Consider the following 288,358-nt stretch of genomic DNA (forward strand, 5'->3'; position numbering starts at 1 on the left):
AGCACACGGAGCTCATTATAGTCTATAGGGTCCGTGTGCTTTCACTGCACACCGCTTTCCACTGCATTCGGTAGTCTGTTCGGGGGGTCCCCATGCGGACTCCCCGAATGGATTACAGATGCAGATGTGAACCAGGCCTAAGGCGTCAAGAAAACACTGCACTTAACCAAACACCACAATCACTCCAATCAGCTGATCTGTGTGTGTTTCGGACACCAGACCCCCACCCAAACACCAGTGTAAGGTAAGTTCACACGGGTTTTTTGGATCGGATCCTGAAGCAGAGGCCGCCTCAGGTTCCGATCCAAAAACCGGGTAGCCGCGTCTGAAAGCCAGTGCACTGCACCAGCATCCAGCCGCGTACTCTGCTTCGGATTAGGCCCAATGAATGGGCCTAGTCCGGAGGAGGGAGTTTCTTCAGGCTGAATTGTGAGGCGACTCGGCCTGAAGAATGAACATCTCGCTTCTTTTTTCTGCGAGCCGGAAGAAACGGCTACCGGAGAAAAAACCTGAGCGGCTCCCAAACCCGCTGATATGGCCTCAAAACCCTGACCAGAAAATTCCGTGTGAACTTACCCTAACATAATACTGTGCAATAAAACCCGTTGACAGACTCCCTTTACAGCGATTATGGCTTCTCCATCTTACAATGTTTTAATGTAGATTTTCATAGCTACAATACATCACCTAACATTTAATGTATTTTCTTCACACATTGATCTGCCCATTACATTGTTTATCAATGTCCAATAGCGGCCGGCATTATTAATGTTCCCATTTTCTGAACCGTGTGGCCTACAGATTGGCGGCTAAATCCTACCACACAGCTAAACAAATGTTTCCTTTGTACATCTGTCTTCTGTTCCATTGGGTGTCTCGGCTGTAACACGCGTCTCCTCCTGCCGTCTCAGCTCAGGAACAAGGATAATGATTTAGTTGATTTTGCAGAATGTAGGCGGCGTGTACTGCGTGCACTGTGGAAAGGGTTAAGTGAGACTTGAAGAAATGAAATGACATCTTTCAGGATAGAATTGTTCCTTCTATTATAATTATGATAATGATAAGGATGTCTGTGTGTTCAGGAGTCGTGTCTGTGTCATTATACTCTTGGGATCCCAATAACTACATAAGTATGTAGAATCTATAGTCAAGGCTTAGTGTCTTGTGGCTGCCCTTTTCTTGCAGAACTGCACGTCCCAGCTAATCTTTCTTACACTTCTAGGGTACTTGGCATAAGCTATTAAGATTGAAGGTCTTGACGTCCTGAAATAGAAAAAAGGGAATGCACGTGTCCTGGAACACAAGCCTTAAGGTACACCATGTCCAACTCCAAAGACCCCTTTGCTATATAAGAAAATATCGGGGTTTTAAAGGGTCTGTCACCAGGATACTTGGTATCAAACCAGCCACAGTACATGGTAAGGGACATTATGCTGAGCACCATCATATCTTTAGATTGTCCAATAGACACATCCTTGAATGATACATACACCATTTAGACTTAGGGAACCAATCGTGCGGAACATCATCATGATCTGCAGGCGGCATGTTATAGAGCAGTAGTAACCAAGTAGATCTATAGTTGTATATATAGCTTTGTGAAAAAGATTCAGGATTATTGTAAATATTTTTAAATTCCTGTTCTTTTGGGCTCAGGAGTCCAGTGGGCGGTCCTATTAGTGATTGACAGCCTTCCATGTGCAGGTAGAGATAGCAGTCAGAGATAAGAACTGCCTGATGGACTCCTATGCCTAAAATGAGCATGAAATAAAATGATAAAACTATAACATATATATATATATATACAGTCCTATGAAAAAGTTTGGGCACCCCTATTAATCTTAATCATTTTTTGTTCTAAATATTTTGGTGTTTGCAACAGCCATTTCAGTTTGATCTATCTAATAACTGATGGACACAGTAATATTTCAGGATTGAAATGAGGTTTATTGTACTAACAGAAAATGTGCAATATGCATTAAACCAAAATTTGACCGGTGCAAAAGTATGGGCACCCTTATCATTTTATTGATTTGAATTCCCCTAACTACTTTTTACTGACTTACTGAAGCACAAAATTGGTTTTGTAACCTCAGTGAGCTTTGAACTTCATAGCCAGATGTATCCAATCATAAGAAAAGGTATTTAAGGTGGCCAATTGCAAGTTGATCTCCTATTTGAATCTCCTCTGAAGAGTGGCATCATGGGCTACTCAAAACAACTCTCAAATGATCTGAAAACAAAGATTGTTCAACATAGTTGTTCAGGGGAAGGATACAAAAAGTTGTCTCAGAGATTTAACCTGTCAGTTTCCACTGTGAGGAACATAGTAAGGAAATGGAAGACCACAGGGACAGTTCTTGTTAAGCCCAGAAGTGGCAGGCCAAGAAAAATATCAGAAAGGCAGAGCAGAAGAATGGTGAGACCAGTCAAGGACAATCCACAGACCACCTCCAAAGAGCTGCAGCATCATCTTGCTGCAGATGGTGTCACTGTGCATCGGTCAACTATACAGCGCACTTTGCACAAATAGAAGCTGTATGGGAGAGTGATGAGAAAGAAGCCGTTTCTGCACGTACGCCACAAATAGAGTTGCCTGAGGTATGAAAAAGCACATTTGGACAAGGCAGCTTCATTTTGGAAACAAAAATTGAGTTGTTTGGTTATAAAAAAAAGGCGTTATGCATGGCGTCCAAAAAGAAACAGCATTCCAAGAAAAACACATGCTACCCACTGTAAAATTTGGTGGAGGTTCCATCATGCTTTGGGGCTGTGTGGCCAATGCTGGCATCGGGAATCTTGTTAAAGTTGAGAGTCGCATGGATTCCACTCAGTATCAGCAGATTCTTGAGAATAATGTTCAAGAATCAGTGACGAAGTTGAAGTTACGCCGGGGATGGATATTTCAGCAAGACAATGATCCAAAACACCGCTCCAAATCCTCAGGCATTCATGCAGAGGAACAATTACAATGTTCTGGAATGGCCATCCCAGTCCCCAGACCTGAATATCATTGAACATCTGTGGGATGATTTGAAGCGGGCTGTCCATGCTCGACGACCATCTAACTTAACTGAACTTGAATTGTTTGTCCAAAATACCTTTATCCAGGATCCAGGAACTGATTAAAAGCTACAGGAAGCGACTAGAGGCTGTTATCTAAAAGGAGGATCTACTAAATATTAATGTCACTTTTCTGTTGAGGTGCCCATACTTTTGCACCGGTCAAATTTTGGTTTAATGCATATTGCACATTTTCTGTTAGTACAATAAACCTCATTTCAATCCTGAAATATTACTGTGTCCATCAGTTATTAGATATATCAAACTGAAATGGCTGTTATAAACACCAAAATATTTAGAACTAAAAATGATTAAGATTAATTGGGGTGCCCAAACTTTTTCATAGGACTGTATATATACACACACACATCTGCTCAGCTCATCCTGCTCTATAACACACTGTCTGCAGACTCCACTGAATGTTCAATATGACAGACTCCCTTTAAGGCCCATTGCACATGAACGAATTTGCATGGGGGCAAGTTTGCATTGCAGGGCTAAGTTTGCAAGGGCCGAATATGCAATGTAGGGCCAAGTCTGCAATAGAACACCATCAGATGACACTTGGAGTTACATCCTAGTACATTCCGTGATGCATTCATGTCTATGGGACCTTCCGATCCGTTCCGATGACAAGGCGCAGGATAGAGCAGGTATCCTACTGTGTCACTTAAATAGAACAGATCAGAAGCCCCCATATATGTGAATGCATCATAGAGTGACATCCTAGTACATTCCAAGTGTCATCTGACTACATTCCACTGCAAACTTGACCCCACATCAGATGCACACTCGATCGTACATGGGGCCTTAAAGAAGCACTGAGTGTTGCATAAGCTTTTGTTAAAAAATAATATATAGACTCTTGTGTATACTATGCACAACTATTTATACCTTCTGATATAATTCCTATAATGCAACCTACTTTTCCCATGATGCCTCTAGCTTTGCATAAGCAATGGGGCTGGAGTTTTAGTACACTGAACTTGGTCTCCTTTGAATCCTAAAGACAGCATTTAATAGAATTTGTGTCCCCAAACTTACAATACAGAGTCTCAGTTATCCTGTCTGTCTGACTCCCACTTGTGATTGACTAGTTTCTCCTTGTCAGCTCATACAAGCAATGTAAAGCTGCAACTCATTGATTACTGTACACTGAAACTCTGCACACAGCAAATAGTACAGACAGCCAGTGTGAGATGTATAACTGCCGCCAATCATTGTAGGGGCTGACCTATTTCTTTACTGCACTAGTGATGCCTTAGACAAGACAGCAATCTTCAGCAGCACTTGAAGAACATAGAGAACAACATGAAGGCTGATGCTAGGTTGGCAAGGGAGGTGTCTGTGAACTGCCAGGAGAAAACTGATAGGTGGTGATGTAATCCTTTAATTCATAGATCCTACACACAGAGGAGAGTGACCACCTGTCTATACAAGAGAGCATGCATGGGCTGGTCACATGACCCAGCCTCCCATAATGTTAGGGTTCTGAATGTATGGTTGAAACTGATTTGGGCTGACATAAATTCTACAGCTAGAATATTGCAGGTGAGTTAGCATCGTAAGCCAAAAAAATTCTGTAGTGCTCCTTTTAGATGAAATTACCCCTTAGTGATGCCTGCAAAAGATGAAGAGCTGTGACAGGCTCGCATTCATTTTCATGAAAAGAAGAGTGATTGTGTGCAATGAAAGGGAACTGTTAGGGCATATTACACATTCAGGTTTTTTGATGCAGGTTTTGAAGCAGGTGTAGATCATAAAGGGAAATAATGTATCAAGAAAAGATGGCACAAATCCTCAGTTTTCAATGTATTACTGGTTTTGGCTTCAAAAACGACATGTTAAAGCTGAACATAGAAGCGTATCTTTAAGGGGCTGTTCACATGATGGGAAAAATCAACGTCAGATTCCTACATGTGAACACCCCCTTCCACTCTAGATTTCCATTAGATGTAAGGACATCTTAAAGCGATTGGTTAACTGGACAAAACCTTCTCAAAAGCAAGATGCCTTGGTGAGCAGCTGAGATGCGTTAGACTCCGGGCCAGAGTCTCCGCTGCACTTCATATAGTCTGCTGGCCCGTTCTCTTTCCTGTTTCCGGTCCCTGGAGGAGGAGGGCCGGAACCTCCGCAATAATCTGCAGGGGATTCCCGTCTCCTCCTGGGACCGGAACGGTACTTCTGGGAACAAGGGAATTAGCGGCAGGCCGGAGGGTATTTAGGCCTCATCCTGGCTCCGGCAGTTTTCCTCTGGGAATCATCTCACCCTGCATCTCCACTCCTCCTGCCTGCCTTTTCCTTGCCTTCCTGTGTGTGTGACAGTCTCTGGGCGGCCGCGGTTCTGGGTCCCAGAATTTACCAAGTCCAACTCTACCATCAGGAGCTCTGGCAAAGATCTCCGGGCCCTGGTTCCACTCCGGTTTGGAGAGCGTTGGACACTCAGTGCTGTTGTGCGGGGATTCTTGTTGCCCTGGACTAACTGTCCATTATTATTGCACTAGGTTCCTAAGGGCTAGTTCACACGTAAATTACGTGTGGCTTATTTTGGTCCTGAAAAAAAAAACGCTTCCTAATTAGGAAGCGTTTTTTGGACCTTGCTGTGCTTTTTGGAGCGTTTCTTTGTAAAAAACCGCTTTAAAAAAACGCCAGGCAGTTTTCCTCTCCCGTAAAGTAAATGGGCCGCACAAAAACGCGTTGCGAAATCCGCCTCTTTGCCCCCGTGTGAACTAGCCCTTACACTCTGTAATTAAAGTATTTCACATTCATAAGAAAGACTGAAAGAAAGACTGATTCTGGCAATGCAGCCAATACAACGTATGGGAAGGGGTAACTAGTAACTCACTTTTCAACAGATCATCAATAAATGAATAATGCAAGTGAATATAATACATATTTAATATATCTTGTCAATGAAAATAGTCTTTCTCCATTTATCCGGCTCTTTTCCTCCCTTTCTACCATACTGATATTCACTCTGAAATCTCTGCTGAATTAATCTTGATAGAGTAAGGCAGACTGAACTCACAAAGGTATAAAATTACATGGAAGTCTATAGAGGGAAGGGGGTTAGAGTGGGGAGATGCAGGCACAGAAAGAGGCTGTGACAGCTAAATTGGAAGTTTCTATGTCACTTCAGGTAATTTAATCATATCACTGCTGGTCAGTATTCTCTATATTGTCCTGTATGACCCTGCCAATACTTCTGAGAAAGAGTGCAGTGTATGGAAGGAAGACATCATAGCATTTAGCCTCCATTCACCAGCTCAGGAAGAACTGAAAGTAAAGGGGCATGTATAGGGGAAAACTGCTAAAACTGTACAAGCCGTATCATTTAATGGTCAGATATAGTGTTATTCCTCATATATACACACTGTATTACCAATTTATTCACTCATTTCTAAGAGGAATAACGGAGGAACAAGACAGTTGTAAGAACAGATGTTCCAGACGTTTCAGGAGAGGTGACAAATATCTACTCTAACTAATATGTACAACACCATCAAATGAATGGCCCCTGAAGGGTTTAATGGGGAATATAACTGGAATATTGAATACTTGCTGCAACTCCAGACATGTAAGATCTTTGGCTATTGGCCATGGTTAAATGGGACATTGGCAATAGTAACATGTCATTTGGAAATTGCTATTCATACAGATTTGTAAGTGGTTCCAACGGTGCAAATTGAGGAGCAATTATTCTGTTTAGGCCAGGGCTACACTGCAACTCTTTGTAGAGCTACTAAGTGATTTTAACTATTGGCTGTGATGAAATGATATGTATATACACAGGGTTTAGAGTCCTATTTCAACATCTAATCACACAAGGGTACTCCATTTTAGACACAAAAATAATAAAACCTAACTTTTATTGGTTATAGTTAAAAATCTACACCCAGTGATCATTCCAAAATAAATAAAGTGAATAAAGTGACTAAAAACAAATGACTGATACTATTTTATGGTTGGTACAATCACCATGTATTGCTAGGTGGTATCGTCCGTATCTTTCTGTGTCACTCCCTTCCAATATATTGTTTGTTAGGGGAGTTTTAATGAACGGCATAACAACAGATGGTTTCCCAGCAAAACTCTTATCTAGCAACTAAATAATGATTCTTATTGTAAATAGGCAGGTATATATGTATATACAATTGTGTATAGTGAGTAGTGGAGACTAGGGTTAGATAATAAGTCAGGTCACCCTATAGCTAATCTTATGACTCCCCCAAGTAACCACACTATACACTCAGCTGTATAGTAATTTCTATACTCTGGTGCCCTGCCTATTACTGCAGCGATAACTTAACATAATAGTTGACTTCCTCTACGCGTTTCGCCGCTATGGCTCATCAGGAGGATGATTATTGCTAGAGAAACGATGTATTGCGGTGAAAACCGCACTTCCTGGGGCCTCAGTGGTAGACCCCAGTACTTGTGATTGTACCAACCATAAAATAGTATCAGTCATTTGTTTTTAGTCACTTTATTCACTTTATTTATCTTGGAATGATCACTGGGTGTAGATTTTTAACTATAGCCAATAAAAGTTAGATTCTGTGATGAAATGAGTTATATATTATTATGTATGCATTACTACTTATTCATATCTTATCTTATCTTATCCTATCTATCTATCTATCTATCTATCTATCATCTATCTATATCTATCTTATCTTATATATCTGTGTATCTATGTATACAAAAGGTAAATATTCAGTTTTATTGTTGACTGCTTGGTGGGGCAGAGAAAGGAAGGGGGGTGTAGTGACCTTGGCCATTTTTCCAGCTGAATATAGGCCCTGGATTGGGGGGGGGGGGCACCCTGGCAGAGAGGTCTGACTAGACATATGCCTTATAAAACTATGATACCTTACAACTTAAGGTCTTATTCAGTTTTTATCCAATTAGTTTACAGCTGTTTGCGTTTTGTGTAATTTGTTATCTTTTCTTGTATACATAGCACTGGACCCTTTGGGTATTAAATTGTTGAATTTAAGGTTACTTGGTGTTTCTCTATGAACCCATACCTTTTCTGACTGTTGGAAAGACGCCTGTATATGTTAGCGCAGTTACAAGTCAAGTCAAGTCAGTGGTGGTGACAGCGTATAGTTGGGGTGTGTCGTGTGTGCACTATGTTGGGGTACAATTTATGCTCAATTTGCAGTGAACAGTATGGGCAAGATTGAATGAGTGGAGATAGTTGACCCCTAACCCGTGTCAGGTGCTAGGACAGCCCGTGACATTGGCTATAGCTGCAGACAATATGAATGTAATATGGACTGCAGCTGTCACTCAATAGTTAAATCAATCAATAGTGCTATTAAAATTTGCAGTGTAGGCCTGGCCTTAGGTCATGATAAAAAAATCTAAACTAATATAGGGTTCTGTGAATGGAAAAGTAAAAAAATGAGGGTTTTGGAATGCGGGGATTAAAAAAAGAAAAATGGCAGCGCGGGGAAGGGGTTAAACATTTCTGTATACTTGAATTTCTCCTTCTTATTACATGTCCATTGACTGGAGGAACGAAGAGGAAGCCGTATGACACTGGAGATGGACATATTATATTCTGTATATTAGATCATTAATAAGCGCTGTATGTCACCGTGTCATATACCAGATCATCAATAGTCCTTACACATCCGCAGTAAACAAGCTTAGGGGAGCCTGCCAAGGCAACCAGGGAAATCCTGCAGAGACCGCAGCCTAAGAAGCACAACAGACCTGCTTGGAACAGAGCGCTGCTCCTGCTGGATAAATAAGCCTGACAGCCTTGTTTACCATGCTGCCGCCACTGCTGCCGCTGACACAATGCTTCACAGGTGCAGGCCTAAAAATAGCCAAGAGGGGCTGCAAAGTCGAACATGTAGAATGAATGTTTTTGTACATTTATCACCATCCCTGCGTACAGGACACCCTTATCTTCAGATATTATTGACTGCCTACGGTGAGGTCAAACTACCACCCGACACGGGTTATATGGAGACAGTCTAAAAATGCCCAAGGGTTCCATAATACTTAAGCAGAGTGGTTGCGATAAGATTCTCATTTACTCAAAGCGTTCAGTATGTATTGGACGACGTCCGCCATCAATGTTGTGCTGAATGATTACATTTTTATAAAAGGCCACTCCAGATTTGTGACATGAATCATAAGATGCCAGTTTGTCTTGGCACAAGACTGTAGATGAGTGGCGGTCCATGGCAACTGGGGGGCTGGACACATTGGCAAACTGCAGGAGATTTATTAATGGCAGATTTTTAGCATCGCTGTATTAACGATGTCATGCACGCTGCTTATATTATTTGTGAAGGCCTGCTTCATCTGAGTCTATAAAGATGGCATGGCTGCCCATTTACACCAACTGTTATTGACGAGAGGCAGAGAATAATGCCAGGCTAGACCCAACACTGACATGGTGCGTGGTACATCAAAAACACCAGACGTGGCAATAGGTTAACCCAGCATAGAAGCCAAAGCGCAAACTGGATATTTAACATCTAGGTTTTAATACATATATTACTATAAAATAGACCCTTATGTTGAAAAATAATAGCACATACACAGTAAGGCTTACGCTAGGTTCACACTTGCACTCGGGTCCCCGCTTGGAGACCCAAAAAACAGAAACCCAATCTACTTAAAAAGCAGTTACCTGCGAAAACCCAGGGAACGAAAGACTATAATGGAGTCCACTGGGTTTCTTGCAGGGTTTTCCGCCACATGTTTCAAACAGAATCCCTGAATAGTCATCGGGCGCAGATGTGAACCCAGCCTTAGATAACTTAGGAAGGTGGCAATGTTCAAGCCAAAAAGTCACAAAATTGGGAGGAGAGGAGAGATATCAATAACTGAGTGGGAGGGGTGGATGACCCGCCCTATTAGTATACCCTATAGCGGTGGTCCCCAACCTTTTTTGCAACAGGGACCGGCATCAAGCAAGACCATTTTCCATGGCCCGGCAGGGACGGGGCTTTTATCATATGGAGGTGGAGTTATAGGCGGGCTCCACCATATGGATGGGAACGTTCTCTGCTGAGATGACTCTACGTGGCGGGTGGGTGTGACATGAGCATCTGAGTGGACATGGCGAATCGCTAGACACCGAAACTGGATACTTAGTGCTAGGCAACATCACTGTGGTAACGTGAACTATTTAGTAGCGCAGCGTCTTTAGCAGCTATAGGACACTGCACTACCTGATAGTTTACACGTTAACATAGCAATGTGGCCTAGTGCAAAGTAACCAGCTAAGACTGAGGCCATCCCTCTGCCCTGCCTTGTGGACCAGCAAAAAGCCCCCAATGGCCCAGTCCTGATCCACGAACTGGGGGTTGGGGACCCCTTCCCTATAGTACCCAAAATATTAACTCCCATCCTTACAAAGACGGTTCCTGATTCTCATCCTATTAAAGCCTATGCAAGCTCATTCTAGCCGACACGTTTCATACCCTGAGTTATCATGGTACTCCTCAGGGAATTGTTAGGGGGTTTGTAAGCTGGCACAGGGAGCCTGGCATCCTCACAGTCGCAAGGTACATGTGGTCACTCAGATCACTCTTTGGCATCCTCAGGTACAATAGATGAAATATTGAGGCAATAAGGGGGTGCAGAGGGGGCAAAATCCAGCGAGGTTCATAGAAAGATTAAAGATTGATGTGAAAGATGTGTATTTACTGACACATATACAAATGCTATCTCAAATCTAATAACAGCGTGCCAATGGTACTGACCACACCTGATATACTGGATCTAGCCAGCTAATATTATTGGTGAAATATTATTGAATCTGATAGACGATATTCCTAACAATGAAAACACAATTGAATAAAACCCATAGCCAAACCAAGAGTAAAGCCACACGATAACAATAGGATTTAAAGGGGACGTGGAGGTGTCTATATGTCTATACAAATATCAAATATACGGCTGTTCTACAGAATGAAAATATAGAAAAAGTAGTTTGGCTTAAATTTATAAAATTGAACCCAAAATAACAAAATATCTCATGTATATCATACATGTGCAGTAATGCATCTGAAGAATATGCATATAAGTATATCAGGTACACTATAGTTGTGTTGGTCCTGACTACAGCAGGTGCTCAGTCTCTGCGCCTATGATTTGATTGCCAGCTCCTTTGCTTTAACCAGATGTGTCCTGGGATTGCAGGACGGCACATGCGCTGTACCCTCAGTGTGTCTCCACTGACTTCAGTGAAGTACAGGGGTAAAATTCATATGTTGAATTGCCATTATTTTCTAGGTATTTTGCATGATTGGAGGGATTTTCATTTCTAAAATACTTATTCTATAAATTTTAGTGGATCCCTGATGTATGTCTGATTTTAAGGCTAAAGCCCCGCATAGTGAGCCGCAGCCAAAAAGCATTGTGGAAAAGAGTGCGGTGGAAAAGCATAAGGAAACCACGCATTTCCGTAGGTATAATTGACATACTGTGATTTACAAAAATGCAATTTAGTTCTGCTGCAAATTTTTTTTCTATAATGTGTGGATGGGATTAGCCAGATTACCATCTACTTTGTCGGTACTGTAAAACGCAGCGTTTTTTAGTATGGAGTTTCCACCATGGCCAGAACTCTGTGTATTTGCAACGTGGGGCCCCAGTTTAAATGGATATTCTAGTAAATAGAAGTATGGATAGGGTTAACTATATGATCAGAGGAGGAATGGTGAAACTCCTACCATCAGATACTTATCTATCCTATGGATAGGGTATAATCTAACAAGGTGAAGCTCCGCATTGCGAAAAACTGCTCTTTCTGTTGCATATTTTGCTGCGGTTTTTTAAGCCAAAGCCAGGAGTGGATTGAGCTGAAGGTAGAAGTATAAGAACTTCCTATATAGTTCCTATTCCTTCTTTAGCCTAATGCAGCAAAATCTGCAACAACAAAGCAGCATTTCTGCAATGTGGGGCTTCACCCTGAATGCTTGTATGTGTCTATTTCATGTGTTCTTTGTATCCACTACCATCACTATTTGGTAGTTATCACTGAGCATTCCTTGACCTCAAATAATACTTTTCACATTACACTAAACAAATATTTTTTCACCGCAGTTATTTGTCACGGTGCGGCTTACATTGATTTAATGTCAGAGCTGGATTTTGCTCTCATTATAAGGGAGGAGTCCAGGTTAGCAGGCAATGTGGTGGGGTGGCCATAACTTTCAATTTTTGATATGAGGAGGATAATGAAGTTCTTTGTTGACTTGGTGTTATATAGACTGTACATTGTGTCCCAGCGATCTTGTGTGGCTCTTATAGTTTCAATATGCACTATATGTAGAAAAGCGTTGGCCCCCTGAGCTTATTCATTGAATTCTGGCGTCTCATTCAATCCTGTTGCCCCCGGTGTATAACATCCTGGCCGTATAGTCACCTTTACTAACACTTGTGACCGAATGGCTGTTTCTCTGGGGCTTTGAACTCCATCGAGGTTCTGTAATAAGATATGACCACTGCCAACAAGGATGCCAAGTATGGCAAAAAAAAAATAAAAAATGGGCAGATGATAAATAATTCCCAAAAACTGCAGAGTCTTAACTTCCTCTTGCATTAACATCAGCACAATAACTGTACCCTGGCAGGAGCTTCATGGCGTTAATATTCATGGCCAAACAGCTGCATGCAATCCGCACAATGCCAAGCATCAGATGGAGTGGTGTATAGCACAATGCCACTACTAGACTCTGAAGTGATCAATCACACTTCCCTATCTGGCAATCTGATGGATGAGTCAGAGATTGGCAAATGCCAGGAGATCGATACCTGTCTGACTACATTGTGCCAGCTGTAATGTCTGATGGAGGATGGATAGTTCTATGGGGTTGGTCTAGGCCCCTTACTTCCAGTGAAGGGAAATCTTAACAGTTCAGCAAACCAAGACATTTTAGATAATTGTATACTTCCAACTTTATGGGAACAGTTTGAAGAAGGTCCTTTTCAGTTCCAGTATGACTGTATCCCAGGGGTGAACCTAGGGTTTGTGCCGCCTTAGGCGGACGTCAGAAAGCGCCCCCCTCCCCCGGAGGAGGGGGCAGAGCGGAGTGGGCGGGGCAGAGCGGAGGAGGCGGAGCGGAGCGAGTGTCATTAGCAGGCAGAGAGCAGGCAGGGAGAGGACCTGCTCTCTGCTAAGCGTGAGGGGCGGCCGCTGGAGCAGCACTGCGTCCACAGGGCCGCCCCAATCCACCGCTCGCTTCCCGTGCCCAGCTGCCGAGACAGTGACGCTAAGCCAGTCCAGGACAGCTTGTCCTGGACTGGCTTAGGTCAGCAATAATGCCGCCCTCCCCCGGAGCCCCAGCATAGTGCCGCGTGAAGCGGTCACTTCAGGTCGCCTCATGGGAGGTGCGGCGCTGCTGTATCCCAGTGTACAAAGCAAGGTCCATAAAGCCATGGTTGAGTAAATTTGGTGTAGAGGAACTTCACTGTCCCGCACAGACCCCTGACCTCACCCCATCCAACGGTTTTGGGATATTGTGAGCCAAGTCATCTCATCCAACATCAGTGTCTGACCCCACAAATAACTTTCTGGATGAATGAATTTCTACAGACATATTCCAAAATCTTGCAGAAAGCCTTTTTAGATGAGTGAAAAGTGTTTTAGCTGCAAAGGGTGAGCAACTCCATGTTAATATTAGAGATTGGTGAATTGGTTCATAACAAACCGAATTCGACCTGAATATTCCAAATCAAACATGTTGGGATTCATACATTCATACTCTTCGGACCCTAGAGTATAATAGGTGGAGTCCCAGGGGAGGTGTCAAAAATTAAAAAAAAAAACATTTATACCAACCTCGACTTCTCCTAGGGTCCCTGGTGAGGACTGTGATTGGGCATAGGTATGCCAAGTGTCAACAGAACCAAACGCAAGGATGACTTCTTCCAGGCCAAACTTATATTCAGATTGATTGGGGAATGGGGTGTCGTAAAAGCTCAGCTAAGTGTAATGTCTAGGGGTCCACATACTTTTGTCCATGCGTTGTATTAGAAACTTAGGAGTATCATGTGGTGTAGGAATCATTTTACTATTTCTAAGCGAAACCTGACTATTATATCCCTAGAATTACATAAACGTGCTAGGATTTTCGCTAATACACCCTCCATCACACAGTGTACCCATGGAGGCTTCCCCTCTGCTTGTGTTAATGCCTGTGGGTGTGCAGAAGCCAATAATAAGCATCTACCGAAACCCAAAGTTGTTTTGTGGTGAACCATAATCAGCCGTGGTGTGTGCCGGGAGACAGACTGCCACCAGCCTTGTCTATACTCAGCACACTTGGGGTCTAATTCCCTTCTGGGACAAGCAGAATAGTTTTTAGTGGGACTTAACGTAATGCAAGTGAAGGCTCCATAATGGTCAGCAAAAGCTTTGATTCCAACTTCTAAGGCAGTCGTATCAATTATGCATTAGTGTCAGAGACCTGTTATAGTTAACTCTGCTTTTGCCGCACTGCTCTAAACACATTGGGGCACAGCTATTTATTATTTTTGGTCTTTTTCTGTCCTGTGCTTTATTCATGCACCTTTGTTTTATTCCCGGTGTTATGCAGCCCTTGTCACTTTTGCATTTGTGAGGGTGAGGCATAAATGGAGATCCTTTTCTTGTTGTATTTCTGACTGCCACCTTATTAGACTAAGGCGCCCATGTGGCGTCTCTTAGCAAAAAAACACTGTGGGAAAAAACGTGGCGGCAACGCATCGCAGTTCTTTCCGCAGCGCTTTACACAGAGGACTTTCTGCATCAATTATACCTATAGTGAAAGAAAGGCGTTTCTGTAGGTATAATTGATATGCTGCAAATTCCTAAACAGCAACGGATTTGGAACTCGCAGCATGTTCGCTGTGCGGATTTCACTGCAAAGTGGGGATGGGATTTGCTAGAATATGCTCACTATGCTGTGACTGTAAAATGCCTGCGAAAAAAATATGGCCAAAAAAGGGGAAGATGATAAACAACCCCTATTGTTTCCAGAATAATAGGAGTCTGTAACAGGGATATCTAATTACCATGTACTATTGCTATGGGGCAGAAGAGCCTTGGAGCCCTTTAATGCACCAGTATACAGGTGCCATTGCTACCTACCCCCCTGTATGTCCCTGCATAATATATTAGCAAAGAGAGTCCCACATTTTCTAATAGTAAGGCTGGTCTTACACGGCCGTAATGTAAGCCCGCAATTGACCAAAGGACCATTTACGGACACATTATATTCAATGCGGGCTCTTACACCACCGGATATTTTATCCATAGTGTGGCCGGGCCACAACCGTGGTCTGCAATTTATAGGACATCTCCGTAATGGCCATGAATTGCGGCTCCGCACAGACTCGCCCATAGAACTCTATGGGCGAGTGCGTCAGGACACGGACATCTGCGGAGTCTATGTTGCCGATCAGCAACTAGTGTTGCTGTTCAGCAACTTGCGAACCATACATTCAATAATGTCGTGTAAGACCAGCCTTACTCAGTGTAAACTTAGCCTAGACAGTCTGAAAATGTGCTAAATTTATCCCAGTGGTTCATGTTGTCTGATCAATCTGGAGTATCCTCAGACTGGCACCTATTAGTTGGATTACTTTGGGACAGAGTATTACGTCATCATTGGTGCAATTTGGCACATGCACAACTATTTTCTTGCACCTATTTTCTATTATATATGTGGAAATTGCAGCATGTCAATTATACCTACGAAAACGCTGACGGTTTCCCTATAGGCAGTGGTTAAACTGGGTGGTTAAAATGTGTTGGAACTCCGTTCCGGCATGATTAAAAAAACTGTCTGTCAGCATTCCGGTATAAACTAAGAAATTGTCTGACTTGGAATGCAGAACATAAAAAGCAGTGGTATTTACCTCTCTTGGGCTCCGGAAGGCTTGAGGCCTACTTGGTGAAGTCCCAGACATCACATGGGCTGGGGCTTGTGTCCTTATGCGTTGCAACGTAAGGACCTGCTTACGTGACATCCTGTACATCATTGAAGATGCCGACATCTACGAGGAGTGCGCCGGAACCTGGGAGAAGTAAGTATCAGTGTTTTTTGTTTGTATCCTCCACTGGGTCTCCGATTATTATACTCGGGGGTCTGAAAAGAGCCCAGAGTATAATAATTGTTCATGGGTGTCCACTATGGGGCATAATACTGTGTGCAGGGACCACTATGGAGCATAATACTGTGTGCAGGGACCACTATGGGGCATAATACTGTGTGCAGGGACCACTATGGAGCATAATACTGTGTGCAGGGGCCACTATGGAGCATAATACTGTGTGCAGGGACCACTATGGGGCATAATACTGTGTTCAGGGGCCACTATGAGCCATAATACTGTGCACAGGGGCCATTATGGCCCCTACCCCTCTTCTTTTCTAGCCACTCCTGTTTTTTTACTTTAAAAACCGCATCTGAAAACCTGAACATGTAAATGCACCCTTACAGAACGAAGTATAAAGCAAATATAACAAGAAAGGTTATTGTCCTTTTTTCAGTATAGCCTTCATGACAAGGACCACCACCTTAGCAGGCACTACAGGGCTGACATTCACCATTAAAGGCTCCTTGAAACCTACAATCAGAAGACAAGAGAGCAATCAATAGTCAGAGAATGGTAAGGACATACACTTGAGAAGACGCCCAACCGTTTCATCTAGGGAATGCACTGAATACTAAATCCTGAACCTTATTAGGAATATATCCACAATTTTTATATTAGTTTCTCCAAATTTAACATCTTTATTAACTTTTTTGCCAATTTTCTTAACTATCATCTTAAAATTTTGTAAACTATTTTTGAAAATGTAGATGTGTGTAATGGAGATGTCCTCTGTTTGGTGGCGCACTAACTTTTCCAGCGGCCCAGCGCAGCCTCCTGCAAACTTCCTTCTGCCAATCCCTGTCTTACCAATGTATTTTCCAATACCAAGTTATGTATCCCATGCTTTAGGACTGGAGTGGGGTTTATTTCATGAACCTTGTATCCCTTACCCTGAAGTCAGTGTCTTTGTCCTCGGTTCCACCCTTTCCTGCCATAGCCTTGACTCACTAGTTTCTGTTATGTACTTCTGTATATTTTATGTGGCTCTGCTATCTGCCCTTATGTCCTTCCTGAGACTCCTAGGCCCATATGTCTATTATCTGTAGAATCTGGCCTGTTCCTAATTCAGTACCTCTGTTACAAGTCCTGAGCTCCTGTTTGGTTTACCTTGTGCACATATGCTGTCTATTCTGATTTTAGTTTGCCTGATTCTCGGATACACTGCATCACAGTCCTTGACCTGTCATTGCTAAACAAAGGCCTCTTGGAAGGTCGGGCATGAGGCTAAAGGGAGCAGCCATTATTGGGTTATTTCACTGGAATCCTGTCTTAAGACAGGCTTGCACATTCCAGTGAGCGCCCTCTATTGGTTTGCAACACTGAGGCAGCAACTGTCTTCCTAATTACATCATGGAAGGTGGATTTGCATATTCTTCCCATAGTTCCTTGCAAAGTGGAGTGCTAAAGGCTTAACAAGTCTCCACACACCTATATGGTGGTCTCTCCCTAAGGAGTGACGATATCCCCCTAACACTGTCTAAGCCTCTCACCTCTACCAGGTTATAGTCCTCTCTACATCGGGCTGATGAGATCCAACCAGATCAAAACAGCTGTCCTCGATTGAGAGACTATACCTGGTATTAATCCCAGCGTCATTGCTAAACAAAGGCCTCTTGGAAGGTCGGGCATGAGGCTAAAGGGAGCAGCCATTATTGGGTTATTTCACTGGAATCCTGTCTTAAGACAGGCTTGCACATTCCAGTGAGCGCCCTCTATTGGTTTGCAACAATGAGGCAGCAACTGTCTTCCTAATTACATCATGGAAGGTGGATTTGCATATTCTTCCCATAGTTCCTTGCAAAGTGGAGTGCTAAAGGCTTAACAAGTCTCCACACACCTATATGGTGGTCTTTCCCTAAGGAGTGACAATATCCCCCGAGTCCTTGACCTGTCAGCAACACCAATACTTCAAGAGGTAGCGACCTTGCCTCCTATAGCGAAGTCCAGATGGGGTTAAAGGGTGAATGCTAGGGAGTCTGCGAAGACGACGTCCCTAGGAGTGGCCCACTACCAAGCTGGTTTGGTGACATAATGGGCCCACAACCCGTTGCCTGTTACAATGAGTACTTGGGATTTGTAGAATGCACCATTTGCCAACAATGAGCCTCAAGTGTGGGAGTCACTTGTGCAAATGTGAGTCATCAGTTGTCCTTGGGCTGGCACACTACTGGTTAATAAATTATCGTTCTACGTTTTATTACAGACATGGAGAAGATTTTTATATGCAGTTTTATGTAACACAATCTTACACGCTTAGCGGTCACATAAGGTTAGAGACATTTCCAAAGAGCACGGCCAGTTTCACTTTATGGTAATTGGAAATCAATTAGTCTCTGCCAATAGGAAAGCCCCACCGCTCACAGTCTGAGGCTCAATTTCCTCCTCTGTCTGGCTCCAGAGAGCGGAAGATCTGCAGCTTATGGAGCCCCTTAATTGAGCTGGGAAGGGAACACCTGTAGTCCCTAATTACACTTAAAATCCCCACACCCCTGGTAGCATTTATACACCGCTCTTAGTGCTAGTCTTCTTTGTATCCGAGTATGACTTGTCTACCGCTCACTGACAGGTAAAGACTAGGGTGACAAAAGAAACAATAGGACACAAATGACATCCATAAGGGTGGAAGTGACCTGAAAAAAATAAGACAGGGAGAGAGAATGTAAACAAAATTTATGAGAATACAAGAGTGCCCTCTGCTGGTGGCTATTGGGAACTGCACATAGTTTTCCTATAGCTTGTAAGTAGAATTTTATTTTATGGAAGATTTATGTTCCAGGTAACATATGAAAGATATTCATACATAGACTACTACTATTATACCAGTCATTGCTCCATAGCTTGATCCCCAGAGCAGCATTCATAACAAAGCTCAAGCACTGGACTCTTATAGCAAGGAACATTAGGATATATTTATATGTGTTGTATTTACATATTGCAAATCCAACACATATTTATTACAGGATCATGGCATAAATTTGGGGCTAAAATTTGGACTTCTGCTGTGAATGTGTACGTTGATGTCCTGTGGATCAGCAAGATTAGCCCTATGTGGCTAATCTGTTCACTTTTTATTTGGAATCTTCGGGAATAAATAAGATGCAATTTATCCTTGTAGATTTTCTCCACATAACATCTGTAAATGCAATAATTCACTTCTTGTTCTTCTTGGTTTTCATTGTCATTTGCCTATGCCACATTACTTGCTTCTGGTTTTGGTTTATCACCTGACTACAACAGCCAAATCCTGACTATAATATTGTTTGGTTGTTTCACTTGTCACTTCGCCTTTCATTTTCCACATCTATGTCTCCAAACTGCATCATGATCTCTCTTCCTTTTAGGGTAGGTTCATACAATTTTCTACTCCAAAACCATCAGTTGTCATAAGTTGGCATCAGTGTTTACCATCAGTTTTTATTATCACTTTTTACCATAAGAGTGGTTTATGCCTTTCAGCGCCGCACCTCCCATGAGGCGACCGCTTCAGGCGGCGCTATGCCAGGGCCTCAGGGAGGGCGGCATTTCTGCTTACCTAAGCCAGTCTAGGACAAGCTGTCCTGGACTGGCTTAGCATCACCGTCACCGAGCGGTGGATTGGGGAGGCCCTGTGGACGCAGTGCTGCTCCAGCGGCCTCCCCTCACGCTCAGGCAGAGAGCAGGTCCTCTCCCAGCCTGCTAACGCTGCTCCACCACGTCCCCTTCGCTCGGCCCCGCCCCCCTTCGCTCCGCTTTCTGTCGTCCGCCTCGGGCGGCGAAAAAGGTAGGTTCACCCCTGTGCCTTGTACATGGGGTACAAGAGAGGTACATGGGTGTGCAGGCTATGTGTGAGCAAGAGGGTGACGTGGGGGTGCAGGTTGCATGTGAACAAAAGGGTGACTTGGGGGTGCAGGCTGTGTGTGAGTAAGAGGGGGGATGGGAGTGCAGGCTGTGTGTGAGCAAGATAGAAGAATGGGGATGCAGGCTGTGTGCGGGCAAAGGGGGGGTGGGGGGTGCAGGCTGTGTGCGAGCAAGAGAGTGGTATGGGGAAGTAACCCTCATTCCACCACACTCTTGCTTACACACAGCCTACATCCCCCCATTTCACCCTTTTGCTCACACGCAGCCTGCACCCCTATTCCCCATTTCGCTCACACACAGCCTGTACCCCCATTCTCCCCCTTGCTCACACATGTTCTCTTCTCCTTACCTTCCGTTATTCTCTGTTCCCAGCAGCTTCTTCTTTCTGTGTAACCCTAACACTGTCCTGTACAATCCAGAATAGCTCTGCCAACACAAGAGTCTGATCACATGGTCAAGACATCATCAAAGGTCCTTTAGCCCACTAGGATTTAGCATCTAATATTCTAGATACCAGCACAAGGTATCATGGATTGGAGACAGCGGGCAGAAGATAGAAGTTTCTTCTGCCTGCTGCCATCATGCAAGTGCCAAGAGGCAGGCAGCCCCTGCTTAGGTACAGTAGTGAAGCTAGAAATTGCCTGCTTCACTACTATTAAAAGATGGACAGTGGTGGATGAAGTTCGGGCACTCTTCTGCAAAACGCCAGGTGCTACCGCATCCATCTTCAGGCAGCAGCCCCCGGCATCTGGTGTTGCAGGAATTTTAAGGGAGCGGGATGGAAAAACACTACAGGTAGCGTTTTTTTGTCCGGTACAGGGCTGACGCCACATATGGCGCTAGAACTGATGCCTCTTATGCAAGAATTGATCCCATAGAAAACGACGAGATACTGTATATCCTGGCATCAGTTTCGCTTGTATGCACCACGCCAGAGAGAAATTGATAGCAGTGCCGGATATATGTGAACGCAACCTTACACTTATTTTTCTAACAAATTTCTCTGTGATAAGCTGAAAGGACATGTCATTGCCTCATTCTTTACTTCCTAAAAACATTACCTCTGATGTATTCAGTGAGCTGCTGGAAGGACCAGCCTTGTTACCTAGGGGCAAGATAAGCTGTTGTGATGCCCAAGACAGGGAATTCAGAATGCAATGGCATCCCATCCATCGATCCGAAATGCTGGAATGCCTGTATAGGAAATAACGTAGTCGGCTGCACTAATCCATATAGCTTAAAATAAGTATACGGATGTATATAGACCCAAAGACATAGGCTCCAAAAAACACACTCTTTTGGACTCTAGTGGGTATAGGGGTCCTAAGGATACCTTTGGAGTTTTCCCTGGGAGCTTTCACACTGCAAACATAATGTGAACGTAGCTTTATACTGCTTCTTTATACTCGCTGTCTTGACTCAACACAACCAAACTCACCACGCTAAAACTCTAGATTAGTATCCAAGGCAACAAGTGGAGAAAAGGTTGGCGCTCCAGGTACTTCGCCCACACAACAGTCATAATTGGCCCCGTGTTGGGCGTTTTTTTTTTTAATGGCCGTCGCATGGCTGCATTAAAGAGGACCTTTCATCAGATTGGGCACAGGCAGTTCTATATACTGCTGGAAAGCCAACAGTGCGCTGAATTCCCGATCTGTGCCCGGTGTAAAGCGCTATCGGTCTCGGTACCGTAGGGCTTTACAGTCAGAAGGGCGTTTCTGACAGTTAGCCAGGGATGCCCTTCTGCCCAGCAGGGCCTATCGCGCTGTACAGTGTGAGCGGGGAGGAACGCCCCCTCCCTCTGCTCACAGTGCTCGTCCATAGACTAGTATTATCAGGAGGGGAGGGGGCGTTCCTCCCCAGTCTTAGAGCACAGCGCGATAGGCCCTGCTGGGCAGAAGGGCGTCCCTGGCTAAGTGTCAGAAACGCCCTTCTGACTGTAAAGCCCTACGGTACCGGGACCGATAGCGCTTTACACCGGGCACAGATTGGGAAAGCCGATCAGCGCAGTCAGCTTTCCAGCAGTATATAAAACTGCATGTGCCCGATCTGATGAAAGGTCCTCTTTAAATTCAATGCATGTGAATGAGGCTATGTACATGACTGTCTTTTTGATGGTCCGTTTTAATAAATGGGCAAAACAGCAGTGAAAAATTTAAATTTTTTGGCCATTTCATACAACTTTTGTATAAATGCAGGTAAGAAAAAACCTTTCCAAACAATTCCTTAAAGGGGTGGCCCACCCGTTAACATTGATAAAAGAGTCATGACTGTCCTTGACCTTCCATAGCTGCGAAATGCAGACACGTGAATCTGTCGCCCCAGGAGACAGCGACCCTGTGAGCTAATTCCCCTGAAAATGCTATACTAGTTGCCAGAACCCTGAGCTCCAGTATTATTTCCGCCTTAAAAGTGAGAAAACTTCCAGCTAAGACTAAGATGTGGCATCTGCTATGCTAACCACAAGCTCCATGGGGGACTCGGAGACCCAGCTGGTGGAGCTGAATAAGACATGTGTTCAATAGTATAATCTTAATGATTTTTGCACATGACAAATAGTCGACATTCTTGTTTGTCGTAGATTTACAATTGCAAGAAAAAGCAAATGAATCCGTTACAAATACAATCCTGGATTTTTGCATAGATTACTTGTATAATGTGGATATCTAAGTCACAATTATAGATGAAGACCTTGTAACTAAACTAATAAGACACAAGAGGTGAACAGCTCAGGTCTTTTATGGAGAACAAATAGATCGGCTGCACACAAGCTTTTATGATCCCGAAAATACGGTTCATGTATGTTCTGGATTTCCCAGACTGCACTCTGTTCGGAGTCCCAGGTTCACAGCATCGTAGTTAAGTGAGTCACTCACAATAGCCTTGTGGTGAGGCAATGGCTACCATTCTGTGCGTCCAGATGTTCGGACATAGTGCAGTCCAGGAAACACAGCCTTGAGGTGCCTATCCTGAGAACGGATTTGTCAGTAACCAGGCTTTGTGTGCCTTTATATAATGGACACACAATCTTTTTATGGGCTTTTTCACACATTCGTGTTCAATCTGTCAATCGTGATCAATGCGAGATACACATTGAAATCAATGGGTTACAAAGCCTCCCATTGATTTAATAACTCAAATTTTTATTGAAAATTTTTACAATAAGAAAAGAAAAGACAATTACAAGTTACAAGGCGAACACCCGCCCTGCGAACAGAAAAGCACACAGTGCAACACAAGATTCAATCATAGAAGAATAAAAACTCCCATTGATTTAAATGTGTTACGCGGGTAAGCCGGCACACTTTGAAGTCTATGGGATCTGTTTTGAAGCGCCGCGCTCTGACACGTGTATACGTGTGTAAATGAGCGGCGCGTTACTCCGTGAGAATGGAGCCTAAGTTTGCACTAAGGTCTTGTGCACACAAAGTACTTTTGATCCAAAATTGCAGATCAAAGTAGGGACACACGCTTTTCAATGGGCCCATACACACAGCTATAGTTTTTTGTGGTTGTGTCCGGGCCAAATTGAAGAGCCGCAAATTATGGAGAAAATCATATATCTGTTCATAATTGCGGATATTTCAATTCATTTGAATTGCTTGAGTCAGTGAAAACCATGGATGACACAAAGATACCAAACTGTGTGTCAGCCGTGTCGTTTTCACTGTCCTGGCCCTTGAACATGGTTGTGTCCAGGAGGCCTATTAGTAAATCTGTGCTAATATCTATAAAACGCCTTTTACTAGAAATTCAATGTTACTTTCATTTCTACTTTTTCTGCAGATTGTGGAGTTCTGAGGAGCTGAACAACACTTCTTCCAACTACTACAAGTAAGGACAAGTAAGCAGCTCTAGGGGGGTGGCACATGGCAAGACCGAAGCCATGTCATAGAGTATGCATTGGAACTAATCTGCATATTTCATATGGCTGAAATCAGAAATCACAACCCTGATCCTCTGTGGTTTTGCCACACAATAAGCAGCATACTACCTCCAGGAAATATCTATTACATATGACTGCAGTTGAGGAAAAACATTCACATTTATGGCATGTGACTTGTCAGCTTTGGAAGAATCCTCACCAAAATCCATGTCAAATCCGACAGATGTAACGTACAGGGGAGTTTTAGCTATCCTTATGTACCAGAAAACTGTTGTAGAGGGAAGACATTGTGGTGCATAATTGTTGTGGGCCCTTCTTTGTGCTGTTTTCAGTGAGAAAGGGGGGTGTAAGCCAGTGCCAGACACCTCCTGTGACATCACTGTGTGTATTACCTCTGTCCTGTGACATTACTATGTGTATTATCCTGTACTGTGACATCACTATGTGTATTATCCCTGTACTGTGACAACACTATGTGTATTATCCCTGTACTGTGACATCACTGTGTGTATTATCCCTGTACTGTGACATCACTGTGTGTATTATCCCTGTACTGTGACATCACTGTGTGTATTATCCCTGTACTGTGACATCACTGTGTATTATCCCTGTACTGTGACATCACTGTGTGTATTATCCCTGTACTGTGACATCACTGTGTGTATTATCTCTGTCCTGTGACATCACTATGTGTATTATCCCTGTACTGTGACATCACTGTGTGTATTATCCCTGTACTGTGACATCACTGTGTGTATTATCCCTGTACTGTGACATCACTGTGTGTATTATCCCTGTACTGTGACATCACTGTGTGTATTATCCCTGTACTGTGACATCACTGTATGTATTATCCCTGTACTGTGACATCACTGTGTGTATTATCTCTGTACTGTGACATCACTGTGTGTATTATCTCTGTACTGTGACATCACTGTGTGTATTATCTCTGTACTGTGACATCACTGTATGTATTATCCCTGTACTGTGACATCACTGTGTGTATTATCCCTGTACTGTGACATCACTGTGTGTATTATCCCTGTACTGTGACATCACTGTGTGTATTATCCCTGTACTGCGACATCACTGTGTTTATTATCTCTATATTGTGACATAACTGTGTAAATTATCCTTGTATTGTGACATCACTGTGAGCATTATGTGTAGCACTATTTCCCTATAGGTATAAATTGAAACAGAAAGTTTGCAGAGAAAACCTCTGCGAACTTTCTGTCTAAAGCGTTGCGGGAAGAACCGCAATGCGTTGCTTCCGCGGTTGTTCCTGCAGCGCTCCTTTGCTTTGGGACACCACGTGGCACCTTAGCCTTTGACTGACTTTTTCTTGAATGTATGGGAGTCATTACTCCCCTCTTTTTCCTATTGAGAGCACAGGAATACCTGGCCAAGCCTGCATGTGTATTGCTATAGTTGGAAAGGAGTGGCAGTCACGTGACGTCCATGTATCTATGACATATGACTAGACTCGGCCACTGCTTACACTTGTTTGTTGGGTTATTGTGGAATTCTCTCAGGCTTATTACTATTTGAAGTACAATAATAGCTCAGACCGCAGAACTATTTTTTCACGTTGAAACTAGAGAAGCCATGTTGGAGGCCATACCTGGAGTTCATCAGGATCCACCTTAGCTGTGCAACATACAAAAGCCATGACACTAGTGTGAACAGACTCTTACAACTTGACATAAGTGGTCTGTGTCCACCTCAACGGACAGACCCACTCTGTAAGGCAGAGACACCACGCTGCTTTTTTGCTGTTGCAGATTTTGCTGCATTTTTTGAGCCAAAGCCAAGAATGGCTACAAAAGGAATGGGAAATATATAGGAAGTTCTTATACGTCTCCCTTCTGCTCAGTGCCTTTGGCTCAAAAAAACGCAACAAAATCTGCAACAAAAAAAGCTGCATTTCTGCAATGTGGGGACTCAGCCTAAGGGTAGGTTCACATGGAGTTTTTTGCAGGCAGATTTTGACGCGGAATCCGCCTACAAAAATGGCTCCCATTGAAGACAATGGGAGCCGCTTGTTTTTTTTTTCCTACTAGCTTTTAGGGGAAAACAGAAGCCACATGACCTATCTTGCCGTGGCGTCCGCAGCTCGAGACGCGCTCCTGTTCAGGCCCATTCATTGGCATCCCGTTTCAGCTAGCCACACCAAAAAAACAGTGTGAACTAGCCCTAAGGCCCCATGTAGTGTCCTGCAGCAAAGAAACTCTACAGGAAAAAAACGCAACAGTAACACATTGTAATTTTTCCCTCAGGGCTTTATACAGACAGTCTGCAGTTTCCTCCACAGACTTTCTGCTCTATATGAAAACTGTAGGCAAACCGCAGCGTTTACATCACATACGTCCCTGTTCCAATAGTCATCTCCATTCACAAAACTGAAAATCTCAGGAAATCCTTTCATTGCAATACAACAAACCCCCTCCTATCGTATAGGTAGCAGTTCACACTAAGCAGACATCAGCACACTTCTCCACTCTGCAGCTTTTCAGTGACGACCCCCGGCGCTCTACTGCGCATGTACAGTGGACCTTCTTCCGCGCATACTCAGTAGAGACCGGGCGCATGCGCAGTGCTTGCTGGCAGTTTTAAACATCAGGACGTCAGCGAGAGCCGGGGCATCCTGGTTGTGTGTAGGCTATAGTGCACACGGCGCGGTTGTGATAAGAGGTCGGTGCCAGTGAGCGGCTATGTACAGAGGGCTCCTGTGAGTCGCAGACATGGCGTCCCCTGAGGTGGTAGACGATTCGAGCTCTGGAGAGGCCTGTTCTGGGGGATACGGGGAGCTCGGGGACTTCCTCCTGGAGGAGAGGGCTGAGGAGGAGGAGGACGACGAGCTGCGGGGTCACTTCGAGCAGGCGGCACAGCATGCCCAGAAACTGGCCCATGTGGCGACCACACAGCAGCTTCTCTACCTGTATGCCAGGTACAAGCAGGTAATGGAGCTGTCACTGCAGCCCTGTACAATGGGACCCCCCCCCCCCCCATAGCAGTGCTAGATGCCCCCGGGTCAGTGGTGGGTAGTGGTGGCGCCCCCATCAGTATAAGGCAATGGCAGATGTAGTGCTGCGCCCGCTGTATCATTACCTTACATTGCACCTCTGTCATGTATTATTGTACTGTGCATTAGTATATAGCTGAATGAGATGTAAACCCAGTCATGGCCCCCTTGTAGACAGCAGTATGAATGGTCCGTGTTCTGTCCGTGTATTCCCCACATAGCACACTGACCCATTCATTTCTATGTGCCTGTACACATGGCTGTGAATTACGCGGTCCTGTGTGCGGGCCGACAGTCCAGGTTGCAAAATATGGAACAGGTCCTATTTCTGTCCGATTTTGTGGCCCTCCTTCCGCAGCTCCTATTTCATTGAATGAAAGGGGCCCGAAGAAGCAAAGGCAGCGCGCAGATGATATCCGTGTGTCCCACATGTGCTGCCCGTGTCATTCATTCACAGCCTAGGATAAGTTTACATTATTATATTATCCCTGTACTATGGAGTGCGCTCATTGTCTCAGTTCTGTGATGTCACTGCTTGCATTATCCCTGTACTGTGACATCACTGTGTGTATTATCCCTGTACTGTGACGTCACTGTGTGTATTATCCCTGTACTGTGACGTCACTGTGTGTATTATCCCTGTACTGTGACGTCACTGTGTGTATTATCCCTGTACTGTGACGTCACTGTGTGTATTATCCCTGTACTGTGACGTCACTGTGTGTATTATCCCTGTACTGTGACATCACTGTGTGTATTATCCCTGTACTGTGACGTCACTGTGTGTATTATCCCTGTACTGTGACGTCACTGTGTGTATTATCCCTGTACTGTGAGGTCACTGCGTCCATTATCCCTACACTGTGACGTCACTGTGTGTATTATCCCTGTACTGTGACGTCACAGCATTAAATGTCCCAGTATGTAGAGGAGACTGATATAATCGTACACTCTTCTAGTTCTGAACTTGCTGCTTAATTTGCAGCCTCCTTACAGATTTCGCTATGGGGCGCTGACCTTACCTCTGTTACGCTACATTGACATCTGCCCTTCAACTTCTGACTTCATCTGTTGATATTGGGGAGAAAATAACAGATACATTTTAATAAATGGAGTTTGTTAGGATTCGTTGTTATCCATCATTAGACCTCTCCATATTGTGTTCTTGTCCTACAGTGGAGAGGAGGAATGGATTAAATGGCGCAGTATGTCCGACCTCACAATCCTACAGTTCATAGGAGGCTGTGACCCATTTTCTAAAGCTTTCTTATCCAATGTACAGCAGATGAGTGATGTTTAGGCACGTGGGATCAGATATAGGAGTGTAGTAGAGCTTATATGGCTGCCTATGGAGTCCCTATATCCCTCCACTATAGAGCCATAAGCATTCAGTGATCTGCTGTATGGCGCCTCCGAGTGTTCACATATCATGGAAGTATTATCCTCTTCAAGCAATGCAGAATACACCTTTGTCCGTCCATATGTACTTACAGGTCTATGAAGCTGTATTATTGTCTTCTAGACTCCTACCGATGATTATAGGGCAAGTCCTATCCTACATTACATCAAGCTAGGACCCCCTATTGAAGTTAACGGGGGATGGAAGCCACATAAACATGAAATCCGTCCCCCCTCGGGGTGCACACACGGTCATGAGCATGTAGTCCACTAGTGATGTCATATTGCTAGGACATGGTATTACGTTATTTCCATTGGGGGTGGATTCTGCCTATACTGCTTTACATGTCTCTTATTAGATGGAGCTCCTGATCGGACGCAGATGGGAAGGGGTTATGATGAAGCCCCTTACTGCAGAACATTGCGCCACCCACTTATTTGTTTATTTAGCTCCACCATATTCCGCAGCACTTTACAGAGATATTGTCACAGGTATTATAAAACGGATCTCCAAGGTCTCTTAACTAGGACTCTCAGCAGGTTTGTGAGCTCAGAACTGCTGACGGATTCCTTTTAACCCCTTACTATTCAGGGTGCAGCAGTAAGGTCTTAATCCTGTGCCGTACCTATATGGCACGGAGTTGGTGCTATCAGCATTACATGGCAGCTGTAACCTGTAGCTGGTACCCAAGATTAAAGAAATCGTGGCGTTTTACAGTAATTGTGTACTGGATGACATTCTAGCAATCCCATCCCACAATGTGGTAAAATATGTACAGCGGACATTGGTTTTGGAAATCCCAGCGTGGCAATTATTCCTACAGAAATGCTGGTGGTTTCCCTGTACGTGTAATTGAAGCGAAAGTCCGCAGAGAAAACCTGCAAACTATCCTTGAGAAGCGTTGCAGGACGGTACTAGGGGCCTGAAAGGGGTTTTCTTGCCCCCAGCTTCAGTACCCAGTGCTACTGTTATAGAGTAGATGGTAGTACAGCCCTGCACCTATATTTTAGTTTAGTGTGGCCGGCTGAGACATTACTAGAAAATATTATGTGTTTTCATGTCCTGGTTTTGCTCATTGTAAATATACACAGGTATAGCGCTGAGCACTGAAGTGGAATACAGCAACAGGATATGAGTGAGTGCCAAAACCACAGAACAGGAGTCTGCTCATACATCAGACAGGCAAGACACAGGCGGATCACCGGCCGAGGATTAGGGCATGAACAGGAATGCCGAAAACTGACCTCTGATCTCTGCCAGGGGCCGTGTACAGCAGATACCACCACGTGATAGACCCTCTGTCCTTACTTAGGGGTCCGCTATTCTCTCTTATGGTTTTCCAGTGGCTTGACCTCAAGAATTTTTCTGCGTGCAGGGCTGTGAGATATGCCAGGACTGCTGATCACTGTCTGAACACAACCTTACCCCCGTATTTCTTGCTGCATCCAAATACAGATTCCAAAAGAAAAACTATATAAATCTGTCTTGAGGCATAGAGCTTTCTGACTAGGTCTATGGCTGATTTTGCTCAGAACTATGTAGGAGATAACATAACCACAGCCATTACTTAGAAGCAATGCTATAGGTTTCCTCTTAATAATAAAGGATAGAACCTGCTTTAGGATAAATTCACATGCGATGCGGTTTGTTGCAGAAACTTCCACAACTGTCCCATTGAGACTTGCAGAAAACCACGTTCTTATTACAGACACAGCCCCATTCACATGAACAGAACCAATTTTTTATGTGAAGATGTTTCTGCAATAAATCTGCTGTGTGTGAATTCACATGATGACGGCAGAGAGACATAAACCAGTCAGCCATAACCATAAACCTGCTGATGGGAGATCTTAATAACCTTGATCACCTGAGGACAATGGCAAAAGGTCACACGGGGTATTTTGGTCAGGATTTTGTGGCCGTATCCACCTCAAAATCCTGACCAAAAAGATGGCTCCAATTGAAATCATTGGGAGGCGGCCAATTCTTTTTTCCGGGAGCCGTTTATTCCGGCTCCTGGAATAAAGAAGCGACATGTTCATTCTTCAGGCGGATTTACCTCGTGACATCCGCCTGAAGACACTTCGTCCTCCCGACTAGGCCCATTCATTTGGACATAATCTAGAGCGGAGTGCGCGACTAGATGATGGTGCACTGCATCGGCATCCAGTCACAGCTACCCGCATTTTGGACCTCAGGTTCTGGGCCAAAAACCCTGTGTGAACACGGCCTTAGACAACAAGCAACCAGTCAGCTCTTAAAGGGAACCTGTCAGAATGATTAGGGACATGCAGCCACTCCACAGGTCCTTAACCAGGGGTTTATTGTCCCAAATCGTCATGTTGTAAAGCCATATATGCCTGCACTGAAATAAAAAAACATCTTTATACTCTCCCTGATGCTGTATTCCCTTAAGCCAGAGGAGCACATCTTAGCTTCAGTGCGATCTTGGACACATGTGCAGTGTTAACCGTATTGTAGGTCCCTGACTTTACTAAGAAATTGCGCAGGTGCCGGGAACACCAGACAAACTCCAATGAGACTCTTAGGACTAATCTATAGGTAAGTGTAAAGGTTTTTTTTTTTTTTTTTTGAAAATGTAGGCACGGATAGTTTTAAATCTGGTTGATTTGGGACACTAAACCCCACGTCTATAAGGACCAGGGAGTGGGTTAATGTCCCAAATAGACCTGACAGTTTCCCTTGTATTGGAAGCAGGAAATATGGCCAAGCATAAGTATCTGAGTGACTAGAGCCACATTGTGATGGCTAGATTACTTTGTCAGCAGGTCATACTCTTCTTGGATATTGCCCCCTTAAGGGGAATCTATCATTTGCAATAGGCATTTTTAACTAAACATATCTTTGCATAGCCTTTAGAAAGGTCGTTCCAGGGATACCTCTTATTCTATCATCGGAGCCTCCGTTTTTGAAATATCCCGGTTCTAGTGTTATGCAAATTAGCCAGTACGGAGCATCGGAAACCTTCTAACTGTTGCTTGAGCACTGCAGCAGCATCATCATCATCATGATCAGTATTTCCCTTGTTACCGCCTCCTTCTTTACACAGAATCCCTCCTCCTACGGTTCTTCACTGCTTCCAGAGGGCGGTCAGAAGGGGAAGGCTGATGATGATGATGATGGTGCTTCCGGTGCTCTGTGCTGGCCTATTTGCATATCAATAAAACCGGGGTAATACAAAAACAACAGTGTGCATAATAGAATACAATGTATCCCTGGAATAGCCTTTCTAAAGGCTATGCAAAGATATGTTTAGTTAAAAATGGCTATTGCAAATGACAGACTCCCTTTAACCAGTAGCATCGCTTACAACAGAGAACTGCTATGACTTATTTTTTGGAATGTATTAGATGTTTTAGCCCAAGCTGTTCATCCTCTTAGCTGAAGTCTCTGTCATATACTGCTTTAGATCTGACCGTATATTTTATGCTTGACAGGTGAAAGTTGGAAAGTGCACAACGTCAAAACCAGGATTCTTTGATTTTGAAGGAAGGCAAAAATGGTAAGTAGATTACTATAATTTACAGAACTAACTCTGCATTTCTTTCTAATCTGTGCGGGGTCTGGGTGTTGGACACACACAGATCAGATACTGCTGGTTAAGGTCATCAGTGTGCAACTGGGATAAGGGTCTGGCTAACCCCTTGCATCACCCCATATATCACAAAAGTGAGCGGAGTTATGTGGTCAGTGCCTAGATCTTATAGGAACTCATCCGGGACAGAGTTTGCACCTATCTGCAAAGGCAAAGCATTTGGAAATGTGATAAAATAGGATGAAGGCGTGTGTCCTAGCTAGCTCCACATATTAATAATGAATAAACCTAAAGGTATTGGTGATCTAGGCATAGGATGGGTCATCAGCCTCGGATCGGTGAGAGTCTGCTTGAATGTACCCCCACGATCAGCTCCTCACAACAGTCACCAGAACATAGAGAATGGAGCTGGAAGGTTAAGCCAAGTCACTGCAGCTCATCTTAGTTTTAAGTGAACGGCAGTAATCTGACCTGACCAATCCAAAATGGAGTCCTCTTTTTCCAGCTTTGTTCTTTGGATGTTCTGTTGACTCTTGAGAACAGCTAATTGGTGGAGGTGCTAAAACCCTCACCCATCTGATGTTGATGACCTTTCCAAAGGATAGCTTGTCAATATTTTTAGACTTAGGGCTAGTTCGCACGGAGCATGGAATGGCGTATTTTGGTCCTGATTGTGATGCGGTAAGCCGCATCAGAAATGGACCAAAATGTGCCTGTCAAGGCTTCCGACAAATGCGGCTTCCCGCTCTGGACTAGGCTCAAATGAATGGGCCTAGTCCGGAGGGCGCTGTTGCGAGGTGGACGCCGGGGCTGACTCAACCGCAGAATCCACCTGAAGAAAGGGCAGCTCACTTCTTTCTTCTGTGATCCGGCACATACCGCTCACGGGAAAAAGAAAGCTAGTGGTCTACACAGACCTCTATTGTGAGGGGGGGATTCTGAGGTGGATTTGGCATCAGAATCCGCCCCCTCTTGCCCCGTGTGAATGAGCCCTTAAAGAGGATTTTTTCACTTCCTCATAGATGTGCGGTATTATACACCGCTAGAAAGCCGACTGCAATAGCCTTTTCAGGTATGTGCCTCAGCGCTAGACATCTTGGTGCCGTTAGTCTGTCAGAAGGGCAGGCCTTACAGCTCAGCGGCTTCGGCTATGGAAGAGACTTGTCAGGAGGGGGTTTCCTCGCAGCACGGCTATGATGCTAAGCTGTAAGACCAACCCTCCTGATGTTGGAGATATATCGGTGCCGAAATTAATAGCACCAACATCTCCCTCACGGGCACATACTGGGAAAGCCAACAGTGCGCTGAACTAGTGGTATATAATCGGTGTATACAAAGTCCTCTTATCAACACAACCCCTTTAATGTCCTCCTGCATATGATTTTATATACCTCTAGAAAGCCAACAATGCGCTGAATTCGTTATTTTCTGCACCAATCTCTGTCCACCATCAGAAGGGTCTTCCTGACAGTCTATTCATACAGTTTATTCACAAGTCAGACACCCAACAATCAGAACAGGGTACCGTGAGTGGAGCCCCGGTGCACGTGCCTGACCAATGCTCCATTCACTGCTATGGGGCTGCCAGGACTGTAATCTCCGGCTGCTCCCACATCCCTGTAGCAGTAAATGGAGCACTGGGCAGGCAGCGGTGTACTTCAGCTATATTCGGCATTCCCCTTGAAATAAATGTAGCAGTGCCTTTCCACCACTTCTTCTAGAATGGGGGCACTTGTTCTTCTGATCAGTATTACATGTTTGGGCCGCAGTAACCAAGAGCTAAACCAAAACTATACTGCAAAAAGCAGCGAATTTCTGAGGGCTCCAGAATGTTGGAGGAAACTTCTTTAACATCACAGATTTCTCCTACTTGTACTGAGAACTAGTTTTAGTGGTGACATTCCTTCCAGGAACAAGTCACCATTGAAGTGTGAGCAGTGCTTGGAATAGTCTGCTTATTTATCCCGTCAGGTTAATTCATTGTGACAGGGCCATTTGAGAAGAGAATTGCCCATTCACCCTGAATTATAGCTGCCATTTCATTAATTCTCTAAAAGCCAAATGAAGCTCAGGTTGTTACGTCCTCATTCACATGCTCCATTTAATTTGTTTTGTTATTAATATCTTTATTGTTCTCGATATTCCCTGATGCTATTGCGGTAACTTCTATATGGACAGTCTAGATAATGATATTATGGAAGCATTTGCGTTAGAGAGATGCAGGGTTACTGTACAGGCAATAAATAGTATCACAATTGTAGACTTAAAGTGAACCTCTAGCCAAAATGGAAACTTATTTACCTTGCTTACTTATATAGCGCCTTCATATTCTGCAGCACTTTACAGGTATTGTCAAGACCATCCCATATAGGGCTCACGATATACATTCCCTATCAGTACGTCTTTGGAGTGTTGGAGAAAACTGGAATACCTGGAGGAAACCCACATAAACTTGGAGAGAATATGCAAACTCCTTGTCTGAATCGCTGTGTGCAGGCTTAATCCAGGCCTGCACCTCTTCCTAATATAACAATTCTGGAGAATCCTTTCTTAAAACTCTGTCTTGTATCGTCCCTCTGTTACCCCCTCATGGTAATGTGTGACTACATTCATAGCTTGGTGTTGCCAGTCTGGATTGTGTCCGGGGCTGTGTAGTCAGAATAAAGTTACTGACTGATGAATTCTTTTTAATGACACAATGATTGATATTGTATAATTACTTAGATTCTTAGCTTACGTATTTGCTTTCCTAGGATTGTTGGAGTTGGTGCTTTGGCCTATTCTGCCATGTGCTGCTACAGACTCTAATCTGTGCTGATAGGGCCAGACTATTAAAGGGGTTGTCCCATCACAAGGATCCTATCTATACTGCTAGTTTATGTGGATTTAAGACTTTTTCTAAATACATTGCTTTATCAAAACTGGTTTGTTTGGCCGCTATCTTAATTTATTCACTTCATTGTTTACACTGCGTTTCTATGGCCCTTGGGATTATCTGCTCATTTGACAAGTGATGTAGCTGCCTGCTCTCAGGAGAGAGGGAGGGGCTTAGAGCAGCTCTGAGCTGTTTGTGTCTTTTAAGTAGCAGAGCTTCTCAGAGAGCTCCAGGATTGCTGAGCTCTTATCAGTCGGTTTAATTGAATTTGGCTGATAAGGGCTGAGATAGGGAGTCTGTTAGCTCTGTATGTAATGCAAACTGACTCAAATCCAGCTCTGCTACATCAGCTTCACACTGTGGTAATACATTTACAACCAATCCCGTGCAAGTGAAACCCCGCCCATCAATGTGCCGAGAAAAGCAGGAAGTGCATACAGCACAACAGCCTGCAGGTTAGTGAACAAGCGTCATGGGAATACCCCTTTAAGGCCTCATGCACACAATCATAGTTTTAGACATGTCCTATTTTTGTCCACATTTGCGGCACAGACCAGTGCAGGGGATCATACAAGTTCTTTTGTGGATCCATGATTGCAAATGACATATGGACGTGTTTTTTGCGGACAGTAAAAACCAGTACGGTCATGTACATGTAGCCTTAGGGACATAGCAGACTGGCAAGATGGATGGTGACACCTAGATTAGGCAATTTATTCATAAATATTCAGCAAGAATAACACAGCGCAGAGTTATAAGGAAAGATATTCCAAAGTGATTATTTCATTGGTAATATAAGTATTAGTACAGACATGACAGGAGAGCTCCATACGTTTGTGGGCAGGGTGTAGCTGTCCTGTAGTCACTATTTTCAGCCATATTGGCTCCCATGGGGATTCTTCTTTTGTCACCCAGATAGTCAGGATTATTTTTTTTTTCACATTTTTCTTTACTTTAAAATATCCATACATTGGGTTTTGCAGCCCCTAATATATGGTTCATCTTGTGGATAGGTTATCAGTATCTGATCTGTAGGGGTCTGAAACCCATCACCCAGACCCTGCACAGATTAGCTGTTTCGGCCCCACCCAGCTGTACAGGGGAATACAGCAGGCTCCATTGACTTCTATGCAGTTCCTATTACTGGGTGTCATTGTGCTGGGAAAGACTGTAAAGGGGTAAAGCCTTGATTTAGCGCTGCAGCTCCATCATTTTCCGGATCAGAGGGCGCACCAGAGATTTGACTCTGTCTAAAGGGTTAATCCCCTTATGAGATGGTATTAACCCTTTGAATAAATCCTTGTATGGTTGATCAGTAGAGAAGAACGCACGTGCTCCACATGATGTCCTGCCTGTGAAGTCTACTCTCTGAGATACATTCATATGTTATTTTTATATTACTTGAAACGGAAGTGACATTTTTCTTGTTCGGTATTTCCATGTTGGTAAAGTTGTGTTATTTTTGTCTTGAAGGGAGGCGTGGAAATCCTTAGGTGATTACAGCTGCCATCAGGCCATGCGTGACTACATTGAAACTGTGAAAAAGCTCGATCCGGACTGGAAACCAAAGGTGCGGTATGAATGTCATTGCTATCCTCAATAAAGCACATACACAACCTCTGTCCATGAGACTGTGGGCCATGGATGGCTTTCTGCATGGTCTTGGGCAGGAGGGGTAGTCACATATAATTCTGACCCCTATTTCCTTTATGTTGTGCAGGGGGAGCAGTCGCATATAATCTCTGACCCATAGTGCCGTTGTGGCATTGTGTAGTGGTCACAGCATTAGGACGGTAGTCTTTTCTTGCTGATGATACTTCTGCTATCACTGGTGTAGTCTATGAACCTGCTCCTATTATTTGAGGCTGTCCGTTCCAGCCCGCACCGATATTCTGGCATCACATTCGAATCCTAGACTGTGCTCGCTATTTGTCATTGCATCACTTTATAGGATAAACTACATTTAGCACAAGCCGTAAAACAGAACTTCCAGCTTGCCGCGTGCTCCGTGCAGGCAGATTTCAGGCCCTCCTGGTCTTTGGCCTTTTTTTTATCTTCAGGAAAGCCTCGTGCCGTGTAAAGTGGTTTTGAATTCTCCTACTGTATTAACCTTTGGCCATTTTGTAGGAAGCTTTGCCATTAATCCAGCTCTTAGATCATCTGTAATTGTTATTTCTGTGTCTGCAGTACTCCTTCTGTCCACCAGATGGTGCTGTAACACCAGACTAGTTTAGGAGCCTGCCGATCCAGCGATCGTTTATATTTTGTGGTATCTCGCCAATATGTCATTTGTAAAATATGGATCACAGCTTATAACCGTGCTTAATGTATATCTGTGCGGGATGGCTATAGTCACTTGACTAGTCACTGTATTGTACAGATGTCTGCCTAAGTATTATACAAACGTGTTCATAAGACCAGCTGTGGGGGGCGGTAGAACACCTTTTTTTTTTTTTCTTCAACCCCTTTGTACTCAAGTTTTTTTTTTTCATTATCCTGTTACAAGACCCATGACCTGCGACTGAGACCAAGCTTTCTGACACTAGACACCACGTTTCTCTCTAGAATCCCTTGATAGACTTGAGATTTCATTGTACCCTGCACAGATTCAAGACACCCTGTGCCAGATGCAGCAAAGCAGCCCCAGAACATAACAGAGTCTCCTCCATGTTTCACAGTAGGGACAGTGTTTTTTTTCAAGATTTGCTTCATTTTTCCATCTGTGAACACAGAGCTGATGTGTCTTGCCAAAAAGTCCGATTTTTGTCTCTGTCCATAGGACATTCTCCCAAAAGCTTTGTGGCTTGTCAACATGTAGTTTGGCAAATTCCAGTTTGTCCGATTCAAGTTATTTCTATGACCCTTTGGGGTTTTTCTTTCATTAAGCGAGGAGGACCAACAATTTTGTCCATGTGTGTGCATGTCTTAAAGGGGTTTTCAGATGGACCATCGATGTTTGATCTTTTGGGGTCTGATCCCTGCTGATCTGCAGAGCGATTGTACCCCAGCCATTGTCTACATGGGCACAGTGGCTCTGTGTGTGGCTGTGTCTGGTACTGCAGCGCAGACCCTATAAAATGACGGCCCTTTTGTTAGACTGATTCCCCCCCCAATGATCAATATTAATGACCGGCCCTTCTCAGCAGCCAATGGTTGATGCTGTTGCTAATACAATGTGTGTCCCCATGCAGTTTACATTTGTTGGCAGCCCACCCCCTGTATATATAGATATCCTGCTGATATATGATGATTTCATTCCTGTATAAGCCATTCGTGTATGGATTCTTGCACAGGTATTCATTCGTCCCATGTAAAAGAGGCTTAAAGGATAAGAATATTGGTGGTTCCTGTTCTATCTTTTGCGGAAAGCAGTTTCTAACCCACGTACAGTAGTCACAGGAATATAGGATATAGATTTACCATTGAGCTAGCTATAGTATGCCACAGATACTGTGAGGTTTTCATAGTTGTGTTCCTCCAGCTCATTCACACCATGTGTTTTCTTCCCATAGTAGGATAAATTGACGTTGCACTTTTTGTTTCACTTTGTTGTTTTTTTTATTAAAGTTTTGTAACTTATTGTTGTATATTGATGTAAAGATTGGGATCGGCCTATAAAATATCTGACAACCAAGTAGATGGCCAGAGAAAGAGAGTCCTGCACAGAGGACTTTTTTTTTTGTCAGCCATTTTCAGTTTGTAAATGACAGACACCCGGCAGTCCAATTATAGTCAATGGGGTCCGCAGGTCTCTGTGTGTAACCTCTCCAAAGAAAAAGACCTGGTGTGAACAGATCCTTTAGAAAGGTCCCAAGTCCAGTCAGTAGGTGGGACATGGGTCATTATGCCCTCCATCCAGCTTAAGACCCCCTCCCATTAAACCCATGGAACATGAAACTACAATATAACTAACCTATACAGTGACACCTTTGTGAGATGAATATCCAAAATTGCATTAAAGGGATTCTATAATTAAAAATCATATTTTTTCTCGTTGACACGTAGGAATAGCCTTAAGAAAGGTTATTCTTATCCTACCTTTAGATGTCTTCTCTGCGCCGCCGTTCAGTAGAAATTTCGGTTTTGGTCTGTATGCAAATGAGTTCTCTCGCGGCACTGGGGGCGTCCCCAGCACTCAAACAGCACTGGGGGCGTCCCCAATGCTGCGAGAGAACTCTCCAGCGCCGCCTCCATCTTCTTCTGGAACGGCCTCTCCCTGCGTCGTCTTCTTCTGGAGCTGGGTTCACTTCAGACTGCACATTCTCACAGGCCACAAGAAAATGGTTGCTTACACAGTAAGCTGGTGTAAGCGGCCATTTTCTAGTGGCCTGTGGGCATGTGCCGTCGGCTCTGCCCGAGGCCTAGAAGTTTGAAACCAGCTCCGGAAGACGACGCAGGGAGAGTGGTGAGCTTTTCAAAGAGGATGTGTAGTATGGGAGAACTGAATGTCAATCCCAGAAAATGAGGTCTGGGTAAAGGGCTGCTCTTCTCCAAGAGGTTCACCGGACATCATTGGATCTGCAATATGGGATATAATACAGATGTTCAATGCTTTACTTTGCAGACATAGAACGGACAAGGTTGTGATACTAAATCCAGACCAACTAATCTGTATTGTGCGGCCATACTCCTTGCCATATAGCCACCATACGGCCTTACCTCTATAGATTAACATTAGATCACTTACTGCCGCCGATGCAGAGGATTAATCTATGGTGGATTGTAGACCTGATTAAAGAGTCATTACATACAATCACTGATTAACCTTCTATATAGAGGAGAGCACGCTGTGACGTCACCGGCAGTACAACGGGCCGGGAATCAGAGATTTCATTAAGCCCCCGTTTACACTTAGTGCAGGGCTGGAAAAACCCTGGGAGCCAGGCAGCAATGGCGACCAGAAATGTGCAACTGGCACTTACCGCTTTTTCTATTAAGGGTTATCTTATTGTCGGTCACTAGAAAAGTCAGGTTGTTTCTTGGAGCAACGGAACTAATCTCTTAGGGGATTTCAGACAGCAGACACTTGTGTAACACAAATTTGTTCCTTACATCTGAATGGGATTGTAATGGCGGCAAGTACGAGGATTTCTGCAAGATCAGATACATGGAACAGTCAGAGGAACTTCTGCTACTAGTCTGTCACGTGTGAATTGACTCCTAAAGAGGTTTTGCTGGTTTCCAGTACTGGAGAGCTGCTCTTTGGGATGGGTCATTGGTATCGGCTGTGTGGTAGTGGAACATGGCACTTACGGCCTCTACATTACGGACACTGGTCCATACACCACAATGCCGTACACTTGGTAGCTGCGGTTCTAGGTTTTGTAGTCTTGTCCCATTCATCTCCCTTTAAAAAGAGGATCAGCATGGCCTTAAGAGTCAGAACCCCAACCAGTGGTCGGCCATTACTAGTGTCAGCTCAGAATCCAGTGTAAAGGGGAACTCCACCTTTACAAAGCTCTTATTGTGTGTCCACAGCTACTACTGTATCCATGGTAACAGACTACAAACCGTGAGCAGTGTGACCCTCTTCTTACTACTTGCTGACCTACCAGATATATATTAAAGGGATTGTTCAGGATTTCTTTTATTTATGGACTATTCTTAGGATAGTTCATAAATGTCTAATCGGTGGCCCCGCACAGATCAGCTGTTCAGGGGTCTGTCCAGTATCCGTATTATACAAAGTGCAGAGATGGAAGCAGTAGGCAGCGTGCCCTGACTCAGAAGAGAGCTGAGCTGCAGTACTGCTAGCCTGCCACTAGTCAGGGTATGGAGCCAACTTCTTCCATCTCCATGCAGTGTATAGTACTGACACTGGATGATCCCTGCAGAGGACGGCTATCCCAACCCCCAACAATCACATACTTACGGCATAGCCTAAACAAGACAAAAGGATATAAGTAAATAAATACAATTTTTTTTCTATACCATAATTGACCTTATTATGTTGTAGAAGAAGACCCTTTTTTATTTTTTGGATGGGGGATGGGACAAAACATACTTCCTATCCACAGCTGTGTGCGTAGGAAGGAAAGCATGGGGACAGCAGTGACTATCTATCTATCTATCTATCTATCTTTATATATGTGTGTGTATATATATATATATATATATATATATATATATATATATGTATATATATATATATATATATGTAGGGGTCCCAAATGGACATTCCTCCCATAAGAGAGTCCCACTTTCAAAAAGTTTCGGAACCGCTAGTCTACTGCCACAGTTGAGGTCTTCCATGATGAGCCAAACAGATAGAGATAGGGGAACGGTGGTCTACAGAGTCCCTACATGTATTGTCACGGTGTGTGACTTCTGGTGGGAACAAGTATGTCAGACAATGTCAATTTTTCAATTACCGTATTTTTTTTAAAATTTATTTATTTTAACTCCTTCCCCTCTATAAATCTGTGAGGTGATATGAAGAAGTCACATTGCTTGCACGAGCCTTCACAGCCCTGCACACAGCTGATCATGGGGGTCCCAAGTATTTGACTTCCACTGGGGGTGTTTTTTTTTGGTTTTTTATACCTGGCCTTGGGTTTTCTTTACATTGTGCTCCCTTTAACTTCGCTGCCAGTCCCGAGCCCATCGAGGAGGTGACACCGTCTGACATCGCTCTGATCACGCTGCTCTTTAATCTGGAAAATGATCCCGCAAGACACGGAGCCATCTGCTTGTGCTCGGCCCCCTCCTCTCCAGAGTCGGATACTTCACTCTTGGTGCCCAAGGGAGCATTTTGTGAATTAATGTGTTATGGTTGCAGTGGGAGTTAGTTGTCTCTCTGTGTTTTGTTAACTGCCCATCTCAGGTCTGTGCACATCATTTCCCTCCTTCCCTATGGGACAAGTAAAAACCTGAGAGGGTAAGTGGGGGCTGTGTCATTCCAGCAGGCCGGCCCCGTCCCTGCCAGCTTTCTGGGGGTCTGTTTGTTTCTCCCCAGCACACAAACACTCGGCCTCCTGTCATCTGCCAGAGAAATGCAGCGATTTGGGCCAGGAGAATGCTACTCCTGGGGGACCCTCTGCTCTCCAACTAATTGAATTATGGCTTTGGTGTCAGTATGGTAGGAATACAAATCATATCCGAGAGGGAGGGGGAGAGGAGTGACAGAGGAGAGGGGCTCGGGAGCCAATGGAAGCCGATGGCTTTATAGCAGAAAACCTTTACTTACAGTAAGATACGCCTATAGATTGTTACACATTTACTAATCCATATATCTACGCTGTCAATTATTGGACCCTCTCCATATGGGAATCTTATAAAAGGACTGGACACAATTGTCGTTTCATGCTGTTTAAAGGGAAGGCATGGAAACCTAGGAGAAGGATGGACTAATGATATCTGAAATTATTGCTCCATTTTCATGGACCGGTCGGACTGTTATTGGCCTTACACAACATACAGACACAATGTCAATGAATATTTCTTGTAAGGCTGTGATAGGCAACCTTTGACACTCCAGCTGTTGTATCACTACAACTCCCAGCATGCACACTGCTCTGCTGTTCTTGGAACTTCCATGGAAGTGAATGGAGCAGGCTGGGAGTTGTAGTTTTACAGCAGCTGGAGAGTCGAAGGTTGCTGATCCCTGCCCTGTACAATTCTCCAAATCCCCTGCACGGGACACTTGGTTATATATGGCAATGAATGTGCATTAAATGTGTGCAAATTGGTAAATAAATAGGAAAGCTGGACCCCCCACAATAACCAAACTCCACAGCCTTGTTATTGGATGGTGGGTAATGTTTGATGTTCAGAAACTTTGGGGTTCTCCATTTTAGACCGTACCTACGTGTTAGAAGACTCCCTTGACAATAAACAGACTTGGCAGAGATCAGATGTGTAAAGACACCGGGCACAATCTCCCTGCAGTGCCACCACCACAGATATCAAGGATAGCTTTCCTTTTAACCCATTCAAGTCAGTGGTTGGTGGACCTGTCCGTTACTGCATTACACAAAGTGAGGGTCGCTCATTGTGTTTCCTTTTATGATAAGGATCATGAACAGGGGACCTGAGTGCTGTATTGGGTGTGGCGCTGCACACCGACCACCACAACCCTGTAAGCGCTGGTCTGGTGGCAGGGGTGTTGCCGGACTACTGGGCGCTCCTCCCTGTAGGCGCTGTGTCGCGGTTGTGATGGTCGCTGTGCACCAGTGAGTAGGGACTCACTATAAAGAGCTCGCTGTGAAGTGGCTGGTGGGCTTATACACCTTGTTCAATATGTATACTGAGAACCTGATGTTCAGTATTGTAGAATTTGCTGAAACCTCTAGATGAATGTATAAGATTGGGATGTGCGGTCCTTGTCTTTTTGTTTTTTGTTTTATTTTTTAGATATACTAAGATAATACCTTAATAGTCCCACCATGGGTCAATTCAGTGTGTTACAGAAACATAGATAATACAGTAATATATTGCAAGAAAAGAACACATACAAGCTCATAGCAGATAGAAAAGATACTAGGAGTCATAGCAACTAAAAAGAAAAGACTCAGGATCATTTAGTTCTCTGTGCGGAGTGATCATTGCTTAGCCTGATGTAGATTATACTAGATTGTAGATGTAGATTGTACTATTGCAGAGTCATCAGAGTACATTTGCAGGGAACAGCTAGGTGAGTTCCACCCAAAGTCAGCAGTGTACAGTGTGAAGAGAAAAGGGGCAAGAACTGTACCTTGTGGTGCCCCCGTACTACAGATCACAGTGTCGGACACACAGCCCCTGGCTCTCACATACTGAGGGCGGTTAGTCAGGTAGTCTAGTATCCACTGGACAGGTGATGGTCCACTCCAACAAGGTTCAGCTTCTCCCTCAGTAGCCCTGGCTCAATGGTGTTGAACGTACTGGAGAAATCAAAGAACATTAAAAATTAAATTTAAAAATTTTGTTAAAGAGAAATAAACATGTATGGTAGTGACAGTAAGCAAGCCAAATAATAAAGTGCAGGCTAGGATCGTGTCTGCTCTTTTCTGGGTTTCCGTCTCCGAATCCACATACAAAAAAAAAAAAAAAAAAGCATTTTTCGGGTGGAGACCTGAAGATTGGAAACCCAAATGCAGGTGTGAACCTAATGTCATTTGTTGTTCATATTAATAAATTATATAGTCCAAAGTATAGCAAAATGTTTAGCACTGCATATCGTCCTGTGAAAAAAAAAAAAGGGGGTTTTGTTATGTTAAAGTTGTAAAAAAAACAAAAAAAAACAATGCATATTTGATATCATAATTGTACAAACATGAAGAATAAAAGTAAAATGTTAGGGCGGGTTCACACCTGCACTCGGTCTCCACTTTGCAGGGTTCCGTCTTCTGCCTGAGAAACTGGACAGGAGACGGAAACCCGGCAGTCAGAGTCCACCCATGAGCGTCTTCTGGTCTCCAGAAACTGACTGCCAAGTTTCCGTCTCCTGTCCAGTTTCTCCTGCAAAGCGGAGACCGGGCACAAAACTGCAGTATTACAGTTCAGCTCCCATTGACTTCCCATTGGCTGCTGTATTGGTGGTTGCCCACTGTGTAGGAACCAGAGCCAATGGCCGCGTGTTCTGTATAGTACAGGTGTCTGAAGAAACTCTGTACAGCCTGGTGTCCACCGCCCCTGCGATCAGGTGTTTATGGTGGATCCATATAGGATAGATCACAAATGACTGTTTCCTGGACATCCAAGTTAATAAAAGTTCTTCAGTATGTTTTACGCATCCATTTGCAAATGTTACCTGTCTCACAAAAAACAAGCCCTCATAGAAAAAAACAACAAATTGTGAATATTTCAGGGCCGATCGTCCTCTCTAAAGCATGTCATTTACATAGTATTGGTGTATTATAGTATTGGCGACCATTAAGGAACGTCATTCCGTAACAACCAGTGCGGGTACGGAGGTATTTTGTGCCTTAAGCCTCAGGGGTAGCGCCTATATCTGAGTAACGATAGACTGGAGAGAGAATCCTTGCACTGGTATTTCTTATGGCTTTGTCTTCGCTTGTTTTGTCATTGCTAGACTCAATACGTACAAGACATTTGTGACACTAAAGGGTTGATCTAACCTTTCCCCATGCTTTCCATTAACAGATTGCAGCTCTTCTCTTACTGGCAGCCTCCAGCAATTTATAGGAATCGCAACCAAGTGTATAAAAGAGCCTTGGCACGTAAGGAGTTACACAGCCCCCTCCGTATACTCATTGAGCATTGCAACCTGTGGCTATAATTTTGCTTGCTAGTTTACTGCCAAGCTCTTAGCTGCTAGTATTCAGGTATGTAAATGAGCGACCAGAGCAGACGTACATTTGCATAAAATAACAGCGCCATTTAGGAACATCTGTCACCAGGGAAGTCTGTAGAGACAGAAGCGCTTTATTGTTTGTTATCAGGGATGCATCGGACTCTTTAATCCGTGTACCCCCTCCCTCCCTTCGCTCAGCTGGGAAGTATACCAAGTCAGGAGCAAACACATCTCTTCTAGGGACGGAAACCTGCCCGGCGCTGATCAGCATGATGAATGATGGCACAACATGAAGACATGTGCTGGAAGCTGGCGCTGCGCTCACATGTACTGGAACTTTACCTGGTGTAGTAGAGTGACTGCCACCTGCTTACTAAGCGCAGACTACAGGTGGAGGGGGGGGATCGCACCTAGTCCTCTATAGGCCTATTTCAGTATCTATTCACATGCAGTGGCTGAACCATGTAACGACATAACAGACAATAGCGGTACAATAAATGTTTGGGGGTTTTTGCAAGAGGATTTTTGCCATGTTGCAAAAGTCGTGGGCATTTTTTGCAGCGGTGTCACGAGCAGTAACCTGCAGAACCATAACCATAGCTGCACATTGTGACTACACTCCTGAGCCTATACTGGGACTTGTATAACCTTCTGCAGTCCTTGTGCCTGAATCTTACATCTACATAGATAGTGTTGGTGTAGGTTTTGGCTATAATTTAAGCCTCTTTCTGCCAGGAAATATGCTGGGCCATCGGACCCCCTGCCTGGCCCTTGGCTCATCCAATTTTCAGGAATGTGGACCTCAATTTTTAGTGCAAATACAGCCAAAAATGGTTAATGTCAGTAACTGGTGTAAAATGAATGAGATTCCCCAATTCAGTTGTATGCAACGTTTTGGACCACAGCAGCCGCTCCGTTAATATCAGTCACTAGTGATATAATAAGTCTATGTAGCCCTAGGCTAAAGTGCTTGTCCCAGGGGGAACAATCCATCACAATGGGTCCCATTCCCAATAGATTTAGCCATGGCTAGCCACAGCCCTGCTGAAGGATAAGCGTGGTATTATATGGCGGTAGTTTAGACAAATGGCCGTCCATGTACTGCAAGGAAGTTTGCTAGAATAGGAGCAGCTCCAACAGTGACTCCTTGTTTTGGCTCTTGTGGGGGGTCTTGAGCAGCAGACCCCATCTGTAATATCCATAGCCCCTTCTTATCTGACGTTCGTTTTAAGACTATTTCCAGGGAAACTTTGGGATCAGTAATGGTGACCACTCTACCCGTCACCCGGCTTTTCTAAAGATCAAGCTAGAAAAAAATAAAGAAAAGAAAAATACATTTTTTTTTTGCAATTCTGCATTACAACCAATATGGCCACCCTCCCAGCCCCAGCTTTACAGAGGATATGCTCTTTTATGATCTAAATCTGATCCGAGGCGACAGCCTCACCATTGCCTGATATTCCCAGCATGATGTGTGTCAGCTCTGTGTGTATTATATAGAATATATTGAGCCGTGCTCGTGCGCCATGTTAGTCGCAGCTTCATAGAAATTGCCTAGATGATTTTATTAAAATGGTTTGTGATGCCGGGAGGTTAATGTCCCCGGCTCGGAGAATGCTGTATAGCTGAGAAATGGTAAGTGGGCTCCATAATGTATTCTTCCTCCTCTTCCTCCCGTCCTCTGCCGGTTCTCGGTTACCTGACTGCTGCCTTTTAATGTCCTGCTCACTGGGAATTTACAGCTCTGCAGTTTTATTTATGGCTCCGCGTCCGCTGCAGATGGACAGGTGAAATATAGCGTTCCCTGTCACTGGAAATGTGTGTTTTTAGACATAGGACTAGTCACGGTCTCATTCCCGTATTACAGGGAGATGGATGGCATTTAAACATTTTGGGAAATGGGTTTAATTCTGCCTCAGCCTTGTCCCCGGTGCCTGTACTATTGGGGGCCCTATAGCGCTATCCTCCAGAGGTGCAGGGGCTGTAACTAGTTAAAATTTGACCATGATCATGTGTTTTGAGACCAAGATATGAGTTATTGTTGTTTACATGGGTTATGGTCACCTTATAAAGTCCTGCGATCTGTCCTCAAATTATTATTTTTTTTAAATATCTGCGTCGACAGCAATCATAAGGGTTAATAGGACTTCCAAACTGATGACTTCTCCTTAGGATCAATTGAAGATCCCTGGGGATCTGATACCCAGTAGCAGGGAGCATTCATTTGAATGGGACTGAACTGCGGCATGGCTATGTGACCAACGGGCATGATGTCACCGGCCTGAGAAAAGGAGCAAACCCCAGGACCACAAGATCTTCACATCACTCGTAGGCAGTGTCCTGGGGGTCAGAAGTTGCCGATCTAATATTGATGACTTATCTGATAAGTACATCATTAATATCTAGTCCCAAAAAGGCCCCATGGGGTGTTCTGCAGCAAAAAAGCGCTGTGGGAAAAAACGCAGCGGCAACGCATCACGTTTTTTCTCAACTGTTTAGACAGAAAGTTCAAAGAGGTTTTCTCTGTGGACTTTCTGTTTCAATTATACCTATAGGAAAACTGCCAGCATTTCTGTAGGTATAATTGACATGGTGCGATTTCCAAAACTGCTCCAGTTTTGGAAATCGCGGTGTGTCTGCATCACAGTTTTTAATGCAAAGCGGGCATGGGATTCACTAGAATCCCCTCCACTTTGCCTTGACTGTAAAACACCACGATTTTTTTTCCCCACGGCATTTCTGCCACGGACAAATTGTGACGTTTACGTCCTGTGGGGCCCCGGCCTAAAGGGGTTATCTGGGGACTTAAACTTTGTTTTATTTTAATATACCTTATTATTTATCCTGTGGATTTTCACGATCGACCCAGGGAATCCAGTCTAGTTCTGACCCTGGGTCACATGATCGTGACCCCCCTCCCTAACCTAAATCGGTCCTCTTCTGATCCCCCTGGTAATTTACCTTTGCTATGGAGACTGACTGACTATACGTAGGCCAGCCTCCATACTAGCACAGGTAAGGGAGGCGGTAGATCGCCCCAGGGGTCAGGGGCTGATTCCAATAATGTGAAACGGGGGTCGGAACAAGGCCATGGTGAAGAATCTGCTGGATAAATTTAAGTCTGTGGATCAGCTTCAACATCTATTTTTGTGAGAGCAGAATACCGTGGGGGGGGGGGGGGGGGTAGATGCCGCCACCACCTATACTATCCTTATTGTAAAGCGTGGTGGTGGGGCAGGAGCGTGCTATGGGCATATATCGCCACATATCCTCAAAAGGAGAACGTAGACTGAATGCCCAAGGGAAATTCTAAGAGAGAACCTGGTGCAGTCTGAAAATGAATTCTAGCAAGCTCAGGAGTAGCTGGGGTGGTAAATATCCTCCTTGCCTATCCCTGGCGCTCCGTTGCGCAGTCCCTGTTCGCTTTCTCTCCTGTTATGGGAATCACTGGGCCAGAAATGCTCACATGACCGCCGAGACCTGCTCCAAAGCTCATACGTATGTCCCGTACCGCCGCTTACATATAAATTGTCAGCTTATTCTCATCATTCCCCGCTTCTTTCTTACAGGAGTCTGAAGAACCTGTTGAAAAGCACAAGACCATCTTTGGTGGACCCGTGGTCAGCTGCCTGTACAAGGCGCAGGAGACGCTTAGGTAAGTGATGTATTTGTCTTGCGCCTCCTCTTTTTGTTTTTTTCTCGTGTTATTTTTGATTCCTTTTTTCTATACATTGTCTCATCTCTTCCGTCTCCATTTCTATGCTTCATTCTCTCCACATAACAGGTCCCCCACATTCCTCTGTGCCTCTTCTCCTCCCTTCTCTTCCGTCCCATGAGGCTTTGCCGTAATCTATCAGAATTGAATTAATCCTTCTCACTCGGGCAGCCATCTGTCCTCTCCTCTCCGCTCAGGCCCGACTAGTTCCACCAAGGATGATTGATGGGCTCTGCAATTGATTAGTTGCTCTGCCAGATAAATGGACTGTTTTGGCATGAAGTATCACAGGTCAGTCAGTGTGGTCAGGCAGTTAGGCTTTTGCTTTTAGAAAAAGATGTGCACAGACTAGCAGAATTCATGTGGCTTCAGAGCAGACCATACACATGTGCAAGACAATGCAGGGGTTTTGGATTCTCTAAAGCTATATATATATAAATTAATTAATTAGCAAAGACATAATTGTAAAAAATAATCTAAATGTCATATACGCTCCTTGACCATATCACTAACCCACCTGCATACAAATGTCGGATTGCAGCAAAACACAATGTCAATTATTAAAAGTATGGTCTGACTTGATAATGGGTCTTTGCTCAAAAGAGTGTAAAAATGCTTCACTCGCCGCCCTATAAAATTACTCTGAGGCTACTTTTGGGTAGTGTACCTCTTAACCAGAGATCTTGACTGCCCATACATACCTCTGCACTTGAAGACATTTTGCCCAGAGAAGAGAACGCATCACTGGACTGAGATCTGCAGCATAATCTTTTCAATGAATTGCCCAAGATCTAGGCTGTCCTGATCTAGCCTGTTATGAGGCATTGGGAACAGTGGACACGCACACAGTGGACAGGCTCTGGATGGCCCATAGAGAGGATTGCTCGATCCACTGACAACCACAACCAGCTCCTATAGTCTCCTTGCCCATCATCCAGAACTGCCAATGCCTAGACCATTTCCAGGCCATTAGCAGAAGGAAACTTGGTATCACGGCGCCCATTACGTGTCCTGTCAGCTACTGTCACCTTCATTTGCAGTGGTATTGTGAGCGTGAAACCTGGACTGCTACAGACTGCAACTGTGTTGTCTTTAGTGATGAATCCAGGTTTGGCCTGGGATCTGGCAACAGTCAGGATCAAGCATGGAGATCTCGTGGGGATTGTTTTAGTCCTGCCTTTACTGTGGATTGGCACACTGACCCAACAGCTGATATGATAATCTGGGGAACCATGGCATAAGATAGCTGGGTACTGCTAATAATGATACAAGGGACACCTACAGCTGGGCGATGTGTGCAGGACATCCCGTGACCACATTTGTTGCTTATAATGGCAGGGCTTCCAACTGGCATTTTTCAGCAGGATAATGCTCACCCACACACGGCAAGGATTTCCCTTGTGACGATTGCATGGCCTTGCCTGTTCACCAGATTTATGGAGCATACATGGGGCCAGCGGCAGCAACCTATGAGCGTGCAAGATCAACAGGCCCAACTGCTGCATCTGTGGGTAAATTTGTTGCAGGACACCATACAGGACCTCTATACCTCCATGTCCAGCTGTGTTTGATCTTGTATCCCGAGTATAGCTGAATAGGTGACTGGAGCCTCCTTCCAGCTGTACGGTTTTCCCCAATAAACCTCTGATATTGTAATCTCTTACATAAATCCTCATTACCTTCGCAAAGTTTCATTCCCGCCCAACAATGTCTTCTTGGTTCTTAAGTATGTTCTCAGATTTCCCACCCAACATGGACAAAAACCCGTTCCAAGGTTTATACCAGAGTTGGAGGATACAGACACTTGTAACAATTAATGCTATTTGCCCAAGTGAGAGGTTGAGGGTTTGATGTCCTGGCAGATCTCCTGCTACTTAACATACTGGCACACGCCAGGGTAAGTGTGTGCCACTCCGTCCCCCAAGGCCCTGTCTCGCCACCTTGTGCAATGTGTTTAGCCCTGTGTTCATGCAGCCATGGAGCAGCTCAGCTGGTGTGAATAATTGCATGAGTGTAGGGTGTGTGTGCGCCGCACCCTCCGGGGACCGCAGCCCCCATCATCCCACATTCCCCCATTCTTATGAAAATGATCACTCTCGCACCATTGCCTAATCACACTAAGCAATTAAAAGCTCTGTGCGCTACGGAGGGCGGCGGACGCTGCTCCTAATGAGCTTTTGCTTCTCTCGGCCCCTGAGAGGCGCCGAATATCGGCTGATTAAAGTCGGGAAATAATTACAGGTGATGTGACTGCAGGTCCCCGGAGGAAGAGGGGGAAGTTGTTAGCACCTTTACTTTTCCTTCACTCTTCTCTCATTCCTATCGCCATAAAGATCCTCTCTCCCTTTTTTTTCAAGCATGTTTAATATTTTGCATTCACTGTACAATTACGTCTCTAAGATATATATTTAGGGATTCTATCATTAAATCACATTTTTTCTCTTGATCACACGTGGGAATAGCCTTAAGAAAGGCTATTCTTCTCCTACCTGTAGATGTCTTCCCCTGCTGTTTGGTCGAAAACCAGATTTTCTTTGGTATGCAAATGAGTTCTCTCGCAGCACTGGGGGCGTCCCCAGTGCTGCGAGAGAACTCTCCAGCGCCGCCTCCGTCTTCTTCAGGAACGACCTCTCTACGCGTCTTCTTCCGGAGCTGGGTTCAAACTTCTAGGCCTCGGGCAGAGCTGACTGCGCATGTCCACAGGCCACAAGAAAATGGCCCCTTACACAGCTTACTTTATAAGCGGCCATTTTTCTTGTGGCCTGGATCTCAGCCTAGTATGGTAGGGGTATTTAAGCCTGTTTTTACCTCCAGTCTTGTTGTATTTCTGCTGATCTGGAAGGCCAGGCCAGAAAAACATTATCTAAGACAATTCATATAGGAAACCAACTCAAAAATATACAGTTGGACAACCTTATTATTATACTGATGCAGTAGTTGTGACTTCTCACAACTCATCCAGGGGATGGGGGGAAAAAAACCCATACCTGTCCTTGGTCCTCCGGTCTCCTCCCAGCGTGGTCCAGTCCTCCTGCTGGTCTCTCATCTCAAAGTGAAACTTCTCGCCAGCTATGATGTTCCAGATCCCGACCGCTGACTCCAATCAGCAACATCAGGTAGAAACCTCAAGAATTCACAGGTAGTGATGTCTCGTGCCCTTTGCTGAGGCCGCTGAGTGACCTCAGCAGTCACATACGGCGTGGACAATCAACTGGCGTAGTACATTTTTTTAACTTAATATAATAAAGGTTAAGTTTTATCATTTCTTTTTCAAACCATTCAATTCTGTGAAGTTCTTTTGATGGGATGGTTATATTTATTATTATTCAAACAAACATTCTCAAAAAAAGTATGTGCAGCAACCATTGAATAAAATATAACTTTTACTTTATCAAAAAATAAAAAGGAAACATCTTACATGCTCCAAGAACAAGACAGAAAAAAAAATATCTGCTTACGCGTTTCGGGACATGTTGTTGCGTCCCTTAGTCATAGCACACTAAATAAAGTATCTGACTACCCATATATAGTGTGTGTAACCACACCCTAAACAATTAACCCCGTCACTACCTCCAAGAAAAGGAAGCTGATATGTGAAAAACCACTACATGTGAATACAGCCCTAAACATATATACTGCGGTCATAGTTCTCAAATACAAATATATGCACGACCAAATCCTATTAATATTATAAATGTGAACGTTTGTGAGTTTGGATGTTTGTGGGTTTGTGTGTTTGGATGTTTGTTCCTCAATCACGCAAAACCCGCTTGACCGATTTGGCTGAAAGTTTCCACAAACATAGTTAATACACCCGATTGTGCAATAGGCTACTTTTCGTCACAATAGCGCACATACGTTTGTGCCAGGACCCCCACAAAACCCAAACTCACACCACCATCTCTGCAATCTCACACACTTTGGACCATAGCAAGCCCCAAAATTCATATTGCCCTCTACAGCCTCGCCCCTAACCCCACACAATCTCATATACATATACTTTACCACTTTTCCCCTCACCTTACCGAAACTCCAGGAGGCTCTCTTTAACACTCCGGAGCAGCCATGTTTGCCGACCCCCACCGCTCTGACAATCCGCAACACCGCCCACCCATGTCAATACCCCTAGGTGGTCTAATAAATGCAAAAAAAAAAAATTAAGAAAAAAGGAAAAAAAATATAAAAACAAAAAGGATTAAAAATTCTGATCACCCCCCTTTCCCTACAACACATATAAAAGTAGTTAAAAACTGTGAAACACATACATGTTAGGTATCCCCGCGTCCAAAATCGCCCGCTCTACAAAGCTATACAAATATTTTTCCTGTTCGGTAAACGCCGTAGCGGGAAAAATGGTCAAAAGTGCCAAACCGCCATTTTTTCACTGTTTTGATTCTGATAAAAATTTGAATAAAAAGTGATCAAAGCAATAACATTTCCCAAAAATGGTAGAACTACAAAGTACACCCGGTCCCGCAAAAAAAGACGCCCTATACATCCCCGTACACGCACGTATAAAAAAGTTACGGCTGTCGGAATATGGCGACTTTTCAAAAAAAAAAAAAAAATTTAACACAGTTTTGCCTTTTTTTAAGGGGTCAAAATGTAAATAAAACCATATAAATTTGGTATCCCCGGAATCGTAACGAAACACAGAATACAGGGGACATGTCATTTTGGTTGCACAGTGAACGCCGTAAAACCAAAGCCCGTAAAAAAGTCGCAGAACTGCATTTTTTCTGCAAATCCACCCCATTCTGAATTTTTTTCCCTGCTTCCCAGTACATTATATAGAATAATTAATGGTAGCATCATGAAGAAAAACTTGTCCCAAGAAAAATTAAGACCTCATATGACTCTGGGAGCGGAGAAATAAAAAAGTTATGGGGTTTAGAAGGAGGGGAGTCAAAAACGAAAATCAAAAAATGCCATCGGCGGGAAAGGGTTAACTTCAAACACTTCTGTCCCAAAGTCACTATGTAAAGTTTCTCACAACACCGTATATATAGCAGCTCAAATACAAATTAACTTCAACACAAAAGTCTCACGTATTCTCTGAATTACAGCAAACACAAGATACAAACTTACATTTCATATCCCACACCTTATACACACTACGAAAACCTTACCCGCGCCTGTATATACCCACTGCTACAATCACCGCAGACGAAGTCGCGGGTACCAGCTAGTTACATAATACAGGAACACAGATACATATATGGAAAACCTCAAAGCTGTATGTAGTGAAGATATAAATAAAAAAAAAATTAAATATATATATATATAGTGAAGATATAAATAATAATAATAAAAATTTTATATATATATATATATATATATATATATATATATATATACACACAATATGGAAAATGTTGATGAAATAATACCAACAGTTACAATGAACATATGTCGTGTATAAAGTTGCGCTACTACACTCCATTCTTACCTAAAAGATGTAACATTTGGTTTCATGAAAAAGCAGAGGAATATCCATATTAAACCTATGTAGTCACCTGACTTTGAATCATGTGATACTAAGTCACATGAACAAGGTAGCGGTCATGTGATATTCAGATCAACCCGAAAGGAGATCCGGATAAAGACAACAAATACAGAAAATTAAAGTCTGAAAAATAAAAGGAAAGCAAAAAACAACAACTAACAACGGTAAGTTAATAAACTAATGCCAGGTCCTGTTTGACATTTAGACCATTTGGAACTCGTGTGTTTAGTTTCTGACTTGAGGAGTAATTTTCTCCCGTTTCCTCCGCAGACCGGACTTGGAACATGATCTATCACATAAAATAAAAAAGTAGAAGTAATTATGTAATTTGGTCATGCATATATTTGTATTTGAGAACTATGACCGTAGTATATATGTTTAGGGCTGTATTCACATGTAGTGGTTTTTTTTTACATATCAGCTTCCTTTTTTTGGAGGTAGTGATGGGGTTAATTGTTTAGGGTGTGGTTACACACACTATATATGGGTAGTCAGATACTTTATTTAGTGTGCTATGACTAAGGGACGCAACAACATGTTCCGAAAGGCGTAAGCAGATATTTTTTTTTCTGTCTTGTTCTTGGAGCATGTAAGATGTTTCCTTTTTTATTTTTTGATAAAGTAAAAGTTATATTTTATTCAATGGTTGCTGGACATACTTTTTTTTGAGAATGTTTGAACATTGTTGACCCTTTGCAGTCAGGGTTTTGTCCGATTCAACCATATCGGATCTACAATTGAGTCTGATGTAGCATTCATCTTATTATTATTCATACTTGTATAGCGCCACCCTTCCACAGCGCTTTGCAGACATTGACAGTCCAGTTATACCCTCTGTGATAAATTTCCTAGGTTGTTTCTGTTTTGTTTTTTAGGGTTTTTGTTTGTTTCTTTTTTGCAATCTCTAACAATCACTTAAAAAATTTGCGCTGGGTTATCAGAAAATTCTCTTTTAAGGGTGAGGCAACAGGCCCATAAACGGATTTATGTAGGATAAAAAGCAAAATACAGTGTCTTTATTGAATTCCCTTTTAATGCTCCATTTGAAGGTTAAGTTACAGGAAAACCGAGACAGTCACTTCTGCCTTTCCAGCACAGAACACTCTACTAATCACAGCAAAAATGGCTACTGGGCAACTTTGGTTGCACAACAGTGTAGATGCGTGTCTTTGACTCTTCCATTTTGACTCTACCTTGAAAAATTTTGGGGGAAATGAATCAAAACGGCCGTTTCGAATAGCACGCACCCATAGGAATGAATGGAAGCGGCCGGACGCTTAACCCCCTGCGTGCTGTCCGTTTCCGTTCATTCCTATGGGTGCGTGCTATTAGAAACGGGAGTCTCCAATAGTACTCGCTCATCTCTAATATAAACCAATTGTACCAAAGTCGCATATACAGTTTTCACCTGATGCTCAGGAAAGAAAAATGGAGGCTACAACCAAAAAAACAAACCACCATATGGAACAAAAGAGAAAAATCCCTGCAATCAAAAAATTGGTTGTCTGTGTTAACAAATCTGCAACGTACAGCCCAACAGATGAAATTACATGGACTTATCTTTTTCCTTCTGGTGCATTTTTTAGGATACGCCAAGTCCATGTATTTTGTCTTAGAATACTCCTTTGCCTCTGTAGTTTTCTCTTCTTTGTGACACACAATTTAGAATTCACAATTTAGAATACATTTTTTGCAAATTAGCTCTTTACGTTATTTTTTGTTTGTTTTTTTATATTCGTGTTTTTACTAAAAATTGTAAAAATTTCTTTTTTGCAGAGAAGAAGATAAAGATATATTCGATTATTGTCGGGAAAATGACATTACACGGATATCCCATGGTTTGGCTACAGGCGTCATTGATGTGAACGTAGCGGACGATGAGGTGGGTAGTTGGTATAGCTTTGTGTATGTGTGCGGTATATACTTTGTTTTTTGTGTCATTTTATTTGCGTCTTGTGCATGGATTGGTATTACAGTGTTGCTTCTTTTCTTTTCTATGTTATATATTATCAGTATATTGCAATCTGTAGATGACAGAATAGGCCTTCACACATCCATCTGTAAGAGCCAGCCATGTCCCACATGTTGTCAGATTTTTGGCCGACCTGTTTTCTTGTCATCAGTGACTCCTAAATATGTTCCCTTAGAATATTGGATGTAATTATCAATTCATAGCCTGAGACACGGGGAATTAATGGGCATAAGGAGGGGCTTCATTGCTCTAACTATCTTATATAGCGGTCCCTGAAGTCTGTGCGATATGATCTAGACTTGGATATTAAGCACCCTCTAGCTGCATATCTTATTGGAAATACATTTGTGCTATGTAGTAATTTTACAGGAACACTTTTGGCGCGTTCAGGCGTGGGATATGATCTGGCTGTTAATCTAGTTACTGGAAGTTCCAGTGGACTGTTTTTATCAATGTTGCCTTTTAATTACTTGGTAGAATCCCCATGTCACCCGCATGTGATATAGACTATATTGTAACTGGTGGCAATCGCTCGGATGGAAACAGAGTGGATGTGGCCATGGAAGACTCATCATTGTCGGGAATAATACAGGAGCAGGATGGCCAAAAATGACAGCAATATATTATGGGGAGAAGGCGCGTACCTATTATAATAGACGTATTAGGAGAGCCCGCAGGTCCCGAATTTTGCATGAAAAGTTGCTGGACAATCTGTTGTATGAGTGTATATGCCTTTATACATGGAGTCTTATCAGTTTTTCTGCTGCTAATAATCACAGTTTACATTTGTGTCTCACATGGGGACAGACACCCAGTGCAAATATGAATGTAGACTCTAAAAAACAGTCCCGGACAGATTCTTGTTGGGTCGGCCAAGTGTGCACGTCTACATCTGTACAGCTCTGTGAGTACAACAGGATTTAGCAGGTCACATTCCAGCCTGTCTGGTCCCTGTTTCTATTCATGGCAGGTGTCGTGGAAAATCTGCCGGTCAATATAGGCTTGAGATTATCAGCTTATACCACAGACTGAGCTCTGATGTCTGCGCCAATAATATTTGATATTCCTATTAATTATAATTGAAGGTTTAACATTGATGTGTTGGTAAGATTCATCTTCTTTTGTTTGCAGGGTCGTAGCCTCCTGCACTGGGCTTGTGACAGAGGGCGCACCGAGCTCGTGTCCCTGCTCCTGTTCCATAACGCTCATATAAATATGCAGGTAAGGACGTTATCAAAATCCTAAAGCAACCGGAAAACAAACTGCACTATTATCATACTTACACCTTATTTCACCTTATGTATACACATACATATCTCTTATCCTAACACTTTACAGTCATTTTGACTAAAGAATAGGATTATCCCCTGTCACAAGAGTAGGGAACCTTCAGCACTCCAGCTGCTGGGGAACTACAACTCCCAGCATGCTCCATTCACTTCCATGGGAGTTCCAAGAACAGCAGAGCAAGTATGCATGCTGGGAGTTGTAGTTTTGCAACAGCTGGAGAGTTGAAGGTTCCCTACCCTCGCCTGTCAGCATAGTGATAGGTAGTGGTAGTCATCTGTACTGATTGTAATCAAAATCAATCCCAGCAATCTGCATGGACTGCTAAGGCAAGATTCACACACAGCAGATACTCTGTGCAGTTTATTCTGCAGTATTATGGATGGAAAACGCACAATTTGTTCCAATACCAAAAGTTATCCATATGCTGCAGAAGAAATCTTTAGTGGAGTCCACACCTAAAATCTGCACCTCTCCTCCTTAAGGAGTTGTGCAGCCCCAACGAATTTTCATACTGTAGATCTATCCACAGGCTAGGTTATCTGTATATGGTCTTTTGGGTCTGACATCTGAACCCTGCACAGATCATCTGTTGTATAAGTGATAGAAGCAGCACAATAGCCCCATCCCCTGTATAGTGGTGCTTCTGATGAACTGCAGCACCACTCCTATTACTTATATAGGAATGGTCCTGCACGCGACACCCAGAATCTGCTAGAACAGAGAATCTGTGCAGGGTCCAGGGGTCTGACCCCTACTGATCACATACTGAGGCCCTATACTGTGTATAGAATGATCACTATGAAAATTCAGTCGGACACAACCCCTTTAAGCTGATGAAAGGTGCAGATTTCATGTGTAGATTCCACTAAGGATTTCTTCCGCAGCCTATGGATGACTTTTGTTAAAATCCTAATCCATTTACCATATATACTCGAGTATATACGGTACTTCAATTTGGGTCTTGACTATCCCTTTATGGCTGCAGCACATACATTTATGTTGCAGGTTTTCACTGTGGATTTTACTCATTGCACATCCACAACAATTACGGTATTCAGAGCTGGCCGGCCACCGTGACTATTAGGCTACAGAAATTGTCCAGTGTATCAGTCTCATGTGAACATAATCTTAAACTTGCAGAATTATTTCCGAAAGCCTGTGAGCACTGAGGAAGCCTTTGTGGTGATACGTCACGGTCTCTTGATACCTGGATCAATGTGAATATTAGTTGTCTATTGTTATGTAAGATCTTGTACATGTGTTTGTTATGTTGTAGGACCTTACCTGTAGCTGACTATTATTGTAATGAGGGGGCACTGGAGGGTTGTTCTGTATTATGGGCGTGATGCCCAAAAAGCAAAAATTTTCTAGTTGCTAAGCACCAAAGAAGTACAGTACTGCTACAGTATGTGACCGAGTGTGCAGGTGAAGCTCTTCTGATTTTATGTTACGATATTTTATAGGACCTGCTCTATAAATATCCAAATTTACTGGAACATTGGTCGTGTGCATGAGGCCCTAAAGTACTTCTCGTTCCTCCATTTAAAAAAAAAAAAAAATTTATATAGAAGCTTTTTCTGTGTTTTTTTTCTGTGTTTATTAGAAGCTGCATTATCTTTTGTTTTAATTTTCATTGTTTCATGCCTAGAGTTCGTACAAGTAAATTCACTTAGGCTATTGATTGCCCCATGGGCCGGTGGGTTACAGGTACCAGGTACAAAGGATCTGATTAGTAAAGCCTCTGTGCTGGCTAAGGGATTTTTTTTATCATTTTTAGTCCAAGTCCTAAGTGCTTTGTTATGTTACATTGCGGCTCTTTGCTGGACCTCTTTTTTTTTTCTTTTTTTTTTTTCTATTGTAACTTATAAAAACATTTTTGGGGAGGATGGGAAATAACCAGTAGCCCAATATCAGAGGTCACCCCTATTGTAAGCAGCCTGCAGGGAACCCCTCATTTGAGACATGGTTGGTAAAATTGGTTATAAATAGATTGCCTGGAGGGGGAGGGATGAAATAAGCAGCAGGGTGGGGGTCTTTTTGAAGCTTTCAGAGGAAGACAATCCAGAGATAATAAATAGCAGAGTGAGCGTCTCCACGGGGAGAGATTCTCACAAACAACATTATTATTGAGCGCTCAATCCATTGCCAAATCCATCTCATTACTGACAACAACCTGCAGTCGAGACATTCTTAAGTCTAAGATTTTCCTGCTCCAAGACCTTACTACGGAGCCCTAGCGTATGTTATTGTGTTTAGCTCAACGTTTACAGCATTTGCTTGTAATAAGATTAAAAAAATATATATTTTATGGTGATGTAAGGCTTGTACATGTGGAGAGAAGGAATCCATCCATAGAGACGTGTCCGCTTCGGTGGAGTCGGTCAACTGGCACCTAGATCGATGTCCAACACTATGGAGAACCCAGACACCCAAACTACTCCATTACTTCAGGGCACCAGCACAGTGCTCTCAGCAGAAAGCCATTCAGGTCAATGGGGCGAGACTTCAAATGTGACGCTGGAGATTTCCATCCTTTTCTTTTTGGAAATTGATGGTGGTTCAAGCTTATGGACTTGGTATGCGTGTTGGCTTCTGTCGTGTATTTATGACATATGAGAAGATCAATTATGGCTGTTTATCATCTTAATATTTTCCTCTAAAAGTAGAGCCACAAAGAAATACAAGGCTGAAAAGGTCTGGCCAGGTTTAGGGGTTTTTTTTGTTTTTTTTTAAATTAGGCAACAGTAAAATTTGGGTAAAATTGCCAAAAATAGACCGAAAATGCTGTAGTGGTCCTTTCCAGTCTCCATCCACTTCCTGCAACAATATGACCACTCCAGCCAATCACTAGCCACAGTGGTCACATGTCCTACATGTCGCATGTGTGCTGAGGCCAATCGCTGGCCTCAGCAGTCACATTTCCATGCATGGTCCATGGAACATATACTGATGCGTTTGGAATCATGAACCCCAATGGGGACAGGGACTAATGTGAGTGATGATGGTTTCTGGCATTATATATTATAAGACTAAGGGCTAGTTCACACGGGGCCAAAGGGGTGGATTTTGACAGTGGAATCCACGTCATAATCCACCCCTTTACAATGGTGGTCTATGGAGACCACTAGCATTCTTTTTTCGACAACTTTTTTCGGCAACTGCCGATAGCAGAAACAAAGAAGCGAGCTGCCCTTTCTTCAGGTGGATTCAACGGCTATCTGAGCCACGACTTCCGCCTGGCAGCCGCAACCTTCGACGTCGGCCCATTCATTTGAGCCGACTCCGTGGTGGGGGAAACCGCGAAATCGTGGCAGGCGGGTTTTGACCATATTTTGACTTGGCTCCCTGAGTCAAAATATGGTTAAAATCTGTCCCACCGCCCCGAGCCCTAAGGCCCTCCATAGTGAAATGCTGCAGAGAAAATTCAATTTACACCACGGGGCTTCAGCCAAAAAAAAAAATAATATATATATATTCTATTCTATTGAAATATGTATACATTTGTATTATATTATATATTCTATTGAAATATGTGTGTATATATATATATATATATATATATATATATATATATATATATATAATATATACACATACACCTAAATTCTCATTCATTGAGGTCTGTAGCATTAATATCAGTGTCCCAGTGAATGCATGAAATCTCAGTTTTAAGGCATTTTGCATTTTTGGTATTTTCATGTTTCTATAAATGTCTTTGTGTAGACATACACTTTATTTGATATATTTTTTTGCTGTGCAGTAATACATTTGGTCGATTGTTTATTTCCTCTTCAATCCCAGGAAGTTGCCATCTGACTTTATAAAAGTGATGTCATGGCGGTTTGGTCAATTGTTATTGGCAGTGAGTGAGTGATGCCAGCGAGCCGCTATCAGTCTGCTGCACAGATTATGTCCGGGAGGGGGGTAAAGAGGTCTTGGTAACAGTAATGAGCACAGGCAGAGTGAGGCACGAGGTCAGAGCTCCGGCTGTATTGGATTCAGATTCATAAGTTAATTGAGGGCAGAGTCCCCCTCCTAACTGCTCTCACCGCAGATCAATAACCATAAATATCTCTCTGTAAGGCTCCTGCTCCCCCGCCCCTCTGCACCTTCCTAACACACTCCAGCCTGCCCTACAGGTGTAAGTCTAGTCACCCCAGTGTTTCCCCCAGTACAATTGTGCAGGTGTTACAGGTGTCCGTACATGGCGGATTGTGTCAGAGCAGGGTAACCTTTATGAAAGCAGGGGAAAAATCTAGATAACACATGTTAATCCAAGTGACATTTGCTTGGTTGCAGCAGAACTTATGCGTCCTTTTTATTATTATGTTCCGTTTTTACACAAAATGTTTTTTTTTTTACATTATGAAAATCACAGCAAAATGGCAAAAACGAAGTGTAAAGACACTCCAAAAATGTATTCACGTGGCTCAATATTTGCCTTAGTTTTCCAAAATTCACAACATGACCCATGTAGTTTATGAACAAACAAAGGATTTTTGGGCACATTCTCTATTGCGTCTTTTGTTTTTTTTTTTTTTAAGCAATGGTTTGGTTATTTTATATTACATTTATAATGGGCTGGGCTTGTCAGTTTGTTTGTTTTTAAGCATGGGTGGGCCTTATTTTTTTTTTTAATCTAATTTAGAGGGGATGCAGTTAAGCTCAACATGTCTCATATTGACATTTTTGGAAAATTACTTATTTGTCCGAAATGTACTTCATTCCCAATGTGATGAATACAGTCAGAGGTAAGATCGCACTGATGTGTTGCAGACACTCTACGTTTTTGGACACCATTTTTTGTAATCGTACTAGATGCGCCTTGTCTGTGATGAAGTGGCCTAACACAGTACAAGAAGTGCTTTGCATTTCTATATTTTTATATATCCTCCCCTATTTATTTTTTTTAACCATAGAAGCTCTTTTAACAATGCTCTTGGGCCCCATAGTGGTTGCTATGCCTGCTGCCCTAAAGCTGTGGCAGGGTCTTTGAAGAGGTTTCACAGGCAAAAGTAGCAACGTTTTAGGCTCCGTTCCCACGGAGTAACGGGCCGCGCATTCAGACACGTATACACGTGTCAGAGTGTGAGCGCTCGAAACAGATCCGATTCACTTCAATGGGTGCCGGCTTACAGGCGCTACACATTGAAATCAATGGGAGGCTTTTTAACCCATTGATTTCAATGTGTAGCACGCGTGAGCCAGCACACATTGAAGTGAATGGGATCTGTTTTGAACGCTCACACTCTGATACGTGTCTGACTGCGCGGCCCGTTACTCTGTGGGAACGGAACCTTAAAGTGTATTAGGTGGCATTCACACGGAGTAATGCAGCCCTGATTCTGGCACGATAACTCGTGTAAGAATCAGTGCTGTGAAACAGAATCCCATTCAGTTCAATAGGTTCCGTTTAACACGTGTAGCACATTGAAATCAATGGGAGGCCTTCTAACCATTGATTTCAATGTGTTCCGCGCATTAAACAGAACCCATTGAACTGAATGGGATTCTGTTTTGCAGCGCTGATTCTTACATGAGTTATCGTGCCAGAATCAGCGCCACGTTACTCCTTGTGAATGCCCCCTTATATTTTGGTCCAGAATCACACGCTCTATTAAATGAGACTAAGTTGTCTGAAAGTTATTGACTATTTTTAAAAAAATATATAAAATTTAGAATTCAAAAAGCTAATCGTTAAAATCTCCCCTCTTTTCTTATATTTCAAATAAACAAACAAATTTATACTTCCCCAGGTCCAAAAATGGCTTAGCTACAAACGTATAAAAACATTTTTCAATATGGCGGAGTAGGGGAAAAAAAATTAAATGAGCCGACTGTTTTTTTTTTTTCGGCATTTCACCTCCCTTTAAAAAGTGATCAAAACATCAGACATGGTATAAATGAAAGCTACACCTAGCCCTGGCTATAAAAACAAAATGCCTTGTTCAGTCCCGTGTACAGAAACTTACAAAAGTTCTAGGTGTGGAAGAATTATTGGAGTTGCCAATAACATAAGTCGCACAAACACAATTTTCTGTAATTCCACCAGGTTCTGAATTTTGTTCCAGCTTGCCAGTACATGGTGCAGAATATTAGATGATACCATTACCAGTAGAATTTGTCCCCCAAAACTTAGACCCTCGTATGGCCCTGCCATAAAAAAGTTTAGTGTTTTGGAAGGAGAAGAGTAAAAAATGAAATAGTTGGGAAGGAGATACAATTGTATTATCAATCATTTTTATATGAAGCCAGAGTTGGTAACTTTTTTCCCAAACCTGTCCCAACTCCGCAGCCCAGGTATAGAGAGCCATGTGCGGTCATAATACAAGGTGTGAACAAGGCTTTGGATACAACTACTGCCTGTCATGCCCCATATTGATGAATATCCCTCGGACATCACTCAATGTGAGCACCAGAACTTCCTCCATGAAGCTGAGTGGTAGCGCTGCCCCGGCGGTCCTTTCCTGGAAGGTTGTGGATGTGATGATGTATAGCCGTGCTTTGGGGGTTGCCTTGTGACTAGGATGGGGTGAAGGACACCCTGGGATTAGTGTGCACAGGCATGTTTGCGTCCCTCTGTGATTGGCAAGGTTACTGCTGAGAGACTGCAGCTTTCCCAGTTGATTTGATTAGACCTCCAGCTTTATCCGTTCCCCACCCCCCTCCACCCAGCACCTCCTGATCCTTTTAGCACAGACCCTCACTCCAATAACCATTGCAGCATCTTGTGCTCCCTTTTCAAGCTCAATTCTGACATCTCACAAGGCAGATTAGGAAACTCTCAGAGAGGATTAGCAGGCGATAGCAAAACATGCACCGTGACACTCCCTCTGAGCCTCTTAAAACGTCTTGCCATTGCTTTTTATATTCCCAAATCCCAGCGGAGGCCGATACTGTTATTACTTGTAGTACACAAAAAGCTTTACAATTATTCTTCCGTCCTGTATTAGAAGTGATGGGTAAATAGACGCTCGCTAAACAGAGCTTATGGGCCTTCTTCCTTCAAGAAAACTCAAGACATCTTACAGCTCGGCGTCTGAAGTGGGATGACAGCTGATTGCTTTTAGCTGAACTTTCAATTCTGGGGTGTAAAATTTTTCTGCTGCGGTAATGTGAATTTTTTTTCCAGTTGCCCATGACTTTCTGATAAGTCTGATCTGGTCTGCAGAGGCCTAAACACATCTTGGGCTTTATTCACATCACTATTTTTTTTTTTTTTTTTAACATCCTTGCATAAAATGAACACAATGTATGGCCATCAGTTTACACAGGGCGAACACAAAATGACGGTATACTACGTTTTTGTGTCCTTCACATTGATTTCTACGTATACAGAGGGCCATCTGTTTGTCCGATTTTTGCGTCAATTTTTCCATTAGTTAAATGGATCAGCTAAATGGACATAAAACTCTTGATCTGAATAGAGCCTTACCTATTTGTATTCACCAATGGAATATTCATCTGACAAAACCCATGCAAAGATGACTTTGCTCTAATTGGTACTTGGAAAATTGTCACCGACACAGTACCAACTTTTACTCCGATCATCATGGGAAAACCTAGCTGTAATGGCCAGAATGAATAATGTTCATTGGTGAAAGTGAGGTGGATCCTCTAACCCAGGGATAGGGAACCTTCGGCTCTCCAGCTGCTGTGAAACTACAATTCCCAGCATGCTCTATTCACTTCCATGGGAGTTCCAAGAACAGCAGAGCAAGTATGCATGCTGGGAGTTGTAGTTTTGCAACAGCTGGAGAGCCGTACGTTCCCTACCCCTGCTCTAACCCACTATCCAATATTGCTGGAGGACTGGGGTATATGCCAGTAGGTGGCAGTAAGCACAGCAGTTGAGATCTATATAACAGGTGTCAAGCTGCCCTGATCTGACAATGGTGTAGCAGATTGGAAGTGACCATAGGAGGCACGGTTGGTGTTATTGAGCTGCAGCCAATTTCCGATGTAGCAGGGCTGAAGGCAGCCGGATTAGCAGAGCTGAAGCCAAGTGCATATCCATCAGAGTTGGAAAGTCAGGGCCGGTGCCTGTATATTCAGGTGGTCTCTTACCACCAGAGCTGGGGTCCATCATTCTCCATCATTGCCTCCATGCTAGACTTTTTCCTCTGCCAGTTTTCAGGCGGACACGGCGACAAAGTCTCAAATAGAGACTCTGGTGCAGATGTGAACGTAGCCTTAGGGTGGCATAAAAATCATGCAACACAACGCCATGTGCTGGACATGCCCTGACAGGAGACTATGGGTTGGGAGAAATGAATGACTGTATGTAAGATTGGCGGTCCTCTGCCAAAAGACCCTCACCATGCCTCATTCTATAAGCAAGTATTGTATTTAAAGTAAAACCTCTCTTGGAGAAGATCACCCTTCGTCCACACCAGATTATATATTACGTATAGTGGCCATCACCCATCACACAACTTTCCCATACTGAACACAAGTAGGGTCTTAGTTTTGCTCTTAATGGTAATACCCACCACCACCGTGAGATCCGTAGGCTCTCCCATACATAGACCATAACTCTGCTGTGTTACTTAGTGGCTGTGACAGGTTTGCTGGGGGCCCAGCACTCAGCCGCTATGGTTGGGGAGGGGGTAATGGAACTGCTCTTGCAATGTCCCTGGTAATAGGATAAATACACTGCTTTACTCCAGCATGGTAAATGGGTGCAATCCAATTTCCATGATTCCATCAGCACAGGCTGAGCACTCTCAGCGGCCACAGGATGAAAGTTATTCTGCGCTGACCCCTCAACCCGTCCCTGAGCTGAACAAGGAGGAGGTGGGACGGTGTCGGCCCTGATGCACAGCTTGCTATTTCACTAGCTTTCCCACTTTGCTTTTCATGGCGTTGCTCTGTTCTGCCCCTTTCGTGTAGATTGCCACACAATCTCATCCCTAATATATGGCTCTAATAGGCCTCCCTGCCTTTCTCCAGGCTTTGTTAATCCACCCCCTTATCCAGCCCTCCCTCCCCATTGCACTCCCGCCTCTGATATGGCACAGCCGGTCCTGAGCTGCGATTGTGCTGGCTTTATGCTTCAGATTATACAAAGCAGATTAACCCTTCTAAACCCCTTAGATTTTAATTATTTCTGTATGTATTTATAAAAGCTGCAGTCTGCTCTCGGCAGGTCCCACCTGTCCCCTCCTTCCATCTTCTCGGTGTCCCCATTCTGTGTCCTGGATTCAGAGATGAGGAGTAGGACAGATTAGTTGGGGGGAGACCAACAGACTCTCCATTTCACTCCTTCAAGGCCAAGACGTGTGCCTACTAACACTTATCTCGTATTCATGATGGTCACACCAGTATTTTATATGGGGTTTGGGCTACTATGAGATATGTACATTGTGCTGTCATACATATATGATACATCATATGTGTACACACTTTGCAGCACGCATTTGGTGCATACGTTGTGCAAGCTATGGGCATGCTATAGGTTTAACTTGATTACGTGTATGTGATAACTTGCTGCAGTGTCTTATCACAGAAAGCAACCTAAGTCATTAAAAAGTGATAATGTTGCTAATACATTAACTGTCAAGTTAAACTTTACTTCAAGCCTATCCATAGACCCCATTCCTCTGATAGATGCCAAAAGTGGGTCCCTGTTGGCCCAATATGTCAGTATACCATTTACATTGTTGTATAGAATAGTGTAGTTGACTTATATTCATACAGCAATAATGAAAACTATATTGTACCATATAACTCAAAGTGCTAATATGGTTTCATGGCCTGTCCCTGGCTGGCCACATTATAAAGCTAGGCCACGTGTAATGGGTTTGCTGTGCGATGATGGTTCCTGCCAACAGCAAAAAACCCATACAGGTAGAACTGCCATCTGGGTGACATATGAAGGTGAGAATCTCCTCTTTCACATGTCACCAGTCACTGTTCTATGTGATTGGGCAGCATGGTGGCTCAGTGGTTGGCACTTTTGCCTTTCAACGCTGGGGTCCTGAGTTCAAAGCCAACCAAGTGCGACATCTGCATGGAGTTTGTATGTTCTGGGTACTCGGGATTCCTCCCACAAATATACAGATGGGTAAATCGGCTCTCCATACAACTGACTGTGGGTGTTGGAGATGACGCCTGTATGGCAGCCACTAACTCCCCTACTCCACAATGCTCCCTGTACTTTGTCGTAATTTTTATTTTTTTGCATTTTCCTTATGCACACCAGACAGAGGTCACTTTATAGCAGTTGTAATCCTTTTAGAATATGCGTGGGGAGTGTTACTGGCATATGAGCTAAATATACTACACAAATGTGATGTGATGTTACTATTTGATAAGTAAGGCCTAGTTCACACGGGGACGGAATAGCATATTTTGGTCCTGATTTTGACGCGGGAAGCCACGTCAAAATTGGAACCCAAAATACGCTTTCTGCGACTGTTAGTCGTGGCTTCCCGCTCCGGACTAGGCCCAAAATGAATGGGCCTAGTCCAAAGGGTGCTGCTGCGAGGCGGATGCCGCGGCTCAATGAAGAAGATGCTTGTGACGTCCTTTCGGGTCTATAATCTCTGTGACCATGGCTTCATTGTGTTTCCATACACGTATAATATGTCTATGGAGTCTTAGCACATAATTATCCGCGTACCAACCGCGTAATGCTGTATACCATACCGTATACTATAGATTGTCATGTAACAGCTGAGTGTAATGCAGTCTGTCTGTTCGGTATAAAACCCCATGAGTTCCTCTTACTTGGATCCGGATATAGTTAGTTCATCGTGTCCTCGTCTTTCAGTCTCCATATTACTAATACTTTGGGATAAATCATGTTACAGTCTTACGTGCCGGTCTCTATTACAATCGCCGCTTCTTGTACGGGATCTGAAGAGTCTTGCTCGTATTTTTCTCCTGCCGCCATGTGGTTTCTGAAATACGTCCTAATAACATTACAGCTCTAGGATAAAAGTTCTTTTGCCTTTACGTTCAGCCTTCTGACATTGTCTACTACAGAAATGTACGGAATCTATTTTTCTTGGACGGGATTTGTCTACTTAGAGTTTATTCTTATTATTGTGATCTAGTTGTGGCCGAGATATGAAGGCAAATGGCCGGAGCTCATCCTTGTAGATATAAGACCTCATAAATCTTACTTCAGCCCACCTTACTATTGTGGTAGACCTCACAGCGCCAAGGAAAAGCGGACAAATCCTGTAGTCTGACTATATCTTCCATAATGGACACTTTCTTCTGTTCTGTTTGTTCACCTTTGTAACAGAAGAAAATTCCTGCATGCGGGACGTTTTGTCGTAAAAATAAATTAAATAAATAAAATTATTATTTTAAACTCTAGTTTGAGGCGTAAAAACTTTTTATATAAATGAAGAGCACGGGAGAAATAAGAAAGTTTGATTAAAGAAACTGTTTCCTTCTCCACTTATTAGGGGCTGTTCACATGTAAGGATTAAAATCCGTTTTTTCTTCTTGACCAAAACAGACCCCGATTTTGATGCTGAATTTGGAGAAGAGTGCCTCTGTATTTTGCCTTAATTGGGGAGGGACAAATTCCCCGAGCGAATTTTGACAAATTTTGCGCCAACAGAAACGGTATATTTTCCATCTCCCATTAATTTCAATGGGAATTCTCAGTAGGAATTCACCTGAAAAACGATCAGGATATATTTTTTCTGCTGAAAACTTAGATTTCAGGGGGATTTTGAGGCCACCTCAAATCCAGTGTCAAATTCCTATGTGTGAACACCCCCTTAAGCTGCTCCTCCTTCTCATCACTACAGTTTTTTGTTTTTCTTATCATTATAGCATTGTATCTGTCTAAGCCTCACACATAGAAGTCTATGAAGAGGAGAAGGAAGCTGTGAATTGGTTTATTGTCTCATTTTGTGCAGTGATAGAACTTTTCTGGCTCTGCTGTATCTTCAAGATAAGAGTCTATCACTTAGGGGGTGTTCACACTAGCATCGGTGTCTGATGCTAATGTCTGCGCAAAATCTTGCTCGGACATTAGCATCGAACACTAGCTGTGTCCGTTACATTTTGCTTTGATTTAATGGGACATCATGTGCGTTCTTTTACAGTCCGTGTCTGTCCTTAAGTGTCTGTTCACAAAGATGTCCGATTTTTCAAGCGTACAGCAAAAACCTACATGCGCGGACATTAGCATCGGACACTAGCTGTCGTACACTGACGCTAGTGTGAACACCCCCTTACTGTGTAGCATAGTATTGTTTTGTTTTCCAGCAGCCCCCTCTTTTCCACTATTCTCTCTATTCTCCATAGACTTCTATGTAAACAGGTAACTCAACTTGATAAATGGCGAGAGATACGGATTTACTTTGTAAGATATATTACAAACTTTCTTATATTCACCTATCCTATACAATTATGAACATTGGAGATTCAGACAGTGCAATTGTTATAAGGAGAAGCCAAGGATCTGTTAGGGCTAGTTCACACAGGGGGCGGTGGGCCGGGTTTCGACACCGAGAGTGACACGGCAGCCGCGTCACTCTCAGGTCAAAACCCGACTGTCGCGACTCCCGACAGTTGTGGCTTCCTCCCCCGGAGTCTGCTCAAATGAATAGGCCGGAGGTTGCTGCCACCTGGAGAAAGGGCAGCCCACTTCTTTTTTCCACTAGTGGCAAAAAGCCGCTAGTGGAAAATCGAAGCTAGCGTTTCACATAGGGCTCCATTCTATGGAGGCGGATTTTGAGGCGAAATCCGCTGTCAAAATCCGCTCCATTGGGCCCCATGTGAACTAGCCCTTAGAGTTCGGAGATTTTGGATTCATTCTGCACTATTTGTGCTGGGCCCAGAGGCTGTGCATGCTAGTGTGATGGCAGAGGCAGCGACGTCCTACAGTAATAATAATACATTTTATTTATATATTATGGAGCGGTTAGTATAAAGCTTATATATCTTACACTTTGGTCATGTATATGACATGTCTGGCCTCTTGTACTTGTGATAAACAATCACTTGACCTCTGTCAGATTTTACTTTGTCCATACAGATGACAATGGCTTCATTTCCAATCTGTTATTTCACTGGTTACCAGTAATGGATGTGAACGGATTGTCTGCAGAGTGCTGGGTAGACATATTTGGTGGTATGTGTTAGGTTTGGCGAGTTTTTTTCTTGAACCTTTTTTTTTTTTATTTTCCCCAAGCCATATAGACAAGTAAATGCCAGGAGAAGACCTTTGTTACCTCTCGTGATCCCATCAGACAAACTCCTCATCTGCTGGGAGCTAAGATGTTAATCCAATCAGGGGCGCGTGGCAGGCCTCAGATGCTTGGTTGTTTAAGGGCTGGCACGAGTCTCCCGTCCCATCCTCCCACCCACATCATCTGTCCCCTATTCTCAGGGCCTCTCGGCCTGGGTCAGGTGGAGCGCTGAGACTCTTTGGCAGCTTTGTGTTGCTTTGTATTCATTAACCTCTGCATTCATCCTCCGGGGACGCCCTATTAAGGGCACTGTCAGTTTAATTTAACCACTGCACTACTGGGTGGTCTGCAGGACCTCAGCATTGTCACTTGTCGCATCCCTATTAGCGTACATCACCTACTGGATTGTTAGCAGGACCCGGCAGATTGTTTGATTCAGAATTTTGCGTAAGCGCAATAAACAGTAATAGAGAATAGAAATTACCGCACAGTAACCAAATGCTGATGATTGATAACTGCATATCGATCATCACTTATGCGATCATGTGATGTGACATAAAGCTGTCAGTCTAGTACAGTAGTGACAGGGCCATTCACCATTATGCACACGGCTGTGGTCAGTCCGGGGAATATGACCCGTTTGCGGGACTGAATACGGTCATGTGCGAAGGGCCTAATATTCTGGCACGTCTGCGTTCAACCTTGACTAAAGAGAATGGCGCGCGTCCTCTATAAATGCCGCTAGTAGAGATATAGGGAACACGTCCTGGCCCCTGGTAAAGAGTTACTATGTCTGGGGACGTTCACATGGGGTTTTTTTGCAAGCAGATTTTGACGTGGAATCCGCCTCAAACTGCACTTAAAAATATGCCCCCCATTCATTTCAATGGGAGTCGGTAGCAGGTTTTTTTTTCCTCTAGTGGATTTTTTTCAGCTAGCGGGACAAAAAAAAAGCGACACGACCTATCTTCAGGCGGATTCCGCCTTGAAAAACCAATTGGAGGCGGAAAAAAATGTGACGCAGTTTTTGCAAAAAATGCTAGGTCCGTACTTTTTTGTTGTTTTTTTTTTGCCTTTTTCAATTTTTCTGCTTGCTGTTGTTGTACAACATCCTGCAGATAAAACTCTGGCCTGGTCATGTGATGGACATATATGTATCCCGTGTGTCCATCAGGTGAAGGACAAACATTACTCCGCAGCAGGTAAAGGTTCCTATACTGACAGCAAGCAGAGATTCTATTGTATTATGCAGTGGATTAACTCTTCATTATACGGAGATGTCCTAAATCCAGAACGCCCTTTCTAGATGAAGTGTAGTATATTTCTGACGTAGTTTTGCTTGTCTGCTATACGTCCTGTCTCTATAGGGGCTACTCGAGGATTGTGTACTGTTCTGTGCCATGACTTTGGTCTTCCTATACATCAGAATGAGGCCATAGAATACATTAATGCTTCCCCGGCCTACGCTGTGACGGTTTATCAATACCCGCTGGAGCTAGGGGACACTTATAGGGATCTTTAGGAGACCTGCCAATCCATTTACACAACTATATGTAGGTTTCTAGAAACAATTGATCCATTTTTATTTCCTCTTTCAGGACCATGAAGGGCAGACACCGCTGCATTATGGTAAGTGGGATTTTCTTTTCTTTACCTGATATTTTTCTCAGCATTTCATTGTATGTTTGTGTTACTGGGATCATTGGAGAGACATTAAAGGGATTGTCCATGACAGAAGCAAATCAGAGAGGAGGCCGGAGAAGGTGTAACATAAAAAGAAAATTCATACCTGTCCCTTGTGCCCTGGCGCCTGTTGTCGCTCTCTGTTCTGGTCCGCGCCATGCCTTTGTGCCACACAGGACCGATTAGTGGCCTCAGCGGTGGCTGGAATGGACCCGGGGGCATATGTGACCCTTTCTGCCACCAATGAGTCAGTGGCCACTTGTGCCAGAGGACTTTTGCCCGCAAAGAAACAGCCCACACCCCAAAGGGGGAGGAACGGAGCACAGGGAGAGGCGAGTATGAAGTTTCTTTTAATGTAGCACCTTCTCTGACTTCACTAGTTTATGGACAACCCCTTTAAGGTTGTAGTCACTTGGTTGTGCTCAGGCTTACCTTTTGTAAGGAAGTTTCAGACTGGGTTTACACGGGGTGTTTTTGCTGAAGAACTGCAAGCATTTTATTTGCAGTAACTCAGTAGCCTATAATACTATGAATGTCACCGGTACGCTAGGCCTCAGCCGAGATCTGTATGTATATTTTGGGTTATGCAGTTTTAAGGCATGGGCTTGGGGTGTGTTGACACATTTTGCAAATCCACAGCGGTTTTTGCTTTGACAGCTACATAGTTAGTCTTAGGACTGGATTATTGTTTGCCATGTTCTATCTATGGGGTTATTGGGATGTTTCTGCATTTGTTATTTTTTCAGTACCGGTGTCGTTTTTAGTTGCACCTTTATCATAAAAATTTTCACCGCTCCTAACCAGATCCGATAATATAAAGTAGTTCACTAACTCTCCCACTTATCACATGGAGAGATCCGGCTCTCGCTGACTGGTTGTAGGGGACTGCAGTGGACATTCACAGTAACATCTGTCCGTCCCTAAACTCTTTATGTGCGGGGCAGATCCTTTTACATGAGTTATCTGCAACCTGACAGCCAGAGGTAATAACAAAGGTCAGGCACCCCATAAAACGCTTGTAAATCCATCTTTCTCGCTTGTGCCTGTCCAAGGTCAGCATGCAGCGGTCCCTCCCTCTTGGTTGCTGCCTCCATTCTGAAGATGCCCCGAAATAGGGGTATAAAATACTATTTGCAGCATCTCCCAGTGGAAATCAGTCTTCTTCGGGCGGTGGGAGAGGTTGGGATCAGACCAGTCCCCATCTGGTGCTGGGGGAGGAGGTAATATACATCTCTCCTGTCATCACTATGAAAAGAATTGCGATCAGGATGGTAAAGTGGTCGCATCACTTAGTGGAATCGCAATTACTTCCCCAAAAATATCTGCACTATTTCAGATGCCTTTTCAATATAGCATGTAGGGTATATTATGTTATATGGCTATATGTAGGTCTAAAGATGAAGGATCAACCCCTCCAAATATCATAGAGACCGTCCGCGTTGTGTCCCCGCTCGGTCATTATATTGCTCGCACTGGCGGTAACCCCTTGTATTATATGCTAATAAGGCCTTATTCACACAGGGAAGATGGTACAAAGTGTGCAACGGCATTATTGTTCTACCAATAAAATGCAACAAATGAATTCCTGTAAAATCCAGATCGAAAGCCGTATCTAAAATGACAATCCGGCCAGGGCCACAACCATGCAACCAAAGACCGCCATGTCGCCCTGCACCTCTTTCACTATTATGGAGTCGCCTTGCGACCTAGGGGACAGCGACTCAATTTTTTGCCACAAGAGTTTAGTTGCAACATTCCCAAGTCACAATGTTACTTGCATTAACAACGCGCCAACCTTCAGTTGAGCCAGGTGAATACAGGATCTCCAATACTACTGATAAGTGGGACCGCCGGTCATTGAAGAGCTGAAATTATTCAGTATGTCATAGTTCATAGGTAGCTCTAGACCAGCGGGCAACAGAACGCGAGTAGAGATTACGGTATTACCCCAATACATCCTAATAAACCGCAGTAGTCAGAGGACCGGCCACAAAGAAAGATCGAGGGAACTGTCCAAGTATTGGATGTTGTCTGTGACTTTACATTGGATTCTTATCTTTTATAGTTAAAAGGATTTAGGATTTTATCCCTAGGATAGGCTATAAATATAAGATTGGTGGGGTCCTACAGCCAACCCCTACACTGATCAGCTGTACGGGGCCGCTGCCGACACTCATACTATACACAACATAGAGCCAGAACCAGTTGGCGCCATGCCCAGTATAGTGACCGGACATTGGTACTGCAGCTAAGATCTCATTAAATTTAATAGGAGCATTGCCCGGTCACCATACAGAGATCAGAGCTAGGTTTCTGGCCCCAGGTTGTGTACAGTATGGATGTCGGAAGAGGCCGCGTACAGTGACTGGTGTGGGGACGGGCTGTCAGCTCTCCAGCGATAATATATATGATCTAGCTTAAGGATGGGACAAGGATTCCTAAATCCTAGACAACCCCTTTAATTTGGGAGCTCTGCCCTACTATTATCAATAGTGCAGCTGCAGAATCCCCAGAAAAGCTGGGTTTTCATACGTCCAGCAATTTGGTACAGAGATGCCATTTCTGAATCCATTGTGTTTTATAATATCTTGTCCGATATCGTGTGCATCGGGGGTGGTGCTGTATGTCTCCCCACAGCGGACAGAAAACCACGGAGTGCTATGGTATAGAGGCCGCAACATGGAGTCAGCTGTGTCCAGCTCAAGCACAAGACCACTGGCCAGCCACAAGTGACATGTGTGAGATAGTGGTGGGGGAAGAACATGGATTTTACTATGAGTATCTTATTCCGAAATTTTCCTGATCCTTTACACGGTACTTTACTTTGTATATGGCTACTATACACTATATGATTTTTTTTCTTTCCTCTTAACCCTTTCATATGTTTTGTTCCTTTGTAGCTTCTGCTTGTGAGTTTCTGGACATAGTGGACATGCTCTTGGACCACGGTGCTGACCCCTCTGTCGTGGACCACGATGGTTTCAAGCCACATGAAGCCACAGATAACAAAGAAATTTCAGAAATGTTAAAGCAACACGCCACATTCGGGGAACATGTCAAATCTCCAAGCCTATTACAGACCACAGAATAAAAGCTCAATGCAAGTTTTTCCCTTTCTGGCCTTCACATGTGTTTTTCTGACTTAAACTGTTGTTTAACACCCCCCTCCCCAAATCTATGATGCATGCCCACACCAATAAACTTTGTAAAATATCTTCTTTTGGATGACTATTTCTCCACGTTGTCTTCTAATTCTGTTCTGGTTGTGGTCAGGTGACAACTGCAGCCTAATTTTATATAGAGTTGGACAACCCTATTAGGCTAAGGCTCCACGTTACGGAAATGCAGCTTTTTTTGTTGCAGAATTTTTTGCGGTTTTTTGAGTCAAAACCAAGAATGGCTACAATAGGAATGGGAATTATATAGGAAGTTCTGATACTTCTCCCTTCTGCTCAATCAACTTCTGGCTTTGGCTTGAAAAACCAGAACAAAATCTGCAACAAAAAAGCTGCATTTCCGCAACATGGGGCCTTAGCCTTAAAGGGATTATCTGGAACTATGATATTGATTGCTTGTTGTCTCTTAGGGTGCATTCACACTGAGTAAACGCTAGCTTATTTTGTAGAGTAAAATTACACTTGTAAATTTTGCTATCCCATTGACTTCAATGATATTTTTTACAAGTGTAAAAATACGCCTGTAAAAAATATGCCTGTAAAAAATACGCCTGTAAAATGTCGTTGAAGTCAATGGGATAGCAAAATTTACAAGTGTAATTTTACTCTACAAAATAAGCTAGCGTTTACTCAGTGTGAATGCACCCTTATTGTGGTTCCCTTTTGCTAAAGCCCCACGTTGCGTAACACAGCTTTTCTTCTTGCAGATTTTGTTGCATTACTTTGAGCCAAGGCCAGGAATGGATTGAGTAGACATATAAGAACTTCCTATATATTTCCCATTCCTTTTGTAGCCATTCTTGGCTTTGGCTCAAAAAAAAAAACGCAACAAAAAAGCTGTGTTTCCACAATGAGGAGCCTCAGTCTCAAAGTATCTCCATCATGAGACAAAGCTGCTTTAGACTTTCTGTTGTCTCAGATACTATGATAAGTGAATACGAGCGCTCTGCACAAAAACCAAAGATAGAGGGTCTGCATATTAGGACTAACATCCAGCTGGAAGCCTTGCACATAGGGGCAGAGAATTACCCCGGGATCCATGTCTGTTAGCTTCTCTTAGCCTATCCCAATTGCTGTGAACAGTCCTAGTGATGCTGAGGACAATGGATTCGCATCCGGCTGAAGAAGACCTTTGCACAGATTGTAGTGTGCAGCCTTATTGAACTGGTTCTGGAAGCTTCTTACTGGCGGCCCTCGGTGCTCCTTAATTTAAGGGTGCTTTTCCTTAACAAAAACTTGTCTGATAGGTGCCTGAACATTGGCGGTCTGATCTTGAGAACAGGGTCTTGTGTTTACCCCCCACCCCATTTGAAAGGTGCACCTAGTATGAGCACTGCTGTTCAATTATAAGGCTATGGGACTTCTGAAGCTCACGTACAGTACTTGGCCATCTCCACCAGTCCCATAGAGCTTGAGTGACATTGCACTTGTACGACTGATGGTCCCTTCAGGTAGGAGGACACAAGCCCCCTGATTGGTGAGGATCCCTAAGTTCAGACCAAAAACTGAGAACCTATCCATTGGACAAGTAAAACATTTTTATAATGGGATATATCCTTTAACCTTCTATCTATATCCTATATATCAGAGGCCGTTTCAGTAAAATTAGGGAAAAAAATGGATGTATGTTTATTTTTGAAAATGTTTGCTAAAGTGAAGATGGATTAAAGGGGTTGGATGTGGAAAAAAAAAAAGTCCGATCAAACTTTAGGTCTCAGAGATATGAAGTCCCTAAATTGTGTCTATAATGAAGCATTAACCTGTTTGGTGAAATTGCTTGGGCTGCAGGTTCCCTGCCAAGAAATCTTAGCACCAGTGTCCTTCACCTTGGTGTTGTGCTCCAAAGTGACATTAGGCTGGTCCATCCTATCTGTATCCTAATCCTGTTCTCATAGAAGGTTTGTATTGTACGTGTGAGCGGACCGTGCGTTACTGTATCCTTCCAGGAATGGGTTAATTCCTCTCTCGAGCCATATGCATGCGGGTTGTGAGCTGCCCTAACCATTCCAAATGCCGCAGCATAATCTGCTTTACAGCAGAGCGCTCTGCACATATATATACTCTGACACGCACACATGCTCAACTCTAATCCCTCTCCTTGCCCTTAACTACCGTTAACCAAAGTGCTTAATGCACAATTTAAGCTGGATCCACTCTAAAAACACTTTAATTGAGGAGCATTAAATGTTAAAATGATTAAAAAAAGATGATATAAATAAAACCCAAAGAGAGGCTGAGACCGGCATCTGCAGTGACGGGGACGGGAGGGGGAGCCCAGATCTGTCTTGTGGCGTACAAAGTTCCAAACATTAAATCGAGACCCTCTCGCTGGTCTTCATGTGGCCGAGTCATGTTCTTCAAGGGGGGTTCTGGCCGGTGATGGGTTTTATCAAATGGTTCCATAATGGTTAAAAACATAAAACTAATACTCCGAGTCCCTGACGCTCCTGTGCTAATACTGCCTGGGCCGCCGATGGGCCAATGGCCTTGTTGTTATACTGACGTAAACCGTGCGGATACACTGAACACAAGGGGAAAACACAGGTTAGGGTCACCTGAACCATACTATCTATCTACTGGATTTGATATGCTGGGTTCTGGTGACGGACTCCATTTAACCCCTTGCTGACATCCACCTTAGGGTGGATTCACACCAACGCCCGGTCTCCGCTTTGCAGGTTTCCGTCTTCTGCCCGAGAAACTGGACATGAGACAGAAACCTGGCAGTCAGTTTTCAAGCCCATTCACTTGAAATGGGTTTGCAAAGTGTCTGCCTGTGAGCGTCTTGTGTCTCTCCATGGCAAAACCGTTTTTTTTTTAACCGGACAAGCGGAGACCAGGCGCTGGTGTGAACCCTCCCTTAATAGTACAGCAGATGTCGGCACTGTAAATGTGGCACCTGCTCAGAAACATAGGGAACGCCGTCACCAATGGGCCTCTGTCGTTTTATACGAGGGAGCCCTGACGATAAGGCCCGTGATCAGAGTCCACAGGCATTACCCCTTTCAAAACACTCCAATTTTTGGGCGAAAAACCCCCCATCTGAGCTCCCTGGTGAGCCAGCACACGGACCCCATTATAGTCTATCGGGTCTGTGTGCTTTCACTGCACACCACTTGCCAGTGCGTTTGGTATTCAGTTCAAGGGGGTTCCCATGCGGACTCCCCCGAACAGAATACAAACGCAGATTTGAACGAGGCATTAGGCCTGGTTCACATCTGCGTTTACGGATTCCGTTCGAGGAAATGCAAGCAGCACTTTTCTCTCTGCGTTTTTCGTGCAGAAACCACACGGATCCCATTATAGTCTATGGGGTCCACAGGTTTCCTTAGGTAACTGCTTTTTTATGCAAACAGGTTTCTGTTTGGGAGGTCCCCAACTGGATTCCCCAAACGGAAACCCAAACGCAAATGTGAACCGGGCCTTAGACACCATTATCAATACTGATCATGGCATTCATGGCATCTAGTAAGTGGATAGAGAAGGGAGACAGACTCCTCATGTCCACCATTGTCTTCAGCTACTTGATTGTGGGAGTCTACAAGTTCTCATGGCAGACTCAGGCTTCGACAACATCCTCCAGGTCGCCATCTAAGGATGACTATGAGGGTAAGTTCACACAGAGTTATATGGTCAGGATTTTGAGGCCATATTTGCCTCAAAATCCTGACCAAAAAGACAGCTCCCATTGAAATCAATGGGAGCCGCTCAGGAGCTTTTTCCAGGCACAAGCCGGCTCCCGAAAAAAGAAGCGAGATGCTCATTCTTCAGTTCGATTCTGCTGTTCGGTAGAAATCCCAGTAAGTAAGCGGCCATTTTCTTGTGGCCTGTGAGCATGCGCAGTTGGCTCTACCCGAGGCCTAGAAGTTTGAACCCAGCTCTGGAAGAAGACGCACAGAGAGGCCATTTATGAAGAAGATGGAGGCGGCGCTGGAGAGTTCTCTCACAGCATTGAGGACGTCCCCAGTGCTGTTTGAGCCCTGGGGACCGCCCCCAGTGCTGCAAGAGAACTAATTTGCATACAGATGAAAACCGGGATTTCTACTGAATGGCGACACAGAGTAGACATCTAAAGGTAGGAGAAGAATAGCCTTTCTTAAGGCTATTCCTACGTGTGATCGACAAAAAAAATGTGATTTTAATGATAGAATCCCTTTAAGTAAAAATGTTGTAAACGGGAAAAACAGTAGAAATTCACAATTTTAAGCACAAATGTGCAATTCCCAAAAATTGTGATTTTTATTAATGCCAGAAAATGTATCCAAAGTGCCTCCTAAACCAGTAATTGCGCCATATAGTAACCTTTCATAGGAGCAGAATTATACATTTTATATACTGATGCAGTGCAGAGACAGTCATCTTTTTATGGCTATGCAAATCAGTCAGCGAGTGCACTGGGGGCGGGGACTGATTTGCCTACAAACAGTTGGTGCACTCGAGTCTGACTTTATATCAATAGAAAGATGGATTATCTCTGCTTTGCTTCATTGGTAGAGACCACAGGGCACTATCTCTGAATATTATGACGTTGGCACAGTGATGGAGACCTGTGGTGAACATAAGGACTGACCCAGGGCTTCTATTAAACTATTGCAATGTAGTCATACTCATACAAGTGATCTATAGAAGAAAGTTACATTCCCTACAGAAGATTACCTTCCATGTTGGCCTGTTGCCATCTTCAGACCAATGGACAGTTACTTTCTACCTCTGTGTACGAGCTGGTCCTGTATACCCTGGGGCATGAACATCAGACGTAAGGAGTCTTACACAAATCAATGTTGTTAACATAGCAATACACAGAGTATATAAATCACATCTTAAAGGGAGTCCATCCCCCCCCCCCCCCCCAAGTATATTCACCTGCCACCAGCATATTTCAGGGCACAATACCTCTGCTATGTATGTCACTTCTGTAGATTTCTGTAGTCTTATGCGCAGGAGGCAGTTGGTGCACTGGAGGTGGGCCTTCAGCCCTGTGGGCGGGCCTTCAGTCCTGGGGGCACTGCTCTTGTCATTTAGACCTCTACCATCTCCCACTGCCATGACGTCATCCATCCTACTTGAGCAGCCAGAGCTCCCAGGACTGAAGGCTCTACCAAAGTGAGAAAGCCCCAAATGGCCCACCCCTCCTCCATATGACATCTACATGGACAAAAGATCAACTTCAGAAATCCCCTTTAAGGATCTGATATACGGTAACCCATATTGCTACAGATCAAAACATTATTTTGTGCTCAGCAGTTTTTCTGCATGACCTTGTAACTTAATCCATAAGTAAAACGTCTCTTTCCTTAGGACTTCATGCACACAGTATTCCCTTAGGCTTTATGATGCAAGGCAGCCTCCATGTACAGTTGCATAGGCTTTGCCAGGTGTTGCATGTATGGCGGTATCCTAAGCAATACGTCTTGGAGAGGATACCTGCAGACATACATATTACAGCAGAGTATAACAAGATGGCAGATTCATACAGAATATAAAAAAAATCAGTAGCCATGCGCTGATATGGGAAATCTGCTCATTGTCTCTGCGTCCCACTGCTGCCATTTTCTTTCTGGGCCCATTTGCCTTACATTGCTCTCTCGTGACATTTGTACTTAGTAGTAATTATCTTGTATTGATTCGGACACTATGTGGCAGAATGTTACTATACCGCCCTGGAGCGCTCGCCACAAGGAGCACTTACCATATTTAATTAGTGTAAAACAAGCTCTATATTGGGACTCAGACGAAAAAGTTCACATTAGGGATGTCCTGAAGAGCCAATGTGAGGGTAACGTCAGGGATGATCAAACCACGGGCATAACTTTAGAGGGTGCAGTCGCATCGGGGCCCAGGAGCCTTAGAGGGTCCATAAGCACTGGCATCAGTAGTGAGATTGCAGATTCCATCTGGCCCATAAGCCAAGGAGACTCAGAGATTACCCCTAACCACACTAAGGGGGATTACACTCCTTAGTACCAGTAACCATCACCATCAAGAATTCACTGTAGAGATGAGGTAGGGGGCCCCGGACAAAAGATTGCACCGGGGCCCACAAGGCTATAGTTACGCCACTGGGTAGAACATATGCAAACCATGGCGCCATTTTCATAGCAATATAGGCGGCAAAACAATATAACATAAGGAACCATCAAAAAATATTTTTTCAGGATGCTTTTACTTAAGACTTTAATTAGCTAGCCAGAGTGGCCACAAACACCTCTCCAGGGATCCCAGCGTGTACACACATTACATGGACAGCAGATAGAAGTCTTCATTTCCACAGTGGACCTGAAGACTTTCTGCGAGGCATCCTTCCAGATTACAGACGATTTTGGGGCTCCCAATCACTTGTTCTCTGCATAGTCTACAATGCTGGAAGCAGAAGGCTCCATACACTGTGTAGTGGCTCGGTTGCATTACTGCAGCTCATCTCCCAGGAGCTTCCTGTAATAGTGCGGCCCGGCCACTACACGGGGTGCAGAGATGTCTGCTCCGTACACTGTGGGGAGATCTGACTGGTGCACAGTATAAAGTGTTAGACTCCCAACAATTGAAAATGAATAAACTACTCGGGCAGGTAATTAGATTTTTAGCTCTGGACAATCTCTTTAAGGCTAGCATGGGCCCAGGGATGTGAAGCCCCCTACCAATATAAAAATTTAAACTGGTCTAACATTGTGAGAAGAACCAAGCTTACAACAGAGATACAACACCAGAATCAAGTCCACTACATAGATTCCTTACCAGAACTAAGCTTGCTACACAGAGAGGTGAACTTCTAAAAGACAGGAAGATTGAGTCCAGCCTTACTATACTGCAAACTTCCTCCTAAGGCCCAGTTCACATCAGTGTTTGGGTTTCTGTTCAGGGAGAAACCCCCCCAAAGGAAAACCTATACACAGTAAAAAAGCAAATACCTAAGAAACCACATAGACCCCATAGTCTGTAATGAGGTCCACATTGTTTCTGCTCGGTTTCAGCACTTTTCTCTCTGCATGTTTCATGCAGGAACCAAATGGAAACCACACGGACCCCATTATAGTCTATGGGCTTTGTGTGTTTTCCCAGGTAACCACTTTTCTATGCATATAGGTTTTCCTTTGGAGGGTTCCATATAGGAAACCCGAACGCTGATGTGAGCCTAAGAGGGCCAGGCACCTGCTGAAAGGGGTTATAGAGGTCAAACTCTAATATACAGTTTTAGGAAGGGCAGGTATTACTTCTAGATCGGAAAAGCCACCTGTTGCCTACTAGCCATACAACTGAGTGAATCTTGACTCCTACTATTATTCCGCATTAGCTGTATGACGGATGGCGCCACCACACTGCGGACCACTTCAGTGTCATTTGGGCTTTCTAGATGGTGAAGGTTTGAGCAACCACAAGCCTTGGCCCCAAACCACCCATAGTATAATCCACCATTGCGGACACATCCCTTTAACACCAAATGGCCACCACTTTATACCATACATGACGTACTATAGCCTTAGTAAGTACCCCGATTGCCCTTCCAGTTACCACCTACTATAGGCATTATTCATGACATCCAGGACTCAATGTAGATTCCCTTGGTAGAGAATGAGATAATAAACTCAAATACGTTCATCTCACTATTTCATTTATTCAGAAACATATGATTCTGTCCCACAACAAATGCTGCATTATAATGGGTATAGATTGTCGGTTGCATGTCATACTGATGGTCTGTGCCTTATACAAAGGCTGGTGGTTCTGTTGGTCGGATCCATCTGATGTTGTCAAGTGGCAAGATGACACAAATACTCATGAGCATGAACTCTTGAGGATTGAGAAACGTGGGAAGACATGTCTCTTTATCACCCAGGATTAGTAGGGAGATTCAGGACCCACAAAAGTGCAAACATTCCTTTTTTATATCAATACATTGTTTTACCGAGCATTGTCTATGGGAGCTCCTCCACCCTACGTCACCATCTCCAATTTGTCTGGGTATGGGCGTCAGTTGTCAGTTTCACAGGACTGTCCAGAATGGAGGAGCATGTTATTTAATTAGAGATTTCCAAAGGCTGAGTGTGGTATCTGCAGAGTTTGGCAAACTCGATGATCCTCTAGAAGGTTTGATCTCAATCCCTTATCTTTAAAATGGAGGATGGTCCATCTCATCCAACCAGGAACCTGGACTGGTTGGGAAGTCTGGATAGCCCATACTGCTTTCTGTAGAGATGTCAGAGGTTGGAGCAGCTGGTAGTGCTCGTAAAGGAGGATGGTTGAGAAGACCTCCTGTATTGTCCATGTTGTATGGTAACCCATGAGATGGAAGGGATGAAATAGAAGAGGGGGATTGTGGTATATCGTAGGGGCTACCATCATGAAGTTCCTGGTAGGACTGTCCTGTGGCATCTATTGTAAAGCCTCCATTGACTAGAGGCACACTGACAAGGTCCCCTCCTGTACTGTAAATACCAGTCGTGGATCCCAGCTCTGACAAAATCTGTTCATCTGTGGGTAGGAAAGGAAAAACCAAAATGTAAAGATCCGCAATACTAAAAAATCAAAAGCAGCATGTGAACACTGGACCTAAAAACAGCGAACAAGAATTATCTCATGGTCCCAGATCCAGAACGCAAAACATTTTTTCGATGGAGATTTTTTGCACCTACGTGACTCCGTATAGATCTGTAACGTAATAATAAAATTCAGACATGACTGGTATAGGGTACAGTATGACTATAAAATGGCTTCTGTGAGTTCTGAGCTTGCATATGCTATACAAAGAATGGAGTTGTGTTTCTAGGTAGTTGAATGTTGGCCAGGGGCTAGCTTCCAGGACAGTCTTAGTATGTCATTAAACATGACAAGTCACAGTATAAAGCTCTTCTTTATAGTATACTAAAGCATAGATATAATGAAGAAATTAGTCCGATATAAAATAATAGGCGGCGGGGTTGAATTATAAGCTGTTTAATATTCCGCACGCACAAAAATCATCATAAACCAGCTGATGGCTGAACTAGAGCGATGATGGATCGTCCTTCTGCGTCCTTATTTATTTGATCAATTGCCTGGTTCACGGCCGTGTTTGACAAATGGACTGCAGGGAATACTACTCAGGTATTTACTGGAGATGGAGAGGGGTTTGTAACTAGCGATTGCTGTCAGCTCCGCCGTGGCTACAACTTTCCTGCAGCTCTGGAAAGTGGCCGACAAATACAAAGTTCATTACAATGCGCCATATTTCATAACAACACAGCACGGGCTCCCATAATTCACTGCAACTTTAAGGCTTTCGTGAATCGCTTTGCACTTTTTAAAAATGCTCCGTCTTCAGCATTCCAGATGTTACTTGATTCGGAGCCAGCTAGCCGACTCATGAAGGTAATGGAGCACAAGCAGAAGTTTTTATAGCTATTGAGCTATATAGGGTTCTATGGGCGCTGTCGTTTGACATTGAAACTGGACATGAATATGTTAAACTGCACTTTTAAAGGGGTCGTACGGAGACAAATATGACTACTTCCTTCCAGAAACAGCGCCACATCTGTCCATGGGTTGAATAAGGGTGAGCTGCAATACCACACGCAACCTGTAGACTGGTGTGGCACTGTTCTAAAAGGAACCTGCCATGTTAATAGTGTACAACTTCTTTAATGCAATCCAAATAATGCTTTGCATTTCTCCGACAACAATAGGGGACGGCATTAACAAAGATGGTATATTATATTTTAATGTATATATATACGGTAATGCAATGTGATAAAGAACCTTTGAGATTTTAATTCACCTCCTTTGCCCTGCAGGCACCATCTTTGTGCTTATAGGGTACCATGTATACTATTAAAAACGTTTCAGGGAATTAAGTATTGATGACGCATCCTCAGGATTTACCGTAGTGGTATGGTCCAGAGGTTACAATGGAGTTCTTCAGGACCTGCAGTAGGTTCTCATGCACCCTTGGTAATACATGCAAGGAGTATGATCACAGTCTTTGGGATCTTGGATATCATTTCAGTGGGGGATACTTGGTATGATGAGAGATCTTGCTCTAGTAACCTGCAATGACTTGCACCTTACCTCTGTAGCTTAATTCACTGTCGCTGACTCCACAGTCCTCCGTAGAGCTCTCCTTCCCTGGCTTCCCTACCCGCGATTTCCTCACACTTTTGTAGAACTGACCCCATCGCTGCCGACCAGCGTCCTTTTTCAGCCTTTTCTCTTTTGCTCTTCTGTTCTGGAACCAAACCTGATGAGAAGGTCACGACACACAACACATAAGAAACTGAAGGTGATGATCCAACCTTCTATAACATCAGATTAACCCTGTCCCGTACTGATACAGATCAATAAAGCAGTCTCATTGGTTGCCTTGACCTAATCTTCATTAGGGATGTTGCCAATATGAGGTACTTAAAGTGAATCAATGATCAGACTCTGTACTTTGAGATCTTTTTAAGATTTTTTAGGTAGATCAGTGGGAGAGACCATCTTCTTCGCAAGTCCAAAGTATGGTTGACTACACCATGTGAAACCTATTTGACTAAAAATTTTTGATACTTTGTGATGTCTATCTCCATCTTCTCAGAGATCTAATAATGAACGGGTCAATAACCAGTTGGATCAATTTCTGACTTCTATTCATTTACTGATACTCATGAGACCAAGTCATTGTCTACCAGTCTTCATAGCTTGGTGCTCATGTCACTACATGGGGACACATTATGGTTGCTGGTAAAGTCCATCCTAGGAAAGATTAAGTGTGTGTAGAGATGGGACAAGTTCTGTTGGTGGTCATGGGGGTATTTCAAGGCCTGAGGGGTTTCACCCCTCAGGCCATGAAATTCAGCATGGTCACGATCATATGGACTAACATTCATTTACAGATGGTCCTGTTTTGGCGTTAGTGATCTACGGGAAGAAGTGGACTTGGTGTCAGGTCTAGCAATGCTGAAGAACTCAGTTGAGTTCATCATCTCCAGATGCAGCACCAAGTCCATCTTTTCCAGTGGGTCACGTATTCCTGGTTCTTCTGGTAGGTGGACCATCTTAGGATACTGGACAAGCTTACAGCCTGGAGTCTAACTTTCAAGTACTGTACATCATAGTGTTGGGCCTATTCAACCAGAGGGTCGACCAGAATTTGTATAGTTGCTCTTCTACTCTTTGAGACCGTTTGTCTCTCTATTAATGTTAAGACAAAGATGGGTACAAAATACATGGGCAGAAAATCAATTGAACCTAATACTCTTGGTTGCGTTTTACGCAGAAGTCAACATTGCCTATTCCTCATCTCACTCATTATTTTTCAGGCTGAGGGTATCTGACACATCACCGTTTTATGGTGGAAAGTCTGCACCAGTCTAGCCAATTCTCTGTACCCAGAGATGTAATTTGAGGGGGTGCAGAGGGTACAATGACGCCCGGGGTTGCATAAAGAATCTCTTTTCAATATAAGGAGATCAGCACTTTAAACAATATACATTATAGTCAGATTTTTCATAGAGACCCAGGAGCTTCATGCTATTCCCCTGTCCGTACTCCTTGACTTGGGCTTATTAGCATGTGTTTTGGTACCACCATTTTGGAATGTACAGTTGATATTACATGTAGTTGTTATAGCAGTAATAATATATTATTATATATGTATATGATGTACCTGCACAACACGCATGTCCAGCCCAGTCTCAGAGGACAGCTGCTCCCTGACATGTCGGGCTGGTTTCGGCGAGTTCTTGTAAGCATTCTTTAAGGTCTCCAGTTGTTTTGCCGTTATCGTAGTACGAGGCCTTTTCGCTCCACCTTCTGAATCATCTGGATAGTTCAGAGAAATAGATCATTATTTCATTACATTACAATACAGCATGGAATGTTATACATATTATAGAAATTGTATGTAGAGCCACTACCTAATAGAATTACAGCAATAGTAATGTAATGTAGGACTGCAGAGGATTTCAGATTTACCACGGTTACTCAGTTACCCTGTCAGCAGACTATAATCTGCCAGGGATGGGAGCAAGAAGCCTATATCTGCTGTAGGGTATTCTAGGCACTTACAGGGGCACTCTCTATCCTGTATAATATTATATTAGTCAAGTCATATTCCTGCAATAATCTCATTTATTTTATTTAGGGAATGCGGTAAAATAACAACAACAAAAAAAATCATAAAAAATTCCAGTGCTGGTCGCTCCAAGCTGGGACTACCCTTTTCAGATTTACTGTTGACTAGGGGTGTAGCTATAGGAGGTGCAGAGAGAGCACCCGCTACTGCACCCCGGAGCCTCAGGGGCCCACAGGCCTCTACAATATAACAAGTCATCAGGACTATACATAGCACCTGGTAAGTGGGGGGGCCATTACATACTTTGTATTAGGTCCCAGGAGCTTTAGGTTACACCTCCGCTGTTGATCATTAAGATGTCATGTTTATGGCACGGAGAGACAGTTATATTAAAATAGGGAACCCCTTACCAACAGGGTCAATGCATTACAAAAGCTACACATTTGGTATATACACTGCTGTGAACCATTATGCAGCAATGCATCTACCAATCTCTGAAAGTCGGGGTTCGGGGTTCTATTACTATGAAACCTGCCCAAGCTGGAAATGCTGTTACTATATTCTGATATAATGAGCAGAGGCCCCGGGGAAGTGCCGACAAAATAATGAAAAGCTGATACTCCGTGTCCTTATCTGTCCTGGGCACCCAGTCTTCACCCATGGGCTCTAGCGGCCTCTTTTGTCATGCTCCAGTGACACCTCTAAGGCGTGATTGGGCTTCAGTGATCATGTGGGGTATGCCAGCGTCATGACACTTTACTGTAATGTCATTAAGTCAGCGCGCCCCACGCATATACTGTTGCCCAAGCACAGACGTTACAGGTTCATGGTAGAGAAGACTCCAGAAGAGGCCTCAAGAGCCGAACATAAATTTTGAATAAATTCATCCCGAATCTGGTTTGTTACAAACTGGTTTGCTCATCTCTACTGTTCACAAATATTACCAAGTACCTCTACCCTTATAATATATTACGGCCTAACATTTTAAGGTGTCAATTTTGCTAAACCAAGTGCATCGGGGCAGTTACAGAGCGCTTAGGGCCCCTGTGCAAGAATGATTGTGGAACCCTTGTGTTCCAAAATCTTACATATCACTAACAATCCACCAGTAGTCATTAGACAAGACTCCATTAGCTTAAGCATTTACCCATAAGTTACTGTTAAGGTTATAGGGCCCCTGAGCAGGTGCACAACTTGTACCATTGGTGTGTCCGCCCCAAAGTGCATTGGTGTGTCCGCCCCAGTTGCATATGCTAAAAATGTGTCTTTCATACGTTACACTTTAATGTGTTCCCCTTTAAAAAGACTTCTGATATATTTACGACCAACTTCTTTTTTTTCTAATTCAGCGATTGAATGTATCATAATTCAATAACTCCCATCATCATTCACCACAATCCATGACAAATAGCAGATCTGGGAAGAAGCTTCATCTATTACCAGAAAGTGCTAGTTCTCTGCTCTGATGCTGTCACTGATGATGTCATGAAACCAATTACTACATTTTATTTCAATCAAACACTTCACTACGAAAAGTAGGAGAAAAATTTACACTCTGTTGAATGGCCCAGAGAAGTCCGGGCTTCGTGGTGAATTAGAATATACAATGATACATCGGTACATACTCAGCTTGAAGTGCGGTATTGGATAACTTGTCTGTCACATACTCAGAATGACTCTATGCAAACAATTATCAAAACCAGGAAACATCAACAGAAGGCATACAATGGAATAGATGGTAACATTCACATTAAATTTTTATACGTATTAATGTATTTGTCTAATCCCTCAAGGAACACCTACCTTATGTAGAAGCCTTTAGATCAGGGGTAGGGAACGTACGGCTCTCCAGTTGTTGCAAAACTACAACTCCCAGCATGCATACTCGCTCTGCTGTTCTTGGAACTCCCATGGAAGTGAATGGAGCATGCTGGGAGTTGTAGTTTCACAGCAGCTGGCGAGCCGAAGGTTCCCTACCCCTGCATTAGATAATCCTATTTAGCCAAGAAGAGGTGGAGAAATGGCCATAACCTCCATAAGTCTCCTCGGAGCCAGACAAATACTCAGCCCCTTCCCCTGCTCTATGTAGTCAGGTAAGATCTGGCTCCTAAAGACGTGATGGAGGCTTCAATTAACCCCAATGGACATAACATGCAACAATTCCCACCGAACTATCCATGAAGGTCCGAATTCAGACTCAACAAGACAAAATCAACCTATGTGTATTGGCGGTACATCATAAATGACATCTTAGAAGCTAAGCGACCATGTGTAGCTGTCTGGTTACCCTCTTGGTTTGGCCTACCGTTCACTAGGTCTCCAGCCAAACTACCAAAGAGGGTCAGTATATTTCTATGACGTCTACCAACTGTGACTTCAGATATCAGAGAATGGAATGATATGGCTTCATATACCAATAAGAGATTGAAGGATTCCTCACCATTCTGCTTTGCGGTCTCGTAGTCCTCTTTACAGACTAACCGACCGTCCTCCATGAGGTAAAACTCATCTCCAGTTGCCAGCTGTCGACTACAGATGATACAGGAGAAGCAGTGTAGATGGTATACAAAGTCTTGGGCTTTCCGTACCACTTGGGTTGGAGGGATTCCCTGTTGGCAGGCTGTACACTTGGTGCCAAATCGTCTGGTAAAGAAAAACATAGATGTTAGAGACAACTAGAAAGAAGAGTCAAATTATCAGAGGAAATTCATTACACTACGGCCTCAGCCTACTGCGGGGTAGTGATGCCTCAGACATGACCTGCCACCAGACTGGGCCGCCATATGTATATATTGTAATACTTCATAGCGGCATCAGACTGGGCCACCATATGTATATATTATACTACTCCATAGCGGTATGAGACTGGGCCACCATATGTATATATTGTACTTCTTCATAGCGGCATCAGACACGGCCGCCATATGTATATATTGTACTACTTCATAGTGGCATCAGACTGGGCCGCCATATGTATATATTGTACTACTTCATAGTGGCATCAGACTGGGCCGCCATATGTACTGTATATATTGTAATACTTCATAGTGGGCAGCACGGTGGCTCAGTGGTTAGCACTGCAGCCTTGCAGCGCTGGAGTTCTAGGTTCAAATCCTGCCAAGGGCAACATCTGCAAGGAGTTTGTATGTTCTCCCCGTGTTTGCATGGGTTTCCTCCGGGTACTCCGGTTTCCTCCCACACACAAAGACATACTGATAGGGAATGTAGATTGTGAGCCCTGTATGGGACAGTGACTGACAATATTTGTAATGCGCTGCAGAATATGATGGCGCTATATAAGTATAATAAATAATAATAGCGACATCAGACTGGGCCGCCATATGTACTGTATATATTGTAATACTTCATAGCGGCATCAGACTGGGCCGCTATATGTATATATTGTACTACTTCATAGTGGTATCACACTGGACTACCATAATAATGAAGACTCATCTGGTTGGCCAAGATTCTGACATAATACTGGACTTCTAATATGACAGGGCCCAAAGCTTCAGAAGAAGATGTGTGAGGTTGACTGTGGAATTATTTTTCACTTGGACTTTTATGAGCAAATACACAAATAACCTGAGACCAAATTCAAGATATGAGCTGAGTGTGCAAATACAGAAGACGTGATAGTTGCCATTGTACTATATATTTCCCATTCCTTTTGTAGCCATTTTTGGCTTTGGCTCAAAAAAGCGCAACAAAAAAAGCTGCATTTCCGCAACGTGGGGCCTCAGCCTTACCAAGTATTTTGTTCAATCATTAAAGTGGTTGTGAAATGTGAAAACATTAAAAAAAAAAATACAAAAAAATAAAATAAAGTGAACCCCCACTCATCAATACCTCGCCCCATCACAGGTTCTAGCCCCTCCCCAGCAACACAAATGTCTCCAAAGTAAAAATGACCATAATAGAGAGTGAAAACTATTTAAAAAAATAAAATAAAATAAATTTCGTGCTATTTAAAAAAAAAAAAAAAAAAAAAAAAAAGGAAAGCAAGTGAAAAAACCCCAAAAACATTTCCCTTAGTTTTTTTGTTTACATTTTCTTGGGTATTAAAATAAAGAAAAAAATATGGAAAAATAAAAGCAAGATAAAAATAAAGGCCGATTTATTACCAAAAAAAGACGCTAAATGTATTTGAATAACCCAAAGGGAAAAAAATGTTATAGCCCTCAAAACTGCATGTACAGAAAAAAAAAAAAAATGTGTGCGGTCCCAAACCATGGAAAATAGGCACTGAAGTGGTTAAACGAATGCCAATGGGATTAGCCGGCTACTCAATGTGTATGGGGTAGCCCCAACTTTCTTCTGAATTCAGATGTTCTGGAAAAGGATTGGACTGCTGGATTTTGGCATGGACAGTCCTTTCGTTCCCAGGGTAGATAAGTTGCTGTCAGAGTTTCCTGAGTATTGTATTATATAACATGAAATGCATAATAATAGAGGACTGTAAGGGTAAATGCAGATAGGATGGATTTACTAAGAAAAAGTGATCAATGAACCTGCAGCCTCTCAATTAATGCTGCGGGCTGAAAGCAGGAGCCCCGGACGCATTTTGGACAGTGACACCATGATGGAAATTTCGCCGCACGTCCACCCCATGTGACTCCAGTTCTAGATCCTACACTGAGTGACATCATCATATGACAGCACGTGATGTCACTGGAGGCTAAGGACTGGGTCCAGATATTGTACTGGGAACCAAAGCAGAAAACATAAGTTTTTACTCCAAACTATTCGATAATTTCCTTGGTTCTAAACAGAAGAGAGATGAGAAGAAATAATAGCAAACAGCCTTAAAATGGAGATTTCTGGAGTTAATGGCTGGTATAATATAAAAGTATCTCTTGACTATTGATTCGGAAAATGCTAATTCCCGGTGACGGGGCCGCTTTAAATGTAATTAAGCCTCACCCCGGAATAAATGTTCCTGACTGTTAAACTTGGCTACTGTCTCCGAATCCTTCCAAGCTTCTTGACATTCTAAGCATCAAGACGGTGACGGCTTCCAGCTATCTCACTACTTCCAAGGATAAAGCCTGCATTGCTGGGATTACATTATCAAGGCTGAGGAGAATCTGTTCGGTAACACAGGCCATCTGAGTATCAGTATTAGACTATAACACACCGCCTATAAATACTAGACCGCTATCTACCGCTCTCCTGCAATGATTACAGAGGTTAGGGTGACCATCAGCGAGGGAGGGGCGTCAACTTGAGAAGATTGCATTAAATATTCTGTGTCATAGGGCACAGCTGGGTTTAGACTGATTGTGAATGCCGGAGACCATGTACTGAGCCACACCATGCTTGGTCTTTGTATATAGGTGAAAGGCTAAAACACCCCTCGCAATATCACGTCTGGTGTCTCTGGTTGCTTTGCAAGGATTCATTACTTGCTATAAGGTATGCTGGTAAGATAAAATAAAAGCTAAAAAAGTCTCATCTACGGTCATGAGAAAAATGGAGTACACCCCTCCAGGGTTATACGTATCAGGATGTAATAAAAATCTAACTTAAAATATGGTAAATGCAGATTTACAGATTCCGCTGATTTGTTATTTAACAAAAACTTGGCCAAATGTCGACGTCCCGACAAGTTCACTCCAAGTTCATGGCAGAACAATTACAAAAAGCCTGGTATGGCTCATGGCTGATGTCATTTACTCTACTTACTCCCATTGGATAAAAATAAGTCCATGGTCATGTGATTTACAGTCCGTGGTCATGTGCTGGACACAGGTGCGCAGCTCGTTATAGTCACAACTCTGCCTGGTAATGAGCTGTGCACTTGTATATCACATGATCATGGACTGTATACCACAAGACCATGGACTGTATATCACATGACCATGGACTGTACATCACATGACCATAGACTGTACATCACATGATCATGGACTGTACTTCACAAGACCATGGACTGTACATCACAAGACCATGGACTGTACATCACATGACTATGGACTGTATATCACAAGACCATGGACTGTACATCACAAGACCATGGACTGTACATCACAAGACCATGGACTGTACATCACATGACCATGGACTGTATACCACAAGACCATGGACTGTATATCACATGACCATGGACTGTACATCACATGACCATAGACTGTACATCACATGATCATGGACTGTACTTCACAAGACCATGGACTGTACATCACAAGACCATGGACTGTACATCACAAGACCATGGACTGTACATCACAAGACCATGGACTGTACATCACATGACCATGGACTGTACATCACAAGACCATGGACTGTACATCACATGACCATGGACTGTATACCACAAGACCATGGACTGTATATCACATGACCATGGACTGTACATCACATGACCATAGACTGTACATCACATGATCATGGACTGTACATCACAAGACCATGGACTGTACATCACAAGACCATGGACTGTACATCACAAGACCATGGACTGTACATCACAGGACCATGGACTGTATCTCACAAGACCATGGACTGTACATCACAAGACCATGGACTGTACATCACAAGACCATGGACTGTACATCACATGACCATGGACTGTACATCACATGATCATGGACTGTACATCACATGATCATGGACTGTACATCACAAGACCATGGACTGTACATCACATGATTATGGACTGTATATCACAAGACCATGGACTGTACATCACAAGACAATGGACTGTACATCACATGATCATGGACTGTACATCACATGATCATGGACTGTACATCACATGACCATGGACTGTATATCACAAGACCATGGACTGTACATCACAAGACAATGGACTGTACATCACATGATCATGGACTGTACATCACATGATCATGGACTGTACATCACAAGACCATGGACTGTACATCACATGATTATGGACTGTACATCACAAGACCATGGACTGTACATCACAAGACCATGGACTGTACATCACATGATTATGGACTGTATAGCACATGAGCATGGACTGACTTTTATCCACTGTAAGTAAGCAGAATGAATGACAGCAAGCAGAGATCTGGAAAACCACAAGGAAATTATACAGAAAGTATTTGAAAATTGTAGAACTTTTTATTACACAAACAATAACCTTTGTCTCTTGATATTGATCTGAAACTGGACAACCCCTTTAAGTTTGCAAAGCTGCATCTGCACCAACTACAAGACTTCTGGAACAACGTCCTTTGGACTTACAACACCATAGTATGTTTGGCCATGATGCACACTACCATATTTGTCAAAAACCAAACCCAGCCTATAAGTACAAACACCTCATTCCAACTGTCCAGAAGGGAGATGGAGGAATGAACATGAACGGTTCTGTATACCAAAGTATTCTAGAGTCAAATGTGAGGCCATCTATCTAGACCGAAGCTGGGTCATGCAGCAGGACAATGAATCCCAGCACACCAGAAAATTTACAATGGAATGATATGAATGTAGGTGATGCAGTCACCCAGTCACAGTCCAGACCTCAACCCAATTGAAAGCGGTGATAGGACCTTAAGAGAGCTGAGCAGAAACCAATGTCAATAAACCTCAATGAAATGAAGCAATCTCCTCCAGAACACTATGTGAGAGATAAAGTCATATAGAAAACATTTACTTCAAGTTATTGCTGCTAAACGGCAGAATTTTAAGACCTTTTAAGAACCAGACATTATTTTTATTATGTCCTGATACATAAAATGATAGAATTTAAAGAGGACGAGTTTTGTTTTTCTCATAACTGCATAGAATGAAATAGACCTTCTTAGTGGAAACGAGGAACTTGCTCTAACACCACTTTCTGGAAGGAAGCTCCCTATCCATCAATGCCTAGTTTTCATGAAAACCTAATAGCATAATCATGGAATATGGCCAAGCCATAATAACTCCTCCAAAAGGGAGAAGGACCCATCTAATAAGTCCCTGTACACCTCATGGTGGTGTTGCCTTCATGAGACATAGCTCCTTTAGGGCATAATGAAAAGTTACGCAATTGTCTAATATTCTGGGGGTTTTTATCAACGCCTTGTGGATCTTCATCTGATCATGAAGATGTTGTGCTCTGTGTACAACACCACTATCACTCCAAATAATACTTGTATAAACTTCTTCTCTTTTTATTTCTGAGTAGTAACTTTTAGAGATGAGCGAACACTAAAATGTTCGAGGTTCGAAATTCGATTCGAACAGCCGCTCACTGTTCGAGTGTTCGAACGGGTTTCGAACCCCATTATAGTCTATGGGGAACATATATTCGTTAAGGGGGAAACCCAAATCCGTGTCTGGAGGGTCACCATGTCCACTATGACACCCCAGGAAATGATGCCAACACCCTGGAATGACACTCGGACAGCAGGGGAAGCATGTCTGGGGGCATAAAAGTCACTTTATTTCATGGAAATCCCTGTCAGCTTGCGATTTTCGCAAGCTAAATTTTTCCCATAGGAATGCATTGGACAGCGCTGATTGGCCAGAGTACGGAATTCGACCAATCAGCGCTGGCTCTGCTGGAGGAGGCGGAGTCTAAGATCACTCCACACCAGTCTCCATTCAGGTCCGACCTTAGACTCCGCCTCCTCCGGCAGAGCCAGCGCTGATTGGCCGAAGGCTGGCCAATGCATTCCTATGGGAATGCAGAGACTTAGCAGTGCTGAGCCAGTTCTGCTCAACTACACCGTGTGCCGAGTGTGCACACTCGGCTCTGCTTATCTGCTCAAAAGTCAAGTGATGTATCTGCTGCTCTCAGGGGGAGGGAGGAGGGGCTAAGTGCACGGGAGCAAGCCTGTGTTTCTAGCTATTCCTGTGTCTGCACCACATGACCTTCCTGCTCTCAGATAGGGGAGGGGAGCTGCTTTCATTTCTGAACTCGTCTTCTGTTCTCCTAGTTATCAGGCTAGCTAATTCAATTGTGTTCTTTATGGCAGAGACAGGCAGTCTCTGTATGTAACACAGAATGGAGTTGCTCCTGCCTGTACTTCATAGTCCAATATTGTGCATATAGTGTTGTTTGAGGACCTTTGATGACATCACAGGCCCTTCAGCCGCCCCATAGGATCCCGCTATGCGGTGGGCGGAGCTACTCAATAATTTTTTTGGGGGGAGCTAAACGGCAGGTTGCATATGAAACCCCACCCACCAAATGATGCAAGACACCAGGAAGAAATAAGATTTTACAGCAGTGAAGACTGGTGAGTATGCGACGTGGGAATACCCCTTTAAGACCACCTGCTCTGCTCTTTACACAACCGCTTCCAAGACTTCTCATGTGTATCCCTTATACTTTGGAACTCACTATCACGACACATAAGACTGTCCTCCACAATCACAACCTTCAAGAGGACCCCAAAGACTCAGCTTTTTAGGAAAGGCTACAACCTTCAATAACCCTGATACCTCCACACCACCAACAGTTTCTACTCTCATCTACTATCTCTATCCCCCTTCCCCCATGGATTGTAAGCTGCTCTAGGCAGGGCCCTCTATCCCGCTGTTGGTCGCTGTTAGTATTGTACTTGTTTTGTATTTTGTATTTAAATTCTCAACTGTAAAACACCATTAATATAATCATGTCCAGCAACATGGAATTAATATAATCATGTCCAGCACCATGGAATTAATATAAAAATGTCCAGCACTAGACAATTAATATAATCAGGTCCAGAACCATGGAATTAATATAATAATGTCCAGCACCAGAGAATTAATATAATCATGTCCAACACTATGGAATTAATAAAATAATGTCCAGCACCAGAGAATTAATATAATCATGTCCAGAACCATGGAATTATTATAATAATGTTCAGCAACATGGAATTAATATAATAATGTCTAGCACCAGAGAATTAATGTAATCATGTCCAGGACCATGGAATTAATATGATCATGTCCAAGACCATGGAATTAATATAATAATGTAGAACACCATATAATTAATATAATAATGTAGAACACTATGGAATTAATATAATAATGTAGAACACCATATAATTAATATAATAATGTCCAGCACAATAGAATTAATATAATAATGTCCAGCACCATGAAATTAAATAATAATACCATGGAGTTAATATAATAATATAGAACACCATGGAATTAATATAATAATGTAGAACACCATAGAATTACTATAATAATATCCAGCACAATAGAATTAATATAATAATGTCCAGCACCATGGAATTAATATAATAATGTACAACACCATGGGGTTAACATAATAATGTCCAGCACCGTGGACTTAACATAATAACGTACAACACCGTGGAATTAGTATAACAATGTGCAACACCATGGAATTAACATAATCACATACAACACCATAGATCTACTATAATAATGCCCAGCACTCGTAACATAATAATGTACAACACCATGGAATTAATATAACAATGTCCAACACCATGGATTTAATGGTTCTCTAAAAATAAATAATAATAGTACAGAATACAAATTAACATTTCTGTTTTGAAGATGCTTGTCAGGCTGTCCATGATGCCAGAACCAGCAGAAGATAGATAGTATTGAGACATAAGACAGTTACATACATACAAACATAGATATGTAGATAGATAGATAGATAGATAGATAGATAGATAGATAGATAGATAGATAGATAGATAGATAATAGTAATAAGATAGATATGAGATACATAGATAGGAAGATAAATAGATAGATATTAAATAGGTGTAACAAGTAAAAGAAGTAAAATAGGAATAAGAGAGAGACATGATAGATAGATAGATAGATAGATAGATAGATAGATAGATAGATAGATAGATAGATATTAAACATAACATAAATATTGATAGATTTGAAATACATTGATATGTAATTAAAAAATTAGATAATATGTATAGGTAATGAGAGAGTAATGATAGTGCTAGTGATGAGATAGTTATGACACAAACAGATAGTAATGCGATAGATAGATAGATAGATAGATAGATAGATAAGTAGCTAATAATAGAAAAAAAAAAAAGAAATATTCCAGAGCAGCACTAGTGACTATAAATCCATTGGTGTGAGCCCAAAAATACTTTTATAATTAGACCTAAAAAATGGGCAGCACTCCACTTTTTCCAGATGCGAAAGGTAAATCTTTAATCCGTAGGCAACATTTTGCTTCTATTAAGAACTTTTCCCTTTTTGGCTTGGAGTGCTGCCCATTCTTAGGTCTAGATAGATAACTAGGTACAATATATATAATGAGATACATAGATAGAAACTGATATAGATTCATGTATTGAAATAGATAGAAATTAGATACATACATGGATAAATACTAATAAGATAGCAAAATTATAATAAAATACATATATAGATATGAAATAGATAATATATACATAGATAGGAAGATAAATTTAAGAGACATAAAGAGCTAGATAGTAAAAAGGTATAAAGATAGACGGATGGATAGATACATAGACAGTAATGACATTAATAGATAGGTAGATAGGGTATAGATAAATAGATAGATGATAGATAGATAGATAGATAGATAGATAGATAGATAGATAGATAGATAGATAGATAGGAGATAGATAGATAGATAGAGATAGATAGAAGAAGATGATAGATAGATGATAGATAGATAGATAGATAGATAGATAGATAGATAGATAGATAGAAGATGATAGATAGATGATAGATAGATAGATAGATAGATAGATAGATAGATAGAAGATGATAGATAGATAGATAGATAGATAGATAGATAGATAGATAGATAGATAGATAGATAGATAGATAGAAGATGATAGATAGATGATAGATAGATGATAGATAGATAGATAGATAGATAGATAGATAGATAGATAGATGATGATGATGATGATAGATAGATAGATAGATAGATAGATAGATGATGATAGATAGATGATAGATAGATAGATAGATAGATAGATAGATAGATAGATAGATAGATAGATAGTAATGAGATAGATGATAGATAGATAGATAGATAGATAGATGATCATAGATAGATAGATGATAGATAGATAGATAGATAGATAGTAATGAGATAGATAAATAGATAGATGATAGATAGATAGATAGATAGATAGATAGATAGATAGATAGATAGATAGGAGATAGATAATAATGAGATAGATAGATGATAGATAGAAATAATATATAATAGATATAATATAGATAAATAGATAGATATATATAATATAGATAAGATAGATAATAGATAGATAGATAATAAATAGGCTAGATAGAAAGAATACATAATACAGATAGATAGATAGATAGATAGATAGATAGATAGATAGATAGATAGATAGAAGATTATAGATAGATAGATAGTAATGAGATAGATAAATAGATAGATGATAGATAGATAGATAGATAGATTAGAGATGAGCGAATAGTGTTCTATCGAACACATGTTCGATCGGATATCAGGGTGTTCGCCATGTTCGAATCGAATCGAACACCGCGTGGTAAAGTGCGCCAAAATTCGATTCCCCTCCCACCTTCCCTGGCGCCTTTTTTGCACCAATAACAGCGCAGGGGAGGTGGGACAGGAACTACGACACCGGGGGCATTGAAAAAAATTGGAAAAAGTCATTGGCTGCCGAAATCAGGTGACCTCCATTTTAGACGAATAGTGGATTTCAAATCCGGGTCATATGAGAATGTGAACTTTGTGACTATGAGACAGGGATAGCTGTACAGGCAGGGATAGCTAGGGATAACCTTTATTTAGGGGGGAATGTTATTAAAAATAACTTTTTGGGGCTCTATCGGGTGTGTAATTGTGATTTTTGTGAGATAAACTTTTTCCCATAGGGATGCATTGGCCAGCGCTGATTGGCCAGAGTACGGAACTCGACCAATCAGCGCTGGCTCTGCTGGAGGAGGCGGAGTCTAAGATCGCTCCACACCAGTCTCCATTCAGGTCCGACCTTAGACTCCGCCTCCTCCAGCAGAGCCAGCACTGATTGGCCGAATTCCGTACTCTGGCCAATCAGCACTGGCTAATGCATTATATTGGCGTGATGAAGTAGAGCTGAATGTGTGTGCTTAGCACACACATTCAGCTCTACTTCATCGGGCTAATAGAATGCATTGGCCAATCAGCGCTGGCCAATGCATTCTATTAGCTTGATGAAGCAGAGTGTGCACAAGGGTTCAAGCGCACCCTCGGCTCTGATGTAGCAGAGCCGAGGCTGCACAAGGGTTCAAGCGCACCCTCGGCTCTGATGTAGCAGAGCCGAGGGTGCACTTGAACCCTTGTGCAGCCTCGGCTCTGCTACATCAGAGCCGAGGGTGCGCTTGAACCCTTGTGCACCCTCGGCTCTGCTACATCAGAGCCGAGGGTGCGCTTGAACCCTTGTGCACACTCTGCTTCATCAAGCTAATAGAATGCATTGGCCAGCGCTGATTGGCCAATGCATTCTATTAGCCCGATGAAGTAGAGCTGAATGTGTGTGCTAAGCACACACATTCAGCACTGCTTCATCACGCCAATACAATGCATTGGCCAGTGCTGATTGGCCAGAGTACGGAATTCGGCCAATCAGCGCTGGCTCTGCTGGAGGAGGCGGAGTCTAATGTCGGACCTGAATGAAGACTGGTGTGGAGCGATCTTAGACTCCGCCTCCTCCAGCAGAGCCAGCGCTGATTGGTCGAGTTCCGTACTCTGGCCAATCAGCGCTGGCCAATGCATTCTATTAGCCCGATGAAGTAGAGCTGAATGTGTGTGCTTAGCACACACATTCAGCTCTACTTCATCGGGCTAATAGAATGCATTGGCCAATCAGCGCTGGCCAATGCATTCTATTAGCGTGAACTGAGTTTGCACAGGGGTTCTAGTGCACCCTCGGCTCTGCTACATCAGATTGCTACATCTGATGTAGCAGTGCCGAGTGTGCATCAGATGTGTAGTTGAGCAAAACTGACTCAGCACTGCTAAGTCTCTGCATTCGCATAGGAATGCATTGGCCAGCCTTCAGCCAATCAGCGCTGGCTCTGCCGGAGGAGGCGGAGTCTAAGGTCGGACCTGAATGGAGACTGGTGTGGAGCGATCTTAGACTCCGCCTCCTCCAGCAGAGCCAGCGCTGATTGGTCGAGTTCCGTACTCTGGCCAATCAGCACTGGCCAATGCATTTCTATGGGGAAAAGTTAGCTTGCGAAAATCGCAAACTGACAGGGATTTCCATGAAATAAAGTGACTTTTATGCCCCCAGACATGCTTCCCCTGCTGTCCCAGTGTCATTCCAGGGTGTTGGTATCATTTCCTGGGGTGTCATAGTGGACTTGGTGACCCTCCAGACACGAATTTGGGTTTCCCCCTTAACGAGTTTATGTTCCCCATAGACTATAATGGGGTTCGAAACCCATTCGAACACTCGAACAGTGAGCGGCTGTTCGAATCGAATTTCGAACCTCGAACATTTTAGTGTTCGCTCATCTCTAAGATAGATAGATAGATAGATAGATAGATAGATAGATAGATAGATAGATAGATAGATAGATAGATAGGAGATAGATAGATAATAATGAGATAGATAGATGATAGATAGATAGATAGATAGATAGATAGATAGATAGATAGATAGATAGATAGATAGATAGATAGAAGATGATGATAGATAGATAGATGATTGATAGATAGATAGATAGATAGATAGATAGATGATAGATAGATAGATAGATAGATAGATAGATAGATAGATAGATAATGATAGATAGATGATAGATAGATAGATAGATAGATAGATAGATAGATAGATAGATAGATAGATAGATAGTAATGAGATAGATAAATAGATAGATGATAGATAGATAGATAGATAGATAGGAGATAGATAATAATGAGATAGATAGATGATAGATAGATAGATAGATAGATAGATAGATAGATAGATAGATAGATAGATAGATAGATAGAAATAATATATAATAGATATAATATAGATAGATAAATAGATAGATATATAGAAATAATATATAATATAGATATGATAGATAATAGATAGATAGATAGATAGATAGATAGATAGATAGATAGATAGATAATAAATAGGATAGATAGAAAGAATACATAATACAGATAGATAGATAGATAGATAGATAGATAGATAGATAGAAGAAGATGATAGATAGATAGATAGATAGATAGATAGATAGATAGATAGATAGATAGATAGATGATTATAGTTAGATAATAGATAGATAATTAGATAGATAGATAGATAGATAAATTGATAGATAAATTGATAGATAGATAATAATGAGATAGATAGATGATAGATAGATAGATAGATAGATAGATAGATAGATAGATAGAGTCATTTTGTTTTATTTCCCATCTATTGTGACATTGGGAAGGATAATCTTTTCAGGCCATTAGTTGCCGCCTGTCCTAAGCTCTTATTTACATGTAAATACCATCAGTATTATGAGCGATGATCTTGGGATTTATTCTCATATCAGGACACATCCATGGTGCCGGACACATATACTGTTCCATGTATCACATTCCCTGAGGTTTTTCTTGCCGTTTAGTAGACAGCGCTGCCTCCAGACTTGAGGTCACTTCTTCCTACTACAATATTGGACTTGGCACTTGACTGCTCAAAGTCAGCATTACAGAGCTTACATAATATGGAGCCGCCAAATGTAAAGTAATGAAGGACGAGTGATAAGAAACCTCCAGCCAGGGGGAGATGTGCGCATTAGATGTCGGCCTTCCTACATGCATAACATTTCAGAGGACATTGCACTTCCCTCCTTATGGCTAAGGCCCCACATAGTGGGCTACAGCGAAAAACTGCCCGAGCTTCAATTCTGTTCTAACAGCATTTAGTAACATGCTTTACAGCACAGTCATGTTATAGACAGCAACAGACCTCAATAAATTGGCTCCAGACTATGGGAGTTTTCTAGACAAACTCGAGGAGAGGGGAAGTAGATAAGATGTGACATTATCTATTGCCAGTAGTGGATGCGATGATGAGTCAGCAGTGTTATCTATAGTGGTATTATCTTCTTGTGTAACCCTGTCTGTCCTGGATGTTATGTAAATGAGGTGACTGCTGCAAAGAAAACTCCTACAAAATTGGCAAATGTTAGGCCCCTTGCAGACGACCATGGGTGAGATCCATGTACTATCCTTGCACACTGACCCATTCATTTCTATGGGTACATGGGACCATGTTTTTCACTGATCAGTGATCGAGCCGTGATTCCGCACCACATCACATAGAACAGGCTCTATTCTGTTCATTTTTTGTGGAACAGACTCACCCACAGAAGCCTAACCATTTTCTCTCTACATGACTCGTGCAGACACCGCGGACCCCATTATAGTCTATAGGGTCCATGTGGTTTCTCTGCTAACTGCTTTGTAATGTGTTCGGTATTCTATTCAGGGTTCCCCATGCAGACTCCCCAAATGGAATACTGGACACAAATGTGAACCAGCCCTTAGTCCATAATTAGGCTAAATTGCTGAAATGAAGATTACAGGATTTAGTTTTTGTTTTGTTTTTTAAAGAGGACCTTTCATTACTTGGGACACACTCGGTTTTATATACTGCTAGAAAGCCTTTCACGATCTGTGCCCTGGGTGAAGAGCTATTGGTCCTAGTACCGTAGCTCTTCACCGTCAGAAGGGCGTTCCTGACAGTCAGTCAGAAACGTCCTTCCTCACAGTAGCGCCTATAGCCATCTATCAAAGTTAACAAAACCACTCTTACCCGTCACATGAGCCCTATGCCTTGGGATAACCCTGGACTCTGATCTATCCTTCAAATCGCATGTTCAAACCCTCAACACTTCCTGCCGCCTCTAACTCAAAAACATCCACCGAATCCGCTCCTTCCTCACCCCTGAAACTACTAAGATGCTAGTCCATGCCCTCATACCCTCCCGCTTAGACTACTGCAACACCCTTCTCCATGGACTCCCAGCAAACACCCTCGCCCCCCTCCAGTCCACTTTAAACTGCGCTGCTCGCTTAATCCACCTCACCCCCCGATCTTCATCGGCTGCTCCCCTCTGCCAGTCCCTCCACTGGCTACCTATAGCCCAGCTAATTGAATTCAAGCTACTAATGTCAACATGCAAGGTCACCCACAATCTGACCTCTCCATATATCTTCAACCTAATCTCCTGCTACCTGCCCACACGTAACCTCAGATCCTCCAACGACCTCCTACTCCGCTCTGCCCTCATCCGCTCCTCACACAACCGTCTCCAAGATTTCTCCTGTGCATCTCCCATACTCTGGAACTCCTTACCACGACACATAAGACTGACCCCCACAATCACAGGCTTCAAGAAGGCCCTGAAGACTCACCTATTCAGGAAGGCCTACAACCTCCAATAACACTAGCACCACATCACCATCTGTACAGTCTCCCCCTCTCCTTCTGTCTCTTCCCCCTTCCCTCATAGACTGTAAGCCCTCGCGGGCAGGGCCCTCTACCCCACTGTGCCAGTCAGTTATTGTTAGTATCATATCTGTTTAGTATATTCTGTGTACTGTATGTAACCCCCAAATGTAAAGCACCATGGATTTAATATAATAATGTACAGAGCCATGGAATTAATGGTGCTATATAAATAAACTATAATAATAATAATAATAACAATAATAATAATAATAATAATAATCATATACGATTATATAACCCCCATATACGACTATATAATACCATATACGACTATATAACCACCATATACGACTATATAATACCATATGCGACTATATAACCACCGTATACAACTATATAACAACCATATACGATTATATAACCACCATATATGACTATATAACAACCATATATGACTATATAACCACCATATACGATTATATAACCACCGTATACAACTATATAACAACCATATACGACTATATAACAACCATATACGATTATATAACCACCATATATGATTATATAACCACCATATACGACTATATAACCACCATATACGATTATATAATAACCATATACGACTATATAATAACCATATACGACTATATAATAACCATATACGATTATATAACCACCATATACAATTATATAACCACCATATACGACTATATAACCACCATATACGATTATATAATAACCAATAATAACGTGGCCGTATAAAACACATGATGGAAATTTACCTTTATGAATTATTTTGCATAATAAAATGTTAAGAATCCAAAATATTCACTTAAATTTTTTTTAATATAATTTCAGGGATCATTTTATTTTCTGTAGCCCAATCCTATAAATGTCTCTACCTTCAATTTAAATGCAAAGGAAAAGCAAAAGTAAGTGCCCCCCTCCCCATATTCTGTGACCTTATATAACTCTATTATGGTCACTCTATACTAACACAGTTTGATTTCTAATGAGATTAAAACCACATCTCTGAATCTATAGAGGACGAGAATACCCAGCAGAATAGCCAGGCCTGCACGTATAGGGACACACAGGGCTTCTCCGGATTGTCTGGAATATACCGTTGTGGTTTATATTAAGTAGCGTCCATATAGATTCTGGTACAAACACCATGGTTACACTGGAGCACAACACTGCCTATCTTAAAGGGGACCTCTGACATATGCAGGTGACTCAATACCTAGATGTAATAGTCTCTGAATTTCAGAATTAGAAGATAATAGATAATTTTATAAAATAATGCAAATAAAAAATCCAAATCTCATCAATATTATTGTGAGTTTTTGCAGGAACTCGTCAGGGAGGTTGTTCCCGCCATCTTGGAGAACTAAGCCCAGATCTTCTGTGGATGTAGGCTTACTCCAATCCTTCTGTCTCTTCATGTCATCCCAGACAGACTGGATGATGTTGAGGTTTGTCGGGGCCTTATCATCACTTCCAGGACTCCTCCTCCAAAGGGCAAAGGTCACAACAAATATTGATGAAATCATTCATACCTTGGAGTATTGTTTTCACACCTGCCTAAATCTTTTGTACAGTACTGTATGCCCAGTGATATGGCGTATTTTCCACCCAATGTAGATGCACTAGATAAAACAATCTAGACTGTATGATTTTGGCTAGTTGACAGGTCCAGCTCTGTGCCCCATTTGAGCCCATGAAGACTGTAGGGGCCAGCTGAAGCCATACATCCAGTCTCGTCCACCTTTCTGCAATGCTTGTACACTACCAGACATGGGTGACCATGGCCATAGTGAGCTTATTGCCCAATGGCTATAGTACAAAGCATTAGGTATCATATTAGCCAAGAAAAAAGTTAATTGAGGGTTTAAGTTAGGTTTCTGTTTGCTTTGTGGGGAGCCTTCTGTTAGTGCCCCCCATATGGTGCACTATTATATTATATCCAAACAACTATATCATTTGCTTCTATTTGATCAGTAAGATGCCTAAATAACAGTGCCATATCTTCTCCACTTAATTTAATAAGATAGTACATAGTGTCTAAGTAACAATGCCTTATAATACTAACAAATACCACCATACTGTGCTCAAATAATACCAACATACAGTGCTCAAATACCACCATACCATGCTTAAATTAATCCAACATACAGTGCTCAAATACCACCATACTATACTCAAATAATACCAATATACAGTGCTCAAATACCACCATACTATACTCAAATAATACCAATATACAGTGCTCAAATACTACCATACTATACTCAAATAATATCAATATACAGTGCTGCTCAAATACCACCATACTATACTCAAATAATACCAATATACAGTGCTCAAATACCACCATACTATACTCAAATAATACCAATATACAGTGCTCAAATACCACCATACTATTCTCAAGTAATACCAACATACAGTGCTCAAATACCACCATACCATGCTTAAATTAATCCAACATACAGTGCTCAAATACCACCATACTATACTCAAATAATACCAATATACAGTGCTCAAATACCACCATACTATACTCAAATAATACCAACATACAGTGCTCAAATACCAACATACTATACTCAAATAATACCAACATACAGTGCTCAAATACCACCATACTATACTCAAATAATACCAACATACAGTGCTCAAATACCACATGCTATACTCAAATAATACCAATATACAGTGCTCAAATACCACCATACTATACTCAAATAATACCAATATACAGTGCTCAAATACCACCATACTATACTCAAATAATACCAACATACAGTGCTCAAATACCACCATACTATACTCAAATAATACCAATATACAGTGCTCAAATACCACCATACTATACTCAAATAATACCAATATACAGTGCTCAAATACCACCATACTATTCTCAAGTAATACCAACATACAGTGCTCAAATACCACCATACCATGCTTAAATTAATCCAACATACAGTGCTCAAATACCACCATACTATACTCAATTAATACCAACATACAGTGCTCAAATACCACCATACTATACTCAAATAATACCAATATACAGTGCTCAAATACCACCATACTATTCTCAAGTAATACCAACATACAGTGCTCAAATACCACCATACCATGCTTAAATTAATCCAACATACAGTGCTCAAATACCACCATACTATACTCAATTAATACCAACATACAGTGCTCAAATACCACCATACTATACTCAAATAATACCAACATACAAGGCTCAAATACCACCATACTATACTCAAATAATTCCAATATACAGTGCTCAAATACCACCATACTATACACAAATAATACCAATATACAGTGCTCAAATATCACCATACTATACACAAATAATACCAATATACAGTGCTCAAATACCACCATACTATACTCAAATAATACCAACATACATTGCTCAAATACCACCATACTATACTCAAATAATTCCAATATACAGTACTCAAATACCACCATACTATACTCAAATAATACCAACATACAGTGCTCAATTACCACAATACTATACTCAAATAATACCAATATAAAGTGCTGCTCAAATACCACCATACTATACTCAAATAATTCCAATATACTGTGCTCAAATACCACCATACTATACTCAAATAATACCAACATACAGTGCTCAAATACCACCATACCATGCTTAAATTAATCCAACATACAGTGCTCAAATACCACCATACTATACTCAAATAATACCAATATACAGTGCTCAAATACCACTACACCATGCTTAAATTATACCAAAATACAGTATCAGTGGCGCCCCCATCAATGGGAACCTATAATTGTAATCATGGTTAACACATCCGCCATATATAATGCAGGGGACACAAATATCAGCAGAATATTTTTCAGTTTTTTGGGAATTGATTTGGAAAAATAGTGCGATTCTGTACAAAGCGAAGGTGCTCAGATGATAATGGAGTCTGACTTTTCCGTCTACTCCTCCTATAAATATTCAGAGACGCTGAAATGTGATTAAAGGTTTGGAACTCACTTGAAGAAGTCGTCTTTACAGTAAACATTTCCAGCCCGCGAGAAGCAGCGTTCAGCCAGGGGTACCTGGCACTCGCAGCACTTAAGGCAAGCACTGTGCCAGTGTCGATCTAGAACCTTCAGGATGAATTTATCTAATATGTGCTCATTACATCCCGAGCAGCGAGGAATCTCTGCGGAAAGAAAGAGCAAAGAAAAGGAGCCGTAAATGAATGGCGAATTCCAACATCACTAGCGTTACTGTAATATTTCTCTGCCCTGAGTTACCAATACTGCTGCACAATGGTGCCCAAGACACAATGGCTGCTAAGTGAGCGACCAGGCCTTGTTTCAAACATGCTCATCTATGGACGTAGGATAAGTAGACGGATCCCTATTGGATAAGAGCATGTACCCCCTGTGGCCACTGGTCATCAGACCGCAGATGGTGGATGGATCTCTGTGGAGCTACATAATGAAATCAAATTTATGGCAACTTGTACAACATTGCAAATATTGTGTTGCCAGTCGCTTCAATTGAATTGGTTGCAGGGTTATTATTAGGCGTTATGTAGTCGTGAAATATTATGATACAACTAGAAGTCGCCGTGCAACCATATCCTAAACATGGCCAGGATAAGACAAGCAGTTTATGCATTTGCATTGCCCCCCATATATTTTTCAGTACAGTAATAAGCTACACACCGGTACCATAGACATATTAATAACTATTACGCCCGTGCCCACCTCTATATTGTGCTTGGTACTCAATACTAATACCTTGTATTCAGCCCCCAAACCAAGACCTCCTATATCAGCCCTATAAGGGTAGAATGTAATAGTATATAGGACTCCTCTATTGATATAGGCCTTTTGCCTGTATAGTGTATAGTGTACAACCTGCCAGATTTGTGCATGTAACACTATACAAGGCTACATGACCGTGTGCACGTACAGATCTGTGAAAAATGGAAAGGACGGCACATGAGAGTAACATGAAGCTTCCAGGCCCCGATGTAGAATCTGTATCAGGCCCAAACTATAATGTATCCTTTATAGTATTGGTCCTCTCATATTGGGAAGGGATAGCTAATGGGCCCGCAAGGTGACGGGGTCAGGATTCAACTGCACCCTCTTAGGTTATACCTCTGCTTTCCAAGGACCAGGCTCAAGTCACATCCCCTAACTAGACCATTGAATATCACAGTCATGTGCACAGGGCTGTAGAGATGAATGCATGGTGTGTTATCCATGAAGATGACGGCACACGGCTGATAATACAATGGTCATGTAACATGTCCTGTAATACTTAGTGTGCACTAGGTAGTCTAAACACAGGCCAAGTCATCCCAGTTTCCTACACAGGCTGATATATACATTCTAGTGAATCCCATCCGCACATTGTAGAAAAATACCCGCAGCTGAAATGCTGCAGTTTCCAAAATTGTCGAGTTTTTGGAAATTGCAGCATGTCACTTATTACTACGAAAAAGTATGAAAAACCACTATGGGTTTGCCAAGGAGTTTTTTGGCTGTGGCTCGCTATGTGGGGCCTAAAACATATAAAAAAATATACTGCACCGTGTGTACACCAGTTTTTAATTCAAGTTAAGCCAAAATTCTGGCAAAATGAGGCAGGTTTATAAAATAACCCAGGAGCCGATGGAGGTTGTGCCTCATGTATGAGGAGGTGACGCCTCTGTACGTTGTAGGGGATATGTATACCAGCTTGTAGTCTGTGCACATTTCCACCATCACTTCCACTTATATGAAGATAAATCTGGTGGGGCCATCGTCAGCCCTCCATTGTGGGGAAATGGAGATGGCACAGAAGTAAAAAAAAATGACCTTTTTATTTTGCACAAACTTCCAATTTGCACAAAAAATGCAACATTTTATGCCCTGTACCCCAAAAATCAAGGCATACGGAATAAGCCCCATTGTGGTTAGTAAATCTGTCCCAACATGTACTCACTGCCAGCCCCCATGTGTGCCACAAGCTAGCAGATATCTAAGAGAAATTTATAGAAATGGTCAACCTGAGTACTGTATATACTCGAGTATAAGCCGAATTTTTCAGCCCAGTTTTTGTGCTGAAAAAGCCCCCCTCGGCTTATACTCGAGTCAGCAATGCCAAGTGGGGGAGGGAAAAACCCCAGTCCTCAAGCTCAGGGAAGGGGCAGACAGACAACCAAAACACCCCCTCCCCTTCCCCAGCACCCAGCCTCTACTGCACCCAAAAACTCTAACCATTTTAATTTTTGAAATTTTCCAGCAGCTGCTGCATTTTCCCCCCTCGGCTTATACTCGAGTCAATAAGTTTTCCTAGTTTTTTTGTGGTAAAATTAGGGGCCTCAGCTTATATTCGGGTCGGCTTATACTCGAGTATATACGGTATATAGAAATTGGAGGTGGGCAGGTTATGCTGTATACTGTATTACTATAGTTAGGGTATTTTCATATGTTTCTCCACTTGGATGTTGCAGGGCAATAGGGGAACCACTGAGCATGCGAGATATCATACGTAGGCCTAACACTAGCGTCACACCTAGAGGGGATCTGCTTAAAAAAGCAGTTACCCTCGGAAAGCCACAGAACCTGTGGACTATAATGGGGTCCTGCTGGTTTCTGTGCCAAAGGTGCAGAAAAATGCGTCGAGAATGGGGAATGGAATCCCCAGGCAGAGACCAGGTGCAGGTGTGAACTCAGCCTATACACCATCACCTGCAATAGTCATATACATGTACAAAAATTATATATACACCCCAACAATCCAGGACCAGCCCATTAAATGTCCCGACAGGGATATATCGCTCATAATGCTACACAATACATGATAACAATGAATAAAAATCTTAATTCTGGCGTCAACTTCAGGTCGCAGCCTGTGCTCTCAATATTTGAAGTTGACCCAGAAAGGCCTTAATGCAAAAAAACCCAAAAACATGAAGTTTCATTAACCACATCAAGACTGGACCAATTTCCCTAGTTCAGGAATGGCCACATTTTCAGATTTTTCTGTACATACGGGAATCTGATAGATAGATGTATTACAAAAATTCATTCATATCTCTGATTAAGAGTCCAGTGGGCGGTCCTACTCAGTGATTGACAGCTATTTATGTACACAATGTCCGACAAGGCTGTCAATCACTGATGATTAGGACCGCCCACTGGACTCCTGATCCCAAAATGAGCAGAGATATAAAGGAATACCTATTTTCTAACAATTCTATATATCAATCTGCTCTATAACAGATTGTAATGCATTTCCAATGTGACAGGTTCCCTTTAAGTCGTGACGGCATCTTTCCAGCATCAGTCCATCTATCTTTAAAGGATTCTGCAGTAAACTAGTAAACTGCTTACCGCACAACCGTCCTGTTTACCGTCATTGGCTACAGTGTAAATCATCTAAGAGCGGTGCATAAAGCGACACTACCGTACACCGTACAGTAATTACATCAATGGCCACCTTAACTGGCTGAACCCTAAATAGCGGTGAAATTCTGTAACTGTATTGCAGGAGATAAATCTTCGGAGATGACACATCGCCTATGAGTTCCTTATAGGTCCCCAGGGCAATGAGGGATTAGGATTAAGGTCAAATCATAATCTCAAACCCCCAAGATCTGCTACAGAAGAATTAGAGTAAAATCTTGCAGACACTGAAAGATGCAGAACAGAAATACATCTTAAGAAAATGCTGCTGTTTATCTGTAAATAGGATTTGGCCTAGTATTAAGTACTGTGCAGTAAGTGTATACTTTCTATGAAAGGCTGCAATATGCTAATGGATTGGCAGATTGGTGTACATCTGTGTGTCTGTACTGTATATAGAGGAAGCCAGGACACGGGGGTGCAAATGCTTTTGCAAAAAATCCCCCAAAAAGCATAGACTCTTTTATACTAGAACAGAACATACCGCCACCTGGTCACACAGCATTATGTTCCCTTCCCTCCTCCATTAAATTGAGTCCCTACAGACAATGAATATCACATCTCCCGACCTTCATTAAAGTTTTGCCAATTACTTAAGTCATTATTTCATTGCCAAAAATTGGGTATATACACATGGCCTACGCCCCATACTGTAGGATAGATGTCCCATTATTTTGTCATTGTGCAGGTACAAATTATTCTTTAGCTCTTATCTGTCCAATGCTAGAAATTAAGGGAAAATATGGCCGTATAAAAAGTACATCATGGCCAAAATGAGCTCAAATACTTGGGACCAACTGGACTTTGTCCTATAGGAAGTATGGGCCAATATGATGTCAACTTTATTCTCAAATATCACAGTAGTATGAAAGCAAAGAGTTATCCATGATGGCTATACTGGATGGATCTACTGATGGATTATCCATGATGGCTATACTGGATGGATCTACTGATGGATTATCCATCATGGCTATACTGGATGGATCTACTGATGGAATATCCATGATGGCTATACTGGATGGATCTATTAATGGATTATCCATGATGGCTATACTGGATGGATCTATTAATGGATTATCCATGATGGCAATACTGGATGGATCTACTGATGGATTATCCATGACGGCAATACTGGATGGATCTACTGATGCATTATCCATGATGGCTATACTGGATGGATCTACTGATGGATTATCCATGATGGCAATACTGGATGGATCTATTAATGGATTATCCATGATGATTATTACTTATGAAAAGATATGTACATACAAGATATGGGGTCGCATGGAAAACGAATAACGGTGCCCTATACATTACCATACAGTGCCGAAATAATACATTAATCTAGTGCACAAATAACATCACCCAATAAATAAACTTGGAAATGAAACTGCAATCTATGTCATTGTATTTCCAAAGGTTCAATTCACAGATCACAAGGTCCATTAGAAATGACCTTGCACAAGGGGTCCCCTAGTGACCCACACGAATGGAGCAGTGGTGCACATATATAGCAAAGTTCACAATATTCTCAAATTTCTGATTTTTCAGTAACAATCAGACAAATTCAGCTTGTCCTGGTCTGAAAAGGGGCTCTCCTGGTAGTTATGGGAGGGGAGCAGGAGTTACATTTATAAGTCCTGATTTTAACCCACCAGAGTTCACAATCTCTTCACAACAAAAATAGCTTTTATAGTTGCAGAAATCTCCCCACATTAACTATTGTTTCAGACGATTTCTTAAAGGGGATGTCTGACTGGGCTGAAAATAGTTAAAAAAAAAAGAAGTCACCAAGGATTGGTAAAACTATTTCCAGACTCTTAGGAATATCAAAGGAGTCGGGCATTCCCTTTAAGGCTAAGGCCCCACGTAGTTAGCTGCAGCAAAGAAACGCTGCCGAAAACACTTCAATGGTAACGCATTGCATTTTTTTCAGCAGAATTTTCCTCTGTGGAGTTTCTGCCCCTATTATCCCTATAAGGTATAATTAATATGCTGCGATTTATAAAAACGTGATTTTGGAAACCCAGCTTGTAACCAGCTGATTTTTTTCAATGTGTGAATGTGGTTAGCCAGAATCCCATCCACTTCGCAGTACTATAAAACACTGCATTTTCGCAACGTGGGCTTCACCCTGGAGGTATTTAGCGCTTGTTGGTGCTTCTAGGAGATACTTATGGGCATTTACATGGTTGAAACAGCCCTTGGCACAGCGCCGGGTACTGAGAACCTGAGCCATAGATTCCAGGCTAAATTATGGCAGGAACTCTGATATTAAGCTAACTCAGTAGATGGTGATAGACTCCGATTTGTTAAAGGACACAACTGGTTTTGGCTCATACAGGTTTATGTTTGTGTAATGACAGTCACCTCTATTACAAAATTGTCTGACCTCTGTATAAGCAATGCCGGCCCTGCTACCTCTTGTGTCACCCCCTCTACCTCATAGATTGTAAGCTCTTGTGACGAGGGCCCTCAGTCCCATTATGTGAAGTGACTATTTCTTTGTAATGTATCTTTCTGTCTGTATCTGAACCCTACAAATTGTACAGCGCTGCGGAATACATTGGCGCTATGTAAATAAAATTATTATTATTATTTGCTCTAAGGACCTATAGACTTGGCAGCGATATGGGTATGGTCCATGTACTGTGGCACACAGAGTCACTATGGTTCTGTATTGTGGAGCTATAGGCACTTGCTATGCCAGTATGGGCTGCCTTGGTGATACAAATTCACTGGCGGGTAATTTACTCAATTATTAACTTTGTCACAGAAAGAGTAAATTTAAAACATAACTTTTAATTTTTAAGATAAAAAAAAAAAAAAAAAAAAAAGCCCCAATGTGCGCTAAAAATTGAGAAATGATACACACTATACGGAATGATGGTGTCCGTGTGCGGAAAGGATAGTGACCCAATTAGGAGAATGTAGATAGGAGAGCCATAGACAACTGCCCCTCAGTCATCCATATATATATATAGTACCCTAACCTGTACTGGTTATAACAGTCACTCTAAACCCCTGTGATTAATTAATCACCTGGGGAAGGAAAGGGTATATGGATTTGGCATAAAATAGATATTACTGCTCTCCTATTCTGACCTAATGTGGGCTATGTACTCCTCATAGCTCCTCTACGCGTTTCGCCAATGCATATCACATGGCTCCTCAGGAGGACGATATTAAATATATACAGCCGCTATTGTTTGCAGTTAAAACTGCAGTTCCTGCATCCTTGATGGTAGGAAGCAGTAATGTGCTATGCCTAGGAGTAAATAGGGCTCCTTACCATACAATACAACTATGTCAAAAACCTATTCAGATCTATGAAAGCAAAACATCACAAAAACTCAACCTATGTAGAACATAATATGGATTGTAAAATAACTTAAAGCTGCAAAGCTTTGGGCAAAGACCATGTAAAGCTGTGTGTAGCAGCCTCATGTAGACTAGCAGGTTATTATATGGCCTTCTTGGGTAGCTGCCTGGCCCCTTAGCTCCTGGGGAGGGGGCATGGACAGTCAAATCTCCCACCATCACCTATGTATGACACTCATAAGTGGTCCATGGGGACAAATGAATTTTTACATGTACCTGTAAACGCACATATGGCTGCATATAGTCTTCCCATAAGCAAGGGGGCAGCATCACCATTGTAAGGATCAGGCATGTCTACTCTAGTCATTACAAGGGGGCTGCTGCTCTTTCACAGTGTTGCCCCCTCCTGAACCCCTCGGATGTTAAAAATAAAGTTGCCGGGGGCAACACAGTGGCTCAGTGATTAGTACTGCAGCCTTGCAAGCGCTGGAGTCCTGGGTTCGAATCCCACCAGGAACAACATCTGCAAGAAGTTTGTATGTTCTCCCCGTGTTTGTGTGGATTTCCTCCCATTCTACAAAGACATACTGATAGGAAAAAATGTACATTGTAATACCTATATGCGGCTCACAATCTACATTTAAAACAAAAAAATAAAATAAAGTGGTCTTCGGCCTCACTCATCGGACCCTTGGGTTTGGCGTCCCTGGTCCTGTCATACACTAGGAATGGAGTAGGAATGGGCATTGCTATATATGATAATTTGGATAATAATCTGCCTCTTTAAAAGGCCCTGAAAACCTCCGCCTCATACACCCCGGGGCCCCTGCACATAGCCTATGATGTATTAGGCCAAGTTGATTTCTTACAGATCCTAAAGCTGCTATGTATTAGGAAGGATTTACTAATGTGGTTACCCCTCAATCCGGGCATCAAATGGGCCAAAATATGATGTTTGTAGTCACATCTGATTTGACATAATTTTTTTACAAGGGAGTGGCTAAATACAAAGGAGTGTGGCTTCATAGGAAGGAGATGTGGCTTAAATGTGCCAAAATTCACCAAATGAAGGCAAAATTTAGGGGAAAAAATTCGGACCCAAGGTAATAGAGACCTGGAAACAAGCAGACTTATGGCTTATGGGTGCAGGGAGATGGTAACTATATTGCAGAACTATCATTATAGTTTTGGGCTCATAGAAACTTTACCTATTTTTACCATCCTCTTCGCTCGAGATATCCCTATTTTTGTGTTACTGTGTATGGCGTTGTAACCCAAATGGGCCTGATTTCATGCTGGTCATCCTGTGATATCATGAGCGATGGGTAAGGATAGACTGCACTGGTAATAAGTACAGCCTTTACAGTCCAGTTATTATGTTAATAATAAGCTACAGAAAAGTCTGCGATACTAGATATACTACACCCCTTATATATACTCTATTATATACCTCCTAAGCTAATAGAAAGCCTATGTGACCCCCACATAACATGGAGAACATCAGGACTGGGCCCCATTACTAGACCATGACAATTACATCTATACTATTAGGGGGGAGAAGGTGCTGGAGCTGAATTGTGTAGAATTATTACTAAATTATCTCCATATTAACTTGTAAGGTGCAAAATATCTATCTATCTATCTATCTATCTATCTATCTATCATATATCTATTTATATATCTACCTATCTACATATCTATTATCGTTCATCTATCTATCTATCTATCTATCTATCTAATCTATCTATCTATCTATTTATCTATGTACATATTTATCTTCATATCTATCTCATATCATTGTTTGTCTATCATAATATTTATCTCTTACTTCGATATTTTTTCAATCTCTCTCATAGATATTCATATCAAATTTATTTCTATATGATTAGAATTATGTATGAAAAATGTATCTGTCTATAGAAAATTATATCCTTCTATGTACAAAAAAAAAGGAATAGCGCAACACTGGAGCCAAAAAAACATGAGAACATGCAACTCCCACAGGATATTTATCATTCTATGTTATATATCTATCTCGCTATTATCTTTATCTATGATATTATATACAGTCCTATGAAAAAGTTTGGGCACCCCTATTAATCTTAATCATTTTTTGTTCTAAATATTTTGGTGTTTGCAACAGCCATTTCAGTTTGATATATCTAATAACTGATGGACACAGTAATATTTCAGGATTGAAATGAGGTTTATTGTACTAACAGAAAATGTGCAATATGCATTAAACCAAAATTTGACCGGTGCAAAAGTATGGGCACCCTTATCATTTTATTGATTTGAATTCCCCTAACTACTTTTTACTGACTTACTGAAGCACAAAATTGGTTTTGTAACCTCAGTGAGCTTTGAACTTCATAGCCAGATGTATCCAATCATAAGAAAAGGTATTTAAGGTGGCCAATTGCAAGTTGATCTCCTATTTGAATCTCCTCTGAAGAGTGGCATCATGGGCTACTCAAAACAACTCTCAAATGATCTGAAAACAAAGATTGTTCAACATAGTTGTTCAGGGGAAGGATACAAAAAGCTGTCTCAGAGATTTAACCTGTCAGTTTCCACTGTGAGGAACATAGTAAGGAAATGGAAGACCACAGGGACAGTTCTTGTTAAGCCCAGAAGTGGCAGGCCAAGAAAAATATCAGAAAGGCAGAGAAGAAGAATGGTGAGAACAGTCAAGGACAATCCACAGACCACCTCCAAAGAGCTGCAGCATCATCTTGCTGCAGATGGTGTCACTGTGCATCGGTCAACTATACAGCGCACTTTGCACAAATAGAAGCTGTATGGGAGAGTGATGAGAAAGAAGCCATTTCTGCACGTACGCCACAAATAGAGTTGCCTGAGGTATGAAAAAGCACATTTGGATAAGGCAGCTTCATTTTGGAAACAAAAATTGAGTTGTTTGGTTATAAAAAAAGGCGTTATGCATGGCGTCCAAAAAGAAACAGCATTCCAAGAAAAACACATGCTACCCACTGTAAAATTTGGTGGAGGTTCCATCATGCTTTGGGGCTGTGTGGCCAATGCCGGCACCGGGAATCTTGTTAAAGTTGAGAGTCGCATGGATTCCACTCAGTATCAGCAGATTCTTGAGAATAATGTTCAAGAATCAGTGACGAAGTTGAAGTTACGCCGGGGATGGATATTTCAGCAAGACAATGATCCAAAACACTGCTCCAAATCCTCAGGCATTCATGCAGAAGAACAATTACAATGTTCTGGAATGGCCATCCCAGTCCCCAGACCTGAATATCATTGAACATCTGTGGGATGATTTGAAGCGGGCTGTCCATGCTCGGCGACCATCTAACTTAACTGAACTTGAATTGTTTGTCCAAAATACCTTTATCCAGGATCCAGGAACTGATTAAAAGCTACAGGAAGCGACTAGAGGCTGTTATCTTTGCAAAAGGAGGATCTACTAAATATTAATGTCACTTTTCTGTTGAGGTGCCCATACTTTTGCACCGGTCAAATTTTGGTTTAATGCATATTGCACATTTTCTGTTAGTACAATAAACCTCATTTCAATCCTGAAATATTACTGTGTCCATCAGTTATTAGATATATCAAACTGAAATGGCTGTTATAAACACCAAAATATTTAGAACTAAAAATGATTAAGATTAATAGGGGTGCCCAAACTTTTTCATAGGACTATATATATATATATATATATATATATATATATATATATATATATATATATATATATGAATGATACAGTGCTCTATCCTATCACATATTCAAAATGTATATGAAAATAATATAGAATGTATTTTATATGTATCCAGTCTGTAACAGAAAGTGATCTAAAAATAATGCAACAAAACAAAAACAAAGATAATTCTATGACCCCCCCCCCCCCCATATGAAGTTCTGTGAATGTAAGATTTTGTATGATTTTTGTCGTTTTCATACAATTTTTTCCAACCATAACTAAGCTAGAGACAAGCTGCAGAATGTTATTTATAAGTGTTGTGCCCTGTTAGGAGCAGCAGGAAAATCAATATGAGGGCACTGACATAGTCACCAAGGTTTACATGTGCAAATCTAGACTAGAATTCCTCATATCATCCATTAAAGCAAATTTATTTTATCTCCATTCATAATGAGTATATAGCATATACAATATAGATAAAGAAATATGTATATGGAGAGGTAATAATGCAATGCTTGCCACTATAGATCTGTATTACACTCTTCCTATTGTTCAAGGGACCCCCAAATTAGGACTAAAACCTTACCATGAATTTATTGGAACCTCTAGCCTGCCTATTGATAATATAATAGAAAATATCATTTTGTATGTTTTGTATATTTATTATCATCATATAATATAGAATAATGGGGTAAAACTATACTGCAAGGACTATGAAGTTTTATTAGACTCTTATAAGATGAGAGAATAAATGATACATTAGACCCATAAAATCTCCTGTATCTGTAGAGAGACTTTACTGACATTGATTTCTGTGATACATCTGTGACAGGAGGGAAGGTCTGTGTGCAGGCTGTGCTGTGTACAATAGAGGCTGTAGTATATATATATATATGTGTGTGTGTGTGTGTGTGTGTGTGTGTGTGTGTGTGTGTGTGTCTAGTGTTAGTATACTATAAAGCTGTATATCACTATTATAAAGCATCTAGACAGTCCATAGCCAGGACGTCCCTGTATGTCTACAGTAAGGAATACCTGAAACAATCAGCTAATGAAGCAGAAGATTTATAGACAGCCATCAATCTATGTCTGTATGGAAAGAACTGGATCAACAACATCTATCAATCTACTGCTAGCAATATCATCTGTCTATCTATCTATTTACTTCTATCAATATTATCTATCTACCTACTTCTAACTATATTTATCTATCTAATATTTGTCAATCTACTTCTAGCAATATCATCTATCTATATCTATCGACCTATCTATCTAATATCTATCAATATACTTCCAGCAATATTATCTATCCAACCTACTTCTAACTTTATTTATCTATCTAATATCTATCCATCTACTTCTATCCATATTATCTATCTATCTATCTATCTATCTATCTATCTATCTATCATATATGTAGCAATCTACTACTACCGACATCTATCTATATGAAATCTTATGATATATCTAATATGTACTTCATTCTATCTATGTATCTATTTCATATCAAAGATCTGATCATCTATCTAACATCTTCATCCTATCTATCTATCTATCTATCTATCTATCTATCTATCTATCTATCTATCTATCTATCTATCTACTTAACATCTTCTACCTACATTAACCATTTATCTATTTAATATTTTCAGTATTTGTTTGTAATATATTTTACTATATTTCATATCTCGCTATCTATTGATCTATGTGTATAAGTGTATATACAGTGCACATACATTATACATATAATATATAAAACTGTACATCTTTATGTATGTGAGCACATAGCACATGCTGACATGTGTATACATACAGGTAGTTACATTGTATCTGTGTCCAGTATACAGTATATTCAGATGTGTATACAGTATATAGGTGTCTATGTATGTAAAAGATATATGTGTATACACACAGGTTGTGCCCCTGCTCGGTATGCAGATGTGAATACCTTGTGTAATAATAGAGATAATACTCTGTGTGTATGGTGCAGCCCCTGGTGTGGTGAAGTCTCATAATATATCCATGAATTGTACGGAGGAGGATTTATGTGGCTGCCCAGTGCCCGCCTGCCAGGGAGTGATGGATGGCCAGGGGTCCAGGGGGCACTGGCCATGTGTAATATCCAGAAACATCATCTATGCACATGCAGGCAAAGCTGGGAACAAAGATCCTTCTAGTCATCACAGGATGAACTGCTGATACTGACTATAGATACTGAAAGACAGCCATATAACAGGACAGATCGGCTGGGAGGATGGTGGATAGATAGATAGATAGATAGATAGATAGATAGATAGATAGATAGATAGATAGATAGATAGATAGATAGATCCAATTCTACAACAGCCAGAGCAGTAGCAAAGATCCCCTCTATACAGTATAGATAGATAATTAAGATGGTAGATAGATAAATAGATAGATAGATAGATAGATAGATAGATAGATAGATAGATAGATAGATAGATAGATCCAATTCTACAACAGCCAGAGCAGTAGCAAAGATCCCCTCTATACAGTATAGATAGATAATTAAGATGGTAGATAGATAAATAGATAGATAGATAGATAGATAGATAGATAGATAGATAGATAGATATTTTGCACCTTACAAGTTAATATGGAGATAATTTAGTAATAATTCTACACAATTCAGCTCCAGCATCTTCTCCCCCCCCCCCCCTAATAGTATACTGTAGATGTAATTTCCAGGTTTAGTAATGGGGCACAGTCCTGATGTTCTACATTAGATTATAGTAACCTTATGTGGGGTCACATACACACTTGATGGATACATGATAGAAATATGATTTCATGTAGATACATTAATAGACAAACAGAGAAATAGAACCATAAACAAATAAATACGAATCAATATGAAATAGATGTGAATTACAGGATAGATAGATAGATAGATAGATAGATAGATAGATAGATAGATAGATAGATAGGCAGATAGGTAGACAGATAGATAGATGATTGATAGATAGATAGATATTGTAACGTAAATAATATTCCAACTTAGAAATTAAATACAGTTTAATAGCATTCTACACGATCTTCCACTATCTTTCTATAATATATATAAATGGAGGAAGATATTTAGATACCAGCTAGACAAATGAATAGATAGATAGATAGATAGATAGATAGATAGATAGATAGATAGATAGATAGATAGATAGATAGATAGGATAAATGAGATATTCTCCATGTAAATAAGTAAACCATTAGTAGTGAGATGACATAAGATATTAATCAGTGGCTTGTAATTTCGGTATAAGACTGATAGATAGTACTATGTAATCGCACAATGTGTACAGGACACACAGATTGATTAAGGCTTTGGATACACAAGAAAATGAACATTTCCATGACTGACATTTGTTCCTAAAATGAGATTGTTTGATCTTCTGTAGCTTCTTTAATAATATAAGAAAACAAACCATTAGATAAATAGAGGCATTTACAGAAGAGAGAACAACAGAAATATTAATGAATAGAGAAGGTAATGGCTGCGTTATTGATCACATCTAAGGAGGGATCGATTAATGGGCTAACTAACTATTCCACATATCAAGAGATAATAATTAGGTAAATTACTAAATGACACATCCTGAGGAGGAGCAGCAGTCAGTCATATACAATATTACATAGATATAGAATTACATATATGTGTGTGTGTATTGTGTGCTGTCCTGTAGAGGTTCTCTCTAGCTATCACATGAGTACATTAAATATACAATGTGAATATATTACCCCTGGATGTAATGTCTATTCATCATACATCCTCAGCAGCTGAGTGTCTGGAGGAGACCTGAACATCACAATATTAATGTGCTGATATTACAGTCCTCTGAATACATTACTCATAAATTTATACAATTCATATCTATCTACTCTATCTATCTATCTATCTATATCTATCTATCACAACTATCTTTTATCTCTAATAAAGGGAGGCAAATGAGTGAAAATAAGTAAAAAAAACGAAATTAAAAGCACAGCAATACAAACATGCCAATAGATAGATAGATAGATAGATAGATAATAGATAGATAGATGATAGATAGATAAATAGATAGATAGATAGATAGATAGATAGATAGATAGATAGATAGGAGATAGATAGATAGATAGATTCACATTGCTATTTTAATGTAAAGAATTATATAAGGCATGTCTACTTAATAGGTGAGAGAACAGAAAACAAGAAAGTCTTTTACCAGGATTTAGTATCAGTAGTGATGGAATAACCAAATATATTTATCTAGCATCTAATAAACACACTACTTGTCAGTATATACTATCTGAGTGCGTTTGTCTCTATGGCTGTGTTCACAAGTGTGTACTGTGATGTGTACAAAGTGTATTTTGTACTTGACTGTAGATCGGATGACCGCTTGTGTGTGTATGTGTGTGTTTGGATAGATAGATAGATAGATAGATAGATAGATAGATAGATAGATAGATAGATAGATAATGTAGATATATAGATATGCACAGTATGTTTTTATTTACACACACACATTATATATATATATGTGTGTATAGGGTGCAATAGTAGAATGTGCAGAGAGCAGAGTAAGGCTCAGGCTATGTGCTATATATGATATATGTGATATATGGGGACAGCTCCCTGCACTTCACCTCCGGGTTAATATCCACGGAAATAGCAGAGAATATGATGTCAGGACTCCAGAAACTCATTTCCACTTTCCAGACAGAAAAGAATCCGCATCTGTCACTTGGAGAAGAGAGAAAAACCCAACTCCTCCATATAACTAATCTTCCCAATATCACTGGTACAGGGGGGGCACTGGCTAATGAGGGGTTAATACAGCATGAGACACATACATCACAGTATACAACCCAGATGTATACTCAAAGTCAACAGTAAATGAAGTAATCGGAAAATCACTTATTTTCCAGTTTCTTAATTTCTTTGCGTTATTATAATTATTACTCACTGATTTATTTACTCGTATTATTCTTCTATACTGATAAATGAAAGGAATAAATAATCTACATTTATTATTATTGTTATTATTTCCTAACTTTCACGCTTAATTATATAATATGATATTTATGTTTTTTTTTATTATTTACTATTTGTTATTTTCTATCTATCTACCTATCTTCACATGGGTTTATTTAACACAACTACTTTCACTTTAATTTTTATGTATTGTTTGTTTCTACTACTCCCTAATATTTGACACTTCCATCATTCTATTGTTTTAAATTATTTTCTAAATTTTACTTTATTATATTGACCGTACAGAAAGATTGGGTGCAAAATATTCTAAATACTAATCTCACCAATTTGCAAACATAGAAATATTGTGTCTACTTATAACCAGTGAAGTCTCCTCATCTCATCACAATAAATAATAGTAATACAAAATAAATAATAAATAATAATAATAATAATCATAATCATAATATTGTTCTGTTAACTATTTTAAACATCAATCGTTTACCTACATTTTTAATCCAGAAGATTAAACAAACATAGATCAGATATTATATTTTGCTTCTGTCACTATGTGAAAGTCACGATATTAGACACCAGAGCACAGAGAGACCAAGTCATCCGAGGCTTAAAAAGTTCTATAGATAAAGTACTGAGGTGTCACCTCTTATACTGATCTATCGATGTTTAATTAATATGTGTCTAATTATCTATCAATCATATATGTCTATCTGATCCATTTCTTATCTATCTTTTATATATATTTATCGTCTATATATATGATAAGCATATATTTATCTATCAAACATATATATATATATATATATTTTTTTTTATATATATATATATATATATATATATATATATATATAGTCACCTACTTAGATATTTTATCCATCAAATACATATCTATCTATCTATCTATCTAATCGATTATCTATTCTATTCTAATATCTATCCTATCTATCTATCTATCTATCTATCTATCTATCTATCTATCTGTATTATGTATTCTTTCTATCTATCCTATTTATTATCTATTCTATCTATCTATCTATCTATCTATCTAATCTATTATATATCATATATATCTATATTATATCTATCTATCTATATTATATCTATCTATCTATCTATCTATCGATCTGATTTGAATAATAATACATACACTTGCTGACTGTGATTGTAGTGGATGATGGGAGTTATAATTCAGCAGATATCCATGATGATAACTTCCTTCCCTGACTCCTCCAGGTAGTGCCTACACATGACTAGACACCATATCCCTCCAGCCTGATGTGTACAGTAATTCTCTAGATTTATTATTATTATCTCTTATTTCTACACGAGGCTTCTATTACTCCAGTTACTGTGAGGAAACAAACACACAATTCAATTACAGCAGCGAGTTCTGCTCTGAAGGACAATGGACATTATTGTCAACACCTCCACTTAACCCTCCTCAGAAGACCCTGTGGAGACCATTCAATCCCTGACCTCACTCAATAAATCCGGAGCCCACTGTCACAAGTATACAAGTGTCTCATATATACTGTGGATATACATAGATATAGTATAATGGAAGCTTCCATACCAATAACTCCATGGAATACTCTATGTCTTATGTATACATTTCAGTTCCATCCATATTACTCTGTAGGCTATGGTAATATATGAATTACTTTATTCCATCAGGACTTTGTAGGATATATAGAATTTCCATGATACATGGCCTATAAAGAAACGTCATTTCCATCAGTAATATCCTATAGTCGATTGCATCATAATATCCTATATGATATGTTATATAGAAACGTCTATTTCTATAGAATTATGCAATATTCTGCGGGTTACATAGAAAATGTAATATCATCAGTAATATACAATATTCTATGGGTTATATAGAAACTTCCATCCATTCTGTGGGTTGTAGAGAGGTCCATGTAATTTTGCAATATTCAGTTTTTTTTATGGGTTATATAGAAAGTTCTATCCCGTCAGTATTGTGTAATATTCTATGGATCAGAAAGAAAAGTCCTTTCATCGATAATAGCCTGTATTCTATAGGAAATATTATATATCCTATTATCTATAGGGTATATAGCAAGTTTAATGCCCTCAGTAATATCTGGTGTTCTATGGACTGCATAGAAACTTCCATTCCATCCTTAATCTCTCATAGTAATGGGTCATATAGAAAATTCCACTCCATCAGCATCGTGTTGAATTACATGGGATTATATAGAAACTTCTAATCCATCAGTAACATCCTATAACATATGAGTTATAGAAAAAATTAAATTCCATCAGAAATATCGTATATTCTATGTTTTCTATAGAAACTTCCATGCCATTAGTATTATATCATCTATGTGGGTTATCAATAAGTGTCACCAGTATTACACTGTATTACATGGGTGATATACAAAGATCTATGTTATTAGCCGTATCCTACACTGCGATGTTACTACAGAAACTTCTATCCAGTCAGTCTTATTCTCTATTACATGGCTTATATAGAAAGTTCAATTCCATAAGCAATAATGGGTCACATAGAAGTTTCATCCCAACAGCAACATCCAATATTCTATAGGTTATATTATCTCCCATTCCCTTAGAAATATCCTTTATTTTATGGGTGATATAGAAAGAACAATTCCATACATAAAAAATATCCTATATTCTAGGAGTCACATAGAAACTTCATCCCAACAGCAACATCCAATATCCTATAGGTTATATTAAATCTCCCATTCTCTTAGAAATATCCTTTATTCTATGGGTGATATAGAAATAATTCCATACATAAACAATATCCTATATTCTATGAGTCACATAGAAACTTCATCCCAACAGCAACATCCAATATTTTGTAGATTATATTCAAACTTCCATTCCCTTAGAAATATCCTTTATTCTATGAGTGATATAGAAAGTTCCATAGTATTGACAGTATCTAATATTTTGTAGATTGTTTTAAATCTTGCATTCTCTTAGAAATATCCTTTATTCTTTGGGTGATATAGAAAGTTCCATATTACTAACAGTATCCAATATTGCAATGTTGATATAGAAACTTCCATCTCACCATTGTAAAACTTCCATTCCCTCAGAAATATCCTTTATTCTATGGCTTGTATAGAAACTTCCATGCACCATTAATCTCTAATCCTTCATGGTATTGGTTGTTATAGTTACTATCCATCCTATATTTTATCCCTGTTTTGCAGGGATCATAGTGGGATGCAGCAGGTGAGGGGGGATCCTAAAGAAAGTTTGCAATAAACTTTTTTGGGGGGTGGTAGAACATGGGGATGGGAAGGAAGCCCTCTAGCATGATGTAATATGTGCCTGACCCCAACAACCCCCTGACCCCTGCCCCATATACCCTGCATCCATCCCTCCTATGTGTATGGGGTAGGGGGGGTATCTGCAGGCTGCATGCCCTGGTGTCCCCAGCATGCTGTACATCCCACTCCCTGCAGCATCCCAGCCCTCCATCCTGCCACAATTCTTTATTATTAAATCAATGGATGAGGAATAAAATGCCTTACGTTGCATTGGCAGCCCAAGAATTTCTGGAAGCCCCTTGACAGATGCCTCTGTGGCCAGCGCTGCTGAGCTTTGCATCATTTTATGGAGACGTCGCCGGAGAAATCTCAGATGAAACGAAATAAAAGGTGACAATATAACGGGACGTGGAGGAGGCAGTCAGCAGGCAGGGCAGGGGGTCAGCAGGGCTGGGGAGGCAGGCATGGGTGCTGCTGCTGACAGGTGGTCGGGGGCGCTGTGGGCCTGGCTCTCCTCCTGTCCCGGGGTAGTCACTGGGCTCCAGGCTCAGGGATGCTGCAGCACTTCCAGCCTGAGTGCCGCTTACACCCCAGCCAGTTTGATTCATTCACACTGCAGGAGCTACCGTGACGTCACTGCCCACCGGCTCGCCACGCCCTTCAGCCAATCAGAGTTTAAAGGGCGTGTCCGGACGGTCCCTGAGCGGCTACCGAGAAGAGGCGTGGTGTACATTTAAACAGGTGTGTCCTTTTTATAACCACGCCCCCAGGGGCTACAAGTGCAGCAGCAGCAGGTGCCGGGGGGAGGAAAGAGTTACTGCCGCTGTGCTGGAGGAATGGCTCTGTTCACACTACAGTGTCCACAAACAGGACGATTTTTCACATGATATGATTGATAGAAAGTGTAGTTGATTATAGTTTAGTCTATGATGCTCTACAGAGGAAACTTAAAGGGGTTGTCCAGTATCATTAAATATATAGGCTATTATTTTTATAATGAAAAGTTCTACAATTTCCCAATATGTCTTCTGTAATAAATCCCTCACAGTTTTCTAGATCTCTGCTTGCCGCCATTCATTCTGCTTACTGACAGTGAATAAAAAACAGTCCATGGTCATGTGATCTACAGTCCATGGTCATGTGATCTACAGTCCATGGTCATGTGATGTACACAGGTGCACGGCTCGTTATAGTCACAGCACAGTAATCAGACATGTGCCTGGTAACGAGCTGTACACCTGTGTGCCCATCACATGACCACGGACTGTACATCACATGAGCATGTACTGTACGTCACATGACCACAGACTTTATGTCACATGACCATGGACTGTACGTCACATGACCACGGACTGTATATCACATGACCACAGACTTTATGTCACATGACCACGGAATGCACGTCACATGACCACAGACTGTATGTCACATGACCATGGACTGTACGTCACATGACCACGGACTGTACGTCACATGACCATGGACTGTATGTCACATGACCACGGACTGATTTTTATCCACTGTAAGTAAGCAGAATGAATGACAGCAAGCAGAGATCTAGAAAAGCATAAGAAATTAATACAAATTGTACAACTTTTTATTGTAAAAACAATAACATTTATTCAGAAGAATCCCTTTAATTTTTTTTTTAACCATTTCATGGCTGTCTATTTTTCCTGGTTCAGGACTAAGCACATTTTTATGAGGAGTATGACATTGTTTTTCTTTGGGTTATTCAAATAATTTAGCATCTTTTTTTTCAGTGATAAATAGAACTTTATTTTTTTGTTGTTTTATCTTTCATTTTAATATCCAAAGAAACGAAAACAAAAAAGGCAAGGAAATATCTGTCTGATTTCACATTTTTTTTTACTTTTAAATCACAAAGTACTACTACTAAAAAAATAAATAAATAAATAAATGTTTCCCATCTCCGTTGCAGTAATATTTTTTTGTAGGTAACAATTATTATTTTGTTGCTGGGGACGAGTTTAGATGTGTGACCTAGGTGTGGTAATGATGTGGGGGTTTTTTCACATGTTGTGCCCACTTTCCTTTTTTTCCTGATGATTTTCCCTGTAAAGATGCATTCACAATGGAGACTCGGTCATAATGTCCACCGAAAATCACTGCAGGACTTTTTCCTCCGCTGGTGTTAGTTTACAAAACGACAGACACCTGACAGACCCATTATAGTCAATGGGATCCTACGGGCTCCATCTATGCCCACTGTTTCAGCAGTTCACCTCATGTAACGGGGGCTGATATATTAGGAATGCAGCCTCCTATCACTTAGACTCAGTTCACACTGGGTTTTTTTGCACTGGATTTTGACATGGAATCCGCCTCCCATTGAAGTCAATGGGTTCCTTTTTCTGTGAGTGGTTTGTTCCTATTCGTGGAAAAAAGCAGCGACATACCCTTTCTTGACGTGGATGCCGCAGCTGAATCAGCCGCAGACGTCCACGGTGCGACACTCCCCCCGACTACGCCCATTCATTTGGGCCTAATCCAGAGTGGGATGCCGCTGCACTGCAAGTACTGCACCGACATCTAGTCACGGCTAGCCATTTTTGGACCGGATTGTGAGGCGTCCAAAAACCCCGTGTGAACTCCGCCTAAGTGCAGAACTTTACTAAACGGAAATCTATGAATCCACCCACATGACTATTGTTTTGATGGTCTGTTTTAAAGGATCTTCCAAAAAATAGCCAAAATCAGTAAAGGGTACGGAGAGCCTTGATACAAATGCAATCACAGGCACCTGAGCAAGGGAAGTGTCAGCTTAAAATCAGCTGCAGAATACACACCAAGAAAGAGCAAGGACGCTTATGTCTTCAGTAAACGTATAATATTATTTAATGGCAGAATTTGGTGCTTATTTTGAAGTGGGATCTGCCTCAATATCAGTTCCAAATTCTGCCATGTGAACAGGCCTCAAGGGTAAAGGTGAGAACAGGAGCAATGGAAGGACGACACAGATGACCTACCTTTTATTGCACATGGCACATCTAATGCATAAATTATCGCAGGATGATAACTTTGGCATATCTTTAGACTGTCTAGCATGGATTTGTGCCACCTTTTAGTTGGCTTACTTTGTTCCAGAATTTTCAACCCTTTTTTTTGGAGCATTTTTGGCGCCTCGTGGCACATTTAATCCACTTCCCCTTTTTATGACATTCCACCCATATGTTGAGTGAAAAAATCTAGCCCAACCCAGTTACCCCAAGTTGCACCACATTGCACGTAACCATAAGAGTAAATTTTTTTTCTACATTGTAAATTGATATTGAAGCCATAGAACTATAAAGGAACACATATGGAACTAAGCAGTAAACCAAAAAGCATTTAACAAAGCAGAATTTGCATCCATTAGAGCTCCCGTCTTGGCTATTTATGGCATATCCACATCTCAGTGTTAGTATTCTGTGCAAAATCTCTTATGGTTAGAGAGATCATGTAAGGTTTAGCTCTTAAAGGGGAATTTCAAAATTTGACTACCTTACAACTTATTTGGGTTGCCACAAGTTGGATCCCAACCAATCTTAAAGTGGAGGCATATCCTAGCAATGCGTGCATTTACTTCTGACCACCTACATTCCTGTCAGTTAGGATCAATGCCCTTAGTGCGGAGGATTTACTTTAATATTTTTGGCTACTTTCTATCTTTACCTTGAAACAAGAATGTTATAGATAATTGTGAGCTTCCTTCCAAAGTAATGTCATGGTTCCTTATTGATCAGAAGATTTCTTTTACCCATTTCATTCTTGATCCTCAATCACAAGAAGATCTTTTGATGCACATTATTGATCTCTAGAGGAGACATGGCCTTGCCAATGAGCAGATGGATCGCCTCCTAGATTGAAGAAAGGCATACACTTTACAACTAGAATGACGTGAAAGAATTCTATAAGGGTAGAGTTTTTATATCCTGAAGTCCTGGCCATTTTGATGTGATATGTATGTTCTGTAAGACATGGTGCCAGATATGTCAGATATGTAAATAATTACAAAGGTGGTTTGATCAGACACTAGATTTTGCCACTGCCCTAAAAAAAGGCTCTCAGAGGCTACTTTTGGGCAGTATACCTCTTGGTGAGAGATTGTTGATTTCTAGACATGTCTATGTGAAGCACTCAAAGACTTTTTGCCCAGTTGACAGATTTTGAGAGGTGGACTGAGAAAAGCAGGATTATCATTTTAAACAATTGCCCCTCTGGCCTAGCTGTTAGGAGATCCTGGGATCAGTAGTTAGATGAGCGCACTCACAGATGAACAGATGGATAGCTCAGACAGACCTCCAACAAGCATGAGCAGCTCCCATAGATTCCTTGTCTACCATCGAAACACCAGTGGAACCTCCATTACACCCACTGTGTCTGCCTGGACCATTTCCGATCACTTGAAAATTTGGTGTCCCATCACCCACTATGTGTCCTGTCATTGACAGCCAGCCACTGCCTCCTTTGTTTGCAGTGGTATCATGGATAAAAATTAGGGTTGAGCCGATTTTGAAATTTCAGGATGGTTTTTAAAATCCGATTTCCCATCATTTTCCATTCGAACCCGATCCCAATTCCGATCCTAATGCAACTCGATGGGAGGCAGGGGCATGCAGGGCGCTCTGAAGGCATGTCAATGAGAGAGAAGAGGAGCGAGAAGAATGGGGAGGGGCAGTGGCAGCGGATCTGTGCAAGTAAGTTGAGCGAAGTTCGCGAGTAGATAGATACTATCTACTCTTCTGTTTCCTCCCTGCCATATACTGGACTCTGCTACATCTCCATAACTGTATATTGACTTGTCTATATACTCTTCTGCTTCGTCCCTGTTTTACCGTATACTCAGCTCTGCTACATCTGAGATGTAGCAGAGCCGAGTATACGGCACAGCAGAGAGGAAACAGAAGAGTAGTACGCTCCCATAGGAATGAATGGACGCATCCAGTCTGCGTGCCGGCCACTTCCATTCATTCCTAGGGGTGTGTGCTATTCGAAATGGGAGTTTTGAATAGTACTCACTCATCTGATACTACAGCTTTTCCCACAATGATTGGCCAGTAGCCAAGCATTGTGGGAAATAACCTCTGACCTCGATCCCGCCAGAAAAGATCGGGATCGGAATTTCGATCGCGATCGTGAAATTTACTTGATCGCTGATCGGAATCCAAACATTTCCGATCCCAATCTCTCAACCCTAATAAGAATCCTGGACTGCTACAGACTGTGACCATATTGTCTTCAGTGATGAATCCAAAGTTCTGTTTTGGATCCAACAATGTTCAAATTCGAGCACTTCAATCCTGCGTTTGCTGAGGAGTGACACACTTCCCCAACCGCTGGTGTGATGATCTGAGGAGCCATCACATTTGACAATCGGTCAACCCTAGTAGTGATATGAGGGTGTAACAGCTCAGAGATATGTGCAGGACAACGTGCTGCCTCTCACGGACGGGATTTTTTGTCATATACATAGCGTTAGCATATACTGTATTGTATATAGTCTACTTTGCCACATTATTTTACGTTCAGTTATGATTTAGTGTCGGTTTAGATACTGGCAATTTCATGGTTAATGCTCTCTCAAGGTCAAACAAAGTCATCCGTGAACTATGGTAATTTGGGCTATGTGAGATGTACAGCCTTGGGAAATGTATAACCTCAGCTCCCTCCCATAACACTATTATATAGGTGGTGTAAAGGAGGGAGCAACATGAAAGAAAAATATGGAAGGAAAGTAAAAGATATAAAAATATATAAAATGATATCAAATAGAGAAGTAATGGTAAAGGATAAAGGAGGAGGATTGCGTTGCGCTAGGTTCACACTATGGGAGTTTTCGGGTTGGTGTTAGTAGTTTATTGGGTTTTTGTATGTAGGGAGGTGAAGGCTAATCTCTTGAGTTATCAAACTTAGGTGATGTTTATATACTGGTTGTCCCATCCCTTGTTTGGCTGTCCATCTTTGGTATTATGCCAGTGTTACTCACAATGTATGACCCTTGGAGTGACGTTCTGACACACTCTAGTAGCACTTTGTATGGCAGTGTGTTGGTGCTGTCCTTTTCTGGCACAAATACACCACACCATCAGTCCGCAGCACTGAGATGTATATAACAAGGATATATGCCTTATACCACCTTCTGTGTGCAAATTAGCTCTCCTCCAGAAGGAAGAATCAGCCAACCCAAAGACACTGACCAAATAGAAGAGACACCTGTCACTAGATACTGCAGTGTTACATCTTCTGATGTCTCTTCCCTTTGGTTTTGGTTTGGCTGATATGAGATACAGTATGTTGCTACGTTTTGGAGGAGAGCTAACTTGCATATTTCTTTCCCGTGGAGCATTGTCTGTTTTAGCTTCTGTGAATACAAACGATTGTGAAGATTGAGTAATGACTGGACATAGTGAACATGAAGCAGAAATATGTCTGCAATATATATATGACATCTCAGCAGTGTCAGACTGGGGTGTTTAGGGCCCACCAGTGGAATTGTTTCTAGGGGCCCACCATCAGCATCTCTGCAGACCAGTGATACCAAGTCGGGAGCCATACGCCATACGATGTGCAACAACGCACTACCTAAACCTACTGCTACACACTGTATGGAAAGTGAACAGTGCGGCTCCTAGAAATGTTACCATTACCTATAGCTGTGATGTCCTGGATCAGCTGATCTGCAGAGGTCCTGGCTGTTGTTTCATCACAGATGTAATATTGATGGCCTATCCTAAGGACAGACCATCAATATTAAAAAAGATGGATAAACCCTTTAAAGATTTGTCCAGGAATTGGAGCGACCCATGTGCTGGGTGAGAGCTGTAAAATAAAAAAATGTGAGGGGCAGCACAGGTCCTGCTACATGACGGCAGTGTACAGCGCAGGGAGCAGAAGACCCTGTGCCTGCTAATGGTCTCACACACTCCCAGTGATTGGTACACGGGCCCATTTTGGGACAGTCAGGAGCCCGATCAGGCCCCTGAAGATCCCAATTGAGTCCCTGACAAGTGCCTGGATGGGTTAAATGAAAACTAATAGTCAGGCTCGGGGCCCACCGGGGGATTCACCATTTCCCCACTGGGCCAGTCCAATCCTGCATCTCAGAGCCAATGTACTTGTGGGCCATCAAACCCCCATGTAGCAAAGGAGAATCGTAGCTATCACTGCACCTAAATCCCATCAATATTTGTGTAACCTTTGCTCTTTGGAGGAGGAGTCCTGGAATGATGATACAGCCCTCACAGATATAACCCTGATCTCCTCATCATCAAGTCTGTCTGGGCTGACATGAAGAGACAGAAGGATTGGAACAAGTCTATATCCACAAAAGATCTGTGCTTAGTTCTCCAAGATGGCGGGAATAACCTCCCTGCCGAGCTCCTTTAAAAATTTTATGCAATTGCCCCCTTTAAAAATTCATGATGTTTTGAAGAAAGCCGGTGGTCACTTGAGATGGGTGAACCTGTTTTGTGATTTTTATTCGCCAATTTAGTTTCACACCAAACTTATATACTGAATGTTATTATTATACTCTGGGGTCTCTTCAGACTCCAGGGTAGAATTAGCAGAAGCCCAGGAGAGGTGCGGTATATAAAAACACTGACACTCACCTTACCGCACCTCTCCTGGATCCCTCCCCAGTTGTAATGGAATAGCTTAAGGAGCAATTCCCCAGTAGCTGCTGGTGAACCCTGGGGGGAGGGCAAAATAGACAGTGAGTCATAAGCTGAATTCCCCCCACTTTCCCCTCCTGCTTATCGGTCCTATCCTAAGCAATAGGCGACAACTGTTCGACGAGCCCTTCCTATATATGTGACAACACAGAACGCAGACAAGACAAACAACAACAAAGGAAGATCAGCAAGCCAAGGGTCCAGTAACAGTCAAGCTACAGTACAGAATCAAAATCCAAGACAATAGTCAAAGGGTAAGCCAGAGATCAGAGGTAAGCAATACAATAGTAGCAGAAGAGGAGCTGAGCAGGGACAAAGTCACAATAGTCAGCAAGTCTATGAGGACTGATCTCCAGTATATAGGAAGCCCAAGACCTGCCCCAGGCTTGAGTGGAAGTCAGGCTGTCAATCACACAGGGAAGGCTAGAATTAACTATTTGATGGACATAGGGAACAAGGTGCAGGAGATGGGTGTGGTGGAAATTCAATTACAGAGATCGATAGAGCGGTGTTCACACAGTGCAACGAAAAACACTAAGCAAGGGATCAAACTGAACTCGCCTCCTGCGCCTCAGCGTGCGAGCGTAGGGTGGCGCAGAGACCCGAACAGGCAGAGACGTTACATCAGTGTCTTCAGTCCCCTTCCGGCCTCTTCCATGATGTGATGGGTCCCGGAATCACGACATCGGCACCACTCACATGACTGCTGAAGACCAATCACAGGCCTCAACAATCCAATGGGGCCTGAAACATCATAGAAGAATCTGGAAGAGGGCTGAAGACGTCAGGGAACTTGCAGTAGACGCCACGAAGGAGCCTAGGAAAATAGAATAGGCGAGAGAAGGTGAGTATGAAGGTTTTTAGTTCCTCTCCTGGACCTCCGTTATTACACCCTGGAGCATGAAGAGTCCCCCGGAGTATAAAAGGTGTTAGTGGGTGGTGAACCCAAAATTTTTGGAAAATTCTGGATAATTCTAAACCGGTTCATTCATCTCTAGTGGTCACAAGTTGATTTTGATTTCTCTTCTTTCTTCATTTACTTAATTTATTTGATAAAAATAATCTATTATCACTTCTATTGGTGAACTTGCTTTGCAGTATTTCTCCCACTCCTGTCTAAAACCTTTGCACAGTACTGTGTGTTTTCTAAGAAAGCTGGGTAAAAGCATTACGGCCCCCATAGTTCTCATTCAGCTTTCCCATACCCCTGAATGGTAGTTCTTCCATGTGTTATAGTTAATTCTCCCATAGCACAGAAGAAGGGCTTGCATCCTCTAGTATAAGGCTGTACGGCGACACTGTAGTCAGGACTATGTAGCTGCTGTTCTCCTGTGCCCTGAATCTGTATACCGCAGATGACATGGCATTGCCCCCGCCAGCTCTTAATAGAGTTGATTAGCAGCCGCTGGGTTATCCCTATGTATCCACAGCAGGGCAGGAGCCGGATTACCCAGGATAACTTGTTCCATAATACCATCCAATTGGTTACATGAGGATTTAACAGATGGGCTCCTCTGTGAGTGCAAACATTGGATCCCCCAGTCCCCAGATTATCATGGGCCAGAGATATGACTAGTATAGACAGCTGGCACCGTGACATAAGGGGCTTCACACAAGCAGGACAGATTGTGGCAGCAATAAAGACGGACTCCCACCTTAGCTAGAGGAGCACGTGTGTCACACATTGTCATGGGGACGCTTATATAAATTCGATTTGGGTTATACGCACTTTAGGAGAAAGCGTTTTGGCCTCTTGGAGAAGTCGGTAGGGAAAATTCTATAGAAAATGTGTTGAGGATAATGTCACGGGAACATTTCATGCTTCTTCTAACCATGGATTAAGGTCTCGGCTCTATAACAAGTGGAGATAAACAGGGAATTGCTGTGTCCGCCACTCCAGAGCAGACAGCCATCGGCGCTCACTTATGTTACTGGATGGAAAGGCCTTAATATGTACAAGGGGATCTTCTGAGATGTTTCTGGTGCAGTAATGGAAGGAATGGGAAGGGATGTGCTCAGCGCTCAGAAGGATCTATATGGAGAATATTCTATCCAGCACATGGAGGCTTCTGGTGTGACAACTCAGGCTACTGGCCACAACACTATTCCTATAGGAGACTATGTGACTAGAGATGAGCGAACACTGTTCGGATCAGCCGATCCGAACAGCACGCTCCCATAGAAATGAATGGAAGCACCTGTGACGCTGACTTTGCTGGCGTCTGGCCGGCGTCACAGGTGCTTCCATTCATTTCTATGGGAGCGTGCTGTTCGGATCGGCTGATCCGAACAGTGTTCGCTCATCTCTATATGTGACCACTTTCTGATGGGTGTAAATCCAGGCTCTATGCACACGTCCACACAATTGTCTTCAGTATATCGCTGCAATTACGGAATAATATACAGACCTGTTCATTTCTATGGCTCCATATACATATCTGTAGAAAGCATCTCCAAAATAAGGAGCAGGTCCTTTTCCTTTTCACTCATACAAGTGTATGGGATCATACAAGGCCTTTTGCAGATCCGTAATTTTGCATGTTTTTTTGACAGAATACGGATCCATTTTTGCAGACAGCAAAAAACACTATATTTGTGCGCGTGTAGCCTTATAGACAGATACGCGTACATTTTCACAGGGAATATACAAAAAGAGAAAAACATGGCCCGCACATCCCAATCTTATACATTGATCTAGTAGTGCTTCTCAGCAAATTCTACAATACTGAACATGAGGTTCTTAGTATACATATTGATCAAGGTGTATAAGCCCACTAGCCACTTCACGGCGACCTCTTTATAGTGGGTCCCTACTCTACTGGGTGTGGTGCCGCACAGCGACCGCCACAACCGCAACACGGCGCCCACAGGGCGAGTGACCCAGCGGTCCGGCAACACCCCTGCCACCAGACCAAGCCCCCAGGGCTCCGGGCCGCGCCGCCTCATGGGCACCGCACCACAGAAGCAGCAGACACCACACCATGTGAACAGATCTCAAAAATTCACCTTAGGGTGAATTCACACTGAGTAAACGCTAGCTTATTCTGAACGTAAAACACGTTCAGAATAAGTGGCGTCTAAAGCAGCTCCATTCATTTCTATGGGAGCGGGGATACGAGCGCTCCCCATAGAAATGAATGGGCTGCTTCTTTCACTCCGTGCAGTCCCATTGAAGTGAATGGGGAGTGCCGGCGTGTACGGCTCAGCATGAGCAGAGCTTGCCGTATACGCCGGCACTCCCCATTCACTTCAATGGGACTGCACGGAGTGAAAGAAGCAGCCCATTCATTTCTATGGGGAGCGCTCGTATCCCCGCTCCCATAGAAATGAATGGAGCTGCTTTAGACGCCACTTATTCTGAACGTGTTTTACGTTCAGAATAAGCTAGCGTTTACTCAGTGTGAATGCACCCTTACCATGTTGCCCCAGTCAGAGGACTGAGAGCTAGTAGGTGGGTCCCTTTTTGCAGTCTCCTGCTAATTAAAAACACATGGGCAAAATGGGGGGGGAGTGCTGGTACCAAGGCAAAACAAAAAAAAATGGTGAAGGAAGAAACTTACCGGAAATATACAAAAAGAGAAAAACATGGCCCGCACATCCCAATCTTATACATTGATCTAGTAGTGCTTCTCAGCAAATTCTACAATACTGAACATGAGGTTCTTAGTATACATATTGATCAAGGTGTATAAGCCCACTAGCCACTTCACGGCGACCTCTTTATAGTGGGTCCCTACTCTACTGGGTGTGGTGCCGCACAGCGACCGCCACAACCGCAACACGGCGCTCACAGGGCGAGCGACCCAGCGGTCCGGCAACACCCCTGCCACCAGACCAAGCCCCCAGGGCTCCGGGCCGCGCCGCCTCATGGGCACCGCACCACAGAAGCAGCAGACACCACGCAACACCACACCATGTGAACAGATCTCAAAAATTCACCTTACCATGTTGCCCCAGTCAGAGGACTGAGTGGCTAGTGGGCTTATACACCTTGATCAATATGTATACTAAGAACCTCATGTTCAGTATTGTAGAATTTGCTGAGAAGCACTACTAGATCAATGTATAAGATTGGGATGTGCGGGCCATGTTTTTCTCTTTTTGTATATTTCCGGTAAGTTTCTTCTTTCACCATTTTTTTTTGTTTTGCCTTGGTACCAGCACTCCCCCCATTTTGCCCAGGGTCGCTCGCCCTGTGGGCGCCGTGTTACGGTTGTGGCGGTCGCTGTGCGGCACCACACCCAGTAGAGTAGGGACCCACTATAAAGAGGTCGCCGTGAAGTGGCTAGTGGGCTTATACACCTTGATCAATATGTATACTAAGAACCTCATGTTCAGTATTGTAGAATTTGCTGAGAAGCACTACTAGATCAATGTATAAGATTGGGATGTGCGGGCCATGTTTTTCTCTTTTTGTATATTTTCACAGGGAAGCAAAGAGACAATATATAAGGAATGAGACTTAGGCCCGGTTCACATCTGTGTTTGGGTTTCCATTCGGGGAGTCTGCTTGGAGACCTCCTGAATGGAAACCTATACGCATTAAAAAGCGTTACCTTTAGACTATAATGGGGTCCGTGTGGTTTCCTCACAAAACATGCAGAGAGAAAAACGCTGCTTGTAGGACTTTTTTCTCTGCATGTTTTGTGCGGAAACCACACGGGCCCCATTATAGTCCATGGGGTCCACGGGTTTCCCAGGTGAACGCTTTTTATCGCAAATAGGTTTCTGTTCTGGAGGTCCCAAAGCAGACACCCTGAACGTAAATGCGAATGCTGATGTGAAGAGTGCCTTAGCTGGGAATCCAAAAAGTTCCAGTCAGTACATAAAGGAAAGAAGAAAGTAAATGTTCATCTTACACTTCCAATACCAAAAATCCATTTTTTTGGTATGTCTCCATTCACGGCTTCATAAAGGAAGAAGAAGAAAGTAGAACTTCTGAGTCTAAGCGGAGAGTAACTATGGGAAGAATATGCAAATCCGCCTTCCATGATGTAATTAGGAAGACAGTTGCTGCCTCATTGTTGCAAACCAATAGAGGGCGCTCACTGGAATGTGCAAGCGTCATTGCTAAACAAAGGCCTCTTGGAAGGTCGGGCATGAGGCTAAAGGGAGCAGCCATTATTGGGTTATTTCACTGGAATCCTGTCTTAAGACAGGCTTGCACATTCCAGTGAGCGCCCTCTATTGGTTTGCAACAATGAGGCAGCAACTGTCTTCCTAATTACATCATGGAAGGCGGATTTGCATATTCTTCCCATAGTTCCTTGCAAAGTGGAGTGCTAAAGGCTTAACAAGTCTCCACACACCTATATGGTGGTCTCTCCCTAAGGAGTGACAATATCCCCCTAAGCGGAGAGTAAGACAAGTGGAAGGCGAGAGCGTGTAACCCAAACCGAATTCAATTATGGTTAAACAGAACTAATGTGTAGTGTCTTGTTCAGACTGGTCTTTTTCATGCTCCGTGAATTCTCTGTCCTTTGCCTGATTCTATTTGGCTACTTATTGAATTTACTGTATATAAATCCAGGCAATATGTTTAAGTATGTATTGTCCTTAAAATCTGGTCAGACACACAAGGACTTGGATATCTTTCAAGACGTGGACAAAAATGACAAGGAATTCTAAGGACACAAGTCAGCAGCTTGTCCACCTATGTATAGTTATTGGTCATGTGCATGGTGAAATATTGTATATAAGGGCTACGATCTTGGGCATCTGCTTTACCCTTATGGGAACTGTTGTGCAAAGTTTTTGTGATCCTCAAATTATATTTAATGCTGTAGTTTCTATAGTTTCCTGCATTCAGTTAAATGGGTCTTCTTAGAATTTTATATTGATGACAGGTTTTCAGGATAGGCTACTGTGCAGGGTGCAGAAACAGAAGGTGGGACCAGGCCCTTGACCCCAAAGGGGCCCCGTTGTAACAATATATAGCAATATTGCAAACGGCACAAGTTAGGTGGGGCCCCATTACAATCTGATAGGTATTAGAAAACCCCGTCAACTTTCACAAGCTTCCAGGCCTGGATTCACGTTGAGTTTATGTAGTCCACCCGGTAGGAACACAGGAATTCAGGTTTTCTCACCAATGATATTTACCCCCTATACACTGCTAGAACCCTCACTGGCCTGAAAAATGGGGTCTCTGTAGAACCTCACATGCCCCCTTGTGAATGGAACAGTGATGCAGATGTGTGGCCACCACTCCATACACTTTCTATAGGACTTTCAGCACAGCAACCTCCATTCAGAAGTGAAAGAAGCAATGGCCACACACACATGCACAAGTATCTCTATTTACATGTGGGCACTTGGCGTCAGCTTTTGTAATGTCATTTGGTTTCAGTGGTCAAACCCCCAGCAATAACACATCCCAAATAGGCTCCATACATGTGGTCCTTCCTTGTGCATTAAGTCTTAAAGAAGTTGGTCCAAGTTTTAATATTATCCCCTATGTACAAAATAGAGGACAATATGCCAATTGTTGGGGAGTACCCGTTGGAACCCCTCCAATCATGTGAATGGGTGACGCTATGGAGTGTCAGGCCATACATGTGCAATATGAGACTGCTGGAGATAGTTGAATGCTGTATATGGCAAACTCCAGCAGTTGGCGGTAGGATTGCTTGACCCGCACCTCCATTTAGAATACTACGGTATTCAAAATATTCATACTCGATTGAATACTACTAGCTATTCGCAGTAAATATTCGATTCAGAACCAGTGTTGATTGGCCGAATTCTATACAGTGTATAGCATTCGGCAAATCAACGCTGGTTCTGCAGTAGGCTTGTCCTTGCTAGTCGGGCGAGCTGGCAGCTTGCTGTTACGAGGGAGCTGACTTTTTCTCATAGGAATGAATTGACCAGTGTACAGCATTCGGCCAATCAATGCTGGTTCTGCCAGAGGCTCGTCTGTGAGGAGGCGGAGTCTAAGATCGGACTATAGCAGTCTCCATTGTGGTCCTATTTTAGACTCCGCCTCTTCACAGACGAGCCTCTGGCAGAACCATCGTTAATTGGCCGAATGCTGTACACTGGTCAATTCATTCTTATGAACAGCAAGCTGCCAGCTCTCTTCCAACTAGCAAGGACGAGCCTGCTGCAGAACCAGTGTTGATTTGCCGCAGGCTCGTCTTTGTTAGTCGGGAAAACTGACAGCTTGCTGTTACAAGGGAGCTGATATTTCTCATAAGAATGAATTGACCAATGCTGATTGGCCAGTGTACAGCATTCGGCCAATCAATGCTGGTTGAATAGTGGTTTCCCCTGAAACGAGCATTGTTTCCCATAGACTATAATGGGATTCGATATTCGATCGAGTAGTCAAATATTGAGGCTCTACTCGAAATGAATATCGAATCTCGAATATTTCACTATTCGCTCATCTCTACTCCATAACTTGAATAAATCAACACTTTTCCTTAAAATAGTCTTATTTTATTTTTTACAACATCAGCTGATCTGACATCTACCGCGAGTTTAGCTTTGGTCTTGAGGGGTTGGCACACATTGAAAAGGCACATTGTTCTCTTGTAAAACACAGTTCCATAAAACTTCAGGTCTGTAGTGCTGTAAAACCGCACAACAATAATTGTGTCACGGCTGCAGAAACAAACACCGCTGTCTGAGCCGGGATCGGAAACTTAGATACAGGTACATGCCCAGTAAGCACATGCTGGTGAGGAAATATAGTATGACACAGATGCTGATGTCCAGACGAGAGAAACCAACCTCCAGCATCTTCACCCATCGCCCTTTCCAGTTCACTTCTCCATTTTCTACCACCACGCCAAGGAAAGCGTTTGCATCAACCCCTCTTTTAAGCAAGCGCACACGTACTGCTTCTTGGTCAAAGTCGTAATCGGGAAGATCCATCATTCTCTCTGGTTGGATGGCGAATCTATTCTTTTTGGAGTTGGAGTCCTGTAATGTTCGTTGTTGAAAATGATGAGCAGACTTATCTAGATCCACAATTTCCTCTTCCATCTCTCTTCCAGCCTGGTAAGCGGTTTTCATTTTTATTATGGTGGGCTTGCGGTGGGGATTTGGCTTTTCTTTAGAAACGATAGGTTTATCTTCAGGTTCTTCTGCCTTGACTGGTGGGATTACTGAAGGACTTACGGTCTGTTTTTCAAGATCTTTTTCTTCTTCTTCTTCTTCTTCTTCTTCAACCTCCCTCTTGGACCTGACTCTATCTGTACGTTTTTTCTGATTTTGTAACAGGACGTCTTCACTTACCACGTAGTCGTGTGACAAATTTTCCACAACAAAGCGTTTCTTCATAAAGCGTATTACAGCAGCCTCATCCCAGGTCACATTATTACCATCCTTTATCTGGCAGTCTGGACAAACGTCCACAGGAGGCCACTGAACCTTCGGAAAGTCTGGATCTTCGGTCTCATCGCCTAGTAGAAAGTGATATGGTGAGTGGTCATATATTTACTCAAAACCAGCAGAAAACCAATGGACAATAAAATGGGTCAATATTAGAAGCAATATAAGGCATTCTGAAGAAGGAGGAGGAGAGCAGTGTTGGAGACTATGAAAGCAAAACCTTGCTCCACTTCTTGCAATCCGTATCAGCGCCTCTACTTATAGAGATGGATTGTATATTATAGTTATTATACTATTCCTTCTTCCTCATCTACAACTCACCTGCCAGTCTCTTATTGACAGTGTTATGTTTGGACCACAACCATTTGATAGCATCATCCGGACTACGGACACTGTTCATGGACTCTTTAGCCATTTCCTCAAAGTGTTCAGCGCAGTCTCTGCAGCCAAAGAAGTAGTAGATATAGCCACGCATGGTCTTCAAAACCTCTTGTGGATCTTAAGACAGGGAAAGGAAAATTTTAGACATAAGACATAGTCTGTAGGAAAAGAAATGGTTAAAAATCTTATTTTCATCATGTGAAGATTAGTATCAGTAACACGCGGTGGGGAGGATATCAACATGTAAGTGGGCGGAGGGAATGATTATAGTGATCATGTCGTATGTTCACGTGTTGAGTATGGAAGGGTCTACAATCAAAATTTAAGGGCCTTTAATAGATAGAAAATGATATAAGATACGAAAATTTGCAGTCTAGCTATATATTGGAGATGCCCCTATAATAGAAAACTGGAGGTCCCTCTATAAGAGCAGTGTGGAGGTTCCCCTACAATAGCAGTCTGGAGGTTCCCCTATAATAGCAGTCTGGAGGTTCCCCTACAATAGCAGTCTGGAGGTTCTCCTATAATAGCAGTCTGGAGGTTCCCCTATAGTAGCAGTCTGGAGGTTCCCCTATAATAGCAGTCTGGAGGATCCCCTACAATAGCAGTCTGGAGGATCCCCTATAATAGCAGTCTGGAGGATCCCCTACAATAGCAGTCTGGAGGATCCCCTATAATAGCAGTCTGGAGGTTCCCCTATAATAGCAGTCTGGAGGTTCCCCTATAATAGCAGTCTGGAGGTTCCCCTATAATAGCAGTCTGGAGGTTCCCCTATAATAGCAGTCTGGAGGATCCCCTATAATAGCAGTCTAGAGGTTCCCCCATAATAGCAGTCTGGAGGTTCCCCTATAGTAGCAGTCTGGAGGTTCCCCTATAATAGCAGTCTGGAGGTTCCCCTATAATAGCAGTCTAGAGGTTCCCCTATAATAACAGTCTGGAGGATCCCCTATAATAGCAGTCTGGAGGTTCCCCTATAATAGCAGTCTAGAGGTTCCCCTATAATAGCAGTCTGGAGGTTCCCCTATAATAGCAGTCTAGAGGTTCCCCTATAATAGCAGTCTGGAGGTTCCCCTACAATAGCAGTCTAGAGGTTCCCCTATAATAGCAGTCTGGAGGTTCCCCTATAATAGCAGTCTAGAGGTTCCTCTATAATAGCAATCTAGAGGTTCCTCTATAATAGCAGTCTGGAGGTTCCCTATAATAGCAGTCTGGAGGTTCCCCTATAATAGCAGTCTGGAGGTTCCCCTATAATAGCAGTCTGGAGGTTCTCTATAATAGCAGTCTGGAGGTTCCCCTACAATAGCAGTCTGGAGGTTCCCTATAATAGCAGTCTAGAGGTTCCCCTATAATAGCAGTCTGGAGGTTCCCCTATAATAGCAGTCTGGAGGTTCCCCTATAATAGCAGTCTGGAGGTTCCCCTATATTAGCAGTCTGGAGGTTCCCTATAATAGCAGTCTGGAGGTTCCCCTATAATAGCAGTCTAGAGGTTCCCCTATAATAACAGTCTGGAGGATCCCCTATAATAGCAGTCTGGAGGTTCCCCTATAATAGCAGTCTGGAGGTTCCCCTATAGTAGCAGTCTGGAGGTTCCCCTATAATAGCAGTCTGGAGGTTCCCCTATAATAGCAGTCTAGAGGTTCCCTATAATAGCAGTCTAGAGGTTCCCCTATAATAGCAGTCTAGAGGTTCCCCTATAATAACAGTCTGGAGGATCCCCTATAATAGCAGTCTGGAGGTTCCCCTATGATAGCAGTCTAGAGGTTCCCCTATAATAACAGTCTGGAGGATCCCCTATAATAGCAGTCTGGAGGTTCCCCTATAATAGCAGTCTGGAGGTTCCCCTATAATAGCAGTCTAGAGGTTCCCCTACAATAGCAGTCTGGAGGTTCCCCTACAATAGCAGTCTAGAGGTTCCCCTATAATAGCAGTCTGGAGGATCCTCTATAATAGCAGTCTGGAGGTTCCCCTACAATAGCAGTTTAGAGGTTCCCCTATAATAACAGTCTGGAGGATCCTCTATAATAGCAGTCTGGAGGTTCCCCTATAATAACAGTCTGGAGGTTCCCCTATAATAGCAGTCTGGAGGATCCCCTATAATAGCAGTCTGGAGGTTCCCCTATAATAACAGTCTAGAGGTTCCCCTATAATAGCAGTCTGGAGGTTCCTCTATAATAGCAGTCTGGAGGTTCCTCTATAATAGCAGTCTGGAGGTTCCCCTACAATAGCAGTCTGGAGGTTCCCTATAATAGCAGTCTAGAGGTTCCCCTATAATAGCAGTCTGGAGGTTCCTCTATAATAACAGTCTGGAGGATCCCCTGTAATAGCAGTCTGGAGGTTCCCCTATAATAGCAGTCTAGAGGTTCCTCTATAATAGCAGTCTGGAGGTTCCCCTATAATAGCAGTCTGGAGGTTCCCCTATAATAGCAGTCTGGAGATTCCTCTATAATAGCAGTCTGGAGGTTCCTCTATAATAGCAGTCTGGAGGTTCCTCTATAATAGCAGTCTGGAGGTTCCTCTATAAGAGCAGTCTGGAGGATCCCCTATAATAGCAGTCTGGAGGTTCCCCTATAATAGCAGTCTGGAGGTTCCCTATAATAGCAGTCTAGAGGTTCCCCTATAATAGCAGTCTGGAGGTTCCTCTATAATAACAGTCTGGAGGATCCCCTATAATAGCAGTCTGGAGGTTCCCCTATAATAGCAGTCTAGAGGTTCCTCTATAATAGCAGTCTGGAGGTTCCCCTATAATAGCAGTCTGGAGGTTCCCCTATAATAGCAGTCTAGAGGTTCCCCTATAATAGCAGTCTGGAGGTTCCTCTATAATAACAGTCTGGAGGATCCCCTATAATAGCAGTCTGGAGGTTCCCCTATAATAGCAGTCTGGAGATTCCTCTATAATAGCAGTCTGGAGGTTCCCCTATAATAGCAGTCTGGAGGTTCCCCTATAATAGCAGTCTGGAGGTTCCCCTATAATAGCAGTCTGGAGGTTCCCCTATAGTAGCAGTCTGGAGGTTCCCCTATAATAGCAGTCTGGAGATTCCTCTATAATAGCAGTCTGGAGGTTCCTCTACAATAACAGTCTGGAGATTCCTCTATAATAGCAGTCTGGAGGTTCCCCTATAATAGCAGTCTGGAGGTTCCCCTATAATAGCAGTCTAGAGGTTCCCCTATAATAGCAGTCTGGAGGTTCCCTATAACAGCAGTCTGGAGGTTCCCCTATAATAGCAGTCTGGAGGTTCCCCTATAATAGCAGTCTGGAGGTTCTCTATAATAGCAGTCTGGAGGTTTCCCTATAATAGCAGTCTGGAGGTTCCTCTATAAGAGCAGTCTGGAGGATCCCCTATAATAGCAGTCTGGAGGTTCCCCTACAATAGCAGTCTGGAGGTTCCCTATAACAGCAGTCTGGAGGTTCCCCTATAATAGCAGTCTAGAGGTTCCCCTATAATAGCAGTCTGGAGGTTCCTCTATAATAGCAGTCTGGAGGTTCCCCTATAATAGCAGTCTGGAGGTTCCCCTATAATAGCAGTCTAGAGGTTCCCCTATAATAGCAGTCTGGAGGTTCCCCTATAATAGCAGTCTGGAGGTTCCCCTATCACAGGGGTCCTCAAACTTTTTAAACGGTGGGCCAGTTCACTGTCCTCGGACCATTGGAGGGTCGAAATATAGTTTAAAGGGATTCTACCATTAAAATCACATTTTTTCTCGATAACACATAGGAATAGCCTTAAGAAAGGCTATTCTTCTCCCACCTCTGAGCGAGGCCCGAGGCCTACAAGTTTCACCGCCTGCGCTGGAAGAAGACACATGAAGATGACGTTCCAGAAGAAGATAGAGGCGGCACTGGAGAGTTCTCTCGCAGCATTGGGGACGCCCTCAGTGCTGCGAGAGAACCCATATGCATACCGACAGAAAACGGAATTGTAACTGAACGGCGGCGTGGAGAAGACATCTAAAGGTAGGAGAAGAATAGCCTTTCTTAAGGCTATTCCGACGTGTCAACGACAAAAAAAAGTTTTTAATGGTAGAATCCCTTTAAAGCTGACCGCCCGACGGAATGCACACACCAAACACAAGTGTGAATGCCCCCTGAGGTGTTATTTATCCTACAGTAAGATATTATAGTGCTTACTTCAGGGGGCACAGATAGGGTCTGGGGTCCAGGAAGTCAGCAGGCACTAAACCAAACCAGTGAGGTGGCTTTGCCCACTGTAATTTGGGCTGCTTCGGGTCAGGTCACATTGCTATGGTGACCTGACTGACAAAGTGACACAGAGATGTGGCGATGTGACAGGAGGACACAGGCGGACACCGGAGGAAGAGCAGATCGCGCAGACATCAGGAGCGGTGCCCTCCAATAGGTAAAGTGAAGCGCGCTACATGGCCTGGCCCGAGCTCCCCAGGAGCTTCATTACAAATGCACGCCTGCCAGCAGGCCAGACAGGTATGCTCGGCTAGCCGCATGTGACCTGCGAGCCGTAGTTTGAGGACCCCTGCCCTATAATAACACTGAAATCTCAACAACCCCCTATAACTGCTGATTTAATAGACAGAAATATAAAAAATTTCTGCAAAGTTCATTCTATACCTGAATAGGATTGCTTTAGCCGCCTGTGCTTGGATTTCTGTAAGTCCCGTTTAGCTGTACGTGGCAGAAATGCAGAAAATGTTTCCTGAACCAATTTTATTTTTCTATATATTTCATAGGGGAAGTAAAAATACAGAAAAAAAAATTGTTGCAAGAAGCTATTGCGTCCCCCCAAGTGCCATTCTTAAAACAGTTTTTTTTTTTTTAAATAGTTGAAATGTTACTTAAATTAGGATTGTTTTATAATCATTTTCTGCTGACACGTTCTCTTTAGGTCATCGCACTCACTAGTCTGTCGGGATCCAAGTTCTGCAGCTCTGACGGTCAGTAAGTGATACAAGGTCCAGACAGAACATGGGTAACCCCGAAACTCCTGCTTGGAGCCCTGACACCAGACGAAGTTGGCATGTGGAGTCAGTACAGCATTCTGTGTCTAAAGTGGAGAAAAGAGCATTATGATACTGAACATTAAGTATTACAATGACTGTTAAAGGGGTTTTCTGGACCCAAATAGATTTTATATACTGGTGACCTCTCCACAGGTTACGTGCAGCAAAGCAGTCCTGTCCATCTTGGGGAAGTGCAGCTTTGTTCTATTACTTGTATTGGAGTAGACGGCACGTGCGCCCCATCCACTGCTATAGCTTCCGGCAACCAGACGCTGCAGGAAAGCAGATCTGCGTGGGGTCCAGGTGTCAGACCCCCACAGATAACATACTGATGAGTATATATATTATACTGTGGATAGGAATACCTCCCAACTGTCCCGAATTCCACGGGACATTCACGGATTCGATGTCCTATCCTGCGGTCCCGATCGGCGGGAGGTATGTCCCGGTTTCAACTCATCAGCATCCTCCGTTGAATAAATAGGCGATTAAAGCAGAAGCTGTCACAGCTCAGCTCCTGCTTAAACGCTGCGCTTCGGCATGTGTAGGCGCGATGTGATGACGTCACATCGCGCCTACAACTATGTGAGTGAGTGAGACTGCGAAAGAGCGGCGGGGGAGCGTTGGAAGGGGAGTAGAAGTGGTTTTTTGTGTTACACATTCAGGGGAACATAGTATAGGGGGCCCATGAAACTGGAGGCATATGAAGGGGAGGGGGAACGGCAGGACACTGGGGCAGATGAAGGGGGGAGAGAACGGCATGAAACTGGGGGCAGAGATGGGGGACATGAAACTTGGGGCAGATGGAAGGGTGACATGAAACTGGGGACAGATATGGAGGGGGGACATGAAACTGGGGACGGAGATGGGGGGACATGAAACTGGGTGCAGAGTTGGGGGGGACATGAAACTGGAGACAGATATAGAGGAGGGACATGAAACTGGGAACGGAGATGGGGGGACATGAAAATAGGGTCAGATGGAAGGGTGACACGAAACTGGGGGCAGATGAAGGGGTTATATTAAACTGGGGGAGAGATGGAGGGTGGCATATAATTTATGGGTGACTGTAGGAGGATTATACTGTGTGTGGGCACATGAAAAATGAATGAGAATGGGCGGAGTCAACATAAAAGTGGGTGGAGCTAAATTTGCAGTGGCAGATGAGCGCGCTGCTCATTTTGTCCCTCTTTCTGTTCTTCAATAGTTGGTAGGTATGTGGATAGGTCATCAGTATTTGGGGTATTTTAACATATTACTTAGGCCATGTTTGCCACTGTGCAGACCCTAAAGGGTGGACAAGGTCTCAATCCAACTTACATGATTTTTGACGTTATTTAGAACATCTTCAATGTCCTTATATAGCACCATCTTTGTTCTTTGTTTGTACAGCCATGGGTGCAGGAAATCCAGCAGATTTTTCAAGTAGGGCCGAGCAGGAAAGTACTGCAATAGAAACAGAATATGAAGACACGATGGTGCTATTGGACTGCAGCAACATATTCATTTATCCATTCATAAGTCAGGTGAAAAAAATAAAGAAATGCAAAATATACCAAATGAAATACAAACGTCAAGAACGCAATACCAAAAATAAAAACATTTACTGGGTGTTGAACTAATCCATGACTATGGGGTTACGGTTTATGATAAAATACATTCAGTTGGCTCCCTCTAGTGGTTACTTTATATAAAGACACTGAATTAGTCACTTGTCCGCTTAAAAAAAGCGACTCCTTAGAAGTTTTTCATTGATGAGACCCCTTACCGATCACTAAAACAAAAGGGCAAACTTAATGCTGTGCCTGCTCTCGAAGAACCCGTCTACAGTATATAGAAGCAGACTGATAAATCTCTATATCCCATAGATTCCTGGGCCCCATATACAGTAGTGAGATATCAGGACTGTTTGCAGTAATTTTTGCTTATTGAGTTTCGCTCTTACAAGCCTGGTAAGTAGAGGCTGTTTTCTTACCGGGCCAGTATAGCCTCAGTATATGACCCAGGGGAAAGCTTATGACTTATGGACCAGTCTACAGAAATCTCCATAGCCCATAGATATCACAGACATGTCCGCTCACCTTATATACTATATAACATCCATCATTACCTTTTTCAGTACGGAGACATAGTTAATCAGCGCTCGGAGGCGATCCCCATTGAATGAGGTGTATCGGGCCACCTCAACCCGTAGGGAGTAAGAGATAGAGGATTCCAGATCCACCATGTAGATAGCAGACCTACAAGGAGAGAATAAGGAGAGGAGAGTCTAACCCATACGAAGACATAACACAGTCATGGCCATTGGTAGAACAGCTTTCTTCAGGATCTGCCATCTAATGTGTATAAGGGGCATCTGGACATCCTTAAAGGGACTCTACCACCACCAAAATGACTTCTAAACTTCTTATATGCTATTGAAGGTGCGGTTAGTGTCTTGGTACAATCTGAGGAATTCCACTTACATGTCGTATCCAAATGAGCTGTTTGGTGTACTGGGGGCAGAACTGCACCTGCTACAGCACCCATTTACTTTTGTGGTTGTTACCCAGTACCTCCCCCAGAGAGAAAGACAACCATGGACAGGGAATTGCAGTGTCCACAAAATCTCCTTTATGTATAGCAGCGAGAGGTTATAAGAACTAGCGAGACTTTCCATGGTTCAGTCTGCGCCGCCAGGATTTATTGGGAATTACTAAGGGAACGTATGAGGAGTCTGAGGACACGCGTGTGCCCACTCCAGAGGCAACTTGCTATTTTGCCTAATATGTCTCTTAAGTAAAAAGATGTTTTGTTTTTTGTTTTTTTTTTTTGCATTTTTTTAAAAAATTACTGTCACTTGTAGGATTATTTGCTTTGGCGGTGATAAATCGTCTATAAACAGTTATAAATGTTGTGCAAGTTCTTAATATACTCATGACTAAAACCTTGTGTGGACGCAATACAGATCGTCTTATAGCTGAGAGTTTGTTACAATTGTATCCAATCTAGATAAACGTCTAAGAACCAAATACATCAGTAGTAGAAGTCTATTGCAGTATTGGTGTTGATAAAATGTCATGAACCCTCCTAAGTACTGCTAAGGCACCGCCATGTTGGATGCCACCTTGGTAGATTTAACTTTAAAGTCTTGTGTAAATGAGGCGGTTGGTGCACTGGGGGCGGAGCTTCAGCTTTATTGGTACCTGTTCACAGGCTTCCGGATCACTGTGTCATCTACAGGGTTTGCAGACCACTCAATGAGATTGACAGTAAGTTTCCTCACCCCAGGAAGTGAGCGCAGGAACTTTGTATATTCGGCACGAGACTCTTCCTTCCTGTAAGAAACAAGTAAGTTGACAACCGACAAACCAAACTGGCAGACGTCCATGGCCAGACTGATGGATACTCACAGGTTAATTTTACTAATCGATCCGTTCCTACAGAGAATGAAACCAGATGGGAATGACGACACCTTGTAGTGCTCTACAAGTTCAGATTGTTCCGACAGTACCCTTCGTACTGAGACCCCATGATATTGTACCATGTCCAGAGCAACCTGAAAGAGAGTCAAAATTCAAGGAATATTTATTAGTCTGACAGTTGTATTCAATAGAGTAGTATCGTCTCATCAATCCAAGGAAGAACAGGCCAGAACTCTAATATCCAGCACAGACGCTACTATGCAGAACACAGCCATGTCATGCTCACCCAAGCGCTACGGTTCCTTCTACCAGTTTATTGGTGAAATCTATAAATCCATACTGGTCGTCTATTTTAAAGTGATCCCAGAAAATGCCTTTAATTTGAGAAAAATAAATCTTGATATGACGCTGTCTGGTAGAGGGAAAACACTTGCAGGAAAATACGACAGTATTCTGCCATAGTATACTCGCTGTGTCATATTACACCATAGAAATGCGCCATCTTGTGGACTACAAAACATACTACAGCACTCAGTTATTATGACAATAATATATCCTAGGGCAGTGATGGCGAACCTATGGCACGCGTGCCAGAGAGGGCACGCAGAGCCCCCTCTGCTGGCACGCGTGCTGTCGCCCTGATCGCTCACTAACGGCGAATCCGATGCAGGATTCCCCGTTAGTGAGCGATCGCTGCCTTCAGCTGGTTGTGCAAATGCGCATCCAGCTGAAAGCTGTCAGTGTAGCTCAGTGTAGGCCACGCGTACTACGCGGCCTACACTGACTACAGAGTGTGACCTCTGAACAAGCGCGGGCGTGATGACGTAAGTCATCAGCGCGCGCAGTGAACAGAAGAGAGAACACCCGGCAGCTCTTCAGGTAACTATATTGTGTTTGTTTGCACTGTCAGGGGAGGGGGGCAACGGTAGACATTTCATGTTGTGTAGGAGGGGGCTACTGTAGACTTTCATGCTGTGTGGGTAGGGGGCTACTGTGGACCATTTTATGCTGTATGGGAGGGGGCTACTGTGGACCTTTCATGTTGTGTGGGAGGGGGCTACTGTAGACTTTCATGCTGTGCGGGTAGGGGGCTACTGTGGACCATTTTATGCTGCTACTGTGGATCTTTCATGCTCTGTGGGAGGGGGCTACTGTGGACCATTTCATGTTGTGTGGGAGGGGGCTATTGTGGACCATTTCATGTTGTGTGGGAGGGGGCTACTGTGGACCAGTTCATGTTGTGTGGGAGGGGGCTACTGTGGACCAGTTCATGCTGTGTGGGAGGGGGCTACTGTGGACCAGTTCATGCTGTGTGGGAGGGGGCTACTGTGGACCAGTTCATGCTGTGTGGGAGGGGGCTACTGTGGACCAGTTCATGCTGTGTGGGAGGGGGCTACTGTGGAGTATACAGGTATAATCCTGTGTGGGGGGCCACTGAGGGGCAGATTGTACTGTGTGTGGGGGCCACTGAGGGGCAGATTGTACTGTGTGGGGTCCCCTCACTATGTATATCACACAGTATTTGTTTTATAGCAGACGTGAAATTAGTACAGGATGTAATAACATTGCACGGTAACTATAAAACAGATCCTGTGCGATGTAAATAGTGAAAATTAATTGTTTAAAAGTACAGAATGCAGAGACCTTTACCTTTCAGTACAAGATCTGTAAAGCCCCAGTCACATGACTGTAATTTGTGGGTCCGCAATTGTGGACCCACAGAGTTTTAAGGTTAAATTGCCGTGTTGGCACTCCGTGATAATTTATTTGGTTTTGGGTTGCAGTTTAGGCACTCGGTCTCAAAAAGGTTCGCCATCACTGTCCTAGGGAATAGGTTTATATACCTTTCCAACCGCATATAGAGAGGGGACAGAGGGCAACGCAGAAACACTTAAAGGGTTATTTCATCAGCAATAACACCGTTTAAGTTGTGTCCACCATTGGGAACATCGGATTACCCTAGGTCCTGCTCCTGGTATTCCAGGCAAGACCAGCTGTTTGAAGTCAGGCCCCACCGCTGCTGCAGAAGGAATGTAATAAAGGCCAAGACCCAACATTGTGGAAACACAGCTTTTTTTTTGTTGTTGCAGGTTTAGTTGCAATTTTTTGAGCCAAAGCCAAGAATGACTACAAAAGGAGTGGGAAATATATAGGAAGCTCTTATACTTCCTCCTTCTGTTCACTCCATTCCTGGCTTTGGTTTACAAAACCGCAGTAAACTCTGCAACAAAAAAGCTGCGTTTCTGCAACGTGGGGCCTCAGCCTTAAATGGTAACCACTGACATGAAGGACAATTTATAAACGGCTAGTCAGTAGATATAGAGCGGACTGTCTATATGGGGTATGTACAGTAGATAGTGGCTGTCTTCATGAGATACCTAATGTATCACAGTATTACAGAAGCCTATATAGAGTTCTCTATGGATGTAAGACTATTAGTAGACCATTTAGCAGTTTGGCGCACACTTCTTACCTCTCTTGCTGTGTAAGATTCGACATTTTCGAAAATCACAGCTAGGTACGATTCATCATCATTATTCTCAAAAAAATGGTCAATCTCAGGGGCGCTGCAAGAGAAGTTCAGAGTGTTCAGTGAACAATACAGCACAAGACTTAAAATATTATATGGTACGGTCCAGGGTGAACTATGTCTACTTTAGGCCCCACCTTAGGGTATTGTCACATTGGGAGAATTTCTTGGGTTTCTATGCAATATGCGAACACATCCTGAAGTCTCATCCGTAGGAGCTCTGAATGACGGCAGTGCTAGTGACCCAGGCATGACATGGTACCCCCTAATATCACAGTGATGATAGGTGACCCCATTGCGCCGCTATATTCCTACCTTATAGGTCCCAGGGGAGGACACGCAGGCGGTGGAGAGTCGATTTGTGCTTCTAGTCTATCAATAATGAATTCTCTAATCTGTTTTGGGTCACGATCTGCAGAAATAAGGAGGAGGATAAGAGGCAAGATGAGGTATTTAAGAAGTATTCTGCTCACTTACAAGGGGTTAACCTTTTGTGAACAGTATACCCTTTGTTGTGAGCAGAGCTGAGCTGTACATGTGCTATCTCCAACAGTTCCCACTAAAATGAGTGGGGAAGCAATGCTATGACTAAGGGGTTGTTCGCCTTGAAACGCGTAAGCTATAAAACTCCCCACCAGCCTTTCGCTTTATAAGAAGTTACATTTTATTTATGTAACAAGGTGCTGCATTGCACACAATGAATCTTTGGTTTGGACATCAGGTAGCCACAAGGATGAGCTGTAACCTTTCTTTTTTCGGTTTATATAGGGTGCAAAATACCCCAGTTCCTGTGATCACTGGGGAACCCATCAGCGAGTTACCCCATATCCTGTGGACTGAGGTACCCCTTTAAAGGCTATGGACACCTTTACAACTTTTATTTTTACTGTGCCTCATACAAGAGGCCAAAATACTGAAAAATTATTGAGGTATAAACTTAAAAATACAAAAAAAATAAGCAAGAGTTCAGAGGAAAGGACCACTGAGTTTTAATAGGACCCGAGGAGGGGCAATTTCTTGGTACAAGTATATAAATATACCCTCAGATGTAACGCAACTCGAATTCATGGCACACTAAAGTGACTCCAATCACTAACATCAGGGTGACGTGGTGATCTTTGGTCATGTGATGGGAATCACAGCCATAATCGGCATGTATCCTAGCCTTGGTTTTAGAAGGTACAGGCTATGTTTTGTTGCACCCAAGTCTCTTCCCTCCCACCATAAATGAACAACAGAAAAAAAACATACGATAAAATCTGATGCCATCCGACGGGTGCTGTGAGTAGGTATTGAAGAACTGGAGCAAAAAAACAAAAACAAACAAACACACAGGTCAAGCGGGCTTTATAAAGATACAGTCCTATGAAAAAAGTTTGGGCACCCCTATTAATCTTAATCATTTTTAGTTCTAAATATTTTGGTGTTTGCAGCAGCCATTTCAGTTTGATATATCTAATAACTGATGGACACAGTAATATTTCAGGATTGAAATGAGGTTTATTGTACTAACAGAAAATGTGCAATATGCATTAAACCAAAATTTGACCGGTGCAAAAGTATGGGCACCTCAACAGAAAAGTGACATTAATATTTAGTAGATCTTCCTTTTGCAAAGATAACAGCCTCTAGTCGCTTCCTGTAGCTTTTAATCAGTTCCTGGATCCTGGATGAAGGTATTTTGGACCATTCCTCTTTACAAAACAATTCAAGTTCAGTTAAGTTTGATGGTGGCCGAGCATGGACAGCCCGCTTCAAATCATCCCACAGATGTTCAATGATATTCAGGTCTGGGGAATGGGATGGCCATTCCAGAACATTGTAATTGTTCCTCTGCATGAATGCCTGAGTCGATTTAGAGCGTTGTTTTGGATTATTGTCTTGCAGACATATCCATCTCCGGCGTAACTTCAACTTCGTCACTGATTCTTGAACATTATTCTCAAGAATCTGCTGATACTGAGTGGAATCCATGTGACCCTCAACTTTAACAAGATTCCCGGTGCCGGCATTGGCCACACAGCCCCAAAGCATGATGGAACCTCCACCAAATTTTACAGTGGGTAGCAAGTGTTTTTCTTGGAATGCTGGTTTTTTTGGACTCCATGCATAACGCCTTTTTGTATGACCAAACAACTCAATCTTTCATCAGTCCACAGGACCTTCTTCCAAAATGAAGCTGGCTTATCCAAATGTGCTTTTGCATACCTCAGGTGACTCTGTTTGTGGCATGCTTGCAGAAACGGCTTCTTTCTCATCACTCAACCATACAGCTTCTCCTTGTGCAAAGTGCGCTGTATTGCTGACTGATGCACAGTGACACCATCTGCAGCAAGATGATGCTGCAGCTCTTTGGAGGTGGTCTGTGGATTGTCCTTGACTGTTCTCACCATTCTTCTTCTCTGCCTTTCTGATATTTTTCTTGGCCTGCCACTTCTGGGCTTAACAAGAACTGTCCCTGTGGTCTTCCATTTCCTTACTATGTTCCTCACAGTGGAAACTGACAGGTTAAATCTCTGAGACAACTTTTTGTATCCTTCCCCTGAACAACTATGTTGAACAATCTTTGTTTTCAGATCATTTGAGAGTTGTTTTAAGTAGCCCATGATGCCACTCTTCAGAGGAGATTCAAATAGGAGAACAACTTGCAATTGGCCACCTTAAATACCTTTTCTCATGATTGGATACACCTGGCTATGAAGTTCAAAGCTCAGTGAGGTTAAAAAAACAATTTTGTGCTTCAGTAAGTCAGTAAATGTAGTTAGGAGTATTCAAATCAATAAAATGATAAGGGTGCCCATACTTTTGCACCTGTCAAATTTTGGTTTAATGCATGTTGCACATTTTCTGTTAGTACAATAAACCTCATTTCACTCCTGAAATATTACTGTGTCCATCAGTTATTAGATATATCAAACTGAAATGGCTGCTGCAAACACCAAAATATTTAGAACTAAAAATGATTAAGATTAATAGGGGTGCCCAAACTTTTTCATAGGACTGTATGTGATGTGTAATACATACATGAGATCTTAGGAGAAAAAACTAAACAAGACGCTTACCTTCATAGTGGGGAATCCTGACACTCCAAAATCGGTACAGGTCTTACTATTGGACTCTAGGCCACAGTCTAACACCGCAAGGTACACCACAGGCCTCCAATCTGTAAAGAATCAGCAGAGCATTAGCTGTAGGTCTGAGCCTACACAACGGGTTTACTTGCCATTATAATAAGTCTTACTGAAGGAGTTAATACAAATCTATATCTTCATTGACATTGTATACTGTGATGGAGTTAAAGGATCCAAGCGTTGTCTCAGAGTTAAACAAAGTCATGTAGCCGTTGTAAGCCGATGGCCGGCCAGGTAATGGAGGGGGTATACATCTCACCCAGACTACTAATGTGAGTGAGATGAGAAAACTCCAGAAAGAATGTTTCTCAGCAGATAATTCTGTCTGCTGAGTGTTATTTCAAAGTTCCGGTTACTGGGCTGGATTTTTAGGAATGGCAGGTAGGTTGGTAGTGGGACCTGTCATTCCACCCCCCTACAGCCCACACTTTGGGGATGTTCCGGCAGCGACTCAGCTGTTGAGAGTCTCCTCGTCAAGGAGGCTTAAGAAGCCAGCTCCAGCAGCAGACTGGGGACAGAGCTGGGCTGCAGGGCCAGCTGGAAGGTCACACTGTGGGAGCTGTGTCTTGTGCCATTCAATTTTGCTGTTAAATCTGCTATTCTAGGTGAGGTAACCTATTTATGTGTGTAGTTAGAGCCTAGCCGGGCAGGTATTTATTTTTGTATTGTTTCCTTTGTTGCTGCACTACCTTTTTGAATGAAAATAAACTCTACCTTTGTTTTGGACTAAAGAAACTGGACTTGTGTGTCTATGCCACCCCACCTAGCAACCCCAGATCCTGACACCGTGTACGGTTTAGTTGTCCGCCTTTCTGCCACCAATGCTCGGATGGTCCCTGCCAAACTGTTTGTTATCTTAGGCTAAGGAGGTTTTTCACAGAATGCCGTTCTCCTTCCACTATACCTATTGGGAAACCATCAGGGTATCTGTAGAAATAATTGACATGCTGTGATTTCCAAAACCTCAACCGCATCTCCACTGCACGTATTTTTCCACAATGTGTGGATGGGCTTTGCTGTAAAACAGTACGGTTTTTGCCACATGGGGCTCTGGCCTTACAGTGACCACATGGCATCCATCAATGTGACCGCTACAATCAGTCACTGGCCTCAGTGGTCTTGTGCTGTACGCCGCTAAGAGAAAGTGATAGTTTACGTTATCGCGATAAACAAGTAAGCAAAGCCCGTGAGGGACCCCATAATGGCAGGGGACTGAATAGGTAACTATTAGAGATGAGCGAACAGTGTTCTATCGAACACATGTTCGATCGGATATCAGGGTGTTCGCCATGTTCGAATCGAACACCGCGTGGTAAAGTGCGCCAAAATTCGATTCCCCTCCCACCTTCCCTGGCGCCTTTTTTGCACCAATAACAACGCAGGGGAGGTGGGACAGGAACTACGACACCGGGGGCATTGAAAAAAATTGGAAAAAGTCATTGGCTGCCGAAATCAGGTGACCTCCATTTTAGACGAATAGTGGATTTCAAATCCGGGTCATATGAGAATGTGAACTTTGTGACTATGAGACAGGGATAGCTGTACAGGCAGGGATAGCTAGGGATAACCTTTATTTAGGGGGGAATGTTATTAAAAATAACTTTTTGGGGCTCTATCGTGTGTGTAATTGTGATTTTTGTGAGATAAACTTTTTCCCATAGGGATGCATTGGCCAGCGCTGATTGGCCAGAGTACGGAACTCGACCAATCAGCGCTGGCTCTGCTGGAGGAGGCGGAGTCTAAGAGCGCTCCACACCAGTCTCCATTCAGGTCCGACCTTAGACTCCGCCTCCTCCATCAGAGCCAGCGCTGATTGGCCGAATTCCGTACTCTGGCCAATCAGCACTGGCTAATGCATTGTATTGGCGTGATGAAGCAGTGCTGAATGTGTGTGCTTAGCACACACATTCAGCTCTACTTCATCGGGCTAATAGAATGCATTGGCCAATCAGCGCTGGCCAATGCATTCTATTAGCTTGATGAAGCAGAGTGTGCACAAGGGTTCAAGCGCACCCTCGGCTCTGATGTAGCAGAGCCGAGGGTGCGCTTGAACCCTTGTGCAGCCTCGGCTCTGCTACATCAGAGCCGAGGGTGCGCTTGAACCCTTGTGCACACTCTGCTTCATCAAGCTAATAGAATGCATTGGCCAGCGCTGATTGGCCAATGCATTCTATTAGCCCGATGAAGTAGAGCTGAATGTGTGTGCTAAGCACACACATTCAGCTCTACTTCATCGGGCTAATAGAATGCATTGGCCAGCGCTGATTGGCCAGAGTACGGAACTCGACCAATCAGCGCTGGCTCTGCTGGAGGAGGCGGAGTCTAAGATCGCTCCACACCAGTCTCCATTCAGGTCCGACCTTAGACTCCGCCTCCTCCAGCAGAGCCAGCGCTGATTGGCCGAAGGCTGGCCAATGCATTCCTATACGAATGCAGAGACTTAGCAGTGCTGAGTCAGTTTTGCTCAACTACACATCTGATGCACACTCGGCACTGCTACATCAGATGTAGCAATCTGATGTAGCAGAGCCGAGGGTGCACTAGAACCCCTGTGCAAACTCAGTTCACGCTAATAGAATGCATTGGCCAGCGCTGATTGGCCAATGCATTCTATTAGCCCGATGAAGTAGAGCTGAATGTGTGTGCTAAGCACACACATTCAGCACTGCTTCATCACGACAATACAATGCATTAGCCAGTGCTGATTGGCCAGAGTACGGAATTCGGCCAATCAGCGCTGGCTCTGCTGGAGGAGGCGGAGTCTAAGGTCGGACCTGAATGGAGACTGGTGTGGAGCGATCTTAGACTCCGCCTCCTCCAGCAGAGCCAGCGCTGATTGGCCGAATTCCGTACTCTGGCCAATCAGCACTGGCTAATGCATTGTATTGTCGTGATGAAGCAGTGCTGAATGTGTGTGCTTAGCACACACATTCAGCTCTACTTCATCGGGCTAATAGAATGCATTGGCCAATCAGCGCTGGCCAATGCATTCTATTAGCTTGATGAAGCAGAGTGTGCACAAGGGTTCAAGCGCACCCTCGGCTCTGATGTAGCAGAGCCGAGGGTGCGCTTGAACCCTTGTGCAGCCTCGGCTCTGCTACATCAGAGCCGAGGGTGCGCTTGAACCCTTGTGCACACTCTGCTTCATCAAGCTAATAGAATGCATTGGCCAGCGCTGATTGGCCAATGCATTCTATTAGCCCAATGAAGTAGAGCTGAATGTGTGTGCTAAGCACACACATTCAGCTCTACTTCATCGGGCTAATAGAATGCATTAGCCAGCGCTGATTGGCCAGAGTACGGAACTCGACCAATCAGCGCTGGCTCTGCTGGAGGAGGCGGAGTCTAAGATCGCTCCACACCAGTCTCCATTCAGGTCCGACCTTAGACTCCGCCTCCTCCAGCAGAGCCAGCGCTGATTGGCCGAATTCCGTACTCTGGCCAATCAGCACTGGCTAATGCATTGTATTGGCTTGATGAAGCAGTGCTGAATGTGTGTGCTTAGCACACACATTCAGCTCTACTTCATCGGGCTAATAGAATGCATTGGCCAATCAGCGCTGGCCAATGCATTCTATTAGCGTGAACTGAGTTTGCACAGGGGTTCTAGTGCACCCTCGGCTCTGCTACATCAGATTGCTACATCTGATGTAGCAGTGCCGAGTGTGCATCAGATGTGTAGTTGAGCAAAACTGACTCAGCACTGCTAAGTCTCTGCATTCGTATAGGAATGCATTGGCCAGCCTTCGGCCAATCAGCGCTGGCTCTGCCGGAGGAGGCGGAGTCTAAGGTCGGACCTGAATGGAGACTGGTGTGGAGCGATCTTAGACTCCGCCTCCTCCAGCAGAGCCAGCGCTGATTGGTCGAGTTCCGTACTCTGGCCAATCAGCGCTGGCCAATGCATTTCTATGGGGAAAAGTTAGCTTGCGAAAATCGCAAACTGACAGGGATTTCCATGAAATAAAGTGACTTTTATGCCCCCAGACATGCTTCCCCTGCTGTCCCAGTGTCATTCCAGGGTGTTGGTATCATTTCCTGGGGTGTCATAGTGGACTTGGTGACCCTCCAGACACGAATTTGGGTTTCCCCCTTAACGAGTTTATGTTCCCCATAGACTATAATGGGGTTCGAAACCCATTCGAACACTCGAACAGTGAGCGGCTGTTCGAATCGAATTTCGAACCTCGAACATTTTAGTGTTCGCTCATCTCTAGTAACTATTGCCCATTTCATTCCATTTCCTATCTCCGGCCAATTTTTTTTATCTCAGAAATCCCACTAACTTTACGTTCACTCCTGCATTCAGGTTTACGTTGTTTGGGTTCATTTGGAGACCCAAAAAACGGGAATCCAATCCGAAAAAGCGGTTACTCGCGGATCCCATAGACAATAACGGGGTCCATTTGGTTTCTGCCCAAAAAATGCACAGAGAAAAGTCCTGCTTCTCTTAGCATTTTTCAAGCAGAATGGGGAACAGAATCTCCAAATGGCAATCAAATGCAGATGAGGCCCCACATTGCAGAAAAGCAGCTATTTTTGTTGCAGATTTAGCCGCATTTTTTTTTTTTTTTTTGAGCCAAAGCTGTGAGTAGATGGAGCAGAAGGGAGACGTAGAAGTACTTTGGCTCAAAAAAACACAGCAAAATCTGCAACAAAAAAAAGTTGTGTCCCGGGGCCACACGGTGGCTCAGTGGTTAGCACTGCAGCCTTGCAGCGCTGGAGTCCTGGTGTTCAAATCCCGCCAAGGGCATAAAACCATCTGCAAGGAGTTTGTATGTTCTCCCTGTGTTTGCATGGATTTCCATCCCATATTCCAAAGACATACTGATAGGGAAAAATGTACATTGTGAGCTCTATGTGGGGCTCACAATCTACATAAAAAAAAAAAAACGGGACTGGGTTGATATGCAGGATTCTGTAGGGTTGGGTTGATATGTTGATTCTGGTGACCCTATCCTATCTAACTGTAGGGTCAAGTTGATATGCTGAGTTCTGGTGATCCTACCCTATCTATCTGTAGGGTCGAGTTGATATTCTGGGTTCTGCTTACTGACTACCTTTGAGCAGAAAGTGAACTATTAGACACAGATTCAGTATAGGCTGAATGCCATCCATGCAATTATTTCAACTCCTTCAGGTTGCATTGGTAAACCACTGAAAGACATGTAAAGGTTCTCAAAGATAGTTGCATTAGGACTGGAGGTAACCATGTGCTCCACCTTGTCACAATCATAGGCTGTGATTGCATGCACACCCACAGGCCAATTTATTAGGAGCACCACCCCAGGAATGGATTGCCTGTTCAGGCGGATAAATGGAAGAACTGGTTTATGCGATTGATAATTGATAAGTGAACACATGGTTGAAGGATATTACGGTTTGTACTGTCGTGAAATGGAGGTTGGATCATGGAAGAGATGGCAAATACCAGGCTGGAAGACTGGAAACAACTGCATGGTCAGATAAAACTTGTCAACTGCTTTGCCATGTTGGTCCATGGACCATGACTGGACATCAACCTATGGATCCATCTACTCTGTTACATAGTTTCAATGGTCCACACATTCTTCAGGTCCATAGAAATAATAACGTTGTCAAATTGACACTTTACCACATACACAGAGCCACTGAGGCTATTAGCTTATCGCTCTTGAGCCCCTGGCAAGCAGATGATCTTTAAGTTGTGGTCACCTGATCATTTCACCAGGGGAAATATAATATTACATGGAGGTCATTCCGATGAATGAGCTGGTTGTCCCATACTGGACAAGTGTCACAAGGGTGATGGAGCGTGTCATATCCCGCTCCATGAAAACTGACTGGAACTGAACCCCCCCCCCCCCCCATTACACCAATGTACCATGGGAGGTGCCTGCAAGCCATATGGGTGCCTTCCATTAAAAATTCGAACCCCCTCAGCCTACACACTTGGTCATGTGCATGAGCCTAAGACTTGATATAGGCCAGGCCTTTTTCTGGTAAGACAACCCCTTTACTTAACAATTCAGACTTGCAGTATTGCACTAACTAGAATATCCGACTGTTCATGTTGGATCTATAGTTATGTCACATCTTGTTTTAGTTATTATATTTCTGACTGGCTTGACAAGGGCAACAAGGGGGACAGCTTGTGAGACATAAGATGTGGTTTGAATGGGCCGTTTTGTTGTAAAATTTTGACATGGATCACTGGGATAAATTATTGTCAGGCTGTCTATTAGTACATGTGGGCCAATGAGCTGCATTCAACTGCGTGGGCTGTCACTTAATAGTAAAATTTTGGAAAATGTTGATACAAAAAGCCTTGTGTCCTAGGCCTGCTATACACAAGATAAAGGTCAGTGGAAATCGCTAGTTTTGGCCACTGCATCCAACAACCAAAGCCTTACTTATGTCTGTCAAAAAGCTGATCTGTGGCGTAGGACATTTTTTTGGTGGTGGTTTGGCCAAAAATATAAATATATGGCATGATAGGCTGATCATTTGCAGAACCAAAGTATTTGCTTTGTAGACTGCTCCCCCTCCCCAGCCAGGTGGTTTAGTTGGTTATGTTTATTATGGAATCATTTAGGCGAACAATCCCACCATCATGGGCAGCTTCACAAAAATATTCAAGGCTATAATGACATATAATTTCCCCACAACATCCCTACCGATCCATCCTACAGGACAGAAGGGAAGCCATGGAGAGGGGAGTGGGGATGAGTGAGCAGGAAGTACAGGAGGGAAAAGAAGAAAAAAAAAAAAAAAAGACAGGCTTAGGATACATGCACATGACTTATCTGGCATGGATTACATCCATGTGAGCAACAATAGGACCTGTCCTGAGTTTTGCCCCATACACAAGGCTGTGGAAATATACTGTTGTGTGTATGGGGCAACAGAAATGGATAGGTCAAAGTGCTAGCTGTGAGAAACATGGCTAGCACACTGACAATGCACATGGTTGTGTCCAAAAGGCCTTAGTTTGATGCTGCAGATAACAAAGTACTTTCTATCACAATCAAAGTACTTTACTCACATTGGTACTGGTCAGTGCTCCCTTATACATGTCCTGCATAGTCCTAGGACTGTTTCTGAATCACAGACAGTTACAGAGCGGATTCTCCTGTACTTACTGTGTGCAGTGTATGGGATCTAGTTTGCACCCACCAGATCAGGGAGAACTACATACTCTAGATATAGCATGCAGTCGGGAAAGCTGCAAAGGACTACAGAATATAAGCCATGTAATGTCCGGAAATAATATGCACAAATAACAGCTTATGCTATAAAGTCAACTAAAAGGTCAGGTATGATTTAATAAGGAGATGTTGTGACTCACTGTCTGGCTGTGTAAACTAGTTTTAATCTTGAGGTTTCATTATAATGTATGAGATCCTTCATACAGACTGTTATAATTGTGTCTCCACTCAGTGGCGTAACTACCGCTGAGGCAGCGGAGGCGGCTGCCACAGGGCCCGGGCCATTAGGGGGCCCGGTGACAGCCGCTACTGTTGCAGATTTTTTTTATTTTTTTTAATAGGCCGTTACGGTCCCTATTCACTTGCCGATCCTGGCTGGGCCGGGATTGGTAAGTGAACCGCGGGCCCACAAACACTATCATTATACTCGGGGGTCTTTGCAGACCCCCGAGTATAATAATCGGAGGCCCGTGAGAGGTAAGAAACATAAAAAACAGTGTTACTTACCTCTCCACGATCCTGCCAGGCCTCCGTCATTCGTGTCTGACGTCTCTGACGTCACATGACCCAGGCCTGCAGGACAAGAGCAGCGGCCGACAGCCTAGGAGCCGGGGAATAGGTAAGCAACTGTTTCTGATGTTTTTATTCCCCCGGGTCTCCGATTATTATACTCTGGGGTCTTTTCAGACCCCAGAGTATAATAATTGTTTATGGGTGTCCACAGTGGGACATATGGGGACACTATGGGGGATAATACTGTGTGCAGGGGACACTATGGGGGATAATACTGTGTGCAGGAGACACTATGGGGGTTAATACTGTGTGTGCAGGGGCCACTATTGGGGGATAATACTGTGTGTGCATTGGACACTATAGGGATTAATACTGTGTGTGCAGGGGCCACTATTGGGGTTAATACTGTGTGCAGGGGACACTATTGGGGTTAATTCTGTGTGTGCAGGGGACACTATTGGGGATAATACTGTGTGCAGGGGACACTATGGGGGATAATATGTGCAGGGGACACTATTGGGGTTAATTCTGTGTGTGCAGGGGACACTATGGGGGATAATACTGTGTGCAGGGGACACTATTGGGGTTAATACTGTGTGTGCAGGGGACACTATTGGGGATAATACTGTGTGTACAGGGGACACTATTGAGGATAATACTGTGTGTGCAGGGGACACTATTGAGGATAATACTGTGTGTGCAGGGGACACTATTGGGGATAATACTGTGTGCAGGGGACACTAAAGGGACATAATACTGTGTGCAGGGGCCACTAATGGACATAATACTGTGTGCAGGGCTTACTAAGGGACATAATAGAGTGCGGAGGAGGGGGTCGGTCGAGTTCTTCGGCGTCAGTTGTTTTTTTTTTTTTTTTTTTTTGGGGGGGGGCATGTCAAAAGTTCGCCACGGGGCCCCGCCATTCCTAGTTACGCCACTGTCTCCACTATTGCAGACACATAATAAGTATACAATGCAGTATATGGTTTTTGCAGTATAAAAAGTATATGAAAATATATACCACCATGCCGAAACATATCCACTGGGTCCATAGTGGTCAACAGACATGTGTAAGGTGTGGAGCAATTCCCAACACATATCATGTACATACAGTGCAAGTGCAGAGGGAGACTTTCTTCACATGGCCTTAATCCATTGGTCCCCATCAATAATACAGCAGCATTATGGATAGAGGGATTTGTTTTCTAACACTGAACATGTATTTGCCGGGTAGGACTGCATTTCAGAAACATGCTCTGTGTGATTTCCCAGACTCAATGCATCTCAGGTGAGTTGAAGTTAACTTGAAGTTCATTGATCACTGGGATGTAGCGAGTTCTGGCAAGCAGTGGTCAGTGCAGGATATGCAGCCGCCATATGGACTGTATAACTACAACTGGCCGACTCTAGCCTTAGGCTGCAGTACCACCATCGTTGTGTTCAGGGACTCAGTCCTCCATTCCGCTCACAATTTGCGTAGGGAAAAGTCCAGGCGGAAACCCAGTGGACCCCATTATAGTCTATCATCAAATTATCAAATTCACCAAGACCAGCGTAAAACAACAGTCTTGATGTGTTTTACAAACTGCTGTGTGACGCACAAAATCTACCGTCACATGGTCACTTTTCGTGTTTATGTGTACTTTCCCAGAACAACCAGCACCTCTCCAGCTGCAACTATTACCCTTGGCCTGAGAATAGACATCAGCTTGTGACTGGCCGTACTACAGTGTATTGTACTTGCAGATTTAGGTTTATTATTTTCTCCGTAGGATATCAATAATCACAGTGAACATTTTTAAGCTGAAACTGCGTATGTTCTTGTGCCAGGAAGTTTTATAGGGGGAAAATCTGTGTACTCAGCAATGCCTATTAACTCCCCGATACGCCATACACACTATAATGCTTATAATAAATCTTCGCCTTTTATTTGTCATGTCTTTTTTGGGGTCTTAAATGAACTGTGCGTCTGTTCACACAACGGAAAGTGAACAGGAATTTGAGGCAGCCTTCGGAAATAAAGAAGGATCTGCCACTGACTTCCATTGAAACATCTGACTAGAATTTGGAGCAGATTTCGAGGAGGGATCTGAAACAGGGCCTACGGCCTCATGCACAGGACCGAGTGTGCAGGCCAAGGCTCCTCCGATTGGGTCGTCCGATGCTCTGTTCCGTTCCGATGATTATAGAGCAGATCCTATCCTGATCCTTAAATAGACTCCGGCCCACCGCTACGCCGAAACTGGAAGTCCTCCGTACGGCTCAGGAGGAGATCAGCAACTCCCGCACAACACTGCAGAGGTTTCGGCCTGCCTCCCGAGACCTGGAAGTGGGGACTCAGGAGCGCAGCCAGGAGATGGCCGGCAGCCTCCAAATAGTGCTGCAGAGGTTCCGGTCCTCCTCATAACTGCAAGCTCCCAAAACCAGAAAAGCTTCAGAATGAGCCGCATAGATGACATGCAACAGCGACCCATGTAAGTTTCTGGTTTTTATATGGTATAATTATCTAAAGTACTCAGGATCTATTAATACAAGAGGCGGAAACCACCCTGTACACTTCATTCCCAGCAAGTGGGTCCACCCACTGTAAACAAGCCGGGATCACGTACATACATGTGCAAACATTTGCTTTGCCACAAGAAGTTCTCTGACCCTGCTCCTCTTGCAACACAGGTCTGGGATCAGCGGGGTTTAGTAACAAGTTCCTGCCAGTAGAGAGATGGCAGGTGAAAGTGCAAGTGACCGATTTCATACATTAGCCTTGTTTTTTGCAAATAACATTTTCTTCATCATAAATTTAGGAATGACATTACGCTTATTTAGCTACATATATGAACGAGGTCACGGCTTTCATGTGTCATATTAAAATATGACATCTTTCCACAATAGAAATCAGAGGCCGTGACCCTGGATTACTGCGATATATGTGCTGTGGGGCCACAATAAATTTACATCAGGATTACCCCTATCGTCTCCAATGAGACCAGTCCTGTAGAATATAAGAGTATACCTGCTGACATTTGCTCAGGAGGTTCCAGTGTACATCAAGTAGGAATTGGCGAAGATTTCCATTTTAAGGCTGCCGACCCATGTGGCGTAGACATCCCGACTTGCACCGCAGTGTTTTACATTAACTGCAAAGTGAATGGGATTCTAGCTAATCCCATCCAAACATTGCAGAAAATAATCCGCAGTGGAAACGCTGTGATTGCCCTATAGGTACAATGGAATCAGAGAGTCTGCAGAGGAAAGCTCTGCAGACTTGCTGTGAAAAGCGCTGCGGGAAAAAACGTGATAATTTCCAGTGCGGGAAAAACTTTTTGGCTGTAGGTCGCTTTTTGGGCTTTAGTGTAACTCACACCAGAAAACCAGTTATAAAGGTGCTTTCACACGGAGTAATCGAGTAGTCGAATATTGAGGCTCTACTCGAAACGAATATCGATTCTCGAATATTTCACTGTTCGCTCATCTCTACTCCATAAAGGTCCATTCACACGGAGTAACGTGCCGCGTGACCTGGCACGTATATGGTGTGTGAGATTTTGAGCGCCGTAAAAGCTCCCATTGATTTCAATGGGAGCCTGGATCGTATACGCCGCGTTATTTTGCGGCCGTGATTTTGCGGACAGGGTACCAATATCAGAGTAGTGGGGATAAGACACCTGGCACCCCAAAGACCAGTCTGCAGCATGTAGATGAGCCCTGTAACCTCTTCACTGCTTACCAAGCACTGGGCCATGCCCTACAGTCCTATGAAAAAGTTTGGGCACCCCTATTAATCTTAATCATTTTTAGTTCTAAATATTTTGGTATTTGCAACAGCCATTTCAGTTTGATATATCTAATAACTGATGGACACAGTAATATTTCAGGATTGAAATGAGGTTTATTGTACTAACAGAAAATGCGCAATATGCATTAAACCAAAATTTGACCGGTGCAAAAGTATGGGCACCTCAACAGAAAAGTGACATTAATATTTAGTAGATCCTCCTTTTGCAAAGATAACAGCCTCTAGTCGCTTCCTGTAGCTTTTAATCAGTTCCTGGATCCTGGATAAAGGTATTTTGGACAAACAATTCAAGTTCAGTTAAGTTAGATGGTCGCCGAGCATGGACAGCCCGCTTCAAATCATCCCACAGATGTTCAATGATATTCAGGTCTGGGGACTGGGATGGCCATTCCAGAACATTGTAATTGTTCCTCTGCATGAATGCCTGAGGATTTGGAGCGGTGTTTTGGATCATTGTCTTGCTGAAATATCCATCCCCGGCGTAACTTCAACTTCGTCACTGATTCTTGAACATTATTCTCAAGAATCTGCTGATACTGAGTGGAATCCATGCGACCCTCAACTTTAACAAGATTCCCGATGCCGGCATTGGCCACACAGCCCCAAAGCATGATGGAACTTCCACCAAATTTTACAGTGGGTAGCATGTGTTTTTCTTGGAATGCGGTTTCCTTTTGGATGCCATGCATAACGCCTTTTTTTATAACCAAACAACTCAATTTTTGTTTCCAAAATGAAGCTGCCTTGTCCAAATGTGCTTTTTCATACCTCAGGCAACTCTATTTGTGGCGTACGTGCAGAAACGGCTTCTTTCTCATCACTCTCCCATACAGCTTCTATTTGTGCAAAGTGCGCTGTATAGTTGACCGATGCACAGTGACACCATCTGCAGCAAGATGATGCTGCAGCTCTTTGGAGGTGGTCTGTGGATTGTCCTTGACTGTTCTCACCATTCTTTTTCTCTGCCTTTCTGATATTTTTCTTGGCTTGCCACTTCTGGGCTTAACAAGAACTGTCCCTGTGGTCTTCCATTTCCTTACTATGTTCCTCACAGTGGAAACTGACAGGTTAAATCTCTGAGACAGCTTTTTGTATCCTTCCGCTGAACAACTATGTTGAACAATCTTTGTTTTCAGATCATTTGAGAGTTGTTTTGAGTAGCCCATGATGCCACTCTTCAGAGGAGATTCAAATAGTAGAACAAGTTGCAATTGGCCACCTTAAATACCTTTTCTCATGATTGGATACACCTGGCTATGAAGTTCAAAGCTCACTGAGGTTACAAAACCAATTTTGTGCTTCAGTAAGTCAGTAAAAAGTAGTTAGGAGTATTCAAATCAATAAAATGATAAGGGTGCCCATACTTTTGCACCGGTCAAATTTTGGTTTAATGCATATTGAGCATTTTCTGTTAGTACAATAAACCTCATTTCAATCCTGAAATATTACTGTGTCCATCAGTTATTAGATATATCAAACTGAAATGGCTGTTGCAAATACCAAAATATTTAGAACAAAAAATGATTAAGATTAATAGGGGTGCCCAAACTTTTTCATAGGACTGTATGTAGTGGCTTTGTTTGGCATTGAAGATCAATCCCATTCATTGAATGGGACTGAGCAGTAAAAAGACAATGTGAATGATAAACTTAATACCACATGGCCTGTGATGCAATAAGCAACCACAAGCCTAAGGGTATTTAAACAAAATGCATGTCTCCCAAAACCCCTATTAAATTTACAGTAAAAAATATGCAAATCTATTCTCCGGGATGTAAGTAGGAGAACAGTGCCTCTGTATACTGCCCTCTAGGGGAAGCCCCCTTAACATCATGCATGACACAGTTAATAAGCCTACTGACATGATGCGGGGTTTATTGCCAAACTAGTATTTCTATTCCAAAAGGAACAGATTCCCAGATTTTTTTTTTTGCATATTTTTACCCAGAATCCCTAGCGGAGCAGGAATGACTTAAGTCTCCGTACGCCTATGTAGGCACACATTCTCCCTAATGTGTATGATTATCCCCTATTAAATTTACAGGATTACATTGCACACGGACAGAATAATCCGCAAGAAGAACATTTAGGTTTTGGTTCCACTATCTTGGGGTATAAATTTGGCAGGACTAGCACACATCTGCTTATACTATATGTTATATTCACCAACCTGCTAATTATTGTGTATTTAGGGTTGTGCATGTGTTTCCTACCAAATACCGTCAGACATAAAATACAGTCAGTGAGCGACTTGTTCCATTCCACGTTTGCAGTCTAATCCATCACAGACGACACAGGAAATACTTTTCCTTCTAAGAAAGTCATCTGCCCGCATGTTCTAGACTAGAAGGCATTCCTCATGCTGCAAAAACTAAATACATGTAACCTTCTATAACAAGTCATTTCACTTTGTCTATCCCGGCCATTGAGTCTGCCTAGTAATTTCATGACTTCCGGTAATCTGCCATACTTATAAAGATTAAGTATAGAGTGTTTTCTATGTGACGGCATAATCCGGGGATATTCTGTCACCTGACACATCAGTCTCAGATGTATCACGAAATACAGTATATTAGTCTCATTACGTAGACACACAACACCATGTGCAATAGAAATCTTAATAGTAGAATACTAGTCTATACTTTAGAGTCAGTTTTGCCGGAGTTTGTGCTGCCATAATCTTGCACCAAATTCCCAAAACTCCGGATTTCGTCCGTGAAACTCAGTCCATTTGTGGACCAGATTTACCAGCCTGAACAGTATGTCGGGAGAGGGAGTCCTAGCAGTGTAGTTATGTATGATGTTAGGAGTCCCTGCATCCTAGTGACATACACTAGTGTGCTAATGCGGCCGTGCAATGGTTGTACATCACATGGCTGATATTTACTGTCATGTGAATAGAGGGATAGATGAATAATATATATTGTCAGGGTCTGGGGTTTCTAGGTGGGGTGGCATAGACACACAAGTCCAGTTTTTTTTTAGTCCAAAACAAAGGTAGAGTTTATTTTCACTCAAAAAAGGTAGTGCAGCAACAAAAGGAAACAATACAAAAATAAATACCTGCCCGGCTAGGCTCTAACTAACATAGAATAGGTTACCTCACCTAGAAGAACAGAAATCCAAAAAGTCAGTTGAATCATTCAGCACACAGCTCCAAAAATATGATCTCTGTCAGCTCTCCAGCCAAGCTCTGCTGCTGGAGTTGACTTCTTAAGCCTCCTAAACGAGGAGACTCTCTGCAGCTGAGTCGCTGCCGGAACATCCCCAAAGTGTGGACTGGAGGGGGGTGGAATGACAGGTCCCACTACCAATCCTACCTGTCACTCCTAAAAATCCAGCCCAATACTGAGTGTTTACCAAAATGCTCAGCAGACGAAAGTTGTCTGCTGAGAACAAACATTCCTGGAGTTTTCTCATCTCACCCACCTGAGTAGTCTGCCTTCATTACCTGACCAGCCATCGGCTTACAAAATTATATATATATATATATATATATATATATATATATATATATATATATATAGCATTTTGTATTTTTTATGTAGATTGTGAGCCCCATATAGGGATCACAATGTACATTTTTTCATGTTTCTGTAGAATGGGAGGAAATCCACGCAAACACGGGGAGAATGTACAAACTCCTTGCAGATGTTGTTCCTGGTGGAATTCGAACCCAGGACTCCAGCGCTGCAAAGCTAACCACTGAGCCACCATGTTTCCCCTAGATGAATAATATATTGTGATACTCATCATAGCAAATAGAAAAGCATGTAGAACCCTGTCTAATATAGACCAGAGCCAAAAAATAAGTATAAGCTCTTTTCCCCAAATATGGTAGGGAAACCAAAAAGTACAATACGGCTGAGTTCACACGGTGCAATTTCTGCATGCTTTTCTAATTGCAGTGCTGGGTGATACATTGTGCATTTCAGGTAGCACATTTTTACTATAGGAGTAAACCAGGGCAATGGCCAATGTTCTGGGAATGACTGAAACTAGAAAAGCATGCAGGTACCAAAGCACTGAGTGAATCCAGCTTCAATGTTTTACAAGGGTTCTTCCGTGTATTATCTTACTTTAAGGTAAGTTAAATTTTATAGTAAATCATATTCCTCACTCCTTAAGTAACTATTTACCCACGGCTGGCATTCTGTTCTGTGATTGTACTAAGAATTTACACGCAGAGATTTCTACCTCCACCAAGTTTACAATCTAAATGTTGTATACACAAACGTATCGCTATAATCTATAGCGTTCTGATCAGAGATGTGGCTAGTGTTGCGGCAGGGGGTGGCGGCCCCAAAGTGAGCCCCACAGAGTCAATGGTAACAGGGTCACCACCCCCTGCTCCAACACTAGTAACATCTACCCCACTTCGGGGCCGCCATTAATACATGCTGTACCTTAAGATTAGGTTCACATCTATGTCGGAGTCTCCACCGCAGAATGTGACGAATTATCGGACAGAAGTCCTGCACATAGGAAACCTGTATCCCACTATAGTCTATAGCAGGGGTAGGGAACGTCCGGCTCTCCAGCTGTTGCAAAACTACAATTCCCAGCATGCATATTGGCTCTGCTGTTCTTGGAACTGCCATGGAAGTGAATGGAGCATGTTGTAGTATCACAGCAGCTGGAGAGCCGAAGGTTCCCTATCCCTGGTCTATAGGGTCCACTGGTGTCCTTAACCATTTTTATCAACAATTATCTTCCTAAAGAAATTGAATAAAAACTGATTAAACTGTCAGATACTCCCCCAAAACGGCATCAAGGAAAAATACACCTTATCCCGTATCAAAACCTTACTCACCTCCTGATACAAAAATGTGAAAAAGTTACAGGTGTTAGAATATGATGGAATTATTTGTGTTTTGCAAAGTTTTAGCTTTTTAAAAAGGTATTCAAAAATGAAAAATATTATAGAAATTTGGTATCACCATGATATACTGAAAAAATATACTGCATACCGTAAAAATTAAAAATTGGTGCAAATATGTTTCTTCATTCTGAATTTTTTTGCAGCTTCCCAGTACATTGCACAGACATTGAATGGTGCCATTACTAAGTATAATTTGTCCTACAAAAAATAAGCCATCATGTGACTGTGAACTGAAAAATAAAAATAAATTATGGCTCTTGGAATGTAGGAAGGAAAACATTGACATGAAACAAAATATCAATAATCTTAAAGCACAAAGAGTAAACTAAACAGTAATATGCAATATCCCGTATACAGGAACTTTTTTTTTTTGCTGTGAGGAAATGAGTTTTTAGCCTTGATTAAAAAGTGTCCAAGAATGAGATCCCTGGACCTGGGTATTATAACTCCTTATACCCTACAAGTGATGTATTATAACCTCTTACACACTACGGGTGCTGTATTATAACTCCTTATACCCTACAAGTGATGTATTATAACTGCTTACACCCTACGGGTGCTGTATTATAACTCCTTATACCCTACGGGTGCTGTATTATAACTCCTTACACCCTACGGGTGCTGTATTATAACTCCTTATACCCTACGGGTGCTGTATTATAACTCCTTACACCCTACGGGTGCTGTATTATAACTGCTTACACCCTACGGGTGCTGTATTATAACTCCTTATACCCTACGGGTGCTGTATTATAACTCCTTATACCCTACGGGTGCTGTATTATAACTCCTTACACCCTACGGGTGCTGTATTATAACTTCTTACACACTACGGGTGATGTATTATAACTGCTTACACCTTATGGGTGCTGTATTATAACTGCTTACACACTATAGGTGATGTATTATAACTCCTTATACCCTACGGGTGCTGTATTATTACTCCTTATACCCTCCAGGTGATGTATTATAACTCCTTATACCCTACGGGTGCTGTATTATAACTCCTTATACCCTACGGGTGCTGTATTATAACTCCTTACACCTTATGGGTGATGTATTATAACTCCTTATAGCCTACGGGTGATTTAGTATAACTCCTTATACCCTACGGGTGATGTATTATAACTCCTTACACCCTACGGGTGCTGTATTATAACTCCTTATACCCTACGGGTGCTGTATTATTACTCCTTATACCCTCCAGGTGATGTATTATAACTCCTTATACCCTACAGGTGCTGTATTATAACTCCTTACACCTTATGGGTGATGTATTATAACTCCTTATACCCTACGGGTGCTATATTATAACTCCTTACACCTTATGGGTGATGTATTATAACTCCTTATAGCCTACGGGTGATTTAGTATAACTCCTTATACCCTACGGGTGATGTATTATAACTCCTTACACCCTATGGGTGATGTATTATTACTCCTTATACCCTACGGGTGCTATATTATAACTCCTTACACCCTATGGGTGATGTATTATTACTCCTTATACCCTACGGGTACTGTATTATAACTCCTTAACACTCTAGATGGTGCAGGTCTCATAAATGACCATATGCATGAGGACTTGGTTCTTCTTGATAGTTTCAGATGTTTGGATACAAGAATTTAGAAAACTATCACTGGTCTATTTAGATCCGATTCTGGTGGTAAAATATGAAAGTATTATGTATATTACTATCCTTCTGCCATAAACTTGACTAGCGTAAAAGTGGTCACAAAGTTACTGCCTGTATTAATCTCACACGTCAGGTCCTGTAAAATAAAAGTTTTACTATGTGAACAAGACAAGAGATTTCCTGTGGGTTTATGGGAAGCAGATGTCTCTTCATCGAGACTCGGAGGAGCTGAATGGTCATGTATTACAGAACATAAACCACAGTATATCTCTAAGATGAAGAGCAGCTAACTACTTACTACTGCCTAGGAAACCCATTTGTTGTACACCCAATAGACATATAACATTATAGTCCAGCAAGTAGATCATTGGCTTTAGGCATAAGGGTAACATTTTGTGAATAGAGCCGATGTCTTAGTGCTTAGTGACTATAAGAGATAGCCCGTTGCAGATTATGTTGGTGAAGATGGCTGCTTTCTTCTAGAAACAGTACCCAATACGTGTCCAGCTGTCACCAAATATGAGGAAGATGAGACTCCACGGACTATTATATTTATCCCAATACACCCACCCCACCCCCACCTCCCCATATAGCGGTCACCAACGAAGAGGAAGATGAGACTCCACGGACTGTTATACCCCAAACCAACCGCCCAGCCTCCCCATATAACGGTCATCAACGAAGAGGAAGATGAGACTCCACGGACTGTTATACCCCAAACCACCCACCCCACCCCACCATACCCACCACTCACCCACCCGAGTCCAACTCCCCCCCCCCCACACTTTACTAGCTTTGGCAATGCCAAATATCTATTCGGACGTGCCAATAAAGCTTTTTTGATTTGATTTGTACCACAACTGTTCATGGCCTGAGTCTGGTACCAAAATAAATGAGGCTTTACTACTATAGCAATGGCAACTTGTCACCGGCCATGGCACTGGCTGTTGGAGACTGTTCCAGAAACCATTGAAATACCTGCAAGAACTTCTCTCCACTGCTTTCAGTTTGAAAATGGCGGACACCTGGCAGAGCCCATTATAGTCAAGCTGCAATACATGGCGTGCCCTGACATCTTCATATCGTAACCAGTTATCATACACCTTTTAAACAATTTATGATGGCTCTTCCCAGAGGTATCAATGAGTCAGCACCAGTTTACTGGATGTACTTTCTTGAACCACTAACCACTATATCCCAGGAACAAGCAACAAGACCTGTCATTTTGGAGATGCTTTGAACCAGTTGTCACAATTTTATTCTTTTTCAGTTCACATTTACCTAAATATCTCAGATTTACAAAAAATAAATAAAAATGAGAGTTGGGGGGGCGGGGGTTGTCCATGTGCAGCAGTCAGAATGTGTGAACACTCCCTAAGAGTCAGTCCAGGTTCCAAATCAGTAGGATTTATAAGGGTTATTCAAGTCCAAAAAATTAAGGGCCCATCCTTAGGATAAGTCTTTAATTTGACTTTGGTGCGAGGGTTGAGTGTCAGACGTCAACCCATCATAGTATACAGAGCCAGAGGCAGAAGGCTCCATATACTGTGTAGAGGCTCAGCGGCAGTAGTGCAGCTCAGATGAATCAGAGCTGAAGAGTAAGTTTATTTTAAGCACTGCAAGTATATGAAACCTTCTACTTCCATCTTCATATACTTTGCAGATAATAGTTGATCACTGTACTGTAGGGGTCAGGTGTTGGATGTCCACCAATCTCAAATGAACGGCTTATCCTTAGGACAGATCATAACACTACAGTGTCTGGTACAAGGACATCAGCCATTGTATACTTTTTACTACCCTTTCTTTTATGAGGTCTAGATACAGGATTCTTCTTTGTGTCACGACTAGTATATATCCACAGTGATGGGTTCTGGGGCACCCGCATACAGAAGAACGTGAGAAATAAAGAATATATTCTCTACTCTAGGAGTAAAATATTCATGAAGATGCATCCAACAGCTGCCCAAAAACTTTGCAAAAATTATTTTGCATTCTTCTAATAGACTGCCCCAAGCCTTGAGACAGATCTAGACATGATGTGACTGCAGTGAATACTGAGTAGCTCAAATGTATAAAAAAATGAAAAGTTGAAAAACGTTAAAGGAATTTTCTCAAATGTTTAAACCGACTGACACGTCCGAGGTGTCATAGGGAGCTTGTATAGGTAAACCACTGTTATGACACATATACGTGGACCTTTCCCAGCAATGTACTGTAAAAGTAAATAAGAGCGACAATAATAGAACTTTCTGATGTAAGGACTGACATAGAACTGCCAAACCACACAGAGGTACTATATACAGTATACTGAGCCAGATACACATTGTGCATAACATAGTTCCAGCTGCGGAAAAGTACAGTGCCCTACAAAAACACACATGTACCTCCTCTGCAGTCTATTTGTGTAACAGGAATATACCCGCTGACAGCCACTTAGTATTCTGGATATGCTCAGTGAATCCTGGACACCGGCTTGGCACAAGGATACAACTGGGCCGCCATGTCAGTAAATGGAGCCGTGCATGGTTATACTTGCTTTGTTACTGTAGCTGAAAGAGGAAGTTCCAATAAAGTTGCCTAAAATTGGAAAAACATGTCTTCCAGAACAGCAACACATGTCAATAGTCACGGTCAAAAGTTTTGAGACTGACACTCTTTTTCTTATTCACAAAGTTTGTCGCTTCAGTGTCCGCTGCTATTTCCCGTGGCAGGAATTCTGCTGCAGTTCCCAATGAAATGAATGGCGCAACATCAAGCCTTTCCAACCTGATACTCCATTCTAACTATGGTGCAAAACACTGATCACAGAGGGCCCTGGCGATCAGCAAGTCCCCCCTTTTGTGTAAAGGGTAAATTCTTGTTACCAGAATAACTTTATAGATGTACACTGCAAAATAACAAGTAAAAAAAGAAATACAGAACAATAAACTGTATCCTACAATCCTAAAATGACCTACAAGTCAGTGACACAGCAAACAAAGCTAGTAGAGGAGAAACAACACTGCATGCCGTCCTGCAAAAACAGCGGGAAGAGGGAAAGTTGGAGGACATTGTGTATCACAGCCCGGCAGGGGACCGCCATGTTTATAACAGCTGCTCTCATCACTACTATGGAGATGTACCAATAAATACACGTTCTCTAAGGCTAGGTTCACACCTGGCCTGTTCTACATTTGGGGTTTCCGTCCCTGAATCCACTTAAAAAAATGCAGAAAGAAAAGTCCTGCAAGTGACAACTGGGCGGAAACCTGGCGGATCCCATTATAGCCTATCCACAGGTAAGCGCTTTCTAAGTGGATTAAGTTTCCGCTCCTCGGGTCCCCAGGCAGGTGTGAACCGAGCTTAACATGCGCCCTGTTACATATTGCTGACAGTACATTGAATTCAGTGCATTGTTAGTTTGGCAGGTATGTGCCCTGATGCCAGAGTTATTGCAGGTTAGAGATGCCACGGGTTAGTTTCGGTGCTGATATCATTGCTCTATCAGAAGGACCGGCCTCACAGCTCAGCGCCATTGCAGGGAGAGGAGGAACGCCCCACTTCACAGTATAAGTCTATGGAGAAGTGCCATCGGGGGAGTTCCTTGATAACACTTATAGTTGATCACATTTACCAGATAAATCTGGCGTATCTTTAGACTGGCTCTTACCTACGTTCATGCCTCCTTTTAGTTGTCTTACTCTGAGATGGAATTTTATAACACAATTTTGGCACATTTAAGACACTCCCCTTTTTCTGAGAATCCACACCCACAAGTCTAGTTAGAAAAAATTTCAGCTCAAACTAGATTCATCAATTTGCAACAAGATTATGCCAGATTTACGCCAGAGTTTAGTTGTAATGATAATAGTAATTCTGGGTCACTGTACCCCCAGATAGTCCAGGATTAATATTAGAATAGCGCCACCTGTGGTTTCTATGAATACCCTTTAGTGTATCCACCTAAGGCCCGGTTCACATCTAAATTAGGGTTTCCATTCAGGGAGTCCGCTTGGGAACCTTCAGAACAGAAACCTATATGCATTAATAAGCGGTTACCTAAAGGAAACCCGTGGACCCCATAGACTATAATGGGGTCCGTGTGGTTTCCGCACCAAACATGCGGAGAGAAAAGTGCTGCTTGCAGTACTTTTCTCTCCACGTTTTTAACAGGAACCAAACGGAAATCACATGAACCCCATTATAGTCTAGGGGGTCCACGGGTTTCCCAGATAACCTTTTTTTAATGCGTAAAGGTTTTCATTCAGGGGGTCCCCAAACGGAAACCTGAACGCAGATGTGAACTGGGCCTTGGTCGGAGTACCCTCTGTTCCATACAGTATGCAGAGGGATAACCAAGATCCTGCCTATGTAGCTATAGTGTCTTCTCTGGTTGGTGGCGGAGATGTAAAGCACGTGATATACAGAGTGATACCTGCTCCTATGACAAGAAGAGGCGACTGCAACTTCAGTGGCAGCCGGTTTACCAAACCTGTGCACACTCAATGGAGTGGAGAGAGTGGCAAGACTGAACATGTACGTCCACCTCAGCACACTTACTACGGTGGACACAGTAAAGGTTATTCATAGAAACAACAGGTGGCGCTATTCTAACATTATTCCTGGATTATCTGGAAAGGGGGGATAATTTTTTAAAAGTGTAAATGTTATAATTATAGACTGGACTTCACTATAAACTATATAATTTGTGTGACAATCCCCTTCCGTCCTCTCTCAGCACTGTCCTCACTAAAACCGATAGCTTTACTTTGGTCAAATGCCCACTCCAGGCTATTTACCCAAGTGTCAAATAGAGTTGACTTGGATCTTACGCAAATTCTAGTTTCTCGTCATTTTTGGTGTTTACTTAATTTTAGACTTACTAGAAAAGATAGGAGCGCTAAACGATGTAACAGACCTGGAACACCACCACTGCACCATAACAAAACAGAAGTTTCCAGGACATAGTAAAATCCCAGCGAACATGATGAAAGAACGTCAAACCGGTTCATAGGAAACATTAGGACTACCCCTTTAAGGTCAATACCTTCAGGCCACCTTCACAGTATTTGCAAGCCAAAACAAAGAAAATTAAATAATGGAAGAAGTTGTACGTCTTTGTGCAAGCTCCATTTCTGGCTTTGTCTAATTTAAGCTCAGTTCTCATCTGCGTTCGGGGATTTCATTCCCCTGTCCACATGAAAAATTTGAAGAGAAAAGTCCTGCAAGCAGTGCTTTTCTCTCTGCATTTTTTGCACAGAAACTGAGCGGAAACCACATTGTCCTCATTATAGTCTATGTGGTTCGCGGGTTTCCTAAGGTAACCGCTTTTTTATGCAGATTAAGTTTCCGTTCAGGGGGGTCCCCAAGTGGACCCCCCAAACGGAAACCCATACGCAGATGTGAATCAAGCCTTGCAAATGCAGATAGAAAATACTAAGGCTCCCTGCACATGAATGTGGGCTTTATTAGTGTGCTGGCGTGCTTTTAAAGCATCCGTTTCCATAACTGTGTATTATCACAAGTCCGTGTACGGGGGCCATGAGTCCAGGGCTAAACTCAGCACAGGTCCATCTTTAAGGACAGACACGGACAGCAAAGAACGCACATGATGTCCCATTTAAAATAATGCAAAATGTAATGGACACAACTACTGTCCGATGCTAATGTCTGTGCAAGATTTTGTGCGGACATTAGCATCGGACACCGACGTTAGTGTGAACACCCCTTACAGACCAGGCTCACTGCAGGAAATTATTGGGACTGTGGAGGGCATGAACCACATGCAAATATCATCTTTGTGCCGTTTTTACCCAGGTCCGTAGTTGCATGTGTGGTTCGTGTGCATGTTGCCTTAGCGTGTGAAAATAGCCTCATCCAGAGAAAAAAATATTAGATGCATCAGGACGGAAAAAGGAATATTCCTGGCTAAAAGTATTCAAAAAAAGAGACTGTCCCTGCAGATTAGGGTCAACTGAGACTATAACCTCAATCCTGCTGTGAAGAACGCGAGAGTAGCCTGAAGGTAATCAATGCTATAGGCCAAGCAGGGATACAAAATGGTTTTCATCAGCATCTGACAATCTGATCACAACAATAACACAATAAACAAGACAATACATTGTAACAATGCAATAAAGAAGGACTACAGAAATTCCAGGATCACACAACACATAAGCAGTCACTGTACACTGTAATTTATCTGGCTATAGACATGAAGATTTGGCAATAAGGTAGAACGTGACAGACAGAAGGCTTAAACAAGGTATGTCCTCACAGAACTTCATACAATCTATTGCAGATTTCATATTGTGCATTTGAGATCCACTTGAAGACTGCTTTTTGTTCCCATGCAATGTGTGGTTGAGATTTGTTAAATCCTCTTCTTTCTGCTACTTGTAATACATTGTATAAACTTTCCACAAGAAAATCGTGACACCAAGGTTGCAGTTGTGTACCCTATAGATGGGAACATGGCCTTAACTGAGAATTGATTGTGATTGTGCAGCTATCAGGACACAAAAAAGATTTGTGCGAGGACTTGGTATGGATATCATACAGTAACAAGACGCAGGCAATAGCTGGGCATAGATGGATTATATAACACGCACTACCCAGACTACTACATTATTACTGTATATGCAGTACATACATCACTATATGCATAGATGGCTTATTATATGGCACCCAAGCAAAGATTGATCATATATTATAAAGTACTGATTGCTATTATTATATGCAGTACGTACATCACTATATGCATAGATGGGTTAACCCTTAACCCTTATAATATACAGTGCCTGGGCATAGATGGATTATATAACACGCACTACCCAGACTACTACATTATTACTGTATATGCAGTACATACATCACTATATGCGTAGATGGCTTATCATATTATATGGCACCCGAACAAAGATTGATCATATATTATAAAGTACTCAGATTGCTATTATTATATGCAGTACGTACATCACTATATGCCTAGATGGGTTAAGATTACACATTATACAGTAATAAGATTGCTATTATTTCATGTAGCAAATAGATTACTATATACAAAGCTGGGTAAATTACTATAAAATTATATATATATATATATATATATATATATATATATATATATATATAGTGCCCAGACATTGATTATAAATTATTCAGTATATACATTACTATATACACAGGCAAGTTATTATACTATATGACACCTGGACATAGCTGCATTATATATTATACAGTACTGAGATTGCTATTATTAGATGCATAGCTGGGTAGGGTATTATAATATATATAGAGAGAGTCTTGCAGATCTATAGGTGTCAGTGATCCATCCATGTATGAGTGCTGCACCCCATCTATACTGACCCATCTATACCATCCCTATGCTGGGCACTGCTATACGTGTATCTCACCCTTCACATCCTCCGCTAGGCTCAGCCAATTCGGCTTGAACTTCATGCAGTGCCCGCACCAACTGGCGTAGAACTGGGCGAGCCAGCAGTTGGGGGAGTTCATGAGCAGAGCCCGGGCCCCGGTCTCCAGAGACACCAGCGGGTCATCCTCGCTGTAGAAGTGAGCCTGTCCCGGCCGCAGCACGGCGGACAACAGCAGCAGCACCCCGGGGACACTCAGCACCATGCGCGGCATCCTGACACCTCTGAGCCGAAGTGTGCCGGAGCAACATCCCGGAGGAAGGAGCAGGAGCGGCCCGGAACGCCCACATGGCGCAGGGGGCGGGGTTGTGAGGTTAACCCCGCCCAGCACCGGCAGCAAGTAGAGCGGAGGGGAAAACTGACAGAAAGTAGAGAAGAGAGGAAAACTGTGACAGAAAGTAGAGAAGAGGAAAACTGTGACAGAAAGTAGAGCAGAGGAAAACTGTGACAGAAAGTAGAGAAGAGGAAAACTGTGACAGAAAGTAGAGCAGAGGAAAACTGTGACAGAAAGTAGAGAAGAGGAAAACTGTGACAGAAAGTAGAGAAGAGGAAAACTGTGACAGAAAGTAGAGCAGAGAGGAAACTGTGACAGAAAGAAGAGCGGAGAGGAAAACTGTGACAGAAAGTAGAGAAGAGGAAAACTGTGACAGAAAGTAGAGAAGAGGAAAACTGTGACAGAAAGTAGAGAAGAGGAAAACTGTGACAGAAAGTAGAGAAGAGGAAAACTGTGACAGAAAGTAGAGCGGAGGGGAAAACTGTCAGAAAGTAGAGCGGAGAGGAAACTGTGACAGAAAGTAGAGAAGAGAGGAAACTGACAGAAAGTAGAGAAGAGAGGAAACTGTGACAGAAAGTAGAGCGGAGAGGAAAACTGTGACCAAAACTAGAGAGGAGAGGAAACTGTGACAGAAAGAAGAGCGGAGGGTAAAACTGACAGAAAGTAGAGCGGAGGGGAAAACTGTGACCAAAACTAGAGAGGAGAGGAAACTGTGACAGAAAGAAGAGCGGAGGGTAAAACTGACAGAAAGTAGAGCGGAGGGGAAAACTGTGACCAAAAGTAGAGAGGAGAGGAAACTGTGACAGAAAGTAGAGAAGAGAGGAAACTGTGACAGAAAGTAGAGCGGAGGAGAAAACTGTGACAGAAAGTAGAGAAGAGAGGAAAACTGACAGAAAGTAGAGCGGAGAGGAAAACTGTGACAGAAAGAAGAGCGGAGGGAAAACTGACAGAAAGTAGAGAAGAGAGGAAAACTGTGACAGAAAGTAGAGAAGAGAGGAAAACTGTGACAGAAAGTAGAGAAGAGAGGAAAACTGTGACAGAAAGTAGAGAAGAGAGGAAAACTGTGACAGAAAGAAGAGTGGAGAGGAAACTGTGACAGAAAGTAGAGAGGAGAGGAAACTGTGACAGAAAGTAGAGAAGAGAGGAAACTGTGACAGAAAGTAGAGAAGAGAGGAAACTGTGACAGAAAGTAGAGAAGAGAGGAAACTGTGACAGAAAGAAGAGCGGAGGGAAAACTGACAAAATAGAGCAGAGAGGAAACTGACAGAAAGTAGAGCGGAGGGAAAACTGACAGAAAGTAGAGCGGAGGGGAAAACTGTGATAGAAAGTAGAGGGGAGGGGAAAACTGTGATAGAAAGTAGAGCGGAGAGGAAAACTGACAAAGTAGAGCAGAGAGGAAACTGTGACAGAAAGTAGAGAAGAGAGGAAAACTGACAGAAAGTAGAGCAGAGAGGAAACTGTCAGAAAGTAGAGAAGAGAGGAAAACTGTGACAGAAAGAAGAGAAGAGAGGAAAACTGACAGAAAGTAGAGTGGAGGGAAAACTGACAGAAAGTAGAGCCGAGAGGAAACTGTGACAGAAAGTAGAGCGGAGAGGAAACTGTGACAGAAAGTAGAGCGGAGAGGAAACCTGTGACAGAAAGTAGAGCGGAGAGGAAAACTGTGACAGAAAGTAGAGCGGAGAGGAAAACTGACAGAAAGTAGAGATGAGAGGAAAACTGTGACCGAAAGTAGAGAGGAGAGGAAACTGTGACAGAAAGTAGAGCAGAGAGGAAACTGTGACAGAAAGTAGAGCGGAGGGGAAACTGTGACAGAAAGTAGAGAAGAGAGGAAAACTGAAAGAAAGAAGAGCAGAGAGGAAACTGTCAGAAAGTAGAGAAGAGAGGAAAACTGTGACAGAAAGAAGAGAAGAGAGGAAAACTATGACAGAAAGTAGAGAAGAGAGGAAACTGTGACAGAAAGTAGAGCGGAGGGGAAACTGACAGAAAGTAGAGAAGAGAGGAAAACTGTGACAGAAAGTAGAGAAGAGAGGAAAACTGACAGAAAGTAGAGCAGAGAGGAAAACTGTGACAGAAAGAAGAGAAGAGAGAAAAACTCACAGAAAGTAGTGCGGAGGGGAAACTGTGACAGAAAGTACAGCAGAGAGGAAAACTAACAGAAAGTAGAGCGGAGAGGAAACTGTGACAGAAAGTAGAGTGGAGGGGAAAACTGTGACAGTAAGTAGAGCAGAGAGGAAAACTGACAGAAAGTAGAGCAGAGGGAAAACTGACAGAAAGTAGAGAAGAGGGGAAACTGACAGAAAGTAGAGAAGAGAGGAACACTGTGACAGAAAGTAGAGAAGAGAGAAAACTGACAGAAAGTAGAGATGAGAGGAAAACTGTGACCGAAAGCAGAGAGGAGAGGAAACTGTGACAGAAAGTAGAGCAAAGAGGAAACTGTGACAGAAAGTAGAGCAGAGAGGAAAACTGTGACCAAAAGTAGAGAGGAGAGGAAACTGTGACAGAAAGTAGAGCAGAGAGGAAACTGTGACAGAAAGTAGAGAAGAGAGGAAACTGTGACAAAGTAGAGCGGAGAGGAAACTGTGACAGAAAGTAGAGCGGAGAGAAAAACTGTGACAGAAAGTAGAGCTGAGGGGAAAACTGACAGAAAGTAGAGCAGAGAGGAGAAAACTGTGACCGAAAGTAGAGCGGAGAGGAAACTGTGACAGAAAGTAGAGCGGAGGGGAAAACTGTGACCGAAAGTAGAGAGGAAAGGAAACTGTGACAGAAAGTAGAGCAGAGAGGAAACTGTGACAGAAAGTAGAGCGGAGAGGAAAACTGTGACAGAAAGTAGAGCTGAGGGGAAAACTGACAGAAAGTAGAGCAGAGAGGAGAAAACTGTGACAGAAAGTAGAGCGGAGAGGAAAACTGTGACAGAAAGTAGAGCTGAGGGGAAAACTGACAGAAAGTAGAGCAGAGAGGAGAAAACTGTGACAGAAAGTAGAGCGGAGAGGAAACTGTGACAGAAAGTAGAGAAGAGAGGAAAACTGACAGAAAGTAGAGTGAAGAGGAAAACTCACAGAAAGTAGAGCGGAGAGGAAACTGACAGAAAGTATAGCAGAGGAGAAAACTGACAGAAAGTAGAGTGGAGAGGAAAACTCACAGAAAGTAGAGCGGAGAGGAAAACTGTGACAGAAAGAGCGGAGAGGAAAACTGTCAGAAAGTAGAGCGGAGGGGAAAACTGACAGAAAGTAGAGCGGAGAGGAAAACTGTGACAGAAAGTAGAGCGGAGGGGAAACTGTGACAGAAAGTATAGCGGAGAGGAAAACTGTCAGAAAGTAGAGCGGAGGGGAAAACTGTCAGAAAGTAGAGCGGAGGGGAAAACTGACAGAAAGTAGAGCGGAGAGGAAAACTGTGACGGAAAGTAGAGCGGAGGGGAAAACTGACAGAAAGTAGAGCGGAGAGGAAAACTGTGACAGAAAGTAGAGTGGAGAGGAAAACTGTGACAGAAAGTAGAGCGGAGAGGGAACTGACAGAAAGTAGAGTGGAGAGGAAAACTCACAGAAAGTAAAGCGGAGAGGGAAACTGACAGAAAGTAGAGTGGAGAGGAAAACTCACAGAAAGTAGTGCGGAGGGGAAACTGTGACAGAAAGTAGAGCAGAGAGGAACAGAAAGTAGAGCGGAGAGGAAACTGTGACAGAAAGTAGAGTGGAGGGGAAAACTGTGACAGTGACGCTAGGTTCACACCTGCGTTCTGGTCTCCGTTCTATGGTTTCCGTCTTCTGCATACCAGAAGTCAGAAAGCTCAGACCGGGTCCGGCCGTGCGCGGCGGTGAGCGTTTTCGGCTCTCCGCCGCGAAACCGGATTTTTTTATCCGGACACAGAGTACTGCATGTCCGACTCTGTGTCCGGATTATAAAACCCGGTTTCGCGGTGGAGAGCGCAAAACGCTCACTGCCGCGCACGGCCGGACAGCTTTCTCACCCATTCAAATGAATGGGTGAGAAAGTCTCCTGCAGGTTTCCGTCTCCTGCCTCTGTTTTAGGCAGGAAACGGAAACCTAAAGTATGGAGACCGGGCGCAGATGTGAACGAGCCCTTAGTAGAGCAGAGAGGAAAACTGACAGAAAGTAGAGTGGAGAGGAAAACTCACAGACAGTAGAGCGGAGAGGAAAACTGACAGAAAGTAGTGAGGAGAGGAAAACTGACAGAAAGTAGTGAGGAGAGGAAAACTGACAGAAAGTAGAGCGGAGAGGAAACTGTGACAGAAAATAGAGCGGAGAGGAAACTGACAGAAAGTAGAGCGGAAGGGAAAACATTGCAGTCCATCCCAACCCCGTAAACGTTCCTTCTAGTTGGTCACCAGTGCTAAATGGGATTCCATAGTAGGCCTCAGCTTATCATGGCTCGTGGTGAGATAATATTTAATTTGTCCCAGTACAATAGCAGTGTGGTAGACAAATTGGGAGCGCCCATCTCTCCATGAACCCTATCCTTTGTCACTATGGAAAGAGCAACTTTATGGAAGTCAGTAAAGACATAGCGAGGAATATGGACCACTAGTGTGTATAAGTAATAGCAGAGCTGACTACGCATTCTCGGGCTGCCATTATCTGGTGGTCTGTTACATTGTTGTGTCCGATGCCTGTGAAAGGCAGAAGATACAGAGAGGAGGGGAGTGAACACAGTGAGCTAAGGGGCGGTGGTACGTTATCACGCGGGGGTGCTCTGAGCACCAGGGGAACGCCTCCCCAGTGCTCCGTGATCGTAATTAGTATAACAGAAAAAACTGTTTTTATCTGAAGCGGCGGGGAGAAGAATTAGTTAAAAAGGTGTTTTTCTAATGATAGTTTAGAAGACAATAGCCCTGGGAAATTCACCTTATCCATCGAACTAGGGTTATTTGTAAGTTTAGTGCCTAAATATGGTATGGAGTACGGACGCTATTGATAGGGGGAAGGGTTTTTAATGTCTGCTCCATTAATTTTAACACGACTGCTGGAGATGGCTGAAACGCAGCGCTCCGCTATCTCCACTGGTCCCATCAAAATAAATTTCGGACCCCAATGATCAGCCATTTACCCCCTATCCTCAAGAAAAGAGTTAGTGATTAATTTTCTATAACAGTATATATGCAACAATGTATACTGTATATCTTATTAAATATACCATATAGATAACTGTATAGCGCACGGACACTGGAGACGTAGTGTGAAAAGTATCCAAGGGCAATAAAGAAAATCCTATGCGATTAAGTGAAAATCATATGTAAGCACAGTCATATTTACACTGGTGGCGGAGATTTCTATCACTAAAGTTGATGGATAATCACCATGAATGCTGAGATTATCTGTATGAATCATAAGTGGTTTTGTGGTTTAACTCCTTCCAGGCATCTCTGGATCTGCAAAATTTTATCCTTGACTGTTAAACCTTTTAAATGCCATATTCAATAGAGACCATGGCATACACACGGTGTGATGAGGAGGGCAGTTTCCTTTGTTACCCTATAGGTCACTTGCATATAATTGTGGGATGCCAAGGAGTTGTTATGGCAGCCATGGGCCTATTGTAGTCTACTCTAGAACTCTATTTACACACTGCCAAAGTCACGGTAAGATATGATGATGGCATAGCGTATGCAGACACATACGTTGGTACTGAATTGCCATTTAAGCAATTTCTAAGTGATGGAATTGCTGTTTAATCAATTTCCAAATATGCAGCAAGCATATCAAGCAGCAAGCAGATCAAAGAAAGCAAGCAAGGCAAGCTACTAATATTCCAACAACATTTGCACCCCACATCCAGTGTCATAAAATAGGTGCATTTGTGTATTATGGATTAGACCAGCAAACCTACAGTTGACAGTGTAATGCACAATCTGGGTTTAAACCAGGAGACAACAGGAAAACCTAAAAAAAAAAAACAGCAGAGGACGACCAGAACCCAAAAAGTGGTCAAGTCCAGGAGTTCATAGATAAAGCCAAATCAACAAGATCAAGCCAAAATCAGTAACCAGAAATACAGCAGAAAAGCAGAAGTTCTGAAAATACAGGCAAATTACCAACATAATCATAGGCGGCTAATAAGTCTTTAAATACCCCGCCTCAGCTCAGGACTGGACAATGAGGCAGCACTCTGATTGGCTCTGCAGGCAACGAGGCAGCACTCTGATTGACTCTGTGCTTAAGAGCTCTGACTTGCTGCAGGCCCAGCCACAGTTTGACTGGCAGACATGGCAACCTTAAGGCGATGGCTGTGAGCAGTGCTGCGCTGAAAAGAATGATGGAGAGGTATGAGCACAGATATTGAGATTCCTAACCTAAATATAGTATCTACCAATGTAAGCAGCCACAGAAAAATGGCTGCGGGCATGTGCAGTCGGCTCTGCCCGAGGCCCGAAGTCAAAGCCGATTGCGCATGCGTAGAAGTTTGACCCCCAGCACCGGAAGAAGATGTGCAGAGAGGCCGTTTCCAGACGAAGATGGAGGTGGCGCTGGAGATTTCTCTCGCAGCATTGGGGACGCCCCAGCCCCAGTTCTGCAAGAGAACTCATTTACATACAGAAGAAAACCGGGATTTCTACCGAACGGTGGCCCGGAGAAGACATCTACAGGTAGGAGAAGAATAGCCTTTCTTAAGGCTATTCCTACGTGTTAGGGACAAAAAATGTCATTTTAATGATAGGATCCCTTTAAATGGTAGCTTTAAAAAATACATCTCTTCCCACAAAAAGCAAAGCATATGCCAATGTAAAAAGAGGCAGTGAAGGTTTTTGGAAGGCGAGGATAAAAAATGAAGCTTCACCTGAAGAAAGTGTTGACCTGAGGAGTTAATATGTCATCATTAGTCGTCCGTGCCCAAGTGTTCTACTGTGAATGTAAAATGCAAATGATTCCCGCTAATAAATCTTCAATAATTACAGTCGTCCTGACATATGAATAGAAGTCGCTCTCGCAATGCTAATACAATCACTACCAATGACCCCCCGCAGCAAGAAAACGAGACCAAAGTGGGTGAGAACTTGTCCAACCCTTAAATCTGCAGAAAGGTTTCACCTCTTTGAATTATATGTTGCCCTGTTAAAGGGAATGTTTCACCATGAGAGCACACTGGATCAAGGGTTACCAATTTTACAATAATTCCAAAAAGGGGGCACCCCCACTAAATAGGATAAAACGTAACCTTTATTTATACTGTTTTTTTTAAAGAATTAAAGTACCCCAACACAGTTTTCGGCCCGTATAATTCTTGCAAAGGGCATATGTGTAAGTGTGTCTATCCACTCTACAGATTGAATAAGAGTGAATTAAATTCTTCCCAGACTCACAAATGCTTCACACGTCTCCCTGTGTCTGAGATTACACTTGCTGCACACTATATACTATATACCTCTCATCCAGCAAACCAGAGGACACTGATTACAATGTGTCGTTTGTATTAACCCCACAATACTATTTGAAGCTGTACGCTGGTAAATAGGGATTTGAGTGTGATAGCTGCAGCTTGATATTGAATAAACTAGACTTCCCTATTGTCTGTAGATATTTACAACGTGGAGTAAATCCCATTAACGCACAAACACAGCCCACAATCTAGCAGTTCATTTAAACTGATAGGTAGTCACTAATCCGTGATCCCTAATCTCAGGCTGAAGCTAAAGCTCATTGATAACCCAGAGCCTCAGTGTTTACTGCTGACTATTGTTCCGGATTGAGACAATGTAGATTAGACACACTATAGGTGTGAAAAACTTGAGTTTCAGTAATTTAGTGAGCTCCTTTCAAAGGTTTCCAAAATGGGCCCCCCATAATTTAATGCCCCCCTAAGTGGCCCCCAATTAATGCCGCCTCAGTGACCATAGATATATATTAAATAAAAGATAAAAAAAAAAAGAAACAGTTATAGTCACCTAACCCCGTTCATGAGGTTCTTCATGCAGACTCTGGCTTTAGTGATGCCTGTAGCTCAGCCCTGGTGACGTCTCCCTGCCTCAGCCTGAATGGTAGAGCATAGAGCTGATTGCTGCGTGAGCCATCATTGTATTCAACTTTAGCGCTGAAATCGCTGTCTGTCATCCGGAACAGCAGTACAGCACCTAAAATGCCGGACTGTCCGGGTTGGCAGAGGGGTCCCCCACTACCATAGGTCATAGGGTTAAAGCAGGGCTGTTTACAGGATAGTCCTGGCTCTAGAAAGCAATAGACCGGAGCTGACTCATTGAGGTCTATGGGAGAGTTTCCTGGTATGCTCTGTGCAGGAAGGGGGAGTAGATCAGCTGTGACCATGGTCATCTATTGTCAGTAGCAGATGCAATGATGGGTCAGTGATTTTATCTATAGGGGTGTTATTTTCTATTGTAATTCTGCATTGTCTGTAATGTAATTGAGGTGACTGCTGCAAAGAAAGCCCTACAGAATTGTCCAGTGTCAGTCTATTATTAGTCTTGTGGCCAGAGTGAAAACTGCAGTATTGGATGGTGAAGATTGTAATCTTACACCGACATTGATTTCTAGAATGAATAGGCCACAAGGTGGGTAATAAGCCCAAATATTATTTCAGTAGGTGGGGGAGATAAATGGCCATATGATGCACCTCTGGTCTCCAATACATGTCCAATTCATGTCTTTTGACCTCTTTAGTTTGCTTTGTTTAAAGCCTACAGCGAAAACATATTTTCTTCATAAATGTTCTTGCTTTAGGCCCCATTCCAGGATTTACCATCAATAACTGTATACAACTGCGCTGTGTGAACAAGCAAAGGTATTGTGCCAGCCATGTGAAATATGTGAGTGTAACCTTTCTCCTTGTTTTCCTCCCACACAAATGAAGTCAAATTATTATTTACATGTCTTATTCTACTTTTATTAGTATGTTTACATAGGGATCTTTGACAAGGTTTTTGGCGTATTTTTTCCAACAAAATCCAAATGAAAATACACCTACGCTCAGGTCCCATGGCAGTCAGTGACAGACATGTCCTGTCCTTTCTTACTGCAGTTCAGGTGGGTGGGCATACATTGCAAAGCCCCTCAGTCTGTTGATTTGTGGTAGTTCCAAAATGCAAACACCCACAAGGCTCCCTTGTTACAGCATTGTTTAGAGAAATCATACTTTAGGCCAGGGCCACATGTTGCGTTCCTCTGTGGGGTGTCCATAGTGGGATGTCCCACACCAGACGATTCCAGCTGGATTTTGCTGTGGGTTGTGTGGATTGCAACATTTACATTGCAAAGGATGAAAACCGCTGCAGAATCTACAGAAGTAATGTGTCTTCCACGCGCGTGTAACAGACCACCAAAAAATGGTGGCGGCATGTTTACATATCATGCATTTGAGAATATAACATCACATCTAATAACGGTCATTTGAGTTGCGTTACGATGGCGGCACAATTGTTGCAAAACACCAACACTTGCTAAGTCAACTTTGCAAGCTTTGACAGAAATACAAGTCACAGGCTTCTGATGTTGCTGTACGTTTATAGCTAACTTGCTAATATAAGAAGTCTCATAAGTTGCACATATGTTGTCAGCTCTGTAATGAATTAGCTATTGCATAATATATTCCTTGTCCATCACTCCCACCCAAGTAGGAGAATCCTTCACAACCATCACTCCCTACTATTATGTGAACTGATTTATTGCTCTGTAATGTCTCATTGTGTCTGTACATGAATCTGATGTGTAAAGTGCTGCGGAATATGTCAGTGCTATATGAATGAAAGTATTATTATAACAATGTATGCAAACAATGGCGGTAAGAAGATGATAATGAGTTTTACAGGCTGATACGCATCTTGTGTTGTCAGCGACTTATTAATTAGTGACCTATAAAATTCTAAGTTGACTGATGGAATTGTTATGGAGAGAGAATCGTGCCAATGTGGGAGTGTATTTGGTATTAACCGTTTGGCTGCCCAACATGTAACAGTTATATCATCAAAGAGAGATTGTACAAATTACAAAATTGTAGGGTTTATTGGGAGCAATTGGCTCCGAATCCTGCCATGTGCAAGTAGGATCCCAACACTAGCTACAGGCTCCAAATATATTGTGGGGGGTTCCTGACATGCAGTGGTTGGTGCCTAAATCAAAGAGATCTGAGGAAAGAGCACCCAAGGGTCACTGACAAGAGTAAAGGCTAGAGATGAGCGAGTAGTATTTGATCGAGTAGGTATTTGATCGAATACTACAGTATTCGAAATACTCGTACTCGATTGAATACTAATCGCTATACGAATTGAAAAATTTGATGCAGAACCAGCATTGATTGGTCGAATGCTATACAGTTGGCCAATCAACTGTGGTTCTTCTCCTACCTTTAGAAGTCTTCTCTGTGCAGCTTCCCCGCGGCGTCTTCCGGCTCTGAATGAACTCTGCCTGCATCGGGCCTGGGCAGAGCCGACTGCGCATGCCCGCGCTACAGGAAAATGGCCGCTTTGACTGTAAGCGGCCATTTTCTTGTAGTGCAGACATGTGCAGTCGGCTCTGCCCAGGCCCGATGCCTGGCAGAGAGAATTCAGAGCCGGAAGATGCTACGGGGACGCTGCACGGAGAAGACTTCTCGGAGAATCCAGCCCGACCCTCACTCATGGACTTGGCAAGTTCTATTTGATCGAATGTTGCCTACCCCTGAAACGAGCATTTTTCCCCCGTAGAGTACAGCGGAAGAGATATTGTAGTAGAGATTGCAAAAAAAGAGTTCATTTTGACTACGGATTAAAGGGGTTGTCCAAGGAGTATTTAATCACTTACCTGATCCGGTGAAATGCTTTTCATGGACCAGGGGGCTCCAGGTTAGGGTCACGACCCTCAGGTCATTTGATCAGAGGTGGCATTCAGTTTCCCAGGTCAGTCCTCCTAATTAATTACCTGTGTGATTGGGGAAGGAATGGGGGTCAGAGTGACTCTTGGAGCCGAATGCTGCCACCAATCACATGACACGGGAGTTGTAACGTTGCCGGATCTCCAGGTCCATTGAAAGTATTCAACTGAACCAGGTAAGTAAATAAGTACTCCCCAGACAACCCCTTTAAACAGTCTCAGATCACATAGTGCATTACAACTTGCTGGGTAAGGGGCTGTGTAGTGTTCATGCTGACCCCTGTCCAACACCGAAAACGCCTCCAATGGGAATGTGAGGTTAGAACTAAATCATGGAGCAATGGAAGAAATTAAGTTGTTTGATGTATCACGCTTTCTTTAACATCATGGAGATAACTGGATGCATGTGGGTCACTTACCTGGGGAAGAGATGGCGCCAGGTTGGTTTATATAATTGCCCCAAGTCTGTGCTTGGAAAATATAACATTGTGACTGGTTTATGTAGGCCCATTAGAAATGCATTCACTTCAGTACACTATATTACTTCCATATTGTACCTGCACCATTCATAGACTACTGCTCTTAGTGCTACAGTGTTACACAACACATTCAGCAATGCTCTGAGATACTGTAACTATTACAAGATCTTATCAAAAAGAAAAACAGGCTTCTTAATTCTTAAATAGCTTAATCCTTTTTGTGATTTTTCTCGGAGAGCTGACCCGCCCTATAGTTTGTATTTCTAAAAGGAAATCCCATAATTAATACCGCCAAGAGGAGGAATCCAGTAACACAGGGCAATTGTGTAGGTGATATTGCTCTTATTGCCTGGATTGACTCGGAAGCCTTGTCACCAGGTAGATTTAGCCTTGTTGTAATGTGTCACGTTTCATGCCCTTTTGAATGTTTGCAGGTTGCTCCTTAAGATTTGCGCTATAAGCCATCACTTATTCAGTTTTCAGCGCAACTTTGTTGTTTGCCGGCCCACATATAACTAAATGTATAACGTAGTGATCCGGACTGTGCTGCACTTTGGGTAATCCAATTCTGAATTTTTAATTGATCCTTCACCACAAAAGTAGGCAGCTTGTAATAGAAGCCAATGGATATTTACAATATACTGCAATATATTAGTATCGCAGTATATTGCCTTGCTGGTCCGATCCCCTAAGTCTCCTAGGGATCATAATAAAAAGAAATGTAAACACAATAGGGAATCCAACATCCAAAAATGCCAAGAGGAGGTGTAAAAGATAACAATCAATGATACTGACCTTCCCTCACCTCTTCTGCGCCTCCTCGTGACATCCGTGGCTCTCTCCAGATCCTCCTCCAGGCTTGTGGCGAGTCATGCGCCTGGGGTCACTGCTGAGTCCTGTGACTGGTCCAATGTAACTTTCGGTTCTATCCGATCTTGTTGCCCGTCCTTGGGGTAGATATAGAAAAGGCTGTTGTTAACCAATTAGATACCAGACTATCTCCTGATGACATCTATGACCCTTTTCAGTCAGGCTTCCGGAAATAAAACTTAGCACTGAGTTACGGAGGACTAAATGACCTGCTCATGGCCGGGGACAGAGGCGAAGGCACCGTCCTAATTCTCTTAGACCTCTCAGAAGCTTTGGACACAGTTGACCATGAGAGCCTAATGCATAGACTCAAGGACAGATGATATTCTTCTGTGCAACATTCATTTCTATGGGGGAGCTGTTCTGATCCGATTTTACGGAGCATGATAGTACCTTCTCTATAACTATCGGATTGGAACGGGGCACCAGAGCCCCCCTTGGACAGTGCACCCAGTCGTGTGCATGAGGCTTAATTCTTACCCTACAGATACTTCAAACTTTCCTGATTGAAGCAACTATGGAGAATACACAGAGTGACCTCCCACTATAGAAGTCCCGAAGTCCCACCTGTCACCTAAAGCCAAGAGTCACTCTACAGTCTATTTGCTGATCCCTCTGCTATCATAGCTCAATACCCCCTTATCTCACCTGTGTAATATGGCTGCCAGCAACTTACAGGATCAGAGATAAAGCAGATCCTGTAATTTTTAACCCTCTGATGCTGCAGTCAATCGCAACACGTGAGCAGATAGATTGTGGAGGGCTTCCAGGTCTGTCAGGGTAGTATTCCTATTAAGCCCTGCCTTAGGGACACCGCAGGAGCAATACACTGCAATCCTCACATTATACTAGGAACTCCTCATTTTACACATCTTATTCTGATTGAATTAGCTAAGAGTAGAATATTCTGCAGAGAACAGATTTGGGATATTTGGCAGATTCTGGTTTGTCGCCTCCTTTTTAACATGCAGCAAAAAGAATGAGAAGGATGAACAAGTCCCAAAGAGAGCAGGGTAAAGTTCTCACATCTTCTCGCAGTGTCAACATTAGCTTAACCTGCGGACGTCACACACCGCCCTGTGTCTGGCATCCTGTTGACAAGCTGCTGCTGGTTTTTGCAGAATGATGCTGGAATCAAAGAAGGCTCAACCAAAAACCTTCACTCTTAAATAAGAATTTCCAGAACTTATACTAAAATATCTCAGTAGGACTAAAAACATTTCTAAAAATAAAGTCACTGCCGTTACATATGACGATACGATATAAACTACCATGGCTGAGGATTTGTAGAACTATTTTGGGATTTCTTACCTTAGTAGCTTACAATAAGACTTTTTGTGCACATATTTTGTTAAACTTGTAATTTTAGGAAATCAACAATGAAAAGTTGCGTAAAATCAATGATTGTAAATGACTTGGTTACCGGTTTCCCATCCTGGTGGTGTCTGTCATTAGGAATTTCTTTGGAAAGTATACGGTAGGGACAGACATAAATAACCAAAAAAGGACACGGAACCAACAACCACCATCATGTCCTGAACCTGAACCAAAACAGCCCCCCCAATAAATACAACGAGAAAAGGATTTTACAACATGTACAAAACTCTATTTTGCTCACGTATTTCATTGGTGGACACAGCACTATGGGATGTCCTAAAGCAAAGGGTGCATAGTACAAAGCCATGCCAGCAACCTAGCACAAAGCCACAGTGGAACTTTACAACCCAAGCTGGCAGAGGCCACAGAATAGATCGGGTAAAACTTGATGAAATTGTGGAAAGAGGCCCAGGTGGCAGCCCTGCAGACCCGGGTGGTGGAGGAATGATGCCGTGTAGCCCAGGAGGATTCAACAGCTCTTGTGGAATGAGCAGTCACATGGAGGGGCAGCAGCCTAAACTTAAGCAGATAGGCCTCCCTGATTGCAGACCAAATCCATTGGGAGATGGAGGCCTTGGAAGCAGCCAGGCCCTTGTAAGGGTCCTCAGGGAGAATGAACAAAGCGTTCACAGTTTCAATGTGCTCTTGTACGGCGCTGCGCTGTCAGGGGTATGACTAGTGTAAAATGTAAGACAGAAAGACGGATTCAGGTCCTACCTGCCTTTTATGAACACTAGACTAAAACTGGTAAGCACAGTGACTGGAGAAGGTATAGCCCAGAGGCAGAGCCAACATCTTTTGCTTTTCCTAGTGGCCAGGTGCTGTGTCCCACAATGAAATAAGCGAGAAACAAACGTAACCATTATGTTTCATACTGGAAGTTGTTCACTCCCACAATCGGGGTTCCATAGCAGGAATCTTCCATTGACTTAAGGCTATAGACACCTTTGAATTGATGTTTAAATTATTCATACACCTCCGAAATGCAAAAGGAAGTGACTTTCTAAACTATCTTTGTTAAGATCTTCCGTCCATTTTGCTGTTGTAGAACCTTTGTAACCCCTTCACATAGCTGGTTATCCTGTTGTTTCAAATATAGATGTTACAGCACGCTGCTTCTTATCAGTCAGCTCTCTTTGCTCTCACCATCCCTTCTCTAATTGTAAAAGTGAATATACATGTTTGACTTTAGTTGGCTGAAATGTGCAATTTGGTTGATGCACAGTCAAAGATATGAATTAAGAAATGAGGATTGCAGCTTGAAACAGCCACATTTACATACAATGGCTCAGAATGAATGGAACATTTTCACTTTCTGAAGTGTTTGTTGTCCTTGAAAATGAGCACCTTTCCTTTAACGTAATGGTGTTCTGTGGACACTTGAAGTATACCTTAAAGAGGACTTTCAACACCTCCACCTCTTTTCGTCCTACAGTAGATTCTGCCTCACCGATTCTGAAGCAGTTGGAATTTTTTCTCTAGGTCCCACCATTCCTGAGCAATCGTGGCTATTAGTTTCAGCGCAGTTATACTCGCCGATGTCAGGTGGACAATCCCTGTCTTTCTGCTCCAGCCAAGCACCGCCCACTTGACAGTAAAGAGCATGATTGTGCTAAAACGATCATAAATGATTGCTCAGGAACGTTGGGTGTTAGAGAAATAATTCCAACTGTGCTAGAATCAGTGCCTATTGGTAGAGGTAGTGAAAGGTCGTCTTCAAGGACTACTTTGCACCCACCACCAGCTCTTTGAGGAATACAATACATTCCTTGGACTATATTAATCCAATGTTTCTCCTAGTAATGTAAATTGCGATATTAAGGGCTAGTTCACACAGAGTTCCGCATGAACACATTCCGTTGCGGCTTTCCGCCCTGGAGTAAGCCCAAATGAATAGGCCTAGTCCGGAGGGTGCTGTTGCGAGGCAGACGCCGCGGCTGAATCCGCCTGAAGAAAGGGCAGCTCGCTTCTTAATTCCGCTAGCGGGAACAAACCGCTATTGTGAGGGGGCAGAATCTGCGTCAAAAAATCCACCCCTTCTTGCCCCGTGTGAACTAGCCCTTAGATATTTGCTTTCCCCACACCTAGCTAAGTATCTCCGTGCTGTGCTTAGCAGGATTTTTTGCGCAAAGCCGCTGCCCAAAACTAAACTGAAGCAACTTAATTTCCTTAGTAATTGAGTCTGCAATAATCTGGGTGTAGGCGGGGTGCAGATATGAAGCAAATCCACGTTACTCCAAGTATTATTAGCAATGACTCTTCAAAGAAAAACAGGACCACACCCCGAGTCACAGCCAAAGTCAGATGTATAAATCAATATTTATTTACAGCTTTTCTTTATTACTGTACATTTTCCTGCAGGTTATTCACAAGGCTATACAAAGCAAGGGACTTTACAATGCAGCATTTTGGGTGACAGGTACAAGTGGCCCCTGAGCTGTAACCAGCACTGGAGGATTGGGGAGCTGATGAGAGTGCATGTCACTCCGCCGCTACAAAGAACATGGTAGATTAATAACTCTGCAGCCGCTGTCCATCTCCATGTGCCAGCGTGCCTTCCCAGCATCTGGAGAGTCATAGGATGCCGGCCTCCGACACAGACGTTGTGCACTATGTAGATAACAAGCTTTAAGTATTAAGTTTCCCTATTGGAAAAGCAGGTAATACGCTGTGCTGAATCTGTAAAGGGATTGATTAGAATTCCTTTGCTCAGTGATACTTCTTAATTGCCCAGAAATTGCTACACAAGAGGGCTTAATACTATCAAACAAGTTAGCCAAGTCCTATGGCTGTGATCCAAAGCATAGAGCCACTAATAACCTATTCCCGTCTCCCACGGAGAAGTTCTCCAGAGTTGTTTTCCTTGGCGTTATATCTATAGATCTCTGTGAATCTTCTACGTATCCTGTTATAGCAGCGATAACATGTGCTGGCCATCGTGGCTACTACCAGCATTAGACTGAACCTGCCCTGCAGAGCGGCTTCTACCCACAGGGGAGATTTACTTAAGACAAGCCCTTCATAGAACAGTAGGGTGGAGTAAATGGCGCCAAATAAAAAAGGTGCACGCCTCTTCATATGGCGGATCTTTGGCTGTCCTTTGTTGGAAATGGAAACCTGTGGCTGCCATTTGCACTACCAGTGATAATAGTGACTCTGTCTCTGGGAGGCCCCGCCTCTGCTGCTAGACTCCTCCTGCTTTCCACAAAACTCCACCCACTTAAAGTGAATTTTTTTGCAACTTGTTTATGCCACAAAACTGGCACAAATGGCTTTATAAATTTTCGCCATAGTGTTGGAAATGAGGGGAAGGGTTTCTTTGGAGCAGCATTCAGTGCTGTATGTGAATGGTACGGTATAGGTTACTGGATACACTGTGACGACAGATCAGTACTGCTGCGCACAAAACACTGACATGGCCTGCTCTTATGAAAGTATGGAATTAATGCTGAATATTTCACATTATGCTGATCCTGGATACGCCCTTATCAGGATAATTCACTTACACAATCATCTGTATCTGAAGAAACTTCATTCTTATGCCAAAGGTCGGAACCAGGGAGACTGCCATCACCCATACATTGTATTGTACACCCAACATTTCAAGTATTGCAAGAAGGTAGGTAAGGACACTTGTTGAGGCAGCTTTACACACCCACGTCAGGTTATACTGTTTACCAATATCACACCCTTATGCGATGGCGGAGAACCTTGGACATTTCCACTACCACAAACCTACATCTTGCTCAGCTAGATGCAGCTTGCTGATGGTTTCTACAACCTGCTTGCACTGTAAATGGCCTGAAGACCAAACAGGTAAAGTGTCACAGCAAGAGACTGAGGAAGTCTCTTCTCTATCGGATCCTTGAAAATTCATAAATAATTTAAAATCAAGTCCAAACCAGCAGTAAAAGGTTCTGTCTAACATCAAGTCCAGAACTTTCTAGTTACAGGAGAAGGCCTGGGCGCGCTCCTCCTGGTTATCGCACGTTCTCTGATCAGAGAACAAGGGTTACACGTCTGGGTCTGGCTCATATCAGGAACAGCACAGCCCGGGGTCTCCTTCCACTTATGTAAGGAGAGCTGGTGCATCCATAAGTAGTGCAGCCATCAGGACAGGGCAAGGGTTTGTTCAGACATGGAGGCTTTGGTTCTTCTTATTCTGGATGCCCTGGAGAACCTGTATGGTATCACGGATTAAGGCCTCGAATATTCCATCAGCCAACTGCATTTTTACAAACAGTTCATCCTCATCATAGTTCACCCACTGGGCTTCTTCTTCATGCAGCTCTTGTACCTATAGAAGAAAAAAGTCTCAATATGAAAATGCATAATAGAGGATAGGATAGGTCATTATCACAGATCGGCAGGAGTGCAACATCTGGGACTCCCACAGACCAGCTGTATGAAGTGGCCGAGGCGGCTTCCACTTCATAGGCCACGTGACGTCACATTCATCGATCACCTGTCCTGTTTGCACTTCAATCCTATCCAATGAGCTATAAGATCAAGCACGATTGATTGTTTCATGGTGAAGAGGTAACAGCACTCACCCAAATGCAATGGTCTCTTCAAACAGCTGATCTGTGGGGATTTGGGTGTTGCACCCCTGCTGACTTTCCACTGATAACATATCCAAAGGATAGGTCATTAATCTTATAACCCAAGTGAACCATTTTTACATGATACAAATCAGAATAAGCATGGCACTGTCTTCTAGGATTATGATACTTATGGCCTGTCATCAATATCAAACTGAGAGGGGTCAGACACCCGGCACCCCCACTTATCAGGTGTTTGAAGAGGATATCATACATGATATAGTCTGATGATCCTAACAAAATCTATGACCTATGCCAGGCACAAAACTATTATGTTCATGTAAATACAGAAGTCATATAATGAACTGTTTAGTTTCTTAGCAGCTATAATATAAAATGGCACGACATTTTTTTTCTGCTGTTTGGTCTAATACCTCAAGGGACCAAGATCTGACATAATGTAGTGTAAAGCCGGCAGCCATCATACACATGTACGCTCGAATTGGCCAAACATTGCATATATAGTGAAGTGGTAGGGACCCTCATCTATCACAAGGCCAAAAGAAAAAACAAAATGAAAGGTCAGCTGAAACACAACCGTCTGATCTGGCTTTCCCCCACAAGAGCCAGGAGGACCCCACAACCTATATGAATGGTCAGTCGGTCTTCTGTATATAGGCTGCTGTACACACTCGTGATACTGGATCTCCTTTTATATCATGTCATTTACAGGTGGTTACATAAAGCAAGTATCAGAGGCCAATAATGGAAGGTGGGGAGGTGAGATCTCTGCCTATAGCTTAATCCTCACTAATGCTAATGCAATTCCTCTACAACGCCATACATGTTTTAAGACAGCAATTACTAGTGTGACTATAGCGTATATCAGATGGCAGCTGTAAGGGCCTCCGAACCACCTACATCTGCGAAGGATAAAGGAGTCGTGCTGGTAACAATGAGAGAACATGTGGCTACTGGACAGTATGGAGTAATCCAACTTTTATACCATTTGTGCTGTAAGAGAAATGATCTGTGTGGGAGTGAATATAAGGAAAAAGGGAAGTGTGTCAGGAGTCCAGCCCTGCTGATCTGTTTAAAGAGAACCTTTCACCACCTCCACCATATCCAGTTCTTAGCATAGCTGCTGCTCCACTGATACTGGCACAGTTGGAATTTTTTCTCTAGCCCCCGCCATACCTGAGCAATCAATACTGTTAGTTTTGATCCCATCCCTGATACTATTTAGTCTCTGTACTGTCAGGAGGGCGGAGTCAGGCAGGAGCAGACAAGGGGGTGTGACTCTGAGCTCTGACACTGGTTGCCTCTGATTGGAGATCTGAATCATACACCCCTGCCTGACACCGTCCATCTGACATTACACAGCTTACATAGAATATCAAACATTAAAACTATCTGTGCTTGTTGCTCGGGAGCGGCGGGGACTAGAGACAAAATTCCAACTGTGCTGAAATCTATGGAGTGATGCCTGATAACAGATGCTAAGAACGCGAATTAGAAGAGGTGTTGAAAGGTCCTCTTTAAAAATACCTTCATGTATGTTCTCAGTACCGGCATAAGCAAAAAGTTATTACCCGCCATGTGCCTTGTGGGCCTTCAGACCCGACAATCCCTTTAAATCGATGTTCCCACTTCAACATCTCCATCAAAATTAAAAAAGCGCAAAGACCTTTCCGATTTTTACGAGATACAAGGCTATGAAGAGATATTACTAAAGGGAGAGTTGAGGGGAGGATTTGCAGCAAAACAATGTGTATGTAGCATCGTAATACTTAGTATTTTACCAATATATGATCCACTCTGTCTCGCTTTTTTCTTCCAAACTTCATCATCCTCTGCCAATCTGTTTTATGATTATGTTCTTTCCTTAGGCTCAGGAGATTGAGAACCTCACTGGTTAGAAAAGCCTAAAATGGAAAAAAAAATAATTGTTTGTACCACAGACAAGAAGAATAGTATAAAATGTAATTACAACACATTAAAGGGGTTATCCACTTTCTAAAAGGGATGGCCTATCATAAGAGACATGCGAGTGTCCGACACTCAGATCAGGACTGAGCAGGATCAGGACTGTGCGGCTTCTATTCATTTTTACATGGTGGGAGCGATGTTGCTCACTGACTGTATCATGTGTAGTGGTGGCTTTAGGTACTGCAGCTGTACGCCACTGAAGTCTATGGGACAGAACTGTGCTGTCCTGGAGTACCTGATCTGCGAGGATCATGGGTGTCAGACCCCCAATTAATCCCTTTAACTTCCAAATGCAGACCATTACCTTCACTTCCTCCATGTTACTGTGATCTCTTACTCGGCGGGAATAAGATGGAGCCACCCTTAGTGGTTTCTTCCAGACGGGCTGAGATGCTCGAGGGTCTGGAGAACAAATCTCTTCAAATATGTATAAAGTCAAGTCAAACAACATCTGCAGAGAGAAGAAGAGGAGCAAAAATACAAGTAAGAAAAATGACAAACATATGTGGATATGAGGTGAGATAGACTGTGACGCCATACCTCTCTATAGGCGCCGTACGCTGGGCTCTGATTCTCCTCGCTACATGTGAACGACTTTCGGATCTCGTGTACGTCTCCACTCAGCTGCTTCCATTCCCACAACTTATCTACTGCCACCTCCACCAGCTGCTCCACCTCAGGCACAGTGTGAGGCACAGCGAAGATGAGCTCTGGTGGGGACACGGGGTGAACAGACTTTGGTAATGGTTCAGGGCAAGGGGCTAAGGTTTTTGGCTCCGTCACAATCCCAGAGGAGCGAGCCCGTTCCAGTTCAAGCTGTTGATTTTTTCGGCTGCTCAATCCAAAATCTTCATCAAACCAATCTTGTTCATCCCCGAGGATGGAGAGGATGTTACGACTTGGCTCAAACTCGGTCCCATTCTTTTCACCAAATGCCTCATGTAAAGAATCCTAATTAAAAAAAATTGAGAAATGTTTAGTTAGCAGCCATGTTACCCACTATAAATGTGCAACGCGGGTTACAGCTCCTGCACTTCAGGTCAGATTATAGCGGCACAGGTCTCCTCTTCTGCAGCTTATATTGTGCCAGTGAATGGTATATAGTGGACAGAGATGGTAGTAATGTCACTGCCTCTATTGCACATTGTGATCATGTGACTGCAGGGTCATGCCAATGAATAACGCCATGACAGGGGGAGGGTTTCCCTTGTAACAGCTGCAGCATTCAAGAATGCCCCAAATAGTGGAAAAGTGCAAAAATAAAAATAAAAAAATAAAGAAAAAATATTAAAAAAAAACCCACTAGAAATGAAAAAACTTGCAGGTATCCATTAAACACAGAAAAAAATATATAAAAAAAAGTATTAAAGGAGTTTTCCAGGCAAATGATATTAATATCCAGGCAAATGATATTAATCCTCAGGAGAGCTCATCCTTATCAGAATGGCAGAGGTCCAACATCCGGGGTGGCCACCAATGAACAGTCTCACTATCCACTTTACGGAGAACAGGGCTGGAAGCAGATAGTTCTGTACACTGTATAGTGAGTTACTGCAGCTCAGCTCCCGTGCACTTGTACAGTAGCTGAGCTGCACTGACTTATGTGCAACTACTACAATGACAATAAAGCTACCTGCATCCAGCTCTGTTCTCTATGACGTGGCTAGTGAGACCATGAGAACTGCTCCTGCACAGAAACTTCATGAGTTCCCCAGTCTCTAAATGCTGCTCCTTCCTGACATGCAGAGAATGACTGCTTAGTGAACCCCTAGTCTCAGCAGTGACCCCGCTTCAGCCAGAGATTAGCTAAGTGACGTTTCCAGTTGCCCGAGGGGGAGCAAGAAGCAGAGACTGGCCTGATAACTGAGTGTGCAGCGGGGGACCCAATGACGTATCACTATTTTATACAATTCTCAGCGGTTCTTCAGACCTTTCAATCATCTGGAGACCCCCTTAAACCACCACAAGAGCAAAATAACTAAAGTGTCTGGCTGCGCAGGTTATTAAGGGGTAAAGAGCTCGGAAAATCTAAAAGCAGCACTGTCAATGGTTGCCAGATTGTGTCAATTTCTATATGATTCTGCCCATTACACAGAATCTTAAACTGTTGAGTGATAATAGAGAGCATAACTGTACTGAAACTAACAGAAATGGTTGTTCGGAGTAGTGAGGGCTGGAGATAAAAACCCAACTGCACCAGAATCAGTGGAGCAGCATTTATTGAAGGACACAAAAAGTTGGAGTTGTTGGAAAGTTCTCTTTAAAAGATTATATTTTTTTTTATATTCTTTGGTAATTTTACAGTCTCGACCTATGTGTGGCCAGCTGCATTATTCACTTCTCAGACCAATGTAAAATTTGACTCCCACAAACCCCTTCCCCACGACTCACCAGCTTTTTGTATTCCCCCTCCTTTGGGGTCTCCTCTCCCTCTACGTGCCGCTCGCTGGTGATATCGGCGCTGTGTAGCTCCTGATTGCTTTGTAGAATTTTTTGTGCCCTTTGCTTGCGTATACTTTGGAGGTAAGAAACTGTATCCTTCAGATAGACTTGTAGCAGACTATCTGTCAGTGTGCTTACTTCTGGTGCCGGCTTATCTAGTCTGGCCTCACTATGCTTTTCGGTCAGCTCTAGAAGAGGTGTCTCTGACCTCTGGGGCTCCTCACCGGGAATGGGGGTGTCCGTGGTTAGGCCAACCTGCAGCTCTTGTTCTATCAATGTCCTGTGCGACTCGGACACACTAGACTCGGTGCTTTCCACAGGGGTCTTAGCTGGGACTTTAGAGTCAACGTCATCAACTAAGGAAATTCCATCATCAAATTGTTCCTTGGGTTCCAGGGAGGTTTCCAAGACATTTTCGACTTCTTGTGCAGGCATGTGTTCCTCCAATGAGAGCAATGCAATCTTCTGAGGCGGTGCAAATATTCCATGTAGTGGTGAACAAACAAAGTAGCGTGTACCTCCAAGAGAACCATCATTGTTACCTTCTGCCTTGTCCAGCTCCACCCCAGCCCACACACCATCAGCAAACAATGTCTCCCCTTTAAAACGAAGTGTGCCGGGCTGCACCCCACTGACCAGGACTCTATCTCCTAGCTTAAATTCTGAAAGTGGCTCAATTTCACTGGGGGGCTGAACTTCCTGCGAGGGAGGCTTCAATTCTGAGGTCACTTGAAAGGTAGGACTTAATGACTTAAACTCACTGCGTTCCTCGCCTTGCTCCTCGCCGGGCATTTCCCTCCCTGGTGTAGTAGAGAAGGAAACATCTAACTCTTCTCGAGGTGTTTCAGAGACTGAATGCTTAAAGGCCGTAGAGGTCTCAAAATCTTCAGAGTAGGAGTGATCCCTGTGGTGGGAAACATCTTCTTCTGGGGTTTCACCCCCTAGTTTAAGATCCAGGGCTGGAAGTGGTGAGACGGACCTATTGCTCTGTGTATCCAGCATGTCTTCAGGGATCTCGGATTGGATACTTGAGACGGGGCTGTCATGTGCAGATGATAGAGGTTCCCTGACTGTGGGAGAAGGAGGCCCGGCACTGGGGGTATCTTCCTTGGTTGAGAAAGGGACGGGTGTATGTGCAGATTTATCATGGCCACTCTCAGTCACAGCCTCCTTGCCACTGGCCAGTGATCTCTCAGGACTTGTGCTTTCTACTGAATAAGAGAGAAAATCATAATACACAAGAAGAGAGTACACGTGTATGTACGTCATGCATAGAGAACGTCTTACCATTGGACCTGGAGCTGACCTCCGTTACATGTTCACTCTCAACCTTATAGGATGTTGTGCTGTCAGTCCTAAAGAAGATTAGCAAGTTGGATCAATACATCAGGGTACAATGCGCATAAACAGACATCTAATATAAGAAAAATGACATTAATAATGGTGTACCTCTGCAAAGGATCAGCTCGTACGGGGACTGTCTCTCTGGATGACTTATGAACACTCTTAACGCCGGGTGCTGTGCCTTGTTCACCGCTCAGTTCAGCTTGTGTTTTTTGGATATATTCATCATAGGACTGCAAATGGTGGCAAAAAATACGAGGGAGTTAAAACAACAAAAACATACATGTATAGGATTGGAGGTAAGGGTCTGACTATTGGGATCCCCACTGATTACGAGACCAGGGGTCCTATGGCCTCTTTTTTAAATAGAGCGAAGTCTGCTAATATGCATGATAATGGGACTACTAAAGCCAAGTACAGTTATCCAGCACTCCATAGAGTTTCGATGGAGTGTCACTGCACAGATTCAATGCTGCCTATTTAAACAGGGAAAGGAGACCTTACTCCTAGCAGTTGGTAGAAATCCAAGCAGTCAGATCAACACTTACCACTGATCCTGTGGAAAGGGCATATTTTTGGTTAAAGTGCTGCGAGAAAACTCTGCAGCGATGGCCTTCTTCTTCCTCTGGAACGCCCTCTCCGCGACGTGTTCTTTGGATGGCATCTTCTGGCTTTAAATGGGATGCCTGCGCAGTCAGCTATGCCATCAGGCAGAACCGACTGCGCATGCCTGCGGCCATTTTCTTGTGGCCGCTTACACGAGCGTACAAGCGGCCACTAGAAAATGGCCGCAGGCATGGCAGAGCCAACTGCGCATGTGTCTCATTTAAAGCCAGAAGAAGCCATCTGAACAACACGTCGCGGAGAGGGTGTTCTAGAAGAAGAAGAGGCCATCGCTGGAGAGTTTTCTCGCAGCAATGGAGATGCCCCCAATGCTGTTTGAGTGCTGGGGCCTGTCCTCAGTGCTGCGAGAACACTCATTTGCATACCGAAAACAGGGATATCTACAGAACGGCAGCGCATAGAAGGTAGGAGAAGAATAGCCTTTCTTAAGGCTATTCCTACGTGTTAGCGAGAAAAAAATGCAGTTTTAATGATTGAATCCCTTTAAGATGGGTTATCAGTTTTAGATCAGCAAGGGTCTTATTATCAGGATCCCCACAGACCAGATGTTATGACATGATTGCAGTTCCCAGCAGTATTAGATTCTCGGGAGCAGTACTCACTTGCCATTTCTTTCATAGCAGAAGTTATGAGTTAAAGGGGTTTTCAAGCATCAAATTGAGTTTTCATACTGTTGATATGTCACCAGGGCATAGTGGTGGGTCCGGTGAACTGCGGTGCCACTCATATTACTTAAATAGGAGCCCAGCTACACTCGCTGCCCTTCTGTGCACTCAGAGGGAGAGAGCAGAGACTGTGTGGGGTCCGGATGTCAGACACTGACAGATCACATATTGGTGACCTGTGGATAGGTCATCAGTATGAAAATTTGATTTGGGGCTTGAAAACCCCGTTGGTGCAGCGGAACTTTGAAGATATGTGAGAATTATTAAAGAGGCAAATCTTGCACAGCAGCGGACATGATTAAGACTAGTGACGGAAACGTCAGTCTTAATAAATCCCCCCCCCCCACTATGTACTACAGGCCTTACATTTTTTCAATTGACATGACATAATGAATATTCCCTACTAGACAGAGCTTGACGTTATTACCTGAAGCTGCTGAAGTAATATGGCTTCCTGTGCTCGCAATCTCTCCTTTTGTCTTCTCCTTTGCTCTCTTTTTAAGTTCTCCACCACAGACTTGCGTTTTTTAAGCTCTTCCTTTAGCGCACGGATGCGGCCTTCAATATCACTTTGATCAGACGTAGCCTCTGAGAAATATGAATGTGAAGTGTAACTACTATGAATAATACTTACATATACAGTATATATACATATTTTTCCACAGAAGGATGTCATCTAGTTTTTTGTTTTTTTTAACTGATGAAGTGATTTATATATTCTGTGTTAATATGGGGAATGGTCCTCTATTCAGGCTCCAGAAATAAAAAGTGGCTACAAAGTGTCCCACACTCTGGAGGACAAGCCCCAACCTTCATTTTACAGATAGCTTACTGACTTAAATGAGAACTGTGTAATGCATAATTTCCCCCCAGGGTGGCGCTGCAGAGAAACTGAACACTTGTTGTCAGGTTTGCTCACAGATTATGTCTGATTGTTGGGGGTCGCCCGTAGAGAAAGACTTTATGATCATTTCCCCTTCTAGCAAGTAGCAGACTTTATTCTCCTCTACTGTCTACGCTGCTACAAAATATAAAACTGTCCATGTGTTATAGATATGACGGATTTTGGTCATTACAATTGCTCAAAACATCAAGTGATGGATGAAGCGTCCTGGCAATGTTCGTTCAAGGAAAGAATATTTGGAGATGAAAGATCTTTTATTAGACTATGTGGATAACTTATTTCCCCATGATATGTTGGTGCACCAGCAGTCTGTCTAAAGCGATCATTGATCATTTTCAGCCACAAATGAACACTCGGTTAATCAATTTTAGCCGCTTTCTGTGTTCATGGATGTGAAGCAAAGACTAATGAATAAGTTTTGTGCACAGACCCCGGTCATTGCTTCTTTGCCATTTACCTGAATGTGTCATGGACAGCGATTCTTCAGACCAGGTATGAGACAGTTGGTGAGGTCTAAGGGTGATGTGAACTTTCTGACGCCCGCTCTTTAGGCTTTCTTTGCTGGATTCCAATTCTGCTGCGGATCTGCTGCTTCTTGGAGGAGACTGTAAAATACATACAGATTATCCTTTATAAATGATTTCATATGTGCACAGGGAATTCTGTTCTCCCCCAAAAGGAGGTCCCAGTGCGTCATGTACATGGGTATAACAGATCTCCCCGCTATATATAATATACTAGTTAAGTTGCTTTTCAGATCACTCGATTATTATACGTCGCACGGTTTCCTTCCTTAATATAACTCATGCAAAACCATAATAAAGACTAAAGTTATTAAACAAAAAAAAAAAAGTTTGGAGACAACAAACAATAATCCGAACACTATGTCATAGACTAAACAGCAAGGATATGGAAAAGCCCCCCGGACTAGTACAATGAGAAGGATATAGTCCAGAGTGCTGTATAATCCAGGCTGCTAAGCAAGAGTCTCAATCACACTGGGATTATAGGTCGATAATGGGATCACTTACAGGACATGCTAATGGGAAACACATACTAAAATAAAGTGACCTGTCCTGTTACCAGTGTCACTAGGATTTAGGTGTTAAGAGACTGGTCAGCAAAGTTACTACTTTATAGGATAAGATCCATCAAGGCTTTAGGCTAGTGCTATGTACAGACAGGTATCCTGCAACTTCAAGTCGCATATAAGTTGCAGCCTGGCTTGAGTGTGACAATAAAGTTGCAAAAAATCTGTTGTATTTTGATAGAAGCTTGCATGCAACTTTTTTTTGTTTTACCATAGACTTCAATGGCAGTCACATGTTTTTTTTTCACAGCTTATTCTCAGATCTATAAAAGTTGGACAACAGTAAGTTGCAAACAAGTCCCATGCGTTTTGGCTGCTATGTAATGCTAGCCTCATTCTGTATTTGAGACACTGTTAGAATATGTATACGGCTTATATAAACTGACCAGGTACGCAATACACGCATAAAGTATTTACCACTTTGCTGGTTCCAGATACAGCCAGCTCTTCAGAGATGCTAGCATGGTCCCCGCTCTGCTCATGGATTTGCTCAGCAATGGTTGATGGCTCAATGCTCTCGGAGGATAAATATTCTGGGGGAGGACTCAGAGAGGTTCTGGTCTGTATAGTTGGACTTGGAGGGGCTGAGGAACCTTCCCTGGTTCTCTTGTCTGAAGAATAAAGAAAATGACTGATGAAAGGTTAAGTTATGGTGAAAGTAATATTTGGAATGAAAACAGCCAACACATGCTTAAAGGGTTGGACATAAATACGTGACCAGTTAGGGACTGAAAGGTGGCGCGTGTGTGAGTCAGTTGTATGGGGCGCCACTTCTGACACCCATACTATCCACAATACGGGCCAGAAGCAGTTGGCTCCAGTCCGTGGGTAGTGACAGGGTGGCAGTAATTCTAGCTCCCACTCAACTCAAGTACCGGCGTAGGGTCACTATACAAGACTAACCGCTGCTAACCCCATGCTGTGTATCGTATGGGCATTGAAAGCGGCCCTATACAGCTGATCGACTTCCACCAGTCATATATTGAGGGCAAAGCCTAAGAAACAGCCATAAAAAGGAAATTCCTGGACACTGTCTTCAAAGATCAAACTTTCCCTGACATATTAATTTCCACTACTGCTAGCTGTGCACATATGTTGCTTGTCTTTTATTGCTAAAGGGGTCTCCCAAGGTCATAATTCTTAGCCTAGGCCAAAAATATCAAACCGGTGTGCATCTGAATCTTGAAAGTCCTCATGACCAGGCGTTTGAATGGACTGCACCACTCATGGTTCAAGATGAAATAGGACACACAGTCCCTACTAAGCGGTCAGCAAGCAGATGTATAGAGGAATGTAAACAATGAAGAGCCCGGAGCCAAAGCAATGCAGTCTGTTCAAACAGCTGATCAGTGGAATTGCTGCGAGGCAGATCTTGGGTGATTTCATATATATTTTTCTTATTGTGAGCCCCCATGTAGGGCTCACAATGTACATTTTTTTTCCTATCAGTATGTCTTTGTAGTATGCGAGGAAATCCACGCAAACATGGGGAGAACATACAAACTCCTTGCAGATGTTCCTGGCAGGATTCAAACCCAGGACTCCAGTGCTGCAAGGCTGCAGTGCTAACCACTGAGCCACCGTGTGGCCCCTGGGTGATATCATATTGATGGCCATAAGAATTATTGCAAGAATGCCCAATACTGTCAACCCAAAATACTCTATAAAAGAGGCAAAAAACTTGAACATGATCGCCCCAACATACCTAGATTTTTTAGGAGACATGGCATCACCTTCTAGACACTAATGTAATAAGGGATGGTGGCAAAGATTTTATTTTAATGTGGCGACAAACCTTCCACAGTCCTCACCTTCTACCACAGTTTGTGGCTCCTCAGTACTCTGGCTCTTGGTTTTCACCCTTTGGTTATCCCATGCGGCCAGGGCTTGCTTTTCAATCTGCCTAATTTCCAACTCTTCAGCATCCAGTCTCCTTTTCCACTCCAGAAGCTCCTGCGCGTGTAACCTTCTCTGCACCAGCTGCTGTTCCCGCTTTGTCAAGAATCTGGGGATACATTTGTATTAGGCCATGACCTCATGACGGGACATCACCCAGGAAAGGGAAGGATGAGGGGACAGCAAGCAGAGGAGGGAGAAGGAAAGAGACACAACACGACATGCGCGGATTTCACTAGCCCAAACCCAACAGCACACTGTCATGCCCCCAGGATTCATCTTCATGATAGCACTTCCCTCCCCCTCACACGGTGCAGAGAGCAGAGGGAGTGGTGCCGTTACCTGAGCAGATGGCGGCAGATATAGAGCTGGAATTTGGGGTGAAGTTTGGGAAAGCACACACTGAGAGAGGCCCAGTGCTGGGGCGTAAAGACAGAGAAGAAGCAGTGAACAGGGCAGATGTCTCTACAAGAAAAGGAGCGAGAGTTTACCAAGGAGACGAAAGAGTGAGACAGAGTCAAAGAGTGGAACAGCCAAAAAGCCGCAGGAGGACCACAGTAGGGATCCTGGAGGATGTCAAGCAGAGTGCAATTGAGAGAGCCAAGGAAGTTGCAAAAATTATAACTTAATGGGGATGGAAACTACTACTTTACTATTGATAGGGAAATGTGGCAACAACATCAAGAACACATTCATAATGGAAAGGGACTCATAGAAAGGTCCAAAAGACCAGAAACATGAACAGGAAGACAATACAAGGCACTGGAGACACATCGCAGAACAAGGAGTGCATCCAAGAGAGAGATGAAGATTGATGGATACAACATGGAGCTGTAAACTACAATCAAGAAAACAAATGCATAGGAAGGTAATAAAAAAAATAACAGCTGCCTAGCAAAGCACATACAGGGGATGGATCCTCCTCCTTATCTGGACACATGACCAATGACAAAAATGTTTATATAATGCAATTTCACAAAGTAGGCAAACTAGTAAATATAGTTACTTGGCGTCCATGTGGCTGTGCATTTTGCGTAGTTTCTGCATGATGCTGCTGGTCTCGCTACCGGAGACTGACACCGGGGATGGGCTGCGGCTCTCAGCATCAGAGGGATCATGGCTGGATGGAGGACTAGGCTGAATGTTTGCCTCGCTGGGTTGCTCCTGTGTACCGTTAACATGCAAAATGTCACCATCATTTGTTTCAATAAATTTTTTAACTATATGATTTATCTATAGAGATCGGAAAACAAATAAATGATAAAAAATGGGCCCGATAATGGTTCACACTGTACCCAGGAACAGCACAAATGTACTGCCAGATAACTCACCAGCTGCCCGCTCTCCGCTGACTTGAGTTTCTCCTGGAGCCTCAGGGTGCTGTTCTGGATGCGTTGAATCTCCTCCTGCTGTTTCAGGATAAGCTGCCTCTCTCTCCGCGCAGCCTTGTTTGCTTCTTGAAGACGTTTGATTTCCGCCTAAAGATTACAATATTAAATCACACAGACTGAACAATAACTAAATCAGCACCTACAGCCATCTACTACTGAACGCCCGCCATACCTGTTCCTGCTGCAGTCGGAGCAGAAGACCACGCTGGCGCTTTCTCAATGGAGGCATTTTATCATCCTCCCCTTTATCTCGGAGACGTCTGCAGAATACAGAAAAGGTTACTTTCAAGAAACAGGTAAGAAATGTCTCTACCTATTGTTTACCAAGCACATTTTGAGGTGGCTGTGCCTGGTACTCGAATGATTGATGCAGAAATACCTGGAGTATCGGACACGGCCATTACAAATGTACTGCACTGTGCCTGGTAATAAAGAGGCAACAAGGCTTGCCTGAACGTCACGGCGCTTTGCAACGCTGAGCGTGGGGGTGTTGAAAGCATGACCCCCACCAATCTTATATGGATTGCCTATCCTAAGCTAAGACCATTACTATCAACGTCCTAAAAAACTCCTTCAATTCAATTTAAAAGCTACGCCCCTATCCATAAAAACACTACATGTTATACAAGATGAATGCACACCTCTTTTGATGTTCCAGCCATGCAAGTTCAGCTTTTGTCTTGTCTTTAAGAGCTTTCTGACGGAGACGGAGAAGAGCAGCCTGGTGCGCTGAACGCATCTCTCCTTCCTGCATGTACTGCCGCACCATCTCCATAGTGAATTTCCAAAAACTGTCCTGTCCACTGGAAAAAGGGCCGCTAATCTCCTGTGTAAGGGACACTTCGGGGTTAAAGAAAGGAAGAAAAAAAAAAAGTACAAAATGTTCAAGAATGATATTTTGTAGTAGTCACTCCGCGTTACCTTTTCAGGAGTGCTTTCTTCATCAGATTCATGCCGACGACTCCGCTGTCTCTCCAAACTACCTCGTCGGTGGGACTCGGAGGGCAGTAGGGAACGGAATGATAATTCCTCGATGCCCTCTTCATTCTTAGATTCTGCAAAGCTTGCACCTTAGAGAGCAAAAAAAAAGTGATAATGGTCACAATCCAGATTATCAAGGTGGTTGATCAATATCTTTTTAACCCCTTAAAGGGATTCTACCACTAAATCGTTTTTTTTTTGTGCGTTAGATGTTGGAATAGCCTTAAAAAAGGCTATTCATCTCCTGTCTCTTACCTTTAGACGTGGTCTCCACGGCGCCGTTTCTTAGAAATACCGGTTTTTACCGGTATGCAAATGAGTTCTCTCACAGCAATGGGGGCGGGCCCCAGCACTCAAATAGCGTCACGCTCCGCTCAGTATGCTCCTATAGTTCTTCGGAGAACTACAGGAGCGTACTGCGCATGCGCGCAAGAGCGGAGTGTGACCCCAGCTGGAAAAAGACACGGTTGCTGTTGAAGATGGAGGTGTCGCTGGAGAGAGGTCTCAGGCAGTAGTGGGGACGGCCCCATCGCCGTTTGAGCGCTGGGGCCTGCCCCCATTGCTGCGAGAGAACTCATTTGCATATCGGTTAAAACCGGTATTTCTAAGGAACGGCGCCGCGGAGACCACGTCTAAAGGTAAGAGACGAATAGCCTTTCTTAAGGCTATTCCGATGTGGCAATTAGAAAAAATATTGGTTCAGTGGTAGAATCCCTTTAAGGATGTAGCCAGTTTTGGCCTTCAGGACACATTGATTATTTTGCTTTTTCATTGTCCCATTCTGATATTTTTTACCTTTCTGTCATGGTAGCTGCTCGAGAACTTGTTTGTATGTTGTTGCCCTTCTCAATAACTTCATTTGGGGTGATACATTTTGGAACACATCTATTAAAGGGGCTATTTCTTCTACATCTTCCTGCAGTTCCCAAGAATGAAGATTGTTCAGAGGCCTGGGATTTAACTCCTTAGATGCTGAAGTCAATTGCTCTTACAGAGGTGAGTCATAAAGATTGGCAACCACATCCTAAGGGATGGAAACAGCCCCTGTATAACACCACAGAAAGGGGTCGGTCATCCTTTTGATAACCAATCTTCATGAAAAACTCCTCAGATATTGGGTAGGCTACTGTCTAAAGAGCATCTACAGAGTTAAATGCCCAGGCTATGAGTTCCCTTCATCCACTGCGGCAGGCTGTATGTTCTAGCTGACACCAGTTGCTAATGGTACGGCTTAGCCCCTGTTAAGATGCTTGCTGTCCTATACATATATATATGTATGTATATATGTATGTATATAAAAAAAATACTATCTATATATATATAATTTTTTTTTCTTATGTAGGTTGTGAGCCCCATATAGGGATCACAATGTACATTTTTTTTTTCCTATCAGCATGTCTTTGTAGAATGGGAGGAAATCCACGCAAACAGGAGGAGAACATACAAACTCCTTGCAGATGTTGTTCCTGATGGGATTCGAACCCAGGGCTCCAGCGCTGCAAGGGGCACCCACTGAACCACTGTGTTGCCCCTCCCTATACATATATGGTGCTGGTTGTAAATGAACCACTAACAGCAGAAAGGAGTGGATTCCCAAGACTTATTCAATGATACAAACCTTTCTCATCAATGGACAAGCTTGTGTCTCCCTTTGTGGCACTCCGTTCTGACGTTGGCAGCTCCTCAGAGATACTCTCCTCCATTGTCCTGTGACTAGCTGTTTCTTCTTTGATGGATGACGCCAGCTGACTGTCCTGATCACTACTGCTGCTGCAAAGCATCAAACAAAGGCAAGAACTTAATATCAGTGAAGAAAGCCTGATTTTCCCATCACCCCATATTCAATACACCATACCTGTGTGATCGCTCTTTAAAGCTGGACACACTGCTGGGCGGTAGGGAGGATGGAGAGGCAGAACGGGACCCTTTTTTCCTGTAAAAGAAAAAAAAGCTTGTGTGACAAAAAAAATCTCTTCAATGCTGTCAGATACGTTATCTGTAAGATTGCAAGAAAAAAAAACAAAACACCCCAAACAAGCATGAAATACCTAGTTCCATGAGAGCGCTGACGCTTTTGATTGTCTGAAAGAGGTGAAACCGCATGATCTGAGCTGGCTGGAGATAAGTATCCACGGTCTGGCTCCTAATAAGAGAAAAAATTTAAATCAGAGATATTTTCAAATTAACATAGAATATATCATTAGTCTTGTAAGGATCTTAATAGTGTCCATAGGAGTTTGTCAGCAACAACAGCATCATTCTTGCTACCAGAAAGACTGGAAGAAAATTGGGTCTATAGGGTTCTGCAAGTAGCTGAATGTCTGCTTTGCCTAATTGTTTTGGTTATAAGGGTCATTTAAAGGGAATGTCCAGTGAGTTTTCTTTTACTTCTATCCTTTGGGGTATTTTGATTGCTGGACCTTGGTGTTTTGGGCTGGTTGTGACCCCAGGTCATATGATTGGAACCCACACCTGGACCACAGGTTTCTCCACCACCTCCTCTCTCTCGTCTTCTGTTTTCTCAGGTAGTTACCAATGCTATGGGAGTTGGCACATTAAAGCCAGTCCCCACAATATAGGTATCTACCTGTGAAAATGGGATAGGAGGAAGGAGATGAAGCAACTTTAGGACCTGCTGTTGATTCCCATCAGAGATGGGGTCGGTACCAGAATGAAAAAAAATGGAGGCACTATGAGGCACATGGAGTTACTAAGCTGTAATGCACATGACTAGACTTTTTATCTGCAATGGAGGATTTCTCCCCCCCTCCCCCAGGCTTATACTCGAGTCAATAAGTTTTCCCAGTTTTTTGTGGTAAAATTAGGGGCCTCGGCTTATACTTGAGTATATACGGTAAGTAAAATAAAACTCACTAGGCAAACCCTTCAATGATAACTATATAAGATAATCTCTCAATGCTGGAGCCCCCTGAAACTAATGGGGGGACCTGACCTGAAGTGTTTAATTTCCCAGTAGAACCACCAAAGGAAAAATGAAGCATTACACAATTACCATGGAAATCAATGGGCTTTCTGTATATAAAAGGATATGCAGGCTCCTCCAGAGAAAGAGACTCTTTGGAGCCATTTTCCATTGTGGCTAATGAATAAGGATCCTGAATAGGAACTTCACTATGTTATAATAAGTAAGTAAGAGGGGGGAGGGGGGTCCTATAACAATGTAGAGAAGTAATGTGAAGCAGATGAAACACTAAGTGTCTTGGCTACAGTACAAACTAGACTAAAATCTTCCTGATGCTACTCACGTCATGTATTCTGCTCACGTTCTGGGTGGTCTTCTGGAAGCGTTGAAGTATTTCCGCCTGTGTCTGGAAAAAGGAAAAAACCACAGAATCGGTTAAGAATTGCCAACATTGCACTAGTGATATTGCTGCAATGTGATCAAGTCTCAACCAAAAAGGTGGCGGTTTCCAAGCAGTCAGCCATGGCTCTACTTTACCTTTGCAGCTATCTGTCGCGCCTCCTCCAGCTGCCTCATACTTGCTTGTGCTTCCTGCTCAGCCTGCTGCCTCAATGCCGCCATATTCTGTTCATGACGTTGTTGTTGAGCCTATAAATACAATGCAGAAAATTCCTTAAAGAACTAGATCAGAACATGTAAAATAATGCCTTACAAAGTTTTATGAAGGACTTATGTTAAGGGAGGAAAATCCAATTTTGCCAGACTATGGCTGAAATCACACACAGCATATTTTGCACTCCAACCTGACGTGACTACAACTGCTACAGCGTGCTGCGGGTTGTAGGTTGCAGGAGCTGGACAGCCGCAGTTTGGAGACCATTATGCTATAATAAAACATGCCCATGCAAGAAAGATCTGACACCTTCTGGAAGGTAAGCGCCATATTTTAATAGTATTTTCAGAAGAGAACATTATTATACCTTCAGGATCTGGGCAAGTGAAACAGTTTCCTGTTGCGCCAAGGAAATCCCACGCACACGCTCAACTTCACATAACTGCCGGACAGATTCTTCCATGGCACCAAGGTAGTTCAGTTCAGCAGACAGCCGCTGGTGTAAACCAGCAGGGGAAAATCGCATAGCGCCTACAATACCAACAAAAGCACGGGTGTAAAAGAGGACCTACGTCATATAAATTTTAGCAACAGAAGATCAACTTGTACAAAAATAATCTGCTACCTTGCCCTATCTCTGCTGATGTCACTGCTGCTTGAGTCCCCACTTGGTGTCCAGATGGTATCGGTGCTTGTCCCCCTACATCCTTAAAGAGGGGCTGAGGCTGCTGAGTCCTTAAATCTTTTCCAGTTTCAGACATGAGGCTAAAACAAATAAGTGTGGGAAGGAAGGAGGGGATAAATGTTACATAAATGTAATATGCAGCATAACAGTAAGATGACACTTCCATCAAACTATCCAAGTGTTTACCTTGTGGTAGAACGAGAAGAAATATCCCCCATTGTGCTGTCTGAGTCTGAGCCTGCTGATCGATCTCTACTGGAGACTGGAGACGTCTGTTTGCTCCCTTGGCTTTTGTTTTCAGAGCCTGATGAGTTTTGCTCCACTTTCACAGAGATTGGAGAGCTGCTATTCAGCCAAACTTTTCCTACATCACAAAAAGGAAAAAAAAAAAAAAAAAAAAAGATAAATACTTTACATAAGAAGCTGTACTGTCATAGGTCTGCGTCTTCAGTTGCGAAGAACAGAAGCGGTCACATCTTACGCTTTGTGCTGCCTCTCTGAGATGAAGCAGATGAAGGTGATGAAGCAGCAGAAGGAACTTGTGAAGACTGTGGTGAAGTGTCACTTCTGAATTTGACAAGAGGTAGTTCTTCCTTGGCGCTGGAGGCACTGGTATCTTCACTGGAAAAAAAAATAAATAAATAAAAAAATATATATACACTAAGTAATTTGGAATCCCTGAGCAGCCAGGCAACAAAATATATACCAGCTATAGTTCACGTTAAGCTATTAGGCTATGTTCACATCTGCTTTAGAGGTTACTTAAAGGGGTTATCCCATTTCACAAGGATCCTATCTATACTGCTAGTATATGTGCATTTAAGACTTTTCCTAAATGCATTGCTTTATCAAAACTGCTTTGTTTGGCTGCTATCTTAATTTATTCACTTCATTGTTTACATTCAGTTTCTATGGCACTTGGGTTTATCTGCTCATTTCCCAAGTGATGTAGCTGCCTGCTCTCAGGGAGGGGGAGGGAGGGGCTGGGAGCAGCTCTGAGCTGTTTGAGAAGCTCCGCTACTTAAATGACACAGATAGGGGAGGTGAGAGCTCCGGGATTTCTGAGCTCTTATCAGTCGGTTTAATTGAATTTGGCTGATAACTAACGGCTGTGGTAATTTATTTACAACCAATCCCGTGCAAGTGAAACCTCGCCCACCTATGTGCCGAGAAAAGCAGGAACTGAAGAGAGCACAACAGCTTGCAGGTTAGTGAACAAGTGTCATGGGAATACCCCTTTAAAGAGGACCTTTCATGTCCTTGGGAACATGCGGTATTACATACCGCCAGAAAGCAGACATTGTGCTGAATTCAGCGCACTATCGTCTTTTCCCGTTATGTGTCCCTGGTGAAGAGCTGTCGGTACCGTTAACATAGCTCTTCGGTGTCAGAAGGACGTACCTGACAGTCTGTGAGAAAAGCCCGTCCTGACAGTAGAGTCCATAACGCTATACTGTCAGAGGGTGTGTTCCTTACTGCCTAGCCATAATGCTGAAATGTGAGGAACCCCCCCCCCCCAGTACTAGTCTATGGACGGGTACTTTCAGGTGGACAGTATGGTCGGTTTCATTAAATATCTATGGGACTGATGGAAGCAGCCAAGCCTGGCTATCTGTATCAATCTCATTGAGCTGAATGTAATAGCAGTGCTGATAATGCTCTACCATGCCTCCATTGAAACTCCCCCTCACTGTATTTGTGCAGTGGGAAGGCAGGGGTGGCTCAAAAACACTGTTCTAGCAATTGGTGGAGATCCCAGTGATCAGACATTTGTCAGATGTCCTATCAATAGGTGATAAATATCAAATCCAAATCTATTGCTGGAGACCAGTTAACCAAGAATTGCTTTACAATATCAAAGCTCTGCCCATTTATGTAATAAGGACTCATCCACATGACTGAGCGTGCATACTGAGGCTCTTTTGACGCTCCCTGATATTGGAACAGAAAAGAAAGGAATCCCCCATTAAACTCAATGGGGAATGGAAGACACTTGTATGTTATGCTAAAAAATCTGAAGTAACTCAGCAGCAACAAATAAATAGGCTTAAAAAGAAATAAGAATAACCTCAGCTGGGCCTCTTTCCGAGAATCCGTTGCTGTCTCACTAAGATGGGATGAAACAAAGTCATCGGCATAGGAGAGACTGTTCTGAGGACTGCTGGCTGATAACACAGGCTGCGAATCGGGCTCATCTTCTTCATAACCATTAAGATCTAGAAGAGACAAATATTTCAATATTTCCTGTGTACGACAATTGATGAGGTTCTCACAAACCGTGCGCTACCATCCTCACCTCGCCCGTGCTGCTGGAACGTCCTGGTGAAGATGTTGATAACACTGTGAGGACTCCCCTTACTCAGCTCTTCCCAGGGGCTTTGGAAATCGGGTCTGACATTGGTAGCCAGCGGTGGATATTTACTGGCTTCTTTCTGAAACTCCGCAAGTGGAGCAAAAGCCCTGTAATCCTTGACACAATACTCCTTATTTTTAAGAGTTTCTGCAGGGTTAAGACGTGCTGCATGTCTAGGTTGGCCTTCTCCTTCTGAGACGCTGTCTTCACTCAATAAGGATCCTTCACTGATGGAGCTAGTACTGGAGTTCGGAGTAGGACTCGCTTTCTTCTGAGATCCTGAGACCATCATACTTGGTTCAAGCACTTGTGCCAATGTTTTTTTGCTTTCCTTGTCATCGTATCTCTCCAGGAAAGCAGATGTATGAACAGATAACTCCTCAGGAAGCCTCTTATATAGATGATTAACCCCAGGGAGGTCATCTTGAGTGAAATGACTAGAACATGTGCTGAGCATTTTCTGGATCCTATCTGAGAACGCGTCCACCACTCTGCTTTCTCTTTCTGGAGGACTGTCTGGTTTTCGCCATGCTGTTTTTACTATCGGTTTCGGATCTGGTTCAGAGGACCAAGCTATTGGCAAGGTCAGTGAACCACCTGCCAACTTCTTAGCTTCATTTTCAATTCTAGAAGACAGAGACATTGCTGTCGCCTTTAAAGACTCGATACGATCCAAATTGCTTTTAAAATCAGTGGACGTCTTAAACTGCACACTCGTCTTCTGAGTCATTGGAAGCATGTTAACTGTGTTTTTTCGTGGGTTGAGCAAAGATTCCAAGTCTTTAGAAAGAGCAAGAAACTGAGATTGAGGTAAGTGGCCCTTTGAGGTCACTTTATCTGGCTGAGAACAGTAGGTCTCCATAAGGTCACTCCTGGGAAGATATAAGCAATGCTATAAGGTATAACCAGATAAGTGCTAATATATATATATTATTTATATATATTTTCCTTTTTTTTTTTTAAAGCTATAAAAGGAACATAAGTATACACTAAGAGAGAATTACCTAACAATGGGATTCCCTAAACCACTCTCAAACTATTCTCCTGACTATATATTAAAGTTATTTATGAGGCAAATACTGCCAGAAAATCAATAGTTGTCGAACGTTTAGTTACGCTTTAATAACTTGGCAAAACACTAAGAATTTCTATTTTTCTCACCTGAGAAGAGGCTGCAGGGGCTCGGAGAGAGAGAGGTCACTGCTGGAGGAGGCACTAGGGGGTCTCTCCTGGCCCTTGTTCTCTTTATCAGATTCACCAGACGGTTGGTACAAAGGCTTAGACTGGAAGAGGAAACGTAAGAAGTTACAGGATATAAGGTCTGCAAGAATAAACCTGGCTGAACAAAAGAGAAAGGATGGATCAACCAGCTAGTAGGTATAGAACTAGAAGACAACTTGATGTGTGTAGGACCTGCAGACGATCTTCAACAACACATGTTAGGGGAAAGGAGGATCCATTATTATCTGATCCCTCCGGTGGAAAGGTCACTGCGGGGCTGACATAGTGCCCTGGGGTTTTACAGAATATGTTATTCTAATGGGCTACCCTTAGGCTAGGCCACAAACATCTGATCATGGGAGGCCAACAGCTGATCCCCTACTATGGGTTGCATCCAATCCCCTACTATGCAGTGTACAGAGTTGGAAGCAAGTGGCTCGGTAAACTGTATAGTGGTCAGGTGACATTACTGAAGCTCAGCTCCCACTGAAGTCTTCTTCCAGACTCAGTACACTGTACAGTACAGCGGTCAGATGCAGTCGTGGACAGCACAAGCCTTGTAAACGTGCACATTTGGCAAAGCCAAGCATATGAGTTTATGAATGTTTGGCTGACTGTATGTGTAATATAATATAGGCTCGCTGGATCCAGACTGCAGGGCTCCCAAACACTGACAATTTACCTGTTTCTCTTGCTCAGTCTGTGGAGGCCAAGTCTCACCCAGCAGCAATTTGCTGTAAGTGTCTTGTGGCCCAGGTACATTCAGATCCAAAGATTTGTTTGCAATGGGCTCCTGAGTTCCTTTGTCTCTTTGCACAGTTGTGGCATTTTTTGCTTTGCTGAAGGCCTCTTTTTGTTTCTGATAAAGCTCTTGCAGTCGCTTATTCCTCTGTTCCTCTGCCTGTCGCTGGGCTGCTTTCTGCTCACTCTGTTTCTTTTTCCTTTCTTCCTGCTGGCGCATAATATACAGCCGTACCTGTTCAGAGTCATAATGTCTTCTCTTAGAAGAAACATGGGGTTCCTCAGTGACCTGTCCCTTCTCAGACTTCCTTTTTGTTGGACTGTGGCTCCTCTTTGGAGTTTGCTTCGCCCCATCTAAACCGCTATCTAACTGCAGATCATCTAAAATGCCTCGGATTTCTAGCGGCAGGAAATCTTTCTTCACTTCTGCAGACACAGCCTGATGTTTTTGTTCCTCCAGAGAGTTGGAACCTCTGTTTTTGCTTGTGCTGTCCATTTGGCTTCTACTAGACTTTTGAGGCTGGCGTGAATCCGACCGGCTCGAGGAGCTTCCTGTAATACAACAGAAGCATAACATATGAACCAATGGCTGGGAACAGATCTGGAGTTACTGACTGAAAGGAGAGAAGGGCTTTAATGTATTAGGAATGTATAGATGGGCTTACGGGGTACAGGAGCCCTATTGGAGCCCCCGTAAACAACCATACGACATGCCAGAAATAAAAAGGATCAAGACCAAGTTGCAGGTGTATTAATCCATGTCAGACATTACACCACTGTAGGATGTTACTTGTAGCAATGCTTCAGGCGTGGAATAACCCACCATTGTGCTGTCCAATACATTAATCCTGATGAAGGGTCAGCACTTAAAGGGATCCTATCATCGGATACCCTTTTTTTCTGACTAACATGTAGGAATAGCCTTAAGAAAGGCTATTCTTCTCCTACCTTTAGATGTCTTCTCTGCACCGCTGTACAGTAGAAATCCGGGGTTTTTTTTGGGTTTTTTTTTTAAATGTAGATTGTGAGCCCCACATAGAGCTCACAATGTACATTTTTCCCTATCAGTATGTCTTTTTTGGAATATGGGATGGAAATCCATGCAAACACGGGGAGAACATACGAACTCCTTGCAGATGGTTTTTTGCCCTTGGCGGGATTTGAACCAAGGACCCCAGCGCTGCAAGGCTGCAGTGCTAACCACTGAGCCACCGTGTGGCCCCAAATCCGGGTTTTCTTCAGTATGCAAATGAGATATCTCACAGCACTGGGGGCGGTCCTCAGCGCTAAAACAGCACTGGGGGCGTCCCCAATGCTGCAAGAGAAATCTCCAGTGCCGCCTCCATCTTCTTCTGGAATGCACTCTTCCTGTGTCTTCTTCTGTCCTGGGCTTCAATCTTCTAGGCCTTGGGCAGAGCCGACTCTGAATGCCCGTGACCACAAGAAAATGGCCGCATCCACAGTCGGCTCTGCCTGAGACTCGATGGCAGAGCCGACTGCACATGCCTGGAAGATTGAAACCAAAGACGGAAGACGACTCAGGGAGAGGGCGTTCCAGAAGAAGATAGAGGCGTCGCTGGAACTTTCTCTTGCAGCATTGGGGACGCCCCCAGTGCTCTGAGAGAACTCATTTGCATACTGAAGAAAACCCGGATTTCTACCGAATGACGGCGTGGAGAAGACATCTAAAGGTAGGAGAAGAATAGCCTTTCTTAAGGCTATTCCTACATGTTAGCCAGAAAAAAAGGGGATCCCTTTAAAACAATGTTTAACATACTATGCCACAGTGCTGCGATCTCTTACACATAGTAATACATTTTATTTGAAACAACTTGCTGTGCTAACTCACTTCTGATATTATGAATGGGGTTAAATTTGTCCCCAAAAAAAAAACGGACAGGGAAAACATACTTTAAAGGGAGTCTATCAACACTTTAAGAGAACAAAATATGTTTTCTGATTTTTTTTTTTTAAATTTAAAAAACATCACCACATTTTTAAATCAATGACTAAGTATATAAGATGGGCCTGGAAAGGTTGTCTACGGCAACGAAACGTACAAAGAGGGGTTTCATACAAGTAATCTGCCAACCTGGTTTAATGGGTCTGTCTGCATCCTCCTTCGGGGCCTCTTTGGAAAGGGCTTTTTTGTTGACGAGTCGATCACTTGACTTAGATCGCTTTTCCCTCTGTCGCTCACTGGGCACGGTTGTTTTGTCAGAGTTCCTCTCTTTTGATACTGGTCTCTTGGCAATCTGTCCATCAGTCGATGAGGTGACTTTGACTGGTTGACGTTCATTAGACTGAGACTTGGATTCCCTCTCAACCTTGGGTCCGGGGCCTAAGATCTGCTTGATCAATTTCTGTCCATCTCTCCAAGACGATGTGCTGATGGTATGTCCTGGAAGTTTAACAGAACCAACAATTACATATAGAAGTCACAACTGCAGACGTATAAAGCGTTCTTAACATTTAATATTCCTTACCCATCTTTCCATCAGGACTTGCTCCTTCCCCGGCCTCTGCCAATCTCTGGACTTTCCTTACTGGTCTGGACTTTCTCTTTGACTGTGACTTCTCATTAGGTGATGTTCCTTCTGAATATAAAGATTGACTATAGTCAGAGGATTATGTATTCTTCTATGGCCCTCCTTAAAAATTATTTCGTCAATGTTTTATTCAAGGGGTTTGCCCATACATAAAACTTATTCCCCATCCAAAGGAATAGGTGTTAGTTGCAGATCGGTCAGGGTCTGATTTTTGGCACCCACCAATCTTCAACTTATACCCACTCCTCTATGGGTCCTCTATTCTGATACCAACAATTAGGTCACCTTGCACCTCTGTCGTCTGAAAGAAGTGGATTTTGCGTATATAGATAGACAGATATATATATATATATATATACACACACACACACACACACATATATATATATATATATTATGTTATATATATGCTCCATGTATTTTATCCTATAGAAATGAATGGAGCAGCAGTGCATCGAGGCAACAGTCACTTCAATGAAACAGAGTAGTGAGGCATCCCTAGTTTTGTAATGTATGGTGTCACAGCGGTTATAGACCTCAACTGGTTTGCAAGTTTGGTTGCCATCATGGGCGAAATCGCTGCATTTCCGCTGCAGATAATGGGATTCTTTTCCTTAGGACTCACATTTGATCTCTTTCCTCTCCTACATAACTGAGTTTTTGCCAATCCCTCTGTGATATTTCCTGTGAATACACCTGCTGCAGACGCTCAAAACTCACCCTGGAAGGAAGCTGGCAATGTGCCATGTAGCTGTGCGCTGAGGTTCTGAAATTCAGCCTCCTGCCAAACTTTGCCATCTGGGGTACGAATTTTTGTTTCTGGAGGGTTAAAACCTATAAAGGTAAACAGGAGACATTAACACATTGTCTTTTTTTCAACCCTACCCTGCCAATATAAAAACACAACGGCCAGCAGGCCATGTACAATGGCAGATATATATTACTATCAGATGAGATATGTTATGTAATGATTAAAATATATCCCTCAACTTAACAAAAACATAAAAACAAGATACAACGTTACATAAAATGCTTGGATAGTAGCAATTGAAGAAAATCTCATGTATAGAAAAAATATTTCGGTGACACAATAACAGATATCATAGAAGAGTGAATGTATAATGTAGAGAATGCTGAGTGTGCAGAATATATTACAAACCTGCCATACTGATAACAGTGTCTAGACAGCCCCCTAGTGGTCATATACATGAATATGTATCTTACAAGTCCTAAGTGACATGTTCCCTGGACAGAATGCAAAGACCTTACCTCGATAGGATGGCGCTGGTGGGGCAGCTGTTACTTTCCTGGTTTTTGCACTTGTTACATTGTCTGTGAAATTTATAGACTCTGGAAGACGTTCTCGGTTATCCCGTTCTTCAGAAAGTTCCCACTGCCTGCGGATGCGCTCTTTCAGTTTTTCTAGTTTGGCATCAGGTTGTCTCCTTTTTAAGGTCTCCAGTCTGTTACTTAAAGGGCTGACGGTGGGGTGGTGCTGGGAAGGTTCTGTTGGGGTCCCATCTCTGTAGTCATTGCTGAGGTCACTCGGAGACCGATGTAATTGCCAATGTAAAGTATCGATGGCCAGTCTGTCATTTAGGTAGCGCACAGTGGTTTCATCCACAGCAGAGGAGCGCGTGCTATCAAAGTCCTTTCCCTCTTGACAAAGGTTCTTTACTCCAGGACCTGGAGCCTTCTCTTCTGATGACAGGACTTCCCTAAAGAAAAAAAATACAAAACATTATGTAAATAAAAAAATTTTTTTTTTGAAAGGGAAATCCACCCCAGGTTGAAGTTTCCAATGTGTCAAGTGAAGGAACTCCATGTGCGAGTGTCTTACTATTCTTTTTCTTGCTACTTCTCTCTGTACATATCACACTGGTCCCTTATATAGCGACAGTGTTGCTCTGGCTTTGGTGAAATGTTTTTTTCTCTATTGGAATCTAATAGGAACTGCGTAACTGGTAAGATTTCACCGTCAGCGACCACTAGCTGCAAAGTGGATGAGGTTCTGGTTAATCCCATCCGCACGGTGCAGGAAATTATCCGCAGCAGAAATGCGGAGATTTTGAAAACCGCTTGTGTTTCTGGCAACTGCGGCATGTCACTTATACCTCTGATAACCCCGGTATTTTCAATAAAGGTATAAGAGAAGCAGAAAGTCCGCACAGGAAATCTCTGTAGACTTTCTGTGAAAAGTGATGTGGGAAATAAACGCAACGTGTTTCCACCGCAGTGCTTTATGGCTGCAGCTCACTATGTGGGGCCTTAGCCGTACACACACAAGACTAGATCTTGCTGCAAAGTGAAGCTGCTGCTGTGGCTACTCAAATGGTGTCCAGGTTGCCAGTGGTCTCCTAGAGAGAAATAGCAGGGGAAGCCAAACATTTCTGGGATGCAAAGATGGGGACCAGAAAGTGGAGACTAAAGAAAGAAATATACCCATACCACAACTTTGGAATTCACTCTTGACTTTAGCACAAAAACTGTATCATATGCATTTTCCTTTTCTGAAAAAGCTGAATGTAAAACCCCGCTGACACTTTTTTTTTTAAACTCCCAACGGGGAACTTGAAGCTTGTGATCCTGCCGAAAATGCTGAAAAGTGACGTTTTCTCTCACTGAACCTTCTTTTTGTGCAGTGAAGTTTAGTTTTATTCTATAGTTTTTTTTTGTTTTTTTTTTACTATTCTTCATAAAACCATATAATGCTTAATGTATACTGTATATCAACTATGTCACGGCATCCGTTCTTACCGATATGAGGCCAGAGGTTCCCGGAAACCCACACGACAGGAGCTTTTAACATTGCTGTCCAGGGTAGTGGCACGTAATGGACTCCGAGAAGATCTCTCTTTGCCAGATTTGGTTGGGTGGGAATGTTTGCCATGGTGAGCAGTAGAATCCTCATGGTATCGACCATCTACAGAAATAAAACAAAGAAGAAGATAAGATTCTCCCCTAGCTGTATGTGACTTACCAGAGGGAGTGGACCCTCAGGACCCTTAACTATACTGTAGATATTTCCCATAGTCACGTCTATCGCCGAAATAAAACATATACACTTATAGTCCATAGTATTGTGAAATATCTACATCTACATGTCAGGGCTACATCGTGTCCATACAGATGTGCAAAGTGTTAAATACTAAGCACCCAGCAGTGACTTGAGTAGCAGGTCGTAACCATTTGACTCTCAAGCAGGATTTTTTTTTTTGCAGGATTCACCTGAGAAACAAGTCACAAGTGAGCAAAGCTTATAAATCGGTGAATAAAAGGGTCTTTCATCGATTTTTTTTTATGGGTGTTTCTGAACAGATCTGGGACAGTGTAAGAGTAAATTTTGGGAGGTATGTAATATGCTATGGATTGTGATGACCATACAAGTGTAGACACATTGCGTCTACCTACCCTTTCTGCTTATCTTCCGGGTAGCACTGCTTCCTGCTCTTTTAGCATCCATGATGGGGTCAAACACTGCACTGCTCGTGGGGGCCACATCCAGCTTACTTTCGGCGAGCCTAATCTGAGGGGGGACAAATACATACAGTGAAACATGAAACAATTGTAAAAGTCCATAAAAATCTATCTAACCGTTTATTTACACTGCATTGAATGGATACATTGGGAGGATTTCCAGATATTTCTCTCCTACAAATGTCCTTAGATATTACAGACCCACAGAAATTTTGTATACCACACAGACTATGCTATCCTGCAGAGCTCAAAATGTATGCTGATGGAGGCCAAAAGGATTCTGGCTGATACAGCTGATCTGCTAAGGGGCCTGGTGTCAGATGGGTCATCAATATCCAACTTTTCTATGTCCTGGATAACCCTTTAAGATCTAAGCTTGCTGTTTGAGAATGGAAACATTCTAGTTAATATTAACAAGTTAATATATTGTCCAGTTCTTGATCACGTTCAACTAGTACGTGCAAAGGGGTATTCCCAAGCAAGACATTTAGGGCACATCCACCAGATACAAATGATCCGAACTCTAGGACCCTAGTCTAGCAGGAAAATGGATATCAACGCGCTTTAGGGGACATTATGCTGAGAACCATCAAACCATTAGATTAAGGTAATGATGTATCTATTGGACTGTCAGAAGGTGTGATGGTGCTCAGCATAATGTCTCCTAAAGTGTCCTAGTGACAGACTCCCTTTAAGTGCACCAGCAGTATACACGGACGGGATCTGCCTTTGCTGTCCTTAGGGTGTAGGCCACATGCCATGAACTTGGGAAGAGGATAGAGAAAACTGCTCAGACCAGGTACAATTGCAGCAAAACTTTCACCTGTGACAAGTATTTGGTAACATGGATTTTTAGGTTCAGCATGGTAACAAGAATGTTATTAGAGTTGCAGAATACATGGCTGTATATGACACTATGGATTATTGCAAGTATATATCATACTCACAGCAGCTTTGGTGTTAGAAATCGTCTTCCATGCTTTGCTTATCTCTGTGAGAAATTAAAAAAATACTTGCATTAGACGTCCATCATGTTCATTTATACAAATTATTATCTATATATATATTTTTTTACGTATATGGGCAATATACTACCATATCTGCCCACTGGTCCCAACCCTGCATCTGCCATTATTTTACTATCTGACCCTGCAGAATTAATATTTGGATACTTCAGTAAAGCACCCCTTTGAGAATCTCTAGCGCCTGTCATAGACTTCAGTGCATATACTACACCTGTCCTACTACGTACCTCGGATAGTCTCCTGAGACGGCTGCTGTGGTGGACCCTGATAAAAAGTTGATGTTTTCCATAAACTCTTCTCAGCCATTCATCTACAAGGGACAGATAAAAAAAAATCATGCAGGCAAATAACCAAACGGCAGAAAGTGAGAGTTCTGGTTTCCCACCCAGCAACACGACCCCCACACGTCTAATGCAGAGCACTGGCCGGCTTGTCATAAGATCCCGGGGGTTAGAGGCTTTCTGTGACAGCTGCTGCGGACTAGGATCAAATGCTGCTATGGGACGCTGGAGGTTTATGCAGGGACACGAGCCAGCAGAAGTGTAACATGACATGACGGGGGCTATGCTTATCCCAACGTGCAAAAATATCAATGGTGCATTACATTTTATGGAGACCCTTGACATTTCATTGGTGAAGAGTGAAGAACATTTACTACTAAATCAAACGGTGTGTCTAACCAATATGGCCGCTGAAAGTGTCACAACTGTATAGTGATATAGCACCTGCTCGCAACTCCCTGCAAGTAAGCAGATCTGCACTTCACGATTTAGGGAAAGTGCACCTGCCAAGTGTAAAGTAATCTTTATGTCCTGGTATCTATATAATGCTCCTAGAGAGTGAAAAGGCCTGTAGTTCTGACCTATCCTCAGGACATGGCATTGATATGAGATTGGCTGAGGGTCCGGGACCCTCAATGATCAGTATTTCGGAGAGCACTGCAACCTCTTCCATTGTGTAAGGGATTGCTTGGTATTGCAGTTCAGCCCAATTCACTTGAATGGGAATGGCAATCAGACCATGCCGACCTAGGGATAAGACATCAATATTTAAAGGGGTTTTCCAGGCTAAATAATTGATGACCTATCCTCAGGACAGGTCATCAATTACAAATCGGAATGGATCCGACACCCCGGCCCATCGTGTGTTAGAAGAGGTTTGCAGCGATGGGGAAAGTCCTGCAGTCTGTTGGTTACTTACCAGGCACAGAGCTGTACATCTGTATACTGGCTGTACTTGGTATCGCAGCTCGGCCCATTCTCTTCAGAGAAGATCAGGCCATGTGACCGATGAATGTGACATTGCACGGTTGGGGATGTAAAAGCCTCTCTCAGGGAGGGTCACTACTGCTGCACACACTGATCTATGGGGCTCCTAGGTGTCAGACCCCACCGGTCATGAATTGATGATCCAAGGATAGATCTGCAATTAAAAGGTCCTCAAAATCCCTTTTGACTTCAGGAAACCTCTTTTAAATCAGTAGATGATAGGAGTGCCCCCCCCCCCCTGTTGTGGAGTGAGGCAAGCTGAAGGGTGGTGTAGTACAAGGAGATCAATGGCTTCTCTCCTCAGCACCACAGAAAGCAGCTACAGCTATCTCTGACAGCCCCATAGACAGGGGTGGGGAATTAGTGTCATTTGTGAGACGACCCCTTTAAGGTGCCTTACAGTTGCCTGTGCTTTCTATAGGGCTGTGCTGTGTATCTCCCCAGAGGACGTAGGGATGGACAGGGATCTCTCCCTGTCCATCACGTAGATAGTTGCTCCCCTCACTGAAACCTTCTCCTCTCATTTGTTTCCTCTTTGTGCCACTTCTGCATTCCCAACAACTAACATGCAAAGTCTTTATTGCTTTACCTTCAATGCACTGATAAAAGGGAAGTAAAGGCGATGGCCACTTCTAGATAAAAATACCAACAGGGATTTAATATGGAGGGGAAAATACCCGGGCTGTGGAGGAAGAGTTGGGGCCAATTTGTCTGGAGCCAGAAAAAGTTACCGATTCAACTTCTAAATAAAATGATTATTTTTAATTATATTGTACAATTATTAATATTGTCTAATTCATGAAACGCAAAGCTTGCTGTATATACTTTCATAGGAATCAATCAAGGACTTTTCAGTAAATTAGAGAACTTTTATGCTTCTCATTGTCCAGGGCCTTATGTGAGGAAATTGGAGTTGCTCTCTGCAAAAAACGTCCTGAAAAATACATTTGATATCACGTCCCTTTGCCCCCTGTAATCCATAGGCACCAGAGCCATGGTATTGGAAATACTATCTATATAATTGCATCAGAAGGGGTATTATGGTGTATTATCCTTCTGTCACCGACCCAGTACAGGTGGTGGGTGACAGAAGGACACTGTCCGTGGTGACCTCCATACAGGAGAATAAATCCAACCCCATATATGAGACCGTGACGACACTGGGTATTACTGTCAGTGACCGACTGCTTCACCCCAAGTGTGAGAAGGAGCCATCAGAGATCCTTCCTCCCAACCATGGTCAGGCTGTATAATCTACATCAGGCTAAGTGAAGATCACTCCGCACAGAGAACTAAATGATCCTGAAGTCTTTCTTTTCCTCTTAGTTGCTTTGACTCCTAGTATATTTCTATCTGCTATGAGCTTATGTGTGTTCTTTCTTGTAACATATTACAGATACATCAGCGCTGCCCTGCAATAGCCTAAGGCCACCTGCGCACAACAGTATACAGTCTTCGGGTCAGTGAAAACCTCGAATGACACATGGAATGATATGAGTGGTTTTCACTGACCCATATATTCAATCAATGCACAGAGCTGTAAGTACAGATAGGTATAGGACCCGCACCGTACCTTGTGGTTCTTCAACTCGGTTGTATGGGCTCATTAAAATACATGGGTTTACAATTGCAAATTTTTTTTAAAAAAAAGTTTGTGTGCATGAGATCTAAAAGAGAGGGATCAGTTTTATTCCCAATGCCTCACTTATATACAGATGGTATGGCAGGGTAGTGGGTATGGATTAAGAGCGGTGGGGAGAAACTTTTTACACCCCCCACCCGCAGTACTGATGTTAAAGGTAATGCTAGGACAGTAACACGGCCAATGAAAGTGATAGGTGAGGGAGCCCTATGCTGCTACTATACAGGGGTACCCAGGTCAATGTGTTAGGTTACCACATGTCACTATATAGGGCCTGTACAAGCAGCTTTCAGTTCACAGACACGTCTCACACATCACTTTAACAAATCTATTTCCAGTACAGCGCAGGCAAATGCAATGTAACCAGGAGCCAATGTAACCAAGGCATGTGATACAAACCGCTATGGTTTGAGCAGCTGTATATTGTCTTTCCATAATATACATTTTATGCTTATATAAACACGTCGGTGGTGGTTTTTTTCCCTTATAGCTTATCATATTGGATATGGAGCATGTGCCTCCATTCTATGATGTCCGACATCTAATTGTTTGTTGCGCCCCTATTACCCTTATTTTCCCTTCATTACACATGTAAGCCAGGAGCCAGCCAAGGGAAATAATAAAGAGATGCCGGGTGTCACAGAAAGGAGACATTTGGTAGTAAAGTATATTCTGAAAAAGTATTTCATTACAGAAAAGTAACTAGAAAATTCATTGTTTTAGATCAATAACAGGGATGACCTGCCATGTGGGATCTATCAGATCACGTGTCTTATTTGTCAGAAGTGAGAACCAGAAATCACATTACAGAGAGTGAAAAAAAACAAACACAAAAACTATCCACATTTCATATGAATATATTACACAATTTATTAACACCACAAAAGCAAAACTTGTTCCAAAGTTCAGTGACGCTTTATTTTGTTCAGTCTTCTTGAGGCTGAGGCCCCACGTTGCAGAATTGCAGCTTTTTTTTGTTGCAGATTTTGCTGCAGTTTTTTTTAGCCAAAGCCAAGAATGGCTATAGAAGAAATGGGCAATGTATAGGAAGTTCTTATACTTCTGCCTTCTGTCCAATCCACTCCTGACACCCATTCCTGGGATTGCTGGTAGTCCCAGGGATCAGACACATCCTATGTTTATGGGGTTTTTCCACTAATACACAGTCCCTATTGACAGGATACATGTTTAACCTAGAGGCACTGCAGTAAACTAGATTATGAGAAGTATAAGATAAATAAGAGTTCTGTGTACGGACCACCCTTTAGCTACATAGAAATCCTCCTGCTGGTGGGGGCTTAGTGTGACCAATGAAGACCAGTGCATTACAAATGGATGACTGTCCTAGATGAACAATCCCCTTAAAGAGGACCCATCACCACTGTAGTAAATATGCGTATCCCTATAAAATAATATTTCTGGATCATCTCTTAACTCTGTGCGGTGTCATTCCTCTGACACTGACATTGTCTACGCAGGTGCAAGGTTTACAAGGGGAATGTTAATGGCTAGTCAATACAGTGCTATATTTCCAGGAGGAATAACAGAGGAGCATCATATTATAAAAACTTTGTTATTGTTCAATGAGAAATACAAGTCATTACTAAACGGACACGCCAGGCGACAGGCCCAATTTAAGATGCGGCTGACACATTGAATCAAAGTGCAAGCCCCAAACTTATTAGACAGGTGGTAACCGAATTATACTAATATTATAAAATGATCCAGATCAAACAAGTGCTGCACGCTATTGATCCTGTAATTCACACCGCCAGGGGAGAGGGACAAAGCATCTGTGATGTTGACAGATGGGAGAGGTGATGAGCAAATGAAAGCCCAATTATACTCCCTGATCACAACATGAAAGGCGGTTACTGAGGGCAGGCCCAGCAATTCTCCACTATGGCTAATAAAGGGTTACCAACCACTACAAGGACAATATGGCCGAAGTAAAGGCTGTAACACTAGGGTCTATCCAAAGTCTTCTATAAAACTGAGCGCTTGGAAAGAAATGATTTGTATCTATCGGTCACACTACAAGTGTCAGTATAGAGCTTGTCATCTATCCACAAGATCTGGACAACAGGGAGCCCATCTACCTACGGAGTGACCGTTGCGTCATGTCTGCTGCCGCTCTATGCCAAGCCTATGAGGCCAGTGATGTGCTCGCTATCACTACTGGTCCCACAGCAGCACACAAGGGCAACCATTGACTCATTAAAACAAGGACACAATTAATTGTTGGGGTTCCCAGCACTCATGTGCACACTAATCACCAATCCGTTATGGGGAGAGAACCCCTTTAAAGGACAAAAAATATTTGTCCTTTATTCCTAAAACAGAGAATAGCTAATTGTAGGGGGTCTCAGCCGTTACATCCTAATAATGGGGTCTCCCCCCATACCAGGGTGAATTCACCCTCCCTGCAGCCACCGAGTGCTCTCTGCTGGATGAGACATATCCCTGATCCTACTCACTGCAATGGGGGGGGTGCTGGAAAAAGTCTTAGGAATGATAGATGTGTTCTGACCAGTAGGGGGCGCACCTACATTGAGCACAGCTGGATTTACAGACCCCCCATTCTCAGGATTTATTGGGGGGTCCCAGCAGTCAGCCCCCACCAATCAGCTACTTATCCTATGATAGAGAATACATAAGCTTTACACCATAATACATTCCCATGCAGTGTCTCTATGGTTACAGACCACAAACAACCCCAGTGTAGTCAGGACTTGCAGCAAAACAAACCAATTCCCCCCCCCCCTAGAAAATATATAAGATAAGATGTGGAGCTTGTGAGGAGAGGACACAGGACAGCGGGGGAGAAGTCACATACAAGCGCCAGGTATGGGTATGATGGTACAGCCCGGCAGGCAGCTGTCTCCTGTCACTGCGCCCCGCTCCATACACATCACACCGTCCTCACCACCTCCATGACCACTACCAGCAGCTCCGCTATGGAGGCTCGGGCTGCCGGGCACGCTGCTACTTATAGTCCCACCACAGAAACAAGTGACAGCTCGGAACAATGGCCGGATAACCATAGCAGCAGAGCCGGCGGGTGAGCGCGGTCGGGCCACACACACACGGCGCACACTCCGCACAGTCACACTGACCTCATCCCGCGGTCCACAAGAGTCTCGGTCCCACTTCTATCCTAGCTCCCTTCTGCTCCTGGTAACCAGACCACTTCCGCTTCCGGGGTCACGTCCCGCGCGCTCATTGGCCAGGAGACAGGGGACGCCAATACGCAGTTACAACAGACATTCCGAGAGCGCCAGAGCTAGCGGGAGGAAGAGCAAAGTCTCGCGAGAGCGCGGCCATCTCACGGACGTCACTGCCGAGGGAGCCATTTTGGTTGAGGCACTTTGTCGTTCAAGTAAATGAACTCCGTGCCTGTGCCGTTTGTTTTGCTTACCGAAAATACACCCAAAGTTGGCAACTGCCGGTTATTTCACCAGTCTAGTCTGTAATTAATACAGGAAGGTTAATGACAATATTGCAATGTGCAATGTACATCAGCCGCCACTAGGGGGAGACAAAAGTATAGTGAAAATGCCTAATAAGCAAAATTGACGGTTGTAGATCCCATTTGCTTATTAGTCATGTTCATAACACTTGTATCTCCCCCTGGTGGCGGCTAAAGGAGAAACATAAACAGTTTTATGCAAATAGGTGGATTTGGTGCCTAAATAAAGTACATCAGTCATGTGACCAGTACCGTACAGACCCCAAACCTACCTCCCTATAGTCCAATGAATAAGAGTGTAATGGAAGCCCCTGACTTCATATACTTGGTTCTGTGTCAGCCCTGTAACTGCCCAGGGGTTCAAGGTGGAGATTGTGGAATTTGTCAAGTGGGTTTGACTTATATAATTTATCAGGGTTGATCAAATGGACAAATAAACCACAAGCATTCCCGAAGCAGGACAACCCCCGCGCTATACAGGCAGTGATGTAACTATAGCCTTGTGGGCCCCAGTGCAATCTTTTGTGATAGTGATGGTTACGGGTGCTAAGGAGTGTAATCCCCCTTAGTGTGGTTAGGGGTAATCTCTGGGTCTCCTTGGCTTATGGGCCAGATGGAAGCTACAATCTCAATACTGATGCCAGTGCTTATGGGCCCCCAAAAGCTCCTGGGCCCTGGTGGGACTGCACCCTCTGAAGTTACACCCCTGTATACAGGTGAATTAACAAACTGGAACAATTCATATTCATGGGACTTGCCCTCTTATTGAGCCACTGTCCAGTGACTGACAAAACATTAAAACGGGCTAACATTAGAAAATTCAGGGGTTTTGAGTTAGTTAGTAAGGGCTAGTAGTGGGCGGGTTTGCTAAGGAAACAGGGAGAGATTAAAGAGATCAATTTATCCCAAACCATCCCTTTAAAAGGATTCTACCATCAAATTTTTTGCCCCTAACACGTAGGAATAGCCTTAAGAAAGGCTATTCATCTCCTACCTTTAGATGTCTTTTCTGTGCTGCCGTTCCGTAGAAATCCGTTTTTGACGGTATGCAAATGAGTTCTCTCGCATGCACTGGGGCGTCCCCAATGCTGCAAAAGAACTCTCCAGCGCCGCCTCCATCTTCTTCAGGAACAGGGTCTTCACTAGAGATAAACGAGTACTGTTCGGATCAGCCGATCCGAACAGCACGCTCCATAGAAATGAATGGATGCACCTGGTACTTCCGCGGCGGCGGCCGGCCGCTTAACCCCCCGCGTGCCGGCTACGTTCATCCATTTCTATGCGAGCGTGCTGTTCGGATTGGCTGATCCGAACAGTACTCGCTCATCTCTAGTCTTCACACGTCTTCTTCCAGGGGTTGGCTTCAAATTTCTAGGCCTAGGGCAAAGCCGACTTGCCATGCCCGCCCGCCCGCCACAGGAAAATGGTCACTTACACAGTATTGCAAGTGGCCGGCAGGCATGCGCAGTCGGCTTTGCCCTAGGCGTAGAAGTTTGAAGCCAACTCCCGGAAGAAGACGTGTTCCTGAAGAAGATGGAAGCGGCGCTGGAGAGTTCTCTCGCAGCATTAGGGACGCCCCCAGTGCTGTTTGAGTGCCGGGGACCGCCCCAGTACTGCAAGAGAACTCATTTGCATACTGGCGAAAACCGGGATTTCTACAGAACGGCGGCGTGGAGAAGACATCTAAAAGGTAGTAGATGAATAGCCTTTCTTAAGGCTATTCTTACGTGTTAGGGACAAAAATTCGATTTTAATGGTAGAATCCCTTTAAGCCTCTATGTTACAACCCACTGGAACAAAAAGTGATACACTTCCATATAAAGTATATATTACATATCAATTTTTTATTTTCTTTTAAAAAATAGTTCTCATCGTACAAAAAGTCAGCAAAAATCTAAATCTGTTCACACGAGAACAATATACTGTACAAAGACAATCTCAACCATGTTTATAGGCCGAATAAAAGACAAAAAAAAGCACTTTAATGAAAATATTTTTCATTATAAAAAATAAAAAAACTTTCCTCGGACATCTAGGAGCATTTTACGGCCTAAATTTTCAGAAGCAATGTCACGACAATCAGATATATAAAATGTAAAATTAATGCATTAAAACAAGATATAATGATAATCCCAATATGCTAAGCGCAGAGTTTCAATGTCTCAGTATGGAGCAGAAGCAAAGAACATGTAACTTGTCAATCGTGATTCGGACTAGGCGCACGCTGTGACTCCAGACATGACATGTTGTGGAGCCAAAGATCACACGGCCCGTATCACATGTAATGGAATAAATGCACTGGGACTTGCGAGCAAACAAAATGGCGTTATTTTTGCCACCAATGTGTTGTGCAAATGCAAGTCGCCATATGACGTGTTTCTTTACAGGCAGGGTAACAGTGCAATCTTTGGCCATATGAAAGATGCCATGAAGCCCTAACCTTAAAGGGGTTGTCCAAATTCAGACAAATACTGAGAGACCAATGTTATTGTTTGTATAATGAAAAGTTGTACAATTTCCCAATATACTTTCTGTATCAATCCCTCACGGTTTTCTAGATCTCTGCTATTGTCATTCGTTTTGTTTACTTATATTGGATAAGAATCAGTCCATGGTCATGTGATGAACACAAAGGTGCACAGCTCGTTACCAGGCAGTTGTCTGTTTACTGTGCCCATCACATGACGAATCAGTCCGTGGTCATGTGATGGATACAGTTGCACAGTAATCAGACATCTGCCTGGTAATGAGCCGTGCACCTGTGTGTTCATCACATGACCATGGACTGATTTCTATCCACTGTTAGTAAGCAGAATGAATGAAAACAAGCAGAGATCTAGAAAACTGTGAGGAATTGATAGAGAAAGTATATTTGGAAATTGTAGAACTTTTTATTATATAAACAATAACATTTGTCTTTCGATATTTGTCTGAATCTGGACAACCCCTTTAAGTTGATTTTATATGGCCACAGATACAAAATATTCCCCTTCAAGTACACCCCAAATCATATATAACCACAATATAAATGTCAACCCCTTCAGAGAATCCGAAAATGTAAAAAATATTTACATACCCCCCCCCCCCATCTCATGTACATGCCGTCTGCTGCTTAGCCTGTCACGTGACCTCAAACTTCACTGCTGAGCAACATAAAAGTTATTGGTCAAATCTGATGTTTGGCTCCAACCTATATTGTGAGAAAAGAACCCTCTAGACGCCCCCCCCCCCCATCCCAAAAAAAAATGATCTAAAAGGACTCTAATTAAATTAAAAAAAAAACAAAAAAAACCCAATAACTAAAGGCTCCCAATAGAATAGATTAGAAATATACGTCAGATGCTCTTTTGAAGTCAACTATAGATTCGGCAAAATGTCAAATAATACATTATGCAGACACCAAGGCAATGTTCACACAAAAATTTGGCGCTGATTTTGAAGGGGAATAAACCTTAAAATTAACGCTAAATTCCACCCTGAAAATCTCCCTCCTGTTGTATTCAATGGGGGGCAGAGACCAAAGCAGGACACAAGACATCAGTGCCCGGGGAAAGAAGTGTTGTCAGAGGGACAGCACAGAATAAGGTCTGTTCTATACAACATGTGATATTCCTGCTACAAATGTAACTGTAATTGCCGTCATACAATGTAGAATGTGTGATCTTTATGTAGGATGATCTCCGGGATCGCACAACATGATGCCTCATGACCCTTGAGCAGAATATTATTGTAAATCTAGTATTGCAGACTGGATATCTGCCATAGTCTGGACTTGTAAGACTGAACATTATGCTGCACACAAATTTTTTTAAAAACATTTTTCATTGAAAAATACACCTTTTGTCATGAAAAACCCTACAAGTTCCCTGGTGCATGGTAAGTGGAGGATGTGCATGTCCTCCCGGCACTAGACGGCTTAAGTCTAGGACTAGGAAACATTTTAGGCAACTGCTGCACCCCTATGGTTTTGGTCGGCTCTCCTTGGAGAGGTGGGGGCAGCTGAAGAGGGGCTAAGTGCTTCTGCCCGTCAGTTGGGGTCTATGACAATGTTCTATGAAGGTAAGTCTTTTTTTTTTTTTAAATGTAGATTGGGAGCCCCATATAAGGATCACAATGTACATTTTTCCCTATCAGTATGTCTTTGTAGAAGGGGAGGAAATCCATGCAAACACGGAGAGAACATACAAACTCCTTGCAGATGTTGTTCCTGGCAGGTTTCAAGCCCAGGAGTCCAGAGCTGCAAGGCTGCAGTGCTAACCACTGAGCCACCGCATTGCCCTGCGGAGGAGTAGTCATTGACTGAAACTAGGGGAGGACGCGCCGATGTGTTCAGTGCTTGCTCGGTGAAGCCGAGGTGTGCTACTCTAGCTTCAGTGAAAAAAACTTCACGTGCAACAGGAGCGGGGCAAGTATAGACTCGCTTTTAAAACCCCATTAATATTTGGGGCAATAAATCTCCAGCAGGTCTTTAAGGTTTTAGTGTACCAAACATACCCAACAGCTTCCCTTTAAGGCTGAATTCACACTTTGTAGTTTTGATTTATCACAAGGCTGGCCATTCACCCGAATGGCTGCCATGTAATACTACATTTCCCCAGCAGTGGCTGCTGTTGGGAGCCGTCTGTACCCAGACAAGCAGATGACTTTGCTAGCCATGGCCGGATTCTGAAAGGGACTGTCTGTGATGAGACAATCCATTGAAGCCAATTCCCACCATTGAACAGCAGGTCTGTTTATTCATTATGTTAAATAAATTCTGTGCTGATTCCTTACGGCCTCCTGCACACGACTGAGTATGGAGTCCGAGGCTCTCTTCCATTCTAATACATAGAGAGAATATCTGATAAAATTTTGGAACGGATCACTGGAACACATATCTTTCATATAGTTACATAAATGGAAACGTCTTATCAACATCAGATTAGGATCCTTTCTTCTATTGGGATTAAAGAGTAAGTGATCGATAGAAAATACTGAAAGGGTTTGTGGCAGGTTTATTATTTATCCTATCTGCAGGACTGGTGAGGATCTGACTAGTGGGATCTCCATCAATCATCAGAGTTTGGGTCCCTTGTCCTCTGAGGAAGTAGTTGCATAGATGTGCTGGCGATCCATTCATCGATAGAGACTGCTGAAGGAAAGCTGGGTACTTAACCCTTAAGTACTATCATGGTGTCTATCATCATGTTATGTGTATGATAGCGGTGTATGATAGACATCATTATAGGGTTAATTCTCTGGCAGTCCCATAGAGATAAATGGAGCAACACCATAACTGCACAACTGCTGCGCCATTCAGGGGTACAAGAGTCCCTGTTCTTGTGGTTCACGGAGCTCCCTTGTCTAGGGGCATAGCTATAGGTGTGCCAAGGTAGCCATACTACCAGGCCTTGGAGCCTCAGGGGGCCAAAGGTGTCTCTACATCATAAGACACCAGTATTATAGATAACAAGTGGCCCCTGCTACATATTTAGCATTGGGCTCAGAAGTTTGAGTTTACGCCTCATCCCTTGTGTTTTTTTGTCTTTTTTTTTTTTGGGAGGCAGATATTACAAATTACCAGATCCTCCAGACAAACACCCAATAATGTGAACTGGGTCTATAAGTTATCGAGTCACATACACCATAGGAGGATTCACTAGACGGTACATTAAAAGCAGAGGTACTGTAAGGAAAGGGAAGAGGGGTAAGGAGAAGGGAAAAAAAATTAGGAAAAGAAAGGAAAAACAGCAATGGCAGGTTCCAAGCAGGTAAGAACATTTTACTTTAATTTGCTGAATGCAGCAACTGTCCAAAGGGGTTGGGGATGGGCGACATTTTTCTTTTCTTTTCTTTTTCCTTAAGAGTCCGCATTAGAACAGTCTGTGATTTGACGGATTTCAGCTACATTTTATTTTACAATGGAGTCATCCTTGGAATGCTGGTAGTACGTTATATCCAAAAATAAAAAGACAATCTAGTATGGTGTAGCTTGGATGCGGTTCCTTCCACATTTAATAAATGTAACTTTTTTTTTTTTTGTCCCAGGGACACTGAAGTTGGTGAGAACAGCGGCCATGCATCAAATGCTATTCCTTTCCTTGGCCTGGTGGACTTCACGCTCGCTTGGTTACTTCGCACACTGCTCTGCATTTTGATCAGGGAAAACGGGGAGCACAACATGAGATATGCGGCTCCAGACTCCGCTGAACTTGTCCTTATCCATGCCATCGTGGGTGGCCTTGTTGTCTGAGATGGTCAATTTTTGGATTAAGAACTCTCTGACTTTCTCTTCCAGATTTGCAAGCGGAATCTCCTTATCCAGAGTCGGATCTTGCAAGAGCACGGTGAGCACCAGCGCCACATTTTTATACACCGCCGACTCATGGTCACAATACTTGTAGAGAATCAGCAGTGACCCGGCGGGCAGTACCTCTAAACGATGAAGCACCGCTGCCCGGGTCGTGGCCTGGAAACCTGCACTTAACTTACCATCAATGTGTTCTTTAACTTCCTCACTGCTTTTCGATGCCCAATCTGATCCCGATATCACCGTGTGGCTGCGGTTGCAGGCGGAGGAATAGATCTTGGCGAGCTGGGTGCTGAGACAGAGCAGAGTCTGTTCTGCATCCATGGCACCTGTGAGTAGGATTATAGCAGGCTCTGTATTTCCCTTCTGGTTCTCCAGGTGGCGCTCTAGAATGCGTCTACTTCTGTTCCACAGCAGCGGAGACTGGTTAGTGAAGACGCTGCCAAGTTTTTCAAAGTCATCCTTGAGATCCTGTTTGACTAGTGGTTCATCTTCAAACAGCAGAGCGGCTATCTTCTGGAAAGATTCTGGTGATGTGTGATATACAGTGGCCGAGCCGACGAGCACAAGCAGGAGGACCCCAAATAAATAGATCATGCATGTTCCTGTAAAGAAAATAAAACTTATTATAGATGAGCCACAGCCCATATCTTACTTACAATATTAATCATGTACTGGCCTTCTGTTTAACAGATTTTGCATTTTTCATCATTAAATAAGACATTTTTGTTTGCGGAATATTTCTGGGAAAGTTGGGTGGCAACCGAATATGGCAGCCATTAAAAGTTGAATAAAAAATTTGCTCAGTAATGCACCAACATATCACTGCTTAACTGTGCTTATTTGCTATTCTGGACTCTAGAAAAGCTGGGTTCCCAATTAAAATGGTAATGTCATCTTGTCACCCAGCTTTCCTGGCAAATAAAGGGGATTTGTAGTTCTTTAAAGGGATTCTACCATTAAAACCTTTTCTTTTTTGTGGATAAGACGTCGGAATAGCCTTTTGAAAGGCTATTCGTCTCTTACCTTTAGACGTGGTCTCCGCTGTGCCGTTCCTTAGAAATACCGGTGTTTATCGGTATGCAAATGAGTTCCCTCGCAGTGATGGGGGCAGGCCCCAGCGCTCAAACAGCGAGCCCCCATTGCTGCCAGAGAATTGTCTCCAGCGCTGCCTCCTTCTTCGCCTGCAGCGTCATCTTCAATGTCTTCTTCCGGCGCAGGCTCGTAACTTCTAGGCCTCGGGCCTTGAGCAAAGCAGACTGCGCAGGCGTACAGGCCACAGGAAAATGCCGCTAACAATACTGTGCAAGCAGCCATTTTCCTGTGCGCCTGCGCAGTCTGCTCTGCTCAAGGCCCGAGGCCTAGAAGTTACGAGCCTGCACCAGAAGAAGACATTGAGGATGACGCTGCGGACGAAGAAGGAGGAGTCGCTGAGAGACACTTCTCTGGCAGCAATGGGGACACCCCCATCGTTGTTTGAGCGCTGGGGCCCGCCCCCATCGCTGCGAGAGAACTCATTTGCATACCTGTAAAAACTGGTATTTCTAAGGAACAGCGCAGCAGAGACCACGTCTAAAGGTAAGAGACGAATAGCCTTTCTAAAGGCTATTCCAACGTCTTATCCACAAAAAAAAAAAAAAAAAAAAGGTTTTAATGGTAGAATAGAATCCCTTTAAAAAGGAATGGTGAGGATTCATGTCTGAACTCTTGGTGCTGGTGTACATGTTAGTTTTGTGATGAAATAGAATATATTTGGTGCATTGCAATTCATGTAATCTTAAATTTTATATGTTGTTGTCTCTGTCGCCTTACAGGTATTTCATCCACAAGTATAATTATGTATTTTTCTCGCTTATTTCACTGGGGGACTCAGCACTTTGGGATGTACTAATGTAATCCGAAAGGGAGGGAATTACAAGGTCTGCGAGAAATCTAAGGCACAGAAATCTAGCCACAGAATAGGTCTGATAAAATGTGAAAGTATGGATGAAGGCTCAGGCGGCAAAAGCTTTACGGAAGGAGGAAACCTCCTTAGGTAGAAAAACCGGTGGAAGATGAAGGACAACATTGTCGTTGTGGAGAACAAGAAAAGACGGCTTCGGGGACAGGAGGGTGCAAGACACTAGGTTATAACTGACTAGCACAGTGTCTGTGAGAGGTTATAGCCCAGAGGTGGGGCCGGCTTCTTTTGATACTCCTAGTGTTAGCCATCTAGTGGATGGGTCTATACCAGGGGTAGGCAAGCTTCGGCACTCCAGCTGTTGTAAAATTACAACTCCCAGCATGCATACTTGCTCTGCTGTTCTTGGAACTCCCATGGAAGTAAATGGAGCATGCTGGGAGTTGTAGTTTCACAGCAGCTGGAGAGCTGAAGGTTGCCTATCCATGGTCTATACCCATGATGCGGTCCCCCCCTACCCAATGAAATAAGTGAGCAATTGCTACTTCCTGAAGTACAAAACGGTACTTAAAGGGTTAAAAGAATCTTACTGTATCCATACAGTAGCTTTGTACATATACAATATATATATATATATATATATATATACACACATATACCAGAAAAACAGATGAAGGACTTCGTATGAGGTTTACTTTCAATTTTTTGAACTCCTGTAAAAAAAAAAGGACAAATAATTTAGAAAACCAGAATCTAGAATATCTAGAACAGAATGAACAGAAATCACACAGAATAATGATCTCTTACCCTTCAATTCAATCTTCTTTGCTGGATAGTGGTTTTTCAGATCGAGTTCGGGATGATAAGCTGTTGAGAAACCACAAAGTATAAAATACAATGTAGAGCACAAATCTATATTAACCTGACAATGACCTTGTTTTCCCCCAGCACTATAGGCCAGGGTTAGGCTAAGGCCCCACGTTGCAGAAACACCGCAAAAAATAATGCAGCATTTTACAGTACCAGCAAGGTGAATGAGGTTTTGGTTACTCTTATCCAAACATTGCAGAAAAATGAGCTGTGGATAGGTTATCAGTATGAAATCATCAATTTGGGGCCATACTGAGCTCCCTGATCCTCCTGCAGTGGGTACACATAACAGCAGTGCGCTCACAGGGGGGGGAGGGGGGGGGGAGAGCATAGCCGGGGAGCAATGAGGTAAGTACTGTACTAGTAATCAGTAATGGAAGCCAGGCACTGCATGGGGAACACCCGGTGGGGGCCACTGTCCTGTATGGAGCCATTTTTACTACATGGGGCCACTTTACGGTCTGAGGAATCCCATTTACCAGTCTGAGTTTGAGACCCCTGGCCTACAAGAACACACAATAAGACCCACAAGAGCCAGAATAGTAGACAAATATATAGACACAAACATATATGAACCTCTCCATGTACCTTTTTGTTTTTGATAAGCGATTCCCTCTTTTTCTTCTTCATCTATGACATAAAAGACAACAACCATGTCAGCCATTTCTCTGCCGATAGCACCTAGTTATTATCACAGCAGTGTTTTATCAGTAAATGTGACATCACATACCATCAGAAAAAAGTTGTGCTTTAGGATTGGCAGGCTGTGACTTTGCATTCTCTGCACAAAAATTAAGTCAACATATAAGAAATAATTAGGAAAGAGGAGATGCAGCAGCTGTGAGAAAAAAAACAAACAAACTTGGATCACACCTGAAAGATAGAGGCAAGAGACTAATGCCGGTCAGCAACACTAGAAACCTCATGACAGTACCGGGTCAAAGATTTTAATTTCTTGACATGTTGTAGTTTGCTCTCTGCCAACAGTGCACTCCTTCAAGGAGCATCCCCAGAAGTGCCCCCTCCCCCTCATAGCGTCCCCCATAGCAGTGTCCTCCCTTCCACACAGCGTGCCCCATAGCAATGCCCTCTTCTCCACACAGCGTGCCCCATAGCAATGCCCTCTTCTCCACTCAGCATCCCACAACAATGCCCTCTCCTCCGCACAGTGACTGACAGCAGAGCCCTCTCCTCCGCACAGTGACCAACAGCAGAGCCCTGTCCGACCCCTCTTTCTACAATAGTCATACCTAGCCCACCTCCCTTCCAGACAGTGTTCACAAATAGATCTCGTCCCTTCTCTCACAGTATTCCAGCTTTCTCCACCGCGGTCTCAGTAGGATAACCTCCCTTACTCCTTGAATTCAATTCAACAAAATTTCATGCAGAAGTAGTACACAGAACTGAGAACCATTTCACAGGCAGTGTGTGCGCTGTGTCCTACATCCACCACCTAACTCCATACAGCTCAGAAAGAAAAAAGAAGCTAGGAAAGAAAAGCCACACACAACACATCCCTTACGTACCACGTGGGGTTTGTTGATAGCGTGCATTGAGGAAGGACTCTTTGCCACGACCTGTGAAACATAAAAGACCCAAGCAGAGTTTTACCTGGTAATAATTGAAAGGATCTCCATATGGTAAAGCAGCATAGGTATGAGATAAATAAATCAGGTTCTGCTCACATCTGCACCACGTGTCCGTCTGATGCCGATAAGTCATCAGTATTTGGTTATCTGAGGGGTCTGATACCTGCGCCCCAATTGCTTCCGGCAGCTTCCATGCATAGGAAGCTCTGAAGCGGACGGGGAACGTGTGCAGAAGTCTCCTATTCAAGTAATAAGAGAAGCGCTGCAGCCCCTTCCCCTGCATAGTTGTGGTCCTGGGAAATTGAGGTAGTGCTCCTATTACTTGAATAGGAGGAGCCTGCACACACTACACGACCACGGATCTATATACATGTTATGACCTAAATCAAAATGGTGACCAATTGGGCATTTTACCACACCCCTTTACAGTATGATTAAGTGGTCGATCCTCATAAGATTTGTTTTAGCAAGATTCACCCAGCCGTTGCATTTGCATATAACACGGCCGAACTGAAACTGCTATTATTATATTCTGTGGTGTTTGTGGGGCCAGGGGAGGAGAGGAAACATAAAATAACAGCGTTACTCACCTCTCCTATGTGACTCCCTGCTGTCTACAGTGTTTCAGGGACCTCAGCATCACGTGGTGTTGTGACACACAGATGCAAGCGTTACAATGCTACGTGACCTCAGCCAGAAGCGCCAAAGACAGAAGGAAGTCGCGCCGTAGTGAGTAACACTGGTTTTCAATGGTTTTCTCACCTCCCTTGGCCCTCCGCCTATTATATTCTGGAGTCTGGAAAGACCCCACGGTATAATAGCAGTTTGGGTTATATAGCAGAGCTATATGTCAGGAGCACAGATATTACATGAACCTTTCCTTGAACATTTTAGTTCTCAATTGGAAGATGAAATGCTATATAATATATAAAGAAGCAATTCTGCCTAGAACAATGCGATTTGTCAACTTCTAGGACATAATACAGACATACCTTCAGGACTGAAGTAGGACCGCTGTGTACTACCTGCAGTTAGAAAGTAGGAAGAAGAAATAAAAATTATATTATATATATGTAAATGAAACAGAGACGCCACAAGTCAGATATATTCTATTGTACGCAGGTACCTCTCCAGTCTTCTCCTCTAATGTAGCTTGTCTTGTCCTTATCTGCAAAATATAAAATAACTTAAATGGGTTGTGACAAATGTACAAGTTATCAACTATGCACTGGATCGATGATAAAGGTCTGGTCAGTAAAGTCCAACCCCAGGGACCTCCACCATTCATGAGAATGAGGGTACTTTGTATTGCTGTATGATTGGAGAAGTGCGTCAGGATTGACAATTTGCTTTATTTGACTCTATGGGCCGGCAAGAGATGTCAGAGCAATGAAGAAAAGTCAAATACAAAGAGGACTAGGGCAGAAGTGTGCCTACTGGGCCACCATTCTATCTGTATGGAGATACAAGAGACCTCCATTCCCGTAACTGAAAGATGGACCCCCTTTGACTATATAGAGATGGCAGAGTTGTGCTGTCCTGCAGTAATATTTGGTATCAACCATTTTGCAGTCTTGTCTATTCCATACTCAGAATTATTTTTAACATGAGAGCATGGCTTAAGGATGATGACCTAAGCTACAAGTCAGTGACCCACTGATCATAGATCGGTGCTAAGTAGATTACTGGTAGTTCAACCATTACTGGTGAATGGAGATGAGTGCCGTGCACTTACACACACCAGTACACAGGAGTTTGGGTAGGGAACGGGCTCTGAGCTCTAGACTCAGCGTTGATCTAGGTCTCAGTAACAGTACAGACCTCTCTCTCCTATTGCTGCTGCTTTACCTGAAAATCAGCAAGGGAGTGAGGGAGTGTCCCACATAGAGGACCTGCAACCAACACAGTCATATATGATACTGGCGAGGTGGGTAGTAGTGACAGAAAAGGGCAGTAGTGGCTTTGTTAAGGGGGTACTAGCATAGATCTTCAATATCAGAAATATGAAGCCTCCAACTCCCAGCATCGCACCGATCTTATGTTGGCCATCACTTGTTTGAGAACAAGGACTCTTCAAACATATGACAGGCAAGTGCCAGCAGTCCTTATCCTAAGTGTCAGCCATGCTTCTAACGACGGAGAAATCCCTATCCTTATAAGCCAATCTATAATTCAGCATATAGTCTAGTGTTTTACACCTAAAAGGGTTCGCACATGATAAAAGCAGAACATACTTACCATTAGTAACGTCGATGAGCTGTCTAGTTTGGGATAGTGTCGTTTTTTTCACACTCCCTGCAAGTAAATGAACGCAAAACGAAATCAGAACTTACCATGGGCACACCTAACAGCGGAGAGCACAGGTAGACATGTCATACAAGCACCTACTGGTTTCATGTTGATAATGTCTGGTTTCTTTTTCATCACCTGTAAGATGAAGGGCAACCATGTAAGAAATGGTCATATAGTGTGAACAGTGATTTATGGAAAAATGTGTTACAATGTAGTCAGATAGGATAGAACAATATCCACGTACCACCAGCAGTCCCAGTGGGAGATCTAATCGAAGGCCCGGTATCATCTGTTAAAAAAAAAATACATAGAAAAAAATCAGTCATTAGCCATTTATAGCCCTGTATGGACTCACATGGGAGGACTCTATATACACATACCATCAGTATACTTGCTGAGCTGTCTCGGCTGGGAGGGCTGCCTTTCTGCACTACCTATATACACACACAAAAATCAATATATAAAACACAACAATATGAAAAACAGAAGAGTGGAACAGATGGAGACTTACGGACCACAGGATAAATGAGACTTTAGGAGGCCTTAATGAGGATACATAAGAAATAGATACCTAAACCCTTGGAAACAAACACTGTCTATATATGGGCTGGCACTATGTAGTTAATGCCAGGGTTTGTATATATAGGGCACAGGATCTCAGCCTGTAGCATGTACAGCGAGTCTCAGCAGCATTCTGCTACAATTAGCCAGTCTGGTGGGTCTACTTCACATTACTGTCATCACAGACCGCTGCCGTCATCTGTCATAAGATGACAGCAACAGGCCTTAATGTTAGTAGTGTGATAAAAATGTTTAAAACTTAAAAAAAACAAAAACAAACAAAGTAACAAAAATAACACAAAATAAATAAAAAAGTTATAGCTCTAATAATATGGAGACACTAATAATATGGATTCTTAGTTTATAAGTAGAGATGAGCGAACAGTAAAATGTTCGAGGTTCGATATTCGTTTCGAGTAGCCCCTCAATATTCGACTACTCGAATCAAATATCGAACCCTGTTATAGTCTATGGGGGGAAAATGCTCGTTTCAGGGGTAGGCAACATTCGATCAAATTATACTTACCAAGTCCACGAGTGAGGGTCGGGCTGGATCCTCCGAGAAGTCTTCTCCTTGCAGCTTCCCCACAGCATCTTCCGGCTCTGAATTCACTCTGCCAGGCATCGGGCCTGGGCAGAGCCGACTACGCATGCCTGCACTACAAGCGGACATGCGTAGTCGGCTCTACGCAGGCCCGATGCCTGGCAGAGTGAATTCAGAGCCGGAAGACGCCGCGGGGAAGCTGCACGGAGAAGACTTCTAAAGGTAGGAGAAGAACCAGGGTTGATTGGCCGACTGTATAGCATTCGGCCAATCAATGCTGGTTCTGCATCAAACTTTTACATTCAAATAGCGAGTGGTACTCGATCGAGTACGAGTATTTCGAATACTGTAGTATTCGATCGAATACCTACTGGATCGAATACTACTCGCTCATCTCCATTTATAAGTAATATGCCATAAGTCTCTCCCCCACTTACTCTCTGCTCGTCGGTCACTTTCAGGTAATCCTCTTCTGTTACTATTACTGTATTCAGAGCCTTCTTCAGAGTAGTCATCACTGTCTGGTGTGGCTGGAAGAAATAAAGTTAAATTACCTTCCTAATCCTCGCATACAAACTCACAAGGTGTCAAGCACACCCCCTGCCACTCTACCCATTGTCCATGGTGCTGATGGAAACAGATGAGCACAAGTTACAACTTTTCATTTATTCACTGACATCTCTCCTCTTCCTATGTTGAGTAGTCAAGGAGGCGGTCCTATATCTGATTCTCAAAATTCTTACTCTGTGTACAGTGGCCACAAGGGGGAGCTTCATTCAGAAAGATTTAGGCTAAAAGTGTAAAGAACACATAAATAATATTCACGTGCCGTCCTTGCCTCCGCAGACCCGCTGATTTCTAGCAGTGAGCTGGGGCCACAAAATGGATAACAATAGGACCTGTCCTGAGTTTTCCCCCGCGCTCATGGCCCTATACACGGAGGTGTGTTTTGGGACAAACATAATAATGGGTGAGTGTGCTAGCTGTTACAAACCCGGCTAGCACACACTCTGGTGCATGGAGCCTTAAGAGATGTTCACATGTAGGAAATTTCCACTCCAGGAATTAGAAACAGATTTAGGGTATGTTCACACAGCAGAAAATGGATTCCGCCTGTGAACATACCACGCAGCTAGCCGCGACGGAAAGCCGATACAGTGCACCAGCAGCCCGCTGTATCATTCCGCTCCGGATTAGGCCCAAATGAATGGGCCTAATCGGGAGGGAGTCTCGCACTGAGTCAGCCGGGTGTACTTATTAACCCATTACTAGCACTAATAGACCTATTAAAAAAAAAAAAAACATTTTCTGCCCGGAATACCCCTTTAAGTCCTCCCATGTTGATCTTGTGAACTTGGTGATGATACTAGAGTTTCCAAGGTTACTTCGGACTTGATGTAAAGTTTTCTTTATGTATATAACAGTCCTATGAAGGATCTGCTAAAAAATGGGCAAATAGTGACAAACCGCAGCAAGTGGGGAATGAGCAGCCGATAGAACGTAACCTAGATAAAGCCCAGATAGTGATAACCTATTGGACAAGGACTCTTGGAGACAGTCACCTTCATATTTACTGAGCTCGGTGGTTCTTCTTAAGGATATAGATTTCACATTCTGCTCCGCTGTGTCCTCTTTTTTCTCTAAATGATAAATAGTGATATATAATCAGTATATAGTCAGCTATCTATCATAGTGCAATGGCTTAATACCCTTCTGTGCAGAGAAACCTATAATACTAAAGGGAACCTGTCAGCAAGGTTATAAGGTGTTCTAGATATGGTGGGCAGTTGGGATGTAAAACAGTGAATATATAGTTTATATTAAGGTGGATATATCATTCTGGACATTGTACTGTAAATGTGTTTACTTTGTACTGTCTTATATTTAATATCTAGTATATTCGTGTTAGTTAATAAAGATATTTTATTATCCTACACTGAGCAGACCTTGTCATTTTGTGGAAGGTAATAGAAATCATTGTTAATACAAGGGAATTGGTGAAAATAAAGGAACAATGAATAGTGGGGATTGATATCATAATTAAATATTAATAACCAATATTGACCTCCTTTTACAGTGGGACTTACCTTTACCAGCATTCCTGATTGATGGACGAACAAACCCAGAAATATCACCCATGCTTCCTGTACAGAAGAGAACACAGGTCAGTAATCCTCAGCTCTTCTATTATATTGCCGGTACATCACCTTACCTTGAGTACAACGTCTTAGGGGACTGGCATGTATGTTACTGTACAGACTGTAATATTCCATAATCAACAACCTGAATGCAAGACTTGGGTACCTTCACCCATAATACAGAGTCTGTGGCACTGGGTGCGTTTTATCAAGTGGGTGGTTGTAAATGACATCTGGGGTGTTCTAGCGTGAAACATTTATCACTTATCCATTGGACAGGTTGACCGTGGTCCAACATGGGGATCCCCACCGATCCCAAGAATGGGAGATGGAAACTAGGAGGACATTGAATAAAGTAGTAAGGCATGTTCCTACCACTCAAGTTAAAGTGAGTCTGTCACCAGGATATTGTATATAAACCTAATCCCAGTACATTATAGAGCGGATTTTACAGTTTCCAAATATTTCTCTTTTATTCAGCTCTGGAGTCCCATTTTCATGTCAATCCTGTTTATTTCATATGCAACCGATAGGAAACGAGTGCTGGGGGGGGGGGGCTTAGGGGGCCTGGTCTTTGGCCTCAGTTATAGATTCCTGGGCAAACATTTCCATTCATTTGCATGTGAATAAAGCACAAATGTACCTGAAAATGGGGCTCCAAATCTGAATAATAGAGATTTATTTCAGAACTGCAGAACCATCTGTACAAGGTACTGGGATGGATCTGCTGTAATGGCCAAATAGCCACAAACTGCACCAAGTGGGGGATGAGCAGATGCTGTAGCCTTACTTAGATATATTGTAGATTGTGTTAACCGATCAGAAAATTATCCTTGGAGACGCACTCACCTTCATATTTACTGGACTTGGTGGTTCTTCTTGAGTATAAAGATTTCTCGCTCTGCTCTACTGTCTCATCTTTCTTGTCTGAATGAAAAATAGTGACATAGGATGAGCAACAAACATGGCCGTACTTTGCACAGTTTTGACAAACCTGCTCCGTATGTACTTTGGTTACATAGTCTTAACTCCATTAAGGGCTGTGAAATTAATCGCAATAATTCCGTTAATTCACCATTGTAGAGAATTCAGAAAAATTGTGAAATTGATGTTACCCCATGCGCTAGACCCCAATATATATTACATCCAGGCTTTGTGGAGATGTATTTTCTTGTATGTTAAAATTAGATTATAAATGTTATTGAGTGGGTGAGGACACATATTTGGAGACAAAAGTCAGATATTGGTTTTTTTTTTTATGAATTAGCATTTGCGGACAGTAAAAACCACTACGGCCAGAGATGTACAGTAATCCCTACCTTCAGCCCTGCCCGGACCACTCATTTCTAGCCATGACCCTTTGTGTCCCCCACACAGTCTAATGGCCCTGACATGTTATAATGTTCCCTTGAAATCCGTGGTATTACAACATCCTCCAACATTACAATGTCACCCTGAATATGATCCCACCTAGGCATGATATTCATATACAGAAAACACAACTAAAAGAATGATACAATCAGGAAATAAAAGCAGATTAAAAAAAGGAAATTTCAATATCTGGTTTTAACAGATAAACTAAAAAATTGGTGACACATTCCCTTCAAAATAAGCACAAAGGCAAAATACACGCTGCAGTATTCTTAGTGTAAGACCTGTGGATTGGTGCAGAGGGACCGAAAACCATTAGCAACTAGAGATGAGCGAGTAGTATTCGATCCAATACTACGGTATTTGAAATACTCGTACTCAGTCGAATACCACATGGTAAACGCAGTAAAAATTCGATTCCCCTTCCACGGCACTTTTTTTTTTACACCAATAACTATGCAGAGGAGGTGGGACAGGAACTAGGACAACGTAGGCATTAAAAAACGTATACAGTAGAGATGAGTGAGTGAGTAGTGAAATAGTCGAAAATTCGATTCGAGTAGACCTCAATATTCGACTATTTGTTCGAATACCTACTCGATTGAATACTACTCGCTCATCTCTAGTAACAACCAAACTCCTGAGAGTTGTGCCATCGCTGTGACATGCAGCCATCTAAAGATCGTGGAAAGGTCATTATTTTCTTACTTACCAGGCCCAGGCGGAGGAGGATCTCTCTCTGAGGTGAAAGCACTGACAGAGTATGACGGGGCACCAACCCCTAGGAAATATTGTGGGAGAAAGAAAATCAATATATACAGTAATACACTAGTAAACAAGTAAAATTTTGTTAAATGACAGAAATGGCACTAAAAATAGGGAAAATGTGAGAACACTAGGTGCTCAGTGGGCTGTCTATAAGCTGTACCTGCTATTAGCAGTCATAGGTCTGCTGTGGTATGTTGTGCACCCATTTTGTGGATTAAGAGGGTTCTCTCATTCATGACATGTTTGGGGCGGAGGAGGGGTTTGGAAACAAACGCTCTTCCTGCGCGTTCCCAGAAGCACCACTAAGCAATGGACAGGGTTGTGTAGCTGCTCTTATTACTTGTATAGCAGAGCATTGCACACACACAGCCGCGTTCAGTCTGCGAAGTAATGGCCTGCAAAATATGGACTATGCTTTCCAAATGGGACATAATCGTGTGAAAACATCCTCAGCAGAGTACATAATGCGGCAGTGATCGGTTCTGTATACCGGCTTGCTATAGTAAATGATCTGTATAAATAGTACAAGCTACAAGAATCATATACAAGGTGGAATGCCAAGACACAGACTGACTTATAGCGAAATATAACATTTGGGGGCACTTACTGCGATTCCGAAGCTGGTACTGCCCTAGTGAGAGGGAGAAAGAAAAAAACAGGTGACATTTCTTGGTGCTAGGTAGGGAAATAATAATATGATAAAACACAAAGAATACAAAATAAGAAATCTCCTCAGTGACTACAGGAAAGAGAACATCAAGGGGTTGGGCCACCAAAATGACTTATCCGTAGATGGCTGAGGGCGTTTTATTCCTTTCTTTTTTTCCCTATCAGTATGTCTTTGTATAATGGGAGTAAATCCACGCAAACACGGGGAGAACATACAAACTCCTTGCAGATGTTGTTCCAGGCGGGATTTGAACCCAGGTCTCCAGTGCTGCAAGGTTGCAGTGCTACCCACTAAGCCACCGTGTTGCCTGGCAGAGGGCGTTTTATTCCTGTCCAGAATGTAGTGGTGGATGGAGGGCTGGGCACAGCCAAGTGCGGGACTTCCGCTACCATTGTAGGGGTTTCAGAATAGTTATCCTCTATCTATACTATAGGGGTTATGGAATAGTTATTCTCTATGGATAGTATAGGGGTTATCGTATATTTATCCCCTATCCATACCATGGGGGTTATGGAATATTTGTCCTCTAGCCATAGTATAGAGATTATGGAACGGAATAATGTAACCCCCACTGGACATATAGACATCATATATAGGGGCTGGGATGTACTTGATGCATCCATGTGCTACAAGGACAGATGCAATGCTAAATAAGTTATATAAAACATTTAGTCAACCTCAGTTTCTCCGCTGTTCTCAACTAACCACTGGGGGCGCCATTTTAACAAGTGGATGTCTAGTTGGGTATTAACAAGACAGAAGCACGAGAGATTCAGTTATATATACAGCAGGTAAAAAAGCAGAGCGCCCCCACCAGACAGGTTTAATGGTAATACTTACTTGGCTCTTCTGGTTGCAGATTGTCTAGAAAGATAGGAGGACGTATTAGTGACATGGTATACAGAAGTGTAATCTATAGAAGACTCTATATACTATACTAAGGAAGATTTTCTCGCAGCCTTATGGACATGGATGTACAGACTAGGTACACACCAGAACAGGGGGCAGTAACCTTCTGCTCTCCAGCTGCCAACAACCTACAGACCAAGGGTCGTCCAAACAGCATATGTTCTGCACCCTTTCCCATGCCTGTGTACTGGATTGTCAATGCGGATTTCAATGTGAAAAATTCGCACTGGAATCCAAAAGTCAATGAGAAATTCTATTTCTTGTGCACATAATGCAGTTTTTTTTTTTTTTTGCATGCAGAAAATGACCTATGATGTGGATTTTAAATTTTTTTTCCAGTGTGGAGTTGCATCAGTTTTTCCTGCATATACATATGGATTTCAATGCAGATTTTTGGCATGTGAGGCTCTAGGCACAGGACCATATTTTTCCGCAGATAACACACTGACCCATTCATCTATATAGTCTCATACACATGTCTGTGTGTTATCATGGGTGTGACTGAGCTTAGGGTAAGATACAGGACAGATTCTATATTATATGAGAGAAGCAAATGAGACCATGAAGGCACAGGCGGCACACACGTATCATCCATAGGCAGTCCCTGCTGTTCAACCACGAAATAGCCACATGCACAAGGCTGTGGTGACAAACCCACCGTGTATACATTCTCTGGGTATGTGCAAATATTATCTGCTATTACAGATCCATATGGACCCATTCATTTCTATGACCTCATATGCACATCCTTAGTTTTTACGGATCAGTGTCCAGGCCGCAGTAACTGCACAAAGCATGGAGAAGGTCCTGCGTTTATTTGTTTGTGGAATATAGATCTGCTTATGCGGCAGTACAATCCACTGCGCTCATATGTATGTAGCCTTGGGCTGTGTTCACATCTGTTTTGGAGTCTGTAATATATGCCAGAAGAGGAAGCGTCCCTGATAAGGGACACCAGCACAATCTACTTTCATCCCCATTGACTGTGATCACACAAAGTCTTGCAGGTTACTTTAGAAGAAACCACAATATACGGTATAATAACCTCGTCGTGGCTTATTGATTTCTAGCACAAAAAAAAATTACTTCAAGATGTAAAATTGTTAAAAACAAAACACACAGGGTTAAAAATGTCCAAGACACACCCAAAGGAGCTGAGGCACACGTACAGATAAATAAAAGCGCGCTCTCCTTCCTCCCGCTCTTTATCTGCCGCCGGACGCTCTGACTATGTCACTTTTACTTTGCACTGACAAAGACAGAACCACAAGCGCAGAAAGTCACAAGGAATCAGATAATTTGTTGAACGAAGGGTTGATCTTTAAGCTAAGGCCCCACGGGACATCCCGCAGCAAAAAAAGCGCTACGGGAAATACTGCGGCAGCAACGCATCACGGTTCTTCCTGCAGCGCTTTAGACAGAAGATTTGCAGAGGTTTCCTCCGTGGACTTTCTGTTTCTATTATACCTTTGGGGAAACCGCCGACATTTCCATACATATAATTGACGTGCTGCGATTTCCAAAACGGTTTTGGAAACCACAGCATGTCCGCACCGCGGTTTTTACCACAAAGTGGGAATGGCATCCTCTTTGCACTGACTGTAAAATGCTGCAATTTTTCCCGCTGCGATTTTCAAAATCTTGGCCATTTTTGACTATACGGCTTTTCTGCAGATTTTTTTTTCTGCAATTTCCGGATGGGATTAGTCAGAATCTCATTCACTTTGTAGGCAATGGAAAACACGGCGTTTTTTGTTGCAGCTGTTTTTTTTTTTTTTTTTTGCAATGTGGGGTTTCAGCACCTTATGTTGTGGAAACGCAGATTTTTTTGGTTGCTCATTTTGCTGCCTTTTTTTTTAAGCCAACCCCAGGAGTGAATTGGGCAGATGGCGCTTTCTATATATTTCCCATTCCTTTTGTAGCCATTATTGGCTTTGGCTCAAAAAACTGCAGCAAAATCTGCAACAAAAACATATGCACACAACTCCATTCACTAACATTACAGTTTTGACACCGATATCTCTGCACTGTCAGAGGGGTCAGCCTTACAGTTCAGGTTCATCGTTGGGCGGTGATGAACACCCCCCCCCCCCCCTATACTTCTATTGACATGTACTGTTGGGCGGGGATGTTCCTCTGACACTGCAGTGATATTGGTACCGAAACAAGCAGCACTCATATCTTGGGCGCATAGCGGTAAATTCGGTATACGGTCAGCTTTCCAGCGGTATATCATACCGCCATTGTCACTGGGCATTAAAGGTCCTCTGTAAGGGTCAAGGCTGTCTATAGCACTTACTGTACGGCACTTCCATAGCCTTATAGTATGAACTAAACTTCCCAGAATGCAAATCACCAAATCATATTGGCATGCGTAGCCAGAAAAATATATCAGGAGATTTTAGGACCTGTCACCTCTCCTAACATGTGCGTTTTCGTAAATCCTTGCATTTCACATTTCTAGAGCATCTTTTCTTATCGCTCACTGTTGTACAATTCCTCTATTATTCCTCCTAGAATTGTAATAATAAATTGACAACTGGAGGGGAGTCCCCGCACTGTCTGACACGTAGACCTGTAGCAACCAGTAACTAACTTAAACATAAAGAGAACAGCACAAGGCGCAGTTATTAGAAAAGTCGCCCTAGAGTTATTATTTTACGCTACGTTCACATCTGCGCCCGGGTGGCCGTTGTTTGGTTCCTCTGACGGACACACGGACCATAAAACAGTGGACACCAATGGTGTGTCCGTTTATGTAATCTGAAAATATCAGACTTGCGGCCATTCTTCGTACAGCGATTTTCTGCCGTCACTGCAAAGGAGACTCTGACGCAGATGTGAACCAACTCGTGACGGCTTTGTAGTGCCAGTTATAGGTCTGTAGACCTGAGGCGGCCCCCACCACCAGAAAGAGATTTTTTTTTTTTTTTTTACCAATTTCTGCTTTTCTGATGACATTACTCACAGAGGATACAATAGAGGAAGCTGCAGTTTCATTCTACTGGTCCCAGCGGAAACAAAATGATTGGATTGGGCATCATGTGACCAAACTGCGAGGGGTGTAAAAGTTGTCACCCGTCAGACTTATTTTTTACCCCTTACTTGGTCAGCCCACACCAGTGTATCGTAAAATAGATAGCATAAAAATACAACAATAATAGCAGTGTCCCCTGGTGAGCTTTTTTGGAATGACACTGAAACAAAAAAAATCAACAGACCATACCAGGTCAGCCAAATCTGACGCCCTAGTAGACCCCATATCTAAATAAAGGGGTGGGAGAGGAGGCAGAGCGACCCAAGGAACCAGGGCTCGTTCCGTCCATGCAACCCGGGGTCAGAACCAGCCCAGAAACCCCCAGGTCCAGTTTCAAGAAAACCGCCAGAGGAAATAAGATAAATGAGACTTGCCAGACAAACCCTTTAAAAACTGGTTCACACACTAGAAAGTTAGCTATTTCAATAATGTATATACAGTAGTAGAGTCAGATTTATAGGTGATCGGTATTTGTGACCACTGGGGGTCCCACTGACATAGAGAGGGGGGGTCCTGTGTACCTTTATTTATACTGAGTGACGGTTACAAATGTGCTGCAATTCCATTCATCTCTATAGGACTACTTGTGATAATGGAGCGATGTGCTTGTCTAGATCAGTCAGTCCCATAATGATGAATGGAGTGGCACTGTACGAAACGCGTTCTATTCCACCGATGGGGGCATGTAGGACCCCCACTCTCCTCACCGATGGGGGCTTATAGGACCCCCACTCTCCTCACCAATGGGGGCTTATAGGACCCCCACTCTCCTCACCGATGGGGGTATGTGGGACACCCGCTCTCCTCACTGATGGGGGCTTATAGGACCCCCGCTCTCCTCACCGATGGGGGCTTATAGGACCCCCGCTCTCCTCACCGATGGGGGGGTATGTGTGACCCCAGTTTTCCTCACCTATAGGGGGATGTGGGACCCCCACTCTCCTCACTGATGGTTGTCCAGCAACCTGACACTCTTTTGGGGACAGGGAACACATTTTATTCATTGACCCACCCCATGAGTCATGCGCCACAACTTATTCATCAGTGTTTCACCACTTTCCTATACATTGGCCATACATATGGATCTGGTGCACCCAGCACAGGTAGACAGACCGCCATGACATTGGGGAGGCGCACCGGTCCCACACATGTGTATGAAAATAGTCAAACCAGTTACAATAAATACATATCCATGCTCAGACATCTCTATGGTCTCATCTATGGACTGTCTGAATGACCCGATGAGTCCATTCCCGGCTCTGCCGTACTTTCGCTGTTGCTGCCAGTAGTTGTTACCCTAGTACCGCGTTCCCGTGTAGTAACTCTCGGTAAACTGACTAATAGTCGTCTGCTCACCGGGGTTTCCTGCTCTCCTCCGAGAAGTCATCTTTCCCGCTCCTTGTTACAGCACGGAGTAGTCCTGTGCGAGAATAGAGCGGGGAGGGTTCTCCGCCTCACTTCCTGGTTAGGAAATATTCTGCGCGGTACAAGTTTCTGAGGGAAGGATATTCGTGCTGCACGGGGAATGAAGCCGCAGCGCACGGGCGGTGAGCACTTCCGGTCTGCCTGCAAGTTTATGCATTAGCATTGGGAAACTAAGCGAAGATGGGAGAGCAGGACGGGGCGCGGTGACAGGTTGGTATGATTTATACAGAGGAGGGACAGGGACAGTTCCAGCTTATAGGGGATTTATATGGCAGGGTGCATGCCAGCTTATAGCTAAATCATCGCAGGGTGAAGTCCATCTCCAGGCATGGAAGGAGCAATATCCTGTTTACAGCTGTAGATAAAGGGTTAATAAGTCTATCACTTGCTATTGTCCTTATTTGAAAGCAGATCTGCAGCAACCTAGCATGGCAAAGAAAGGGCAATTGGGCTGTGTTCAGACAGGACAGCTGACTGTCAGCGCAGTTTATCTTTAACCAGTGTTTTTATTTACTGCAACCGAGATCAAACCCAAAAGATATGTCAGTCCTCTGATTTTTAGATTCAATCTCAGGCATATGATAAACATGGTGTAAATGCTAGGTGTGAACAGTGCCTATAGTGTGTCCATATGTCAGATGAATATCCGCACTTCTATAGAGTATGATACATTGTACGGGAATTACAGGAAGGCTGGATCTACTGATTGTTTCCAAAACATGGGGAAACATAAGAGATATGCATGTCACCCCGAATAAAGCAGCACCAGGTTTACCAGCTGTCCTGTTGCCTCTGGTGTAGTTGTGCTCACCATTATTGGAGGTCTGCGATGGGCCACAGTTTTGGGTGTTCTGCAGTGGTTATCATTATTGGGTTTTTGCAGGTGCTGCTGTTATTGGGAGGGGGGATATATGGCTGCCACTGTTATTGATGGAGAATCTGTGTCCACTGCTGTCACTGGGGGACGACGTGGCCGTCACTTGCATGTTCTGGGCCCCAATGACATTCCACATCCAGTGCAAGCGGAGAAATCTGTCTAGAATATCATTAACCGGACCGCGAATTATAAAATATTACTATTTGCTCGCTAATCCAGCATGGAAAAATCTCAAGCGTAATGTCAGTCTCCTGGAGCTCAGTGCAAAACCTGCAGCAGGCCCATCATCTATAACAGGGGTAGGGAACCTTCGGCTCTCCAGCTGCTGTGAAACTACAACTCCCAGCATGCTCCATTTACTTCCATGGGAGTTCCAAGAACAGCAGAGCAAGTATGCATGCTGGGAATTGTAGTTTTGCAACAGCTGGAGAGCCGTACGTTCCCTACCCCTGGCCTATAATGTATCATGTATAATACTGAGGTTTCTGGGCCACCCTTTGTACCCCCTCAAGTGGCACCCCTGGGAAAACCATGGATTATCTCCACTGAGTGACAATAGGGTCTGCGGGTAGGATCCTCAGCACAGATCCAAGGACTGTCTCATCTGTGTTATGAAATGTTGGCGATGACTATGACAATTGTTTCACGTGTGATTTTGCTGTGACAGTGCAGAGAGGGGTGAGGGTACGTGGAAGACCTCAAATATAGATTTATTAAGCCTGACATTTCATATGCCAGTCTTAATAAAGGCCCCCCACAATTGCAAGACAGACCTGATTTGTGAAGAGGCTCTGGCTACGTCATTTAGGGTGCATTCACACTGAGTAAACGCTAGCTTATTTTGTAGAGTAAAATTACACTTGTAAATTTTGCTATCCCATTGACTTCAATGATATTTTTTTACAAGTGTAAAAATACGCCTGTAAAAAATACGCCTGTAAAATGTCATTGAAGTCAATGGAATAGCAAAATTTACAAGTGTAATTTTACTCTACAAAATAAGCTAGCGTTTACTCAGTGTGAATGCACCCTTAGGAACTGGTGTTTGTTTCCAGGACACCTCATGCCAAAAAACTGACATGAGTTATAAGAAATATATCAGGCCCGGAAAGTGGTGCAGAATGAGGAATATGTTTCATTTTTGGTTCAAGAGGGGGCGCTGCGCCAAAGATCTGACACGTTTTCACCCCTGTAGGCCAGAAAATTTTGTAGTTCAGGCGGTATTGAAGGTTTTTAAGACATGCCCATCCCCTTTAAGAGAGTAACTGAAAATGAAAGTGAGTTTCCCCTCACGGTTTATTTGTACAGCTGGCAGACTACTAGACAATGGCATCAATATCTCATTTATTATAGAAGAGGCGTAACACTTTAACCCCTTAATATGTCTTATGGTAGACAACCCATATAGCATTAGAGTCAGTTACTATCTGATGGTCGTGTTACGTGGCAACCTGTGAGATGGATATGTAGATGACGGACAGGGCTCCTGTTTGGTGCTTTTCTTTCCTGCATAAATTAACCCCTTAGCTTCTATGGTGTTGCCACACATTGATGCAGAATAACTATATTACACTCCTCAACATGGGACTTGCAACTCCAAAGAGGAAAGGTCTGCCACCAAGGCCAAGACGGCGCGTTTAGGCCATGCAGGCTGCTCACATTAGCATGAACAACATGTAGCTTTGTCCTATTGTAAAATGGCTCCTGGGACACTTTGGAGAAATAGCTGCGTCACTGATTTTACGACCAAATCAATGTAATGCCGAGCTGTTAGTGCACCTGAAACAGAGACTAGAGGGGTTTGGCTACCAAACATTATGCCACCCCACACCATAATCCCAGGTGTAGGACTGGTGTGATGTTCCCTTGTGAAGGTGGTCACATGTAGGTCAATGGAAAACCTATAGCGGGATATCTGTCTTGGTGCACAATGTCATGCAAATGATGATTTGTGTCCACACTGTTTGCTACCCTAGGCTTGGGATGTGATGCATTGGGTGGATCATTCACTTTATACAGCTGCAGAACTGGTCCTCAGCTGGTCATGTGTCGACTCTCCTGCTGATTCAGACACCAGTCAGTAGTCATTTCTTTCTATGTAATTCTATGAGAGACTTTTGACTGGTGTCCAAATCGACAGGTCAGTGTGTCAATCACATGACCATCTGGGGGACCTCTGAGCTTCTTCTGTTCATACACCCCCTCTTACACTCGTCAGGAGGACTTTGGGCAGAGGTGGCTTTAACTGCGCCTGCACTGGATTGTAGGGAGGAGGCGACCAGCTGACATGGAGGAACTTGTCATTCACACCTTGTAGGTGGGATGTAGCCCAAATGCACAGAGACTAGGGAGCTGAAGTGCCCCCCCTTCCTCGACTAGTTCAGGTACATTTGCATATGTGATATTGTTTTTTAAAAGCTTATAACTTTGCATTTTGGGATTAGAAAGCTGCCCGAGGGACATGATTGTGAAGTGTGGAACATACTGGAACATAATTATGGAGTGGTATGGGGATGAAAATACCCCTCCCCCCATCAAAAAGTTTTACAGCCCCTTTAATTTGGTGCAGAGTCCTAGCTCTTAATTTTCTCTGATGCTGTTTTTATTGGACCATATCACAGTTTTCTGTATATACTCTGCTTATTCCTGCTTTATGGCTTTCTATCAGTGTTTATAGGTGTATTATCGCTGTTCTCCCTGGCTACTTTGTTCCTCCATCCCACCCTTTTCCACTTGTTAGGTTGAAGGTCAGACTGCGCCTTCCTGACTTGAGTTTCTTTTTCTCTCTTTACTTTCATTTCTGTTTCAGTGTTGCAGCAGAGACAGGATAGCTGTGCAGCGTACATAACCATTACGTGTATACACCCTGTGGAGGATTGCATCACTGTAACACAATGGATTAACCCTGAGTTCCTGTATACAGGGGGATCCGTGATACTTACAGGTATGCATCAACGTCTTCTAATTTTATCAGGACCGGTTCACATCTGCTTTCGGGCCATTCCGTTCCCCTCTCTGCATGAAAAGCGCTGCACGCAACACTTCTCTCTCCGCATTTTTTGTGCGGAAGCCACACGGACCCCATTATAGTCTATGGAATCTGTGGGTTTCCTAAGGCAACCACTTTTTTTTGCGGATTAGGTTTCCATTCAGGGGGTCCCCAAACGGACTCCCCAAATGGAAACCCATGTACAGATGTGAACTGGGCCTCACTTATACCCATCTCAATTTTGTGTCTCTTTTATTGTGTTGTGTAATTGTTGTGTCCCCTTTCATGGGGCTGTTAATGTCACCCCCCTTTTGCCATTGAAAAATTAACCCTTTACTGTGGTGATATGACAACGGGAAGTACAGGGCTGTGGAAAAATGACTTAAAATTAAAATGATTATTTTTAATGATATTATACAGTATATTTCTTAATACTGTATAATTAATTAGATGTATAGTCTGTTACATAGTCACTTTCATAAGAATTCAGTACCTAGATTTTTAATGAATTTAGCTGTGTTCACACCAGCGCTTGGTTTCTGTTCGGGGATTCCCTCCCCGAATCCACTTGAAAAATACGCATTTTTCAGGCGGAGACCCAGCGGACGCCATTATAGTCTATAGCGCTTTAGATGCTTTCTGACGTTGTCCGCCAAGTGGGAGTGGCTTATGATGAAAGGGGCGAGGACTTTTTTTGCCGATTAATAAGTGGTGTAAAATGAAATGAGAAATTCTAAAGATAACCAAGATTTACCAGACAGCATTAGCCACGTTGATGAATCTGGTGCAGTTTAAGATAGTCTAGTGTGAGTTTACCCTCCCTGAAACTTTGACAATATTAATAAATCCCTCCTATGATTCTACATAAACGACTCTGTTTTGCGGTCATTGCAGCAATAAGCTACGCCATAGGATCAATCACATCTAATAAAATCTCTTGGATCAACCACTCCTTAGCATATACGGCCGTGGTATTTGACCTTCATACGCGCGTTATCTAGAGATAAAGGTGATGTCGTTTACTGTGCCCTGATACCTGCTACTATATCCAGCAGGACTTACTTACGCCATGTTCACATCAACGCTTTTATTTCCGTTTTTCTGGTCTGTCAATGAACCAGAAGAACAGAAAAATGGACAACGGATCCCCAAAATAAGACTCAAAGGAGCCAAGGGAACCATTGCTTATATTGGGTTCCGTCGGGTGCCTGTTTTTGTTTATTTAACTGAAAAAGTCAATTTACAGCATTTTTTCGTCTGGTGATTTCTGTCAGCTCTTCACTGGATGGTGCAGATATGAGCGTAGCCTTATATTACATATAGATGTTTGTATAAAAAAAGTTTTACAGTTTTCCAATATATTGTGTACTAGCGTTTCCCGTGACTTTGTCCACGGCGCCCCCCCCCCCCCCGTCAACAGTTCGCCCCCCCCCCCTACCACCGTGTTGTGCAGTATATGCAGGTGTGGTCCGGCAATCCCCAAGCACCCTCGCGCGTGCGTATGACCACCGTCCTGGGGTCCCTCGCAGTACCATGGGTCCCTGGACCCATTCCTCACTCTTTGGCCCCTCCCGCGTGCCCCCCATTTACCCACCCCAACCCGGGACCCCCTGCTACCCACCCCAAATGGTCGCCACTTTGCCCCCCCCCTTACCCGCTGCCCCCCACTCATGCTACCCATCCCCCTCCGCCCCAAACTGCTCTGCTGTGTGCACCCCCATCCCAAGGGCCTCTGCCTCTACAGCATGGCCGCTCGCTCCAGACAGTCCGGAGCTTGCAGGGGGAGGCATGTGCTACAGCGTGTACAGCGTCCTCAGCGCCGCCCACACAATGCTGCGGGCCTATCGGTAAGCGGATGAAGCTGAGTGGATGACGTCATCTCGGCTCCATTAGCCTTGCGGAACGGCAAATTCAGGGCTTGCGGTGGCGTTGTGTGGGCATTTAGCAGCTTACTATGTAGCCTATGTATCTTTCCAGGTTCCAAGGTATGCATGTTCCAAATTTGAGCCGAATCCCTGCAGCCGTTTTTGCGTGATTGAGGAACAAATATCCAAACACACAAACCCACAAATACACAAACTTACATTTATAATATTAGTAGGATAAATACCTCGTGGTTTTCTAAATCTCTGCTTACCTTAAATTTTAGTTTACTTCCATTGGGTAAAAACTAGTCCAAAACTGTGAGAAATGTATACCGAGAGTAAATTATATTGGAAAATTGTATAACTTTTGATTTTAGAAAAATTGGGCCAGATTTGCTATGCCGTGTACAGCAGTTTTCTGGCATACAAGGCATAAAATGTCGCAATTCTTTTAGCAATTTTTAAAAATCTGTGCTGGCTTTGCCACTTTCCCGAAAAGGTGACATTGCGAAGGTGTGCAGGGTGTGAGACCTGAATGAATTTGCTCCAGACTATTGCTGACTGTGGCCATGACTATACTGGAAAGCGTATCACTAAATGCTGTTAAAAGAGCAGAAGAAAAGCTCAGGGAAGATGGCCGCCCCCATTAACATGTACAGAAAATAGAATTGAAAATGTATAATCTGAAAAAAAATATATATATTTTACTGTCTAGTTTTAACAAATAAAAAATGGTGATATAATCCTTTAAAAGGAGAATTCCTTGAATGAGTATTTCAGGGGTTTTATAGTCCACTGTCCTGAACACTTTGAAGATTGTCAGTATTAATACACGGCCATGTTTGTGACTGCATATATTCCATCTTTATTCTCATAGAGATTTTTGTTGTTGTTCTAGAATAGAATCCAATTCAACTACAATGAAATAACCAGACTACACTGTGGTATACGTGAGAAAGGGCACCTATTATTCTGGATACTCGCTCAGTACATCACATCACCGTCTAAGACATAACCACTGCAAGTGAATCTCTTAAGTCTGCTGGCGCGGAAATGTCACAAATGGATGCTGCAGATGGATCTTTCAGTGAGCCAAAGTCCCAAGAAAGTACCGGAGACGTGTCATATTTTGGACAAAAGTTAATCACCAGATTTGAGTCTTCTGTAGACCCAGAGCCACAAGAAAGCAACAGAGACAAGTCATCTGTAGACCCAGAGCCAAAAGAAAGCAACAGAGATGAGTCTACTGTAGATCCAGAGAAACATGAAAGCATCAGAGACAAGTCATCTGTAGATCCAGAGCCAAAAGAAAGCACTAGAGACAAGTCATCTGTAGATCCAGAGCCACGGGAAAGCACCAGAGACAAGTCATCTGTAGAATCAGTGGCACAAGAAAACATTACAGACATTTCTTTTGGTGAACCAGAGATACAAGGAAACACCAAAGACAATTCATCTGTAGAACCAGTGGCACAGGAAAGCACTAAAGACATTTCTTCTGATAACCCAGAGCCATGGGAAGGCGCCAGAGACAAGTCTTCTGATGATTTAGAGCCAAGGGAAAGTACTGCAAACACTGCTTTGGCTGATGTAAAGTCACAGGAATATGCCACAGGTTTAGGTAGGCCACAGTCACCAGTGAGCAGTGCAGACAAGTCTTCTGGAGAAGATAAGTCTGCAGACATTTCTATTCAGTCACAAGAAAGCACCGTAGATATGTCTTTTGGAGCCGAGAGGTCACAGGAGAATGTTAAAAACAAAGCTTCAGGTGAGCCAGCATCAGAGACAAGTACTACAGTCATGGCTCCTGGAGAAGAAGTGTTACAGGAAAGAGACAAGTCTTCTGGTGAGCCACAGCTAGAAGAAGAGCCACACATGGCCACTAAAGAAATACCTTTATGTGAACTAGAGCCGCAGACTGTCACTGCGGGCAACGATTTGATTGTTGGTGCCTCGTCTTTTGGAGAGGAAAAGTTGCAGGTACATATTACAGAAAAAGCTTCAAGTGCAAGCACTACAGACAAGTCACAGGAACGCAATACAGACAAGTCTGCAAGCAAACAAGGACCACAGATAAGGAGCATTGCAGAGCAAGAATATCAAAATGAAGAACCAAGTGAAGGAACAACTATCCATTCTGGAGCAAAACCTAAAACATCAATCTACTCGGGTAAACTAGAGACTCAGATGGGCACTGTAGACGTCAAGTCTTTTGCAGAGGTAAAGTCACACGCAAATGTCACAGAAGAATCTTGGGATGCAGGAACCTCAGACAAGTCTACGGTAGAGCCCGAGTCCCAGGGAAGCAATATAGACAAATCTGCAAGCAAGGAACAGTTACAGGTAAGGAGCATTGCAGAGCAAGAATATCAAAATGAAGAGCTAAGTCAAGCAATGTCAACCCATTCTGGTGCAAAACCTGAACCATCTACTTCTTCTGGTAAACTAGAGTCTGAGAATGATACCATAGACAGCAAGCCTTCTGGAGAGGAAAAGTCACACATACATATCACAGAAGGATCTTGGGATGCAAGAACTTCAGACATGTCTATGATTCAGGCACAGGGTAGCAAGATAGACAAATCTGCAGGCAAACAAGAGCCACAGATAAGAAGCATTGCAGAGCAAGAACATCAAAATGAAGAGCCAAGTGAAGGAACGTCAATCCATCCTGGTGCAAAACCTAAAACGCCAACCTACTCTGGTAAAGTAGAGTCTGAGATGGGAGCCATAGACCACCAGCCTTCTAGAGAGGAAAAACCAAAGATACAATTGACAGAGTCCAAGGAGAACAATGAAGATAACGTCTCATACCAACAAGAGTTTCAAGAGTCAGAGCTAAAGCACAGAAAGCCAACTCATTCTGGTGCAAAGCCTGAATCCTTATTGTACCCTGATAAATCTCCATCTCACAGGGACACCGCAGGCAATTTTGGCGATGGGCAGACACAAGAAAGCAGTAGAAAACCGTATGAGCTTCAGCCGCAGGCAGCCGAAGCTCCAGGCACAACAGGATTTCTTTTAGGTAAGAAATGACGCCTGACACAATTCTATAGTTATGGGCGACTTCTTCACATACAAACAAACACGCAAACACACAACTCAAGTTTGTAAAAAAATAATTACTGTGAGTTTCAAGTGTTTTACAATGCAGACTTTAAAGGGAACTCTTCACATGAAACATTTTGTCCAATCTGTAGACAGACTGTTATAGCAGAATGATATATAGCTTTGTGGGGAAGATCATTTATTCATTGAAATCTGCAGTTTCTATGTTGAGTAGTCAAGGAGGCGGTCCTATCAGTGATTGACAGCCTGCCCTCTATGACTGTACACACAGAATTAGCTGTCAGTCAGTGATAGGACCGCCTCCTTGACTACTCAACATAGAAACTGCAGATTTCAATGGATAAATGATAGGTTATACTGAATCTTTCCCCGCACACCTATATCTTAATGTCCTCTGCTTCTCCTGTTCTATAACATGCTGCCTGCAGATTGGACTGTATACCACATCTCCATCCCATAGGACATGTTACCAATGAACATGATGTCATTTCCAGAGAAGAAGAAAGCAGCCATGTTTTTGAAGGCTGGCACAATTCCTTTAAGGAAACAGAGTAGCTTGTGCTACGCTGATGCCATAGCTCCAATTCACCATTATGGCGGTTTACGGAAATAGCCTAGCATGGTATACAATTGCCGCGCTGTTTGGCTATTTTTCTAAGTCTTGGGAACAGTTATTCTTATCCCTGCATCGATTTATCGAGATGGGAATAACCTTTGACTCATCTTTTCCAATGGCCGCAGCTAGTTATCAGTATCAGGGTAAACTTTGCTACATTTCTACCATTTGTGGCTTTGATTCTTCCATCTTCTTCACATAGAGAAGTGTCCGCACTCCATTACGTTACATAAACCGGTGTCGTCCTGGTCATCCTAACCGGTTGTGTCCTCTCTCCCCTCTGCAGGTGCTGTTATAGCGGTGCTGGTTTTACTACTTTGTTTCATGTCACAGAAACAACAACCTTCAGACCACAAGGACTCTCCAGTCGATATTTTCTTTAAAGAATTTGCAAGTGTCAAGAATGATTTCCCCGGACAGTATGAAGGTTTGTGGTTCAGAAGTGAAAAACTGCTACAGAAACATATTAACATGTCTGATCCTAGCGCACCCTCTATCCTAATCCTCACCGCCGCCCGGGATGGGGAACAGACTTTACGCTGTGTGAGCAAACGTATAGCAAAGTCCTATGCCGACTCCTTCAGTACAAGCTGGTTAATGGTTGACGGACTATCTAAGTCTAAATCTGACAGCGCCACCAGCAAACTGCAGATAGATAATGAACTAAGTTCAGGATTTCAGTCTAATAGTCGGGCAGCAGTATTATACCGCTTGGAAACATTACCGCCTGGTTCCTTACTCATCCTCTATAAATACTGTGATCACGAAAACGCCGCCTTCAAGAACGTGGCCCTAGTGCTCACTGTACTCTTAGAAGAACAGTCACTGGAGACGGATCTTTCCCTCACGGAGGTGGAAGAAAAAGTGAAATACCTTCTTTGGGAACGGTTTGCTAACTCCGAGGTCGCCGCGCACAATGAAATGGATGTGGACAAGCTGAGTGGCGTGTGGAGCCGCATATCTCACGTTGTTCTTCCTGTACTGCCCGTGGCGTCTGTAGAAAGTGGTAGCTGTCCGGGGATTGAAAACTGAAATGTTGGTATTTTACGCTAGGTTCACATTAGTGCCATGGTCTCCATTTTTTGATCCGAACAATGGAGAGCCGGAGTGCTTTAACAGTAGTTACACACGGACACTGACGCACCCCATTGACTATAATGGGATTCGCCAATTTTCCGCCTATTTGAAGCTGAAAGCAGCGGAGAAAAAAGCCGTCCATGCCGGACTTTTTTCGTCCACCGATTTTCCAATGGAGACTCTGGCACAGATGTGAACGCAGCCTAAGATAATGCAGGTGCGGACCTTGAATTGTCTTTCACCCAAATGTGCCTTGATATAGCAGAATAATGTCTGCCATGTTGAAAGTGATTTATGGAGGTTACAAAGTAACTGAAATTTTTTTAAGGGCCATCAAGAATTTTAAATTTTTTAAAATCATGATAAAGACCATTAATGAGGGCCGGTCACCTCTCTCGACATACTGAGGGGGACTCGTAATTCTCGCTACGCGGGTTTTCTGGCATAAAGGGATGTTATTTAGGCGCTCGTATGGAGCCAGGTCCTTTCCTGCGCCAAATGTGCCCCACAAGCTCCGATCCACACCTCATCTGCCACATTGTGCAAATGTGAGAGTCATGGGCAGGGATTAGGGCGTCTCAGCGTCTCCCCCAGAGCTACAATGGATATCTACGCCATTTCCTACCTGGCACAGGCACATCTGACAGATTGATGAAGAATCTGCAACCTCTTCGTAAATCTCCCGTTTCCTGCTACAATTGGAGCCCGACTTAATAAATTTGCCCCACGGAAATAACAATTTTGGAGAATTTTATTTCATCATTTTATATAGTGCTGTTCCTCTGTTACCCTCAGAGAAATCTATGAATGAATTGACAAGTGGGTGTTTGTCCCTACGCAATCCAACACTGTTCCCTCAGTCCTATGTTAAGAAATACCCCATGGACAAGTGGCGCAGTAACACCAGTTGTCAATGTCTTAACACAGCAGAGTTCCAGGATAAGATTTTACTGGGGAAGGCAAGTAGATACCTAAGCAGACATGTCAGGAGAGGTGACCGCCCCTTTAAGTGTCGTATATTATTATTAAGGCTCCAGTCTACAAAAATTATGTATATTGATTTTATATTTTTAATTGCCTTTACTGCTAGAAAATTAATATCTAATAAAAATTCTAATCTCCCTTTAACGGCATATGAAGGTAAAGGGGGGCAGGGGGTCCTGTGGCTATGGATAATGCCTCCGTTTACCTGAAGTATAACCCTGCATTCATGCGATTGAGTTTCAGAGTCTGTGTGTTGGCCGGATTATGGGTTTGTTCACACGGTGGAAAATGGATTCCGCGTGTGAACATACCTCGTGGCTAGTCGCGACAGAATGCATCATGTTCAGACCGGTAAATGGCGACCACATGGACTGAGCTTCACGGTTGAAATTTGGTAGTGTAAATGCGGGGTAAGGCAGTGAGCGGTTTCCATCTAAAGGAATGGCACTGTGTTTTAAACCAGTGTACAGGATAGGTGATCAATGGGGGTTGGATGGGATCATGACAACAGGGACCCATCCCCAATAAAAGTGGAGCGGCTGTCACCTATGCGTACTTCATTATGAAATTGCCACAGATAGCTGAGCATTGGACTGTTCTAGATATGAAGGAAGAGACTGCGCAGACTGCCACTCCGCTCAGTTCGGGAAAATTTTTCTATGCTTATGTAGAGGACCCAGTGGTTGGATCCTTACCGATCAGATGCCTTATGTCTATCCTGTGGAAGAGCTTGGAAAACCACTGTAATATAGTGTAACCCATAGGAAGAGATCCCTACACTTTCTATTGTCTAGGGGACCTGGTTAGGGGTGCCCCCTCCTCCTACCCCTTCACACCAGCGTTTCGCAGTCCGTTCTCAGGTTTCCGTCTTCTGCATGCAGAAGACGGAAACCTGTCAGACCGGGTCCGGCCGTGAGCGGCGGTGAGCGTTTTATGCTCTCCACTGTGAAACCATGTTTTTTAAACCGGACACAGAGTACTGCATGTCCGACTCTGTGTCCGGTTTAAAAAAAAAAACGGTTTCGCGGCGGAGAACATAAAACGCTCACCGGCGCTCATGGCCGGACACCTTTCAAACCCATTCAAATGAATAGGTATGAAAGAGTCCTGCAGCTTTCCGTCTCCTGCCCTGTTTTGTGCAGGAAACGGAAACCTGTATGAACGGACTCCCGGGCGCAGATGTGAACGAGCCCCTAGTAAGTGTTATACATTTACAAAACAGCTTTAAAATGCACTTTTAGAGATGTAAAAAGCTATAAAAAGTGAAATATTTTATTTCAGATTTGTTTTGTAAATTGTTATAATTTTAAAGTAAAGACAAATTTTAATTCTGTGTCCAAACGTTTTGTCATTCTACTGTAATGTGATCTGTGTGTTGTGGTATTATGTGACCTGTAAGGATACAGAGGTGCTGTCTGGTGCAACGTGATGTGCTGAATGCAGGAAAGGATCCTATAGAGATCAACTGAGATCCATTCTGGCCTTTTCTGTTTGGTTTTTCTGTAAAACATCAGAGGGAAACAATCTCATCTTTGTGTCAACCCCTTTTTTTCCTTCCCTAATCCAGCTCGCCCATCCTTTACTAGCCTGTACTTGGATGGTCAGATTGGCTTTCATGTTGGAGATTGTCATTGTTCGTCCACATGGTTACTTATGGTGCAACGTGGCATTCTGACCAAGGTACAATAGAGTTTATGCTTAGACTTTATCAATGACGACAGGTCGGCGTAGCGTGTGTTGTGTGATAATGTATACTGCAGTGAACATTAGCAGGGCGTTGTCAGACATGGACTCCCGTCTTATCAGTGACGACCTCGCCAGACAGGAGATGACCTAGAATGAGACAGGCCGTAGAAGCAGCGAGTACTGACTGTTCATATACTGGGATCGTCTATGATATTGTAATATACAAACCACACATATATATATATATTGTATATTGTATACAGACCACATGAATAGACTGACCTCCCCATCTTCATTAATGTAATGTTACGCTCTGTTACCTTGCCCCTGTTTAACCATTCAAGCTTGTTATATACCGTGGGTTATTTTGGCCAATCTTTAGGATAGGTCATCAGTATGTAATTCCCAAAAAAGCTCTTTAACTTGTCATAGTTTATAGGTCCTTATTATTATTCAATAAGTGCACAGCGACGCATTGTATCCTGTGTGTCGCCCCCTGCAGATCTAATATTGATGGCTTTTCCTATGGCATAAACTAGATAACCCCTTTAGGATGGGGTCCTACGTGGTGTAAACGCCGCAGTTTACCTGTGGTGGAAACAACACAAAAAAACCACGGCGTTTTACAGTGAAATACCCATACACTATAATGCGGTCTGCCGGGTTTTTGCTCAAAATCAGTGGAAAGAAAAGTTCTAATTGCAGGTCTTTCCTCTCTGCATATTGTAACGGAAACAGGGGACGGAATACCCGAATAGTCACACAACGCTGGTATGACGGCAGTCTTGTGCATTAAAGTTTTCAGTAATAACTTTTGAAGAGTAATGGCATCTCCCAGGTGAACTTTCTGAGTTTGGTGGTTGGTTCACATCTGAGTTGGTATTCCGTCCGGGGGAGACCGCATGGGGACCCCTCGAATGGAATACCAAACGCATTTGCAAGTACTGTGCAGTAAAAGCACACGGACCCCAAGGACTATAATAGGATCCGTGTGCTTGCTGCGCACTGCCTGCACGAATCATGCGGACAGGAAAGTAGATTGTGAACTACTTTCCTATCGGCATGTTCTGTGCAGAGACCTGGCAGCAAGCACACGGACCCCATTATAGTCTATGGGTTACGTGCGCTTTTACTGCACAGCACCTGCAATTGTGTTTGGTATTCTGTTGTGGGGATCCCTATGCAGATGTGAACGAGGGGTTAGCCTCACTAATAAGTTTTCCAAACCAATACCAAGCGCAGTGAAGGCTAAGGGGGAGTTCACACGGAGTATTCTGGTTCGTCATTTGGTACGTAGACGCCGCGGGAGGATTTGCGGGCCATATACGTTCCCATTGTTTTCAATGGGAGCCGGTACCATACACGCGGCGCTATTTTGCGGCCGCGATTTTGCAGTGGCCGCAAAATAGCTCCGCGTGTACGGTACCGGCTCCCATTGAAAACAATGGGAACGTATACGGCCCGCAAATCCTCCCGTGGCGTCTACGTACCAAATGACGAACCAGAATACTCCGTGTGAACTCCCCCTAAGGGTATGCTCACACCGAGAATTTTGTAGGCATATTTTGATGTGGATTGCACCACAAAATCTCCCCCCCCCCCCCCCCACAAAAACTCCTTGGGAACATACCCTTAAAACAGCTCTGGCTGTGACATTTTGATTTCATGTTCAAAAGAATATTGGACTTGGCTTAGGACATGGATTGACCTCCTGAGCACCCATGGAACAAATCCAATCAACACACAAGCCAACACTATAACCGGCAGCAGAAGGTACTTTTTGTATTATATTGCATGTACTGTTATTACCAGTTTAGGCTGGGTTCACACTAGCGCCCGGAGTCCGTTCTCAGCTTTACGTCTTCTGCATGCAGAAGACGGCAAGCTGTCAGACCGGGTCCGGCCGTGAGTGCCGGTGAGCGTTTTATGCTCTCTGCTGCGAAACAGTTTTTTTTAAACTGGACACAGAGTACTGCATGTCCGATTTAAAAGAAAAAAGTTTCGCGGCGGAGAGCATAAAACGCTCACTGCCGCTCACGGCCGGACATCTTTCAAACCCATTCAAATGAATGGGTATGAAAGAGTCCTGCAGGTTTCCGTTGCCTGCTCAGTTTTGTGCAGGAAACGGAAACCTGCAGAACGGAGACCGGGCGCAGATGTGAACGAGCCCTTATATGTCAGTCACTGTACTATAGTGATTAAGTAATACCACATTTCACCACCAGAGGGAGTGTTTTATCTTTATCACTGTATAAGACGTCATGCACTTACAGCTCAGTCTCCTTTACATGTAAACGTTTTCGGCTATGTACATGTATTTCAGAGGCTTCTTTAGGAGACTGCATTACAGAGTCCATCACACATGCAGCACTATTATTTCTGTCAGGGGTGCAGTGTTAGCAGAAGTTACCTGTTACTGAAACCTGTGGGGGCTCGAAAGTTCCTTCTGCTTCATTAAAACTACCAGTATACTAAATGGCAAAAGGAAGGTAGGGGCCCCATTACAGATTTTCCGTTGGGGCTTGTTTTTAGCATGACGAATCGTATTTTAAAGAGGCTCCATTTTTGATCAATTTTTTTTCTTTTTTACTTTTATTGGGGTAGAAAAAAACATTGCAATTCCATCATGCTTTTTTTTTCTTTTAAATCTTACACCCTTAACTATGCAGCATAAATAATACGCTCCCATTATTCTATGGGACAGTAAAGTTATAGCGATACCAAATTCATAGTTATATTTTACTATTTTTGCACAATATATACATTATTTTTATACAATGGGGTTTTGTATTGTCCTGTTTTGAGATCGGCGACATTTTAATTTTACCACTGATGAAGATGTGTAAGGACTTATTTTTTATGGGACTAGTACTTATTTATGCCTTTATGATGTACATTACTTTTTCATCATTTATGTTATTGTTTTGAGATGCGGATGAACAAAGAACATCGGTTCTGGAACTATTTATATACTTATACAATATGCGGTATAATGTACATCCTAACCATTGTTTTCAGCTCAGTACAATTATTGCAATACCAAAATCCATATTTTGCTGTTCCATTAGCAGAACTGTATGAGGACTTGTTTTTTGCAGGACATGCTGTAATTTCATTGGTACCATGTTGGGGCACACTTGACTTTCATTACATTTTATCCCATGTTCCATGGGATAAATTGTTTGATGTTTTTTTTTTTATCTCTTTAATAAAATTCACCATACAGAATAAATAACACATTTGTTCTATAGTGCAGGTTATTATATGGCATCTTTTTTCGGATGTGAGTCACATATAAAATGACGGATATCCTGGCGGATGTGGGAACATTCACTGGACCAGAAGATTTGCCTGTTCTTGCCGGGAGTCCGAAGGGTTACACATTTTATCAGGAGTGACCAATGCTCCATTGACTTCTGTGGGGCAGCCAGGACTGCAATCCATAGAAGTCAATGGAATCATAAAAGCTCTTCATTCATGCTCCAATTTTCCAGATTGGGAACCCTAGTGATCTGACACAGGATAGGGGATACATTTCGGTAATGGGGCATCCACTTTCAGGGAAAGCATCGGCAGCCCCGGCCTTAAGTGCAGTTGAACTGGAGAGGACCAATCACAATAGTGATTGTTTCTTCCCAATTCGCTTTCCATTGGCCTTTGTAAACCATTGATTGATGCCTTGTCAGCACTTTATTCTCGTCCTGCAATGGACTCTCTGCTGCCTTTGACCACTCTCTGGTTCCAGAGTACATATGTGCGGGCTCCATTTTCTGGTTTTGGGGGATTTTTTTTACATGCTATCCATGGGCAGAATAGTGAGATTTCTCACAATCCTGGAAATGATCTGGTGTGAAGCAGAAGGAAGATCAGATCTTAGGAAATTATTGCAACACCTTCTTCCATACAATCCTACAGACGGTTTCCTTGGCCACACATGGAGAAGCTATCAACAGAGAAATCCCAACTCACAATATGATGATGGATTTATCAGCTGTGTTACAAGAGCCGTACATCAGGAGAGACATCTGGTACAAGAGCAGTGGCCATCTGGAGAAAGAAACACAGGAAGAGACAACAAGAGTTGATATAAAGAAGAGACATTTTGAAGGAAATCGTTCTTTTGGCCAAAAAACAAAAAAAATACATATGTCAAGGAGCAAGATCTCAATACAACGAAACTCAAGAGCATCATACACATTCTTCACGTTTAAGGTATATTATACAGTCTGTGTTCTAGATGTGACAACCATTGCGATAGCGATTCAACTAAACCAAACTTATAGCATCATGGGAATATATAGGGTTCATGTGAACCAAGAGCGCTTGGATGGGTACCATTGGAATACAGGCAGGTAACACCATGGGAATGTATAGGGTTCACGTGCACCAGGAAGGGTTGATTTTTTACCATTGGAATACAGACAGGTGACACGCATCAGATTGATGATATGTATGATGATCTGTATGTGTAACATACAGTCTTACTGACCTCTCCCAGGCTCCATTGTGTGTTTCCATCCTCTTCGTCCTCCTCCTGAATGACGTCAGCAGTCCTGAGGACCCAATGACAGGCCTCAGTAGTCCCCTGTGGTAACAATGGACCCCATTGTCACCTGTCATCTCCCCTGAGTTGTCTGTTAATAAACACTCGCTTTCTTGCAATTTTAGAACACCTTTTCTTAAAATTCAGTTTTATTCTGGCCCAAATGGTAATGCCCTGTTGTAAAGTTGTTTCTAAATTTCCAGTGGGAGTAACAGAGGTACAGCATAGCATAGTGTTATAAGGGTAGCTGCTGCAAAATTGTATTGATAGGGGTGTACTGTATACCTCTGCAATACTGCATGCAATGAGGTACAGATGTAGCAAAGGTTAACATGACTCATAATGTGTTAACTACACTGTGGCACATAATAATAATACATTTTATTTATATAGCGCCAACATATTCCGCAGCGCTGTACAATTTGTAGGGTTCAAGTACAGACAATAAGATCCATTGCAGAGTGATAGTCATTTCACACAATGGGACTGAGAGCCCTGCTCGCAAGAGCTTACAATCTATGAGGTAGAGGGGGTGACACAAGAGGTAGCAGGGGCGGCATTGCTTATACAGAGGTCAGACAGTTTTGTAATAGAGGTGACTGTCATTACACAAACATAAAATTTTATGAACCTTCACTAGTCGTGTACTTTAACTGTGGATGGTGCCTGGACATATAAAGTTAGCCTGAAATGGCATCATATCATGTAGGGTAATGTGGGAGCGGGGACAGGGGAGGGTTAATTTTAGGGATTCTAATAACGGTACGGAAGGGTTTACATTAGAAATTGTGATAGGCCTGTCTGAAAAGATGTGTCTTTAGTTTGCGCTTGAAGCTGTAGAAATAGGGAGTTAATCTGATAGTCCGGGGTAGAGCATTCCAGAGAAGTGGTGCAGCTCGGGAGAAGTCTTGTATATGAGCGTGGGAGGTTCTGATAATACAGGATGTAAGTGTTAGGTCATTGAGTGAATGGAGAGAACAGGATGGGCGGTAGACAGAGATGAGAGTGTTATGTCAACACTTTCAACAGCTTTTGTTGTCTTCTGAACTAGGATATCTCAGCATGGGATATTATCCAGCTTTAGAAAGTCAAGTTAAACTGTGCTACACAATTTGTCTTCTCATTGATTTCTTATAAATCCTTGAGAATAAAAAACCTGGGTTTGCTTCTGTATGAAATTGGATATGTTGGGGGTGCAATATGTGTGTCCTATTGTGAATTCACATTCTAGGATGGAGTAAAATCAGGTGCTGCCTGGTATGCTGTGGATCCACTAGGTGGCGCTGTATCCTGTGACTGTTAGTATGAGGCAACACCTGTGATATCCACATGTAGGAGATGTACAGTATAGTTAGCCTCTACTTCAATAATCCAACACCTTATAATGCTGAGGCTCTGGGTGTGTTAGCTGTGACCTGCCAAACCACACAGCTAATACTCTGAGAGCTGAGGCAGCGCCACCTACTGGATCCATGACACACCTGCTTTAAACCATTCCATTCCAGTCTAAAACACAGATACTACATTGATACTGCAGGGCTGGCATTATCAGTGCAGTTTCTGTTTTGTGTCAAAGCTGGCGATGGCAGAGACCTGCGCTTCAACATTGCGGCCCACCTTACAATTTGAGAACCATTGCTTTACACCATTATATTGCAGTATAAGGCCGAGGCCTCATGTAGAGGAAACACAGTGGTTTTGCTGAGGTTGTTTGAGCCAAAGTCAAGGGTCGCTTGAATGGAAACTATAAAGGAAGCTCTTACATGTTTCTCTTGTGTTAAATCCACTCCTGACTTTGGTTCTCAAAATCTGCAACAAAACAACAGTGTGTTTCCGTAACATGAGGGCTCAGCCTAAAACTGTTTCTGTAATAAATCTGATTAATTTCATATCAACCATATGACACTCCTTCATCTTGACCGTTTTGAAAGTGTCAAAAATGCAGCAAACATCTGTATTTTTTTGGAAAAAAATCGATAAGTCTAAACTGATTTGTGCCAAAAACAATTCTGGTGCCTTGGTTTTAGTAAATGTGGGTCATTGTTTCAGAGTTTTATACGATGTCCTATAATGTGACTGGGCTGTAGACACTCATATGTTTATAATGCAATAAAACCCATGCAGGGTGACATGACATGGGTTCTCTCGGGGTAGGTACTGCTCCTGATCGTGTTCACAAGTGCACAGAAACTTCAACCATATGGAAATGGTCCCAAGACAGATGCCTGCAATGGAACAGATGAAGACAGTTATCTGCAGGGGATAGTGGGACTGCTTTGTGGGAATGTCAGATCAGCTGGACACATGTGTGCCGCAGACCTCCCCCTTACAGCTTAGTGTCAGCCACCTGATTCCACTTTAAATAATTCTTTGGTCAGAAGGGAGGTGGATGGGTGATTTGCTACCAGGGGGCTCCCACTCCTGACTACTCCCCCCCTGCAGTCAGTAAACACTAGGAGGTACTTTGGAGGTACTTCTTACTTTAACAAGTCTTCTCCTTCTAAGCATCATTTAAGGTTTACGGTGTAACCTGCTTGGCCATGAAAATAATATTAAAGGTGGTTGGGGGGGGGGGATTTTGTTTCAGGTTCATCTCTGCAGAACGCTTGACAGAGGGAAGTCACATCAGCGGCCCCCTCACCCTTACTAGAGAGGGAAACAGAAGACCTGGGGGCTTATAGACAGACTGGAAAACCTGTAGGAGGAGGCAGCTATTGGGATTCCTAACCCAAAAAACATACTATCTCAGATCATATATCCTGGACTGCCCTGGATGCAATAGACATATGAGTCACATATGGATCATAGAATAAAGGCGGCAACGATACAAAGTGACATTGTACAAGAACTAAGCAATGCGAGTTAGGTTCGGTTTTATTGCAATAATAAAAATAAATATAAAATAATAAATAAAAAATGAAAAAGTCATGGCAAAGCTGTAAAATTAAAGGGTTTATACCACAAACAGAACGTATTCTCTATCCACATAAAGGGGATACATTTCTAATCACTGAAAATGGAGGACTCTTGTACCCCTGTTTGAATGGAGCGACTGTTGAGCCTTATTCACACAGCCATGTGACATCCGCGTTTTTGGTGTGTGTGGATGATTTATAAAGATTAGTGCACTGAATCCAGTCTTCATGTCTGTAGTGTGGCCCACACCCCTTCATATATTCTCTGGCAAGGCCATATACCTGTACTGAAATCTATGACAGATCTTAGTTGCCGTACGTCCATTAAACTGTAAACTGGTGTAAATGCTGACAAATCAAACATCATGTGACCAAAATATACTCACCAGGCCTTGGCAGGTGCATCGATGGCAGAAGTCGTAAGTCTCACATGCCTACTGCAATGAATTGGTGGCCTCAGCAGTCACTGGCAAGGAATCGGTGATGTATATGCGAAGCCGAGGACTTCTGGGATCAAGTCACTGGCACTAGACTGAACTGAGATGGGCGGCAGACAATAGAGCGCCAGAGACAGGTATGTATGCTTTGTTTGCTTTATAGTACGCCTCTCCCGACCTCCACATCGATTGCTCCAATTCTTGGACAACCCCTTTGATACCTCAATGACCAAAGTAGGTATCATTTTCTGCAGGAAATATATATTTGTGTATGTCCCTTTCCCAATGAAGAGCAAATCTTTCTGCCTATAGCACCGCCATGATACAACGGCCTAGATTTACTAATAGACAGGCAGTCTGACAATACACCAGACGTATCACAGTGACTGATATTGGAGGATAAATCTGGAGTATTTTCAGACTGACTATACTACATTTATACTCCTCCTTTTAGATCGCTTACTTTGTGCCAGGATTTGTCAACACTATTTTGGCGTATTATGGCAGACTAAAGCCACACCCCTTTTTCTGACAATCCCCACCCACATGTCTAGAATGCTGAAAACTTTTAGCCCCAATTAGACGCGCCAAATTGCACTAGAGACATGACATCTTTACCCCGTTGTCTAGTCGTGTCTACAATGGTAAATCTCGGCCAATGGATCAATCTTTCATTTTAAGGCTGTGATCACACTAGTAGTGTGCGACCGTTCAGGGTTCCACTTAAAATATGCGGAGAGAAAAGTCCTATGGTTTCGGGCGGATCCGATTATAGTCTATAGTGTCAGGGGGTAACTGCTTTTTAAGCGGAACGTAAATCGGAACGCTAGTGTGAACCTAGTCTAAACTGTGTCGATCAGACCGCTTGCAGTTTGTCACTAGATCCCTCTATTTCTGTTCATTCATTGGCTCATTGGAAATCAATCATACTCTGATTAATATGATCAGATAATAAGATGACCCAAAGTTTCTTCTCCTTCCTCCTCCTCCCCCATGTGTCTACCTCTCCTCCTCCCCTGACCCATGTCTTGTTCTTCTTCTCCCCTCTCCCTGTCCCTCCTGTGCCCCCCTCTCCCCCTCCCCCTGTCCCGGCTCGGAGCTCCCCCAGCCTCACACAGCTCAGAGCCTGTAATTACTTGGCCATGCGGGGAGGGAGCGGGCAGCCCCAGCCGGTCCCTAGGCTTTTCCTGCCGCAGCTGCAGTACAGGGATGTGTGCACCTCACCGCCGCCCCCCCGGGCTCATGCTGCTGCTCATCGGACTGTGCCTGAGCCCCGGATCCTGCAGCTCTAAGGTAACACCATGCCACCTATAGTGCCAGGCTGTGCCCCCTGCAGTCCTGGAGCTGCTGCTGCTACAGACATGTGACTGTGTGGTCCTCACCTACAGACATGGCAGCATGAGGGGCTACAGCTGGGGAAGGGTCAGCACAGGCAGAATAGAACAGGAGAAGCACATGGGAAAGGGATTTAAATAGCCATGTGTCTGTCTAGTGTGACCAGGGGTCTATGGCTGCTTATATACTGTGTGCTCTATGTATGGTGTGGATATACAGTCTGTCTATCTATCTATCTATCTATCTATCTATCTATCTATCTATCTATCTATCTATCTATCTATCTATCATCTATATATCTTATCTATCTCATATCTATCTATCTATCTATCTATCTCATATCTATCTATCTATCTATCTATCTATCTATCTATCTATCTATCTATCTATCTATATGTTATCCATCCATCTATAATATCTATCTATCTATCATCTATCTAATCCATCTATCCATCCATATGTTACCTATCTACCTGTCTACCTATCAATCCATCAATATCATATATGTCTATCTATATATCTATCTTTGTCTGCCTATCAATCCAACAATATCTATTATCTATCTATCTATCTATCTATCTATCTATCTATCTATCTATCTATCTATCTATCTATCTATCTAACTATCTATCTATCTAACTATCTATATGTTCATATATTATCTATCTATCTATCTATCTATCTATCTATCTATCATATCTATCTCTATAGTATTATACTATCTCTGAAGCTCTCTTACATTAGTTGTGCTAATATTGCAATGAATAAAACAGTGATAATCCCATGTCATCCTTACTTCTATATACAATATGTAGCAGTGCTGAGTTGGTAATGATTTCGTACACACCGGATCCAGGTAAGTCCACTCCATTATCTGAGCATAGAGCATTATTTTGGTGCACTACAGATCCAGCTCTGCTACATCTCCTGTATTTTTGGGACTTTGTCTCTGTTTGAATATTTTGCCTGTAATGTATATACCTGTAATCTCTTTAGCATCAGTATATGGGTATACTCCTGAATGTGACTGTCTCACAGCGGCATTGAAAAAAATGGCGTTCAATATGGTGTACTGATGTCACAAAAGGGGGCGGAAGATTTTACAGTCTTCCATAAAAGTACCATTATTTACTCGGAAAAGTGTCAGTCAGCTACGGTAGGAAGGCTACAACGTATCAGATACTTTGTGCTGTGCAAATGGCATAGCCCATTCTGAGGAATACGGTGCACCATACCAGATTTATTGGATGGAAGTTGCACCAGTTTAGCACCAGTCCACTATCTACATCTGACATACTGTAGACGTGTACTGGACAGTGACGGAGCTGTGGTTGGTTATGTAATGTATGGAAGATATCCGCCTGAAATATACTGAAGATGGTGCCATGGTGGTAGCTACAGCCCTTATCAGATTCATTACTAGACGTCTTCCCTGAGGGCAAAGAATCAGTTCTAGAGTCAATTAGAGTCAATTTATTAAATTGGTCAGAATCTGTCTTACTTGCCCATAGCAACCAATCACAGCACAGCTTTGATTTTTCTTCAGCAGTATACAAAATGAAAGCTGCGTTGTGATTGGTTGCTATGGGCAAGTAAGGCTATTTTAATAAAGCTGCCCCATTGTGGTCGGCCCTGGTCACTTGGACCTATCATTATAAGCAGAAGCCACAACATGAGTGTGGATAGAGCAGAAGTCGTGGTTATATATGTATATCCACATAGTCTGCTATATACTGTAAGCACAATACAGGCGTACACATAAGCATCTCTATGAGATTTATTGAACTGTCTTAAAAACGTGTTGTCACCCATATGCAACGGGCATATAGCCAGCATACAAGGGCATATAGCCAGCATACAGGGGCTTATAGCCAGCATACAGGGGCATATAGCCAGCATACAAGGGCATATAGCCAGCATACAGGGGCATATAGCCAGCATACAGGGGCATATAGCCAGCATACAAGGGCATATAGCCAGCATACAGGGGCTTATAGCCAGCATACAGGGGCATATAGCCAGCATACAAGGGCATATAGCCAGCATACAAGGGCATATAGCCAGCATACAAGGGCATATAGCCAGCATACAAGGGCATATAGCCAGCATACAAGGGCATATAGCCAGCATACAGGGGCTTATAGCCAGCATACAGGGGCATATAGCCAGCATACAAGGGCATATAGCCAGCATACAAGGGCATATAGCCAGCATACAAGGGCATATAGCCAGCATACAGGGGCATATAGCCAGCATACAGGGGCATATAGCCAGCATACAAGGGCATATAGCCAGCATACAGGGGCATATAGCCAGCATACAGGGGCATATAGCCAGCATACAAGGGCATATAGCCAGCATACAAGGGCATATAGCCAGCATACAGGGGCATATAGCCAGCATACAGGGGCATATAGCCAGCATACAAGGGCATATAGCCAGCATACAGGGGCATATAGCCAGCATACAGGGGCATATAGCCAGCATACAAGGGCATATAGCCAGCATACAAGGGCATATAGCCAGCATACAAGGGCATATAGCCAGCATACAGGGGCATATAGCCAGCATACAAGGGCATATAGCCAGCATACAGGGGCATATAGCCAGCATACAGGGGCATATAGCCAGCATACAGGGGCATATAGCCAGCATACAAGGGCATATAGCCAGCATACAGGGGCTTATAGCCAGCATACAGGGGCATATAGCCAGCATACAAGGGCATATAGCCAGCATACAGGGGCTTATAGCCAGCATACAGGGGCATATAGCCAGCATACAGGGGCATATAGCCAGCATACAGGGGCATATAGCCAGCATACAGGGGCATATAGCCAGCATACAGGGGCATATAGCCAGCATACAGGGGCATATAGCCAGCATACAGGGGCATATAGCCAGCATACAAGGGCATATAGCCAGCATACAGGGGCTTATAGCCAGCATACAGGGGCATATAGCCAGCATACAGGGGCATATAGCCAGCTGTGTCAAATTTTCTGGGATTGTACAGAATTTTTAGGGGTTTTCTGTGATTTAGACATGGCCGGGCCATAGGGTAGGTCATCAATATCAGATCGGTGATGGCCTAACGCCCACGATTCAGCTGTATGAGCAGACCCCAGGTAAGTGCTGTGACCTCTTCACTGAACACCAAGCACATTGCTAGGTTTCGGACCCCCACAGATTAGTTATTGATGACCTATCTTAAGGATCTTCAGGATGTAAATTCTAAAAATCCTTAATCCTCTGCACTCAAAGGAGGCACGTTTATACAAATTCTACCCTAAAATGGGTAGAAATATTTGGTACCTATGAGGATAAGATAAGATAATCCTTTAATAGTCTGACCATGAAGAACTTCAGGATGTAGTTACACTAGGATCCAGGTGCTGTATAAGAAAATAGCAGTGTTATAAGTGACTTAATATGGTTGTGAGATCTATTACATATTTTGCACAAATGCCCAGGACAAGATCTTCAAACTTCTCCACTGTATCATACTTGGCAAATTTTGGAGGGAGATGCCTGAGCCATGTGACTTTTTTTTGCATAGCCATGCTCCCTTTTCATGTCCTCTGACATTAGTGGTGTTATATACTGCTAGAAAGCTAAATTGCAGAGATATAGGTGCCTTTATTTTCGGTACCAATATCACTGCACTGTCAGAGGAGCCAACCTCACAGCTGTGGGTCATTGCTGGGCAATGAGGAACTCCCCATTGACAGTACTCCTCCATAGCCTTGTACTGTTGGGGATGGGGCGTTACTCACAGCCCAGGGATGATACAGAATTGAGCACACTGTCAGCTTTCTAACAGTATATAACACTGCTAATGTCAGAAGTTATGAAAGGCCCTCTTTAGAGTCACACCCCTTTTTGGAGCATGACATTTCCCCTTTATTGACGTAGGCACGATATGTACCAGCCATGCCCCTTTTTTGTGACATGGCCGACACATAAAGTTCATATGTCATATTCTGTCATTACTGGTAGATTTGCCCATTCCTCCGGGATGCCAGCATTAGTCTCCTTTTTGTAGAAGTCTATAGAACGTTCTAAGATGTAGTGGCGCCCATACCTACCTTTAGAATAGTGCGGCAACAACTGCTGCCTCTGCAACCCCTATAGCTGCACCCATGTACGCTTTGCTTCATTCATACAGAGGGGCATTGCAGGCCTTGTGGATACAGGATACGTGTCTTTTCTGGGACATCCCCTTTAAGAACTTACTGGTTTCCACAAATTTGAATGAATGAATGTTTCATGCAAGATTCTTAGATGAATTTTTCCTTGAACAGAACCAAATCTAAATTTGTAGACAATTAAATTTGAATATTTCTGGATTTAGAAATAATTTTAAAATTTGCAAAGTTTTAAAGATTTTCTGCAATCATCTTAGTGGTGACATCTTTTGCCTTTATCAGTTGCCAGTGGAACTTTCTGTGGTTTGGCGTTTGTCAGCTACCCAGCCACGATGTCCT

The 288,358-nt window shown here is 43.0% G+C and overlaps 7 protein-coding genes across 11 annotated transcripts in view; 3 read left to right on the top strand and 4 right to left on the bottom strand.

The window, feature by feature from the left end:
- Positions 1–26,490: 26,490 nt before the first annotated feature.
- On the top strand, positions 26,491–75,502 carry ACBD6 (acyl-CoA binding domain containing 6). Its single transcript, XM_075287925.1, has 8 exons — positions 26,491–26,862; positions 31,785–31,849; positions 36,231–36,327; positions 48,561–48,646; positions 55,989–56,094; positions 57,316–57,405; positions 72,233–72,263; positions 75,218–75,502. The coding sequence occupies exons 1-8, from the start codon at positions 26,647–26,649 to the stop codon at positions 75,406–75,408; spliced, it is 882 nt and encodes a 293-aa protein (XP_075144026.1). The 5' UTR covers positions 26,491–26,646; the 3' UTR covers positions 75,409–75,502.
- On the bottom strand, positions 36,738–183,714 carry QSOX1 (quiescin sulfhydryl oxidase 1). 2 transcript variants are annotated; one of them, XR_012717482.1, is made up of 13 exons: positions 183,457–183,714; positions 157,982–158,082; positions 156,171–156,219; positions 155,235–155,331; positions 154,863–154,956; positions 152,378–152,523; positions 152,171–152,302; positions 151,096–151,225; positions 150,306–150,431; positions 148,885–149,029; positions 143,955–144,131; positions 142,806–143,704; positions 36,738–36,750 (listed from the first exon to the last, which is right to left on the bottom strand). XR_012717482.1 is itself a non-coding variant. In XM_075287904.1 (12 exons), exons 1-12 carry the CDS (start codon positions 183,689–183,691, stop codon positions 142,896–142,898), a joined length of 2,241 nt encoding a protein of 746 aa, XP_075144005.1. In that variant the 5' UTR covers positions 183,692–183,714; the 3' UTR covers positions 142,738–142,895. The 2 variants fall into 2 exon arrangements, 1 of the variants encoding a protein (XP_075144005.1); XM_075287904.1 differs by lacking the exon at positions 36,738–36,750 and having other exon boundaries at positions 142,738–143,704.
- LHX4 (LIM homeobox 4) lies at positions 82,973–128,178 on the bottom strand. The gene is made up of 6 exons (XM_075287917.1): positions 127,882–128,178; positions 108,934–109,105; positions 89,959–90,161; positions 87,111–87,265; positions 85,532–85,700; positions 82,973–83,959 (listed from the first exon to the last, which is right to left on the bottom strand). Exons 1-6 carry the CDS (start codon positions 127,958–127,960, stop codon positions 83,598–83,600), a joined length of 1,140 nt encoding a protein of 379 aa, XP_075144018.1. The 5' UTR covers positions 127,961–128,178; the 3' UTR covers positions 82,973–83,597.
- Positions 183,715–199,632: 15,918 nt separating the features above from the next.
- On the bottom strand, positions 199,633–236,847 carry CEP350 (centrosomal protein 350). 4 transcript variants are annotated; one of them, XM_075286757.1, is made up of 39 exons: positions 236,763–236,847; positions 230,964–231,046; positions 230,659–230,702; positions 229,646–229,760; positions 228,992–229,157; positions 227,504–227,952; positions 226,955–227,068; positions 226,172–226,282; positions 225,778–226,086; positions 223,627–224,237; positions 222,885–223,006; positions 221,667–222,595; positions 221,439–221,586; positions 219,852–219,991; positions 219,557–219,734; positions 219,311–219,450; positions 219,053–219,216; positions 218,610–218,720; positions 218,416–218,478; positions 217,198–217,292; positions 217,005–217,082; positions 216,768–216,919; positions 215,090–215,238; positions 214,810–214,994; positions 214,341–214,428; positions 214,109–214,255; positions 213,784–213,941; positions 213,120–213,242; positions 212,693–212,886; positions 211,299–211,492; positions 210,249–210,396; positions 209,315–209,475; positions 207,704–207,831; positions 207,542–207,609; positions 206,204–207,462; positions 204,353–204,763; positions 204,117–204,263; positions 203,626–203,748; positions 199,633–201,579 (listed from the first exon to the last, which is right to left on the bottom strand). In XM_075286757.1, the coding sequence occupies exons 2-39, from the start codon at positions 231,040–231,042 to the stop codon at positions 201,415–201,417; spliced, it is 8,166 nt and encodes a 2,721-aa protein (XP_075142858.1). In that variant the 5' UTR covers positions 231,043–231,046; positions 236,763–236,847; the 3' UTR covers positions 199,633–201,414. The 4 variants fall into 4 exon arrangements, with proteins under 4 accessions (XP_075142858.1, XP_075142857.1, XP_075142859.1 ...); XM_075286756.1 differs by having other exon boundaries at positions 206,204–207,465; XM_075286758.1 differs by lacking the exon at positions 213,120–213,242 and having other exon boundaries at positions 206,204–207,465.
- Positions 236,848–240,415: 3,568 nt separating this feature from the next.
- On the bottom strand, positions 240,416–261,499 carry LOC142218074 (uncharacterized). The gene is made up of 20 exons (XM_075286505.1): positions 261,410–261,499; positions 256,948–256,971; positions 256,045–256,068; positions 255,382–255,450; positions 254,148–254,225; positions 253,248–253,304; positions 252,723–252,800; positions 251,598–251,690; positions 250,436–250,489; positions 250,300–250,344; positions 250,152–250,190; positions 250,002–250,058; positions 248,890–248,931; positions 248,756–248,788; positions 247,701–247,751; positions 246,905–246,955; positions 246,763–246,804; positions 246,112–246,171; positions 245,964–246,017; positions 240,416–244,009 (listed from the first exon to the last, which is right to left on the bottom strand). Exons 1-20 carry the CDS (start codon positions 261,438–261,440, stop codon positions 243,225–243,227), a joined length of 1,767 nt encoding a protein of 588 aa, XP_075142606.1. The 5' UTR covers positions 261,441–261,499; the 3' UTR covers positions 240,416–243,224.
- A 132-nt stretch (positions 261,500–261,631) lies between these two features.
- On the top strand, positions 261,632–273,905 carry LOC142218894 (uncharacterized). Its single transcript, XM_075287873.1, has 4 exons — positions 261,632–261,688; positions 265,165–265,299; positions 268,108–270,234; positions 271,181–273,905. Exons 3-4 carry the CDS (start codon positions 268,263–268,265, stop codon positions 271,924–271,926), a joined length of 2,718 nt encoding a protein of 905 aa, XP_075143974.1. The 5' UTR covers positions 261,632–261,688; positions 265,165–265,299; positions 268,108–268,262; the 3' UTR covers positions 271,927–273,905.
- A 9,840-nt stretch (positions 273,906–283,745) lies between these two features.
- The window catches only part of LOC142218913 (ADAMTS-like protein 2), a 33,893-nt gene continuing 29,280 nt past the window's right edge, over positions 283,746–288,358 (top strand). The window contains exon 1 of the mRNA XM_075287905.1: positions 283,746–283,829. Coding sequence (XP_075144006.1) covers positions 283,746–283,829 — 84 coding nt within the window. The remainder of the gene's footprint in view (positions 283,830–288,358) is intronic.

The sequence above is a fragment of the Leptodactylus fuscus genome, chromosome 9, assembly GCF_031893055.1.
Source record: "Leptodactylus fuscus isolate aLepFus1 chromosome 9, aLepFus1.hap2, whole genome shotgun sequence".
NCBI lineage: Eukaryota > Metazoa > Chordata > Amphibia > Anura > Leptodactylidae > Leptodactylus > Leptodactylus fuscus.

Coding starts and splice junctions, on each gene's coding strand:
- LOC142218894 (XM_075287873.1), top strand. CDS start 268,263: ATGTCACAAATGGATGCTGCAGATGGATCTTTCAGTGAGCCAAAGTCC. Junction 270,235..271,180: donor CACAACAGGATTTCTTTTAG/GTAAGAAATGAC, acceptor TCCCCTCTGCAG/GTGCTGTTATAGCGGTGCTG.
- LOC142218074 (XM_075286505.1), bottom strand. CDS start 261,440: ATGACTTCTCGGAGGAGAGCAGGAAACCCCG. Junction 246,805..246,904: donor AGCACAACTTTTTTCTGATG/GTATGTGATGTC, acceptor TTTATGTCATAG/ATGAAGAAGAAAAAGAGGGA. Junction 246,018..246,111: donor AAAGAAGATTGAATTGAAGG/GTAAGAGATCAT, acceptor TTTTTTTTACAG/GAGTTCAAAAAATTGAAAGT.
- LHX4 (XM_075287917.1), bottom strand. CDS start 127,960: ATGATGCAAAGCTCAGCAGCGCTGGCCACAGAGGCATCTGTCAAGGGG. Junction 87,266..89,958: donor CGAGACCGCAAAGCAGAATG/GTGAGGAATCCT, acceptor TGAACTATCCAG/ATGATTCAGAAGGTGGAGCG. Junction 83,960..85,531: donor CAGTGAATTAAGCTACAGAG/GTAAGGTGCAAG, acceptor TCCTACCCACAG/ATGAACAGATTTTGTCAGAG.
- ACBD6 (XM_075287925.1), top strand. CDS start 26,647: ATGGCGTCCCCTGAGGTGGTAGACGATTCGAGCTCTGGAGAGGCCTGT. Junction 26,863..31,784: donor TGTATGCCAGGTACAAGCAG/GTAATGGAGCTG, acceptor TATGCTTGACAG/GTGAAAGTTGGAAAGTGCAC. Junction 31,850..36,230: donor TTTGAAGGAAGGCAAAAATG/GTAAGTAGATTA, acceptor TTTGTCTTGAAG/GGAGGCGTGGAAATCCTTAG.
- CEP350 (XM_075286756.1), bottom strand. CDS start 231,042: ATGGCTGAGAAGAGTTTATGGAAAACATCAACTTTTTATCAGGGTCCA. Junction 216,920..217,004: donor TTTAAAGAGCGATCACACAG/GTATGGTGTATT, acceptor GATGCTTTGCAG/CAGCAGTAGTGATCAGGACA. Junction 214,256..214,340: donor TCCGACTGCAGCAGGAACAG/GTATGGCGGGCG, acceptor TGTAATCTTTAG/GCGGAAATCAAACGTCTTCA.
- QSOX1 (XM_075287904.1), bottom strand. CDS start 183,691: ATGCCGCGCATGGTGCTGAGTGTCCCCGGGGTGCTGCTGCTGTTGTCC. Junction 154,957..155,234: donor CCTCCCCTGGGACCTATAAG/GTAGGAATATAG, acceptor CTTCTCTTGCAG/CGCCCCTGAGATTGACCATT. Junction 144,132..148,884: donor ACTTGGATCCCGACAGACTA/GTGAGTGCGATG, acceptor CCCTGTCTTAAG/ATCCACAAGAGGTTTTGAAG.